This window comes from Crocodylus siamensis, chromosome 5 (genome assembly GCF_052110815.1).
Source record: "Crocodylus siamensis isolate JL-2025a chromosome 5, ASM5211081v1, whole genome shotgun sequence".
NCBI classification, from domain to species: domain Eukaryota; kingdom Metazoa; phylum Chordata; order Crocodylia; family Crocodylidae; genus Crocodylus; species Crocodylus siamensis.
The window spans coordinates 206,562,888-206,772,717 of NC_143399.1; the positions used below are offsets into that span (position 1 = coordinate 206,562,888).

A 209,830-nucleotide genomic window follows, 5' to 3' on the forward strand; every position below is an offset into this window, starting at 1 on the left:
GGGCACACGTCCTGCGCCCCGGTGCGCCGGGCCGCGGGCTGCTGCGCCCAGGAGCTGCGAGTGCTGGGGGTAGGTTGGGGCCAGGCCACTGTGGGGGGGGCTGGGCGCTAACCCCAACCCCAACCCTAACCCTGACCCCCACGTGGCTGTTGCAGGTGGCACAGATCCTGCTGGGGCTGGTGTGCGCGGCGCTGGGCCTGACGCTCTGCTTCACGCTGGGCACGGAGGAGTACTGGAAGGCGACTCCCTTCTGGACGGCCGCTGTGGTGAGTGGGCCACGGGCCCCCGGGGACCGGCTCTCCCTCCTCCGCTCAGCTCCTGGGAGACTCTGCCCCATGCCCAGGTCTGGTGCTCGCACTCTGCGCCTCCCACCCCGCTCTCGCTGGCGCTGGGTCCTGTCCCAGCTCCACTGGGGCTGCTCCCCCTCGGCATGCACAGCTGCGCATGAGGCCTCTCGGGCTCTCCGTGCCACCCTCCCAATGCCCGTTGGCCTGGCCTCTTTGCCCCTGCGTCCTCGGGTGCAGCCTGTGTCCCCGACCCAGCTGCTGCCTGCCCGCTCTGCGCACTGTGCTGGATCCCCCAGCGCTGCTCTGCCCCAAACCTCGTGCCCTGGGCTCCCGCCCAGCTTTCTGGCCTGTCCAGACCCTTCCACGTGCTGTCGCTGTCTGCATGCACTTGCAGGGCTTCCCGGTGCCATGTCGCCTGGAGGCTGCTGCTCCCGTGTCCAGAGCCTGAGAACCAGTCTCGGAGCCAAAACAGGCCCGGCTGGACCCTGGGAGTGCCTCTGGCCATGGGTCCTCCAGCCGTGCTGCCGTGGATCCATGCATGGCTGCTCCTTGCTTGCTGGGACGTGTCCGTCTGACGGCACTTCTGCACAGCACATACCTCCCTTGCAGCCTGTCCCGCGTGAGGGTGCGAGCCTTGCTGAGGTGCAGCAGCAGTCAGCTCCGGTCCCTCGTGGCCAGGAGGCCTGGTCGTGCTCCCCCAGAGCCGCGCTGTTCCCTCCACGCCGTCCTGGGGCAGCAGGGCCTGTCCCACCAGCGCGTGGTCCGTGCAGCGGCGTGAGCTGCTGGCTCCAGGCAGGGCCCAGCGGGGCTCCCCTGCCCATCGCCTGCCATGCCCTGGACCGTCCCCACACTCGGGGCTGGGGTGTGTGTCCTGCCACGAGCCCCCAGGCCTGGGCCGGCCCCGTGCCCCAGTGCGAGCTCCCAGGGCTGCCGTACAGGGGGTGGGGGCCCTCGCTGTCTCAGCGCTCACAGCGAGTTCATGGCATTGCTGTGGCCCCCGTGGGTGCAGGAGGCCATGGCTGGTCCATGCGTGGCCCATCTCCCAATCCGTCTGTGGCCAGGCCCCTCGGCTCTGCCCGGGTCTGTGCCAGCCCAGCCCCACGCTCACGCCAGCTCCTCTCTCCCAGTTCGTGGCATCGGGCACGTTCTCCATCCTCTGCCAGAAGTATGAGGCCGGCTGCTGGGTGAGCGCTGGGGGCTGCGCCGGACATGGCCTCTGCCTGGGGAGGGGGCTCCCGGGGGGTCCTGCCAGGCCGAGTGGTGCCTGGAGCCGGTGCCAGCGCGGTCCCAGTGGGTGGCACGGAGCGGCGGTGATGTCCTGGGGATGGATTCCCTGCTCCAGGGGGCCCCCCCACAACTAGGGCTGGAGTATGTGTGCGCATGTGTGTGCGTGTGCTTCCTTGTTTGCACCTGTGTGAGTGCACGTCGTGTGTGCATGTGTGTACATGTGCATGAATGTCCATGTGTTTGCATGTGTGTGTGTGCACGTGTGTGCATGCTTGTTGCCCTGCACAGGCCCCTTACACGCCTTCCAGGTGCTGCTCGCTGCATTCCTGGCCCTGGCCAGCGTGGTGGTGGCGGTCATCGCCATGGTGATCAGTGTGCAGGACATCCAGTGCAACGGGTGTCATTTCTCCACGCACTACTGCGACCCCAAGGTGACATCAGCCCTGGAAGATGAGACCTGGAGGCAGCAGGAGTGCCTTCAATACCTGGCCCTCCTCCTGGTGAGCAGCTACCCCATGTGCAGCAGACCCCCTGCCCTGCTCTCCAGGTGCCCGCGTGGGCCGTGGGGTTCAGCCCTGCCCCCAGGAGCCGCATCGCAGCGGGGCAGTCCCCGAGGGCGCCGGCAGGAGCGCGGGCGGGGGAGGCCTGGGGGTGGGACAGGGGTCCGGAGGCCGCAGGCGCTGCCTGTCCGCTCTGCCCCCAGAACCTGCTCCTGGGCGTCCGGGTGCTGCTGCTGGCGACCACGGCCGGCGCCCTCGTCATCGCCGCCTGCTGCCTCGTCTGCACCTGCCAGGCCTCGTGCTGCCGGGCGCAGGTAAGCGGCGAGGCTTGGCCCCGGGCCGGGCGGGGCGGGGGGGTCCCCGTCTCCCGGGGGCTGCGCTGCCTGGAAGCGTGCGGCTGCGGCGCCGAGCCCCTCACTGGGACGCTGCCCCGGGGCGGCTTTGGGCAGGGGAGTGGCAGCTCGGCCCAGGTCCCGGCTGCCTCCCGGCCGGCGGCCTCGTGGCTGCTCTGCGCAGGGAGCCGTGGGCCCAGGGGCTCTGCGCTGCATGGGCCGAGGTGCTGCTGATCCCCCTCTGCTTCCAGGACCAGGATGACACAGTGAGGACGGAGCCGCTGATGGTTTTGACCCCCATGGACCAGGCCCAGCCTGGCAAAGAAATGCATGTGGACAGTGCCTGAGCCGGGCACGACCCCAGGGCTGCATCATTACCAGGCCCACTCTGCCCCCTGCACTGACCGCAGCCGCGCCCAGCACCGTGCCGTGCCGTACCGTGTCTACGGGCAATAAAGCATCTCCACATCTGCCCAGGGCCTGGTGTTTGCTGCCTCTGGGCTGGTGGGGGAGCAGTGCTGGGATCGAGCCCCTGGTCCCCAGGCAGGAGGGCGAGATGCTTGTGTCCAGGTCGGCCCCGCTGCTGTTCTCAGGCCCCAGGCACCGCTGGGAGCCCCCCACGGCCAGTGCCCTCCCTGCATGGCAGCCCCCGCAGCACAGCCTGGCCTGACCGCCTGCACCCAGGCTGAGCCCTGCCGCTCCCCCCCCAGCATAGCCCAGCCGGACGGCAGCAGGTAATGGTCCCCCACAGCCCCGCCAGCAGCTGCCCCCATGCATGCCATGCAGAGAGCTGTGGCTGCATGCAGGGCCCTTCCTAGTGCCGCCTGTGCTGCAGGAGCAGGAGACAGACCCCTGGGGTAGGCACAGGCTCGGGGGGGTGTAGCTGGCTGGCATAGGGCTGTGCCTTCCTCCCCTTCCCACCCCCCACCCCAGAAGCAGGTGCAGCGGGGGGGAGAAGGGTCCAAGGCCCAGGTCCGTGCAGGGGACTAGGAGCCCCTGGCAGACACGGGGCTGTGTCCTGCATGGTGCCAGGGAGGTGCTGGGTTGTGTCAGCTACCTGACTGTGCTCTTGGGACCTACGGGCCTTCAGACCTGAGTTTTGATCTTTATGCTGAGCATGATCTGCAAACACACAATAAAGCACAGAAATGCCTGTGCTCCGCTGTGGGGATGTCCCAGGCTCCTGGGCTGTGCTGGTTGCCCCTCTACCTCTCTTCTCCCCATGTCAGGGGGGTTGTAAGTCTTCCCCAGAGGCCCTGGGTGCTGCAGCCCCGGCTGGGGAGGGGACCGGGCTGTGCCAATGCTCCTGCTGCCACCGACCTGCAGGGTCCTGGCTGGAGGGTCTTGCCCCCGCGCTCAGGCTCAGCCCAACTCTGTACTGGGGCAGGAAGGGATTTCCACCCTGCTCAAACTGGTCCGGACTGGGGAGGAGGGGGTTGCCTTCCTCTGCTGTGGGGGCACAGCCTCTGCATGGGGTCTCTGCAGCTCCCATGACCCCCCTGGCTTGGCCTGAATGCTTTAAGTGATGCCCCTGACTTAAAAACAAAGCAGGAAGTTGGTAACTAAATTGAATAAATATAGCCTGGGCAAAAGAGGAACAGTCTGAGGAAAATCCACCCCACTTAAGAATGAAAAGTTTAGCTCAGACTGGAAAATTCCAGTTCAGGGGAACCATCTTTGGCAAACACAAGCTAGATTATTAACATGTGTTAGGTTAAGAGGAAGGCTTAAGCTAATTTTATTCATTAAATGCAAGCTCTGTGATGCATAAAGAGAGGTGAGAGAGCGTACCCCTCAGAGCCCTTCCCAAAGAGATGCTGACAGCCCTTCAAGATGTACCCTGCACAGACACCGGGCACAGGAGCCGGGAGTCCCCGGATGAGACTTCATGGGCAGATCAGTGCTGCCGAGGCCCTTGTACTTTGGGGTGGTGAGCATGTTGCGTTGCCTTTGACGAACTATCACACTACCCCTGCAACTGCTGGAGGCTTAATAAATATGTTATTAGTTAAGGTGTAACCGTGTCCCAATCTTGAAATTAGCACCTGGGACAAGAACCGGAGAGATGTTACATGACGTGACAGTACAGCACCGTGCATGAGCAAAGCCGGACACAGGACTGAGGGGAACACAAGAAGCCCCTGGCCTGTCCCTTGGCAGGGGATGTGAGTCTTACTGGGTAGGGATGAGGAAAGGAGAGAGGGGATTTGATAGCAGCCTTCACCTCCCTGCAGGGCTGTTCAAAGAGGATGGAGCTGAGCTGTGCTCAGTGGGGGCAGATGACAGAGAAAGGAGCAATGGCCTCAAGTTGCAGCAAGGGAAGCTGAGGTTGGATATTAGGGAAAATTTCTCTGGGAGGGTAGTAAAGCACTGGAGTGCTACCCAAAGGGGTGGTGCAGTCTCCATCCTTGCAGGTGTGTAAGACCCGGCTCAACAAAGCCTTGTCTGGGATGATGTAGCTGGGGCTGGTCCTGCTTGCAGCAGGGGTTGGACTAGTTGTGACCTCCTGAGCCCCCTTCCAACCATCATTTTCTATGATTTGAAACCCAAGCTCATGATTTTCGAGGGTGTGACTCCTGGTTTGCGATCCCCGGGGTTGGCGATGCTGGGGCCTGGATGCCCTGGGCTCCCGGCAGCCTCCCCCTGCCATGACGTACAGAAGGGCTGGGAGAGCCAGGACCGGCACAGGCCACGCCGAGACGCTGCCCTGTGCTGGGCCCTAGCCCACGAAATGCGTCTTTATCCGACCAGCCTAGAAAGCACCAGGCTGTAGCCTATTGCATGTCAAAGCATGGGTATTTCCCAGGCTTAGGGGCTTTGTGGTCAGGAGGGAATTTTTGCCTTCCTGCTGCTACGTGTTAGGGGGTTTTAAGCCTCCCTCACAGGCGCTGGGTGCTGGCTAAAGCCCAGGCTGGGGATGGGGACTGGGCTCCTGTTGGCCCATAGGGTCCCGGCTGGAGGGTCTTGCCCCTGCGCTCGGACTCAGCCCCACGCTGCACTGGGGCAGAAAGGGATTTCCCCCCAGGCACGGCCTGGGCCTGTGATCTCTACAGCATCTATGAACCCCCTTTGCAGCAACAGGATGTTGGTGGCTGCAGCCCCCCTGCTTTCCTGGGCTGGGGGCGATGGCTGGGGCTGTGTCTGGGGTGACTGTAGTTATGCTCAGAGGTTGGACGTGGGGTTTGTCTGGGCTCGTGTGGACAGGGCTGATCCTGCCTTAGGCAGGGCCTGGACTCAAGGGGACCCCTGAAGCACTCGTCCAGCCCCACTCTAGGATCCTATGATTTATGCCACTGCTGGAGACCAGCTACCTGCCAGCCCCACATCTCTGTGGCTCTAAGAAAGCAGCTGCTAACAAAGAGGAAGGAAGGGGGCAGGCAAACCTCAGCCTGGAGCAGCTGGAGCTGGTTTCACAGGGGCCAGAGCCCCCACTGCAAGGATGCTAACTTGCAATTTTTTCTTTTTTATATATTTTGAAAAACTTTTCATGTACCAGGTCAAATTAGCCCGATCAGGTCTGAATCCTGTGAATTATCAAAAAACCTGAAGCTAACTCACAACAACTGACTTCCAGCAGCTTTGGGAACAGTCTCCTCCAGCCCTACAAGCCCAGCCTGGCTGCAGGGCATTTCAAAGCGATGCCAATTTGCATTGGATTGGGCCCTGCAAGCTCAGCCTGGTGCCATGGACAAGGCCCATCCAGCAGCAGCTGCAAAATTGAAAGAGAAACCCCTGGTATCCACTGCATGAGCCAGGCCCTGCAAGAAGGACTACAGTTCACAGGCATGGCCAGGGAGAGCCGCAGCGGGGAGTCCAGCCCAGCTGCATCCTGTCCGTCCCCAGCGCACTCTTTGTGGCTGAAGCTTGAACCCAGCATTCACCTGCTCTGGGACAGGCCTTGACCATCTCGCCGAGGCACGGCCCCATGGGTGCCTGCTGGCTGGGCTCCTTCCCAGGGTACCGCACCCCTGGGCGAGCGCCAAACTGACCGTGCAACCTAGGACATGGCTGCTGGGAGCACAGGGGATGCTGGAGAGGACTGAGCCCCCTCCCCCAGGAAAGCGTCCCTTATCCCCACTTTTGCTGCTGAGAAACTGGAGGAAGGCAAAGCAGGGAGATGCCTGGAGGGTCCCAGGGCAGGTAGGGATGATCTCTGGGGATGAGGGCACAAAGCAGCTGCCACTCAAGTTGTTGGGTCTGGCTGCGGAGGTGTCCATGCACCTCCTCTGTGTGCATGGCAATGAGCTTCTCCATCCTGCAGCCAGGGTCCTGTCCTGCAAGAACACAAGTGACACGTCGTCTTGCCCCCAGCACCGGAGCAGGCGGCATCCAGAGCCCTGGAGAAACTGCTCCTACGTCGCTGCCTTGATCAGCCTTCAATAAAGCCTGCAAGGTGCCAAGTGCGGCAAGGAGGATGCTGTTTAAATGCCTGCTGCTGGTGGAGAGAGCCATGGCTGGGATGGGACTGACCTGGGTTAGGTTGGCATAAACCAGAGAAGCTACTGTATGTCCCAGACATGCGGGCCAGATGCATGCTAGGGGCACTGACACGGTTTTCCCTCCTTCCAGAGGGATTGGAAGATGCACAGAACAAACCACCCAGGGTCAAGTCCTGCCCCTTGTGCCCAGGTCAGTGCAGACTGACTCCATGGACGGCCGTGAAATAGGTTTACAAAGGCAGAGCTGGGAACTTGACTGCAGCGTTGAGAGGCACTGAGTCCCCCCAGCTCCGACGGGCAGCAGCACAAGGACTGGGCGAACCAGGTCCTGGGTCCAGGATGAGCACAGCTGAGCACTGCTGCAGAAATGGGCTCAGTGACCGCAAGCACAACCTCACCACACACCGGCGCGTGCACACAGGCGAGGCGCCCTACACCTGCCCTGACTGCAGGCGCTGCTTCGAGAAGCAGGACCACCTGGTCAGCCACCGCTGCACCCACGGGGCCGGCTGCCGCCCCATGGGCAGTGCGGCCGCCGATCCTGCACGCGGTCCAACCTGCTGCGGGACCAGGCCTGCCACGCCAGCGACCGCCCCTACCGCTGCCACAGTTGCGGCTGGACCTTTCGCCAGAACAACCACCTGGTCAGCCACCGGCGCAGCCATGCCGCCCCCAGCCTCCACATCTGCCCTGAGTGTGGCCGCAGCTACCGCCACGGGACCAACCTCACTGCCCACGAGAGGGCACACACTGGCCTGGGCTGCAGCTGAGCAGTGGATCCCAGGGGGAGTCACGAAGAGGGGAAAGATCACTCTAGATCATGCATGGAGATCCAGAGGGGGGCCTGGGAGCAGATGGGATGGGACCGTACTGGGTCAGACCGATGGGCCACCTAGCCCGTTCCCCTGTCTCCAACAGTGGCATAAATCATAGGATCCTAGAGTTGCTCCAGGGGTCCCACTGAGTCCAGCCCCTGCCTGAGGCAGGATCAGCCCTGTCCAAACCAGCCCAGACAAACCTCGTGTCCAGTCTCCGAGCAAAACTACCGTCAGCTCCAACACCACAAGAGACATCACACCCGACCCTGCCACAGGGAAGGCAAGGGGACCGTGGCGGCCGATGTCCTGCTTCTGTGAAAGGTTGCTTGAGAGACCCTAAGTAGAGGCCATGCCTCCTCTACAGAGGAAGGCAACCCCCGCGCCCAGTCCGTGCTCTCCCTGACCTCCACCACCATTGGTCTTGAGAAGCCAGAGGAAACATCTCCAGCTGTCCTGTTTGACGGCTCCTTCTAAATCAATGTTAGCACCACAAGATGTGCAAACACGCGTCACAGGATTGAACTAGGACACCACAGTGTCAGAAACGGTCTGCCCTGCTGTGGCCTGAGCTCTTTGCAACAGAAGAGCTGCTCTAGGCTTTTTCTATGGTCAAAAATCATGCAAAAATTAAGAGGTGATATTTCCTAAGGGGAGCCGGAGCCTGTGGACGGTGCCTGGAGTCTGAAAAGGTTGAGTACTGTGTGGTCACACTCAGCGGGTCCTGATGCCCGGGTGCTATGACAGTGCAAGTCACAGACTCTGCAAAGGCGGCAGAGCACTCGAAGGCAGGGACTCCTCCCGCCAGGACAAGACGGCACAGGGGCACATCAGCGCTCTCATCCATCGCAAGAGGGTTCCCCAGCCGGATGGTCTTTTGTGCCCCATGGGGATCCTGGAAATGCACGGAGTCTGCTGGTGGAGGACAGCAGCATTCCCTGGATGTGTTGCAGAGTGAAGCGGTCGCAGGACACTTTGCATCTAGCAGCCCGAGTTTCGCACTGTCATTGTGCAGCGGGGTGGGCTGCACACCCATGAATCCCACGCCGTCCACCCTCCCTTTCCTCTCTTGCTTCCTCTCTTTCCCAGTCGCCCCAACAACCCTGTTCATCTGAGCCCCCACCCCGTCCCACAGCCGCTCTGTGTTCAGGTTTTGCCTCGGGGCTTCCCAAGGATGTCGGATTCGAATCCCGCTGGCACTGTATTTTCTGGAAAGACCAATAAAATGAGATGCAAAGAGACCCACCTGTCACCGGCCTGTTTCACCCCCTCCAAGCCATCATCGGGGTCCTTAGCAAGGTTGCATTCCTCTTGAGGTTTTCACCAGCTTTGGGCTTGTCCCCAGCAGCTGCTTGCGAGCCCTGTGAATTCACAGGTTTGGAGCTGGGTGTGGGTGGAGTGCGCTCAGGCCCCTCCAGCACCAGCACCCACCACCGTAGCAGCGTGGAGAAGCCCCACCAGCTACAAACAGGCGTCACATTTGCCCCAGGATAAACCATTTTTACCCAAAACAGAGCACATAGAAACACGCATGCCCGTTGTCCTAGGATAAATCCTAAGAAGCACTAACGGTTTATCCCAGGACAGCACAAGGTGCATCTGGATGGTTATCTTGGGGTTGCATCGCTGGATCCAGTGGGGAGGAGCGGCAGTGCATTCACACCTGGCTGCAGGGGTGATGTGTGTACACACCAACCTGCTAGACATCTGTTTTGCAACGCCCCAGGCCGGCTCCTAGGAAAGCCTCCACCTAAGCTACGTGCTAAGCCCCCAAGCAGCGCAGGGGTGGGTTACCTGCTTTGCATGAAGTCAAGGAGTGAGGGCCTGGTGCACCAGGGGCCAGTCTGTGCACGTGAATGGTATTTCCAGAGACTGGAAACTTCGAACCAAAGGTAAGACCCAAGGGCCAGCTCTCAGGATGGGCTAGAAATGGCTGTGGGTCTGTTAGGGTTGTCATCACACTTCAGAAGATGGTCCGGACCCACAGGGTGATGCTCAGCTCACGGGGCCCGCATCTGCGCTCGCTCGGGTGCTGGAACGCCGGCTGAAGCAGGCCGCAGTGCCCCTCGGTGATGCCCGTGCACTGGGGAAGGCTGTTGCACCGGCTGCAGCTCCTGCATCCTTGCACCTCAGCCGTGGCTGCAGCTCCCGGTCCAGCCCCTTCCCCTCACACCTGCTCCTACTGCCCAGGTGCTCCGTGCGCTTTGTCTCACCGGCTTTGGCACCTGGAGGTGTCAGACTCTTGGGTCCAGCTCAGCCAGCATAGCAGTCGACACACGATAGCCCCAGTTCACCGCACCAGAGCAACTCCGGATGTGCCTAGAGGTGCATTCACTTGCTTGGAGTTTACCACCTCCTAGCCATGCAGCAGCCTTGGGCACACTGTCTTCTCCCAAAGAAAAGCCACGTGGTAAAAACAAAACACAGCACTTTCAAGACCTTGCAGAAAATATAACGCCTGCCCTTGCTATTGCTGTTCCCTCAGAAGTAGCTGCAGCTCAGCCATAGACGCCTTTACTTCCCTGGAAAATTGAGCTGGATCGGGCCACTTGCACCAAGGCTGAGCTGGTACAACTATTTTTTTTTAATAAAATTTTGTTTTAGGGCCAAATCAGCTCCAAACTGAGGTCCAAATTTTGGTGGAGCAGAGCTCAATCATTCCAGCCCGCGTGGCACTGCCAGTGGCAAGTCTCCCCCTCCCAGACCCTTCAGCCAAAGGCTTCAGATCCTCCCGTGTCTACGGCAGGATCCTACATGCAAGCCCCGAGCCCAGAGGTCTTGAGTGGCAGATGCGCTCTCGTCTCGCTTGCTCCAAGCCATAAGGCTGAAGGAGCAAGCTAGGGGGAGAGCCCAAGCCCTACATCTATGAATATGAATCCAAGAGCAACCCCCATCTCCATCAATTGTGTAGCCAAAACCTTTGCACTGGAGGCATTTATAGCCTTTAGCAGGGGTCAGCCTGCCACAGCACACGGTGCAGACCTTCACCATTCAAGGCCGAGAAGAAGGAGGTCTCCCCCGGCAGGTAACCCTGAGCCTGGCATTGAAAGGGCTGTCCCCCTACCCCCAATGTGTTTGAGCCCCAGGCCCCAAGCCCAGGGACTCGAGCCCTCAAACTGTCCTTTCCAAGCCAAGGAACCTGCATCCTCATGGCGGGGCCTGAAGGGTCTGCGTGCCCTGCCCGAAACCCTGGCAGGTATGTGCACAGGGGCTGCTTGCAGGGCTGCCCCTCTGCACGGCCAGAAGTGTGTCAGCTGCTCCTGATCCTGGTTTCCCAGCAGAGGCAGGAGGGGGGGATCTCGGCGGGAATGAGCTCCGTGCGGCAGCGCTGAGCCCCTAAACCCATTAGGATCGGAGTCACAACAGGGGGGGATGTCCTCCTCCCTTCGCTCCAGGCTGGGATCCAGGAGACCACCCACACGAGAGGAGCACGGAGCATGCATGGGGGCACCCAGATGTGGGGAGGAGCCCCCCAGTACACAATGAATGCGGGGGCAGCGGTCTGCCTATGCAAAGGGGGGAACCAAACCTTGCGACCTACTGTATGGGGGCCCCTGGCTGCATGCCTGGGAGTGTCCAGCAGCCCCTCCTGCCCCACCAAACCCATGCTGTAGGGAGGAGGGGGACATCCTGCCACTGAGTCCCTCTGCCCGAAAGAGAGCCGCAGCAGCATCACATCCCATCTCCCCTGGCAGCAGCCTGTGGCTACATCCCATCCGTCATGGGGAAGCCTTCGTGTGCTCCAGTTGTGCCCTGGGATCTGTAGTTGTTCCCTTTTGAGGGACAAGCAGCACAAGAGCAACGCTGTCGCTGCGATGGTCTAGAAATGATGTGCGAGGCAAGGATGTCTCAGGGTGTGATCTCTGTCGCTGAGATATAGAGGCATTCAAATGCAAGGTCTTCTTCCTTGGGTCTCTCGGGGACGAGTTAGCCGTGTGATCCAGGCAGGCCAGGAGCAGCCCAGAGCGCAATGCAGGTGCCGGCTGCCGGAGCATCAGCCTTGGCACAGTCACTGGTTTCTTGCATGTGCATGTGCATGTGCATGTGCATGTGCATGTGTGTGTGTGTGTAGAGGACTCAAGACCAAGCAGACGGGATTTCAGAACCGCTGCTTTGCTCAGATGCAGCTCTTCCCTTCGCCTTTCCGCTCTGGACCGAGCTGTTTGCAAAATTTCCACCCCACCCTCACTGACGCTGCAGGCGCCTCCACCCACCCCTGGCTCCCTCCCCTCTCCTGCCTTCTCTGCCAGGGCTTGTCAGGACTTTCCTCTGGCTTGACTTCGCTCCTGCTTGCACCTTCCAGCAGTCAGAGCTCCAGCTCCTGCCCCAGCTGGCTTCTCCCAAGCTCAGACCTGCCCCATTGCACGGCTTTGCAAAGAAGCCGCGGAGAAGTGTGAAGCTCAGCTTCGGGCCAGCGGGTCCGAGTTGCCGGTTGGTGCCCCGCAGCCTTTTCTGTTGGGTGCAACAGTGCTGGGGTGGCGAATGGAGGGAGCAAGAAGGGGAATCGGCAACTAGAGAGGACCCCAGGGAGGACAGACAGAGGCAGCCTGAAGTAGCCCAGAAATAACCAAGAAAACTTGGAAATAACTGAGAAAACAGGAGTCACAGGCCACATGGTGGGAGAGACAGAGGAAACATGGTGGGGATCCACCCAGTAGCTGACTAGATAAACCCATGGCAGCAAATGGAAATGTTTTACAAGGATCCCAGGCAAACAGCCTCATTCCCAGTCTCCCTGCTGAGCAAAGAGCATCAGAGACTACCCGCCAGCCGCTGCTGTGCTGCTTCCTGAGTCACGGAGCGAAGCCACGGGCAAGCACCCAGCTCCCCCTGCCACGGGCCTGGGCATGAGTCCCCGACCCCTGGGATCCCCACAGCGGGTCTGCACCACTTCTGGGAGATGTCGTGAACGGCCATTAACTAACTAAATTCTGTGGGTAAATGCGGTATTTTTTATTAGACTAACTAAATAGTTGGAAAAAAAATATTATTTGCAAGTTTTTTCCAACTATTCAGTTGATCTAATAAAAGGTATCACATTTACCCGAACAGCCTTGTCTGCCTATGTCCTTAGGCCAACACGGCTACAACCAATAACGCCGAAACACTGAATTAGCCAACAATGCCTTTCAATGTTTTTGACTGTTCCCCAGGGCAGCAGTCGTTCACCTAGGCTGAATCCATCCTCTAAGAAAGTCCTGGCCCCTCACAGCTCTGCCCCCATGCAGGATCCTACCCCTCTTCCCACCATAGCAGGGCACTGGCGCTTCTCAACCCCGATGCCCCCGGCTAGCGCAGGCTACACGACAAACTGGAACTGTGTGTCCTAGATTGAATCAGCATACACCACCTACATGCCACATAGGTCCCACACGTGGGGGCCGATGTTATTGTACAACCACATTGCCCTTTAAATGGCTTCATGACCCATGGGCAAGCAAGGTTCTTTGGGGAGATGTGATATTTTGTATTAGACAAATTAAATAGCTGGAAAAGTTGATCTTTGCAAGCTTTTGGGCACAAACACCCTTCTTCATGGCCCATTTAGAACAATTCCTGAATCCTTCCCACACAAGAAAGGTGAGACACCCCCCACTTCCTCCCCTTTGATAGGCCTTGATCTCCCAGTACTCAGCTTCTTTTCTTTTGCTAATTATGTGTGTCTGCTACACCTATGTGTCTCAGCCCCTTCCCTATGCTGTGCTTCACTTGCAGGGCTTGGTTTCCTATGTTCAGAGCCCTGAGGAACAATGTCTTACATTGGCAAGTTTGTCTACCTGGATTGGAAAGAGTTCAGGGGAGGGAAACGAAAAGGGATCAGGGGCTGGTGAGCAGAGGCCAAGGGAATTGGGCTGATTGAGTCTGCAGAAGGGAAGACCGAGGGGGACTGAAGAGCAGCCTTCACCTCCCTGCAGGGGGGCTGCAAAGAGGATGGAGCTGGGCTGGTCTCAGTGGGGGCACAAGGAGCAATGGGCTCAAGCTGCAGGAAGGAGAGTTGAGGTTGGATATTAGGAATAACTTTCTCACTAGGAGGGTAGTAAACAGGCTCCCCAGAGAGGTGGTGCAGTCTCCATCCTTGGAGGTTTTGAAGATCTGGGTAGACAAAGTCCTGGCTGGGATGATGTAGCTGGGACTGGTCCTGCTTGGAGCAAGGGGTTGCACTACATGTGACCTCCTGAGCTCCCTGATTTTCTGTGACTCTACCCTGACTACACAGTTTGACCAATAAAAGATATCATCCTAAGGGCAGCCTTGCGTCTCATGTCAATTATTGTGATTTTTAACATTTGCCAATAGCTTTAAATCTGCTTTTGTGCCTCAGCCATCAAGGGAAACAACAGGGAACTCCTGTGATTGAGATGAGACAGCAGGTCCTCCCAGGGAGCCGTGCAGTGCAAGGGCTGGCTCTGATACCCCAGGCTGCCCTGCAGAGTCCAGATGCTGTGGCCCAGGGTGACCCTGCTCTTAAAACCAGCTCTCCAACGCCCTGGATGACCCGGGGTCCAGCTCGCTATGGGCTGGATGGAGCATGGGGCTGCAGTGCTAAGGGAAGGGGCTATGGGAGAACATGTGGAGAGGACTGAGACTGACCAGCAAGGCCATAGCCAGCTCCTGGCCGTGCATCTGTGTTCAGGTATGGCACAAACCTATGTGGATGCTGGGCCTCACCAGAGCGGATGTATTCGAAGAGCATTGTTTGAGACTGGCTCGCGCACACGGTCGGGGCCAAGGAGGGTGGAGCAGAAGGGAGGGAGAATGCCCCTTTGCCCCTTAAACCCCAGGGAGGATTTGTCCATGAGGCAACAGGCCTCTGGAGCAGATCCTGCGCACGGCACACGGACCCCACTTTGCACCTTGGGCGCTCACCCTGGGGACAAACCTTTGTGTGTCTGCAAATGCGATGCCAACGGATACGAACGCAGCAGGAGCTGGCGGACAGGGGACCAGCACGTCATTGCACCAAGCAGGGAAGAGGACCTTGGATGAAAAGGGACCTCCCGGCCCCCGTCTTGGCAGCATCACTTGCGGCAGCTCCCTGCATGCTCTGATCCAGCTGCATCTTGCAAGGAGGCAGGTTTCCCTGCTTTGACCCTGGAAAGGGCTGATCAAGACCCTTTCTCTCAACCATCTCACTTCCCGGGTTGCTTTATTCTTGTTCTTCCTGACACTTACTGGGACTTCTTCTTGGGCCAAAGCCGTCCTTTACCCATAGCCCTGAAGCCTGGGGGTTTGCTCCAGGGGCACGAAGAGCAAGGTATTTTGCAGGGCAATTGCTGCAACAGTGGCAAGCGCACACAAACACTAATGGGAGCCCATGGACTAGGTTTTCCCCGCGGTTTTACAAGATTCTGAAGCACTTTCGAGAGAAACACGAGCTGCATGATGCTACTCTAGCCACCCTGGTGAACCACCACAAGATATGGTAGACTTGCTGCCAGGCCACGTGTGAGCAAATCCTCCACAAGGACCTGCAGAAGGAGCACGGAGACCTGCACTGGCAGCATCCCCTGGGCATGGAGAAGCAGTGCAGGGCACAGAGGTCCTGCTGCTGGCAGGCAGAAAGAAGGGACCACCTCTCCTGGGACTGCTCTCATGCCACGGAGGTGGGGAAGGACGGTCCGTGTGCTCCTCCTGGTGCTGACCGGGCTCAGAGACCCGACCAGGGAAGTGGTTCTCCAGTCTATGGGCCCCTGAGCAGACAGCAAGGGCCCCGACAGCTCTCTCCCTTCAGGCAGAAGCATCCAGTATATATACTTTCAAAACAGTCCTTACACAGGCTGTGACTGCATAGTACATTTTCCCAGAGCTACGGTCAAGGATAACAAACATGCACTCATGCACACGTTATTTCACAACCAGCAGACACATACTTCTCGGCTATCTTCAAGGCTGCGGAGAGGGGTGAAGCAGGTCACTTGGGAATACAAAGAACAAACATTTCTTTCTGTCTTTGCTCTAACACGCAGAGCCAGCAATTTCCCACCTAACTGTCACGGTCATCTTACAACTTGCAGTTTAGCTTGACCAAAGTTTAAGGCATCCGTTTTGTTTGGTACCACAGTCCCCCCTTTGAGACTTCTTTCGTCTCACCTTCAGCTTTAAACTTTTATTCTCACGAGTCTCTTTATCACATCTTGCACCCTGTCATCTTTTCTTTCAATCTGTTCACACTTTAGTAACACCATTATTCTAGACTCTGAGGTGTGTTTTCTTGTTTTACTAAAGCTTCGCCTGCTGGCTTTTACACAGCAGAGGATCAGTTGTACCAAGACATAAGACATTACTACAACTACTAAGCCAAACAATATTCCATACAGGATTTTCTTACCAAGGGCCCCTAAATCTGGGAGCCAGGAGGTCAGCCAAGACCACATACTGCCTCGGTCAGTGTTATGCAGAATAGCGACTTCTTTTTTAATAATTTCTGCCTGATTTTCGATGGCACTAGAAGCATCCTCAGGCCTGCACTGTTCAACATCTTCATCAGTGACTTGGATGAGGGGGTAGAAAGCACCCTGTTCAAGTTTGCTGATGACACTAAGATGTGGGGGGATGTGGGTGCACTAGAAGGGTGCAATAGGCTACAAGCTGACCTTGACAGGTTGCAACGGTGGGCGGATGAGAATAGGATGGGGTTTAACACTGATAAGTGCAAGGTGTTGCACATGGGGAGGAAGAACCGGCACCACACTTACAGGTTGGGGAACTCCCCTCTTGCCAGCACGGAGACGGAAAAGGATCTTGGAGTCGTCATTGACTCCACGATGAACATGGGCGGCAGTGTGGGGAGGCAGTCAAGAAGGCCAACCGTACCCTGTCATGCATCCACAGATGCATCTCGAGCAGGTCCAGGGAGGTGATCCTCCCCCTCTATGCAGCACTGGTCAGGCCGCAGCTGGAGTACTGCGTCCAGTTCTGGGCGCCACACTTCAAGAGGGACGTGGACGATATGGAAAGAGTCCAGAGGAGGGCCACTCGTATGATCAGGGGTCAGCAGGGCAGGCCTTATGAGGAGAGGCTACGGGACCTGAACCTGTTTAGCCTCCACAAGAGAAGGTTAAGGGGGGACCTTGTGGCCTGCTACAAACTGGTCAGGGGGGATCAGCAGGTATTGGGGGAGTCCCTGTTCCCCCGTGCGCTGCCAGGAGTGACCAGGAATAACGGTCACAAGCTGGCGGAGGGTAGGTTTAGATTAGATATTAGGAGGCGCTACTTCACAGTCAGGGCGGCTAGGGCCTGGAACCGGCTTCCAGGGGAAGTGGTGCAGGCTCCTAGCCTGGGGATTTTTAAAAGGAAGTTAGATGAGCACCTTGCCGGGGTCATCTGACCCCCGTGCTCTTTCCTGCCAAGGCAGGGGGTCGGACTAGATGATCTTCCTAGGTCCCTTCTGACTCTAGCTACTATGAAACTATGAAACTATCAGGTACGTATACACAGCATTTAGTTTTTATTAATGCACACACACCTTCTTTGCTAACTAGTATATAGTCTAAAGCTAGGCAGTTTTGCAACATCATTGTCTCATTTTTTTTCATTTCTTTACTTATTTCATGAAACTTAATGGCAGTAGCATTACCAATTTTTTTTAGAGATGCTGCAATCTTTTTTATTTCAGACATGGCTAAGCCGGCACTGTAGTTGGGGAACATTATACTCCGAAACCTGTGATGCTCTGTGATCTCGCATACGTTGGGAATTTTTCCCTTGGGTAAGTGAGACCTAATAGTGAAGGCAGGATATGCTGCAGAGACATTGTATGTTCCTCTCTAACCAGAAGGGAGATTTTTATAGGCCTTATTTACGCATGCAAAATAGTGACCGGGTAGTGCAGTAAATGCACTGCTATCACTATTATCACAGCGTGGATGCGACATCCATTGTGAATAGTACCCTGAGAATCCAACTGAACTGGGAGAGTAACTGGGTATCCAAGAACCGTTAGAAAGCCAAGCACCGCTTATCTTAAATTCCACTTCACACTTACTGATGCTTCCTGCAACATTAGATCCATTACAAGTCCAACAAAACTTTCCAAGGGTGGCATATGCTAGTCGTACATAGTCAGCTTGGCTGCAGTTCATGTCTTGCCAGGTTTCATTTCCCTGGAAATCTGAACAGTAAGCAGCTGACATTTGGGTTGCACTTAAGGGTACCAGTATTATGGGTATTCCCCCAGTGGAATGGATAGGGACATAACTACATATCTAACAAAGAGAGACATTTAAATCTATCTTAATTTGGTTAATTAAAGACAAAAAAAATTTCTATGTGTTAGAACAAAAGATCTAATACAGAGGGTTAAAAGGAAGATGTTCACGATGCTGTCTTAAGTAATTCAACATGGTCCGTGGTCGAAGATGGTATCTTTGTTCTCTGATCGGCGACCTTGGCTGGGCTGAGGTGTTGGGCTCAGGAGGGAGGTTACTAGCACTTGTGCTCTGATGCTCCTTGCTTGCCTGAGTGAGGTCCTGAGGGTCTTTGACCTTGGTCGCAGGGAAAGGTCTTAACTTTGTTTGGAATTCAGCTGCTTTGGGGTCCAGTGGAGGTGATACCTTTTTACAGTGTGAGGCGTGAGTCCTCGTCTGGTGACTTTGGCAACGAACAGCGGTGTTAGCGGTCAGAAGCACCTGGAACAGTCCTTTCCGTCTCGGCTGAAGCGCGTTTTTCCGCTGGCAGACCTTTACGTAAACCCAATCACCTGGTTCGAGGTTGTGACAGGGAACATCCGGTGGCTGAGGTCAGGCTTCTTGGACCTCTGAATGAACAGACCTGACATACTTCATTAACGCCTTGCAATAATCCAGTACAGTGTCATCAGTCAATTGTAGGTCTGATAGGTGTAAGGCAACAGGTGGTGCGGCTGGCATCTTCATGGGTCGTGCCATGAGTATTTCACAGAATCATGGAAGTGGGGTCGAAGGGATCTTGGAGATCTTCAAGTCCGACCCCCCGCCTGGGCAGGAGAAAAACTGGGCTCAGATGACCCCAGCCAGGTGGGCATCAAGCCTCCTCTTAAAGACCCCCAGGATTGGAGCCAGCACCACTTCCCTTGGAAGTTGGTTCCCGATCCTAGCCGCCCTGACCGTGAAGTCGTTCTTGCGGCTGTCTGATCTAGACCTCCTGTCCAACAACTTGTGGCTGTTATTCCTTGTTATGCAGGGCTGGGGGGAGGGGCACTGGAGAAACAAGGTCTCTCCCAAACCCTTCTGGTCCCCCCTCGTGAGTTTATAGACGGTCACCAGGTCCCCCCTCAGCCTTCTCTTGTGGAGGCTGAACAGGTTTAGGTGCCGCAGCCTGTCCTCATAGGGCCTGCCCTGCTGCCCCTGACCATGCGAGTGGCCTCCTCTGGACCCTCTCCATGCTGTCCACATCCCTCCTGAAGCGCGGCGCCCAGACCTGGACGCAGTACTCCAGCTGCAGCCTGACCAGTGCCGCACAGAGGGGGAGGGTCACCTCCCTGGCCCTGCTCGAGATGCATCTGTGGGTGCATGACAAGGTGTGCTTAGCCTTGCCAACCGTGACCTCGCATTGTTGGCCGACATTCATCTTCATAGATAGATTTCATAGATTTCGTAGACATTAGGGCTGGAAGGGACCTTGGAAGATCACTGAGTCCAGCCCCCGCCCAAAGGGCAGGAAGTCAGCTGGGGTCATAGGATCCCAGCAAGATAAGCATCCAATTTCCTCTTGAAGGTGTTCAATGTAGGTGCTTGAACCACCTCCGCTGGCAGGCTGTTCCAGACCTTGGGGGCTCGGACAGTAAAGAAATTCTTCCTTATGTCCAGCCTGAAACGGCCTTGCAGGAGTTTGTGACCGTTCGACCTCGTCATCCCATGGGGCGCTCTGGTGAACAGACGTTGCCCCAGATCCTGGTGGTCACCCCTGATAAACTTATAGGTGGCCATCAGATCACCCGTGAGCCTGCTATCCAACGTAGCACTGCCGAACCTATAAGGGTGCTGCAGGTTTTTCCTCCCAAGGTGGAGAACCTTGCATTTTTCAGTGTTAAACACCATGAGGTTCTCGTCTGTCCATTTGCTGAGCTTGTCCAGGTCAGCCTGGATCACCCGCCTATCTTCTGGCGTGGATGCTTTGCCCCAAAGTTTGGTGTCATCGGCAAACTTGGCCAGTCCACTCCTGACTCCAATGTCCACATCGTTAATGAAGATGTTGAACAGGATGGGTCCCAGGACAGAGCCTTGAGGGACCCCACTGGTCACAGGGCACCACGATGAGTGACTGCCATCAATCACAACCCTCTGGGTCCGACCACGAAACCAATTTCCCAGCCAGCGGATCGTGGTGGAGCCAAGGCCACAACTGGGCAGTTTGGCCAAGAGGTGATCATGGGATACCAGATCAAAAGCTTTTCTGAAGTCAAGATATATGACATCAATCTCTTCTCCCTTGTCCAGGTGATAGGTCACCTGGTCGTAGAAGGAAATGAGATTGGTCAAACAAGACCTACCCACAACAAACCCGTGCTGGCTATCCCTCAGGATGTTGGATGGCCTCTTTAATAAACTTTTCTAAGATCTTCCCCAGGATAGAAGTCAGGCTGATGGGCCTGTAGTTAGCCGGATCCACTCTCCTCCCTTTCTTGAAGATCGGCACCACATTGGCCTTCTTCCAGTCTTTGGGCACTACACCAGAGCGCCAGGAGCTCTCGAAGACCTGTGCCAGGGGCTGGGCTATGACACTCGCCAGCTCCTTGAGTACCCTGGGGTGCAGGTTGTCAGGGCCGGCTGACTTGAAGGTATCCAGCTTCTCAAGGTGTTCCTTCACGAGGTCAGCATTGATGGAGGGTAGGGGATCCCCCTCACCCAGATTTCCCTGTCCCATAGCAGGCATGGGCGTCCCGTGGGACTGATGAAAGACTGACGCAAAGTACCTATTTAATAGGTTGGCTTTTTCCTGGGCGTCAGTTGTCAGTTGCCCCATCTGGTTTAGCAGGGGTCCAACGTTGCCCTTGCTTTTCCTCCGGCTCCCCACATATCTGAAAAAGGACTTTTTATTGTCCTTGATGCTTGAAGCTAGTTGGAGTTCAGTTGCAGCCTTAGGTTTCCTGGTTTGCTCCCTGCAGGACCGGACCAGCGCGGAGTAATCCTCTTTGGAGGTGAATCACGTCCTCCGTCCTTTGTAGTCCTTTTTTTTTAAGCCTCAGGAGGTCTGCTAGGTCCTTGGAGAGCCAGGAGGGCTGCTGTGCCTTCTTGCTGCCTTTCCTCCGAACTTTGCTGAAGTTAGACTCCTGCTGCCAGGCCCTTCTCCCCCGGGAGCCGCAGGGGAGAGCACCGTCTCCCTCCGCGACTAAGGAGGACTCTGGGACCTCCCGCTCTGCCCAGTCAGGGGCATGGACCAAGGTGGTCAAGGGCCCCAGGGCCCGCCGCAGCAAGGCCCCTGCCCCGCCGGAGCTTAGCAACAGGTTCGCCCCTCTTGCAGGCCCGGCAGAGCCCACGCAGTCGCCGGGTCCCGCAGGCAGCCCAGGCTCGACCGCAGCTACTGGCCCCGCTCTCCCCAAGACAAAGCGAAAGGTGTTTGTTGTGGGAGACCCCGTCCTGCGGGCACTGAGGGGCAATCTGCCGCCCCGACCCCTTAGCCCGGGAAGTCTGCTGCTTCCTGGCGGCCCGCATCCGAGACATTGCGGAGAGGATCCCGCAGCTCCTCCGGCCCACAGACCACTACCCCATGCTCCTGATTCACGTGGGCACCAATGACACGGCTCGGAGCACCCCCAGCCAGGTCATGAGGCACTACAGGGAGTTGGGAGCGGGGCTTAGGGGTCTGGGAGCTCAGGTGGTGTTTTCCTCGATCCTCCCAGTCTCGGGCTATGGGCTGAGGAGGGAGAGGAGGATCCACGCGGTGAACCAAAGACTGCGGCGCTGGTGTCATCGGGAAGGCTTTGGCTTCCATGACCACAGCCCGCTCTTTGGAGAGAGAGGCAGCGAGCTGCTGGGAAGAGATGGCCTCACCTCTCCCCCTGGGGAGGAGGCTCTTCTCAGCCAGGCCGGCTGACCTGCTCCACCGGGCTTTAAACTAAGTGCCACCAGGTCTCCGTTATCCCAATGACGTCATATTTCTTCGCACTGAGCAGGAGGACGAGCTCGTCCTGCTTGTTGCCCAGGCTCCTGGTATTAGTGTACAGGCAGGCAAGTGTGCCCTTGGGGGCTCTTGCCTTGCCCACAGATTGTGCCAGGGCTGGGGCAGGGGTGGGCTCCCTTAAGTGCCTTGGTCTGCTGGCTTTGCAAGGGTCGCTCAGCGGGCCAGCAGGGGCAGTAGTCCCCCCATCCCTCAGCGGGCTTAGTGGGGGCTCCCCGGGGGCTCGGGGCTTGACCCGGCTCCACGCAGCGGCCTCCTCCCGCTCAGTGAGGGGTTAACCCCTTCCCACCACAGGCCCCGCTTGCCTCCAGCTGTGCTAGGGGTTGGCAGGGGGCTCTGCGGCTGCTGCGGGGTCTTTGGGGGGCTTCAGTAATGACTCCAAGATCCCTTTCTGCCTCCATGCTCTCAAGAAGGGAGTTTCCCATCTTATAAGTGCCCATGTGCAGCACCCTGCACTCAGTATTGAAATGCATCCTGTTTTTCTTAGCCCACTCCTGCAACCTATCCCAGTCTTGCTGCAGTCTTTCCCTCCCTACTAGCGTGCTCACCTCACCCCGCATTTTGGTATCATCAGCAAATTTAAACAGGTTGCTTTTCACCCCATCGTCCAAATCACTGATAAAGAGATTGAACAGTGTGGGCCCAAGGACCGAGCCCTGGGGGACTCCGCTGCCCACTTCCCCCCAGGTTGAATATGGCCAATCCACCACCACCCTCTGAGTGCGACCCTTGAGCCAATCTGCAATCCGTCTAACAGTGTAGGCATCCCCTATTTTTTTAATGAGGATGGGGTGGGAGACAGTGTCAAAGGCCTTGCTGAAGTCCAGAAAGACTACACCCACGGCGACACATTTCAGAAGGTGTTAGGCCATGTTTTCGATTGACAGTGTTCCTAATGTGCATAAGAGCAATGGGCAGCGCATCAGGCCATTTAAAGCCTGTTTCAGCACAAATTTTTGAAATGTGTGTCTTTAAATCAGAGGTTTTACATTCTACAGCACCACTTGATCGTGGATGATAACTACAGTGCAGATGTTGCTGTATGTTGAGTGCTTGGCAGATGTTTTTGACTATTTGTCCTGTGAAATGGGTGCCTCATCGCTATCTATTGCGAGGGGCGACCCAAATCTAGGGATGAACTCTTTAAGCAGCTTCTTAGCTACTTCAATGGAATCAGCACGTGTGCATGGGTAGGCTTCACCCATCCAGCGAACATATCAATAATAACAAGAATATACTCATAAGAACAACACTTGCGTAGCGGCACAAAATCAATCTGCAAATTCACAAACGGTCCCCATGGGGGTGGATGGGCTGCGGGTGTTGTCTTTACCGGTTACCCAATGTTATGAGCTAAACCGATGGGACAGGAGCTGCAGTACTGTTGTGCCATGGAAGGAAAATTTTGGGCAAACTTAATTTCTTTGTATTGCAGCAATCATCCCCCTTTGCTCGTACGGGCCACTGAGTGGGTTAGACGAGCAAGATGTGGGAGGAGATCTCTAGGCGCTCGCAGGCGGCCGTCCGGGGCGCGCCAGAGAGAGTCGGGGTGCAGTGAACACCCTGCACGCAGCCGGTCACCCTTTTCCTTTTTTGGAGCAAGGCTAGATTTGAAAGGCTAGCCAAGGGAGACTGGTCTGCTGAAAAACAAGCAAGAGAGTTAGGAGCCTGTGGGCCAGAAAGGGTCGCGTTTGTGGCAGAACGGTCTGCCAGATCATTTCCTCATGTGACATCATCAAAAGGTTTTTCATGAGCTTTATATTTAACAATAGCAATAGGAGAAGGCAGTTGAACGGCTTTTAAGAGCGCATTAACAGAACAACCGTGACTGATTTGGGTCTTTGATGAAGTGAGGAACCCTCTTTGTTTCTAGACCTATCAAAAATCATGAACAACATTAAAGGCATACTTAAGAGTTGGTATAAATGGTTGTAGTTTGATTCTTTGCAAGGATGCAGGCACGTGTTAAAGCAACGAGTTCAGCAATTTGAGCAGAACGAGCTTGGGGTAAAGAATAGGCTTTTAAAACAGCAGACTGAGTGCATACTGCATATCCCGTAATTAATTGGCCTGCATCATTTTTAAGACAGGAACTATTAATAAATAAAACAAGGTCCGAGTTTAGGATAGGAACGTCCTCGAGATCAGTTTGAGGGGTTAACAATTGAGTTGTGACAGACAGGCAGTTATGGGGCTCACCATCAGAGGCGCTTGGCAGAAGCGAGGCAGGATTGAGAATTGAACAGCAACTCGAAGTTACATTTGCAGCTGACAATAAAAGTTTGCTATATTCGGTAAGGCGGGAATTAGAAATGTGCTGAGTTTTGCCTTTGAGGAGAAGGGCCATTACAGCAGGCAGAACTGCCCCAGTTAACGAGCAAGGGGCCCTGCGAGCGGCTTCGAGCAGCGCATCTCATGCTTCAGGTTTGCACCGTGGAAACCCAGGGACCTGCTCACAAACACACGCTCAGCCCCACAGTGCAGGACTGGATTAAAATGGGACTAAGTGAAACGTACTGGTACTACAGGAAGACAGAAGAGGATGATGAGAAAGAAATGGCAGAGCTCGTCTGGGGGAGAGGGGCCTGGCATTGACCTTTTCAGGATTAGCCCCTCTGAGGAGGGCAGGGGGTGGCGGGCTGGGTATAGGAACAGCTGCAGAGTCACACAGTGCAAACTGTGTAACACATTTTTAGTGTGGTTTGAGCTGCCAAGTGAACCACGAGGGACACTTGGCTGAGTGTTGGAGGTGGAGTTATATATACATAGAAATAAATATTTCTGCAAAAAAACCCCAGCCCAGATAAACCCGGTGTCTAATCTGTTAGCAGAACTCCACCCGCAGCCCTGACAGCCCCAGGCATCACCCCTGCCCCAGGGAAAGCAGGGGGGCTGCAGCCTCAGTGTCCTGCTGCCGCAAAGGGGGCTAGCATACGCTCAAGGGACCCCGGACAGAGGCCGTGCCCCACCGCAGAGGAAGGGAAAAGCCCCCAGTCTGACCAGGGAGGAAAATTCCTTCTGACACCATCATGGAGCAGCGTAGGGGGACGTGCCGAACATAGTGCAAATCAAAGAGCATCTTTTGTATGCAGAGCCCCCGGTACCCACGGCCCCAGAGGAGCTGCAAGGCTTGGTGGGACACGGGGATGCGAGGAGCCACGAGAAGTTTCTATCAGCCACAGGGATGCAAAGAGGTGCTCACTGCTCCTGTCCCCAAAAGTGGAGCAGAGAAGGTCACACCACAAAGCAGGAGGCCCTTGGCAAGGCCCCAGGGCTTGCATGCAGATTCCTGCTCTTCATAGCTCATTATTCACACAGCCTCCCCCTCCCAGCACTTCCTGCTGCCACTCTGGTTTCGCTTCAGATTGCAAAACTCTCTCCTCGACCTCTTGTAGGCTAAGATCAAGTGTAGGAAGTATCTGAAGTCCTGGACTGGGGAGTCTGGGAGGGAGGATTTCATAGATTTTCATAGATTTCATAGACATCAGGGCTGGAAGGGACCTCGGGAGATCATCGAGTCCAGCCCCCCGCCCAAAGGGCAGGAAGTCAGCTGGGGTCATAGGATCCCAAATCCCAAAGCATCCTAAGGATGCTTGCCTGCAGCTTCTGGGGGCATCCGAATCCCAAGACCTCCGGGCTTGGGCCTGCACATAGGAAGCCTGCCAGTGGGTTTGGGAGTATCTGAAGTAGCGAGAGGCTGGGATGGAGGATGCTCGCCGGTTGTAGCACTGTATGTGGTGCTTAGAGCGATTGAGTCGATATGGTTTCTGCAATGACTGAGATCTGCTCAATCGATACGATTTGCAACCGATTTTCCTGACTTGACTGGGAACACGACAGATATTATAAAAAAAAATTAATCTCCTGCTGCCACTCAGTCAGGGAAGGACCCACAAGGCAAGAGGAGGGTTTGAGAGAGGGTCTTGGAGAAGAATGAGCTCCCTGGTGCCAGCTGGGCAAGGGCAACTCTGGCTGAGATTGCAGGCTTAAAACCGATTATTTATTATCATCACACATTTATCTAGCACTGGCAACCGCTTAGCAGTGCACAGACACTAAAAGCAAAGTCTTTCTCTTGTCTTTATTTTTTCTTTGAAATGTCATGTTTGGGGCCAAACCAGTTCTGAATTCTCTCAACAGAGCAGACCTCAATTGTTCCAGTCCGGGTGGCGCGGCCACTGGCAAGTCTCCTCCCTCCCTCCCTCCCGACTCTTCGGCCCGGGGCTTCGGACACTCCCAGGTCCACGGCAGCCTCCTGCATGCAAGCCCCAAGCCCGGAGGCTTTGGACTTCAGATGCTCTCCAAGTCTTACTTGCAGATGCTCTCGAGTCTCACCCGCCCCAAGCCAAGAGGCAGAAGGAGCGAGCTAGGGAGAAAGGCGGAAAGCAACCCCCATCACCATCCATTGTGTAGCACAGATCCTCCCATTGGGAGGCATTTGCAGACTCTGGCAGGGGTCAGCCGGCCACAACGCAAAGGACAGGCCTTCACCCTCTAACTACACCCAGTCATTCACACCTATGAGGGTTTCCCCTGCAAGGTCAGTGAGCCAAAAGCCACCTCACTGCACTGGTGTCCCCCCTGCCAAGGAAAACCACCTTCTAGATCACAGTATCTCCCCTGCTTAGGAAGCGTCTGCACAGCAGTCGCAGCTGGGACCACAGCGTGGCATAGACATACCCTTGCTACCTGCAAACTAGCTCATCTGGGTCACGGTGGCAGCCTAGCCATGGCAGGACAGAGGCTCAGGGACAGCCTGAGCAGCAGGGCCAAGACTCAGGCAGCTCGCTTCTGCATCACGCCTCAGGCTGCTGCAGCTACGTGGGACCCAGGCGAAGTCAAGCCAAAACCAGCTCAGGGCATGTCTCTGCCGGGCTGCGGCCCCAGCGGTGCCTGCAGCATGGGCAGGGACCTCTCGGGTTGCAGCTTGTTCCTGAGACAACCCCGAGCCCAGAAACACTGACATCAGCACGGGGGGAGCGGGTGCCAGCCGCTGGCTGTGGCATCCTGCTCAGACAGTCCCAGATCACCGGGTTGCAGCGCAGTGCACTGCAACAGAGGATCCTCTTTGGGTGCAGCGATGTCAGTGGCGGCGGGACGACGGATCCTGTCTGCCCAGGTCTGTCTGGCTTGCAGCACCCTGGTGAACAGGAAAACGGACAGTGCAGTTAGAAATCAGCAGATGAGCAAGGAGCAGAACCGTGCGCCCGTGGGGCCAAGAAGGCTGCCGGTAACCTGGGCCGCACTGGGACGAGCACTGCCGGCAGATCAAGGGCAGTGATCCTTCCCCTCTGTTCAGCACTGGGGAGGCCACATCTGGAGTCCTGTGGCCAGCTGTGGGCCCCCACTGCAGAAAGGTTGCGAACACATTGGAGAGAGTCCAGTGGCGAGCAATGAAACTGGTTGTGGGGCTGGGGGACAGGACTGGTGAGGAGAGGCTGAGGGAATGGCCTGATTGAGTTTGCAGAAAAGAAGACCGAGGGGGATTGAACAGCAGCCGTCACCTCCTGCCGGGGGGGCTGCAAAGAGGACAGAGCTGGACTGGTCTCAGTGGGGGCAGACGGCAGGACAAGGAGCAATGGGCTCAAGCTGCAGCAAGGGAAGATAAGGTTGGATATTAGGGAAAACTCTCATGAGGAGGGTGGTGAAAAAGCTACCCAGAGAGGCAGTGAGCTCTCCATCCTTGGAGGTGCTTAAGACCCGGCTAGACAAAGGGATGATGCAGTTGGGGCTGGTCCTGCTTTGAGCAGGGGTTGGACTAGACGTGGCCTCCTGAGCTCCCTTCCAGCCCGCGTTGTCTCTGATGCTATGAACGCCGAGCAGGGATCAGCCTGGGTTCACAATTGCTGAGAACAGGGCAAGCACTAAGAGTCGTGGAGAAGTCGGGCTGGAAGGGACCTCCAGCGGTCATCTAGTCCAGGGGGTCTGGCATTGCCCAGCACACATCTGCAGTTTAAAACCAGCACTGGCCTGCAGCTCCTGCCCTCCGCAAGATGCACGGAGAAAGATGAGACGCAGGAAGAGGATCTCTTGGAAAGGAGCACAGCACGCTACATGAGTCATTCTCAGCCGGGGAGGCCGCACCTTGGGGTGCCTTGAGAGCCGTTCAAGGGTGCCATGCCACCCGCTGTATTGCTCCACCTACATTATGCTATAGGGTTCCTGTTTTAGCCACCCCAATGGTGCTGGGATCTGGCTCTGGACCCTTGCCCCCAGGGACTCTGTCATTGCTAGGGCACTGCTGGCACCGACACTGCACAACCGCAGGGTAGTGCCGTTCCCCAGGCTAGCTGGTCTCACCTGCCTCGCTGGAGAGCAGGGCCCTTTGAGGGTGCAAGGGAGGGAGTAAAAGGACTGAACCAGCCTTGAAGACCCCAAAGGCGAGACTGCCCTCGCATCCCACCAGCCACAGGCACATCACCTGGCCATTCAGCGGGGTTTCAATCCTTCTCTCCTGTCCTCCAGAGCCAGAGAAGCAAACGCCACAAGAATTTGCAACCAGAGCCGACAAGGACGGGCGGTGTCTCCCCGAGAGGAGCTCACTGGCTCATGCTGGGCAGGCACCGACCCGGGGGCAAAGAGACGTCCGTGGGGTCCACGCGGCCGGCAGGGCAGAGCGGGCCACGGGACCCCATCTCGGCCGCAGAGGGGGGTTGCAACCTGCTCCTGGGGTAGGGTAGAGGGGTTCAGAGGGGTTGAACCTGCAGCCCCCCCGCAGTCCTATAAGGGTCACAAAACACACGACACGCAGCTCCTGCCAAAACGCCGGCCTTTATTGCCCTCTAGGGAACTGGCTACAGGACGACAGACGTGCCCCCTCCCCTCCGCCCCCAGTGCTTCCTTCTCTTTGCCCCCCATCTCCTCACCTCTACGCCTCCAGCACCCCTTCTGCACGCACACCCCTGGGGGGAGTGAATGCACCAAAGCCCATCAGAGAGCCTCAAGCCCTCACGTGCCTCCTCGTCCAGAGCCAGCCGTGGCCCCTGGCTGCAGAACAGGCCCCGGGACATAGCGCCGGTTCCTTCCCCAGACAAAGTCTAGCCCAAAGCAGAGATCGGCCTGTTTGTACAAAGGGGCTGGTACGCTGGAGTGGCAGCACGAGCCGAGATGCTGAGAGACAAACGATCGCTTGAGCGGCACTGCAGACAAGGCCTGTGGTGTCCTGGGCCCAGGGCACCCGACCCCCACGGACATCAGGGGACACAGGCTCCAGGCTCCCTCCAGCACCGCGGCCCGATGGCTCCATCCTGCCGAGTGCTGGGCCCCTGCTGGGACATGCACTTCACATCGTACCCAGGCAAATTCCCACTGCACCAAGGTTGCTGCATAGGCTGAGGCGCTTTGCTTTGCTGATCAGAGCTGGCAGGACAGAGCCCCTCTGCAGTCGGTGACAGCCCAAATGCTGATTTCAGGGCGGCTGCACAGCTGCTACTCCTTGACGCATGATGCACGGGACATCAGTCGCTGGCTCTATCAGCTGCGATGACTTGAAATCCAAGAGCCAAATTCACCCCCTCTGCAGCTCTGCCCCTGGCTTTAGGGATGAGTGGGCAGCCTGGCCCCAGTGGGCTGGCGGCTATCTGATGGGATGCGAGATGCAGGACAGCACGTGGCAGGAAGCCAGAAAGGGGCCGGGAGGTCTCCCCTCCCACTGCCGCAGGTCTCGCAGGCCTGCGCTGTTGGCGTTCAGCTGCCCCGGCCTCCTGGCTGCGCCTCCCAGCCCGGCCTCTTAACCCTCCTCCGAATAACCCTCCCCAGCCCCAGCATGCGACGGGCCTGTTAGAAGCACAAGCAGAGCAGAGCCGAAGACTGGCTTGCCGAGACCAGGGAGCAGGGGAGACGTGGTATCATCACGCAGCCCGCACGTCACCACCCGCCCCAAGTCGGCTGGTCGCAGCGTCCAGGGAGCTCGCAGCCCACGGTCCCGTGGCTGCTCCGTCCCCTCCACAAGCAGCCTCTGGCCCAGGAAGTCTTGGAGTCGCCGACTCGGGCCCCTCGGGGCTGTAAGGAGCTGCTGTGCCTCCAGCACCCTGGGGAAACTTGGCCTCTGGCCCTTGCAGGGGATGGCAAGACCCTTTGCTCCCGGCTGCTCTGCCCCTGGCTGGAGCTGCCCTGGCTCACGCTCCTGGCAGCGTGGTAGCTCCTGTGTGAAGCCTCTTACACTCGGGGCATTTGAACAGCTCATCCCCACGGTGGGTTTTCCAGAACTACAGCCGAGGCTCTGTCCGGGCTCTGGGCAGGCAGGAGGGCTCCCATCTCCGCTCCGGGCTGCCCCTCTGCTACGCGGGTGTTAGGACGGCCTCTCTGCAGCACAGGTTTCTGGTGGGCTGCAGGCACCTGCAGCAAAGGCTCTGCAGCAATCTCTCCCCACGTGGGAGGATCACCACGTGTGGAGACGAGCACTTTGGTTCCTGCCTCTCCAGCGATTAAACGGTTTCTCCGCAGGGCAAGCGCAAGCAGATTGCTTTGGCGGGGAACTCCGCGTCCCCCTCTCCCGCCTGGCCGACGGCGGGTGGAAGCTCTCCGCGCAGCTGCTGAGGTCTCGCCTCGTTCACGCGGGCACCTGGTAAACGAACGCAGGTGGCAATTAGTGGGATGGTCCCAAAGGCAAATATTGTATTTCCCCGGCTGCACGATGAGGCGTCTTCCCCCGTTTAGCACAGGGGGAAAAAGCCCCTCATCTTACAGTCTCATACAACATACAGTACAAGCGACCATAGTGGCTGGCTCTCCAGCCCCACCACCTCCCAGCACTGCCTCTGTGCCCTGCTACCCACCCCTGCTCCCCGCCTGCCCCTCTCCCCTTACTTTTGCTCCCTGCGCACCGTAGCCCGGGGCACTGAGCACGGCTTGCAGCCGGCAGGGCAGCTCCAGGGCCTGGGGCCCTGCTCAGAGCCCGCGTGCACGGAGGAGAAGCTGTGGGGGCAACTTAGAATATGGGAAAATAGGGGCTGAAGGGAGTCTGGGAGTTGAGCCAACCTGGCCAGGAATGGCGGGGGCTCACTTGGCTCCGCTGTCCTGCAGCTGAAACCCCCTCGTCGGGGCCACGCTGCTCCTACGGGCCCCCGCTCTGGCGCCTGTCCCCAGACTCTGAGGCCACAGCTGGGGGGGAACCAAGCAGCCTGCAGCCGCCCTCCCGGTCCCGGGCGCACAGAGGCCCCGGAGACCCCAGACCCCAGCATCGATGAGGTCAGGGTAGTCAGGCCCCAGCTTGCCAGCACGCAGCCGTGCGGGATGACGGCACTCGAGGCCCGCAGGTGGATGCCCTGGTGCCTGGAGCGGGGCCGGCTGCCTGCAGTCCCGTTACCCGCCGGCTGGTCCCGGCTCCCTGCAGGGCAGAGTACTGGGGCAGGTTCCTCAGCGCTCCCGGGCTGGTCTGCACGCGCCTCGATGCCTCTCTGTGCAACTGCTGCCTGGTCCGGGTCTGGACCCTGGACGAGCAGGAGTCACCCTCTGGGCAGGTGTGCCACGAGGCAACCCGCCCACGTCCTCGAGCGCCACTCTGAGCCCCTTCCCCTGCCCGCTCTGCTTTCTGCTCCCTGCCCTACTCAATCAGCTGCTCTGCTTTCTGCTCCCTGCCATCCTCCCTGCCCAATCTGCTGCTCGCTTTTTGCTCCTCGCTCCGTACTCACTATCCCATCTGCTCCTCTTTCTGCACAGGATGGAGCAGAAAGCAAAGCAGCAGAAACCACAGGAGCAGTGCCTAATCTGCTGCTTTGCTTTCTGTGCCATCCCGTGCTCACTGCTGGATCTGCTGCTCTTCTTTGTGCTCCTTGCTTTGTGTTGCCCAACTGACCACCTGCTCTTCTTTCTGCTTCCTGCCCAATCGTCTGCTCTGCTTTCCACTCCCTGCCCTGCACTTGCTACCCAATCTGTTGCTCCTTTCTGCCCCGTCTTCCTTGCCCGATCTGTTGCTCTGCTTTTTGCTCCCTGCCCGATCTATTGCAGCATCGCCTGCTCCCTCCCTGACCCGCCACATACCCGATACAGGGGCAGCCCGTGGCACGCATGATACAGGTTGCCTCCCCACCATTGCCCGAGACCCTAGACCAGCTCCTAGCCTTGCCCGTTCCCAGCTCCCTGGGTTGCGACTCCCCCGCATCCAACCCCAACCACCCTCGCCCCTGCGCACCCAGACACCTGCCTGCACGACGGAGCCAGCAGCCGGAGAGGGCGGCAGGGCATGGGGGCGGCTGCTCCCCGCCGCAAGGAGCCTTCGGGCGGTGGGGTGAGGGCAGCTGCAGCAGCCTGGGACACCCCACCCCACCGCGCTTCTTGGGGTGCTCTCGTTCGGCGGGGGGCACGGCGGCAGGGCCTCTGCTTGTCCTGGGAGCTGGGGGCTCACGTCAGGGTGGGCGCGGGCAGGTGGGAGCACTGGTGGCCCTCCAGCATGCCCTTCTGGCTGAAGCGCCGCCTGCACTGGATGCAAGTGAACGCGGTCTCGCCAGCGTGGGTGCGCCGGTGCGCGGCCAGCCCGCTGCGTCCGCTGAAGCCCTTTCCGCAGTCGGGGCACACGAAGGGCGGTGTCGGGGACCCCCCGGTCTCCCGGCGGGCGCCGAGCACGAGGCGGCGCCCGCCTTGCGCGGGGCCGGCAGCAGGCGCGTGGGTGCGCTGGTGCGTGAGCAGGTTCTGCTTGAGGCTGAAGCTCCGGCCGCACTGGGCGCAGGGGAAAGGCTTCTCGCCCGTGTGCGTGCGCTGGTGCACGAGCAGGTTGTGCCGCAGGCCGAAGGGCTTCCCGCACTCGGGGCAGATGTAGGCGCGCTCGGCCGCGTGCAACTTCTGGTGCCGCGTCAGGCTGGGCTGCTGCTGGAAGCGCTCCCCGCACAGCGGGCACTTGTACTCCTGCTCCTCCGCCTGGCTGTGGATCACCAGCGCCCGCTCCTCGCCCGGGCTCTCCTCCTCGCCCGCTGCCGCCAGCTCCCCTCCGCCTGAAGGCGCCGGGTCCTGGGCCTGTGCCGCGGAGCCTGCATCACCTGGGGGAGCGAGGAGCGTGTCATGAAAGTGTGCAGAGTGTCACAATGTCCCTTTGCAAACCCACAGCGCATCCACACCTTGAATCCTGCGCGTGGGTCCTGCCCCTGCACCTCCGAAAGGGTCTAGAGAAGATGCAGAGAAGGACAACGAGGGTGATGAGGGCTATAGAGGGGCTTGAGACTAATGAGGCCAGGCTGGTCAGTGCACAGAAGAGGCGCTGGGGGGGGGGAGGGGCGACAGAGTTTACAACACCCTAACTGCTGAAGTCACTCGGGGTTTATTAGTGACCGTCTCTCACCAGACAAGAACGAGGGGTCACCGCACGGATCGAGCAAGCCAGCAGACTAAAACAAGCACCAAGCAGCTCTGCGGCACCCAGCGCGGCATTAACGTGGGGACTCGTTGCCACCAGAAGTGGTGGGAGCCGAGAGCTCAGCAAATCCACAAAGGGGTTGCACACGCGCTTGGAGGAAAGGGGCATCGGTGGCTCTGGGGCAGGGAGCGAGGGGCACGGCCCCTGCATCGCCCTGCCTGGACCTCAGTGCTGGGGGCTGCAAGTGGGAGATGAAACGGGGAAACTCTGCTCCGAGCCAGGCACTCTCCCCTCCAGCCTCCGCGCTCTGCCGCGGTGCCACAGGCGCCTGGGCAAGAGGGGCCTGCGGTCTCACCACGTACGTGGCAGGTCTCATCTCCTTACGGGGTCCTTTCACCAGCGGGACGGCTGGCCCCGCAAAGAGGAAGCATCCCCCTCTTCTCCCCCCAGCAGCCGCGGCTGGGGCTGTTGCAACTCAGGCAGGCGGGAAGCTGGACTGTGAGGGGCACCTCGTCCTGCTCCTGGCTAGCCGCGGGCTGTGCCGTTCCCAACCCTTCCCTGCTTTTCGGCTCGGAAAGCCGCGACCGACCGCGGAGCCGCGCGACAGTCGCCCCGACACGGCCCCGGGATACAGGGGGCCGCGGCCGCCAACGTCCTGCTGCTGCAAAGGGGGCTCACGGACGCTGCAGAGACCCGTGCCCACGCTGCACAGGAAGGCAAAACCCCCCAGTCCGCACCAGTCTGAGCGGGGGGAAATCCCTTCCTGCCCCCAAAGGTGGAGAAGCAGCAGTACCCGGGATCCAGTTTCAACCGCAGGTGGGATTTCCATGCAGTTAATCCGGCTGCAAGTTGAATGAGACACTCGCACCAAGCAAGACGGCCCGCGCGAGGTGCACGGGGCTGCGCTCTCCGGAAGGAGGGCGCGCGCCGGCCTTGGGCTCAGGCTGGATGAGGAGGAAACACCCCGGGGGCCGCTGCAATCTCCAGGCGTCGCACGCTTCGTAGCCCCTTCTCGCCGCAGAGGGGGCCGCCGTTTCTGCGTGGGCCCAGTCCCCCGCTCCCCGTGCGCGCCCAGCAGGCCTGCCGGGTTACACAACCGGAGCTGCGGGGCTGGGAGGGACCCGCACAGCTCCCACCGAGTGCCAGCCCGGCCCGAGGCCTGTGCAAACCAGCCCGGACAAGCCCCGCACCTCAGCTATGAGCAATGCAACAGCCAGCCCCGACGCAGCCCCAGGCATCGCCCCCGCCCTGCCCCCGGGGCACAGGGGGCCACGGCTGCCGCCCTCCTGCTGCTGCCGGGGGGTCGTGGGCGCTGCAGGGACCCAGGCCCAGGCGTGCCCCCGCTGCCGAGGAGGGCAAACCCCCCAGTGCGCACCCGTCTGAGCAGGGGGAACCCCTCCTGGCCCAGGGCAGTGCGGGGCTGAGCCCCCGCAGCCCGACCCCGCGGGGTCGGTGCCAGAGCTGCATTGGCCCAGCCTGGCTGGAGCAGACGCCTTCCAGCCCCCGCGGCGGGCCAGCACCCCCTTGGACGTGGATCCGGGGGGCCGCAGGGCACAGCAAGGACCCCAGGTCCTGGCCCTCCGGCAGGGCGAGGCCGAGCCGCTTGCAGCCTCCTGTGTCCGGCCTTGAAACGCCCCCGTTGGGCAGGGCAGCCTGGGCCGGCCCTGCCAGCATGGCGCAGCGCCGGGGGACGCGGCCAGGGGTGTGTGGGGAGGCAGTGGCAGGGCACCCCCCAGCACGGGACAGCACCGGGGGACACGGCCAGGGGCGTGCGGGGAGGCAGTGGCAGGGCACCCCCCAGCACGGGGCAGCGCCGGGGGACGCGGCCAGGGGCGTGCGGGGAAGCAGTGGCAGGGCACCCCCCAGCATGGCGCAGCGCTGGGGGACATGGCCAGGGGCATGTGGGGAGGCAGTGGCAGGGCACCCCCCCAGCACGGGACAGCGCCGGGGGACGCGGCCAGGGGCGTGCGGGGAGGCAGTGGCAGGGCACCCCCCCCCAGCACGGGGCAGCGCCGGGGGACGCGGCCAGGGGCGTGCGGGGAGGCAGTGGCAGGGCACCCCCACCCCCAGCACGGGGCAGCGCCGGGGGACGCGGCCAGGGGCGTGCGGGGAGGCAGTGGCAGGGCACCCCCCAGCACGGGGCAGCGCCGGGGGACGCGGCCAGGGCCGTGCGGGGAGGCAGTGGCAGGGCACCCCCCCCCAGCACGGGGCAGCGCCGGGGGACGCGGCCAGGGGCGTGCGGGGAGGCAGTGGCAGGGCACCCCCACCCCCAGCACGGGGCAGCGCCGGGGGACGCGGCCAGGGGCGTGCGGGGAGGCAGTGGCAGGGCACCCCCCAGCACGGGGCAGCGCCGGGGGACGCGGCCAGGGCCGTGCGGGGAGGCAGTGGCAGGGCCGGGCCGAGGTACCTAGTTCGGAGCGCGGCTCCGCCGGCCGCAGCAGCCCGGACGAGAGCATGGCCGCATCCCGGCCGGCTCGGGCAGGCGCAGGAAGTGCGATGCGGATCCTGCTCCGGCTGCGATGGGGGCGGCGCCGGTGCAAGCCGGATTGTGCTCCGGGTGCAACGGCGGCTCGGCTCCCGTGCGGGGGCGGGGGCGGGGGGGGGCGGCCCGGGGGCGGGTGCAGCCGGGACGCTGCTCTGATGCGGCGCGGTGCGGGACGGCGCGGTGCGGGGCGGTGTCGCCGGGAGCCCGGGGCCCGTCCCAGAGCTCATCTCGGCCAGCGCAGGCTGCGCGCCGCGGGCCGGACCTGCCGCAGAGTTAGAATTTCAGCCGAAACGTATCTTCGCTAATAGAAATGTCAAATAATGTCACGCATCGGGTAGGTAGCCCTGAATAACGGGCCGAGATGAGCCTTGCGGGTCGCCCCGTCTCTCCCAAGGGCCCTGGGCGGAGGCTGCCCGGCCGGCGCTCGGTGCCTCCCCGTCATCTCAGCTCTTCATTCTGGGCCAGGTACTTGACACGTGATATTATTTAACCTTTTAAATAGTAAATATATATTTCTGGTGGAATTATTGCACTGCAGCGTGTCTCCTTCATTACTAGCAGCTTTTAACAGGGAACTAGGAATAAAGAACCAGCTTCAGCCTCAGTGAGAAACGGCAGTTTTTGCCTTTCAGCCACACTGGTTCCTAAACCTTGTCTTCTTGCTTTTTGTTAAATGACAAGTGGCCTTGATCGGCTCTGCCTTTCTCCTGTGTACGAGGCCCGGCTGTGCAAGTAGCTACCTGACCATCCCCTTCTTGACTGGTGTGGAGGAGGCCTGCAATGAACACCTATCGTGTTGAATAGCGACTGGTGAAATAACAATTAATGCGGGGGGGATAGAGTTCATCTTATATGTATGATCTTGTCCCTCACCGTAGGGTTTTTCTCTTGCATTGAAAAAGGTATTTCCAAGACATTGCTAAAGAAGTACCATAAACTTTCTAGTCCACAAAGGGTTGTGGAGCCCACAAAAAGTAAGGCGCTGATCGCTGGGTATGGACTGCCACGAGTTTTCTGCCTGTTCTGCACCCTTTGACCTAACAATTATACCCCTGTTTCTATAGGACTGATCTCATTCAGGAAGGCTTTCTTTTCCCAGCATCCTTACCTGTCTTCTCTATTTAATTTTTTTTTTTCTTTTTGCTGTATGGAAGTAGACTTCGATTTCATCATCACCATTTGTGTCATTCAGCACAAGTGTGATGCTGTTATACTAGCTGCCTGAGAAAGTGGGCAGCACTGCAGAGAAAATTTAAGTCTAAAAACAATCCCTCCAATGGTTTGGCATCTGAGGAAAGCTAACTTCCTTGTGCAGCCCAGAGGATTTTAAGGATAGCAAGGATAGGGCATAAGATTATCAGTAGGCAAAAGTGAGTTGGGTGGTCACAAGCCCACGAAGAGGTGAAAAGTGAAGCTGGTGTGCTAAAACAGGGGTGAAATCATAGGGTCATAGACACTGAGGGCTGGAAGGGAGCTCAGGAGGTCACATCTAGTCCAACCCCTGCTCCAAGCAGGACCAGCCCCAACTACATCCTCCCAGCCAGGGCTTTGTCTACCGGGGTCTTCAAAACCTCCAAGGATGGAGAGTCCACCACTTCTTTGGTAACAGCGCTTCACCGCCCTCCTCGTGAGAAAATTTTTCCTAATATCCGACCTCAACTTTCCTTGCTGCAGCTTGAGCCCATTGCTCCTTGTCCTGTCGTCTGCCCCCACCGAGACCAGCCCAGCTCCAGCCTCTGTGCAGCCCCCAGCAGGGAGGTGGCGGCTGCCATTCAATCCCCCTCGGTCTTCCCTTCTGCAGACTCAGTCAGCCCAGTGCCCTCCGCCTCCCTCGCCAGTCCTGTCCCCCAGCCCCCAGCCATTTTCATTGCCCTCCGCTGGGCTCTCTCCAGTGTGTCCACATCCTTTTTGCAGTGGGGGGGCCTGAAACTGGACACAGGACTCCAGATGTGGCCTCACCAGTGCCGAATAGAGGGGAACAATCATGTCCCTCAAGATCCTTTCAACAGTGCTGTGGTCTGCCACGCAATGTTAGCCTTGTTAGGCATGGAAAGATTCGCGAGATAAACCCAGAGATTTCAAATAGAAATCCAGAGTCTTAAAAACATGCTTTGGTCTTTCATAGTTCTTTGCAACAGAGCAGTTGCTCTCTTATTTTCCTGTAGTTAAAAGAGAAAGGACTGACCTGGCATTTTCTGAGGGGTGCCTTGAACTGAATGAGAGGGGATTTGAGTCTAAGGGGGGCAAGGATGGCTGGACCGCAGGATGAAGCAGGTGATTCCCACGACGTTGGCCAGGTCATGCGGGAGGAAGCTTCCGCCAAGTACTTCCTTGCATGGTGTTAGCAACCCACGAGTACAGAGGATGTAGTGTCTTATTAGGGCCTAAGGAGCTCTGGCCCCATTTTTTTCTAAGTATGAAAAAAAAAATCTCCATCCAAATATTCCTGAACAAACTTGCTCTTCATTGATGATAAACCATTTTAAAAGTTTGATAACCTCATAACTGTGGAGTCAGGAGACGATGCTTGCACGTTACCCTCCCTGTCCTGTGGAGAGAGAGGGGGGGGAGAGGCATCTGTTTCCTTCATTAAGTAGCCTAGACTAGCCTATAACGAACAGTTTAATTGTTGGTCCTATCTATCCTGTACACTTGATAATACTGAAGATCTCTTTACAAAGGCTGTTCTTCCCCAGCGCAGGGAGGAATGGATGGCAATGAAGTGAGCTGAAGCCAGGTGTCCAAACTGTGCTGCAGACTTGTGCTTGGCACAGACCGGAAGCATCGTTAAAAGTATGTTTTGCTCCTTCCTAACTGAAAAGGTTGAAGGACGAAGGAGCCGACAGGAGCATCCCCTGACACCGCTGGTTTTGCTGCCTAGAGGAGAGGTTAGCGATGAAGATGTCAACACAAACCACATCACAAATGCACACAACCGTGGAAGGGTTTGAAAACTGCGTCCAGCCCAGCGCTGTGGCGGGATACGTATGACTTAACCTCTCTCATTTTTAATGCCTGCGATTATTTTGCATGACCCCCCGTCTGGTTTCCTCAGGAATGCAAACCAAACTAAACTGGGCGTATCCTGGCAGCAAGGCAGCAGGAGCCAGGGTTTGCATGGGTGCTTCCCACGTAGGAAACAGTCTTTCAAACACCTGGATTAGAGGTGTTCGACTGTAACCTGTTCACGAGAGTGCAAGGAGGTCCTCAGGCTTTCACCATTGGAAAGCCAGCTGCAGGGGGTCAGCAGCTAATGGTCCGGAGGGTGGGGAACCTGCTGAAGGTGATGAGCAGGGAATGAGGATGAGGATACAAAGCAGGTAAGAGCTCCAGGAGGACAGGATGTAGTGTTAGGATAGGCACAGAGCCAGAATGGTCTCCTTCCTTTAGACTCGTAGACGATGAGGGCTGGAGGGGAGCTCGGGAGGGCACGTCTAGTCCAACCCCTGCTCGGGGCAGGACCAGCCCCAGCTACGTCATCCCAGCCAGGGCTTTGTCTACCCGGGTCTTCAACACCTCCAAGGATGGAGACTGCACCACCTCTCTGGATAGCTTGTTCCAGTGCTTCACCCCCACCCCTTGAGCGAGTTTTTCCTAACCGCCCTTGCTGCAACATGAGCCCACTGCTCCTTGTTCTGTCGTCTGCCCCCACCGAGAACAGCCCAGCTCTTTATCCGAAGGAAGACAGAAGGTTTTGGTTTCTTGTCTGGTTTGGGTATTGTGGTTTCATTCACTTCAAAGCTTCACTGGAAGGAACAAAGCCTGAAGCCAGAGTTGCCTCCCTTTGCTAAGGAAGCAGGGCCAGGAGCCTGCTTCCCTCGCTCTGAAAGGAAAGGCTGAAATGAGCTGAGCTGATTCACTGAGAATAAATTAACCATGTGCTTTTGGTGTTAATCAAACGTCCAAGAAATGGATGTGATGCAGGATCTACGTGCTCCTGTCGGTCTCCTCTCGGCTGCACTGCTCTCTCATCAGCCCAGTTGTTCTCCAGTTTCTCCCAACCACGGTCAGTTTGTTTCGGCCTCTCCACTTTGTTTCTTTTGAGCCTCTCTCCTGTAATGAATACAGGAAAATCTAGGAAAGCAAATGAATTGCTTGTTTAGCAGTGGAAAGTCCTGACGTGCTCCAAAGGGAGACTTAAAAGTATGTCCAGGAGAAACAACTTGTCTACGAAGAAAGAAACCAAGCAGGACGGATTTAGTGCAGGGTTTTATTCAAGGCCTTTAAGCTTTCTTGTTCCTCTGCTACCACCTGTCCTCCCTGACATACTCCTTTAAAGATGCTCGACCTTCTTCTTGCTGGAGAATCAAACCCCCGGTATTTGCTGTTTCATGAAGTCGGTGCTTCTGCCGCTTTTTGGCTTGACCAGCACCCCCCAGGATGCCATACTCTTGGGACAGCTCATTAAAACTTGGGGCATCTCGAGACAGGCCCTCCCATCACTAGTGTATGTTAAGCCTATGTGGCAGAGGGGACGTGAGTGGGAGAAATGAAGTAGGCAAAGGTGGGATGTTCCAATTTTATTTTTAGTAAAACACGGTGGGGAAAAAGTGCTTGGGGCTGTCTAGATAAGGATGCACTGGGCAGTGATCTGCAAAGGAAAGAAGGGCTGAAGCAAATGCCCTTGTTAGGTGTACTGGGGAGCTGTTGCAGTTAATAACTTTGCTCTTTAGTACAGCTGCAATGTAGAGAAACTTGAGCGAGTCTGGGAGCTTCAGTCTGGTTCCAGGGAAAGGTGAAATTTCACCTGGCCAGTGGATCTCCCCCACCTCTCGCTGCTAACGCCCACGCGTGGGGGAGCACGCCGAGATGGGCAGCCTTTCTCCGTGCCTTTCCTGCTCTGCTAATCATTTTTATTGCATTCGCTAGCACTGACCGCTGGGGATCTCTTACAAACCACCCACGTTCATTGTTTATAGACATCCAAGAAAAGTAGGAGGATAGCTCTACAAACATTTGGGTTTTTCAGTGCTAACTGACAACTTCTAGCAGGTAGCATCATCATTAAAACAGTACAGGAACTCTTTTTTTGTGTGTGTGTGTGTTGCGGTACGTACCTCGTGTGACGTCCAGCTCCTCAGCTTCTCCCGGTACTCCACGGCTGTGAAACATCCTCAGCCTTTAAAGAGACAATAGTTAAGTGATAATTCCCACAACTATACGAAAGTTCATTTCTCCTTGGTCATAAGCTTGTTTATTATATTAGGTGCTGTGGGCATTTAAGGGATACGGAAAACTTGACAACAAGCTCTGTGATGGGGCATTGGCTTTTATTATTCTTGTGCTGAGAAGGACAGTAAGGAAGAGAAATACGACTCTCTAAAAAGCAAAGCATGCAGCAAATTGTCCCAGGTGGGGTAGGGGAGGATGGGGAGGGCACCTAGCCTGGCCCCAGCAGCCTTACCTGGGGTCCCAGGAGTCTCCCGGGGCTGCGGCAGCAGTGGTCCAGGCGTGCCAAACCTGGCCAGTAGCCGGAGAGTGGCTGTGGCCAGCCAGGCACCAGTTTCGGGTGGCACACGCTGCCACACCATGCACTGCCCCGCTTCTTTTCTCTGCACTTTTTTTAGACACTGGGGTTTGCAACCGCGCTGCAAATATGCAGCACAGAGAACCGATTCACATGCTCCATGTGCATTTTGAGGCGCCGCAAAGCGCACGTTCCTGCTCGTGGGGATGCAGCCAACAAGTACTTTGCACACCTCTGCAAAACATTAGTGCTCGGACCTATTCTGATAGCAAGGACCCACCTCTGACCCCTCTGCAAAGTACTCGCTGAGTACTCTAAACATCTGACCTGTGCTTTAATCATTACTTTCATTCTTTAATTTTTATGGTGGCTTTTGTGAGGGAGGTTGGGTTTTTTTGCCTTTCAGGAAATGTAGCCCACTCCACTGTTTTATAAGTCTCTCAGTGTTGAGACTTTTCAAATTTTGAAGGTTTCACTCCATGCCAGCTTTTCTGTTGCCCTTATTGGGCCTATTCTTCCAATATCCTCTGTAATATACATAATTTGTGGGGGCTGGACCCAATGATCTGCAGCCCCAACAGCCTATGAAAATCTATATTTACATCAGTCTAAAGTGAGCATCAATTTCTTACTAAACCAAGATGGTTGTGCTTTGCACTGCCATAATGGACTACACAAGACCTATTCGTTAATCCCCACGAAATAACTTCTGGAAATTTCAAAGTAGCCATGAATTCAGTGTGTATTATCATAACTTACCCTTGGAAGGAAAGTTGCTTTCTTCTTTCTGCCCAGCAGCCATTTACGATGCTGCAGTTCAACTCACTGTCTCCAATTTAGCGTTCATATATCGTTTTCACTCGTTCTTCCACTTTCTTTTTTTAATGAATGAATATCGCTACAGGCACATTAGTGGGCGATAGACCGAACAAAACGTTACTCTCAGTGCACTGTAAATATGAAGAAGTCCCCGTTCTTGCCCGAGACAGAGCCGTATAACTGCCACTTTTCAGCAGTTGCAGCTACAGTATTCCAGCGGGGAGACTCCCTGCAGGGAAATGCTGGAAGCCATGAGGCAGCACTGAGGATTTATTATTAAAATTGACCTGTAATTCTTCTTAATTTCCCTGGCACGATCCAAATTCCCACGACAAACTGGCTAATCCTCCTATTTTGTTATGGCATGTGCTACTCTGCGGGCAGAGAGATGCTCCAAGTCCGTCTATACTTATTTTACAGTTCTGCAACTTCAAGGGATTTAAATAAATACGCTTCTGCTGGTGTTGATGAGGGCAGAATCTGACCTTTAGAGACCACTTCCATACGAGCGATAGTTTGTGTGGGAAGAGGAAAAGGCTAGTTGCGGTTTAAAATCTCACTGTGGTTTGAGTTTAAGATCTCACGATGCGTTTTCAGGGCTGCCGATTTATTTTCACCCCATAACTAGCTGTTCCTGGTGGCACTGACAGGTCTGTAATCCCACCCAGCTTCCTCCTGGCTTGTTTTGGTTGTTGCTGTTTGTTGAGGGTATTTTTATTTTTGTTCTTAAATCCGAACTGTTTTAAGGACTGATGTCTTGCACGTGTGTGTGCTCACACACGCATCATTACCGCTCTTGTTAGTTTTCATGTGATACTAAATGAAAACACATCAGACAACTAATGTGGCAAATATAGAAATAATCAGCCTGCTGCTATCAATAATGAAATCTTTTAAACAAGTACTTGCAAAAATCATTCCTCTCTTTGGAATGAATACCAAGGCGCTTCCTCTCGGTGAAACTATTTAGCCTGTTGAAGGGTTCGGCTGATATATGAATGGGCTGTACAAGCACGGTCCTGTTGCTTCTCTTGGATCCAAGCAGGTAGACCCTTGGGCCCACATGGTATTGTATTTGGTAAGACCCTGTTAAAATGCAGATCGCTTTGTGTTAAGAGCTGAAACATGTACCATGTTCAGCTTTTAATATAAAATGTAGCCGTTAATGACGAATGCTATTCGTCTAATTTATCCTTTTTCCCCCCTTTATTAAAAGCTTTTTTTTTTTTTTTTTTTACAGTTGGACAAAGAGAACCTACAAATGTGACTGTAAATGAAGAGAAAGCTGAAAACAGAGGTTACACAATCAGAAACAACTGATGAAGCTGGTGTGAAAGAAGCACAGATTGGTGCTCAAGATGCTTGGGGATAGTTACCATCGGTGGAGGAAAAAGTAGAAGAGATGGAACAGCCCCGTGAACCACAATCTAACGATGTTGCATTTCAAAAGCTTTTTTTTAAAAAATGTATTAGATTCAAGTTTACTGGGAAAAAAGCTAAGACCAAAAAAAAATCTGAACCTGTTCAGTTATTGATTGTAAAAATAGAAGACAAAGTGGCTGCAGATGGAGCTGGAGATCATGAAAAAGTCAAGCTGGAAAAGGTGGAAGCAGCAGACTCATCCTGTCGAAAAGACTGAAGAAACAGCTGAGCGGGGCGAAAGGAAAGATTAATCTTTTCCTGAAAAGTGCAAAGCAGCAAGCAGAAGGGAGCAGGAGTGCCAGTGGGTTCCTGATCAGACACGAGGACAGGAGATGAAGTCCTAGGGAAAAAAAAATAGCTGGACCTCAGGGCAGGAATAAGTCTGAAAGCTATGCAGGCACCAGCTGCATCAAACGGCAGTCAGCACCCGCTGTTAGGCTTTTGTGAGCAAACCCAATAGAAAAAAAATCAGTGCAAATATATGAAGGGGGAAAATGGGATGTAGGTGGAAGCCATGTTGGTGTGAGACAAAAAGAAATGCAAAAATCTAAAACGCTCGGTTCCAAAATGATACCTTTTATTAGACCAACTGAGAAATTGCAAAAAAAATATCTTCTGCGAGCTTTCGGGTGCATGTGCCCTTCATTAGGCTCAGGGAAAGTTCAAGATGGCAAAAAGTCCCTGTATGTAGGAAATAAACTTCATTTTTGCACAGAGGGAGCAGAGCCTGGGAAAAAAATGGCATGCATAAGAGGGTGCTCCAAGTACAGGATTTTGTAAGGTTGTTATAAAACGTGGGAGGGGAAAAGCAGGATTGACATTTATATTGTGAACGATGTTCTGACACTGTTAAATAATTCCTGAGTGGAGGTCTAGTCTTTGCACGACTGAGGCAACAAACTGGTAAAACTGAAAGAGTCTCAAGGTCTCAAGTTGCTAGCCATACATATATATATTTATTTTTTATCCATTCTAGCAAGCCCACAAACAAAGAAAAATGTGTGGGTTAGGTCTGTTCAAAAGGAGAATTTTCCCACCAAACTTGAATATTTCCAAAATCTGATATTTATTAGATGGTTGTATTTCATTTTGCCATCTTCATAGGAATGGGAGGGAAGGGAGAGTTTAAAAGTTTCCAAGTCGAGATCTTAGATGCGAAGTTGAGATTTGACATTTAAGATTTAAGTCATTTAGATTTAAAATGGTAATGATTCCTCTCCACAGGAGAGCTTAAAATAGGCTGTCAAATGACTTCTGGAGGCTTACACTTAAAAATGTCTAGCCGTTCTAGTAAAATTGCCCCCCTGCGGCCACAGACTTCAGAGCAAAATCCTATCACGAGGTTAGATTCTCCGTGAAGAAAAGAGGATGTCTATCAACATTGTTAAAATTGCTCAATAAGCTTCAATGAAAATGAAAATAAGATGAAAGGAGCATGCTGGTGACCACACTTGGAAAATTCTTAAAGCTTGATTTTGTTTTGTTTTCTTTTTTTTTTCCCAAATGCCAGATTGAGAACAGAGGAGGGGAAATGCTCCCTGCTCCTGGGCATATGTATTTAGGGAGTGCTTTCATGTCCTATTGGTATTTGGTGTGAATCTTTGACATGCAGCAAATTGGTCCATATTTGAAAAGTGCAACCTCAACCCCAGCTCCTATGTTGTTTTATTTTTTTGACTCGTGCTCTTGGAAATAGCATATGCTTAAATCACAGGTGTATACCTGCATGACTTTAAAACAAAGCTTGTGGAGAATCCTGATGGGATGCGAGTGTTGCTGTTTGAGGCAACCTTCAACAGCTGCCAGATTTTCTCATGTTTTCGGCTTTTTTCCAAACTGGAGCATTATGCTTTGCATAGTTATATGTCTATATTAAACCTAATTTGACTTTAACATATTTTTTTCTCTACCTTAGGGTTAAGAGTGAAACAGCGTACGCTTCCATTAGACAGCATATGTGATGCTAAGTGTTGCGTGACCACAGGGAACCACAGTGAGCAAATTATAGCAAGTTACAACTCCTCTTTGCGAGTTTCCACTTGCTAGGTGCTCACGCTGCCATCAAAAGGTGTGACTACAGCTCATGCAGGTGTACCCAAGCTGGCTTTAAACTAACAAGTACAGACACTGCTACCTAAAGATAGGGTGACCGTAGCTGCCGGCATGGCCGGAACAGACCCAGATGCCCAAGCCTGGTCCTGGGCAGTCGGTCAAAAGTATTGCAGAGCAGGGGATGTTGTTTGAATAGCCTTGAGAAGCTGCCACAGAGCACAGCAAAACCCCCGGCCTCCTCTCCTGGCTCCAGCCTGAGCCCAGTCTGTTCCCAGTGCTGACCCACATCAGCAACCCCCAAAACTCGGGGACCTCTAACCACTGGCAGCCGTGGCCCAGGGGCACTGGGTCCTGCTCTCTGCAGCTGTTATCAGGTAGTGCCCCCCCGCCCCCTCCCCGTGTCCACACACACAAAGCCAAGGAAGAGCTGGGAGGGAACAAGGTGGACACCACAGAAATCATCAGGAATAGGGCTGGACAGGACCTGGAGAAGCCATTGAGGCCTTGTCCTGCCCCCAGGAAGCTCTGCTGTATCTGGGGGTGGACCCAGGATTGGCAAAGGGGAGCGCGGGGACAGCCAGCCAAGCTACAGGGGTGGCTGCACCCTGCTCCTAGCCACCTCCTCCATCAGTGGGGGCGGGAGCCTTGGGGACCTTTTTGAAGTCCCCAAAGCAGGTGAGCATCCCTGGCTGCGTGCTCAGAGGCATGTCCCCTCCTCTTCCAGTCGCTGCTGCTTTCCCCGCTGTGAGGGGAAGCTTCAGAGCTGCTCCTGCCCCCTCAACTTAGCTGGGAACAGTGACAGCAATCATGGGGAGGATGCATGTACCCCCCAGAAGCGGGGGTGGGGAGCCTGCCCCTGTCCAAGCTCAGCCCCTGCACAGCCCAGCTGGAGCAGGCAGCAGTGCTGAGACAGTGGGAAAAGCAGCCGGGACAGGTGAAGGATGGAAGCAAGAGGAAGGGGAGGAGGATTTTTTCTGCTTCTGGTGACTTCAAAGCCCCCAGCGGTTCCAGTCCATAAGAGGGGGGGTAGCTGTGCCCCCCCCAATCTACCCCAGACCAGAGGGAAGGTCATCTAACCTGCCCCAGAGGAGTATTTAACCCCCAAGGTGCGGCTTCCACGTACCACAGGTAGGAGCGGGCATGTGGGCATAGAGTCAGAGAGAAAAAGCGGGGCTGCAAGGGAGCTCCAGAGGTCACATCCAGTCCTGAGGCAGGATCATCCCTGTCCAAACCATCCCATGCAACCATCATCTAGACTCTACGTAAGACTACTCTCAACCCTGACACAGCACAGACCTAACACCCAAACCTGCCACAGGGGAAGCAGGGGGACCACAGCAGCCCAGCATCCTGCTTCTGTAAAATGTCAATATATGCTCAAAAGGGTCTGGGTAGGGGGCTGTGCCCCCATTACCAAGGCAGGCAAATCCCCCTCGTCTGCACCAACTTGACCACGGGGTACAATTCCTTCCTGACTCCACGTACAGCACCGGTCTGACCCCGAGCAAAGGGGCAAAACCCTCCAGCCAGGACCCCCGGCTTCGCTCCTACCAGCAGAATCGGCACAGCGCAGATGAAGTCGCCAGTCTGACCTGTAGCCAACACCCAGTGCCTCTGGGGAGGCTTAAAAACACCCCGACACACTCACAAAGCGCATGTCCCCTTCGACCTCCTGGTAAATCGCTCTCACGCCCGCTCCTAACGCAGCCTGTTCCAGGCCTCGGCCACCCTGTCAGAAAGCTTATCCTAGCATCTAAGCCCAGTCTCTGTCCAGCCCATTACCGTCTCAGCCTGGGCCAGAGGACCTTGTCCTCTTCTGGCAGCTTTGCCGGCCGCTCTCCCATCCCAATGGGCTCTGAGGGTCACATCCTTACCAAGGAGGGGCAGAGATCATGGACCAAACCCTTGCCGGGCACCGATGTCTCGGTGACCATCTCCAGCGGGATCTCGCCTGTATTCTTCTGGTGCTGCGATCCCTGGCCTGGCCGTAGCTCTCACCAGGGCTCTCCCTTTGGCCGCATTTGGTACTGGCAGCTGATGGATGCTTTCAAGCACCAGCCGCACCATGAGCGCTGGGCCAGTCGGCACCCACCTGCCAGCAGCGCCCATGAAGAAGCCCAGATGTGAGCAGCCACAAAGGCTGAACCTCCACCTGAGCCAGACACAGCTGTTTGCATCCCCAAGTCAGAGGGGCTGAGCACCCTCAGCTATCCCTGCAGTCCGTGCCATCCTCCCCCTCCCTCCTGCAAGGAGAGCAGCATAACCACTGCGGGAAGTGAATGCTGACCGGCCACAGCAGGACGCTCCTGCCATGCAGAAGACCCCCACGTGCATTGCAGCTTGCAACCTTCAGTCAGCTGCAGCGAGTGCCCCAGGGGACTTGCTGAGCTCGGGAATAGCAGACAAATCCGCCTTTTCCTGCTGGAGAAGTGGCTGCCAGACCCAAGTTGCAGGGCACCCGGGAGCTACAGGCTCTTTGCTGGGTGTCAGCTGGATCCACTAGAGAGCTAGGGACTAACCTGGGACTCCTTTCAAGGCACTTCAGCCTTTGGGTTTTTACATGAGAGGAAAGCTGCCAGTCACCCCTGCCCCAGAGCGGGAGGTTTCCAGGCGAAAGGCTTCAAAGCCAGTTCCCGACCCAGCCTGGGCCCTGAAAGCCAACGTGCACCCCCCAGGAAGGAAGAGACCCTCTGCTGCCATCAGAAAGCTTTTATTTTATATCAACTCAAAAAAAAAAAATAGAATTGCAGGGACTGGACCCAAAAGCTGTGTGAAGCCCGGTTCAGGGGTAGCAGGGATGAGGCTGCCAGCACACTGTCCACGGGGCACGAGCCACACATTGAATCATAGAAATTTAATGTTGGAAGGGACCTTGGGAAGTCGCATCTAGTCCAACCCCTGCTCAGAGAAGGACCAGCCCCAACTACATCATCCCAGCCAAAGCTTTGGGACACGTGCGCTGACAGTTTGGGGAGGGAATAGAGGGGCACCCACCAGGCAGGAGAGGGCTGGGATGTCCCCGTGAAGCGTCAGTTCACCAGCTCCCTGCATGCTGTCTTCCTTCTCCCCAGCTGGTCTTCGCACCCACGGGGAAGCTTGAACCGTGCCCAGCGCCAGGCCTTGCGATGACTTTTTGAATCACCGTAGCACCCTGGGGTCCTGCTCGAACGTCCAGGGCTCCACTGCACCACAGCAGCGGTTCTCCAGGTGCCCCGTGGAAAATGCCAGCTCTCAGCTCTTCCTCCTTTGCCGGTTACGGAGAGACTAGCGCAATTCTGTGGTCACAAGGATTCCAGGCAGACCACAGCAGGGCAGGACGGCTTTGACACTGGATTTGTAGTTGAAAGCTCGGGGTGTAGCTGGCAAGGTGTGCAAACGCTGACACGCTAACAGTGCTGCTACAAGGATCTCCTGGGTGCCTTAGCTCTCTGGCTGAGGACTGCTGTGCTGGAGGTTGTCAGCGGGGCCAGGCCCAAAGAAACTGGGCTGACAGTATGAGAGGAAACACGCAACCAGCAAAAGGCAGCTGTGTGTGGACTGCTCCCTCAGCCTGCTTTGCCCAGGCAGGCTAAGTGCCTATTTAAAAACAGGAACGGATAAAGCCTCTCTGCCAGGGAGCTGCTCCTAATGCTTCCTGCTGGAGGGGCACCCTTGCGGGGAATGCCTGGCTGGTGCAGAGACCTGCAGGCGGAGCCTTCTCTTTGGGCAGCGTTAAGTGCATCGATGCTCCTGTTCGCTCCACGTGTAAGGAAGTGCACTTTGGACCGACGAGGCTGGGATAAAAGTGCTGCCTCCCTGCGTCACCTGGGGCTGTTCAGAGACTGAGCGCCTACAGCCCAGCAGAGACTACCTGAACGCTCAGGCCGAGAGCTTGTCCCCCCGTGCTGAGTCCAGCATCAAAGGCCTGAAGGCAAGAGATGAAGGGGGACAGCTGGAGTGCACTCAGCTCCTGGATGCCTCTCTGCATACGTGCAATCTGAGGACACAGCTCTCCTCAGCCATCCCTCTGCCTCAGACCCAGGCACTGCTTCAACACGGATCACTAGAGGGTGGGAACCAGGTTTCCCCGGGGCCATCTCCCCTCCACACACACCAGGGAGGTCAGTGGCTGCACCTGGGACCCAACGGACTGTGCCATCTCTATCCAGGCTCGGTCTCCCAAGAGCCACAGACACTCTCCCATCTCTGCATCCAGGCGCCATACAGAAGCGTGCCGTGTTGGTAAGTCCAGGGTCTCCCTACCAACCCATCAGTTTTATCCCCTTTCACAGTGGAGCAGGTTCAAAATGAGAAGGGGGCCTGTGGGAAGGTCACTGTGCTCCTTCACAGGGAGCTCCTCTCAGCTTCCAGCCATCTGATGACTGAAGCTGTCGTTAGTCACCGCCCACCCACAGGATCTCCGTTCTGAGCAGCACCCCCATGCCCAAGATCCTCTTAGTTCCCTGTCACTGCAGCCGGCGTGGACACCACAAATTCCCACCCTTGGAGCCTTCTCTGCATCCTGTGCTGCCGGCCCCTGTATGGTGCTCCTGCAGTCTCCTGACTGCAGTTGTTGCCCAGTTCGACTCTGGTGCCTTTCGTGCAACAACTGGCGAGGCTCAGAGCTGTCTGCAGCACAGGCAGAGCGGCTGGAGCAGAGGCGGGCCGTCTTTGGGCTGCACTATGCACTCGGTGCCAGCCCCACCAGCCTTCACTCCACGGTCGCGCTCCTGTTGCTTCCAGGGTTTCAGCTTCTCCAGCAACGCCGCTGCTCCCAGCTGGGGTCCTCGGGTGCCTTGCTGTGGCGGGCTTCAAGCTGTCGTCACAGCCCAGGCCTTACAGAGCCACGACCTGGTGCGGGCCTCCCCGGGGCGGTGCGAACCAGCCGCCGCGACTCTCCCCCTGCACCGGCTGCAGATGTGCGGCTGCCCCCACGCACGGGCTCTCCGGCTTGTAACAGGTTTGGGCTTCCCGCCGGAGCTCTCCCTGCCCCGCTGGCACGTGAACAGCTGCCCCGAGGCAAGGGGCTGGAGGCACGCTGGGGCATTTGGCCTGCAGGAAAGGCCCAACGAATGCAAAGGGCCCTTCACCACTGGGCTGCCCAGTGAAGGCATCCCCAACAGGACGGTCCTCAGCACCAGGGGGCATTTCCTTGCGCGAGTGCGTGCGGCTGTGTGTGAGCAGGTTAGGCTTCTGGCTGAAGGCCTTGCCGCAATCCGGGCAGCGGTAGGGACGCTCACCAGTGTGGGTGCGCTGGTGTGTGAGCAGGTTGGGCTTCCAGCTGAAGGCCTTGCCGCAGTCTGGGCAGCGGTAAGGGCGTTCGCCAGTGTGGGTGCGCTGGTGAGCAAGCAGGTTGGCCTTCTGGGTGAAGGCCTTGTCGCAGTCGGGGCAGCGGTAGGGCCTCTCGCCTGTGTGCGTGCGCTGGTGCGTCACCAGGGTCACCTTCTGCCGGAAGCCCTTCCCACACTGCGGGCAGGTGAATGGGCGCTCGCCACCATGGTCGCGCTGGTGCAGCTCCAGGGCTGTGGGGTCCTTGAAGCTCTCTGGACACAGTGGGCAGGCATGCAACCGCTTGCGCAGGCGGGCTTTGAGGCAAGGGGCTGGGCTGGCGGCATGGACCCGCTGGTGTGCACGCAGGGCCAATGGGCCAGCCAGGCACCGAGGGCACTCAGGGCAGGGCAGGGGCTGCTGGCCACTCGCGTGTGTCTTCTGGTGGCTGAGCAAGTTAGGCTTCTGGCGGAAGCGCCGGCCGCACTGCAGGCAGGCGTAGGGGCGCTCGCCAGTGTGGGTACGGTAGTGGGTCACCAGATTGCCTTTCTGGTTGAAGCGGCGCCCGCAGACACCACAGGGAAAGGGGCGCTCACCAGTGTGGATGCGCTGGTGCGTCAGCAGGTTGGTCTTCAGGCTGAAACTCTTCCCACAAGCCTCACATGGGAACGGCCGGCTACCTCGGTGGCTTTCACGGTGCTCAGCCAGATGCTCCTGCTGGCTGAAGTTCCTCCCACACTCCGGGCACGGCCAGGCCCCTTCCCCAACATGTGCCACCTGCTCAGCCGCTCCGGGGAGCGCCTGCCCCGGGCTCTGCCCACGTTCCGTACATGCCTCTTGCTCTGCATGGCTGCCTTGATGAGCCACAAGATCCACCCACAAGCTGAAGCTCTTCCCACAGTGGTTGCATATGAAGGGCTTCAAGGCCCCATCAACTGGGGGTGCCACGGTGCCAGGGCCCAGCTGGGTTCTGGGGAGAGCCTGGTTGAAGCCACTTGCACATGTAGGGGGTCTCTCCCCAGCGTGGCTAGTCTGGCCACCCAGGAAAGCCACTTTCTGGCAGAAGCTTTCCCCACACAGTGCACAGGGGAAAAGCTGCTCCCCCGGGGGCCCATGCTGATGCATCAGGAGCTGCTGCTTTGCAGGGAAGCCTCTCCCAGCATCAGGGCATGCATACAGCTCCTGGCTTCCAGGGATCTTCGGTGTGGGTACGGGCTGCTCAGGATCGAATTTGGCCTCCGGCTCAGCATCCGCTGGGTGAAAGGCCCCAGGCACAGTGCCACAGGATGCGAGAGGCCCTGGGCTCCCCGGGGCAGGTGGGCGGTGTGTCTTCTGGTGGGCTCGCAGGGACACGCGATCCTTGAAGCACTTGTGGCACTGGGCACAGGCGTATGGGCGGGCATCCGTATGTGTGCTCTGGTGTGTTACCAGGTTGGTCTTCTGGGTGAAGCGCTTGCCACACTGTGGGCAGGCATAGGGACGCTCGCCAGTGTGGGTGCGGTAATGGGTCACCAGGTTGGTCTTCTGATTGAAACTCTTCCCGCAAAGAGAGCAGACAAATGGCTTCTCCCCAGTGTGGATGCGCCGGTGTGTGATGAGATTGGGCTTCTGCGTGAAGCTCTTTCCACACTCAGGGCACGCAAAGGGCCGCTGCTCTACAGCGGGGCGTGATGGCATGAGGCCCGCTGGCTTGGCGGCCGTGCCTCCTTCACGACCGGGGCCTGGTCGGGGCCTCGGCGCCCCATGAGTGCGCTGGTGGGCAGCGAGGTTGGCCTTCTGGCTGAAGCGCTTGCCACACTGGGAGCAGGGGAAGGGGCGCTCGCCCGTGTGCACGCGCCGATGGGTGAGCAGGTTGGGCTTCTGGCTGAAGCTCTTGCCGCAGGCTTCGCAGCGGTACGGCTTCTCTCCAGTATGGATGCGCCGGTGTGTCACCAGGCTCTGCTTCTGCCGGAAGCCCTTGCCACAGTCCGGGCAGCGAAACGGGCCGGCGCCGAGCTGGTGTGCTGGGCAGGTGGCTGTGGCTGGGGGCTTGCCCACACCAGCAGGCTCCTCCACTTCAGCCCTTGGCTGGCTTTCGAATCCAGGCCGTCCATCGTGACACCAGCCGCTGGACACTTCAAAGACCCTGGGGTACAGCCCCAGGGGGGGAGGGCCCTCAGGGTTCTTCTCCTCCTGCTGGACTCGGCTCACATGCTCAGGCTTAGCTAGAGTTCAGGCAGACACACAGACAAGGTGTTAGTCCAGGGCTCTTGGCTGCAGCACATAACATTGAATCAAAGGGTACATCATTAGGACAGCCCCTGCCCTCTCTTCTCCCTCCCTGCCCAAGAACCCAACCCAGCTCAGAGCTGCACCGGCTGTCTGAAAAAATACCAAGGCAGCTGGAGTACTGCGTCCAGTACTGGGTGCTGCACTTCAGGAGGGACGTGGCCAGCCTGGAGAGGTTCAGCGGAGGGCCACCTGCTTGGTGAGAGGGCAGCAGCACAGGCCCTATGAGGAGAGACTGAGGGACCTGAACCTGTTCAGCCTTGGCAAGAGGAGGCTGAGGGGGGACCTGGTGGCTGCCTACAAACTCATCTGGGGAGATCAACAGCAAATAGGAAGAGCCCTCTTCTCCCCAGCAGCACCTGGGATGACGTGGAACAATGGTAATAAGCGGATGGAAAATAGGTTTAGGTTAGAGATCAGAAGGCAATATTTTAGTTAGGGTGGCCAAAATCTGGAACCAACTTCTCAGGGAAGCGGGCCTCGCCCCTACCTTGGGCAAATTCAAGAAGAGGTTGGATGATCACCTATCTGGGGTCTTGTGAACCCAGCATTCATTTGTCTGTGGGAGGGCGTTTGGTGAGATGATCTGATCAGGTCCCTCCTGACCCTACCTACTATAAAACTATGAAGGCCTTCAGTAACTGGCAGCAAGACAGCGGACTGTAGCCCCCTCCCTTTTTGTTCTGGCACCACTGCACTGCCAGCGCTGTCCGAGATCAGGGTCTGGGGGAGCCACAGGAAGGTTGGTACGGATATTTACCCATGCAGGAGCTTTTGGGGATCTTACTGTCCTCCAGACCCCGCTGATTCTCAGCATAAGGCTCTCCCAATGGTTCAGTGCCAAAGAAATCGCTGGGCTTGAACAATCTGTAGGCTGATCAAGGAGAGGAGAGTGCAGTTACACAGTGCAATGTGCAAGATCTCACCAAGTTACACAAACAGGTGAAATAGGACAGATGAACTTCACTGTCAATGGGTGCAAAGTTAACACCCCTGGGGAAAAATAACTCCCACCTCCACAGGTTCTGGCCTAGGTGTTACGACTCAGGAAGAGAGACATTTCTCTAAGGACGTCAGCTCAACATGCAGCACCACCAAAAAGCTAATAAAAGTCTAAGCATCATTGAGACAGGAACTGAAAGCAAAACGGAAAGTATCATGGGACCACTATGCAAATCCATGGTGCGCCCACAGCTTGAATCCTGTGCAGTTTTGGTCGCCGCATCTCAAAAAGGACGTCGCAGAATTAGAAAAAGTGAAGAGGGCAACAAGGTGATCAAAGGTACAGAGCAATTACCAGACCAGGAGTTATTAAAAAAAAGGCTAGGGTTCTTCCATTTGGAAAGGAGAAGGCTGAGGGGAGGATATGACAGAGGGACTATATAACCATGAAGGGTATGGACAAAGCAAACGGTCCCTAGAATGAGGGGGCAGCTGGTGAAATCAATGAGACTGGTTTAAAACTAACAACAGAAAGTATTTCCTTTATGCAGAGCATGATTAACTTGTGGAATTCATTGCCAAAGGTTTAAGCAAATAGTCCCTTTTTGAAGCTCGCTGTACTACACAGATTCGCAGATGACAGATCCACTAATAACCATTAAACAGAACAGTCAGGGATGCATCTCTAAGCAATGATGGTGGATCTTAGGGAGGGTATGACAGAGGAACAGATCACTCTAGATGCACCTTGTCCATATGCTCTCCCTGTGAAGAAGGGGTACTAAAGTCAACGGGCCCCGTGGGGCAGTCTGGCATGGGTCTGGATCAGACCTACAGACTAACCCCATACACCCGGGACTGCAACTGGGGCCAGCGTCCACTGCCCGTGGCACACAGGCCAGTATGGGACACACCGTATGGGGCATGCGCACCCAGTCCAACACCCACGGGCAGCAGCCAGATGGCAGGGCTCTAGGAGTCAAATTTTGGGCACCCCTGCTCTTCTTGCCACTGTCAGAGACAGGATGCCAGTATAGATAGGCCACTGTCTGACCCAGCATGGCACTGCTAATGTTCTTGTGCATGTCCAGCAAACAGACCATCATACTGGAGATGATGCATGTGCGAATGCACAAACAAACCAGATGCTAACAAAAGCCCCAGGGGAAGGTTTTCATTCACTGTGAGCCTCTACTGCCTGAAGCATAATTAAAAGCAAAAGAGTCCAAGCATCGGATTTCTGGCTGGCTGGAGTGAATTGCCAGAGAGGCAAGGTGATCAGGCTTCAACAGCAGTTCTTTTAAAACCATTCCCAACTGTTCACAGAAACACTCTGCTCCTTTATGCCTTCACCCCAGAATCTCAAAGTCCATTCACAGCATCAATTCACTATTGACTCTCCAAGCCACTGAACTGCAACAAAAACACCATTATCCTTGTACTACTGGAGCAGCTGGGACACACAGGTTCACAGACCGTCAATAAGGCATAGCTGTGAGTAAAACCCAGGAGTTTAAACCTGGCCCGCCCTCCAGCCCCAAAACCCCACTGTAAGAAGGGAGGGACGACTGCCTGGAGTCCAACAGGGCTGGTGTAACTGCGACAGACTCTCTCTCAGAAGACCTGGCAATTTATACTGAAGCATTTAAGTGCAGGTGAACAAATTCAGGATAGAACAAAACAAAAGTCAGTGTAATCTGCTTCTTAGGCTTGGCCGCTGCAAGCTAGCTGGCAGTGCTCACCTGTGCAGGGGTCCCACGGGATATCTGCGCCAGCAGGGTCCAGTTGCTCCCCAGCGCCCGGCTCTTCCCCCCGTTCACCGTGGGAGAAGAGGGCAGGTTCAAGAGCTGGGTAGCCTGTTTGAGGAGAGAGAAGAGTCTTGGCCAGTCTGCTTCTGCCGATGTGGATGGGAGCACCCTCCACATCCCACCAGGTGCGTCCCAACGAACTAAAACCATAGCCAGAAAGGAGACTGGAAAACGGCACTCCTGCCCTCTGCCTCATTATTTCACACGGGGGCAGGGAGAAATGAGTCTCCGATGCTCACTTTGTCCTTGGCTTTTCTCCTGGCCCATGGGGCAGCGCTGGATTTGGAGCAGTGCTGGATTTGCTGGCCCATGGGGCAGTGCTGGATTTGGCCTCTAAGACTCTCCAACTCATCTAATAAAGGTCAAACAGGCATCAGGCGCCAATGACTTCCGACCATTACTGCCACGCCCACATCCAGGTCACAGCGTGGACAGCTGAACCCGGCCCTTAGCACCATCCGGCCCTTGGCACAAGGGTCACCTTCCTGTCTGCAAAAGTGTGATGTGCTTTCCACAGCATTTCACTGAGAGAGATGTGAATGTGTTGAATCTAAAGTGACTTTCTGTTGCATCAGTTGACAGCAATGAACGGATACTTTTACTTTATGTTCACAATCAACAACAGCCTTTCCCACACTTGGGGCTGGAGTCATTTATTTATGAAGACCTCAGACAAACCTAGCACCAGCCATCAGTGCTCCCCAGCACGCTTCTCTTTCTGCTGCCTGCCACCTTACTCAGTGCACGCTGCAAGAAGGCAACAGGATCCTCACCCAGCGAGGCCACCAACGTGTGGTTCTCCCTCATCACATCCCAGTAGAGGTCCTGCTGCCAGGCCACCAGCTCCACCAACTCCGGGGAGAAGTTGACAGCGACATCCTCAAGTGTCACCGGCACCTGCAAAACAATCGGTGCCTGCATCAGACATGTCAGCTATGGCAGCTGTCAGACCAAGTACTCACGCGCCTGCCTGTTCCCTGAAAAAGGCCATCATGGTCTGATAGAAATGGAGTAACCAGAAAGCATGCAGGGGCAATATGGATTTGTACTTGAACTTCCCAAGGGCAGGGGGCCACAGGCTCTGCCTGCCACATGTGCCTGCAGCAGACAATATAGAACAGCATGTCCCTGGCAACTCAGCTCTCTGAGAAAGTGAACATAAAGATGCTCGGGGAGGGAGGCAAGGGACAGGATAAACACGGTGCTGCTGGCAGCCTTCGCAAGCATTCACAAAGTGCGAACCAAGTATGAAGAAACTTTGCCACGTGTCAGTGACATGAAATATGGAGAAACAGGCCAGGACAATGTTAGCTTCTGAACGCCCCAGGAAACAACGAAACTATCATGGTGGTTCTCAATCTTTTCAGACTCGAGGCACCCCTCTTGGAAAATGACAACTTATTTTCACTCATTTTCTGACTCCAGAAAAATCCTGCAGCAATTCTTCTGTTGCAAAGAACTTGGACAGCCCACAGCTAGACAGAAAGTTTCTGACACTCTGGATTCCCATTTGAAATTTCTAGGTTTACCTTGCGAATTGTCTGCATGCTTAACAAAGCAGACTTTGTGTGCCACCCTGAGGCACCCTTGAAAGGCTCTCAAGGCACCCCAGGGTGCTCCAGCACCCTGGCCGAGAATCACTGCTGTACTGTAACAAGCTCCCAGAGAAACAGTAGGTCACCTCCCAGCCACATCCTACCTGGGCAGCACCCCCCACAGCCATTACCCACCAGAGACTGGTCAAGATAAGATGATCTGCAGCAGAGGATGAGAGGAGGATACTGTTTCCCTTCCTCTTGCACTGCAGATGGAGGTTCAGCTACAGATCCCTGCATCAACTGCGACAAAAGTTAGTAAGTGGGGAAGGAAACTGTGACAGGAGAAAAGCTGGAGGCGATTGCTCAGGGAGAGAGAATTTATTGATGGCTTCCTCCCTCCTTCCTCCAGGTGGGGAAGAGGAAGATGCCAAGCCAGCCCAGGGACTGCCCCACACTCAGAGTGTCCCTGGTATTGTGAGGGGGTGTCGGTTGCAGCTGTGTTGGTCTAAGGACTTTCCCTCTGCCTGAAGAAGGGTGTTTGTACCCAAAAGCTTGCAAAGAACAATTTTTCTAACCATTTAGTTGATCTAATAAAAGATACAACATTTACCCAAAAGACCTTGTCTGCCTGGTATTGTGAAGCTTTCCGGCGGCCTGCACAGATACGTCGCTCCTGGGACTTGTAGTCCATGCAAGAGAGAGGACACTCCTGCATGCAAGCACTGCTTAGCCTGCGTCAGAGAAAACGGCTGGACGAGGGACAAGGAAGGACTACACTTCCCAGCGGCCCACAGGGCAGTACAAAAACAAATCTCTTCCTCTGCCAGATAACCATTAGGGAAAGCAGAGTCTCTATCCCAGGCAGAGCCCTGAGTAGCAACGCTGCCACTCTGTAAATTCAGGTCTGATTTTCCTTCCTACCACAGCTTGTTTTAACCACTGGACATCTCTCATGACAGAGAGTGCCCATTTTAGGCTGCAAACACAATTGCTGCCATTCCTCTGGGGTGAAAGCAAGAAACTATAACCAAGCTCTGCATTTCCTGTCCTCCATGTCCATGTCTTCTGCCCAGGAGGGAAACATCCCAACCAGACTTGTGCCTCAAGGACAGTACCCAGGAGGAACTCCTAAAGCGTTATGACATTTTGCAGAAGGACAGATTACAATATAAGATAAGGAAACAGGCTGTAACTTCAGAGCCCTCAAAAGCTGCTTTATATTCCCTTTGTTCCTTCTAGCTCATTCTAGCACTTGCATGGGGGGGGCAGATAAAGGAATGGATGTGCCCCCAAATTCCTGTGAATATTAATTTAAAAGGTTCTGGACAGAAGCCCGTGCAAAGTACCATCGTGCCTGGAAACACCTGGAAGGATGTCCACACTCATCCCTTCTCCACTTGCAGAGGATAAACCCGGCCACGAACGCAGTAAGAGGCTCTTCTCCATGGTCCACTGGTGCCAGCCAACACTGCTGTTGGAGAGCTGCTGAGGTTACCAGCCATAACCACCTTCTGCCCTTAGCTGGTAAGAAAGGAGGCAGCCTCAGAGACTCATTCAAAGTGGTAGCTCCCAACTCTCCTGGCAAGCGAGTTGCGAACAGGATTAAGGAGCTCATCCTGCTCTCACAGGGACCAGAATTACAGGAGCTACCGTGACACTGATGGAGTTAGACCACAGTGAGGCCACAGGGCTGATCCTAGCTGTAGCAGTTCTGGTTATGCCGAGCTACAGTTAAACTAAAGGTACCAAAAAAGAGGTTGAGGAAAACAGGCCTCATGACTGCCAAGTGACCCAGTAAGAAAGGAAAAAATAAAACCATAGTAACGAGCAAGAATGCAGATTCAAAAAGGAGAATAAGAAAACATGAGCTGAAAAAAACCCTCAAAGAAAAACATAAGAAATAATAACTCACTAATGAGGCAGAGATAACAAGAACTTAAGTGTAGGTGTGTGAACTTTGCAAGAGAAACAAGTAGAGATGGATACGTCAATAGTGAGAGACAGAATAATCAGCATGATGCAAGGAACACTCAAATATAAACACAGGGGCTGCAAGACCACCAGGAACATTAATCACATACTGCTCTGCTACCTAAAGCTCTAGGAAGTTGGGCTAACCATTAATGAGACCAAGCTGGTACCATCTGAGGATGATAAACCTTTCTGAGTTTTCACCCCCAAACACTGATTCGAGTTGCTTTTCCGTATTGCCTCTGAAATCTGTAAGGCTGCTTACTGGTCTCAGACTTTGGGAACGCACAGGCCCCACCAGCCTGTATCCCAAAAACGACAGCTCTAAGAGACCACCCGCAAAAGAGCTCCCTATGTCTGGAGCAGCAGCACATACATGTGCTTGGGCCTCTGCACTTGCACCGCCATCCGGAATGGCGCAGTCTCCTCCCTGCAGGAGCTCCAGCACTCAGTCCTGGCCTAGCAACAGCCACCAGCACAAATGCTGCAGAACCGGAGTTTGCAGAACTGAATGGGTACTGGGGACTCAGACTCTGGGATTAAGGTCAGCAGTGGAAACCTCTGCTGCACAGGGCACAGATTTCCCCTTCCACCACCCCGAGGTCCTAGAATAAGGGGCAGGAGGAGTGAGCCAAGCATCAGGGCAGGCTCCTATAGGGGAAGCACGTCCTAGAGTACTTTGCGAAGAGCAATGAATTAAGTCCCAAAGATCCCCTGTGATTTCAGTCTTTTAACCACCCCAAGTCGCAGGTGGGCTAACTGAGGCTCAGACAGGAAGCAGCACCCGCCTGTCTCTCCCTGTATCAAGGCCCAGGCAAGGTCAGAACACGAGCCAACTCCCAATCCTTGCCCCAGGACACGCCGGACTGTGCCCAGCCACACCGTAGGAAGCCCCATGTACGTGTACACCAACCCCACACTGAGCTGGAGGAAAGGGAAGACGCTCAGGCTACTGAAGGGGTTAAACAGCAGTGCGTGGAGAGAAAGTGGCCACAGGAAAACGGCACACTGGAAACTGAAAATCCCCCAGCTGGCCCCTCATCCTGTTTACAAAGACAACAGGGCAGGGTCCGGTATGCAGCGGGGCCTCGTCCTGGCTGGCAGCCAGGGACGGGGCTGGCTCCCAGAGGGAAAAGGGCAAAGGGGGCTGGGCTTTCTGCTGCCAGGGCAGAGCATGGAAAGGAAACCCCACATCCTGCCCCTGCAATGCCCGCGGGGCGCAGGCGGCCAGGGACCTTATTCACCCCACACATCTGCTCTTTCTCTCCCCCACCCAAACCCACACATCTCTACCTTGTCTGCGTGCTACAGCCCTAGATGCAGCAAGGGCCTGGCAGGCTGTCCAAGTACCCCTGCCATGTGCCGCTCCTTTGCGCATCCTCCATTGACAAAGCCCTCTCATTCTGCTCTGACCACGCTCAACCTTCCTGCGCCTGATCAACGGATGCGGCCGAACCCCAAGGAGAACGAGAGGGAACTTGAACTTACAAGAGGCAGCGGATGCCTCAGGCTGGAACTCAGCCAGCAGACTGGGCTGGGCATCCACGTTGCAAGGGGAACGCTAGCCAAGAGGTGTCACAGAATGATGAAACCGAGGGAAGGGACCTTGGGGGGTCATGTCCAGTCCAACCCCCTGCTCCGAGCAGGACCACCCCAGCCCCAGCTACGTCATATCAATCCGAGCTGACGGCGTTTCAGCGCACCCACCGTGTCGGGCTCACAATCAGGGAAAGCTTCGGGCTCGTTTTACCCCTGCTTCCTGCCGGCAAGCGAAACAAAACCACAGCCACCAGGAAGCGACTGATATGACACTGAACATCGAGGAAAGCCTCCTGCCTGGTGACGACGGCACCTCCCCGTGCTCTCTGTGTGCAGGGGCGACGCGCCTTCCCGTGGGGCGCAGGCGAACGGGCCAGTCTCTGCAACGCAAGGTCTCCCTGAGACCTGCGGTGCTTAAGGGGCTTTGCTCCACCGCACCCCAGGATTTCAAAGCGCTGCCGGTCCCTGGCAGCAGTTTCTGCGCCATCGCTACAGCTTGTGGGAGCTGCTCCCAGGAGGAGGGAGGCCTCAGGCCCCCTGAAGTCAGAGCCGGGCGCAGCCGCTGCCCTGTGCCCACCCCGCAGAGCTGAGCGGATGGTGGCACGCTGTCCTCCTCGCCGCCCCGGGCTGGGGGCGAGCGCAGGGCAGCGCGACGGGGGGGCAGCGTGTGCCAGCACCACGCCGACAGCCATGGAGGGGGGCACGGGGCAGCTGTCCCGACCCCCCCAAGGCTTCCCTGCCAATGGCGGAGCGGCGCCCGGCAGGCACCCCGATACTGGCCACCCCACTGCTCCCCACCCCATCTCTCCCCCCTCCCCACCCCAAAAATCCCCCCACCCACCACTCTGCCCCTCCTCAACACCCCCCCAACACTCCCCTGCCTGCCCCCCACTTACCTCAAGCCCCTCCCCTAATACCTCCCTGCCTGTCCCTCCCCCACCTACCACCCTGTCCCCCCCAACACCCTACATTTTTCCCACCCCGCCCCTCCCCATCGTGCTCTCACCCCACCCCCACAACACACCCCTGCCCGCCCCGCCCCTCCCCACACCCTGCCCCTGCCCACCCCCCCCTCACCGCATCGCCATGGCAACCCGCCGGCTCCCGCACCAGGCCCCTCAGCCCCGCGCTAGGCCCCGCTGACCCGTGACGTCGCGCGGCGGCGTGATGACGTCATGGAACCCCCCACCCCCGAAGCTGCAGGCGGCGCCCCGCAAAGCACGACGGGAGAAGGAAATCCCGCGAGAACAGGCAAGGAGCGGCCGCAAGTCCTCATGGGAGAACTGGTCGTGGGACGGAAGGGCACGTCCGGGAGCAGTGACGTCACGGAGAAGGAGGAGCACGTGGTGCAGGTGAGGGGGCGGTCTAGAGCGGCTCCGCGCGGCACCATGGAGACGTGGCGGAGCGCCCTTCCGCCGGCACCATAGAGATCCCGGGGGCGAGCTAGAGCGCCCTCCCCAGCACTATAGAGACTTGCGAGCGCGTCCTTCCGTTGGCATCATAGAGACCCCAGGGGCGGGCTAGAGCGCCGCGAGACGTACCAGAGCGCGTTCCCTCAATACCATAGAGACGCACACGGGCGGCGTCTCCCCAGGACCATCGAGACGAGGGAGTCGCACCAGAGCGGCCACCTTCTAGCCATACGGAGCAGGGAGACGCGCTAGAGCGGCTACAGGGAGACCAGCGCGGCGCCTCCGAAGTGCACGGCGCTGGGTGTTTGCACCATGGAGACGCCGTCAGCGCCGTTCCACGGGCGGGGCGGCGACGGGCGATGGACACCGACGGTGCGCGACGCGCGGCAGGAAAACGAGACCCCGAGCTGCAGGCCGAGGCGCCGGAAACCGCGTCTGCGTCGCGTCGTGTTGTGTCGGCGCCCGCGTCGTGCTCGCGGGGCCCGTCGTCGAGGAGAGGGCGCGACGGCGGGTTCATCGGGGTTATCGGAGAGCCCTCGAACCGCAGACCGCGAGGCTGGCAGGGGCCTCGGAGGTCACGTCCAGTCCAACGCCTGCTCCGAGCAGGACCAGGCCCAGCTGCATCGCCCCACTGTCTACCTGGGGCTTAAACACCTCCAAGGACCGAGACTGCACCACCGCGCTGGTGGCCTGTTCTAGTGTTTTAGTAAAAAAAAATCTTCCTAATATCCAACCTCAGCTTCCCTTGCTGCAGCTTGAGCCCGTTGCTCCTTGTCCTGTCGTCTCCCGCACCGAGACCGGCCCAGCCCTGTCCTCTGTGCAGCCCCCCGGCAGGGAGGTGGAGGCTGCTCTTCAATCCCCCTCGCTCTTCTCTTCTGCAGACTCAGTCAGCCCAGTTCCCTCAGCCTCTCCTCACCAGTCCTGTGCCGCAGCCCCACAACCAGATTCATTGCTCTCCTCTGGACTCTCTCCAACGTGTCCACATCCTTCCTATAGTGGGGGACCCACATCAGGACACGGGACTCCAGATGTGGCCTCCCCGGTGTTGAGTAGAGGGGAAGGATCACTGCCCTCGATCTGCTGACAGCGCTCCTCCCAGTGCAGCCCCGCACGCTGTTCGTCTTCACAGCAAGGGCACCCTGTCGTGGGCAGGGCTGAGGAGCAGAGGAACAGTCTAGCTGGCTGTGCAGGATTAAGTAGCGCCACGGCCCTGTTGCTCCGCTAATTCTGGGAATCCTCCAGTTCCAAACACATCTGACCCTCCGAGCCTCCGACACCCAGCCGCCTGCCCTGCATGTGCGTTTGTAACGCATCACCTCCCCCTGAGCTGCTGTTGACCTGCGCTCGCAGGCACTGACCTCTGCCCATGAGGTCCCAGCCTGGCAGCTCAGGGGCTTGTTTGCTCGTCTCTCGGGCAGGGAGAGTTGTTGGTTTTCTGATAAAAGCCCAGTGACCAGTTCCTGAAAAACACCATGGAAAAAAACAAACCCATCCAGCCAAGGGGGTGGGAAACCCAGGGCTGGAGGGACATTGGGCTTGGCAGGGTGCAGAGCAGCCTGCAGGGACCAAGCCTGGCATTACACCGGAGAGATCTGCAATGTCTTGGCATTGCTGAGCAGCCCCAGGCGCTGGAGCAGGGAGGAAACCCTGTGGTTTCTGCAGGGAGTGGAGCCAGCAAATGTCTTTGGACCCTGGGCATATCCCCGGGGGCATGAGGGTGGGGGTCCCAGCCCCTACTCAGGGCTTTGAGGTGCATCCATTTATACCTGTTCAAGGTGCCTGGGAGGGGAGGACGACTTGCCATCTGTGGAGGTTGTTGGTGCACCCTGTGTTCTGCCGGCTCTGAAGGGGAGTTGGGAGGGGAGGCAAGGCCTGTGCATGGGTCCGTGGTCATTTGGGGTGGATGGGGCATGCGCTGGGAGCTGGGGGAGCATCCCCTTAAGAGAGGCTGCCAGGATGCGGGCATCACCCTGATCCCTGCACCGTCTGCGGGCTCTTCCGCAGCACAGTGTGACCTCAGTCCCAAATGGACAGGGCCCCAGCATGGGGCCCAAGGAGGCAGTGGCGAGCGGGAGCTAGTTAATAGACGACCAAAATCAACACCGGGCGTTATCAGTGCTGCCCCGGGGCAGGCAGCTCAGTCGGGTTCCCTCGGCGCCGGCAGACATGAAGGGGGTGCTCGCTCTGGTGCTGAGCCTGGCAGTGCTGGCAGCAGCCAGCCGGTCCGTGTTGCAGGAGCAGGCAGTGGAGCTGGCGCTGGCTGATTTCCACAGCCGCGGCCACGTCCATTGGCTCTTCAAGGAAAAGTCGGTGGAAGGGGTGGTCGAAAACGTGAGTGCTGCAGTGCAGTGGGTTCAGGCCATGGGCTTCTCAGGCACTGCTGGGGTGACATCCCGCCTTAGGGGAGAAGGGCCTGGAGCCGGAGCCCGGCCGGAGCTCCCCGAGCACAGGGCAGTGCGGGCAGGCTGGGTCGCGGGGCACTGACTTGCCACGCTGAGCTACACATTCACTGGATGCTTGCCTGGGTGTGTGACAATGCCTGGCTTTCCTCTCCCAGGGCTTAGCCAAGGCCTCTTTCCCTGGAGGGGAAAGCCAAGTGGGGCTGGGGGCTACTGGGACACATGATGGGGCAACTGGTCCCTGCTGGGTACTCAAGCCATTTTGGGGAGGATGGGTGGTATCATCCAGCTTTTGCTGCGGACCAGGCAGGATGAAGCCAAGGGACAACACGGGTCCCTCTGAGCTTGGGGGAAGCCCACCCTCTCCCTCTTGCTGGGAGAGGGCAGGAACATCTCTGAAGCTTCCTTGCTTCTGGTGTAAAAAGAAACTAGAAGTTTTACTCGGATGCCAGGAGCCCAGGGCTGCCCAGGGAACAGGACCTGCAAGGAGAGGCGGAGAGAACTGGGCTTGTTTACTCCCTGCACCTGCCTAGATCCGCCCCTTGTGTTACACAAGCAAACGTGCAGCACTGAGGCACTTAGTTAGTGGGACGGGATTAGCACCAAGTGCCCAGAGACGTTGCAGGAGCTGCTCCTCCGAAGGCCGGGAATGCCCTGTCAGTGCTGGGGTCCAGCTCAGAGCCGCCCCGCTCCTGGTTGACCCCGAGCTCTCTCATAGGTGCAGTCAGCGGGGACCTTCATTCGTATGCACCTCAACCTGGTACCCACGACCTGCAGGAAGCAGCAGGAAAGGAAGCAGCACTGCAGCGTTAGACCCAACGGGGTGAGCAAGCAGGTGGCTAGGCTATGCTCATGCCCACGCCACTGAAGTCGCTGGGAATTTGCCTCAAGGGCAGCAGGATCAGGGCCGTGCTCATTCTCCCTCTCAGTTCTTTCTGCCTCCTTCCCCCCACCCCACCCCTACCCTGTCTCCCTCCTTTAGGGCACGGGGCAGACAAGGATGACCCAGATCCTCCTTGTCAGAGCAGGTGGGAGAGGCTGGGCCCAGGAGAGAGTAGTAATGGGGTGAATGGGGGCATCTGGACTTGGGAGGGGTGAGTGTGCGTGCCTGTGCATGTGTATTGCAGTAGTGTGTGAACGGATGTGTATGCATGTGCAAGCCCCAGGAGCGGAGGTGGAGTTGTACATAGGAGCAGCACGTGGGTGTGTGCACACAGTGCCTGAGGGAGGTGGGTGTGCATGCATGGCTGTGCCTGTTGGACCCATGTGAGTGTGCTGATGTATATGCATGTGCAGTGCCTGGGGGGATGTATGTGCACATGCCCATGGAGCTGTGTGTTGATGCATGTGCAATGCCTGGGGGAGGTGTGAGTGCATATGTAGCTGTGCCTGTTGGAGCTGTGTAAATGTGGCAACACAGGAGCGTGCAGTGCCCAGTGGGGGGTGTGAGTCCACCCCCGTGGAACCACGTGGGTGCTAGGCAGGGTTTTTGCTGTTCTGGGCTGGGCTTCTTCCATGACCTCTGCTACAGGCTCCCACCATGACCTTGGCCTTGTCGCTTACCTCCTGGGTCCCCATGCCCAGCAGTGGCTGGGCTACCAGCCTTATCCCACCCCACCCTGCCCTGCCCCGCGCTGCTGGGCCCCATCCATGCCTGTGGGAGATGAGGGAGCAGCCAGGGGTGTTGCAGCCTCGCTGCCCTGCCCCAGAGCCGCCGTCTGCCCTGCCTCGGTGGTCACGGCCTCCCCGGTCTGTCTCCACAGAAGAAGCGCAACTGCCTGTTCTGCGTCAAGTTTGACAACACCAGCCCCTCGGAGGTGCTGGACAAGTACATGCACTGCAGCATGGAGCTGCTGACCAAGGTAAGTGCCACCCTCTGCCCTCCACCCAGCTGCTGTCCCAAGCTTGGAGGGACTGGGTCTGGGGGGCCGGCAAAGCTTGGAGCCAGCCCCAGTGCCCCTACGTGTGTGGTGCCACACCTGGAGGATCACACACACACACGTGCACAAACACATGCCTGTCCCTGGCAGATACAACACCCCTCCCATGCACATCTCGAGCTATACATGCATGGGGGCACATGCACGTTTGGCTGCACCCATGCAGCACAAGCCCTGGCACCCCCATGCTCTCAGAGCTGCTGCCCTCACGGTAATGCTGGCTCTGCCTTGCAGGTGCTGTCGCCGAGGGACGAGCGGGAGTGCCAGGGGGTGGAACAGGCTGGTGAGGGGGTCTACCTCCCTGGCAAGTTTGCCTTCCTCCACAGCCAGCTGGACTAGCGCGGTGAGCACAGAGACGGGGCAGTGAAGGGCGGGCAGCTGGGTCCTATGATGCTTGGGGCACATAGCTGCCTCCTGGCCCATCTTCCAGAAGCTGGACGGCTGCAAGGGACTCCTTCCTCCTTAGAGATGAGAGCCTTTGACCCATACCCCCCAGCCCAGCACTGAGCCCCCAGGGCAGGCTGCAGACCAGCCCAGCAGATGCTGGAGGGAACTCCCCTGCCCCTGCCCCTGCCCCAGGGGTGCTGGCAGCAGCTCAGAGGCTGGCTCCCAGGTCCAGGCTCTCACTGAGAAAGGAGAAGTGCGTCACGGCTCTGGCAGCAACTAACTCCCTGGTGTGTCTCCTCTCTCCCCAACCAGCTGGGACAGCGCCCATGGGGCCAGGGACCCCCTGGCCCCCGCCAGCCAAGGAAGGAGACTGCCGTCCAGCAGAGACCAGGAGACTACCCCAGACCTCCCCCTGCGACGTGGGCAGCAAAGGAGCATCTCAGCCCGCTGCTTTCCCCACTGGTCAGCGTGTCCCCAATAAAGCCACAGCCACAGGCCTGCCTCAGGGCCTGTGGAGCTGGACGGTCCTCTGCTGCCTGGTGCATCTCTCACGTGCCCAGGGCTGGGATCACAGCACTTTCTGTCCTCCAGCACAGACCCCCTCACTCCAGCCTGCTTCCTCCCTGGGCTGGAGGGGATCAGTGTCCCTTGGCAGGACCAGACTGGCTTTAGCCCCTTCCCACCCTCTCCCCGTGCTGACCCAGGCACCCTGGAGCAGGGCAGGGCCCATGATGAGCTGCTTGGCATCATGGCAGCCCTGCCAGCATGCCCAGCTCTGCACAGAGAGGCAGGGAGCAGACTCGGAGAGGACACGGTGGGGGTTTATTTCACAGCAGACAGCCGGAGGGGGACCTCACTTAGCTCCCATGCCCCCTCCTGCCACATTGCCCCAGCTGCTCGGTGAGCCTCTCACCCAGAGCCGGGTAGGAGCAACCACCACGGCTGTGCCTGGAGCAGGCATGGCTGCAGAAGCCCCGTGGTAGCAGGCTGGGGGTCACCAAGGCAGCCTCTCTCCCCTCGCCTCGCTCAGCCACTGCTGTCCCAGGCAGCTCTCACGCCCGGCTCGCAGGCTGCACCCGGCCTGGAAGGGACGATGCCCGGCCCTACCGGATGCCTGACAACCCCACAGCAAGAAACTGAGGCCGGGGGGAAGCTGGGGGTCAGCAGCTTCTCTGGAGCCTGGTGGGGGCCACCTGGGAGAGGGGGAGTCTCCCATCCACTGTGATGTGGGGCAGCAGACTTGGCTCCACCGCCCCCACCCCTGGGGAGCTGCAGGGCTCCGGGTGGCACGCGCTGTAAAGCAGGGTCCGGGCTGCGCTAGGGTTATCCCAGCAGCCAGAGAGCGAAAGCCACCCTTTGCAAACTTGAGCCAGCTGCCAGACAGGCCCGCAGCTCGGAGGGGGCCCCCCCGGGACACGGGACCGCAGCCGAAGCCAAGCGGGCAGGGCGCTCGAGACACAGACCCGCGGCGCAGAGGGCAAGGAAGAGCCTGCGGCGCGACGCCGGGGCCGGCTCAAAACACGAAGGAGCTGGGGTCGGGGCGGAGGCTGAGGGCCCGCTCCGCCTGGGCGACGGCGTCGTCGGCCTTCTTGCCCAGCTCCCGGCACTCCCGCAGCACTTCGTGGAACTGCTTGTAGGCCTCCTCGACGATGGAGCCGCGGCGCGGCGGGCGCGCCGCCCAGTAGCCCTCCGGCACCCAGGGCGGGGCCGTGCCGGGGGGCTCGGCCCCGCCACCGCCCCCGGCGCAGCGCGTCAGCGAGTCGTCCAGGTCCTCGCAGAGCCGGTAGAACTCGCTGCCGCGGCCGGAGACCCGCTCGCCGTCGATGACCTTGAGCCCCGGGAACATCTCGCCCAGGGCGCGGCGGTAGGCCGGCGAGGCGCACACGGGGTTGCTGAGCCGGCCCGCGGGGTCCCGCAGCCGCAGGCTCTCCAGCTGGCGCAGCGCCCCCAGGCACCGCAGCTGCTGCAGGCTGCTCACCCGGTTGCCGGCCAGGTTGAGGGTCTGCAGGCTCTCGCAGGCGCCCAGCGGCTCCAGGCTGCAGAGGCAGTTGCCCGCGAGGTTGAGCACGGCCAGGGCCCGCAGGGAAGCCAGCGGGCCCAGGTGGGAGATGGCGTTGCCCGACAGGTCCAGCCACTCCAGGTTGGCGCAGGCGCCCAGGCAGCCCAGGTCCGTGATGCCCAAGCCCCGCAGCTTGAGGAGCAGGATGGACTCCAGGTCGAACTCGCCCGTCTGGGCCTTCAGCAGCTGGGCGGTGACCCTCACCGCCTCGCCCTCCTCCCCGCTCTCCATCGCCCGGCACGGGGGCCTCTGCCCCGGCTCCGCCTCGCCCCGCGGGCCCGGCTCGGCTCCTGGACGCAAGGGGAGGAGACAGGATCAGGACCCTGCAAAGCCTGCCCCCCCCCCGCTGGGCACATGGGGAAAAAGGGGGCTTAAGGAAGCGACGGGGCACCCCAGGGCCTCCCAGGGCAGGGGCAGGCTGCCTGCTGCCCCCCCCCCCCCCCCCCGCACCGCGCAGCTGGCTCCAGGCTGGCCCTCCGGGGGTCCTGCACGCAACCCCCCCCGTGACCGTGAACCCACGTGCAGGGCCGTGCACACGTCTGAGCACCCGTGTGCTCACCCCCCCGCCCCTGGCAGCCCGGGACCGGCAGGCACATGGCCGTGATGTGCGTGCCCGTGTGCCCCCTGCACACCCATACCTCCCCCGCACGCCCACGTGCATCCCACGCGTGCCCCCCTGCACACACGTGCACACCCCCTGTTTGCAGAGCGGCCAAGTAACCGGGAGCTGACGAGCAGGAGCCCCCGGCCCGCACCCTCCCGCCGCAGCCCGCGGATCCCTCCGCCGCCCCGCACCCGCCGGCGTTGCTATGGTGACCCGCGGCTGCCAGGATTTAAAGGGCCAGCGCGCAGTCATGGGTGGGGGAGGGGGCACGCGGGGCTTGCACGCGGACTGGGCGTGTGCTGCACGTGCAAGCACGGTGCCAGCTCACACCTGCCGCCCCCGGGTGTTTTCCCGTCCAGATGGGGCTGGGGGATAATTCCCACCGCGGCTCCGTGGGGCAGGGGGCTTGATCTTCCCCCAGGGGGGCTGGGGGTCTCGCGCCTGAAGCTGCACGGGGGCAGGAGGGCATTCCCCCGCTCAGACTGGTCGCACTGGGGGGCTGCTTTCCTCTGCAGCGGGGCACGGCCATGACCCCCCCTTGGCAGCAGCAGGATCTTGGGCCGCGGCCCCCCGCTTTCCCCGGGCCGGGGGCGATGCCCGGGGTGGCGGTCATTTTGCTCCGAGTTTGGATGCTGGTTTGCAGGGCTGATCCTGCCCCGGGGGCCAGGCCTGAGCTGGATGCAACCCCTGCAGCTCCCTGCCAGCCCCTGGCTCTGGGATTTTAAGCGCGCTTAAAATTTTGCAGTGCACCGGTTTAAATTTCCAATACTCTAGTCCTCCAAGTCACCCTGCCCGCCTCCGTCCTCCTGTGTCTGGTTGGCGCTTCCCAAGTCCATGTCTTCAGCGCGTTTCTTGACACCTTCCTCCAAATAATGAAGGCTCAAACCCGACCTTGGAGGCTGATCTGACCGATAGAGTCAAACCCTGAGAGAGACAGCCCTTTACACATGCAGCTTGTCCCTGCAATGAATGAATTGGCCCCCACTGGGTTCCCACATTTTATCTCCTTTGCTTTGCAAGCACTTAAGGAGGGACGATGGTTTGTATGTCCTGTCATCTCCCACACTGAGACCAGCCCGGCTCCATCCTCTGTGCAGCCCCCGGCAGGGAGGTGGTGGCTGCTGTTCAGTCCCCCTCAGTCTTCTCTTCTGCAGACTCAATCAGCCCATTTCCCTCCGCCGCTCCTCACCAGTTCTGTGCCCAGCCCCACAGCCATTTTTGTTCCCCTCCGCTGGACTCTGTCCAATGTGCCCACATCCTTTCTGCAGTGGGGGTCCCACAGCTGGACACAGGACTCCAGATGTGGCCTCCCCAGTGCTGAACAGAGGGGGAAAATCACTGCCCTGGATCTGCCGGCAGCGCTCCTGCCGATGCAGCCCGGGATGCCGTTCGCTTTCTCGGCACCGCAGGCTGCGGCTTGCTGAAGTCCAGGCAGAGTAGATCTACGGCACCACTTCTGCCTGAGGAAGAACTGTCTTCCATTCCTAGGGAGGACATCAGGTTAGTCTGGCAACCCCACATCATGTTTTAACCTTTCCTCCCGATCTCTCATAATTCTGTACTGTACAGTCATGCCCCAAAGCCTTCTCTGCCGATGAAGACAAATTAACAGGCCTGGAGTTCACAGAATCAGAGAAGCTGGCTAGAAAGCAGCTCCCATCTAGTCCAACCCCCTGCCGGAGGCAGGACCAGCCCTGTCCAAACCCTCCATGCAAATTCTTTTCTAACCTATAACTAAAACTATCACGCAGTCACAAAGCACAAAACCCAAACCACAGGTGAAGCAGGGACAAACCATGCTCGATGTCCTGCTGCTGCAAAGATTGCTAATAGATGCTGCAGGGACCCCAGGCCCAGGCCGTTCCCCTGCTGCAGACGAAGGCAAACCTGCCCAGTCCGCACCAGTCTGAGGAGGGGGAAACCCCTTCCTGCCCCAGTGCCGCGTTGGGCTGAGCCTGAGCACAGGGGCAAGACCCGCCACCCAGGACCCTGCGGGGTCGGTGCAGCAGGAGCATTGGCACAGACTGGCCCCATCCCAGCCTGGGCTGCAGCAACACCAGCACCAGCACCTCTTGGGGGGAGGGGGCTTCAAAGCCCCCTCACAAGTAGTAACAGGAAGCTGCAGCAAGGGAAGTTGAGGTTAGATATTAGGAAAAGAAATCTCTCATGTGGAAGGTAGTAAAGTACTGGAACAGGCTCCCCAGAGAGGTGGTGAAATCTCCATCCTTGGAGGTGTTTAAGACCCAGGTACACCTTGGCAGGGATGATGTAGTTGGGGCTGTCCTGCTTGGAGCAAGGGGTTGGACTAGATGCGACCTCCTGGGGTCCCTTCCCACCTTTATTTTCTATGAGTCTCTGGCTTCACGGCTCATTAGAATCTGATGTACTAAAAAATAGTGGATACACTAAAAAAACTGCAACGAAAAGCTTGGGTCTGTTGGCTGGATTACAGGTGTATTGGTAGACTGACTACTGAGCTGGCGAGCGTCATAGCCCAGCCCCTGGCACGGGTCTCCGAGAGCTCCTGGCGCTCTGGTGTAGTGCCCAGAGACTGGAAGAAGGCCAATGTGGTGCCGATCTTCAAGAAAGGGAAGAGAGTGGATCCGGCTAACTACAGGCCCATTAGCCTGACTTCTATCCTGGGGAAGATCCTAGAAAAGTTTATTAAGGAGGCCATCCTTGAGGGACTGGCCCAGGTTAACATCCTAAGGGACAGCCAGCACGGGTTTGTTGCGGGTAGGTCTTGTTTGACCAATCTCATTTCCTTGTATGACCAGGTGACCTATCACCTGGACAAGGGAGAAGAGATTGATGTCATATATCTCGACTTTAAAAAAGCTTTTGATCTGGTATCCCATGACCACCTCTTGGCCAAACTGCCCAGTTGTGGCTTTGGCTCCACCACGATCCGCTGGCTGGGAAATTGGCTTCGTGGTCGGACCCAGAGGGTTGTGATTGATGGCAGTCACTCATCATGGTGCCCTGTGACCAGTGGGGTCCCTCAAGGCTCTGTCCTAGGACCGATACTGTTCAACATCTTCATTAACGATGTGGACATTGGAGTCAGGAGCGGACTGGCCAAGTTCACCGATGACACCAAACTTTGGGGCAAAGCATCCACGCCAGAAGATAGGCGGGTGATCCAGGCTGACCTGGACAAGCTCAGCAAATGGGCAGACGAGAACCTCATGGTGTTTAACACCGAAAAATGCAAGGTTCTCCACCTTGGGAGGAAAAACCTGCAGCACCCTTATAGGCTCAGCAGTGCTACGTTGGTTAGCACTACAGAAGAAAAAGACTTGGGGGTCATCATTGACCACAAGATGAACATGAGCCTGCAATGCCATGCTGCGGCTAGTAAAGCGACCAAAACGCTGGCGTGCATCCATAGATGCTTCTCGAGCAAATCCCGGGACGTCATTCTCCCCTTGTACTCGGCCTTGGTGAGGCCGCAGCTGGAGTCCTGCGTCCAGTTTTGGGCTCCACAATTCAAAAAGGATGTGGAGAAGCTTGAGAGAGTCCAGAGGAGAGCCACGCGCATGATCAGAGGTCAGGAAAACAGACCGTATGCTGACAGGCTGAGAGCCATGGGACTCTTTAGCCTGGAGGAGCGCAGGCTCAGGGGTGATCTGATGGCCACCTATAAGTTTATCAGGGGTGACCACCAGGATCTGGGGGAACGTCTGTTCACCAGAGCGCCCCAAAGGGATGACGAGGTCAAACGGTCACAAACTCCTGCGAGACCACTTCAGGCTGGACATAAGGAAGAATTTCTTTCCTGTCCGAGCCCCCAAGGTCTGGAACAGTCTGCCAGCGGAGGTGGTTCAAGCGCCTACATTGAGCACCTTCAAGAGTAAATTGGATGCTTATCTTGCTGGGATCCTATGACCCCAGCCGACTTCCTGCCCTTTGGGCAGGGGGCTGGACTTGATGATCTCCCGAGGTCCCTTCCAGCCCTGATGTCTATGAAATCTATGAAATCTATGATAAAAGAAGCCAGAGACTGGTCTGCCGCCTGACTTTATTAACTTACGAAGCACAAGAATCAACCCTTATCCCAACGTCTGTCTAGCTATGCACAACATTTTTTTAATTAAAATCTATCTGTCTATCTATATTGAGGTAAATATATACACATCCTCTATCATAGACTTCTATTGCACCTTTTCTTTTCCAAACTCACAGCCGTACAATACAGATTCTGGCTTCCTGTCACCTGGGGAGACTTGGGGGGGGGGGACAAGGAGGATGAAACCCAGGTGGGCAGCAGGTCTTCTTGGCTTTGCTGAGCTCTACAATGTTTTTTTCCTCCCCAGTTCACACCTGTTATTTCTATGGGGGTTTTCTGCAACTTTGGGAACTGTATTGAACACAGTTCTATAGCCCTGGAAGGCATCAGTCAGCAGTAAGATGTTTCCTTGTGAAAATTACTTTTTTTAGGACCAAGGATTTTGTATCTCCTTCTTTTACCATTTGGGAATCTTACATGCCACTGTCTTTTCACTTTTCACCTTGCTTTATGGTCTTCCCTGACAAGGCCGCTGTAATTTCAACACTTTCCAAACCTTCCCTTCATTTGTCTCAGGCAAAGCTTCTCACTGTTTTCTACGTAAATATGCAAATAGTTTCAGCTGCCCCACCCTAAAACTCCATATTTCAGCAAACTTACTATTGGTCAAAAAAAAAAATTGCCCAGCAGCAGTTCACAGAATCACAGAAAATGAGGCTGGAAGGGACCTCGGGAGGTCACATCTAGTCCGACCCCCTGCTCAGAGCAGGACCAGCCCCAACTACATCATCCCAGCCAAGGCTTTGTCTAGCTGGGTCTTATAGTTTCATAATTGTTGGGAGCTGGAAGGGACCTTACAGATCACTGGGTCCAGCCCCCCGCATTTGGGTAGGAAAGACCCCTGGGATCAGATGACCCCAGCAAGATGGGCATCAAGACACTTTTTGGAGATGCTTAAAAACTGCCAAGGATGGAAAGACCACCACCACCCTAGGTAACCTGTTTCAGTGTTTCACCACCCTTCTCATGATTTTTTTTCCCTAATATCCAACCTAAGCTTCACTTGCTGTAACCTGAGACCATTGCTCCTTGTTCTGTTGCATCCTTAGATAAAGATAGTAAAATAATAATTCAATCTTTCTTGAAAAGGCATCCAATTATCTTCAATAATTCATCTTTCTTGAAAAGGCATCCAAAGTATTAAAAAGAAATAAAAAGAAGGGGAAAAAAGGAGAACAGTGCAAGGCTAATGGCTAAAGCAGTGTTTTTAAAAGAAAGCTGGTAAGGGTAAAATATTAGCAGCATTTTTGGAAGGGCACATAACACGCATAGCTGGTAATTATAGTTGCTAGCTAGCAATTTAAACAGAACTGAATGGTCCTTGCTTAAGGAATTCCAGGCTCTTAAGAATAGCTGTTTTTTTTCCTCCTGAAATCTTGAGGCCAGCTGTGTCAGTGGTGTTGCTGCTAGTCATTAAAGTGCAGAGAACAGGTGTTAACTATTATCTGAAAGGCAGGTAGCAAGGAACAGAGAGAGGGAAAGCTCCGCTCCCTCCTCCCCACACAACCCCCTTTCTTTACACAAAGATCAAAGAGGATTTTCTGGTTCACAGTATTAGGGGAAAGTGCAGGGCTGCCTTTGTGCCAGAGCGAAGGTGTGTGTGGATTTTAGGTAGTAGGAATGCTTTGCCATTTCTGTATCCCCGCCAGCTTTGTTATATTTCACCATTTTAGAACATTTTGGGCACTTGCAAGCCCCAGTGCAATCAGTATAATTTCCTGCTAGTGAAAACACCCATGCACAAGGAACACTTTGCAGATCTCACACCTATGTGCACTACTGTATGTGTTCAAGTGCGGGTTGATCGTGGTTATTTCAGAAAAAGCTAAACTGAAAATCCAGGTGTGCTGCTACACACACAGGCAAACGTATGTGCGCACCATCCTGGACTGCACAGTCTGCCAGTATCCACCCTGCTATTGCAATTAATTTATACAAAGGACACTTACAGACTACCTTAAAAGGAACTCGAATAATGCAAAGCAGATTAATACACCCGTGTAGGAAACAAAATGCTGGCAAAAGCTGAGCCCATTTTTTTACTTTTGCCCCTCTGCCAATGATGCCTGCCTGATAGATTAAGCCTGCTATACTTTCAGAATTTAAGATACCAACCCCAACATGTAAGTTTGTAAAAATAAATAGATTATTCAACTTACATATAACAAATCAAACAATGTTAGAACATAAAGGAAGTCAACATTTCGGGATTTAGGAAGGCACTCCTCACAAACAGAATAGGCATCTTAATTTCAGCCAATCTAAAAGATTGCACTGGTAACTTCTTGAACACGTTTAGCAAAATACTGAGAAATGACACGAAATGCGCACACGGAATGAATGCCCTTTTAAAAATTAACTTAAAAAACAGACCAAGGATAACAGGCTCACTCTGGATTTTAAGGAAAACTTTAACAGCTGTCTGCAATCTGCATTTAGTGAGAAACTGCTCTCCATTGTTTGCTTGTTGTTATGCTTTCGCTTGGATAAGAAGAGCTTGTCATGTAGATGCTCTGCACAAGCTCAGAGGGCATATGTTTCCCCTTTGATTTTCCTGTTTCTCTAATGACTTTTTCCTGGGTGTCTGGCAGAGTAAGCGAGCAAATAATGTTTGCATGGGTGTCGGGGCAGCAGCAAGCATACCAGATCAACTCTGTAAGCTCACTCACTTCAAAATGGGCTAAAAATACTCCTGTAACCAGCAAGCTTATCTTCATTTGCTAATGATAGTTTATAGCAGTATCCCAAGGCCTGTATTGCACACTGAAAGAAGAGGAACCACTGAACACAACACCTAAAAGCACGACAGCAGGCAGAAACAAGGGGCCCTGTGCTGCAGCTATCCCCTGGAAAACCTTTTAAATCCAGCTAATTTGACGGACCAAAGAGCCCCGTGATATAAATCAGAAGGTATCAGCCTCATTTTTGGCACTGGTTTATATAGTTCCCCCCAAAATAATAGAGATTTTTTCATTTTGGCATTGTATCAAAATGGCTTCAAAGAATTTACATTTTATAAAGCTTTAAACTGTATTGAGCCTGTTATATGAAGACTGTAACTCCTAGCGGCCCAATCCCACCTCTCAGAAGTATGTTGGCTTTTATGCAAAAGTGAAGAAGTTGAAAGAAATAAAAACTGACGATATTGTGTTTTTTAAAAGTCCCCAATTGTTAAAAAAATACTGCAATGCCCCTTGTCAAAAATGCTGCAATGCTTGTTAAAAAAATACTGCAATGCCCCCTGTCTTAACTTCATCTTTTTACTGTTAGCAGGAGGCTGCTAAGGTTGCCCATGCCGAAGCTAAATAATAAGAGTTATCCTCTTGAATCAGACCATGTAATGCATGTCCATCCAGTCATCCTGAGCGTCTCCCTCCCTTCTACTTCCTTCCATCACATGAGAGTCACTTGGCCTTAAAAGGCAGCGTTAAAACCAAGGTGTTGGGACAAGAGGCCTGGCCTAAGGGAAGCTCTGACAATATTCTGCAACCCTTTTTTAAAATTCTTTGTTAGTGAAACTATTCAGCAACCCTTCCCTTTCTGTCGTATTGCTGTACCACTCGCAGATGCTAGGACTTGTAAGACAGACGTGAACAAAATTGGCGAGGGCACTGGGAGCTTGGCCATCCACGCCAGGGCTGGCAGGCTATCCCTGGCTGGAACAACAAACAGAGGAACAAAAATGCTCCCTCCTTCATAGATGTTATGCACCTTCCCTCCAGAGTCCGCGCGGTGCCCAGGGCTTGCCCCTGCGACCCCTTGGGCCTGCCCAGGAGACCTTTCCCCTTGTTTGGTCCCTGCTGCCTGGTGGGGACGTGCTGGTCCTCTCAGCCCCAGCCCAGAACAGAGGTCTGAGGAGGTTTTGCTTCATGTTGAGGGCTGGGTTTGGCTACCACTGACACAAGTAGCAGAGCCCCAGAGGGGCCAGGCTCACTCGGTCCTTGCCCAGCCTCTAAGGCATGAGGAACGGGAGCTGCACTGTCCTCTCCAGCAGGCAGCGGGAGAAGTCCTGTCTGCTTCTGCACTAGGCAAGACCCCAGACACCCACGCGGAGAAGCCTCTCAATGCGCCACGCGCTGTAGGGAGGCTCTTGGCATCTCAGTCTGCAGAAGAGGAGACCGAGGGGGATTAAACAGCAGCCTTCACCTCCCTGCAGGGGGGCTGCAAAGAGGATGGGGCTGGGCTGGTCTCAGTGAGGGCAGATGACAGAAGGAGCAATGGACTCAGGCTGCAGCAAGGGAAGTTGAGGTTGGATATTAGGAAAAACTCTCATGAGGAGGAGGATGAAGCACTGGAACAGGTTACCCAGAGGGGTGGTGGACTCTCCATCCTTGGAGGTTTTCGAGACCCGGGTAGATAAAAGCCTTGGCTGGGAAGATGTAGTTGGGGCTGGTCCTGCTTTGAGCAGGGGGTTGGACTAGATGTGATGTCCTGAGCTCCCTTCCCACCCTCTTTTTGTATTATTCTAGTACCATTCCCAGTATCATTCAGCCTCTACACTACCCTAAATCCCTTGAGTTTTGGCTTCATTTTATCTCTAAGCGTCTCTCCCCATTAACACACCCTGAACTTCCTTATATGCTAAACCTGAGCATGGGTCTGTAGAATAGGTTGGATTATTTTCCAATGCTACTGCCTCCTTTCAAACTAAAGGATCTAGCCAGAGGCCTCCTGGACAGAGAATGAGGTTTCAGCATCCTTTCCCTTTGGTTTATAGCAGAAACAGAAATTGTGTATTGCTCAGAGACTTCATTTTGCTCAGACCGTGAAATAAAAGCTGCTCTGGGACGTAGTTTAATTCCTGCCACAAATCCTGGAAGGGGGGGGCGGGATTGCTGCAAGTTGCAGCAATATTTTTGGGATTAGCCACATTGCTCCGCATTTCTGTGGGCTATCAGTTCTTCTGTTTCATGACGGTGTGGACATGCTCGAACCAAGACGGCCGCAGTGAAGTACAAACTACTCACCCATAGTTAATATGCTGTTCTCTGCATCTCAGGACCACAGACATTTTCTTTCCTATCCAGAGAAGTATATCTGGATTGAATTTATGTGGTGCTTAGAAGTGACTGGAAGGAAACAGACTCGGTGCCACTGCCACCATGAAGGCTTTTATACTGGGTGCTGAGAAAAAAAGGATATTTTTGATCTCAGCTCCCCCCACCCTCCTTTGAGTGGGGTCTATCTAGAGACCGTAGCACGAGGATTTGCTATAGCATGGCTGTGTGCAGGGGGAAAGGGCCAAAAGCAGAGTCTGGGCCCATAGCAGGGGGTCAGGCCTCACCCCATAGTGGTGCCTCGCTCACCTGCCACTGGGCTGGACTGGTTTTTGGGTCCAACCAAGCTGGGGAGAGAAATGCATTTGCTGACGGTAGCCGGCGTCTCCAAGGGGGGGATAAATCTGGAGCTAAGGTTTGAAGCCAGACTCCGGTCAGAAATAAACTCAAATCCAAGGAATGTTTCCTCAAATTGAAGCCGTGACCTGCTCTGCTTCGACTCAGCAGGTTAAGTGTGTGGAAGGGCACAAGTCAGGGAGTTTTCCCCACCAAAAACCCTGTGAAGTCCAAGTTTGATGCCCCTTTTGTGAGGCTTATATTTTGCAGCTCTCGCCAGACTGCGTGCTCAGCGGGCAGCGCCTGGCCCGTGGGCTGCAATCTCCCTTTCTTTGTCATGCTTTGCTCTTGCAACGGGGACATCGGCTGAGGGCCAGGCAGGGTCCTGCTGGGTCTGGTGCAACGGCCCCACCAGTTCTCAAGAATCTGCACGGATGCATCCCCGCAGAGCCCTGATCCCGTTTGCCCTCGGCCAGGGAGAAAATGAAGCCCACGCAAAGCCTCCGGCGTCCATATAACATCCTTTATTTCTGTCACAATATGGCTGACACCCCAAACCGGGATCGGGGCCCTGCTGTGCCAATAGCACCAGGGTGGGGCTCTGCCTCAAGAGGCCAAAGCATAATAGAAAATGAAGGTTGGAAAGGACCTCAGGAGGTCAACTCCCTGCTCAAGGAAGGACCGACCTGATGCCTGACCCCATCCCAGCTCCATCACTGGCCTAACTTCCCTAGCCCATCTGCCCCCACGGTGTTCAGACAGCAGAGACTGCGGCCAAGCGAACTCAGGGTCAGCCAGGCTTTCCTGCACCGTCAGGACATCCTGAGTAAGGGGCAAGGAAGAGGGGGAAGCCAGTGCTATTGGCACGAGCTTGCAGGTGGAAAGGGCCCAGCAGCTCCGGATGGCTCTGCTCCTTCTTCGCCGGGGTGCTGCAGAGGTCCTTTGAAGGGTGCTGCACATCTGCACCATTAGGTGTGCAATCCCCTGATTCACAAGACAAACCCAGAGGCTTCACATAAGCATTCAGAGCACCACAACCATCCTGGGCTTGCTGAATTCGTTGCAACATAAAAGATTTTGCATTAAAAATCTGTCATTTTTCCATAGTCAGAAAAAAAAAAAAGGGAAGCTAGTTTTTGCATTGGGGGGAGGGGGGGAGGGCTGCTAGATTAAAAGAAAAATTATGGAGGGGTGCCTGGGGTCTACAAAAAGTGGAGAACCACTATGCCAATCTCTGGTCTGGGAGAGACGAGGCCCCTGCCTCTTTCCCAGCACCTTTGGGGGGACAAAAAGCTTACAGAACAGGAATTTGCTGCAGATATGCAGAACAGATGGGAGAAGGGGGTGAGGAACTGATACGAGGCTACAGAGCAGGGTATGTACAGGGTCGGGGAAGGGGGCCAACAGGGTATCTGACTGATCGGGTGCTGAGCAGATACAGGGGCAGGATTAACAGGTGATTGTCCTTTTCGAATGAAGCCCAAAGGCAACGGGTCCCTGCAGATCGGTGGGTTTCTAGGCAGAATTGTATTTCAGGGCTTCCGGTACCCGGGCGTTAGCAGGAACGAAGGGCATTTGTGAACATGCCCTGTCTAGTCCCGACTTCCCCACCTGTAAAATGGGGCTAATCAGTGGCTGCCAATGCAGCTGATGCAGGGAACGGAGCGGGGCTCTGGAGACCCGACGTGTTCATCTGACATCAGGACTCAAGGCCAGATTCTGCTCTACCCACTGAGCAGCTGACTTGGGCCTATGTACACCCTATGCATTGGGCACCCTGACTTAGGGGTCTATTCCACCCCGTTTGAGCCCTGAAAACCTGCGGGTGCTTTTGTAACGCACCATCCTCTGACCCTTCACAGCAAGAACCCACCCAGCTTTTGCATCTGCTGCTTTGGTGGACTCGAGCGGGCTGGAAGAGGATCACACGCAGGCACCTAACAGTGCAAACAGCATCTGACCTTTAGCGGGGTCCTTCGTCCAGCCCAGAGCAGCGACGACTTCGTTACATGGGGCTCGGCTACTGTCCTGACTGCCCCATCCTGGAGGTCTCTTCAGGCACCCACAAGCCGTATATGAGGGTGGAAACACCCAGGAAACATGGCACTGACAAGGCTACGGGCTTAGAGAGCGACACGGACGTTCAGATGTGGAGAGAGCGCGCTCCTCTCCCATTCAGATCACGACTGTAGGTCCCTTCACGTGCCGCTTTTGGGGTGCAGAACAGTGACTCCCCGACACAGGGTCTGTCCTCCTGTCTGGGGTCCTATAAACCAGCTTGAACACGAGACAGGCTACAGCAGGATTTGCAGGGTCCATGGCTGAGGCATGGACACCCCAGCTAAGAAATACCCCGTTAACCTGATCTACAGCACAATTTGCTACGGCAGTTTGGCTCTAGGGTTGCACCGCTCTCCCCCATCTAGGTATAACCACACTTAGCCAGGGTCCATGGACAGGTTCTTGCTCCATCCCCTGCTTGACCAGCTGCCCTGTAGGTGTTTTAAGGCTTCATTTTGCAGCTGATGATTTTGCGACATCAGCCAGGTTGGGGTTTCAGGTCCTTTGCTGGCTGGAAATTCCTCTCAAGTAATTTCCGTGCATCAGGCGGTGTGGAGTAGATACCGGGCTGTGATATCACGTCTGTGTCTTACCTGCTGGTAGGTCTGAGCTGGCTACGTGTAGCTCTCTGCTCAGGCTCAGTCTGTAGCCAGGGCACTGCGTGTTTCTGGGCAGATCTGTAAGGCAATCACGCGGATCATACGGGAAGAGAGCTGGGACGGAGGGCCCAGGCAGAGCAGCGCATGCAGGAGGAGTGGGTTGAAGAGCCCAGCTGAGGATACAGGCCAACAGGGCTGCAATAAGAGGGAGGTCTGCAGGCCACCATCCCTGTGCCCGGTGTCCAGGGCTGGGCGTCCTGGCGTGGCCGAGGGGCTGTGGGCACGGCTGGCCAGTTCCTCAGAGGCAGGCTGAAGGCTGGGCCAGCGGATCCGGCAGGGCCCCCCAGCCACCACCGCCGCCGTCCCTCGGCAGGGGCCTGGAGTGGGTGCGCTCGTGGCGGAGGAGGTGGGTCTTGCGGCTGAAGCTCTTCCCGCACTGGGTGCAGATGTACGGCCGCAGCCCCGTGTGCACGGCCTGGTGGCGCGCCAGGTTGGTCTTGGAGCTGAAGTGCTTGCCGCACTGGGCGCAGCCATGCGGGCGCATGCCGGTGTGCACGGCCTGGTGCCGCACCAGGTGGGACTTCCGGCTGAAGCCGCGGCCGCACTGCTCGCAGGCGTGCGGGCGCTGCTCGGCGTGGGCCTTGGCGTGGGCCATGAGGTTGGGCCGGGAGCTGAAGCAGCGCCCGCACTGCGAGCACGTGTAGGGGCGCTCGCCCGTGTGCACGCGGCGGTGCCGCACCAGGTGCTGGGGGTGGGCGAAGCCGCGGCCGCAGTCGGGGCAGGTGAAGGGGCGCTCGCCGGTGTGGCTGCGCTGGTGGATGGTGAGGTTGGGCTTGTGGCTGAAGCTCTTCTCGCAGTAGGCGCAGGCGTAGGGCTTGAGCCCCATGTGGCCCCGCAGGTGGGCCGTCAGGTGCCGCTTGTCGCTGAAGCCGCGCCCGCACTCGGCGCACACGAACGGCCGCCCCTCCGCGTGCAGCCGCTGGTGCGACGTCAGGTTCTTCTTCCAGCCGAAGCTCTTCCCGCACTGCTGGCACGTGAAGGGCTTCGGCCCCGCCGAGGGAGCCACCGTCGCTGCCTCCGCGTCCGGCTCCACCTTCGGCAGGCACGGGGCGTCCGGCTCCCCCGGCGCCGCGTGCAGCTGCTGGTGCCGCGCCAGGTGCTGCTTGTGGGTGAAGCGGCGCCCGCAGCAGTCGCAGGGGAAGGGGCGCTCGCCGGTGTGCACGCGCTGGTGCCGCAGCAGGTGGGTCTTCTTGCGGAAGCACCTCCCGCAGTGGTCGCACGGGAAGGGGCGCTCGCCCGTGTGCACGCGCTGGTGCGAGCCCAGGTGGATCTTCTGGCTGAAGCGGCGCCCGCAGCGGTCGCAGGGGTAGGGGCGCTCGCCCGTGTGCACGCGCTGGTGCCGGGTCAGGTGCGCCTTCTTGCCGAAGCCCTTGCCGCACTGGGCGCAGGGGAAGGGGCGCGGGCTGCTGTCCCCGAAGCGCCGCTCGCGGGCCGGGCAGCCGAACGGCGTCTCGCTCGCCAGCTGCCACGGCGGCAGAGCCAAGCCGGGCAGGTCACTGTAGCTGGTGTACTCCTCCGCTTCCGGCTTGCACGCGCTCAGGTAGCTCTGATCCGTCTGCGGGGGCTGGAAGCCGCCCTGCAGCTGCCCCGACAGCAGCGCGTCCGCGCTGGGAGGCGTGGGCCATTCGTCCTCCTCCACCTTCACCTTCCTGACGAGCCAGTCGCCTGCGGGGTCGGGGGGAGAGGCAGACAGAGAGGTGGGATGCGTGAGGAGAGCAGGGAGGAGGACCTGCTACCGTGGTGCTTCTTCACCTTTTTGCACCCCGGCTCTTGTTTTTGGACTAAGGAGAAGTACTGGGACATTGGCGCTCGGTCTCTTCCCCAGGCACTGCCTGGTCCGTCCACAGGCAGGATCCTGATTGGGTGCCCAAGGTGGGCACAACCCCATCTGGCCGTGCGGGGGGAGAGGTGCAGACCAGGTCAGACCGGCCACGCGGGCAGAGGGGGCATGGGAATTTAGCGGGGGGGGGGTGGCAGTATTACAATCCTAGAAACAGAGACAACGAGGGCGGGAAGGGACCTCAGGAGCTCACATCTAGTCGAAACCTCTGCTCAAAGCAAGACCAGCCCCAGCTATATCATCCCAGCCAAGGCTTTTCTAGCTGGGCCTTAAACACCCGCAAGGATGGACAGTCCACCGCCTCTCTGGGGAGCCTGGTCCAGTGCTTCACCACCCTCCTGGTGAGAAAGTTTTTCCTAATATTCAGCCTAAACTTCTCTTGCTGCAGCCTGAGCCCATTGCTCCTTGTCCTGTCGTCTGCCCCCACTGAGACCAGCCCAGCTCCGTCCTCTTTGCAGCCCCCGGCAGGGAGGCGAAGGCTGCTATCAAATCCCCCTCGGTCTTCTCTTCTGCAGACTCAGCCCATTTCTCTCAGCCTCTCCTCACCAGTCCTGTCTCCCAGCCCCCAAATCACTTTCATTGCCCTCCACCAGACTCTCTCCAATGTGCTCACATCCTGTCTGTCGTGGGGGCCCACAACCGGACACCGGACTCCAGATGTGGCCTCCCCAGGGCTGAATGGAGGGGAAGAATCACTGCCCTCGATCCGCCGGCAACGTTAACCACCTTGCTGCCAAATTGCCCAGCCCACAGGCCACGGCTCGGCAGGCTGCATTCAGCTGGACTCGGGCAATTCTTCCACTGCAAAGACGTTCAGAGACCGTGGCAGGGCAGGAGAGCTGTGAGCCCGTGAAGGCCTCTTTGAATCTCTGGGCTGAACTTACAACCCACGTGCAGGTGTTTGCAGACCTCACAGCGCGGCCCCCCGTGGTTCCCCTGAAAGGATATCGCAACCCCCTGGTTGGGCATCGCTGCATTTTCATCACAGACACCAGCCAGAAGCCCCGTGGCTCCGGCCCCTCTGCTAGCAAAGGACAACGATGGGGGGTGCAGCAATGTGGGTACGGGGGCAGGTGGGTCACGCGAGGTCCACAGCCCCAGGCATGGGCTGCATGGGTGGAAAGAAGCAGCCCCTTTTTACCATCTGCAAGGAGGGGCTAGGGCTAAATGCGCCGTGGAGGCTGAGCTTGCATTTCCCCACCAAACCGAGATGTCAGTGGAGATGCAGGAGGGTGGCTCTGGTGCCTCTGCCCACGTTTGGCTGGGGGGGGTCTCACCTGAGCAGCCATTTCCCTCTTCCGGACCCTGCTGTTGCCTGCCGCGCTGCTGCTGCTCTTGCTCCCCCAGTGGAAAAACCTCAGGCTTGGGGACAACGGATCCTGTCCAAAGGAAAAGAGGGACTGAAGCCCAGGCTTTCCCCAGACTCCAGGAAGCATCTCAGCCAGATGGACACCTTCTGCCTGCGTGTCCATCTGTCTATCCCGGTTTTTATCAGTGGTATCGGGGCAGCAAATGCTGTGAACCAGGAGATTTCCAGCTGCCCGCAGCCGCCGCAGAATCGGGCAGCGGGAGAAGGACCCTTTCTGGCACTCAGGACCGAAGCTGTGACGGTGTTTTTGGTCAAAACCAGTACATCCAACTCCCTGCAGATCCCCGAGCCCCCAGGGTCAGGCACCAGGCTGCTGCTTTCTGTGCTACTGTCAACTCTCCAGCGAGTGCATTTGCAGCCTGGGGGGTGGAGGAGGGGTCCTGCCCCCGGGGGAAAAGGATGCATCTGCCTGGCCAAGCGTGGCTGAGGCCAAACCTCCCAGGCAGCCGCTGCTGCTGGGGGGCAGATCCGGTCTGGCAACCGAGCAAGGACCACGCTGCAGTTCATCGCGCCGATGGCAGGCTGGGACCCGACTCCGGGCTCTGCCCAGACCTCCCCGCGCCGCCCTGGACACCGCCCCAGGACACGAGCCCTGCAGTCTCACTGACCTGGGTTGACGCAGCCTGGGGCCTCCTGCTCCTCAGCCCGCCCCTGGGTTTGGACACACGGCTCTTCAGTGTGTTCGATCTGGGGGACCAGCTCTGGCTTGGTGATGGGGGACCCTGCGCAGCACAGAGACTGGCCCTGATGCACATGCACGCTGCCCCGCCGCCTCTGCCCGCACGCGCTGGGTGGGCAACGGCACTACAGGCAGCACCCGGGTCCTCCGAGGTGCTCCCGTGCCGGCCTCCCTCCCTCCAAGGGGACTTTGTGCCTGCCGAGCTAACGCTCCCCCAAGACGGTGCCGTGCTGTGGGCTAGGAGAGACGCTCTCTGCCCGAGACCCAGACCAAAGGCCTGTCTGTTGCAAGGCAGGTCACACCAGGGTGCTAATTTCCTTGCCTGGGCCAGATTCCCACTCAAGTCCCCCCACGCACCCCCCTCCCACCTCCCCGAATTCCAGCCAAAGCAGCAGGGCTTTGTGGTCGCGCAGAAGCTGCCGGGACCCATCCCAGCGCAAGGCGCTGCCTCAGCCCAGACGTGCTGTCACCTGGAACGGGCAGGGTTTGTTCTCCGAGATGGCGGGCCCTCAATTCCCTGGGGGGCTTAGGCGGAGACGGCGCTGGGTGACCGTCCCCAGGGCTCGGGGCACACAGACACGGGCGCCGTCGGCACGGGGGCACGCGCAGGATGGGAGGACAGTGCTTTACCCAGGGCCATCAGGACATCGTAATTCTCCCGCATGGCGAGGCTGTACTGCTCCCGGGAATCTCTGCCACCGCTCGCAGAGGAAACAGGCCGCCACGTCCTCGCGCCTCGCCGGGACCTGCAACAACGAGCATCGCGGTGCTAAGAACGAGCCGGGGCTCAGCCGGAGCAGCGCGGGACCGAGGGCCCCAGGAACATCCCGCGTGGCGATCCGGGATCGTCGCAGCTCCCTGCGCTCCAGTGCTGCGGCACCCCAGCACGAGCTACGCAACAGCTCAGACTCTGAAAGCGAGCTGCACCATCAGCAGCCTGGTGCGAGCGATGCTGGGCTTTAGCTCCGTTTGGTTCAGGGCTCGTTTCTGAGCGTGCTGTAGGATTTCGTGCGTGCCAGCTGGGATGTCACAGCCTACTGGGGTGCCTTGAGATTCTTTCGAGGGTGCCGCGGGGTGCCACACAACATTAGCGCTGTGAGGCGCGCATATTTTTCTGTCGTCAAAAAACTAGTGGGGGCCTGGGGTCTGTCAAGGAGCGTTTTAGTAGGTACAGATGTGATGGGAGTGCTCGGTAGGAAGCAGCCGGGAGGTTTTGGCAGCCAGGCAAGGCACAGCCAAGATCTGGAAAGGGACGGGGACTAGCTGGGGGGGGACGCACACTGGTCGGACGTTTCTGCCAATGCGGCTAACGCTGGCGGGTTTGAAAGTGCCATCTTTAGGTTTCAGAGTCGACACCCCTGAAACAGCCTGACGAACGGGACGACGCACGTCTCCCAGAGCTTATGTTTCTGCACTCAGGTGCAGGGTTTACACCGGGCGTATTTTCAGTGTCCTTCACGGCCGTGAGGGGCAGAAGCATTTAAACCCTGTCAACACCCAGGCTGAGATTTGGGGGCCCAGATCCACAGCAAAGTGCTGCGTCAAAGCAGAGATGGGCCCTCCCCTTCCCCAGGCCGACTGGCTTGGCCAAGGAAACTCTGGGCTGATGCCCACGAGAAACCTCTGGATGCCCCCTTAATCAAAGGTCCCCAGTGAGGGAACAACTCAGTACAAGGCACGAATAACATGAAAACAGGAGAAGTCGCCAGTCCTAACAAGGGAGCTGCAAGAGGACACAGAGCAGAACACCTGCTGCCCCCAAATGAAGCGAGGCAGCTGGTGGACACTGCTCAGGGCTCATCTGGCCAGAGCCAGGAGTCTGCCCGGAAAGTCCCAGGACTTGGTGGAGCACAAAAAAGGTGCAGGAGTGCGTATAAGGTGCAGGGGAGCGCATATTGTGTGTGGAGCACATATACACTGTGGGGTGTGCATAGAAAGTGCAGGGAGTACATATAAAGTGCAGGGAGCACATACAAGCTGTGAGGCGTGCATATAAGCTGTGGGGGTGCGCATATAAAGTGCAGGATGAGCATATAAGTTGTGGGGCACACATATAAGGTGCAGGGGTGTGCATATAAAGTGCAGGGGTGTGAATATAAGCTGTGGGGGTGTGCATATAAAGTGCAGGGGCATGCATGTGGGCTGTGGGGTGCACGTATAAGGTGCAGGGGCGTGCATGTAAGCTGTGGGGCGCACATAAAGCGCAGGGGCGTGCATGTAAGCTGTGGGGCGCACATATAAAGTGCAGGGGTGTGCATATAAGCTGTGGGGCGGTGCATGTAAGCTGTGGGGCGCACATAAAGCGCAGGGGCGTGCATGTAAGCTGTGGGGCGCACATATAAAGTGCAGGGGTGTGCATATAAGCTGTGGGGGGGTGCATGTAAGCTGTGGGGCGCACATATAAAGTGCAGGGGCATGCATGTAAGCTGTGGGGTGCACATATAAAGTGCAGGGGTGTGCATATAAGCTGTGGGGGGGTGCATATAAAGTGCAGGGGCATGCATGTAAGCTGTGGGGCGCACATATAAAGCGCAGGGGTGTGCACATAAGCTGTGGGGGGGTGCATATAAAGTGCAGGGGCATGCATGTAAGCTGTGGGGTGCACATATAAAGCGCAGGGGTGTGCACATAAGCTGTGGGGGGGTGCATATAAAGTGCAGGGGCATGCATGTAAGCTGTGGGGCGCACATATAAGGTGCAGGGGTGTGCATATAAGCTGTGGGGGTGTGCATATAAAGTGCAGGGGCATGCATATAAGCTGTGGGGGTGCACATATAAAGCGCAGGGGTGTGCACATAAGCTGTGGGGGGGTGCATGTAAGCTGTGGGGCGCACATATAAAGCGCAGGGGTGTGCACATAAGCTGTGGGGGGGTGCATGTAAGCTGTGGGGCGCACATATAAGGTGCAGGGGTGTGCATATAAGCTGTGGGGGCGCACATATAAAGCGCAGGGGTGTGCACATAAGCTGTGGGGGGGTACATGTAAGCTGTGGGGCGCACGTATAAAGCGCAGGGGTGTGCACATAAGCTGTGGGGGGGTGCATGTAAGCTGTGGGGCGCACATACAAGGTGCAGGGGTGTGCACATAAGCTGTGGGGGGGTGCATGTAAGCTGTGGGGCGCACGTATAAAGCGCAGGGGTGTGCACATAAGCTGTGGGGGGTGCATGTAAGCTGTGGGGCGCACATACAAGGTGCAGGGGCGCACATGTAAAGCGCAGGGGCGTGCCTGTAAGTCGCGGGGCGCGCACGCGGGGTGCGGGCGGCGCAGGCAGCGCCCCAGCCCGGGGCCCCCGCGCCCCGGGGGCAGCACGCCCGGCCCATCCCCCAAGCCCTGCCCCTTCCCCTCCCCCTGCTCCATGCCTTCCTCTTCCTGCGCGCCGCCCCCGGCCCCCTCCCCGCGCCCCCCCCGCGCGCCCCCCCCGCGCGCGGCCCCGGGGGGCAGGCCCGCGCCCCCGGCCATCCCCGCGGCCTCGGGCCGGGCCGGGCCCTACCTGCGCGGCCGGGCGCGGGCGCGGGCGCGGGCGGCGGACGCCCTCGCTGCGCCGCCGGGCTGGCCCCGCCTGCCCGACACCCGAGCCGGGGGCGGGGAGAGCCCCTGCGGGGTGGGGCCGGTGCTCCGGGCTTCCCCGGCCCCTGCGGCGCGGGGCGTGCGGCGGGGAGACCCGCCCCGCCCGCCCGCGGGGGCGACGCCTCCACCCTCGACAAAGGCCGGGCCGGGCCCGCCGGAGGATGTACTTGCACCCGGGCCCGGCAGCCCCGGGGCGGCCCTGGGAGGGGGCTGCAGCCGGCAGCTCGGAGACCCGCTTGCTCCTGAGGAGCGGTGCCGTGAACGATACTGTCACCCGCGCCGCGCTCCGTCCCCTGCAGCCGGGCGGTACTTTCTGTGCTGAATGGCAGTCGCACGGGCTAGGAAGGGCTTCGCCGGGCGCGTTCCCAGGCTCTCGGGACTCTCCGCTGCAGGTCCTTCCGCACCACCATCGGCTTTCTTCAGCAAAGGGCCCAGGAAATTTGGAGAGCCGTTCCCCAGGGAGACGAGTGACGCGGCGCACGGGCTCGCTGGCGTGGGGCCGCCTCGGGTCAAGCGCTGCGAAGTCGAAACTGAGCTCCGAAGGTTGAGACAGGCGGCCCGTTTATAAGCCTTGCGGCTCGACCCGTTGTAAGCCGGGGCCTGCCCGCAGGCCGCTGGGTGCCGATGCCCGGCGTTGAAAATGGGGCGAAAACCCAGAGCGGAGGCTTCCCGAGCCACATCTTTTCTCCGCTAAGGGCTGCCCGGAGTTGGAAAGGGTGGGGCACGCGGGAGGACTCGGGTCAGGCCGCATCTCCAGGGCAGCGCCGCATTTCGCCAAGGGCACGGAGAAGCTGGAGAGGGCCCGGAGGCAGGCAGTCGCGGCGATGAAGGGCTTGGAAAGCAGCCCATGAGGAGAGGAGCTGGGCAGGTTCAGGTGGCAGGAAAGGCGCCGCGGAGGGGACCTGAGAGCGGTCCTCAAAGAAAGGCAAGCTCCTGGTCTCTCCTGCTGCAGGGAGGAGCACGCGGCCCCGTGGTTCGAAGTTGCAGCAAAGTCCATTTAGATTGCACATCAGGGCCAATTTCTTCAGTGTTGCAGGCAGTGGAAGAGATGCCAAGGACGGGGGACTCTCCATCCCTGGAGGGGTTCGAGGAGAGGCTGGCGGGGGATGATCTCGGTGCAGCGATGCCTGTGCTTTGCTATGGGGATTTCCCAGGCTGCTGGGCTGTGTCGGTTGCCCCCTTCCCCTTCTGCTCCATGAGTCAGGGGCTTTGTAAGGCACTGGGTTGAGGATGGGACCGGGCTGTGCCAACGCTCCTCTGGTACCAGCCCCGCAGGGTCCTGGCTGGAGGGTCCTCGGGCTCAGCCTGACGTTGCACTGGGGCAGGAGGGGATTTCCCCCTGCTCAGACTGGTCCACACTGGGGGGGGGGGTGCTTTCCTCTGCAGCGGGGGCACGGCCTCGCTTGGGGTCTTGGGAGCACTCTGAACCCCCTTAGCACCAGCAGGACGGCGGCGGCCGCGGCCCCCTGCGTTCCCGGGGGCAGGGGCGATACCTGGGGCTGTCGGGGTGACTGTCGTGCGGCTCCAAGGTCGGACGCGGGGTTCGTCTGGGCTGGTTTGTACGGCGTGATCCTGCCTCAGGCCGGGCTTGGACTAGATGGCACCTCTGGAGCTGCCTCGTGGTCTAACCGCGACTTTCGCCTGGTGCTAGGAGCTAACAATTTTCTTCCCTGTCTGCTCCGTGATGAGACCCTCCTCTGCTTCCTGACCCCACTAGACAGTTTCTCAACCATGTTCCTTGATTTCTCACATGCAACACAAAACATCTGGGTGTCCCAACCCCGCTTTACCCCTATCTCCCCGCTGGTGTTGGGCCGTCTCCACTCCCGCCCCAGTCTGAGATCCCCGATCTGAACTTTGGTGAGAACTCGCTGTGGTTTTGCTTGTGTCGCTGCCCCACCTGGCCGCCAGGATGGGTTCGGCGAGGACGAGCGCCGGGTGCTGCACGTAGGATGGAGCAATACCACGCACCAATGCAGGCTGCCATAGGGCAGGGAAGGCCCTGTGGGTCCTAGTGCACCCAGGCTGAATGAGTCAACAGTGTGAAATCACTGCCAAAACGGGCTAGACTTTCTCTGTGTCACAAAGAAATAAAAGGCTTACATTGCAGCAAGGTTTAGAAAGAGCTCTTTAACTCCGAAGGCCGAGCAGACACCGAGAGAGGATGTGGAGGCTCCATCCTGGAGGGTTTTGAAGAGGTTAGATGGATGCTTGGAAAAGGTGATGCTGCCTGGACCGAGGAGTCGGACTCGTGACCTCCCGGGGGCCCTGCCAGCCTGACTTGTCTGTGATTTTTCTGAACAAGCTCTGGGCTGGCTCTGGTAGAGCCAGGAGATGTAGTGAGCTGTGTTAGTCAAGCGGAAGGGGGTTGGAGTTGCATCTCCTCCTTTCACAGCGTCGGATGAATTGATCTTTAGTGCATTATGCACTATGTAGCTCTAATTGAGTTAGTCTAGAAAGTGCCTTTCAGGCAGAGCCTCCAGACCTGCCCCGGTAGTGGGCCCTGGATGTCGGCTACAAACCCGCTCCAGAAAGCAGGCCTTGGCCCCTCTGGGGGAGCAAAGAGCTTGTGTTTATTCCGTCAGGGTTACAGCAGCTAGCTTAAAAGGCCACGGGTGGCCGTTGGTAGCAGCAGGGTTTTACTCTAGTCAGCTCCCTGTGTAACGTGACCCCGTCTGGGCCATGGGCCAGGCTAACGCTGGATGAAAGGCCCTGCCACAGAGGTGCCATCCGGACCATGGTCGGGGACCCTGCCAAAGGCGTCTGTTGCCCCAAAAGCAAGGAGCTGGCGGGGGTGCTGCCCCTGAGATGAGCCTGGGCTGCACGGAGCAGTCGTGCACCAATTGTGAGACTGGCCCCGTTGTCTTGATGCTCGGGTGTAGTCCTGGACCGCTTCCTCCCACCCCCAGTGTGTGCTTGCAAGAGAGAGCACACCAGTGTTGCTGTTTCATAGCAAGATGCCGCGCTCTTCCCACATGCAGTGCACATCGTGCCCTCCTAGCCTTCACCCCCGTCCCAATCTCAGCGCCACAACACGCCTGCCTCCAAAATGCCTGCACCCCTTTTTCCCCTGGGCTCCTTCTGCATCTGCTGAGCTCTCGCCCTGTCCTGGGGCTAGGGGAAGGGGCTGCTCCAGGACAGCCAGGCTCAGGCAGCAGAGCCGGAGGTGACGACCAGGCTCAGGCAGATGCAGCAAGGCCACGAATGGCAGACAGCCCTGGATGCACGGGACCTGGGAACCTGCAGCTGCTCCACAGTTTGCATGCACGTGAGACTGACTTGGAAGGCCAGGTTTTCCACTGGGGGAACTGGTCTGCATGGGGCAGGGAGACGGGCCTTCTCGTCTTCCCCTGCCCTGCCAGCCCGACCCCCTCGCGGAGCTGGGAGCGTGCAGGCGGGGCTGGGGGCTGTGACCCCGGCATTCCTAGAGGGGATGAGCCCGCGTCCGGGATGTGAGGATAAGGCAGATCCGTGTCGGTGACGGGGAAGCCGGTGGGGAGCCGGAGCTCGTGGACGTGGATGCAGGCACGGCCCAGGGCTGCATCCTAGTTACGCGCCTGCCCGTGCGGAGCTGGCAAACGTCCTGGAGAGCCCCTGTTCATGCTCAGCATGGCTTCCCCTCGGAAAAAGGGGGCAGAGAGGTCTTTCATGGCAGCCTTTGCAGCCCTGATTGCACCCCAGGGTGTCATCCTCTCGGGATCTCTGGACACCGTGAGGCAATGAGGTGGTTTTTGGCCCAAGGGGTTTTACTGACCTGGCAGGGGAGATGCCATCTCCATGGCCTGAATGCCAAAGCCTTGCCCTGCCTCCTGTCTGTGTGCCGGAGATGCCTCAGGTGTGCCTGTATCTCCCTGCCTGCAGATTTGGGGGTGCTGCCCCAAGCTCTCCCTTGCCCAGCCCCAGCCAGTCCTCCCCTCTGCTCCCCTGTCCGTGAGCTCCAGGCTGATCAGACTTGCCTGGCCCCGACTGAAATCCAGCAGAGACATGCCGGATACGGGATGCTGAGCTGGAGTCAGGCCAGCTCATCCTCCAAAATGCATCCTGAGCTGTACGGGCTGGAAACTGAGCTCTGCCCCCCCTGCAAGCCCTGGGAGGAGGTGGGGGCTGGCAGCTGGCGGAGGGGGTTTCCATCCGAGTGGGCAGAGCAAATACGAAGTGAGGCAGCTGTGGTTTGCAGGGGATTCTCCAATCCAGGGCTCCTCAGATGTCTCGGGGCCCAGCTAATCCTGCAGGATATAAAGTCTTCCCTCCGGGGCTTGCCGCGGTCCCAGCGCTGCTGGGGTGGGGCGATCGCCAGTGCAGCCCTAGGTGCCAGGGGCTGGGGGAAGGCACGCTCGGAGCACTCGGGTAAGAGGGTTTGGTGCCGGGGCCTCGCAGCGCATTGAAATGGGGCACCCCGTGAGCACCGAGACCGTCTGCCCAAGCTCCCCTCCCAGCACCCTCCGCGGCCGGGGAGTCGAGCCAGTGGGCGGATGGGCACGGGTACCACCGCAGAGGGTGCGTTCTCCGTTGCTTGGGGTGGGCTGCGGGATGTGTCCCCATTGCAGGGGGCAGGGAGATCAGAGCTCACCTGGTCCAGGGGCTTTGGAGGAAGGTGACACCCCCCGGAGTGGAGCAGCCGGGGGTGCCAGACCCTGCCCATGGGAGCAGCTGCTTCCTGCCCCGCAGCCCAGGCTGGCTTGAGTGCTGCTGCCGGGGGCGTTGGGAAGCGGTGAGCCCCACCATCGCCGCAGCCAAGCTGGGGCTCGTGCCACGTGCTGGGCTGAGAGCCTCTCTCTGCCCACAGGGCTCTGGAGGTGGCAGGGTTGGGAATGGGGAGCCCAGCGCAGCCTTGCTCACACCCCAGGGTCTGGATGGGCTTCCTGGCCTGGCTCGCGATATGGATGGCAGCAGCAGCGTCGGATGGGTAAGTCCTCACGTCCAGCCACACTGGGAATGGCTGCCGCGGGTCCTCCCTGTGCTGCGATCCCTGCTGCACCCCTCGCCGTGTCCCGCTGCCCACCTGCATTGGCGGCTTGGGTGTTGCAGGTGCCTTTGCAACACTGGCTCCAAAACCCCCCCCAGGACTCTCTCAGCAGGGGCGATGCTGAAGCCTCTTCACGTCCCATTTTCCTCCATCTGGTGGAGGGCCCTCGGCTTCGTGGTGTCTCCCCACAGCTGGGGAGATGCGGTCAACTTCCCAAAAGGGTGTCTGACCCCTTCGCATGTTTCAGGGTGTCTTCAGGGCACCTGGCTGGGCGTCACAGCCCTACGTAGCCCCTTCCCGGTCTTCCCCGGTGCCCTCTGCCGGGGTGGGAGCAGGTCTGGGTGGAGTGAAGGAGCAGAGGTGACTGCACAGCGGGCTGGTCCCTTCCTGCCCCCAGTGCGGAGGGGGCTGAGCCTGAGCGCAGGGGCAAGACCCCCTTGCCAGGGCCCTGCAGAGCTGGTGCCAGCAAGCACGCTGGTTGTGAGGCGCCCCTTTCCGGCTGGGCTCTGGGTCGGGGCACGCTTAGAAGTTGGCCAAGGGAACAGGGAGCAGTGCACGGATCGGGACCGGGGGTGACACGGGCGCTGCGGCTGCAGGCGCTGGTGCGAGCGCACGGTGCAGGTGACGGAGGAGGAGGTGCTGAGCCCCCGGCGTGAGGACGTGGTGCCCTGCGCCAGCGTGTACCAGTACAACCTGGAGGGCTGGCGCCTCGACCAGGAGAGGATGCGCCAGGCCTACGGCGGGGACTCGGGCATCGCCCACTACTACGCCCAGTCCGGGCCCTCCGACTCCATGTGCTACATCTACAAGTGAGTGCGGCGGGCGGGGAGGCATGGGGGGAGGAGGCCAGAGAAGAGCCCCCTCCGCGACTCTCCCCCCCGCCCCGCAGACCCCAGGACACGCGGCCCCTGGTGTGGAACCGCACGGTGCGAGCCTGCTGCGAGGGCTGGAGCGGACCCCGCTGCACTGAGGGTGAGGCGGGGAGCACCAGGTCCGGGGGCAGGTCTGATGCTTCGGCTTCTGCCCCACGCTGAGCTGGGCTGCGGGGGAGCAGAGCTGGCCCCAGCCCCGGTGACCAGCGTTGCTCCCCGCAGGCGAGGGCTTGCGGGGCCACTGCTTCTCCACCTGGCAGTGCCAGGACTTCCCGAGCGCCCTCAACCTCTCGCTGATGAGCATGGCCGAGTGCTGCAGCCGGCCCTGGGGCCACAGCTGGAGGAACGCGTCCTCCGCGCTCTGCTTCAGCTGCGCCCACCTGCCCCTCGCAGGTGGGTCACGACCCCTGGGGGGGCATGCAGTGGTGGAGACCTCCCCGTATCTAGCCCTGGGGGTGTTGGCGTGGCACGGCAGTGATGACAAGCCTCCATGTTCCCCTGCAGAAGACCTGCCAGGACCCTTCCTGCTCCGGCCGTTGCCCCCCACCGCCCTGCTGGGCCTGGCCCGGGGCGGCCAGCGCCTCTTCGCCACCTGCGTGACGTGGGCCGGCGTCCAGTACCGCAGCTTCGACGGGAAGCACTTCCGCTTCCACGGGGGCTGCTCCTACAGCCTGGCCGCCGCCTCGGACGGCACCTGGGCCGTCTACATCTCCGCCGGCGCCGGGGGTTGCGCCCCGCCGGGGCGCTGCGCGCGGGTGAGGACACCCGGGGAGGAGAGGACGGCGAGCAAGGGGGGAATGAGGAGGAAGGGAAGCAGAAACGGAGCGGATACGCAGGGGAGCTGGGGGCAGAGAGGAGGAGCGAAGGGGCGAGGAGGAAACCAAAGTACCCAGCTTTGGGCTCGGTCTGGGGTCCCCGGAGCCCCGTGAGTCCCTGGAGCCCCGGGGAGAATTGCAAATAAAATGGTGCCTCTTTATACATGTGTGGCCACACCTTGAACACAGTGCCCAGGTCTGGTCCTTGCACCTCCAACAGGAGAGAGAAGAGCTAGAGAAGGTGCAGAGAAGGGCGACAAGGGTGCTGAGGGCGATGGAGGGGGCTTCTCTAGGAGGAGAGATGAAGGTCAGGTCAGAAAAGAGATGCTTCAGTGGGTTCAGGAGAAGGGTTTACAACCGACTAAATGGGGACGAGAAAATCCCTAGGGATTTATGACTGGCCGTCTCTGTTCAGACAAGAACGAGGGGTCGCGGTATGGAAGGAGCAGGTAGGAAGCTTAAAACTGATGCAAGGCAGTTCTCTGTCACCCGTGAAGGTGTGAGGCTTGTGCTTTGCCCCGGATGCGGTGGGAGCTGAAAGCTCGGCAGATCCACCGAGGGACTGGATGCGTGTTTGGAGGAAAGGGGCACCAGGAGCTCTGGGGCAGGGAGCGAGGGGCACGGGCTTTGCATCAGGCCTGCCTGGACCCCAGTGCTGGAGGCTGCGAGGAGAGAGGGGCAGGGGAAACCTTGCTCAGACCCAGTCACCCTCCCTTCAGCCATGCTCTCTGCCCCAGTATGGATCATGGGCTAGACAGACCTAGGGTCTGACCCTCTGCCCCTGCAGGCTCTCCGCATGATGTTTGGGCTGGACCTGGTCATGGCTGAAGGCCGGAGCGTCTCGGTGAACGGGGCCGCGGTGCCGGAGGGGCAGCCGTACCTGCAGAACGGTGAGGGGGTCCTGAGCTCTGCCCGAGGGGGACACTGAGCTGGGGGAGCCACACCACCTGCACCTTGTGCTTCAGGGCTGCAGTCCCCTTGCTGCACCCATTGGCGCATCGCAACCTTTATTGCACGGTCCCCTTGCTGCATCCATTGGAGCAAAATTTATTGTGCGATTGACCTGCCCTGGCCTGGGTGAGCAAAGGGTTAGAAGCTGATGGGAAAGGTCCCAGTTTGGATGGGAGGGGGCAGTTGCTTGCACTGGAGAAGGGTCTGTGTGGGCCAGGGGACCTGGGAGGATCTGCCTAGACCCTGAGGGAAGCTCTTCGGAGGGCCCAGCCGTCCACGCTGGGCAAGGTGAGGATTGGACCCTGTTACCTTAAGGTGAGGGTTGGGAGCTCCACGCTGCTGAGCCCCCCACCCTGTGCTCTGCCCCACAGGGATCAGCATCCGCTGGCTTGGGGACTTTGTCTTCGTGGAGAGCGGCCTGGGTGTGCGAGTGAAGTCTGATGGGCACGACACCGTCTATGTCACGGTCGGTGCCGAGCTGCGGGGCTCCACACGCGGGCTCTGCGGGCGCTACAATGACGACCCCGCAGGTACTCGCAGCCCTGCCGGGTGGGCGCCCTACTCGCTGCCGAGCCCCGCGGGGACAGCATCCTCCCCTGGGGCCCTACAGACATCGTAGTCTCCTCTGGGGCCCCACAGACAAGCTTGGAGGCAAGGAGACGATTGTCCGTGCCTGCCTGTGGACAGCACGTGTGCAAATGGACACGCACGGGGATTAGTCATACAGACAACCAGCACGTACACACATGGGTTAGGGCCTTTCTGCCTGGTCCCATGACCAGACAGTACAGGAGAATGGGTGTGCACATGCACATGTAGTCAGGCATGCACACAGACATCCATGCACATACGTGAGCACAAAACATGCACGCGTGTTCAGATTTCCCACTGGCATGCACATACACACACGGGAGCATGCAAAACACACGCGCATGAAAGGTCTCACAGTCATGCAGGCATTGCGTGTGTCAGCGTGTAGAACATACACGTCGACATGCATACAAGAAGGACGCACATGTGTGCACATGCAGGCGTGCACATACCCCCCTGTGTGAGCACATAGAACATACATGTGTTGACACCCATACAGGATGCATGCACCTGTGTGCACTCTCACACGGGCGTGCTTGCACACACACGTGAGCATACAGAACATGCACATGTGTGTGCACGCACACATGAAAGCCAGCACCAGAACCGTCCTCCGAGGCACGGGAGGCGGAGGCAGTCAGCTGGCAGCTGTGGCTGGCTGTGGGGGGCACGGAGACGGAGGCTGGCAGGGCACAGCGTAGGGGACATTCCTGCTGGCCCCTGACCCACGCCTCTCTCCCCAGCGGAGACGCGTCCCTGCCCCCACCGTGCCCAGCCTCTCTCCTTTGCTTGCAGATGACTTCCTACGTGTCGGAGGGGACGTGACCGCGCTCGCTGCCAGCTTTGGGAACTCCTGGAGGATCCCGGAGGCCGGCGTGGAGGTAACGGGTCCCCAAAGCCAGGCTGCCCTGCCGCAGCAACGTCTCACCCGGCTCTGTGGCCTCTGCTGGGCAGGGGGCTCCATGAAGTCCTTTGCCCAGGTCGGAGGGCCCTGCTACACATTCAAATGAAAGCCGGGTAGAAACCAGCTATAAAGTTGTGACACGTTTTCAAGCACTAATTGTAGCGGGTTGGCTCTTTTTATAGCCGCGCAATAATTTTTCTGGTGTAATCATTACTTTGCACATGTCGCGTGTCTAAATTTATTGGAGTTAATTGTCTGATTTATACTTTGCATGTGTGGCTGGCCTAAGTGCATTGCACAATGACAAGTTAATTGTGTGATAATTACTTTGCCAGCATGCCCCATCTAAATTTATTGCGCAATGACCAATTAATTGTATGATAATTACTTTGCACGTGTGGCTGGTCTAAACGTATTGTGTGATGACCAGTTAACTGTGTGGTAATTACTTTGCACATGTGGCCGACCTAAATGCATTGTGCGATTCGCCAGTGAATTGCACAACGTCTGTAACATGTAGTGGGGGCCTGTGAGGGAGAGCTCCAGGGACAGCTGCAGGCTGCCTGGTGTGCCAGCAGGGGGTGCTCTCTCTTGTGCCATGCCCAGGGTGGCTGCGGGAGGCTCCCTGGGGGGCTGCCCCCCTGCCCCAGCCTGGCCGTGTGGGGTGGGCACTGCGGTACCTAATGCTGACAGGCTCCTCCTGCTGCAGCAGCCCTGCGAGGATGCGGCGGAGGTCGGACACAGCTGCGATGAAACAGGAGGCGGTGCCATGCGGCGGGAGGCTGAGGCCACATGCCAAAAGCTGCTGGCCAATCCTTTCAGCCAGTGCCACTCGGAGGTCAGAAGCCGAGGTTGCCCTGCCTGGCAGGCCTGGTTGGCGGCCCCCTGCCCTCTGCTCTGTGCCCGGCTCACTGACTCAGCTTCTGCCCTGGCAGGTGGCCCCGGGCGGCTTCTACGATGCCTGCGTGTACGCGTACTGCCGGCAGCCGGGGGCTGGGGCCGCGCTGCCTGGTGCCGTCTGCGAGGCCTTCGCCAGCTACGCCCGGGACTGTGCCCAGCGCCACATCTACGTGGACTGGAGGCGGCCTGGTTTCTGCGGTAGGTGCCACTACTCACCCTCTCCAGTGCTCACGCCTACCCCACCCCCACCTTGCACAGCTGTGCTCTCACCCCCAGCTGCCACGCTCACTGCAGAGCTACGCACACGCCCTGCAGGAGCGCAGCCTCCCCAGGCTCCCTCCCCCCACAGCCCACACTGACCTGCACTCGTACCCACAGTCACAGCCACACACTCTCACTCATTTGCACACGTACAGATGCACTCCCACAGTCATGCTCACGTGTGTGCATACACACACACACACAGTCACACCCACATACTCTCATTCACTCTCTCTCTCACACATACGTACACACAGTCACACTGACATACTACACTCATTTGCACCCACCCGGCCGCACCTATCTTCTCTCACACCCACAAACTCTCTCATTCATGCACTCACAAATTCCCACAGTCATGCTCGTGTACATGCAGACGCACACACAGCCATCATGTGCTGTCATTCACTCACACATATGTGCACACACACGCAGTCACACCCACATGCTCACACTCATCTGGACCTTCCCTGTTGCACCTACATGCTCTCTCTCATACACACACACTCTCACTCATTTGTGCCCACACACACACACACTTACAGTCATACTCACATGCACACACACAGATAGCCACACCAATGTGCTCTCATTCACTCACATGCACACACAGTCACACGCATGTGCTTACTCATTCACACGCCCCAGGCACACCCACATGTTCTCTCATACCCAAATCTGCAGTCATAGCCACGTGCTCTCTCATTCACTTAAACACACACATGCACAGTCACCCACATGCTCTCATTCAGTTGCACATGCTGTCACACCCCACGTTTTCACTCATTCACACACACACACGCAATCACACCCACATGCTCACACTCATCCACCCACCCACAGTCACACCCATGTGCTCGCTCTCTCTCCCTCTCACACATCCTGCCACACATAGGGGCACTCTGTCCTGCCTGTGGGTCACCCCAGAGCTGCCCTGCCCTGCCCCAGGTCAGCCTGAGGCAGTGTCAGTGCTGGGCCCGAGGGTGGGATAAGGGGCTTTCTCCTGCTGCCAGCAAGGGTCCCGGCTGGGGCAGGTCTCCCCGAGGTTGCCCTGGCTGCAGAGGGCCGAGCAGCACAGAGGTGGCTGAAGCACTGGTGCCCATGTCCCCGCAGAGAAGCAGTGCAACGGGGGCAAGCAGTACTCGGACTGTGTGTCCTCGTGCCCGGCCAGCTGTGCGGCCGCAGGCGCTGCTGAGGATGGACACTGCCGGGACGAGTGCGTGAGTGGCTGTGAGTGCCCGCCCGGCCTGTACCTGGAGCAGGGCGCCTGCGTGCCTGAGGCCGCCTGCCCCTGCTACCACCGCCGCCAGCGCTATGCCCCGGGGGACACCATCCAGCAGCGCTGCAACCAGTGGTGAGTCTGGCCGAGCCCTGCGGCTGCCCGCCACTCGCCCTGTGCTGCCCAGCAGGATCTGCAGGGCCTTGCCCAGAAGCCTTTACGGCGGGTCCCTGGAGGCTGCCCAGTCCCAGAAGCCTTTGCGGCGGGTCCCTGGAGGCTGCCCAGTCCCAGAAGCCTTTGCGGCGGGTCCCTGGAGGCTGCCCAGTCCCAGAAGCCTTTGCGGCGGGTCCCTGGAGGCTGCCCAGTCCCAGAAGCCTTTGCGGCGGGTCCCTGGAGGCTGCCCAGTCCCAGAAGGCTTTGCGGCGGGTCCCTGGAGGCTGCCCAGTCCCAGAAGGCTTTGCGGCGGGTCCCTGGAGGCTGCCCAGTCCCAGAAGCCTTTGCGGCGGGTCCCTGAAGGCTGCCTAGTCCCAGAATCCTTTGCGGCGGGTCCCTGGAGGCTGCCCAGTCCCAGAATCCTTTGCGGCAGGACTTTGGCTGCTGCCAAGGGGCCCCCAAGCAGCTCTGGTTGTGGAGGGGCACCAATGGCCGCCGTGCTCTGGGGACGATGCCACGGATTCCAAGGGAGACACCACAGAAGCTCATTGGAGGGGGGCGACTTCCCATGGGTGCTGCCTGCGCCCCGCTATGGGCCGGGGTGCTGGGTGCCGGCAGCGCCAGCTCCCTGCATGGGGTCTGTGCAAGGCGGAGGGTCCTGGGTTTAGGAGCCTCCTCCCACCCCTGCAGCACGTGCCAGGGCGGGCGCTGGCTCTGCTCCCAGCACAAGTGTGCGGCCGAGTGCGCCGTGCTGGGCAACCCGCACTACGTGACCTTCGACCGCAAGCGCTACTCCTTCCACGGGGCCTGCGAGTACATCCTGGTGCAGGTGAGGGGCCGGGGGCGTCCCCCTGGGTTCAGGGGCGGATGCCAGGTGGAGCTTCCCAATGTCTCAGGGGCTCCCCTGAATTCGGGGTGACCAGCTTCTGGGGGGGCTACATGGGGTGCCCTGTGTCTCAGTGCCCACTGACCAGGTTGGGGTGTGGGGTTTGCTGCCCGGCAGGACTTCGTGGATGGGAAGCTGCAGATCATGGCTGAGAGCACGGCGTGCGGGAGCTCCGGGGCCGTGAGCTGCCTACGGGCGCTTACCGTGGTGGCACACAAGACCTCTGCGTGGCTGCGCACCACAGGTGACCCCGCCGCACAGAGAGGGAGGGCGTTTTGGGGGTGCTTAATGGGATTGCAGGCTGGGCTGGGGGGAGAGGGAGGGGGCATGTGGCTCTCCCTTCTAGGGGCAACCGGCTCCAGAGCACAGTGCCCAGCACCTTTCCCCTCCATGGGTTACCATCTCCAGGGCGGTGCTGTGGCTGGCTTGGAGGGATGGGGAAGGGGGCAGGGGCATGGGACCCCCTTCTGTTCTCTCTGCAGGTTGCTTCCTTATTTCATGCCTCCTCCTGCTGTCCCTCCTGCAGGAGACGTGGCGGTGAACGGGCACGAGGTGGACTTGCCCTTTGCTGGCGCTGACCTGACCATCCGGCGAGCCTCGGCCTCCTTCCTGCTGCTCCAGGCTTTCGGAGCCCATGTGCTGTGGGGGCTGGAGTTCCCTGCCGCCTACATCACCCTCCAGCCTGCCTTTGCCCACAAGGTGAGGCCTTGGGGTCCCTTCCCACATCTCCCCAGGTCCTGGCATGGACCCTGGGGAGGCTCGGGGGAGAGGCCATGGCTGGGGTCCCCTCCCAGGAGGTGCATGGCTGGGGCCGTACCCCCTTCCTGATCCCTGTCTCGACTCCCGCAGGTGCGTGGGCTGTGCGGCACGTACAACTGGAACCAGCAGGACGAGTTCACGACACCGGCGGGGGACGTGGAGGCTGGCGCGGCCGCCTTCGCCCACAAGTTCCGGGTGTCGGGTGAGTGCCCCGTGCCCAGCGCCGCCACCTTCGACCCGTGCAGCACCTACGCCCAGCACCGCGCCTTCGCCGAGGCCGCCTGCGCCGTGCTGCATGGCCCTGCCTTCCAGGTACGCACCAGGGCTGGGGACCAGAGGCCGTGGGGATGGGGGATGCTGCAGAGCAAGGTGGAGCCAGGGGGGCTTGTCTGGTGCAGGGTGCGCACATCTGTGTGTGTCAACACATGTACGTTCTGTGTGCTCACATGCGAGGATACGTGCATTTTGTGTGCTTGTGTGTGTAAATGCACACGCATACGTTTTGTGTGCTCACCTTTGCTTACACGCATGCCTATGCGAGTGTGCCCTCGTATGTGTCTGTTTTGTGTGCTCAGGTGTGTATACATGCATGTCTGCTTGAGTGTTCTTCCACGTGAATGTCTTGCATACTCTTGCATGTATATGTATGTCTATATGTTCACACGTGCATGTTTTGTGTGCTCACATGTGTGCATGGATGTCTTTGTACATGTGCACATCTGTGCATGTGTTTTCATAGATTCATAGATTCATAGATGCTAGGGTCGGAAGGGACCTCAATAGATCATCGAGTCCGACCCCCTGCATAAGCAGGAAAGAGTGCTGGGCCTACATTACCCCAGCTAGATACACATCCAACCTTCTCTTGAATACCCCCAGGGTAGGGGAGAGCACCACCTCCCTTGGGAGCCCGTTCCAGAGCTTGGCCACTCGAACTGTGAAGAAGTTCCTCCTAATACCTAATCTAAATCTGCTCTCCTCCAGCTTGTGGCCATTATTTCTTGTAACCCCCGGGGGCGCCTTGGTGAATAAATACTCACCAATTCCCTTCTGTGCCCCCCTGACGAACTTATAGGCAGCCACCAGGTCGCCTCTCAACCTTCTCTTGCGGAGGCTGAAAAGGTCCAGTTTCTCTAATCTCTCCTCATAGGGCTTGGCCTGCAGGCCCTTAACCATACGAGTGGCCCTTCTCTGGACCCTCTCCAGGTTATCCGCATCTTTCTTGAAGTGCGGCGCCCAGAATTGCACGCAGTCCTCCAGCTGCGGTCTGACCAGCGCCCGATAGAGGGGAAGTATCACCTCCTTGGACCTATTTGTCATGCATCTGCTGATGCACGATAAAGTGCCATTGGCTTTTCTGATGGTTTCGTCACACTGCCGACTCATGTTCATCTTGGAGTCCACTAGGACTCCAAGATCCCTTTCCACTTCCGTGCCATCCAGCAGGTCATTTCCTAGGCTGTAGGTGTGCTGGACATTTTTCCTCCCTAGATGCAGCACTTTGCATTTCTCCTTGTTGAACTGCATTCTGTTGTTTTCTGCCCACTTGTCTAACCTGTCCAGGTCTGCTTGCAGCTGCTCCCTGCCCTCCGGCGTGTCCACTTCGCCCCATAGCTTAGTGTCATCTGCAAACTTGGACAGAGTACCTTTCACCCCCTCGTCCAAGTCGCTGGTGAAGACATTAAAGAGTATCGGTCCAAGCACCGAGCCCTGCGGGACCCCACTGCCCACACCCCTCCAGGTCGAAACCGACCCCTCCACCACGACTCTCTGGGTGCGACCCTCCAGCCAATTCTCCACCCACCGGACTGTGCAGTCATCCAAGTCACAGCCCCTTAACTTGTTCACCAGTACGGGGTGGGATACCGTATCAAAGGCCTTCCTGAAGTCCAAGTATACGACATCCACCCCTCCTCCTGCGTCGAGGCGTTTTGTGACCTGGTCATAAAAAGAGACTAGATTGGTCAGGCACGATCTACCTGCCACAAACCCGTGCTGGTTTCCCCTCAGCATAATTTGTCCTGCCGGGCTCTCACAAATGTGAGCCTTGATGAGTTTCTCAAAGATTTTGCCAAGGATGGAGGTGAGACTGACTGGCCTATAGTTACCCGGGTCCTCCTTCCTCCCCTTCTTGAAAATGGGAACCACATTGGCCCTTTTCCAGTCCTCCGGGACTTGACCCGTGCGCCACGAGCGTTCAAATATTCCCGCCAGTGGCTCTGCAATGATGTCGGCCAGTGCCTTCAGTACCCTCGGATGGAGCTCATCCGGGCCTGCCGACTTAAAGGCATCCAGTTCCTCCAAGTGACCCTGCACCACCTCAGGGTCCACGCATGGCAGTCTGGTGCCTTGCTGCTGCCTCCCTACACTCCCAGGGAGAGACTTGTCCTGCCTCTCGCTTAGGAACACTGAGGCGAAGAACTCGTTGAGGAGTTCAGCCTTGTCCCCTCTGTCCGTCACCAATTGTTTCTGCCCATTTAGCAGGGGTCCTATTCCTCCCTGGGCCTTCCTTTTACTCCCTATATATCTAAAAAACAATTTCTTATTGTCTTTTACTTGGGTTGCCATCCTCAGCTCCATGGTAGCTTTGGCCTGTCTAACTGCCTCCCTACAAGCACGAGCAGAAGAGGTATATTCCTCTTTGGTGAGCTCTCCCTGTTTCCACTTTTTATGTGCTCCCCTTTTGGCCCTTAGTCTGCCCTGGATTTCTCTGGTCAGCCAGGGAAGCCTCCTGGCCCCTTTCCCTCTTTTACCTCGCACGGGGATCGTCTCGCTTTGTGCGAGAAGGATAGCTTCCTTAAGGCACAGCCACCCTTCTTGGGCTCCTATCATTTCAAAACTACTACTCTGCAGTGCATCCTTCACTAATCGCCTGAGTTCGCTGAAATCAGCTTTCCTAAAGTCCAGCACGTTCACCCTACTGGTTACCTTACCCACTCGACGCCTTATGTTGAATTGTACTTTTAGGTGATCACTGTCCCCCAGATGGCTACCGATCTGTAGGTCCCCTACTATGTCATCCCCCGTTGCCAATACCAGATCCAGTAAGGCATTCCCCCTAGTGGGACCATGTACCTCCTGCGTCAGGTGGAGGTCCTGTACACAGGTTAGAAACCTGCGTGAGCGGTGGGACTTTGCTGTCTGTGTCTCCCAGCAGATGTCCGGGTAGTTTAGGTCCCCCATGACCACCGCCTCTTTAGCTTTTATGGTCTCTGAGAGTTGCCTCAGGAGCCCCAAATCTATTTCTTCCCCTTGATGTGGGGGTCTGTAGCAGACCCCTACCACCAAATCCTTTTCTCCTTGCCCCCCATGTAGCCTAACCCACAGTCCTTCTACTTCCTCATCCTTTGATTCTGTCTTGATGAGGGTTGATGTATATTGCTCCTTAACATAGAGCGCAACCCCTCCCCCCCTTTTCCCCACTCTGTCCTTTCTGTACAATCTATAGCCCTCGATATGTACCGCCCAGTCGTGGGATGGATCCCACCAGGTTTCCGTCAGCCCCACTAAGTCGTAGTCGTTTAGTGCAACCAGGAGCGCTAGTTCATCCTGCTTGTTCCCCATGCTCCCAGCATTAGTATATAGGCACTTGAGCCCTGTGACTGGTGCTTTTGCTACCCCCCCGCTCCAAGTCCTAAAGGGCTTTTTGTCTCTAACCTTCCCGTTCCTTACCTGTGCCGTATTGCTGTCCACCCCCTGTCTTTCACGTTCCCAAAGCTCTCTTTCTTCAGGCTGGGCTGTCCTTGTGGGTGCCACCTGGTTTGGTGGTCCACAGCCTCCCCCACCCTCATCTTCCCCTCCCCCCGACGAGCCTAGTTTAAAGCCCGCCGGAGGAGATCCGCCAACCTGGAAGAAAACACACGCTTACCTTTGTGGGACAGGTGAAGCCCATCCCAGCTGAGCATGTCCCTCGTTGTAATGTGTGGGTCATTGTCCAGGAAGCCGAAGCCTGCCTGTTTGTGTGCTCATATGCATATGTGCATGCCTGACTGCATATGAGTGTGTGCCCACCCATCCTCCCATGCCGTCTGGTCTTGGGGCCAGTTAGGAATGCTCCAACTCTTGTGCCCATGTATGCCTGTGCTGGTTGTTCATATGACTAACTTCCATGTGTATCCATTTGCACACTGCTGTCCACAGGCCAGCACAGATGTGGGCCTCAGTTCCAATCTGGGGCCTCTCCAGGTGGGCACCCTCCCGGGGTCCATGTGGGGAGGCCGATGGCTGGGGCGGCTCTGAGCCCCTGCACGCCCCCACCCTCTTGTCCCTCACAGCCCTGCCACCACATGGTGGACCGGGAGCCCTTCCACCAGCTCTGCCTCTATGACGTCTGTGGCTGCCCTGCTGACAAGGACTGTTTGTGCGGAGCTGTGGCTGCCTACGCCCGGCAGTGCGCCCAGGAGGGGGCCGCAGTGCCATGGAGGAACCAGACCTTCTGCAGTGAGTGCGCCTCTCCCGGGACTAGATGGGACCTCTGCAGCCCTACATCTCAGGGCGCTTGTACACGACACGTTTTGTTTAGATCCACATTACGAAATGATACCAAAACCCACCATTTTGCTAGGTTAGCCTCGTGTGAAACTATACATTGACATTTGTTTATGTGCGACTAAGTGGAGGCCCCTGCCCTGTGCCCCCAGGCATGCAGTGCAGTGGGGGCCAGGTGTACCAGGAGTGCAGCGCTCCCTGCCGGAAGACCTGCTCCGACCTGCACCTGGATGGTGTTGGCGCCTGCCAGGAGCTGGACGTCTGCGTGGCCGGGTGCAACTGCCCTGAGGGGATGGTGCTGGATGAGGGTGGGCAGTGCATCCCGCCTGCCATGTGCCCCTGCCTGCATGGGGATGAGACCCACCCACCGGGCAGCAGGATCCGCCGGAGCTGCAATACCTGGTGCGTAGACAGGGAACCGTGGTGGGGCCACACCAGCCATGCCACGTGGCTCATGCCTCTGGCACGCGGGGGCATGGGCAGCAGTGAGGAGGTGTGTGAGCTGCCCGCAGCCCAGCCAGCCTTCAGGCCAGAGGTGATGGGTATCGGCTCGGGGACTCGTAACAGGTGCCGGCTCCAAACCAAGCCCAAGCTGGGGGCTGATGGGGCAGAGCAGTGAGTCTGGTGCTCTCAGTCCCAGAGCCCCACTGGCCCCATGTGTCTGCAGGGGAAGGGGCTATGTGCAGGGCTGGTGGCTCTGCGTCTTGCGCTTCCCTTTTGGGATGGCAGCGAGTGTGAGGACTGTGCATGTCCTGGGGCAAGTGGATCCGGACCCTGCAATGAGGCCTGCTCAGACCCGCTGGACTGGGATTCGTCACCTCCACGGCAGAGGGGTGGTGGCAGATGGGGGCTGGTCGTGCTCCCACTGCGGGCGAGGTGGTGGTAGGAGATGTTTGATGAAATCACCCTATGGCCTGTTTCCCATGCTGCCACAGGATAGGTTGATTTCATTGCATGTCTCTGCCACGTGACGCCGGCTCTCACCCCGCACGGGGGCTCCCGGGGGTCTGGGCTGCTAGGGGGCAGGTGCCTCTTTCCAGCGGGGAAGCCCACCCCAGCAGTGGAGCTTCTTCCTCCAGCCCCTCATGCCCTGGAGTCCCACAGCTAAGCAAGGAGCAAGACTCCAGGTGCCACATGGGCACGTGGACCATGATCCCTCGTGCAATCAGGGCATCTCGTCCCACCCGGCCTTCCCCACTGCTAGTGCAGACGCTGGCCCGGGGCGCTCCCACGCCTATGCCCGCATCTGGCCTCTCTTGCAGCGTCTGCGCGGACGGAGCCTGGAATTGCACGGATGACAGCTGCCCCGAGGCCGTGAGCTGCCCCGGGGAGCTGGTCTATGCCTTCGGGGGCTGCTTGCACACCTGCGACAGCCCGGAGGGCAACCTGAGCTGCTCCGGCCTCACCGAAGGCTGCGTTTGTCCCCCTGGCACTGTCTTCCTGGTGAGCTCCAACTGCTGCCCCTGCAGCTCAGCCGGGGGTGGGACCTCACGGGACAGGCGGCAGCTTGCATTGCTCTGGGCTGTGCTCATGGGGTGCTGGGAACATTGCTGACCCATTTGGGCCGAGGGTGGGCTGGGAACAGAGGGTCAGCAGACCGGCTGCTCCCCTCCAGATGCCTGGGTGCACCCCTGCAGTGGTGCAAGCTGTTATGCACCCCAGCTACTGTATCCCAACTGGGATCAGCCCCTGCCACCTCACGGGGACCCTCTTGCCCTGTCTCCCTCCTCTGCCCCCAGAACGAGCACTGCGTCTCCCCAGAAGAGTGTCCTTGCCAGCACAACGGCCGGCTGTACCAGCCCAATGACACCATCATCAAGGACTGCAACACCTGGTAAGGACTGTGGCACCTCCAGCACGGGGGTGCCTTCGAGGGGCAAGGGCTTGGGCTGGCGTGTTTGGAGCTCAGCCCCTGTCCCCACAGCATGTGCCGGAGCCGGCGCTGGCAGTGCAGTAGCCACCGGTGCGCGGGGACCTGCACAGCCACGGGGGACCCCCACTACATCACTTTCGACGGGCGGGCCTTCTCCTTCCTGGGCGACTGCGAGTATGTGCTGGTGCGCGAGCACGGCGGCCTCTTCTCTGTCACTGTCGAGAACGTGCCCTGCGGCACCAGTGGCATCACCTGCACCAAATCTGTGGTCGTGGCGATCGGCAACACTGTTGTCCACCTCCTGAGAGGTGAGAGGCCGCGGGGAAGGGAGCTGGGGACGGTACCCCCTGTTGAGAGGCGAGGGGCCGATTTGCTGGATTCACAGAAGTTTAGAGCTGAAAGGGCCTCGTGTGATCATCGGGTCTAGCCCCACAACCAGCTCTGGGCAGGAAAGATCCTGCATAAAGTTTAAAAAACACGACAAACTAGAGAAAAAATAAGAACATCAGTGGAGCAGACTGGGTCACACCACAGGTCCATCTTGCCCAGTTTTTCTGCCTGATGTCACCGGTCCATGCACTAGCTATAAACCGGTGACCTTTACTCCTGTCCCTGTTTTGGTATCATTTGTCCCAAAGAATCAGTGACATGTCCCTAGCTGTGTTGGTTTTAAGCTGCCGGCCTGCTCGTTTCATGATGACCCCTTGTTTGTCTGATGAGAGAGAGTCAATAATTAATCCCTAGTGACTTTCTCTTCACCTTTTAATATGTTGCAAATCGTTCTCCTGTCCTGCCTCCAGCGACTCTTCTCTAACCTGACCAGGTCTGGCCTGGTTAGTCTCTCCTGATAGGGATACCCCTCCCTAGCCCTCATCATCCTTGTGGCCCTTCTCTGGACCCAATCAGGAGGTGTCATTTTATTAGTCCTGTAGCCATTAGAGTTGAATGTACATCTCTTATTCAGATTAATTCACCAAAATCTAGCCTTCTTCAGCGCCTTGACAAGGCATGCACCCCCTTTGCAGTCAGTCGTCGCCAGTCAGTATGACTCCTGAGTTAGTATTACCACACTTGAGTTAATGTTTTTAGCTAGAATTAAATGCAGTCTGCAGGGCTGTGAGATGCCAGAGAGTCATTACCAAGAATGGCTAACAGACAGCTGAATTGCAGAAGAAAGGATAGCTTAATTAAGGTTGGCAAGCCGGTCAATCGACTGGTCATATATTGTCAATTGACTGTATTTTTTTAGACCGGTTAAAGATGATAGCAATTTTACCCCCCAAACCTACATTTTTTGGTAGTTTTCTTGACAGAAAAGATATTTTTTTAATTGTTTTTTGATGCATTTCATACAGGAAAACTTTTGCTTTTTCTGTATCATTCGGACCTATTAGCAATAATATTCTGTATTTTTTTTCTGTATGATTTGGACCTATTGGCATTTTTTTTACAATTTTTGACTGATATCGGACCAGTCCGTTGACCAAACCTGACTGACTGGTCCCATGTCCAACCCTAAGCTTAATTCATGGAACAAAAAGACCATTAAAAAGGAGAGAAGTGGTTAACACCTGCGAAGCGGAGAGATTAGCAGGAATCGGGTCGATGGCAATGTATACTCCGTCAGTGCTGCTTGAGTAGAAACGCTGCTCCCACTGCTGGGCGGTTGGCTTTAAGCTTTGGGTGATGCAGGGATCAAAGCAGAGTGCGAGTGCACTGCTGCACCCCCTGGATCGGCCCTCGGCAATGGGGAGCCAGCATCCCCGGCTGGGCGCGGTGACCCCCGTGCTGCATGGTAGGGCTCCGAGCTGCGCTGGGTGTTTTCACACGTGTCGCCCCCCCCCACCAGGAAGGGACGTGACGGTGAACGGAGCCTCCGTGCGGCCGCCCAAGGTTTACAGCGGGAACGGCCTGACCCTGGAGCGTGCCGGCCTCTTCCTCATCCTCATCTCCCAGCTGGGGCTCACAGTGCTCTGGGACGGAGGTGAAGCTCACTTTGCTGGCGGGGGTGCGGCAGGAGGTCTCGCGGGGGGGCTGGGGCAGTGCCCTGCAGGCGTAGGGGCAGCTCTGTCTATTGCCTGCTCCAGGGTGGGGACACCTCCCGACATCCCTCCCGCGGTTGCTGGGCCTTTGCTGCCGGGGGACTGGCCGGGCAGGGACGGGTCCCCCCAAGACACGGCTCTGAGATGCCAGGGCACCTGTGGGGGCTGCCTCCGGTGCTTCCTGCACCCAGCAGCACCTGAACCGGCTGCATTCCTCCTCCTCCTCCCCGGCACAGGCACCCGGGTGTATGTGAAGCTGGACCCCGTCTTCCAGGGCCGCGTGGCAGGGCTGTGCGGGAACTTCGACGGGGACACGGAGAACGACTTCACTAGCCAGCAGGGCATGGTGGAGCCCACGGCCGACCTGTTCGGCAACTCCTGGCGCGTCAGCCTCCTGTGCCCCGAGGTCAACGAAGGGGACTTCGAGCACCCCTGCACCGTACGTGCGCTTGCGGGGGGCTGTGGGGAGGTGGGCAAGGCCTGGCTGGCGGGGAGGGCTGGGGGGCTTCATTCAGCTTGAAACTGTTGTGTTCAGAAGAGACACTCAAGGGAGGACAGAAGGGTTTACAATATAAAGTAAACTAGGAGTATATTATTGGCTGTCTCTCACCAAACTAATATGGACCTGGGGGGGTTTGCCTTCCTCTGCAAGCGGGGCCTGGCCTCTGCATGGGATCTCTTGAGCGTATATTGATAACGTTTTCTATAAACGAGGGGTCACTGCATGAAACGAGCAAGCCAGCAGTTTAAAACCAACACGAGGCAGTTGTTTGCCACCCAGTGCAGCATTAACAGCCGGAGCTCAGTGCCACCAGACATGAGTTCACCAGGGCTTCGACACGTGCTTGGAGGAAGCTGTTCGGAGTGAGGGGCATGGGCTCTGCATCAGCCCTACCTGGACCCCCAGTGCTGGAGGCTGCAAGGGAGAGAGGAACAGGGGAAAACCCCGCTCAGACCGGGTCACTCTCCCTTCCGCCTCCTGGTACGACACAGGAAACAGGGCAACTGAGGTCCCAGGGTTTGACCCAGCAAACGCCAGTCTCACGTTCTTATGGGCAAGGCCGGGCTGGTGGGGCGGGGTGGGAGCTAGGGGCTGGGGCTGGACACGAGAGCCAGGCCACGGGGTCCCCACCGCTGTGCTCGGCCCCCAGGAGAGCTCGCACCGCGCCACGTGGGCCCGGAAGCGCTGCAGCATCCTCCTGCAGGTGCTCTTCGCCCCCTGCCACGAGGAGGTGCCCTGCCAGCAGTTCTACGACTGGTGTGTCTTCGACGCCTGCGGGTACGTCTTGCAGCGCAGGGGCCGGCTCTGGAGGGCGCGGGGGCTCCTGGGGGTGGGCGTGACGCTCCCATATTCAGCCTGCCGTCGGAGGTTGCTGGGGAGGCACCGTGCGGTGCGGTGCCCAGATACCAGGGTGATGGGCACTAGAGAGCAACAGCTTCTGGGTAGCTGGGGGACCCCCCAGCCAAGCTGCCTGTGAGCAGCCAGGATCCTTGCTGAGAGCAGATGATGGGGCTGGGGTCTCCCTTGTGGGTTTCCCTAGCTGGGGGAGCTGCATACCCCCCATCACTGGATGACAGCATCTCTCTGCCGGCAGGTGCGACTCTGGGGGCGACTGCGAGTGCCTGTGCACGGCCATCGCGGCCTACGCCGAGGAGTGCAATCAGCGCGGGGTCTACATCCGCTGGCGGAGCCAAGACCTGTGCCGTAAGCCCGGGGGGAGAGGGTGGCTTCGCCAGCCCGGCAGCGGGGTCGTGCCCCACGCATAGCCGACTCTGGCCCCATCTCTTACGCCCCGTGCGCTTTCGCCTCACAGCTATGCAGTGTGACAACGGACTGGAGTACGAGGCCTGCGGCCCTGCCTGCCCCCAGACCTGCAAGACCTTTGGGCTGGAGCTGGCTGAGCACTGCGATGCTGTGTCCTGCGTGGAGGGCTGCTTCTGCCCTGAGGGCAAGGTCCTGCATGGTAAGGTGCCCGCGTCCCCACTGGGCACCGAGTGGTGGGGTGGGGAGCTGAAGCCTGGCCAGGGTATGTGTCTCTTCTCTCTGGCCAAAGGAACCCCCCTTCCTTCCTCTTTTCCTCATCGATCCCCTTTCCCAGACCCCTTCTCCCCTGGCCCTTCCTTCTGGTCTCTCTCCTGGTCATCTGCCTCTGCAAAAGCCTGGCGCACAGCAGGGGATGCAGAGCCCCGCAGCGGCCTCCCCGACGCTGGGGAGAGCACAGCAATTGCCCTATGCGTCCTATGTACAGCGCCCTGCTCTCATGCAGCCCCGGGCGGGTTCTGCTTCTGCAGCAGCTATCACCCCGCTGTCTCCGGCCTCGTCTGCCCCGGGCCCTCTCCCGCTGTCCCACAGGCCTGTCCGTGCACTGGATTTCCCCACCCCCAGCCGAGCACGTGGCACTCATCTCTGCTGCATTTCCTCACGGGGGGTAGTTCAGTGTGACCCCCCTCCTCCTTTAAGCCCTGCACCCGTGGGACCTGGGTGGACAGTGACACCTGGGGAGAGTCTCCAGGGCTGGTGCCGAAATGCAGTCTTCTCTCACCCTGGCAGGCGGGAGCTGCATCGACCCCTCCGAGTGCCCCTGCTACTGGGAGGGCACCTCATTCCCATCAGGCGCTGCGGTGAAGCAGGAGTGTAAGAACTGGTGAGCAGTGGGGGAGTCAGGCCCTAAGCTCCCCGTCAGGGGCTGTACCCATTGCCAGCCCCTCTCTCCTCCCAGCAGGGATGCCATGGGCCTGCAGCTCCGGGGCTTTGGGGGTGTCTGAGCCCTGCCCCCAGGACACCCCCATCAACACTCCCCCGTCCCGACCCCTGCCCCCTCCATACAGATGAGCTCTCCCAGTTGCCCCTATGCCATCAGTTATTCCCTTGTCCAGACGTGGAGCCTGACGCGCTCTCTCCCCGACTGCAGCACGTGCGAGGCAGGGCTGTGGCAGTGTGAGGCCCTGGCAGAGCCCTGCACGGCCCGGCCCGGCTGCCCCGAGACAGAGTTCGCCTGCCGCGCGGGTGGGCGCTGTGTGCCAGGTGCCTGGGTGTGCGACAACGAGGACGACTGCGGGGATGGTTCGGACGAGTTCTGCGCCCTGAGCTGCGCCCCGCACCAGTATCAGTGCGTCAGCGGGCAGTGCGTGCCCTGGGGCTACCGCTGCGATGGCACCGCTGACTGCCTGGACCTCTCGGACGAGCAGGGCTGCCCCCCGCCCGGGTGCGGCCAGCACGAGTTCCACTGCGCCAACGGGCGCTGCATCCCCCGTGCCCACGTCTGCGATGGGGAGCTTGACTGTGGCTTTGCCGACACGTCAGACGAGGCAGGCGAGTCCCGGGCTGGCTGTCGTGGGGCTCCTGGGGGTGTCCAGGGGTGCCGGCCCTGCACACGAGGACCCAGAGTTGGGGCAGGGAAGAGGCAACACCCTGGCAGTGATGGGGCATAATTGCTGCCATCCGCTGTGAAGATCCTGTGGGCAGTGCCTCACTGGGAGGTCTCACGCCAGCTGTCCCTGCAGGTTGCGGCCCACCCTGCGGCGCGGCGGAGTTCCGGTGCGCGGCAGGCCGGTGCGTGCCGTACTTGCACCGGTGCGATGGGCACGATGACTGTGGGGACTTGAGCGACGAGCGGGAGTGTGTGTGCCCTGCTGGCCACTTCCAGTGCCCGGATGCGCTGTGCTTGCCACAGCAGCAGGTGTGTGACGGAAGGAGTGACTGTTTGGCCGGCGCTGATGAGGCCTTCTGCCCAGGTGAGGCTGCCGGCCCCCACTACCCTGTGGGCAACAACCCTCAGACTAGCCAAGATGGCTGCCCCTCTAGGGCCATCCATCAGGGTGGGCCTGGCCACACCCCAGCCACAATGGCCACCCTCCTGGGACCGTCCATCGTGGTAGATGAGCCACGATGGCCAGCCCTCTAGGGCCATCCATCAGGGTGGGCCTGGCCACACCCCAGTCAATATGGCCGTCCCTCTGGGTCCATTCATAATGGTGGGCCTGGCCTGGCTTCACCTCACCGACTGCGACCATCCATCACGGTGGGCCTGACCACACCCCACCAAGATGGCCACCCCTCATCCTTTGTGGTGGGCCTGGCTGTGCCCCAGCCAAGATAGCTTGGTGCACCCCACAGCTGGGAGCGTGGGGGCTGGGGGATGGCCAGGGGACCTGTTGGATTTGGTCCTCTCTGCATTCTCCGTCCATACAGGCCAGGTGACCTGCGCCCCTGAACAGCTGCCCTGCCCCGATGGCACATGCGTCAGCAGGGCAAAGGTGTGCGATGGCACATGGGACTGCTGGGATGGCTCGGACGAGAGTCCCACGCAGTGCCTGGCAGTCCTGCCCAGCCACATGGCCATCACCGTGCCCACAGCGCTGCCAGTGACGCGCCCCCTACTGACCAACCGCACCTTGGGTGAGCGGCCAGGGCACAGCGGGTACCCTCCGACCACCCGTGCCCAGTCAGACTGTGCCTTCCCTACCACCATCACATCCCCACCTGGGGCTGGAGCAGCCAGGAACCTCCCCACAGCCAGTGCTCCTGCCCCTTAGCCCCCACAGCTAGTGCACAGCTGCCCAAAGAGGATGCTGCTGGGCCCTCTTCAGGCATCTCTCCCAAGGGAGGTTGGGAGAGCGCGGGGCTGATGGGCTCCTTTTACCCCGGCCCTGCAGCGCCCCCCTGCAGCCGCTACGAGTTCCAGTGCCACAGCGGGGAGTGCCAGCCGCGTGGCTGGATGTGCGACAGTGAGGCTGACTGCCTGGATGGCAGCGATGAGCTGGACTGCAACAGGACCTGTGGGCTGGATCAGTTCCCTTGCATGCTCAGTGCCGAGTGCATCCCCTATGGGCAGCTCTGCGATGGCCTCCCCCAGTGCCGCGACCAGTCCGATGAGAGCACTGACAACTGCGGTGAGCAGGGACCCTGCAGAAGGCAGGGGCAGATCCAGATCAAAGACTTTGAAAGGGGGTGCAGAGGATGCAGTGCCTCATCACATCAAACACGGCACATTTTTGCCTCCAGTCGGGTGACACTGACCCTCCCTCTGGGTCAGCATTGACGTCCCTTCTTTCCTGAGGCAGGGTCCACGCAGATCCCACCATGCCCAGGGCTTTTCGTCTGCAACAACCGCCTGTGTGTGAATGTCTCCAGGGTGTGTGATGGTGCCCCAGACTGCCCCCAGGGCGAAGACGAGATCGCCTGTGGTAAGGAAACCTTGGCTGTGCTGCAGCCCCGGCAGTGCGGGGATGAGGCATCCCAGTGCTGGCACGTGCAGAGGGCTGGGGAACAACGACGTGGCTAGAAGGCAGGACACCTGGACTCTGTGCCTGCTTTGGGGCAAGGACTGATGGAAGCAGTGCCTGCTGGGATGCGGGAGGACTGCAGATTGCTCATTCTATCTCTGTGGAGCAGACTGAAGTTACCCTAACTCGAGCTGGGTATCACGGTCAGAGTTCACCCTTGCCTGAAGCGGCAGTGCTTTGGGATGCTTGAAGGGCACTGAGCACAAGATGTGAGCATCTATTAAGCTCATTAACGTAACTGCCCTGAGCGTGGTCTAGACGTAAGGTGTAAGTTCACCCCTAGACGAACAGAGAGGAGCAGCAGGGAGAAAGAACGGTGTAGAAAGCAGGGCCCACAGAGGAGGGATAGGGGAGCAGGCCTTGCTAGGCTGAAGATGGTGTGCTAGCAGCCTTCCACAGAGAGAGCCATCAGTTGTTCCCTTGTCCGTGGGACAAGAGAAGGAATTGGTTTTATCTATGGCACAGATGACCTAGATGGGAAGTTGGGACAAGCCTCCTGTGCACAAGGCAGTGGGACACCCGGCCTGCCCCAGGCTAAGAACAGGCCAGGCCTCTCTCAGGAGCACTCTAGGTTACTCCTCCTGCCTCAGGGCTGGGGGTCAACCTGGACGACTCCTTGGATTCCCCCCGATCCAGCCTTTCTGCAGCTGGAGAGTGCTGGAGCTGGGCTGCAGTGACCTCCTCTACTGGCTTCCTGCCCTGCCACTATACCCTGACCCAGCAGTTCGACACGGGGTGCAGGTGGGGAGCATCTGGGCAGCTGGCATCTCCTTCCCTCCCTCCCTCTGTCTGCAGAGAGTCGTGTCCTGCCGGCTGACCAGAACCGGACCGTGGGCCCCTGTGCTGAGTACTCCTGCGGCAATGGCAAGTGCATCACCTTCAAGCAGGTATGGCCAGGGCAGGGGCTGGGACCCCAGCCAGGTGGGCACTGGGTGCTTTGCTCCCTCGTTCCCCACCACAGCCCAACTCCACCCCCACGCTGTGCTGTCCCTCCAGCAGCAAGCCAGGAGCAAGGACCACAGGGTTAATAGCCCAGAGCAGGGGAGCCCCTTGCTAGCAGTGCCCCAGGGTCCCCATCACTTCCATCATGCCCAGGACAGTATCCTCAGCTCCAGGAAGTGCCCTGATTTTACTACCCTGCCCCACTGGTCTGCACCATGGGCTCACCTGCCTCCCCCACAGGTGTGCAATGGGCTGGCGGACTGCACGGATGGGAGCGCGACCTCGGGCTGGCTGCCCTCGGACGAGCGGGACTGCGGGCTCTGGAGTGCCTGGGCACCGTGGAGCACCTGCAGCCGGTCCTGCGGGACGGGGCTGCAGGTCCGTCGCCGTGCCTGCACCCGCCGGGCTGACCACGTGTTGCGCCACTGCCACGGCGAGGAGACGCAGGCCCAGCAGTGCTTTGCCGTGGCCTGCCCTGGTGCGTCCTGGCTGGGCAGAGCGGGTGCCAGCCCTCACAGGGTGGGGGTTGCATTGGGCCCAGGGTGAGCACAGCTGGGTGTGCGCAGGATCCATGGGACTGCAGAAGCAAGGGAGGACTTGTGCCTGCCCCCATGTCGGCTAAGGGGGGTCGTGGGGAGCAAGGGGCATCGTGGCAGCCCTCCGCAGCAGGCAGGAGGGGATCCCGAGGCCAGGAGAACTCATGCCATTTGTTTTCCCACAGTGGACGGAGCCTGGAGTGAGTGGGCAACGTGGGCCAACTGCACCCAGGACTGCCGCGGGGTGGTGGTGCGGCGCCGGGAGTGTGTCCCTCCCCAGAACGGGGGCCGGCCATGCATCGAACTGCCCGGGGACTCGCCCAGCACCCTGGAGATCCGTGAGTCCCTGGGGCCAAAGCAAGGCCCCCTGCCTGCAGCCCAGGCCAAGGGGGGAGGCAGCTGACTGGCACCGGTGCAGGGCCTTCGCTGGTCCCCTGGCGATGCTGGCTGGGCATCTCTACACCCTCCTGTGACCCGCGGCGCTGCAGCCGGTTCCCAGGCTCCATGGGGAAGCCCCCCAGCTAGGTAACCCCTTTCTACCATCTCTGCAGAGCCCTGCCAGCTGGAGGGCTGCCTCAATGTCACCGCCTGCCCCGGGGACCTTGTGAGCCGCAGGTGCGCGCCCTGCCCCGCTTCCTGCACCGACCTGTCCAGCAAGGTGAAGTGCCGCAGAGACCGGCCCTGCAGCCCAGGTATGGACACGCCGGGGCTGGGGAGCAGGGCCGTCCCCCGCAGAAGACCTCCTCCTGGGTGGGGGGAAGTCCTCCATGCCCAGCTGGGGGCAAAGGGGGCTTGCGGAGTCAGGGACCTGGAATGAAGAGCCCGTGCCTGGCTCTTCTCAAGAGCATCGCTGACTGGAAAGCTGAACCCGAGCATAACAAGCGTGCAGATGAGGCTGTGGCCATGCAGCAGCACCATACCTGGGAGGATGGGCTGCATGCGACTAGTCGGGCACCAGACTTGGTGCTTTCTTGTTGGCCTCAGCAAAACCCTGCCATGTCCCCAGCCTGAATGTGGTGGAGGGTGTCTGCAAGGTGGAGGCACTTAGGACAAGACCTTGCACTGGGGAGGAGCATCCAGGGGCAAGGTTGCTCGAAGCGCCCTGCATTTGTCGGGTCCCAGCCCCTGCTGCTCCCCCGTGGGTCTGCGCTGTGCCGTGGCCTGCGGGCCACTGCATGGGTGGGAGGCTGCAGCTGCGGCGGGGTGGGTTTCACTGCTGTGGAGCCTCCCCACCTCCCAGGGCAGGCGACGCGTGACCCCCCCGGTTGCCCCGCAGGCTGCTGGTGCCCGGATGGGCTGGTGCTGGCTGGGGAGCGGCGGTGCGTGCGGCCGCGGGAGTGCCCCTGCGAGGTGGAGGGGGTGCGCTACTGGCCTGGGCAGCTGGTCAAGGTCAACTGCCGCATCTGCACCTGCCAGGACGGGCAGCCCCGGCGCTGCCGCCAGAACCCCGAGTGCACAGGTAGGCGCCGCGAGGGGCGGCGGGGCGCGGGCGGCAGGCCACGGGCCTCTCTCACCTGCCTCTCTGGCCCTAGTGAACTGCGGCTGGTCGGCCTGGTCGCCGTGGGGCGAGTGTCTGGGGCCGTGCGGCGTGCAGAGCATCCAGTGGTCCTTCCGCAGCCCCAACAACCCCAGCAAGCACGGCAACGGGCGCCAGTGCCGCGGCATCTATCGCAAGGCCCGCAGGTGACGCCGCACGGGCCAAGCCACGTATTTGCCAAGAGCACCGGGGGTCTCTGCAGGCGGGGCCTTAGCATCGTGTCCGCAGCCCCTCTCTGCTTCAGTGGGTCGGGCTGGTGGAGTGGACCGGGGGCTGGGCTGCGGTCGGTGTCAGGGGCCAGAGGTGCCTGCCCTCACGGCGTGCCCTCCACGCACAGGTGCCAGACGGAGCCGTGCGAGGAGTGCGAGCATCACGGGCGGCCCCACGCCGTCGGCGACCGCTGGCGCTCGGGGCAGTGCCAGGTGTGCCAGTGCCTGCCCAACCTGACAGTGCAGTGCTCCCAGTACTGCCCCTACAGCACCGTGGCCTGCCCTGAGGTGAGCGGGGTGGCCGGGGGGGTTCAGAGGGGCTGCGGGACCCTCCCACGCTGCATCGGCTCCTCTCAGGCCCGGGGCATCCGCTCTTAGCCCCTCGCACGCTCTGGCCGGACGCTGCCTGCAGGGCAGGCTGACTTGGCGCCTGCAGAGCCAGGACCCGGCTCAGGACCCTGGGGTTGGCCCCTGGCCCCTGGCCCTAGCTGGCCTCTCTGGGGTGACAGCAGCTCTCTCTTCGGCAGGGCCGGGTGCTGGTGGAGGGCACGGGGGAGGCCTGCTGCTACTGCGCGGAGGCTGGTGAGTCCTGGGCTGGGGTCTCTGGCCCTGCTCTGGGGCTCTTTGGGGGCCGGTGCCCTCTGTGCCGAAGGGCTGTCCCCATCCCTTGCCTGTGGGAGCCTCCCCGGTCCTGGTCCCGGTCCCATCCCCGTCCCACCCCCTCCCTGGTGCAAAGAGCAAGGCAGAGCCACCCCTCACCTGCCTCCTCCGGGCCCAGGTGAGAACAGGACCGCGACGCCAGCCGTGCCGACAGCCGAGCCCCCGGGGACCAGCGCGGCCGGCCCCGGTGCCCCCACCAGCCCGCCACTCTTCACCTTCCCACTGCCGCCTCTCGGAGGTGAGCCCCGGGACCCTTCCCTGCAGCGGGGACTCGGGCAGTGCTGGGGGGCACGGGCTGCATCGGCTGGGGTCTCTCCTGTGGCTGCCTCTGGGGCGGCACCAGGCCCTGCATGCGAGGGGTCTCTGCCCCAGGAATAGGACGGGCAGCCCCGGACAGACAGACAGGAGGGATGTGGTCAGTGTCTCTGGTTGTCTGTGGGCCACAGGTCCGAGGAGAGTGCAACTGTGGCCTCAGCTGGAGGGCGGCACGGCCCAGCGTCCCCGAAAGCCTTGGCGGGGCCCATCCCAGCCACGCGGGGAGGTGCTGCAAGGGGATGAGAGTAATGAAAAACTGCGTGTGGGGGTGTGTGTGCATGCACCCAGGCATGTATCGTGTATGTGCATGTGTGGGTGGGTGGGTGTGCCGGCATGTATGTGCGTGTGTGTGCATCTCTATATGTAGGTATGTATGTGCACGTGTGTGGGGGGGTCATATATATGCAGGTATGTATATCTGTGTGAGCATGTGTAGGCATGCATGTGTATGTCTGGGGGGGCTGTATTTGCACATGTGTGTATCTGTGTTTGTAGGCATGTGTTGTGGGCATGTGTGTGTATCTGCATGAGTGTAAGTGTATATAAGTATTTATGAGTGTGTGCATGTGGGGCGTGAGGTGAGGGGCAGCTGCTCTGGTTCCAGCCCTGGGCATCGGTGGCCGCGCCGGCTCCCTCCTCGCAGCCTGCCGCACCCCTGGCTTGCCTCAGAGCCCCTCTGACCCTCCTCTCCCCGCAGACCGCTGCTACGGCCCCCTGGGCCTGGCCTCCTTGCCAGACAGCAGCTTCTCCGCCTCGTCCCAGCAGCCCGAGAACGCCGCACATGCTGCGCGCCTCAACCAGGCGCTGCCGGGGCTGGACCTGCAGGGCTGGGGGCCCCAAGCGGACGTGTACCCCGAGCTCCTCTCCAACCCCCCTTACTTGCAGGTGGACCTTCTGGAGCCCAAGAACCTCACCGGTAGGCGCCTGGTCCTACACAGCTTGCAGGGCACCCACACCCCCAGGGCAGGGCCGGTGGGATGGTGCCTGGATCTCCCAGGCCTGTGCATGGTGCCAGGTACCCTGGGGGGCTGAGATCCGGCTGCCCCCAGGCCCACCCCTGCATCCCAGACCCGGTGGCCTCCGCTCATGCTGCCTCCAGGGCCAGGACGGGGGTCTCTGCACAGCAGGGTGGACACATGAGGAAGCCAGAGGGGCCCAGTGTGTGTGGACAGTCTCCCAGGCAGGGCAGCGCCCCACGGGTGGGGGGCAGAGGGGGCCCTGTGGCGCTGCCTGATCTCTGCTTTGCTCTGCTCTTCTCTCCCAGGGGTGGTGGTGCAGGGCGCAGGCTCCTCAGATGCCTACGTCACCAGCTTCCTCCTGCAATTTAGCATGGACGGGGTGAGATGGCATGACTACCGCGAGGCCTTCCCAGATGCGCAGCTGGAGCCCAAGGTACGTGCACGACACGTCAGCGGCCGGGGACCTGGTGCATCCACCCCACACGGCAGAGCCCACCACAGCAGGGAGACTGCCATGATACCACAGTCCTGTAACCCTGACCAGAGCCCACACGTGCAGACAGGGACTCCCTGAATCAGCGCAGCATGTGTGCACACACATATGGGAGGATGTGCGCGTGTGTTTATGTACATGGGTTCACATATGCTTGCATGTGTGTGTGCTTGTGTGTGTGTACGTGCACGGTTCTCTGTCCATGTACAATTTGCACATGTGGTTAAACGTGTGACCTAGTGTCTGTACACGGGTGTGTATGCATGCATGCTTGTGTGTGTTTGCACCCGTGTGTGTTTGCACACGTGTTTGCATTTGTGCACATTTGGATGTGTGTGTGTTTTTAGACATGTGCACAGGTGTGTGCAGGTATGTGTTTGCATGCATGCGCGTACACCTGTGCCGCCCAGTGCTGAACGGCCCTGGCACCCTCCTGGCCAGTGTTGGATTTAGGCTTAAGCCTAGGGCCTCTCAGTACGAAGGGCCTCTAAGTACGAAAAAAACCCCTGGACATTTTCATTCTAATATGACAAAAATATTCATATATATGGCTCCACGGTTATTATTCATATTGAGTTCATAAATTTGTGCAGAAATAGCAATAATTCATCTTAAAATGTCATGAAAATCCATTTTCGTGGATTTCATGGATTATTTTTATTAGATGGGACCTCTTAAACTGGACGTAGTTTAGGGCCTCAGCATGTCGTAATCTAGCACCGCTTTTGGCAGCTCTTCCAGGGCAACTTTGACGATGCAACCCCCGTGGTGCGAACTTTCCAGCGCCTGGTGCGGGCGCGGCACGTCCGCATCCTGCCCCAGGACTTCCACAATGGCATCTTCCTGCGCGCTGAGCTGCTGGGCTGTGAGAGAGGTAGCCTGCTTGGCCGGTGCGCTTGCCGTGGGGTGCTTGGCAATGCCAAAAGGAGCCGTCCCTCGGCCGTCCCAGGACAGCCGCAGAGGGCCCGTTACCTCGGCACTGGGGGGGGCTGCTCAGCCACAGCCTCTCCCCTCGGACCCCCACACTTCCCCCTTCTCTGCCCCAGTGCCCCCCGCGCTGCCTGGAGCCCCCAGCACGCTGCCTGCCCGCCGGCCCTGCCGCGCTGGCCAGTTCCAGTGCCGCAACGGGCGCTGCGTCCCCGCCGGCCCCCACGGTGCTGTCTGCAACGGGGTCGACGACTGCGGAGACCTCTCAGACGAGCTGCGCTGCGGTGAGCGGGCCCGGGGCGTCTCGGGGCTCCGCAGCGTCTATTTGCAATCTTTAATAGGAGCAGGACATCGGTGCTGCGGCCCCGCTGCTTTCCGGGGCGGGCTGGGGGCGATGCCTGGGGCTGCGGTGGGGGTGACTGCGTCGTGTAGTGCACGGGGTGTGTCTGGGCTGGGTCGGACAGGGCTGATCCTGCCTCAGGCGTGGGTTGTACTGGATGCGGCCCTGCAGCTCCCTGCCAGCTCCGTGGCTCTGTGATCCTGGGTGTTGCCTTGCAAAGAAAGCAGGGGTGGTTGGTGGCACTTGCTTTGCCCCCTTCCCCTCCAGGGACCCACTCGACGCCGAGCCCAGTGTTGCCAGCATGGGCCGTCTCTGCCCCACACCTCAACCGTGCCCTCCTCTTTGCCCCGCAGGGACTGCCCCATCGCTGGCGCCCTCAACCCCATGGCCGTGCCCGCTGTCCCACTTCCCCTGCGCGGGGACCGGCGGCTGCGTGGACGCGGCCCGGAGGTGCGACGGCATTGCCGACTGCCTGGATGGCACCGACGAGGCCGGCTGCGTCGCCCCGCGTGGGAGCACAGCGCCTCCTGCAGGCACTACAAGGTACCGGGCACCCACAGCAGGGGGGCATTGGCATTGTGGGGGGCGGGGGGGGCAGCATTTGTGGTGCAGGAGGCCGTGGGGATCTCATGAGGTTCAGCCTGTTCCCAGGCTCGGCCTAGCCCTAGATGCTCGCACCCATTGCTGCCTCCTGCTCGCTCTGCCGGGTGCTGGCCTCTGTGAGACGTCGGCCCTGGAGGTCCCCTGGGTCCGACTGGGGGCCGTACCCCCGGGGAGCCGGCTTTCTGGTGCACCCCTGTACTAACCCCGTGCCCCACTCCCCGCAGCCCCTCCACCCCCGGGACACCCCGTGTCTGGAGCACGCCCAAGGAGGTGAGCGACCCCGGAGCCAGCAGGAAGGAGAGCTGTGCTGCTGCCCTGTTGCAGACGGGGCCCCGCCGCGCCGGCACGGAGAGGGGGCCTCGGTGGAGGGGCTGGGGGAGAGGAGCTCGGGGAGATGGAGAGGCTGCCGTGGAGTGCGGGGCGGCGGGTGGGGGGAGGTGGGGGTCAGACTCTGTCCACGAGCTTGGAGATGACCAGGTGTCCTCTGGATCCAGCCCCTTTCTGCCAGAGCGGTGCCGGGCAGGACAGACTGCCAGACGGGCACGGTGCAGCCGATGGCCGGTCAGTGACTCTGCTCTCGCTCCTCTCCAGGTGCTGGTGTGGACAGACGGCTGGCCCTTCCCCGACGGCATCCTGCCCACCCCCGCAGGTGCGTCCCACCTGGGCCACCCACCGGCTCTCGCAGCTGGAGGGCAGAGGCAGCGGGGGGACAGGCTCCGGCGGGGAGGCCGTGCGGGGCATGAAGAGCCCCGGGCCTGGCCTGAGCCGCCCCATGTCCCTGCAGGTCCTTGCACCGAGCCGCTGGGGCTGGGCGACGGCCGGATCCGGGACCAGCAGCTGAGCGCCTCCTCCCACCGGGAAGGCAACCCCCCAGGCGCTGGGCGTCTCAACAGCATGCCCAATATGTATGCCTCTTACCTCCGCCCCCCCTGAACTGCCACGGGGTGACCGGCCGGGGCATGGCCCCGCAAAAGCCCCGGTCACCTCCTCCGGGGTGGAGAGTGGGGCCGGCTCAGCCCAGGGCTGCAGGAGAGCCAGGAGCACTGGGCAGCCAAGCAGCACCCCCCTGGCCCCAGAGGGGCGGGGGGCAATGCCTGGGGGAGCAGATGTGGCACCCTGCCATGGGGCTGGGGGTGCCCAGGGGGTCTGTGCCAGCCCCGTGGGGGACTGGCTGCAGGCAGGGGGTCCCCGAGCACTTGCTCCCCTCCAGGCCCAACATGGAGCTGGGCTGGAGCCCGCTGCCGGACGACCCCAGCCCCTACTTCCAGGTGGACCTGCTGCAGCCCACCTTCGTGAGCGCCGTGGTCACGCAGGGCGGGACACGCTCGGGGGGGTTTGTCACCCGCTACCGCCTGGCCTACAGCTACGACGGCGCGCACTACCGCGACTACGCCCCCCGCGGCGGCCCGGCACAGGTACCCAATAGGCAGCCCTCACCCTCCTCCACGAGGCTCCTGGTGTGATTCTTGGGCCCTGATCCTCCTCTCCTGCGGGGCCCTGATCCTGTCCCACCTCACCCCGAAAGCCGGCCCCACACAGCCCCCTCCTAAGCAGGGCCAAGGTCTCCCCTAACCTCTGCTCTAGCTCCGAGGCAACCCGAACGCCTTCCCCGTTCCTAGGTGCTGGAGGGCAACGCGGACAGCAGCACCCCTGTGCGGCAGGAGCTGAGCCCAGCCATCCTGACCCGCTCCCTGCGCCTCGTGCCCGTGGCGTTTCACCGCGACATCGACCTGCGCCTGGAGCTGCAGGGTTGCCCCTGGGGTAAGGGCCGCTCCCTGGGGCAGGGCAGGCTGGGATCCTGCGTGCAGGCAGGGTCAGCGCAGGGCAGCGGGGACCAGCGTGCAGGCCTGGGCCACGGGTGCAGCAGGCAGGACGGGAGCCCGGGGGACCCGGCACCGGGACTGCCTGCCTGAGCCCATCCTCCTCCTTCCCCTTGCAGGTGCTGCTCCCCCGGGGACCGGACCCGCCAGCCCCTCCGCTGCCTCAGAGCCCGCGGGGACTCCGGCTAGGATGCCCAGCGTAGCCAGCGAGAGCAGCCAGGCCGAGTCCACGGGCAAGCCGATGCCCACAGGAGGTGCAACCGTCCAGAGCCCCTTGCCGGGGACAGCAGCCGGGACTCCGGGGCTGCGGGAGAAGCCTGAGCACACAGGAGCCCCCGCGCTTGCCAGCATCAGCCCCGGTGCGACGGAGCCCCCCACAGCTGTCGTGCCCGGGCTGAGCACCCCCGTGCCCACCACGGGGGCCCCAGGGACCCCCGGGCTGCCCTGGGCACAGGCGACCTCTCCTGGGACGCCGCGCCGGCCGGGAACCACCCCGCCAGCCATGGCTGCGGTGACGGTGTCAGCTGGAGACCGCGGGATGCCTGGGATGCTCACGGGGTCCTCCGTCCCCGGCTGGCCTGGGCTGGCCACCACCCTCCCAGGTAAGCAGGGGCGTGGATTAGCGCCCAGTCTGGCGGGGAGCTGGCCAGGGCCGGGGGGTCCCCACCACTGCCCCTCAAAGCCCCCCCATCCGAAACAGCCTGCAGCGCCGGCTGCCCCCCTTGCACCTGCAGCCGCTGCCTTGGGGTCATCGGCAGCTGAGCGATGCTGTCCCCTTGCATGGGGCCAGAGGAGCAGGCCCATGCCTATGGGTCCAGGGGTAGGCGAGGGGGGAGAGGGGCAGCTGCTTAGAGACCCCAGCCCCCAGCGTTTTCTGCAGTGACCCAGTGCCGCGTGTCCTCCACCGTGGCAGGGCCCCCGCTGCCCCGGCTGCTGTGCACCCAGGGGCAGTTCTCCTGCGAGGTGCTGGGCTGCGTGGATGCGGGCGCCGTGTGCGACGGGCGCGAGGACTGCCTGGACGGCTCCGATGAGTGGCAGTGCGGTGAGTCCGGGGGGGTGCTGCAGTCTGATTTGCTCTCGCCGGGGGTGCAGAGTGGCTGTCGGGGCCCCCCTACCGGTATCGACCCTCTCTCCCCTTGCAGGCGGCCCAGCGCCCTTCACTGTGCCCCCCGTCACCCTGCCGGTGCCCGACGGCCGCCCCGGCGCCTGCTCCCCCAAGCAGTTCCCCTGCGGCAGTGGGGAGTGCTTGCCCCCGGACAAGCGCTGCGACCTGCACCACGACTGCGCCGACGGCTCCGACGAGAGCAGCTGCGGTATGGGCGGCCCCGGGGGGGCGGGCAGCCACGCCTACCCCCGCCTCTCCGGGGGCACGTCCTGCCTGACACCCCCGTCTCTCTCCCCCCACCCAGTCGACTGCATCCTGTCTCCCTGGAGCGGCTGGAGCGAGTGCAGCCGGTCGTGCGGGCTGGGGGTGACCTTCCGGCGCCGGGACCTGCTGCGCCGTGCCCTGCCCGGCGGCCAGTGCGAGCGCAACGAGTTCGACAGTCGCTCCTGCTTCCTCCGCGCCTGCCCAGGTTCCCCCCCCCGGCATGCTGCAGCCCCCTGTCGTCTCCCTGATACCGTCGCGGACCTCCCCGCAGCGTCCCGGCTCCCACGGGTCCCAGCTGGATCAGTGGGGAGTGGGTCACAGGGGCCAGGCCAGCCTGGTGGTCGGGGCGGGGGCCGGGGAAGCTGGTCCCCAGCCGCCGGCCCCATGGCACCTCTCTCCCGGGGGGGCTGCAGTGCACGGTGCCTGGGCCGCGTGGGGCGAGTGGTCGGACTGCGACGCGGAGTGCCGGGGCGGGGTGCGGAGCCGCGCGCGCGGCTGCGCCGACCCCCCGCCCAAGAACGGGGGCCAGGCTTGCCCCGGCGACGCCGTGCAGACAGAGCCCTGCAACCTGCAGCCCTGCGGGGACGCCCGCGGTGAGAGCCCCGGGGAAAGGGTCGGGGTGGGGGCACAGGCGTGACCGAGGTAGGGGATGGACGGGGATGGGGCTGGGGGCACTGGGCAGGGGGTGCTGAGTGCCAGGAGGGGAGAGCTGCAGGGGGGCCGGGGGTAGCAAGGGGGCACAGCTAGGGTGTCTCCGCCTCACCTGCTGGCCCCCGGCCCCGCTCCTGCCCGTAGACTGCGGCCCGGAGATGGTGTACGTGCAGGCCACGGACTGCGAGAGGGGCCTCGTGGCGCCGTGCCCCCAGGCCTGCCGCGACCTGGGCGCCCAGCGGAGCTGCCAGAGCCCCTGCGTGGAGGGTGAGCGGCACTGGGGCCCGCGGGCCAGGCCGGGTTGTTCGGGGGAGCAAGAACTCAGGTGTCCCCCCACTGTTCGATGCATCCTCTCCCTCCCCCTTGGCGGGAGCAGACGTGGGGGTGTCCCCCTGGGCACAGGCTGTGCTGGAGGTGCCCTGCGTGGCACCAGTCCCCCTTGTCCCTGCCCTGGGGTCTGCGGGGTTTCTCCCGTGCCTGCACCTGCAGGAGCCCACCCCGCTGCGCCAGGCCCGGCGGGTGGGTGCTCACTGTGTCTCGTGGGCCTCGGCAGGCTGCCGGTGCCCCCCCGGGCTCTTCCTGCAGGACGGCGGCTGCGTGAATGTCAGCCAGTGCCACTGCCACGTGGGCCCCGAGCCGCGCCGTCCCGGGGAGATGTTTCTGCGTGACAACTGCAGCCAGTGGTGAGGCACCACAGGGCTCGGCTCCTGCCCACTGCACCTGGCCTCACTGCACCCTGCGCGTTGTCCCCTGCCCACTGCACCTGGCCCTACTGCACATGCTGCTTGCTGCACACTGCCCGCCGTGTGTGATGCCCCCAGCTCCGCTGCATGCTGTGCATTGTACCCTGCTGGCACCGTTCCCCAGTCACACTGCACATTGCCCTACTGCACACTGCAACCTGTTGGCACTGCACTCAGCCCTGCTGCCCATTGCACCTTGCCCCGCTGCCCCCTGCCCTACTGCACACTGCAGCATATCTGCAGAGCACCTGGCCACACGGCACCCTGTGCGTTATACCCTGCTGACACTGTCCCCTGCCCCACTGCACATTGTCTCCTGCCACGATGCCCCTGCCACACTGCACACTGCACATGCCTGCACTGCCCGCCCCTGCCCACTCACAGCACAGGGCTGCCCAGTCCCGCTCCCTGGGTGGCCTGGCTGAGGTGTGGTCACTGGGCGCTCCCTGCCCTGCCGTGTGCATGCTCACCGCACTGCTAGTGCCCTGAAAGCCCCCTCAGGCCAGGGTGGAGGACCCCCTGGTGGGGGGCACCCCCGGCTGTGCTGACCCCACACCCCATACGGCATCTCGCGGAGCTCTTTGCCTCTTGGGCACAGGCTTAGCAGGAGCCAGGCACCCCCAAGCCTGGAAGGGAGGGAGTGGGGGTGAGAAGTGAGAGAGGGTCCAGAAGCAGCGATAAATATGATCCAGAGCTTGGAAGGCAAGTCCTAGGAGGAGAGACTGGAGGGGCTGAGCAGGTTCAGCTGGTGGGAAGGGGCGCGGCCTCGGCCTGGGGTCTCTGGAGCATCTCTGAGCCCCCCTGGCCGTGGCAGGACACTGCCAGCCCTCGTCTCCCGGCTTCACGTGGGGCGAGTTTGGGGGCTATGGGTGTCTGGGCAATGACCTGTTGCTATTGCTGGGTGTCTGGTGGCTGTGCACAGAGCTATTGCTTCTCTGGGTGAGACAAAGCTATACCTGTGCTGGTGCTGCCCGGGGCAGGCATGTTCCCGTGCCCCCACCTGCCCCATGCCACTGCCAAAGCCCCGCTCTGCTCTGACCCCTGACCCAGGTTGCCTTTGCCCTTCTCCCCCTAACCCCATCTGTGTCCTCTGCAGCGTGTGCCTGGACGGCGTGGTCACGTGCGACTCCGTGCCCTGCCCCGTGCCCTGCGGCTGGTCGGCCTGGTCGGCCTGGACGCCCTGCGACCGCAGCTGTGGCGTCGGCATGCAGGAGAGGTTCAGGTGTGCCCGGGGGACGCAGCTCCGGGCCCTGGGGACTCTCGCGGTGGGTGGGGAGCAGAGCCAGCATCCCCCCTGGGACATCAGGTGACGGTTCTCCGTGGCTCGGGGAGCCCTAGGGAAGAGATGGAGCCGTGCTGGCCGGGGGGAGCTCGGAGCTGCCCCCACGTCCCACTGCCACCGGGGTGGAGGAGGGGAACAGGGTCAGCAGGAGGGTGCTACTGACCCCCTCCTCCCCACAGGTCGCCCTCCAACCCCGCTGCAGCAAACGGCGGGGCCCCCTGCGATGGGGACGCCCAGGAGGTGCGGGAGTGCCACACGCCCTGCCCCGCTGGTACGTACGTGTTGCTGGGGGCTGCGTGCCGGCCGGGGGGTGGCGACACCAGGTCAGCTGTCAGCAGTGGGGGCGATAGCGCACCCGGGGGGGACCCAGCAGTCCAGGCGGCCCTGCTTCAGTGCAGCCCCCAGCACCCTCCACCCCAGCCGGTCCTAGGGGGCCTGCTGCCTCCCACCCCCTTGCGTGCGTGGTGCAGCTGTGTCCCCTGGCACCAGCACTGACCCTCTCCCTCCCTCATGATGCTCCCAGAGCCGCCCGGGCCCTGGAGCGCCTGGACCCCGTGGTCGCCCTGCTCCAAGACCTGCTTCTACGACGTGGACCGAGTCGGGGTGCGGAAGCGCTTCCGCCACTGCAACGGCACCGGGGAGCTCAGCGCAGGGGGCAGCTGCCAGGGGCCGTCCGTGCAGGAGGAGCCGTGTGACACGCCGCCCTGCCCCGGTGAGTGCCGCTGGGGGCAGGAAGGCACCGAGACCCAGGGGAGGACGGGAGGGGTCGCTGGCGTGGCAGCGTGGCCCCAAGGATGGGACGTGCTCCTGGGTAGTGGTGCTCCACCCTGGCTGGGGGGTCCTGGCTCCATCCTGCCCCCTTCACCCCAACACTGCGGAGGCTGGGGACCTTCCAACCTCTCACCCCTCGTGCTGCTGGCTCTCCCCGGCAGTGGAGGGCGTCTGGACCCCGTGGACGGCCTGGTCCGCCTGCTCAGCCGCCTGCGACTCCGGCGTCCAGACCCGCAACCGGACCTGCTCCAACCCGGCCTACGGCGGGCCCGAGTGCTCGGGGCCCCTGGTCCAGACCCGCGACTGCAACACGCAGCCCTGCAAGGGTACGGGGATGGGGCTGGGCAGAGGGCACGTTCACCCCCGTGGCTGGGAGATGCCCTAGGGAGGGGCAGGCCTCTGGGGCACGATGGAGCGAGTGCCCATGCCCCCCCTGCCCACAGTGCTGTGCCCGGAAAACATGGTGTACCGCACGGCCGAGGAGTGCCAAGAGCACGGCGGCGCTTGCCCGCGGCTCTGCCTGGACCAGGACGTCGGTGTGGAGTGTGCCGCGCATTGCTACGACGGCTGCTACTGCCCTGCCGGGCTCCGGCTGCTCAACGACACCTGCGTGCCACCCACCGCCTGCCCCTGCCACCACCAGGGCCTGCTCTACCCACCTGGCACCACTGCCCCACTCGACGCCTGCAACAACTGGTAGGTGCCGGTGGCCCGGGGACCCTGGCTGGGGCTGGATTCGAGGCACGAATGCGCCATGGGTTGATAAAGGGGCATCGTGAGACTTTCTGTCTTGTTCGCGATTTCCGCCTTCCTCATCCCTGATGTGTTGTTGGCAATTTTTGATGGCTGTGGGGCGTGGGGCTGATCCCAGACCTCTGCAGCTGCTGGGGTCAGCTGACCGGCTCTGTCTCCTCCACAGCACCTGCATCTCTGGGGAGATGGTGTGCGGCACGGAGCCTTGTCCAGGTAACATCCAGCCCTGGCCCTGCCCTGGCCAGGCTACGGCGCTCTCCAAGGCGGGTGCTCAGGGCTGGGTGGGGACAGGAAGGTGCAATGCCAGGGCGCTGGGTCCAGGCCAGCCCCAGCTGCCACGTGGTGCAGTCTGGTCCCTCAGGGTCCCCAGGGATCCCCAGGGGTGGGTCCCTAATGCCATTGCCCCCTTGCAGTGGACTGCGGTTGGAGCAGCTGGACGGCGTGGAGCTCCTGCAGCCGTAGCTGCAACGTGGGCACGCAGCGGCGGTACCGCGCTGCCTCCCAGCCGCCCGCCGCCTTTGGGGGCCGCGAGTGTCCGGGCCCCAGCGTGGAGGTCACCTTCTGCAGCCTGCAGCCCTGCAAGGGTGCGTGAGCCAGCGCAGCTGCCAGGGAGACCCCCCTGCTCCGGCCGGGGGGCACAGGCGGTCTGTGGGGTCGGGGGTCCTGGGGGGTGGGTGCGGACCCCGAGAGGCGTGGTGGGACCTGCCTGGTCCCGGCATGCCTGAGCGGTGCCCATTCTGCGCAGATGTGGGGGCGGAGTGGGGCCCCTGGTCCGAGTGCTCGGTGCCCTGCGGGGGCGGCTACCACAACCGCACGCGGGCCAGCGCCACCCTCCACCGGGTCGAGTTTGCCACCTGCAACCTCCAGCCCTGTGCCGGTGAGGCCCTGTCTGTCTGTCTGTCTGTCTGAGCCCCTGGCTCCACCAAACCCAGCTCCGGAGCCTCCTCCCAGCTCCATGCCCATCTCCTCCGGCTCATGCCCCCTCCTTGGCCATCGGAGAAATGCAGCCAGGACACCCCCCTTTCGCCTCTGGCCCCAGTGTCCCATGCACGGCCGGCACCGCGAGGGCCTTGCCAGCTTGGGGCACTTGCCAGCCCCGCCAAGACGCTTGCTCGTGCCCTCTCCCATCTCCCCGCTTTCACCCCACGCCAGGCGAGACGCCCGGCGTCTGCCCGGACGGGAAGGTCTGGCAGGAGTGCGGCGACGTGCCGGCCTCGTGCGCGGAGCTGAGCGCGGCGTTCCCGGCCAACGGGACTTGCCGCGCCAGCTGCTACTGCCCCCCCGGTGCCGTCCTGCTGGTGAGTAAGGGGCCGTGCTGGATGTGGCCGTGGGGGCAGCAGGTGGAAGAGAGGCCCTGCCCCGCCTGCTGCCCCCGCGGGGTCCCGCCGCCCGGTCTGGGGTCCCAGCGAAGACGCGTGGGGGGCTGGGATGTCCAACGTGCCGTGTGCCCGCAGGACAACGCATGCGTGGCGGCGTCCGAGTGCCCGTGCACCGAGGCCGGCGTGCTGTACCGCCCCGGCGACACCGTGACCAGGGGCTGTGAGAGCTGGTCAGTGCGCCCTGCCCGCGGCTCCCCACACCCCTGTCCCGTGTCCTCCAGGGCTGACCCCTGCTCTGTCCCTCCCCCAGCTCCTGCGTGTCCGGCCGCGTCTCCAACTGCTCCCGCGGGCCCTGCGGGCACGGTAAGGCAGAGCGGGGCATCTTGGAGCCCAGGGAAAGTGGGTGCCCCCCAATCTGGTGCCCCCAGAAGCAGATGGTCCCACTGCCTGGACCCCCTCGCTCATGGGGACCCAAAGACTCTGTCCCACTTGTGCCCACCCTGCTCCTGGCCTGCCCTGGGTCACCAGGCAGCCCCTACCACCCCACGGCCCTAGCCCGGCTCTACTCCCTGAACTCAGCACCCATGACCCGCCAGCACTCCCCCCCAGGCAGGGACCAGAGGCACCCAGGCCCCCACCCCCGGGCTCTCCCTGCGGGGGAGCGTTGCAGCCTGGGACGGGTCTGGGAAGACCCTCTCTGGTCCCTGGGGTGCAGGGAGCTGCCAGCCTCCCTGCAGTGGTGCCCCCGCTTCCCCCCAGCGAACGGCAGCTGGTCGGAGTGGACGCCCTGGAGCGAGTGCTCGGCCTCCTGCGGGCTGGGCCTCCAGAACCGGTACCGCTTCTGCACGGACCCCACGCCTGCCGGCACCGGGCTGCCCTGCCCGGGCCCCGAGGGCGAGGTGCAGCCCTGCCACCGCCAGCCCTGCTCCCGTGAGTGCCCCGGGCTGAGCTGGGGGGGTGGTCTCTGGGTCCTCTCTGCATGGCTGGGGTTGGCGGGGGGAGGCCCCCCACCAGGGGCACGCACCCCCCGCTCTGCGCGCAGGGGCTGACGGCAGTGCCTATGCCAGGGATTGGGGGCTGGGGTGCCTGGAGCCCCTGGGGCGAGTGCACCCGGAGCTGTGGCGGGGGCCTGAGGACCCGGACCCGCGGCTGCGACAACCCTCCGCCCCAGGGCCAGGGCGACTACTGCGAGGGGACCCCCACCCAGGTGGAGGCCTGCCACCCCCACGACTGCCCCGGTGAGTGGGGCTGGGCTGGCGGGTGGTGATGCTGGGGGGGTGCGGGGTTGCAATGGGGGCATCCAGCAGGGCAGGGCGGGGGTGCCAGAAAAGGATGCTCTGCTCTTCCACCCTTGCAAGTGGGCTGGAGGAGTCACCCCCAGCCGGGCAGAGGGCTGTGGGGTGGGAGTCCCCGGGGTGCCGTGGGCCCCGCCCTCACACCCTGCCTCCCCGCACCCGCAGCGCTGGAGTGCGCAGTTGTGGAGGGCTCCGTGTACAGCCGCTGCGGCCCCTCCTGCCCCCGTTCCTGCGACGACATCTCGGTAAGAGCCCCAGGGTGGCACCCCACACCGCTGCCTCCCCCGCTCTGGACGCCGTGATCCCCCAGCGCGTCGGGGGTGCTGCGGCCTGGGAGCCCGGTCCCCTCCTGACCGTGCCCCGTGTGCCCAGCACTGCGTCTGGAGCTGCGAGCCCGGCTGCTACTGCACCCACGGGCAGGTGCTGAGCGAGAACGGCACGGCCTGCGTCGACCCGCGGGACTGCACCTGCCTGGACCTGCTCAGCGGCCGCCGGCACCTGCCCGGCCAGACCGTGCCCCGGGGCGATGGCTGCAATCACTGGTGAGGGGCTGGGGCAGGGGTAAGGGAGCCTGGAGACCACCTTTAGCATGCCCTGGTGCTTTGCTTCCTGTCCCAAACCCCGGGTCGCGCTCTGGAGATGCCCCCGGGCTGCAGCTCAGCCGGCCTCGTAGAACCAGGGGTGCTGGCTCCATGCCGCGGCTGGGCCCGCACCCCTGGCCTCACTGCCCTCGCCTCCCTGCCCCAGCACCTGCACCGGGGGGAAGATGCTCTGCACCAGCCTGCCCTGCCCAGGTGAGGAGCCAGGAGGGTCTCGCTACCGCAGGGGCGGGGGATGAGGTGCCCTGCAAGTGGTGGGGAGATGGGCTGGGGGGATCCTGGAGGCAGGAGGGGGCCTGGGGGGGCTCCAGGGGAGAGTGTGGGGAGTCGGCGCCCCCCCACGGATAGGCTGCGGGGGACGGAGGGTCCCTGGGGTGGCCCATGCCAACCCCTGCCCGGCTCTCCGTCCCCCAGTGCCCGGCGCCTGGTGCGACTGGTCCCCCTGGACCCCCTGCTCGAGGACGTGCGGCAGCGAGGCCACGACGCGGTACCGCGCCTGCGCCTGCCCCCAGCCCCAGCACGGCGGCTCCGACTGCGCCGGGGACCAGGAGCGCCACGGGGACGCCGGCGTCCAGCTGCAGCGCCAGGACTGCCCCTCTGCCACCTTCTGCCCAGGTGCCGGCCCCCCTCCCCAGGGCCCTGGCTGCATGGGACCCCGGGGGTACCCGGGGCATGGGGCGGAGACCCGTGTCCCCCCCTGCCCCCCCCCGAGGCCCCAGCTGAGCAAGGAGGGGCGGCCGGGGCGGCTCTGGGTCTCACGCCTTGTCCTGCTGGCAGTGGATGGCGGCTGGAGCTCCTGGGGCCCCTGGTCGCCCTGCGACGCCTGCGGCGGGGAGTCGACGCGCGGCCGGGATTGCAGCAGCCCCCCTGCCCGCTTCGGGGGCAAGCTGTGCCCCGGGGAGGCCTGGCAGAGCCGGCCGTGCCACGACGGGGCCACCGCCTGCGAAGGTGAGACGTCGGCTGGCCCACGGGGACCGATCTGCTCCCCCATCCCAGGCCCCGGTCTCTGCCCTGGCACCAGCGACAGCCGGGCCGGTCTCCCGGCTCAGCCCGGGGCCGTGGGACGCTGCGATGAAGCCTCGCCCCTGCGGGCCCTGCGGCAGCACGCCGCGGGTACCCGCATCCACCTGCCCCGCTGGGCGCTGACCCCCATGCCCTCCCTCAGGCTGCGGCGGGGGGCAAGTGCCCTTCTCCTGCGGGAAGCCGTGTCCCCGCTCCTGCGAGGACCTGCAGGCCGACGCCGGCTGCCTGGAGAGCGCGCGGTGCCAGCCCGCCTGCGGCTGTCCCGAGGGGCGGCTGCTGCAGGACGGGGCCTGCGTGAGCCCGGGGCAGTGCCGCTGCAAGTACCAGAGCGGCTCGGGGGGTGAGTGGCCCCGGGCCCGGGGCAGCAGGGGTCGGAGGCCCGGGGGTCCAGACTGGGGGGTTTCCCTTTCCTCCGCAGCAGGGGCATGGCTTGGGCCCGGCGTCTCTGAAGCATCCAAGCCCCGCTTTGCAGCAGCAGGATGTTGGCGGCTGCGGCCCCTTTGCTTTCCGGGGGGCAGGGCAGGGGCGGGGGTATACCTGGGGTGACTGTTGCGCGGCTCCGAGGCCGGACACGAGTTTTGTCTGGGCTGGTTTGGACGGGGCGTGGACTGGACGTGACCCCGCAGCTCCCTGCCAGCTCTGCGTCGTTGTGACGCTGATCCTGGAGGCAGGGTTAGGGGGTCCTGCGCCAGCCCTGGCCTGGCAGGAAGGGAGCAGCGGGGTCCAAGCCCCCAACCTGAGACAAGTGGGGTAGGGGGACGGCGCGGCGAGACGCTGTTGGGTTGCAAGCAGAGGTCCGGCTTGCACTTCGCCCCGTGCCTGGGGTGCAGCAGCTATGGGGGCCGGCGGAGGAAGGGGCACTGGGATGACGTCTCCCGTGTCCGCACCCACAGGGACCCCCGAAGACCGGACCTTGCCAGGCTGGGCCGGCCCTGCCCCCTGGGAATACGTGCAGCCCGGGGAGACGGTGCACGGGCCCTGCCAGAACTGGTGAGTGCTGGGGGGCAGCTGAGCCCTGACCCGAGGGGGCAGTAGCGAGGCAGGTGCCCCAGGGGCTGTGGCTGGGCGGGGGGGCGGCCAGCTCCCAGCACATCCCTGTGGACTCGGGGGGCGGCTGCCGGATGCAGGCAGCGTGGGATAACGAGCCCCCCCGCCCCCCCGCAGCACGTGCGAGGACGGGCACCTGTGGTGCCGCGCCGACCCTGCCTGCCCGCTGGACGGGCGCTGGGGCGCCTGGGGGCCGTGGTCGCCCTGCTCCCACCGCTGCCGGGAGGGCGCCCAGGTCCGCGTCCGAGCCTGCGACAACCCCGCGCCCCAGCGCGGGGGCCGGGGCTGCGCCGGGGGCAGCCAGCAGCAGAGAGCCTGCCGGGGACAGCTGCCCTGCGAAGGTGACGGGGCAAAGGGCACGGGGCTGAGCATGGATGAGAGCTGCAGGGCGAGGGGTGGGGGGTCTGCAGGGGGTCAAGCCACATCTGTGGTAGGATGCAAAATAGGGAGCCCCGTCGCACCGGGCACGTTTAGCTCGGGTCGCTGCACCGGCCTAGAGCGCTTGGAGCTGCACGTGTGTAAGAGGCCGCGTGTGCCAGAGACGTTCCCATCTCAGCGGGCAGCACCCAGGGAAAGGGGGAAACTGAGGCTGGGAGGGCTGTGCAAGGGGCCAGGGGGCAGAGCTGGGATGGTCTCGGGGCAGCGGGTCATCCTGGGGAGCCTCATCTTACCATCCCGCCCCCGCTTTGCATGTCCCAGAGGAGGCACCATGGAGCGCGTGGTCCCCGTGGGGCGCATGCAGCGTCACGTGTGGCGGCGGGGAGCAGATCCGCACCCGGGAGTGCCTCCGCCCCGGCTGCCAGGGCCTGTCTGCGCAGAGCAAGACCTGCAACACCCAAGTCTGCCTCGGTGAGTGGCCCCCCGCCCTCCCCTGCTTCCCCTGCCCAGGGGAGCGGGCTCTGAGCGCCCTCTCGGCCCCCCCCAGAGGTGGGCTGCCCGGCGGGGCGGCTGTACCGCGAGTGCCTGCAGGAGGAGGGCTGCCCCTACAGCTGCGCCCACCTGGCCGGACAGATGGACTGCTTCTCAGACGGCTGCGAGGAGGGCTGCCACTGCCCCGCCGGCACCCTGCAGCACCGCGGCGCCTGCCTCCAGGTCAGCCCCCAGCCTAGGGCACCCCGGGGGCGGGAGGGGAGGGGAGGGGAGGGACCACCACATCTTGCCCCGGGACTCTTGCGTTTGCATCCTCTCCTGCGCATGGGGGTTCAGGAAGGGAGCCCCTCTACGCGCGGCTGGGGCTAAGGGGGCTTGCTGAGTTAGACGAGGCCTCGGCATAAAAAGCGACGCGCCGGTTTCTTCTCGTGAACGTTGCAAAGCTGGACGTGAGCGTAACCAGCACGTGCGTCAGGCCGCGGCCGTGCAGAAACACCAATGCTTGGGAGGTTCAGGGGTTGGAGGGCTGGTCCCTGCCTGTTTGCACCCCCACATTGCATGGCAAGGGGTTTCCCCAGAGCTGTGCCATCCGCCCCCCCCGGCAGGAGTGCCCCTGCGTGCTGACCGAGGACATCCTGTGGGCGCTGCAGAACGTCTCCGCGGCCCCTGGGGCCTCGCTGACCACTGTGACCGCCCAGGGCCGCCCCCTCGTGCCTGGCCAGGAGGTGCCGCACCGCAGCGGCCTCCGCTCCGGCTGTAGCAGCTGGTGAGTTGCCGGACACTGGGAGCCACGGGAGGATGGGGCGGTCGTGGGCCCTGCGCCCACGTGCTGGCGCGGCTCCGCTCTGGATCGGCGCGTGGATCCGGGACGTAAAACCACAGCGGCACAGAGATGTCAAGCTGGGAGGGAGCTGCGGGGTTGCATCCAGTCCAAACCCGGCCTACGACAGGGCCAGGCCCGTCCAAAACACCCCGGACAACCCCCGTGCCCGAGCTCAGAGCCACACGCCAGTCACCCCCAGGCATCGCCGTCTCCCCGTGACGCTGGGGCCCTTTCTCGCCTCCCAGCACCTGCCAGCATGGGCAGCTCAACTGCTCCTTCGCCCCGTGCCCGCTGGACGGGGGCTTCGGCGCCTGGAGCCCCTGGACCTCCTGCTCCCGCACGTGCGGCGGGCTGGGAAACATGACGCGGGCACGGAGCTGCACGCGCCCCGCGCCCGCCCACGGGGGCAGGGACTGCGCCGGGCCCCGGACGGACACCAAGTACTGCCAGACGCCCGACTGTGCCGGTGAGCCGGCGCCGGGGGCCGCAGGAGGGTGTCCGGGGAGCCGGGCGGGTGCTGGGGTTGGGGCACGGTGACCCCTGTTCTCTCTTCTCCCCCCTCAGCAGTGGAAGGTCCCACGAAGGAGCCGGTGCCCCGTGTCCCAGGTACAGGGCCACGCTGGGAGCGGGGGGCCGTGAATACCCCTTGCTTGGCTGGGATGCACCCCTCCTTGTCTCCGAGCCTCAGTTTCCCCAGAATGCTCCTCCCCCCGCAAGGTGTGCGCTGGTGGCCTCCAGACCTTCGAGGTCACCCTGTGCTGCCCTGTGTCCCCGTGCCGCAGGGCCCGAGGGGGGCTTCAGCCCCTGGTCGTCCTGGACGCCCTGCTCCCGGACCTGCACCGACCCCGAGCTCCCGGCCCTGAAGACCCGGACCCGGTTCTGCGCGGCGGGAGCCAACTGCACGGGGGAGGCCTTCCAGGAGCGGGCCTGCAACCTGCCCCAGTGCACAGGTCTGGGGGGCTGAGAGGCCTGGGGTGCGGCTCACCTGCGACATGAGCCGGCTGAGCTCAGCTGGCGCACCGGGCTCTGCCCGCTCACAGCCCCAGGTCCTAGTCGGCTCAGGGCAGGCCCGTCGAGCTGCCCCGAGGCTCGGGCACAAAAGACCCCCGCACACGGGGCAGCAGGCACCGTCCCTCGGAGGGGTCCAGGGTGGCTGCACGTGGGGAGCAGGGGTGGATGCAGTCCCTGGGTGTTGCAGCACCCCCCAGCCCATGCACGGCTGCTCACTGGGCCCCGCTGCACCCCACAGACGTGCCCCCGTGCCTGGGCGAGGAGTGTGAGGGCATGAACTGCAGCTGGACGGGCTGGGGCCCCTGGAGCCCGTGCTCGCGCAGCTGTGGCGTGGGGCAGCAGCAACGCCTACGTGCCTACACCCCGCCTGGCCCCGGCGGGCACTGGTGCGAGGGCATCCTCAGCGCCCACGCCGAGCGCCGCTTCTGCAACCTGCAGGCCTGCAGAGGTAGGGGGGCTCACGGCGAGCCTGGGTCTGGCCCTCCGCTCCTCTCCCTGCCTGCAGCCGTGCCGGGCCCGGTTTTGGACGAGCTCCTGGAGGTGCCCGGAGCTGGGCTGGGGGGTGACGGCTCTTCTTCCCCACAGTGGACGGGGCCTGGTCCAGGTGGAGCCCGTGGTCGTGGTGTGACCGCACCTGCGGCGGGGGCCGCTCCGTGCGCAGCCGCACCTGCACCCACCCCCCACCCAAGAACGGCGGGCGCCGCTGCCCCGGGGAGAAGCACCACGTCCGTGTCTGCAACCCACGGCCTTGCGGTAGGGAGCGCGGGGGTCGTGGGCAGGAGCCTGGGACCCCATCTCCAGGGTGTGCTGGAGGGGCCCCCGGGATGCAGTGCAGGTCCTGGGGTCGGGGTCGTGCCGTGCACCCTTGTGAGTCCCCGCAAGCTTACGGCACACTGGGGTCTGTGCGGGATGCAGGCGTCTCAGGGACCTCCTAGGGGGTACGGAGCCAGGTGGGGAAGTCAGACGTGGCTCCCAAGCTCCCCCGTGCTGGGCTGAGCAGCTCTGGCCTGCAGCAAAGGGGCTGGGCTGGGGGTCTGCACCCGTCCCCCCTGCAAGGCAGGGGGAGGCAGGGCCCAGGAGAGGCCCCTGGGCAGGTGCAGGGGCCCTTGTCTGCGTCACCGGCAGAGGCAAGGGCAACCCCAGGGCCCCCCAAGGCAGTCTCTCCCAGCCTGGGGCTACGCTAACGTGTGCCCCCTGCAGAGGAGGGCTGCCCACCGGGCATGGAGATGGTGGACTGCGCCAACAGGTGCCCACGCCACTGCGGGGACCTGCAGGAGGGCATCATGTGCCAGGACGCAGAGGCCTGCGAGCCCGGCTGCCGCTGCCGAGATGGTGGGTGCCTGCAGTGGGGGGGGGGGGGTGGTGGGGTCACTGGCTCTGCTTGGGGTTGGGGGGGCTTGCTCAGGCATTATGCTCCTCCCATTGGTGACACCCCCGTTGGTCACTTGCCCTCTCCCCGGAGTGGGGATAGCAGTGGGATCCCGCGCATGCCCTGCAGGGGACTCGCTATGTGCGGTGCGCGGTATGGGACCTATGACACCCCTCTGAGTAGTGTGGTGCTGCCCAGCAAGAGGCAGCACTGTGTCAGTGCTCACACATGTAGACACATGCATGTATACATGCGCACTCTTGCATATGCCCAAATGCACATTCATACACACAAGCACACAAACGCATGCACACTCACACCCATAAATACACATACATTTACATGTGCATACACACATATACACACATGCACGTGCCTTACCCATACATGCACATGGCCTCGCACGCATATGCACATGCACCACAGCCCAACGTGCATTGCCCTGCAGGGCACAGACAGGCTCCATGTGATCCCAGCAGGCCCTGGCTGCCCCACATCACCTTCCCCTCTGCCCCGCAGGGACCCTGGAGCAGGACGGGGTGTGCGTGCCGGCCCAGCTGTGCGAGTGCACGGACATGCAGGGCCACAGCTGGGCGCCGGGCAGCTTGCGGGACGACGGCTGCAACAACTGCACGTGCACGGGCGGGCGGCTCGTGTGCACCAACCACACGTGCCCACCCTCCCACTGCGCCTGGAGCCGCTGGTCCAGCTGGGCCGAGTGCAGCCTCACCTGCGGCCACGGCCGCCAGAGCCGTTTTAGGTGGGCCCCACCTGCGTGGGCTGGGGGGCACTGGCGTGGGGAGCGTCCAGCCCTTTGGGAGTTGTTTGGCCATGTCCCAGCCACGCTCTCACGCTCTGCCCTCCTTGCTTTCCAGGACACCCACGTCGGGGTCGGAGGCAGCCGAGTGCCAGCAGGAGCAGCTGCAGAGCTGGCCCTGCGCCCCGGGGCCTTGTCCCCCGCTCTGTCCCCTCGCGGGCAGCGACCGGCGCCTGGGGGATACCTGGCTGCAGGGCGAGTGCCAGCAATGGTCAGTGCCACGGGGTCAGGACGGTATCGGGGGCAGCCAGTGCAGCCCCCTGGGAGCCAGGACTCCTGGGTCGTCCCCTCTCTCCCCGCAGCAGGGGGCTAACCCCAACCTGAATGGGGTGGGCTGGGCTGCACTGACCATCCCGCTCTGCCTGCCCCTTCTCCAGCATCTGCACCCCGGAGGGCACCTACTGCCAGGACATCGCCTGTGCGGGTGAGTGCCCCCCATCCCCTCCATCCTGGCTTCTCTCCGCGGCGGGGCCCTACTCACTCCCTGTCCCTCTGCAGTGGATGGTGCCTGGACGCCCTGGTCCCCCTGGTCTGACTGCCCCGTCACCTGCGGCCCCGGCACCCAGATCCGCACCCGGGCCTGCCTCAACCCCCCGCCTCGCAACAACGGCTCCAACTGCGCCGGACCCGAAGCCGAGGCCCAGGACTGCCCCACGCCACCCTGTCCGGGTAAGGACAAGCCCGGGGAAGGTCGGCTGGGTGGCAGCTCTGCGGAGAAGGACCTGGGGGTCTTGGCAGATCCCAAACCCGACGGGTGTCTGTGGCATGGTGCAGCCGTGCCGAAGGCCAGAGCGGTTTTGGGGCTGCATCAATCAGGTGCAAGACACGGGGGGTGCTGGTGTTGGGGACTGGGCTGCACCAATGCTCCTACTAGCACCGTCCCTGCAGGGCCCGGGGGGTCTTGCCCCTCCTCTCAGGATCGGCCCGATGCCGCACTGGGGCAGGAAGGGATTTCCCCCCTGCTCAGACTGGTGCGCGCTGGGGGTTTGCCTCCCTCCTCAACAGGGGCACGGCCTCAGCTCGGGGGTTCTCAAGCGCACTTAACAACCCACATCCCGTTCCTTCGGCGCCAGGGCACGGCCAGCCCTCGCCCCCCGGTGCTCTCCGGGGCAGGTCAGGGTGCACTGGGGCACGGTGCCCATGCGACGTGGCTGCTCATGCAGTGTTGGATAAACCGGTGCAGGCGGGGCAGCTCCCGGCCCGAGCAGGGGGCTGGACGTGCCCCCCAGGGCCCTGCCCACCCGGCTGCCCCGTGACTGCGATTGCTGCCCGCAGGAGCTGAGGAGTGCGCGTGGTCCGGCTGGGGTCCCTGCTCGCGGTCCTGCGGCCCGGGGCTGGCCTCCCGCAGTGGGGTCTGCGCCTGCCCCGCTCCGCAGGACCCCGGCGCCTCCTGCAACCAGAGCATCCGGCAGGAGGTGCAGCCCTGCTACCTGCAGGCCTGCGAAGGTAAGGCCCTGGCAGGGGGGCTCCAGGCAGGGGGGTAGGGGCATCTGCAGTCCGGCTCTGATGCCCGATGGCTGCGTTCATCCACCTGCGGAGGACATCCAGCCAGCACCCCTGTGCGTCCGTCCCCCCACCCCAATGCAGCAGGGCTGAGCTTCCCCAGGAAGACATCCCTCAGCTCTGCAGTAAGGGGGGGGGTGTCCAGGGCACCTTTCTGGCTCCCAGAGTGCTTTGCCAGGATGCAGAGGGGAAACTGAGGCAAAGAGAGAGCTGGGAGGGGCCTCACCCATCGCCGGGCCAGGGGGAGAAGGCCCATGTGCGGCTGTGCTCTCCAGGCAGGACTCCCTGTCCTGGGGTCTCTGCCCAGCTGTCGGGCAGGGAGAAAGCCTCAGCCCTCCAGCTCTGTGCCCCCAGACGCCTGCTCCTGGAGCCCCTGGACGGCCTGGACCCAGTGCTCCTGCAGCTTCCTGGTGCAACAGCGCTACCGCAACCAGTGGGCTGCCGGCGGGGCCGCGGCGGCCGACGCCTGCGTGGGGCTGGACGGCCAGTTCCGCATGTGCGACTACGCCGAGTGCTCCGGTGAGGGGGCTCGGGCATGGGCTGGGGGCTGCAGAGTCCGGGGGGCACACGGAGGGGTTGGGGAAGGCACCAGTGGCATGGGCGCTCCTCCCCGCGCACGGCGTCCCATACATCCATTGTATGGGATGCATCCTCACTCCCCTTGGCCCCCGGCTCACTTTGCCCAGGGTCCCCTGCCCTGCCTGGGGCTCTGGAAGGACCTGGGGGAATGGGTCCATGGCTGCCAAGTGTGGACGCTCACCCATCCTCACCCCCGCAGAGGCCAGCTGTGCGCCGCCCTTCCAGTTTCGGGAGTGCGCCTCGCCCTGCGCCGGGCTCTGCTCCACCCAGCAGCACCAGGACCTGTGCCGGGACCTGCCCCAGTGCCTGCCCGGCTGCTACTGTCCACAGGTGAGCATGGAATGGGGTCGGGCGGTTGCCAGGACCCTAGTGGTATGGAGGGGCTGACATATGAGCAGAAGAGGCCAGGCCTAGTCAGTGTAGAGAAGAGGTGTTTGCAGGGGGAGATGAGAAGAGTTTACAAAATACTAAATGGTGGAGAGGAAGTCAGTAGGGATTGACAGAGCAGGGAGCAATGGGCCCAAGTTGCAGGAAGGGAAGCTGAGGTTAGATATTAGGAAAAACTTTCTCATGAGGGGAGTGGTGAAGCACTGGAACCGGCTACCCAGAGAGGTGCTGGGATCTCCATCCCTGGAGGTGTTTAAGACAAAACCTTGGCCAGGATGATGTAGTTGGGGCTGGTCCTGCTTGGAGAAGGGGTTGGACTAGATGCGACCCCCTGGGGTCCCTTCCACCATCATTTGCTATGAGTCTGAGTCTTTCACGTCACCCAGCGCAGCATTAAAGCGCAGAGCTTGTTGCCACCAGACGTGGCGGGAGATGAGAGCTCAGCCAGATTCACAGGGGGCTGGGCACGCAAAAGGGCATTGGAGGCTGTGGAGCAGGGAGCAAGGGGCACAGCCCCTGCATCACAACATCCTGGACCCTCGATGCTGGAGGCCGCAAGGGAGAGAGGAACGGGGGAAACCCAGCTCAGATCCACTCACTCTCCCTTCAGCCTCCGTGCTCTGCCCGTGTAACACAGACCTGCTTGCAGCTCTAAGGGCCCGTGGGCCCGTGCCCACCAAGAACAACCACGAGCCTCCCTTTCTAAGAGCGAGAGTAGCAGCTGATTTCTTGGGGCAGAGCAAAAGGAGAACAGGGAAGGGAGTGAGGTTCAAAATCAGGCATCCGAAGCTGGGATGCAGCGCACACCGCCCAGCGCCCGCCGGCCCGCCAACGAGTCCAGCGGGCGCTGCCCGAGACGTGAGCGCACGAGGGACACGAAAGCATTCCCGCAGTCCTCAGTGTCCTCCTTCCTGGTCAGAGATGGTGAGGTTGGCAAGCGCCAGGAGCAGGTCGAGCAGAGGTCCCGGGTCGTGGGGAGTGCGGGCACAACGGATTTCTGCTCTGACAGTCCACGGCAGTTCACGGACCTGGGGCACGCCAGCCACGGGCACAGGGAGCGGCACCGGCCTGTGCCGACATGGGACCTGACTGGGGGGCAGGGTGCCATGGGACACAGGGAACGGCCACAGAGAGCAGGGGAGGGGCCGTGGCTGACGCGTGGCCCCTCCCCCACCTCCCCCGGCAGGGCCTGCTGGAGCAGGATGGGGCATGCGTGCCCCCCACGCAGTGCGGCTGCCTGCAGCTGGGCCAGCCCCATGGCCCCACGTACCTGGCGGCAGGAGACACCGTCCTCGTGGGCTGCAAGGAGTGGTGAGCACTAGGGCGGGCTGTGAGGAGCGGGGCTGGGGGGCAAGGCGCGGGGCTCGCGGGACGCTGCTGACCCATGGCCCTGTCTTGCAGTGTGTGCCAGGAGGGTGAGCTGCGCTGCAGCAGCCAGAGCTGCCAGGGTAAGCATCTGCCCCCTCCTGCCCCACCACGGGTCCCTCCCCCGGGGAGCTGAGGCCTGTCGTGAGCTGGAAAGGGCAGTGGGGGCATCTGCACCTCCCCAGATGGCTGGGTCCCGCACCCCCGGCCCAACCTTGGTCGAGCCCGTGCTCATCCGTCTCAGCTCCCCCCTGCCCAGCCGAGCGTGGCACCCCCCCATGGGGTGGGTCGGAAGGCAGTTCGGCCCCATGCCCCTGCCCCTACCTCCTCCCCACGGCCGTGTGTCCCTGGCAGGGCTTCTCCCCCTGAGCGGCTGGACCGAGTGGACGCCCTGCGGTCCTTGCCTGCCCCTGGCAGCGCTGGGCCTGGGCTCCACGGCGCTGGTTGTGGCTCAGGGCAGTGGCTGGCAGGACGGGGAGCCCAGCGTGGCCCTGGCCTCGGTGCAGCAGCGCTACCGCGTGTGCCTGGACCCGCAGACAGGCTCGGCCTGGGCCGGCGAGGCGGCGCTGTGCTCAGCCCAGCTGCAGCAGGAGCGGCTCTGCCCGGACCCCCACATCTGCGATGGTAATGCCAGGCCCAGGGGGGTCCGTGGGGGTGGGACAGGGTCCCTGAGCTGCCCCAGCCCTCGTGGGGCGAGGGTAGCTGGAGCAGGGAGGATCCCCCCTCTCCGCACCTGTGCCGCCATCCCAGACCCGTGCCAGTGGAGCCCCTGGAGCACCTGGAGCCCCTGTCGCGAGCCCTGTAGCGGCGGTTTCCGCCTGCGCCGGCGCCAGCCCCAGCACCTGGCCAGTGCCGAGCAGTGCCGCGGCGCCCGGTCCCAGTCCGAGAGCTGCAACACGGCTGCCTGCCCAGGTAACCCCCCGTCCCGGGGCTGACCAGGGCCCGTCCAGGCTACAGTCCAGGCTGGTGCCGGGGTTTTGGGTCCCTTGCCGTTGGTGGGCACCAGGGGCTGGGTGTGGGACAAGCCTAGCTCCCCTATCCTTCACCCCGGCCGCATGCTGACTCCATGTCCCCTGCCAGGGGAGGAGTGTGAGGACCGGGGCAAGGCCTATGCCCCAAGCTGCGCCAACCGCTGCCCCCGCACCTGCGCCGACCTCTGGGACCACGTGGAGTGTCTGCAGGGCCCCTGCAAGCCAGGTACCCCCATCCTGTCCCCCGGCGCCCACTCTGCCCCCCTCCATGCCCAGGGCAGTGACACCCCTCATTGCGTTCCTCCCCGCAGGGTGCCGGTGCCCCGAGGGGCAGCTCCTGCAGGATGGGGCGTGCGTGCCTGTGGCTGAGTGCCGCTGTGGGCTCCCCAGTACCAATGTCACCCTGGAGCTGTGGCCTGGGCAGGCCGCTGAGCTGGATTGCCACAACTGGTAAGAGGGGCGGGAGGCCAGTGACACGGCTGCCGCCACGGCCACGCAGCACCCCAGGCCCCGCGGCAGGGGGAGCGCTGAGGCCTCCTGCAGGTAGTGCTGCGGGAGCTGGAGGGTTAGTGGGGTCCCTCCCTGCGCCTGGGGGTGCAGGGCACAGTGGGGCTGCACCCAGGTGGTGGAAGGTGCTCAGATGCCCCCAACCCGCCTGCTTCCCGCAGCACTTGCGAGAACGGGACCTTCGCCTGCCCGGCCCCCGAGTGCCCCTCCTACGGGCCCTGGACCAGCTGGAGCCCCTGCTCCCAGAGCTGCGGGGGGGGCCGTGCCCTGCGCCACCGGCCCTGCCACGAGAGCCCCCATGGTGCCCCCTGCTCTGCCCCGGCCATGGAGGAGGTGACAGCTTGCAACCCGCAGCCCTGCCCCGGTGAGTGCTTACCTCGCGGTCCCACAACCCTGCCTGGGGAGTACCTGCCTACCCCATGCCCACCTCTCAACCTTGCCTGGGGAGTGCTTGCCCATGGCCTACCCAGTTCAGTGTCCCCCCAACCCTGGCTGGCATGGGCACACCAGGGCACCCTCCCAGCTGGGCGCAACACCTGTGCTCAGCCATGGGCCAGGCCTCTCCCTCCCTCCCACTGCCCAGGGCAGTGAGGCTGGTCCCTCCATGCAGTGGGGGCATCCCCACGGCTCTGACCCCCTGCCCCGGTGCTGCAGCCAGCTGCCAGGTGAGCACGTGGTCGGCATGGAGCCCCTGCAGCGCCAGCTGTGGCGGGGGGGTCTCGGAGCAGAGCCGGCACCTGCTGGACCCAGATGAGAGCGGGAGCCAGGACTGCCCCGGCCTGCTGCTGCGGCTGCATCGTCCGTGCAACACCCACGGCTGTGCCCCAGGTATGGGCCGGGGTGTGGGGCACGGGCGGCTGGGAGTGGGGGCACAGCCCCGAGGGGGCAGGGGGTGCTGTGCTGCAGGGAGGGGTCCAGGGTCAGGAGGGGCACTCACCCCCACAGTCAAGCAGGCGGCAGTGCCCGGCAGGGGGTAGCTGGAAGGGCAGGGCTCAGTGCAGGATGGGGGGTTGCCCGGCCACCTGGTCCGACTCCCCCACCTCTGCCCCGCAGCGTGCCCAGGCAGCCAGGTGCACCGTGACTGCGCCAACGCCTGCCCCCGTGCCTGCTCCGACCTGCGCCCGGGCACCGCCTGCCAGCAGGAGTCCTGCGAGCCTGGCTGCGCCTGCCCACCCGGCCAGGTGGGTGCCAGCTCCGTCCAGACTCCCCTCCCTGCTGTCTCCACCCAGGCGGGGCCTCGGGACATTGCCCTCACAGCGCTCCTGGGCTAGCCTCTGGCTCCTAGCCCGCGAGCCCCTGGGCCAGGCCCAGATGGGCTGAGCCCCCTCCCCCTCCTCGCCCTGCTAGGCTGTGCACACAGGAGGGGGGTCACCAGGGTGGTGCTGGGCATGTGGAAGGGGCGGGACTTGGTGATGGGTGGGGCTAGAGCAGCAGGGGGCGGAGTCTAGAGCAGAGGGGCAGGCACTTGGGATGGCTCCTGCCCCCAGGCTGCCCAGGTGGGCTCCAAGCCCAGCTCAGGGGAGGGCTAACGGCCCGGCTGGTCCTCAGCCGCCTCCTTCCGGCTCTGCCCCATGTCAGCGGGGGCCCAGGGCCAAGGGGAGGGCCTCTGGGAGGCTGCCTTGGCCTGGCCTGAGGTTAGGGGTCTCCGGCCTGGCCCGGGTCACGTTCCCATAGCGGGTGGCAGCCTCTGCTGTGATGGCAGGTGGTGCAGGACGGGGCGTGCGTGCCGCCAGAGGACTGCCGCTGTGCGCTGGGCCCCGCGCCGCCCAGCCCCTGGTTCTCCAACCTGTCGCGGGAGGAGCTGGAGAAGGAGCACGCGCCTGGCAGCATCATCCACCACCAGTGCAACAGCTGGTAAGCGCCCCGCCGTGCCACGCAGGGGCGGCTGCGGCCGCCGGAGCTGCCCTGCTGTGGCACCCGGGGAAGCTGCAGCGTCTCGCTGCCTCAGTTTCCCCAGCTGTCCCAGGCGTGTAGCCCGCTGGGAGCCAGGCGCAGTCGGGGCACAGGGCTCAGACCCCGGGGAGGGCCAGGCCGGCTCTGATGCCCCCTCCTTGCTTGCAGTGTGTGTCGTGGAGGTGCCTTCGTCTGCTCCCAGCAGGACTGCAATGGTGAGACCCGGTCCCTGCGCTCCCCGCTACCGTCCCACGTGCCCCGGGCCTGCACGTGTCTCGGGGCCAGCCCAGACAGGTCCCCTTCCCACTCCTCTCCTTCTTCCCGACCTCTCCTGGGCCTTGACTGTCCGTTCCCCCTCGCCGTGGCCTGTAACCTGACCCCCCGGGCTCCCCGCAGTGGACTGCCTGTGGGCGCCGTGGGCACCGTGGTCCTCCTGCTCGGTGACGTGCGGCTCGGGCGTGCAGCTGTCCCAGCGCCACCGGCTCCGGCAGCGCCTCTACGACGGGGCCGAGTGCCTGGGCCCCAGCGCGCGCCAGATGCCCTGCAGCCTGCCGGACTGCGGTGAGACGGCCAGGCGCTGCGCCCCAGCGCAGTGGGGGGGCACTGGGCTAGAGGGGCCTGGGGCTCTGGTCCTGGGGGCCTGGGTGCAGTGGCGGGGGTGCGTACTGGGTAAGAAGGGTCTGGGGCTGTTCCAGTGGCGGGCGGGTGCTGGGTTTGGGGGGCTGGTCCCAGTGGAAGCTGGGCACTGGGAGAGATGGGCCTGGTCTGGTTGCAGTGGCAGGGAGGGGGGTAGGTACTGGGGGGGAAGGGCCTGCTTGCTGGTCCCAGTGGAGGGTGGGTACTGGGTGAGCCAGGCGTGGTCCCGGTGGCGGGGAAGGGACGGGTACTGGGCTAGGGGGTTCCCGCGGGCCTCGTCCTGCTCCCTGACATGGCCCCGGCCCTGCAGCCTGCCCCGCGGGGGAGCGCTGGCACCGGCCCGAGGCCACGGCGCCCTGCGAGCGCGGCTGCCAGGACATCTACCAGGAGGCGGTGGCGGTGGCGGGGGCCTGCCCGGGGCAGGGCTGCACGTGCGAGCCCGGGCTGTACCGCAACGGCAGTGGACGCTGCGTCCCGGCTGCCCACTGCGAGTGCCAGCACCGCGGCCGGCTCTACCCGGTGAGTGCGCGGGGCCGGGGTGCAGGGTCTCCCCGGGGGCCGCGCCGCCCTCACGCCTCCCCTCTGCCCCCAGCCTGGCGCCGAGTGGCACGAAGACTGCGAGACCTGCCGCTGCCTCAACGGGCGAGGCGTGTGCGTGGCCGGCTGCCCCCCGCTCTCCTGCCTCGAGGTACGGGCCCGCCGGCCACCCTGTCCCCAGCAGGCCGGGGACGTCGGCCCTGGGCACCGGCTCTCAGAGCCCCCAGGGCCGCGTTGCTGGCCGGAGCCGCGGGCGAGACGGCAGCCCGGGGCAGGGGCACGGCCGGACCCACCCCCGCAGCCCAGGCTCCGGCCGAGCGAGCCCGTGGGGCAGTCCTGAGCCGGCTTCCTCTCTCTCTGCAGGGGGAGGTGAAGGTGCAGGAGCCGGGCAGCTGCTGCCCCGTGTGCAGGACCGAGTCGCGCGGTACGACCCTGCCAGCGGCCTGGGACTAACGAGGTTGGGGCGTCGCTGGGGGGCACTGCAGGAGCATCCTGCGAGTCCCACTCCCAGCGCGGCGGGCCGGTTCGCCCCGCGCGGAGGCAGCACGCTGTCCTCAGTGCCCCCAGACACGCAGAGGCCTTCCAGCCGCTTGCAGCCCTCCAGCAAGGGAGCGCCCCGGCCTGCTCCACCCCAGCAGGGTGGGCCTGTGGGCGTTAGCGACGGGGATGGTCACTGCTGCCCTTGTCCCCACAGAGGAGCCGTCGGCCGTGTGCCAGCGCTACACCGAGGTGCGCAACGTCACCAAGGGCCGGTGCTCGCTGCGCGGGGTGGAGGTCAGCTACTGCCGCGGGCGCTGCCTCTCTCGCACCAATGTCCTCCCAGAGGTGAGCGCGGCACGGCGGGGGGCCGGCAGGGATGGGACCCCCCGAGCCGGGCGGCGCAGCCGTGCCGGGGCGGTGGCCGCGTGCTGCTCTCTCTCCTGCAGCTTGCGCGCCGCCTTCCCCTCCGCTCGCCCGATGGGCTTTTGGCTCCCAGCCCTGCTGGACATGGGTGGGGCGGGGGGCTCAGCAGGTCCCCGTCTGCCCTGACTGGTCTTGGTACCCACAAGGCACATACCCCAGACCCCTCGCCACCGACACCCTTGGGCCCTATCCTGGACCCCTGCCGTGACAGCGCTCTGCATGTCTCCCCCCGGCAGGAGCCCTACCTGCAGACCCTGTGCGACTGCTGCAGCTACCGCCTGGACCCTGTGAGCCCCGTGCGCCTCCTGAGCCTGCGCTGCGAGGACGGGGAGGTAGAGCCCGTGGTCCTGCCCGTCATCCACAGCTGCGAGTGCAGCAGCTGCCAGGGTGAGTGCACGCGTGGGAAGGGATCTCTGGTGTCCTCCTGCCCTGGACACGGAGCAGCGTGCACGTGCCCCCGAGCCCGGGGTGGCTGTGCCAGCCTCATGCCCCACCCCCCTTTCTCTAGGTGGGGACTTCTCCAAGCGCTGAAGGCCCCAGGGCCCTGGCCGCGTGGCCCCCCGGCAGGACGTCGGGTGCCAGGGTGCTTCCTGGTTCCTGCCATCCCCAGCGTGGTTGCACTTGGTAATAAAAAGAAGAGAAAGCAGCTTCTGAGCGACTCTGTCTGCCCCCGGTGACAGCTGCCCAGGGCAGGGGGAGAGGGCAGGGTCTGGAGCATCGTTCTCAGCTGCAGCTCAGCCTCCCCGGGCTCCTCTCGTCACCCAGCCCACATCCCAGCGTCCTTTGCAAAGCTGGCCAGGGAAACGGGGGCTATGACGGGCACTGGGGACAGATGCTGGGAGCGTGGGAGGGGGTGAGACGGGAACAGCCCCTGGAAGCTATGAAGCAAGGCCTGCTTCTCTGCTAGACACAAAACCTGCCGTGGCCACAGCACCTGGGTCCCGAGCACCAGGCCCCCCATCCTGCCCTCCCGCTTCCGGAGAGACACGGCATGCAGCGCTCACCAGCTGCTGCCCAGGCCCTGCCTGTCCCCCCTGCCTGCAGCTGGCTCTTGCAAGCCAGGACCATGCATCACCCACTGTGGATCCCAAATGCCCCCACGGCCGTGATGGGGCAGGTCTGGGGTTAGCCCCCCCGCCCCCCCCAGCACAGTTTGCCCTTCCTGCTCCCTGGGAGTGGATCTGGGGAGCCACAGCTGAGGGCTGCACCCCTGCGCAAAGCTGCCACGTCCACAAAGTTGTCTATAAGTTGTCAGATGTGATGGCCTGAGCACTGTCCCTGCCCTGGCCCTGCCGAGGGTGGCTGGACACCTCGGTCCTGGGCCCCCACAAACTGAGTCCTGAGGGAGAAACATGCCGAAAAGTGGGTAGAAGAGGGAGAGGCTGAGACGTGGCTGGGGACATGACACGCGTGCAAAAATCAGTCCGAACCCTTGCAGTCTGGACCTCCGGGGGTTTGACTGCCTTAGCAGGGGAGACCCCCCTCTCCTTGGCCTCAAGTGACTGGGTGGATGTCAGCCCCTGGCACTGCGGCAGACTGACCCCTGCCAGGAGCGTGGCTACACGATGGATGGCGATGGGGGGTTCCTCTGGGGCTCTGCCTTGAGCCTGCTCCTCCTGCCTGTTGGCTCGGGACCCGCAAGACCCGGGGGCAGCTGCACACCGAAGCCTCTGTGGGACGTAGCTGTGGGCCTGGGGGTATCCGCAGCCCCAGGCTGGGGGGTCCGCAAGGGGGAGACTTGCCGGTGGCGGCACCGCACAGACGGGAGCGATCGACTTCTGCTCCACCGAGAGGGTTCAGAGCTGCTCTAGCCCCAGAGATGAAATTTCACACGCGCGAAAATCAGTCCGGCCCGAGAAACGCCTCCAAGTCTCCCCTTCAGACCTTTCCTGCGGGCTGCAGGGCACAGAACCGGGAGCCCCCATAACCTGCCCCGGGGGAGAGGAGGGCACTGTCCCTGCCCCGGCCCGCAGCGACAGGGACGGCAGTGGGTAACACGCTGGTCCCTGCACCTCAGCTGAACTAGAAATGGTCCGGAAAAGGGCAGCAAAGATGCGGGGGGCTGGACGGGAGAGAGGAGCAGGGGTCGCTCTCCCTTCAGCCTCCTCTCTCTGCCCTGCTGCGACACGGAGCAGGGGGTTGATAACAGCCTGTGAATCCCCGATGGGTGCTGACGGAGAGGATGGAGACGGGCCTTTCTTTGTGGTGGCAGGAGACAGGACGAGGAGCAATGGGCTCAATTTGCAGCAGGGAAAACTGAGGCTGGAGACAAGGAAGAGCTGGGGCAGGGGCTTGGACCAGATGTGCCCCGCGGCTGTAGCTGTCTGCGAGACGAGGAGCCTCCCGACTTGGAGGGTGGTCAGCCAGGCAGGACGGACCGATGTCCTGACCCGGTGACTAGCACCTCTTGCGCCGTGACTGTGCCCCCCCCCAGGAGCAGGCACCTGACCACAGGGTGACAATCCCTTCTTGCCCCAGCGCAGCACTGGTCTGGCCTGAGCGGAGGGCAAGGCCCTCTGGCCGGGATCGGCAGGAGCTCTGGCTAAACGCCCAGGGAGTTGAGACCAACGTCCCAGCCCGCAGAGGAGGGCAACCCCCCGGCTCCGGCAGCACTCGTGCCGCGGGGGAAACCTTCCTGACCGCGCCGCCCCTGAAGCCCGCGCGGCCAGGCGCGCCTCTGAGAGGGGTGCGGGGGGCCCGGACCTAGGGGACGGGCCGGGGCCGGGGCCGGCCTGCGGGGCACGGCGGCGCGGGCGGGGGAGACCCGGGGAAGCCGGGCCCCTCGTCCCTGTCGGGCGAGCGGCAGCGCCGGCCTCGTCGGGCCGGGGGTCTCTCCCGCATCCGCGGGCCCCTCCTGCTTCCCCGCCCGGGCTCCCGGAGTCGGCGGCAGCTTGATGGCGAGGTGAGAGGCCGGGGCCCGGGGCCCTCCCTCGCTCCCCGCCGCCGCGGGCCGGAGCAGCATGCCCGCCGGGCGCCCGGCGCAGGTACGAGCCGCCCCCGCGCGGGGGCGAACGGGGCGCCTGAGGCGCGCGGGGCCGGGCCGGGCCGGGCCGGGCCGGGGGCGGCGGGACCCCGCGGCCGGGCGGAGGGGCAGGAGCGCGGGGGCCGCCGCGCCGCGCCGAGGGCTGCTTCAGCCAGAGCCGCGGGCGGCCCCTCGCCCAAGCCGGCGGGAGCCCTGGGGCTGGCGCCGCGCCGCCGGCTAGGCCCGGCCGGGGTGGGGGGTGAGGGGCGGCGGGGGCCGCGCGCCCGGCTCCGGCTCGGCTCAGACGCTTCCCCCGCGCCGGCCGTGACAGCAGGCCGCGGGGAGCAGCGGGGCCCTGCTCCCCGGGGGGTCGCGCAGACCGAGTGCCCCTCCAGGGGCCACGGCAGCGCCAGGCCGAGGGCTTCGTTTCCCTCCTCCGGTGGGGCGTTCCCGGTGCCGGGCCGCTGGGTGCCCAGCCCTAGCCCCCCACAACGAGACCCCCTTCCCGCACAGTTTGTGCGGTGTTGGGAGCCGCGGCCGGCGCTGAAGCCACTGGGGCCCGCTCCCCGGCTGTGAAGCCTTCCTAATGAGCGGTAACCGGGGGGTATTTCTCGCGGGGGAGGGACCATTTGGGATCCACACACCTAACCCGGAGCAGAGGCTTCCCCTCTGTGCTCCAGGGGCTGCAGCAATGCCTGGACTGGAGCTGGCCAAGCCTTTATACCGTATCCAGACGAGCAAAAACTCAGCGGCTAAAAGGCCGGATCCCACTGTTAGCAGCAATGGTTATCCAGATAATTAGTACCTATTTTAACTCTAATAGGGGTTTGGGTTTTTTGTTGGCACCCAAAAATTCTGCGTCCCTCCCTTCTGCTGTGCCTTGAGAAATGAGGGAAACCTCACTTGTTCGATAGGGGATAGTGCAGTGTTGCACACCTGGAAGCTAGTGTTGCTCCCAGCCGAAGGATGGGGTTTTGTTTGTCTTATGCCATGGATCGTTCAAAATTGTGCTTTGAATCTGAAGCTGTTTTCTGGGCCCGTGGGCCAGGAAAACCATGTTCATTCCAAACGCAGGAACCAAAATATACCGATGCTGGAAGACTGTAAATGGGTTCAAAATGAACAGGCCAGCAGTAATTTGCAGGTATCCCTATGATGGACGCACTTCACCCACGTACAGACCATCCTAACGGATAAGAAGCAAGGGAAGTGTTGTCCCAGTGACTAATTAATTAAGCAGATTTCATAGGATATAGTGCAGGGAGATCCTAACGTGATCCTGCACCGAGGATCTAGGGGCCCTTTCCCTTCTGCTTAGATCCGTCTAAGTGCAGAACTGCCCTGCCAACCCCTTCGAGCCCATCACACCCACCCCACACAGCATCCCGGATCCTGCGAAACCACCCCTGGTCCAGCCAACCCCCGATCCAGCCCCCGAGGGTGCATGTAGCTGGAGCTTTTGCCCCCCAGCCCTCTTGCCCTTGCAGACTCCTCTGTGCCCTGGCACTTGCTGTCCTGAGCCCCAGCTGCTCCGCGTGCTCCCGTCTCCTTGGGCACTCCTGAGCCAACCCCTGATTGCACCAACCTGCAGTTTTTCCAGGCTGTGGTCTGTGGTGTGGGTCTGGTGGGCAGTGCCATGTGATAAGAGCGTGGCAGGAGATGGCTGGAGGGAGGATGAGGCTGTCTCCCCTCTGCTTTGCAGTGTGAGTGTGAGTATGAGTATGAGATTGAGGGGCATCCAGACCAACTGGACAAGAGGACTCACCTCTGCAGGCAGCACACGCCTGGTCTGGGGACCTCCCTGCCATGGGGATCCCTGGAAGCTGGGAGTGCTTGAGGGGGTGGGGGCACGTGGAGTGGCCAGGGCTCAGGACAGCAAGTGTCCCAGTGCGGGGGAGTCTGCAGGGGTGGGAGGCAGAGGCAGCAGCCCCAGCTATATGCACAGCCGGGGGAGGGATGAGCAGTGCCGTGGGGAGTGGGGGTTGGTGGGATTGGGATGGGCTGGTAAGACATTTCCACACTTAGATTGATCTAAGCAGAAGAAAAAGGGCCCCTAGACCCTTGGTGTGGGTTGACATCAGGAACTCTGGGTGCATCCACACGTGCAATTAAGGTGAAGCAATAAACTGGGGAGCAGTTGGGGCTGGACTAAACTATCCCCAGGCACAGCGTCTACATGAGCTCCCAGGACAGCAGCAATTTGAGCCAGTGTGGAGTAGGCCACGGCTGGCAGGGGACACAGGGGGCCAGCCCCGGGCTCTGGGTGGTGGTGTTGGGTGGCAGAGGGTGCTGGCTGGGGCATGAAGCTGCTGAAGTTCGGAGCTGTGTGGCTAGGCAGCAGGCAGGAGTCTGGCCCCTGGCTTGCTGGGTTGAGCGGGCGCAATTTGTACCCGTCTGCACGTATATTTAATCACAGTAAATTACCCTACGTACGATAGTACTGTCCCTGACAGTTCTGTCTTACACCGGTGTAAATTCATGTACTGTAGCTTAATACTGTTGCACTTGTAGACAGTGATACTTTACTCTGCAGCTAATTAGTCTACTCCTCAGTAAAGCGCATGTATAGACACAGCCTCCTTGTGCTACATCCCATGAAATCATTTTAATTTGTCACTGGGATAACTCTTCCCTTGATTCTTATCAGTTAGTACGGTCTGCACATGGGTGGACTAAGTCTGTGTGTACCTGCAGTCATTTGCATACATGCAAATGACTGCCGGTATGTTTGGGGTTTTTTACTTCATTCATTTTGAAGTTGGTAGTTTTTTGGTTCCCTGCTTTGTGAATGAACAAGGTTTTACTGAAGATCTCCATCTCTCTCAACGGTTGAGCCCCCAGTCTCTGAAAAATCAGGCTTCTTAGACTCATAGAGAAATACAAGTCACAAGAAGTCCAAGCCCCTGCTCAAGACGGGATCATCCCTGACTAACCCATGCCAGGCCTGTGTCTGTCCAGCCCACTCTTGCAGACCTCCGAGGATGGAGCTTCCCCAGCCTCTCTAGGTAGCTGCTCCAGGGCTGAGCCACCCCCGGAGTGAGAACGTCCTTCCTAACAACACACCTTAAGCTAAGCCTAAGTAGCCACAATAAATCGAAATCTGTCACAAAAGAAACCAATGCTCGTGTACATGGTTACATCATTATGCTACACAGATGGCGATTTTTGTACCGTTCTGTAACGTGTATGAGGACAACTTGTAACGTGTACAAGCGCCCCTTTTGCTCCTTGCCCTGTGCTAAACAGAGCCACCTTTTTTGTATTTCAAGACTGTAACCAAGTTCCCCCTCAGTCTTGCCTTCTCCAGCGCCCTGTCTCCCCTGCTTTTACCTAGGGCCTGTAATAGGGTGTTCTTGGGACTGGGATTGTGGGGCGGAGGGTTTGAGGTGGAAACGCTGGGGATTTCTGGAGTCAGTGGTGTGAATGCAGCCCTATGCTTCTAAGTCATCCCAGTTCTTCCAGCCTCGTCTCATAAGTCACATTTCCCAGACAGCCCATCAGCCCCATCGATCTCTGCTGGACTCTTTCTAGTTTGTCCCCGCCGTGTCCAAAACTGGGCACAGGGCCCCAGGGGAGGCCTCCCCAGTGCAGAACGAATCCGTTCCCTGGTTGTGCAGGAGCCACCGCTGTTAATGCATCCCAGCACGTTACTTGCCTTTTGGAAACCGTAGCACACAGGTGACTCATTCAGCTTGTGGTCTGCTATAACGCCCCAGTCCCTTTCTGCTGGACTGCAGCCTAGCCAGCCTATATTTGTGCATCCAGCCAGGAGGTTTTTAAGACCTAGGTAGACAAAGCCCTGGCTGGGATGAGATGGTTGAGGCTGGTCCTGCTTTGAGCAGGGGGTTGGACTGGATGTGACCCCCGAGGTCCCTTCCCACCTTCATTTTCTGTGATTCTCTGATCTATGTCCTTCTTCCTACATGAAAGGCTTTGCACCTGTCCTTACTGATTTTCATCCTGGTTATTTCAGGCCATTTTTTCCCACTTTTCTCAAGCTCATTCTTCATACCAGGCCTGTCCTTGTGTGCCCCCAGCTAGGTGTCACCTAAAAATTTATTCTGCCTACCCTCAGGCCTATCTTTTGAGTCATTCTTGGAGATTGTGAACATTACCAAAAAACCAGTAGCACATGCTAGCAAATTGATGCAAGTTTGGCAGTTAGCTCAGGGGAGAGAAAAGTGTATAAAATTAGTAGAAATTAAAATTCATAAGAAAGGGACTAAGGTTAATAGTTAGGCTGAGCAGAAAGCGAAGGAGGGACAGATGTGGCCAGAAGCACATAAAGCAGTAGTGGAGGCATTCAGAGAAAAGAGGTCATCATCGATGGATTTTCTTAGCTTACGGCAAGCTGGTAAGGAGGTGATTCTGCTGGCTAAGCAAGGGGAACACTGAGGGTGGAAAGTTTGGAGATGCACATCGGGAGTGATAATGGCCAACAGAGAAAGCCAACCCCCAGTATAGGTAGTGCCGGGGTAGTACAGGACCCTGGAGCTGTATTCAGGTTGGTTATATTGGTCCTTTACTCCATTGCTATTGAGTAACTTAATACAGTGTTCAAGTTATAACTGAAATAGTCTCATTGGTCATCGGCCTCATTCTCAACCCCAGTTAAACCTTGGAGCAATGCTTTGCTGACTTTTTATCTTTTTTTGGAGAGTGTTTAGTAGAAGCCTTTACATGGATGGCTTTTGCCACCACTTATGCAGCTAAAAAAGGTAAAAATTACATTGCAAGACCGCCCCCAAGGCAAGAGCTCCTATGCCCCTGAATAGTTTATGCCCTCAGCCAACATGTAGATACATGCTAACCTATTGTGACAAAGTTAACCCACTTAACAATTTCTTTGCCTCCATTTTCCTGAGCAGGGACTGGGTCACCCCCCCCACCGGGCCCCCTCAGGCCCCAGGGGAGGCGCACCCGGGCCAAGGGTCAGGGAGGATGTAGTCAGGGAGCGTCTGGAGGGGCTGGATGTATTCAGATCAGCGGGTCCGGACCATCTCCACCCTAGACTACTAAGGGAATTGGCTGAGGTCATTGGGGGACCCCCGGCACGGCTGTACGAGCACTCGTGGGGCTCTGGCGTGGGGCCAGAGGGCTGGAAGAGGCCAACGTGGTTCCCGTCTTCAAAAAGGGGAGGAAGGAGGACCCGGGGAACCATAGTCTAGTCAGTCTTACCTCGGTCCTGGGCTTTTTGAGAGAATTATCCTGGCGCGTGTCCACGAGGGGCCGGGGGGAGATGATGCTCAGGGGCAACCAACACGGGTTCATTAAGGGCAGGTCCTGTCAGACCAAGCTGGTGGCCTCTACGACCAGGTCACCAAATCATTAGATGCAGGGGTAGCAGTGGACATCATCTTCCTGGACTTTCGGGAGGCCTTCGACACTGTCTCTCATCCTGTTCTCATTAAGACACTGGGGGCTGTGGTGTAGACACCCACACAGTCAGGTGTGTCGCCAACTGGCGGGAGGGCCGCGCACAGAGAGCGGTGGTGGATGGGGCATTGTAGATCTGGAGGGACGTGGGCAGTGGGGTCCCCCAGGGCTCGGTCCTCGGGCCCGCACTGTTCAACATCTTCATCAGCAACTTAAACGAGGGGGTGAAAAGCACCTGCTCAAATTTGCTGAAGACACTAAGATGTGGGGGGATGTGGGCACGCTACACGGGAGGAATAGGCTGCAATTGGATCTGGACAGGTTACAGGGGTGGGTGGACGAGACCAGGATGGGATTCAACACTGACACGTGCAAGGTGCTGCACCCAGGGAGGAAGAGCCAGCACCATACCTACAGGCTTGGGAACTCCCCTCTCGTCAGGGCAGAGGCAGAAAAGGATCTGGGGGTCATCACTGCCTCCAAGATGAACATGGGCCGGCAGTGTGGGGACGCGGTCAGGAAGGCCGACCGCACCTTGTCGTGCATCCACAGATGCATCTCGAGCAGGTCCAGGGAGGTGATCCTCCCCCTCTATGCGGCACTGGTCAAGCTGCAGCTGGAGTACTGCATCTAATTCTGGGTGTTGCACTTCAAGAGGGATGTGGACAGCATGGAGAGGGTCCCGAGGAGGCCACTCGCATGATCAGGGGGCAGCAGGGCAGGCCCTACGAGGACAGGCTACGGGACCTGAACCTGTTCAGCCTCCACAAGAGAAGGCTGAGGGGGATCTTGTGGCCTGTTATAAACTAGTCAGGGGGGACCAGCAGGCATTGGGGGAGTCCCTGTTCCCCCGAGCACGGCCAGGAGTGACCAGGAATAACGGTCACAAGCTGGCAGAGGGCAGGTTTAGGTTAGATATCAGGAGGCGCGACTTCACGGTCAGGGCGGCTAGGATCTGGAACCAACTTCCAAGAGAAGTGGTGCAGGCCCCTACCCTGGGGGGCTTTAAGAGGAGGTTAGATGTACACCTTGCCGGGGTCGTTTGACCCCAGTACTGTTTCCTGCCATGGCAGGGGGTCGGACTCAATGATCTGCTCAGGTCCCTTCCGACCCTAGAAACTATGAAACTATGCATTGGTTATATGTGAGGAAGCACCACACCTTTTCCAGTTGGACATAAGGATCGTGATTACTCTCAAAGCATGGTTACCTAGCCAGTTATGCACCCACCTACTTGCAGTTTTAGCTGTGCCTTATTTTCTTTGCTTCCTTGAAGAATGTTGTGGGAGACACTGTCCAAAGTCTTGCTAAAGTCCAGATATACCACATGTGCTGCTCCCCCTTTTATACAAGTCCTTTTAGCTCATCAACAAAGGAAATCTCTTTGGATAGCTATGATTTACACTTAACAGCCAGCATGGGTTTGTTACTTATCAGCCTCTTGGAGCTTTCAAATTGCTTGTTAGGAAGATACTGGAACATATTATCCAAGTATCTTTTAGTCCATAGTTCCCTGGGTCTGCTCCCCCTACCTCCCTTTTTGTTTAATTTGCACTTTTTTTAAGGATATGCCCTTTTCCCTGTCTTCTGAGCTCTCACTTGACTTGTGGGAATTTTCAAACTTATAAGACAAGGTTCAACCATTAGCCCAGCTGTCGTTGAGTGCAGTAGGATGAATCTCATTAGGCCCTGCTTGATTTGGAAGTGTCTAATTAATTCCTAACTTGTTCTTTCCCTATTTTGGGCTGAATTCTTGTGCCCTTGTTCTTGATACTGATTGTGCTCCTCACACGACAGTTGACCTTTTTTGTGAAGAATGAAGTTTAACAAAAGTCATTAAACACCAGACTTTTCTGCATCCATCCATTATTAGCTTGTCCCTTCTCCCATTCACTAAGGCATCAGCACCCTTTAATGCTTTTCTTATCCTGTATGCCCCTTCCTAGCTGTGTCTCAAGTCTCTGCCTGTCTGGGATATGCAGTTATACTCACCCTTAGTTATATGGGTGAGTTTTCATTTTTTGTAAGAGTTTTAAGTCATTGAAAAGTTTGCTGTCTAGCCATGCTGGTGCCTTGGGCTTTCTTCTCCTTCCTTCTCATCTATCTGATCTGTCTGTGTGCCCCTAACCATCTCATTAAGGTACAGCCATCTCTCCTGGACTCCTTTTTCCCTTGGACTTGCCTCCCTAGGGTCCTGCCTACCAGTTCTCAGTGTCTTATGTGCCTCACATCTATGGTATCGGGGGCATTCACAACCCCTTGCTCAGCTGCTCGCTAGCTCTGGGGGCACTCAGAGTCCTGCGGTGCCTATATTTCTTTATGGGCACAGTCCCTAGCTCCTCTGGCCCATGAGCATGATGCTCAGCTCCCTCCTCAGCTCTGGCAGGATTTGTAAATCAGGCATTTCCTGTATGTGTTGCCTGCAGTGTAGGTCATGCATGCATCGTAGGCCGTGTGCCGCATGGGCAATGAGTAATTGGCTGTGTCATGACCTGAACTAAGCTAGACTTATGTAGCTAGGACGTAAGGTGCCGTTCTGTTTCGATTTCCGTTTCTACATTTTGACAGGATGGTGTTTCGTTTCAAGTTTTGTTTTGTTTTGAAACTGCTGTTTCATTTCATCGAAACTGTTTCGACGCTGCTTTGACATTTTGTCCATAGGTTATAATGGGGAAGCACGAAACTCCCTATAACTTTGTCATTTCTTGTCTGATTTGGATGACACTTGCAGGATTGGTAGCCCCGCCTGAGGCCATGGAGACTGCCAAGTTTCAAGGAGATAAGTGCAGCAGTTTCTGGGAAATTGCACCTCAGGCTGCTGACGAGCAGAACTCGTGACATGGGTGACGCTGTGTGTGTGTTAAGGCGTGCCCTCACTGGTGCTGGGACCTCTGTGTGACACAGTAGTGTGCCCCACTGAGGCTCCTCCTCCCCTACAGCCTCAGTCCGGTTCACCACTTTAAATGACAACGGGTAAAGTAATAACGTAGTGAGCAGCAGCACAGTAGCGCCAGCAGCATCTCAGGCAGCCAAACTGTCACAGAGCCCTTCCTTCCTCTGCTGCAGGAGCTTCTTCTCCGGCAGCTGCCAAACAACCCTCCCTGCCAGCCCCAGCCCCAGCCCTGGGGCTTAGATGTGCCCAGGGTCCTGCATCCTTCCAGTCAGCTGACCGGGGAGAGGTGCTGGGGTGTTGGCCTAAGGATGTGGCAGTGGCAGACAAGGTCCTTTCCTTTGGCTCAATCTAATCTGGCATGTTTTAGCAGGCCAACTGACCAGTTAGTTACAGAAATGTATCTTAGCAAGCTTTTGGGTTGAAATCCCTTTGTCCGGTTGAGGAAGCACCTGCAGTTGGTGGGGGTGTGTGCTGGTCTTGGATGCAAGGAATAGTAAAGAAGCCAGAGGCTGGCTTGGCATGCAATGCAGGCAAGGAAGCCAGTCAGTGAAAATGGAAATGGAGGTGATAGGGGATGAGGGACAAGCTGGGGTGTTGTGGGGAAAGGGGATGTAGCACCGTAGGTAAAAGTGGAGAGGTACCTGGGGAGTCAGATGACCAGCAGGTTGTAGTGTGTCATAAATTCAATGTCCATATTGAGTCCATGAGTTTCTGGACCGAGGAGGCTGATGAAGTGAAGTTCACAGGCCCAGCTCTGAAAAGTGGTTTGTACATTCAAACAAGCACCTAACCTCATCACCAGAACTGAAGCCAACTTCCTACAGCTCACAGCACAAAACCTGCCGAGTATCTCCAGGACCCCACAAACTGCACACCACAATCTATCAAAGACAACAAAACCCAACTACCCGTGGGGGCACATTCCTCACCAAAAAAACACTCTGCCTCCAGGCTCTCAGCCCGATCCTGAAAGAGAATTTACAGTTATAAATGTATCTCTCTTCCTATATAAATTATGTAGTGTAATATCCAATATAATTATAAAATTGAAAAGAATAAATCAATGAATATAGTAATAAAAGGGTCTACTCTAGAAGAAAGGATAAAGTATTGTGGAATCCCACTTGCTAGGCTAGCAAGTAGGAAATCATTCAAGTCAATGGTAGTACTAGGCTTCATTGTCTAACACTCCTGAACTGCTGGAAGATAGCTCAATAACTGTCAGACCCCAAGGCAGAAAGCAAGCCAGTTCAACCAATGCTGCCTTTGATGCTGTTTTTCCATCTCTCCCCCAGAGCACTGGGATTGGAAGGGACCTCAAGGGTGACACTCACTGGCCAGCCACACACACCATAATGAGAGCAGGCCTTCCCCCCTGCCACCCCTTCACCCCTTTTCCCCCTCCCTCTCCTTACTTTCTGTTTCCCTGCAAGCAAGCCCAGTGTCAGCTTCGAAACTCGAAATGTTTCAAAACGTTTTTACTGCCCTCATTTTGTTTCGAGGTTGTTTCGAAGCCCTCCATTTCATTTCAAGTTCGCTGTTTTGATCTTGAAACAAGTCAAAACAGCATCGAAATGAAACAGCTGGTGAAATTTTGCACAGCCCTAGTGAGCATGCGCTGCAGACAGTGATAAGGTACAGTAACATAATATAAGGAAGTGGAAAAGGATTGGTGTTGTTCCAAAGCAGAACCAAATCTGGAAAAACTCCGTGTTAAGTGCAAAATGAAAGAGGACCGGTGTAGCTCCAAAAGCATCACCAAATGGGGAAAGCTCTGTGTTAAGTATATAATCGTGGTTAAACCGTGTGACTTTGGACTTCTCCGAAGCTCAGTAAGAAAGAGGAACCAAATCAGTGAAAATCGCTAAGAAGACAGAGAAGCCTGGCCAGTGGACCTGTTTTCCACTTGAATCCAAGGCCACGTAAGCACTGTCTTTATTAATCCAAATAAGTCTTCGTTATTGTGTATCCTAATAAAGTTTTCAAGTTGTGACTAAAATAGTCTCCCTGGCCATCAGTTTCCATCTTAGAAACTTCCCAGTCCTAGAATCATAGACATTAGGGGAGGAAGGGAGCTCAGGGGGTCACATCTAGTCCAACCCCTGCTCAAAGCAGGACCGGCCCCGACTACATCATCCCAGCCAGGCTTTGTCTACCTGGGTCTTATAAACCTCCAAGGATGGAGACTCTACCACCTCTCTGGGTATCCTGTCCCAGTGCTTCACCACCCTCCTAGTGAGAGAGTTGTTCCTAATATCCAACCTCAACTTCCGTTGCTGCAGCTTGAGCCCATTGCTCCTCGTCCTGTCATCTGCCCCCACCGAGACCAGCCCAGCTCTGTCCTCTTAGCAGCCCCCCGGCAGGGAGGTGAAGGCTGCTATTCAATCCCCCTCGGCTTCCTCCTCTTCAGACTAAATCAGCCTAGTTCCCTGCATTGCTGAGCTACCTCATAATATGATTCCCTGGATGAGGGAATGAAATCCAACACCGCATACAAGGTAAGCATTTGTGGTTGCAGTGGGACTTCAAAGCTGTACAGGCCCTGCAGTGAATTCACCCTGGGAGAACACGCTTGATTGTGTGCTCTGCCCAGCCATCTCCACACTGCGCTAAGGCTAGACAACAAGAGAGTCAGGAAACAATATTCATCTTGATTGCTGTGTGCATTTCCAGTCCTGCATCCCCAGCTCCTCCAGGCACCCTCAGGAGACTTTAAGAAAATCTCTCCATTTTCAGGAGGAGCAAGCTGACTTCTCCATGCTCCTGAGACGGCTGTTTTCAGAACTGGTGGCTCATTTGTTTTTCAGGACAGGGCCTTCCTGAAGAGACAGGGCTTAACATGCCCCGGGGTGTGGGGCAGGGACTTCTAGTAGCTGTGCAAGAGTTAAGCAAGGCAGAGGAAGAACGTGCGTTCACATAGCAACGTTCGCTCCCCCACACTGCACGGCCAGGCAGGGGTTTTGTTCACCGGTTTTGTTGCTGGATGCTGCTGTAATTCATCCTGGGAGCGCGGCGTGGGTGAGGGAGCGTGGCTGCGAGGGTTGCCAGGCTGTCATACAGGGGCTAGATCCCCAGCGGGTTTATACGAGGGTTGCTGTACAGCAGCCCGGCATCCGGGCCTCACCGCTTCCGAGGTGCACGTGCCGTTCGGGTCGTAGGTCTTGTCCGTGCGAGAGTTTCCTGTAGATCCTCCAGCAGGAATACGAGTCCGGCCACAGCGGCCACTTGCGTTTGAACGACTTTGTCGTTGTGTCCAGCCCGGCGGTCCTGTCGTTGCTGCTCTTAGGGGAGCAGAGCCAGCGGTCGCCACGATGGAAAATGTGAGCAAAACAAAGCCTCATTTAGACCTTCCCGTAGATGTTAAAAATGGAGGATCTTCTGGACCAGTCCAGATATGTCTCTCCAACACACTGAGCCTGGCTTGTTCTTAAAACCCAGCTGCTATGTTGGTGATTTAGAAAAAGCACAAAGCTTATCTCACAGTTCAGGTCTAGTCTAACGAATACCCAGGAGTAACCCGCCCAAAGGTCTTTGCCCAGAGAAGAAGAGCTTCACCTTCTCAGCTGAAACTTTTCCTTGGGTAACACCCAGGGCCAGTTTTATCACTTGGGTCCCTCCAGACTCTGAAGCTCCACTAGGACGTTCATGCTCCTCTGTGGAGCTTTCCAGAAAGTTTTTTCCTTGGAAACCTTTCAATCAAAGCACCTTTTCAATCCCCTCCCTTGCAAAGATGCAGAATTTAACGCCCCCTTCCCCCAAAACTTGCTACCTTTATGTTTATCCACATTATGGCTCTATTGATGATTGTATAGGTAGCCATAGAGTTCCAGCATAGTCTGTAACTGGGCAAACAAAGGTGTCAGAAAGAGAATTGTCTGAAGTAAGTTGGATTATGTCATTTACTTGGAATTCCAAAAACAATACCCCAGAAAATCCCAACAACATCCCTTATCGTTCCTCCTTATTTACATTTTGAATTCTCGATTAATTTTAACTACTTGGAAAAAGACCTGGCTGTTATCGTGATAGCACAGTGGAAGCCACTGAATCCTTGGAGCCACTGGAGCCACTGTCTTTGCAGTATATCCACTGTGTTTGCAGCGTTAGAAGATTGAATTAGATGATATTAATGTTGAAAATTTTACAGTGACTTTATAGAAGTCAGTGGTTTACCTATTCTGCAATCTTGAGTTCAGTTTTTGTCGGTCCACCCCAAAAAGATATAGTAGGTCCAGAAGCTAGTGATATGTCATGGAGGAAGACAAATAAGTCATTGGAGAAGTACCATCAAGGTTGCTTGCAGAAGATCCTTCAAATCCAGTGGGAAAACAGATGCACCAACATTGGTGCCCACTACTAAGGAAACACCATGAGCATCGAGGTGATGATCATCCAACATCAACTCTGCTGGGCCGACCACGTCATCTGGATGTCTGACTCCAGACTCTTGAAGCGAGTTTTATTCTCCCAGCTCAGCCAAGGCGGGTGCTCACAAAGGGGGCTGGGAAAGTGCTTCAAGGCCAACTTGAAAAAAATGCATCATTGACATCAAGGTTGCTGGTTGTAGCCATGTTGGTCTAGAGACATAGGCAACAAGGTTCTTTGGGTAGATGTGATATCTTATATAGATTAGATGTGAGATCTTATTAGATGTGATATCTTTCTTAGACCAACTAACTAGCTGGGAAAATGGTTCTTTGCAAGCTTTTGGGCACCAACACCCTTCTTCAGGCTTTACTGACATCAGCTCATGCGAGACTATCACCCAGGACCACCCCAAATGGAGGAAGAGTCTGCTGGAGGGATCTCAGCACTTTGAAACCTTACAATGACAACAGGAGATGGAAAAGCAGGAGTGGCAGAAACAGTCTGTTGTGGACTGAGCCAAGAACCCAGAGCCACCCAACCGGCATGGAGACATGTGCCCGAATTGCAACAGAGAGCATGGATCCCAGATTGGCTTCCTCGGCCATCTTCAGACCCACAAATAAGACCATCATGGGAGACGATCATCCTTGACTGTGAGGGATTGCCAAAGAATTTGTAGGAAAACAGATAAGAACGATTCAGATTAGAGAGGACATGCCAGAGGTAAATAAGCTAACAAGGAGTATAAGGCATTACCTTCCAGGACATGGGGAGTCAGACCAAAAGTAGTGGCTGAGTTTTGGAGCCAGAGTCACATAACCAGAGGAGTCAGGAGCAGAAGAGCTAATACGCCTGACAAATGGCCCACAGACCATTGCCGCAAGTGGTCATAAGTAGGGACCGCACTGCCTCCTTCCTCCTCTCCTCGCCCATCCAGGTGTGGCCAGAAATAGAGGTATGGCCAGCCCAATGCCATCTGGGCACAGCTGTCTGTGGAGGCTCCTGACCTAAGGAAGGTGAAGTGGGTATCTACTTGTAAAACCCAAGAGCAAGAGTCCAGCTAGTGAAGCAGAAAGGCAGCAGCAGTGCAAACCCGAGGAAGGAAACACAGGTTGCCATGACATGTATGACACTGGGAAACACTTTAGCGCCAGGCATCATTAAGACCTGGAGTTTCACAGAAATCAGGACAAGATTAAACACTTGCAAAGTTGTGAGAACATCCAATGCCGTTTTAGGTAAGTTGCTCACATACACCATTACCCAGATTACAGATAGCCTCTGGGTTGGCTACTAACAGAAGAGGCAGAAACAGGGCTACAGCCCAAGCTTTTCGGTGCGTACATTTTAAAACATTAAAGCAAGCATTTATCCCAAAGTGTATCTGGCTACCCGTGACATCACTTCACAGATTCTCTCATCTATACGAGCTGGGGAGACTTGAAAGGTGGGAGGGGGGGTGGCACGCAGATTGACAGCAGGTCTTCTTGAATTTGTTGAATTCTCATAATTCCCCTCTGGCCTATGGCCTGTATCTGTAGACAGCTTGTTTTAATATTCTGATAAATGATCCATAGTATCATAGAAAATGAGGGCTGAAAAGGACCTCAGGAGTCGCATCTAGTGCAGCCCCCTGCTCCAAGCAGGGCCAGCCCCAACTCCATCATCCCAGCCAAGGTTTGTCCAGCCAGGTCTTAAAACCTCCAAGGATGGAGACTCCACAACCTACAATCATAGAAGATGAGGGTGGGAAGGGACCTCAGGAGGTCACATCTAGTCCAACCCCCTCCTCACTGTAGGACCATCCCCAGCTACATCATCCCAGCCAGGGCTTTGTCTAGGCAGGTCTTAAACACCGCCAAGGACGATGCTCCCACCACCTTTCTGGGTAAGCTGTCCCAGTGCTTTACTACCCTCCTAGTGAGCAAGTTTTTTCCTCATATCTAACCTCAGCTTCCCTTGCTGCAACTGGAGCCCATTGCTCCTTGTCCTGTCATCTGCCCCCACCGAGAACAGCCCAGCTCCATCCTCCTTGCAGCCCCCCTGTAGGGAGGTGGCGGCTGCTGTTCAATCCCCCTCGGTCTTCTCTTCTCCAGACTCAATCAGCCCATTTCCCTCCGCCGCTCCTCACCAGTCCTGACCCCAGCCCCACAACCATTTTTGTTCCCCTCCGCTGGACTCTGTCCAATGTGTCTACATCCTTTCTGCAGTGGGGGGCCCACAGCTGGACACAGGACTCCGGATGTGGCCTCCCCAGTGCTGAATAGAGGGGAAGGATCACTGCCCTCCGTCTGTTGGCAACGCTCGTACCGATGCAGCCCAGGACGCTGTTCGCCTTCCTGGCGCCAAGGGTGCACTGCCGGCTCATAAGTGATGTCTGATTGGTTTTATTTAAAATTCTTTGTTTCGCTGAAACATTTGGAACCAGATCTCTCGTGGGCTTGGAAGGTGTCAATTAGTTGGGATATATCCTTGGGAAAGTAAAATGGAGAGTTTCCTTCCCTTCCCCATGGCAGACCGCTATTCAACACTGGCCTGCTTCTTTTTTGCCTTAGTTGATGGGTCTCTGATGCAGCTGAGGGGTTTTTTTTGTCAGAGGGTTGGGGGGTTTTTTTACAAATTACCTAAGCATCTGATCCATTATATATCTATTATAGCAAAATGGCATATAAAATATTTGGTTACATCACTCACTACTACAAATATTTTAAGATAAAACTATGATATAGTGTATTTGGATTATTTAATATAGGATCTTTCCTTTTAATGTCTCCTTTCAGGCCTTGTGCTCAGTTTAATTGTATCTCATTACCGGTTTGGTTAGACACGGGGATGATTTTCTTTGCTTTGCTAAGAAAGCTGATTGTCACATCTGCAAAGTTTCATACTACGGTCACTCAAACACAGGTTTTGGGGCCTTCTGTTTAGCCACAGTTTGGCCTAGGCCCCTTGAAAATGGCCAAGACTGGCAACAACACTTGCAAAAAATCTCTACTCCCCTCTTCAGAGCTCACTCCAAATCACTAGCTGGTATGGAGTTGCAAAGACATTTTCACTATGTGCAGATCATTCTGGATTACAGTTTGTTAGGTGTCCCTACGAAGCACTGGATACTGCCACTGGTAGAGACAGGGCATGTGACTACCAGACCCCTTGTATCAGCAGTAAGTCATCCTCCCTGTGAATTTATCCCCGCTTTCCCAGGAGCGGGTCAGGACCACTGGCACCATGCTGCTAAAGAGGTCGATATTTGTATTTCAGGCCCCGGTGACATTCGAGGATGTTGCAGTCTATTTCTCGCCAGAAGAATGGAAGGAGCTGGTCGAATGGCAGAAGGAGCTGTACTGGGACGTGATGAAGGAGAACTACGAGCTGGTCACTTCATTAGGTAAAAAGATATTTCTGTGTTCCTGGCAGCTGCGTGGGCCATGAAAAGCCAAGACACCTACCAGCGAGGTGGGATTCACTCTGCCGGGAGCGTCTAGTTGTAATTGCACATTACTGAGCTCTTTTGTGAGTGAAAACGCAGGGAGCAGATTTGAGGTTATTGTTAATGTCTCCAATGTCTAAGCTTTGCTTATATATCAGACAAAACAGACAGACTCCACTGAAGATGCAGTTAAGGTTGAAAGTATGGGTCAGTAATTGAAGGGCAAAAACCGGGCAGGGATGTTGTAGTTATCCCAAAAAACAAGCATTATAAACCCAGGAAATTCAGAGCTAAGGTTACACTTCAAAGAAATATAAACATATTTCAGTAAGAAATGTGCAGTGAAAGCATTTAAAACACACTCTGATCTCTGGTGATGTCAGGCAAAACCATAGCAGCATGGGAGGTATGAACACTCACAGCCAATGTGGATTTTTAAAGAATAAATTAAGAAAATAAAGGGTGCATCTACACGATCGTTAATGTGCTTTTGCTAATGCACATTACATGTAGTACCTCCGTTGTGAGCTACTAGAAAAAGGTTCATTAGCCTATTTTAATAATCATTAGTGAAAATGAATGGTATTTTGTGACGCTTTATTCACGCACATTAAAAAAAGGCTAATAATGCGCATTAAAGCGCATGTGTAGATGTGCCCACAGACTGGGTGAAAGTATTTCAAGGTGGATACACAACCGGTTGGATCATCATGCTCAATGGCTTGATATCTAGTTAGGAGGAGGTATCAAGTGGGGTTCCCCAGAGGTCTGTCCTGGGTCCGGTAATTGTAACATCTTCATTAATGATTTAGATGATGAGATTGATTGCAGGCTTAGCGAATCTGTGGATGACAGCAAGTTGGATGGAGTTACAGACCCTGGAGAGCAGGGCTAGATGCAGATTGAGCTGGAGAAATGGTGTACAATCAACCGGATGACATTCAACAAGGATAAGTGCGAAGTCCTGTACTCGGGATGGAATAACAGCGTGCACGACACAGACTGGAGAGTGACTGACTGGGCTGCAGTGCAGCGGAGAAGCACCTGGGCGTTACAGTAGACCCTAAGCTAAATATAAGCCAGCAGTGTGCAAAAAACCCCCAAATGCATCCTGGGTTGTATTAACAGAAGTTTCCTTTGCACATCAAGGAAAATGATGGTTCCCGTATATTCAGCACTGGGAAGGCCTCACCTGGAGTCCTGTGTCCAGTTTTGGGCTTCACACTTATAAGAAGGATTTGGACAGTTTGCAAAATGTCCAGCTCAGAGCAATAAAAATAACTAGAGGCCTGGGAAGCAAGACTTATGAGGAAAGGCTGAAAGACCTAAGGATATTTAGTCTGGAGAAGAGAAGACACGGGAGGGGATTTGATAATTGTCTTCAAATACATGAAAGGGGATGACAGAGAGGATGGAGATGGGCTTTTTCCTCTGACCGTAAGGGGCAGGACTAGGAGCAATGCTGTCAGCAGGAGAAATTCAGGTTGGAGAAATTTAGGAGGAACTTTCTGACTGAGGGTGGTAAAGTATATAACAGGCACCTAGAGAAGCGGTGGAGTCTCTGTCCCTGGAAATGCTCAAGAGCAGGTTGGACAGACACGTGTCTGGGGTGGTTTATTCAGGGATGCTCCTGCCTTGAGCAGGGGGCTGGATAAGCCCAGCTGAGGGCCCAGCCAGCACAACTTTTCTGTGGTCCTACGAATAAATTCTGCCAAATCAATTTGGCTTCCTTTTTGTTGGCAGGTCGAGTAGTTTGTGAATGAGGGCAATGTAGTGGATTCACAGCTGTCAGACAGGGGGTTGTACAAGGGCAGGTGAAAGTGAGTTGAGAGTAAGAGACAAACTCAGGTAACTGGGTGCAGCTCTCCCGAACGCCTCAGGTAAGTTTTAACTGAGGTTGAAAGTGAGACTGATGACCTGTGAGACTCTTCCGGTCACTGCTCAAAAACGTTATTAAGCTACACAGCAGCAAAGACTTCTCTGTATTAATAGGGACAGTGCTTATGTAGCCTTGGACTGAAGGGGACAACAGGTCCACGGGCCAGGCTTCTCTGCTCCTTTGGGGACTCTCGCTGATTTGGCTCCTCTTTTCCGCGGAGCTTCGGGGAAGCACGAAGGCGCGCGATTAAACCACAGTTATTTACTTAATATGCAGCTTTCCATATCTGATTATGCTTTGGCACTTGGTCAATCCTTTTTCATTTCCTTGTGTTATATAACTGCACCTTATCAATGTCTACAGGCATGCTGAACTCATCTCATTGCTACACAAGTGAAGCTCAGGTCATGTCACAACACAGCCTACGTCGTACACGGCACACACTGCACACGGCTTATGATGCCGGCGTGGTCTGCAGCTGGGACCCATCGACACCAAGGCCACACACTGATCACCATTCAGATCCAAGCTGGGTTTCTCCCCGGGGTGCTTGACATCATTGGGTTTTGCAGCAAGTCAAATATTTTTTCCCCAGCCAGATGCTGTACCTTTTGTCACGTCTGTATAACATGACATGATCTTTTCTTTTCTCTCTAGTAGATGATGGGCTGACAAATGAAAGCCTGGAGGAAAAGAGTCGGGAGGAGGAGGTGGAAAGCTTGCCCATCCAGCCCTTTCTTGCAAAGCTCAAGGAGAGGGTGCCCCAGAGCCCAGCAAAGACAAAATCCTGCCCACACCCTAGCAAATTGCAGGCCACACCGAGAGGCTCTGCGGGGACGCCACCAGAGAGACCCCTGGGCAGCCTGGCTCCGCAAAAGTCCCCAGGGGCAGAGAGACCCCACGGCCCGCCGGAGCACGAGCGGGGCGTCCTGGAGAGACCCGAGCTGCTGATGCGGCCCCGAAGCCGCAAGCGGGAGAGGCCGTTCCCCTGCAGCGAGTGCGGGAAGTGCTTCTCCCAGAAGGGCGACCTGAAGATCCACCTGCGCATCCACACGGGGGAGAGGCCGTACGCCTGCCCCGAGTGCGAGAAGCGCTTCACGCAGTGCGGCTACCTGAAGATCCACCTGCGGCTGCACACGGGGGAGAAGCCCTTCCCTTGCGGCGACTGCGGGAAACGCTTCCCTTCCAAGGGCGACCTCAAGATGCACCAGCGCAAGCACACGGGCGAACGCCCCTTTCTGTGCAGCGAGTGTAAGAAGAGCTTCACCCGCAAAGTGGACCTCAAGGTGCACCTGCGGAAGCACACGGGCGAGCGTCCCTTCACGTGCCCGGAGTGCGCAAAGAGCTTCACCTCCAAGGGCTACCTGAAGATCCACCTGGGGCAGCACAAGGGCCGGCGCCCGTTTGCCTGCCTGGAGTGCGAGAAGAGCTTCATCTCCAAGGGCTCGCTGAAGATCCACCAGCGCGTCCACACGGGCGAGACGCCCTTCACGTGCCCCGACTGCGGGAAGAGCTTCACCACCAAAGGGTACCTCAAGATCCACCAGCGGCTGCACACGGGGGAGACGCCGTACCCTTGCGGTCAGTGCGGGAAGAGCTTCTCCACCAAGGGCTACCTCAAGATCCACCAGAAGATCCACGCCGAAGGCGCACCTTTTGCCTGCAGCACCTGCGGGAAGAGCTTTGCCACCACGCGGTACCTCAAGATGCACCAGCGCAGCCACACCGGGGAGAAGCCCTTCAGCTGCCCCGAGTGCGGGGAGAGCTTTGCCCAGAAGGACTACCTCCGCATCCACCAGCGCACGCACAAGGGAGAGGGGCTCTTCACGTGCCCCGACTGCGGGAAGAGCTTCACGGCCAAGTATCTGCAGATCCACCGGCGCATGCACACCGGGGAGCGGCCGTACGCGTGCGCGGACTGCGGGAAGCGCTTCACGGCCGAGGGCTCCCTCAAGGTCCACCGGAAGATCCACACCCGGGTGTCGCGGAGCATCTGCGGGGACTGCGGGAAGAGCTTCTCTTCCCTGCGCTATCTCAAGGTGCACCAGCAGATCCACGCCCGGGACCTGGCGCAGCTGTCCGTGGGGAGCAGAGAGGCCTCGCCACCGGCTTACATTCTGCCAAAACCCCGCCGGGAAATGATTGCCTTCACCTGCACCGTGTGCGAGAAGAGCTTCTGCCAGAAGTCGAATTTGCTGACGCACCAGAAGACCCACGCCGAGGAGAGGCCGGCTGCGATGCTCAAGCCCGGCTTCCCGCCCCTGGCTTGTGCGGAGCCGTGCCCCAGGAGCCTGCCCCGGGACGTGTTAAGAACAGGGGCCGGTCACCTGGACCCCAGGCCCTGCCCCCTCCCCTTGGATTTGAAGCCCAGCTTCCCCTTTTCTCCGCAGACCCCACCTCTTTCCCCCGGGATAAATCTCGCTGTCTCTTGAACTCGTCTTGCCACCTGCTCACACCCAGCGACCTCTTCTGCGTGATGACGACCTCCCTTTGCATGACGTAGCTCTGCCCAGGTTCCTCTGCTCACTTCCACCCCGGTGCTCCCGTATGGCACCGTGTCTAAGGTAGGGATCATGCCCTGGTGGGGCGAGCCCCAGTTTTGCACGCTGTCTCAGGTGGGTCTCGCTAAGGCCTTACAGACTTGCTCGTTGTTCAGCTTTGATCCATAATGCCTGCTCTGGCTTTTCTGCAGCAGCTTCGCACCAAGCCGGTGGTTGCTGTGGTTTTAACCCCCAGGCTACGACTCGGTGCACTGCATTGTTAACACTGTTTAGCACAGGTCCCCTATGCTGCTTGCTTTTTTGCACACTCATTTCATTGCACAGTGCGTTCCCGACCAGCCAGCCCAGACATCCAGCTGATCCTCCTCCTTCCCTGCTTCCTTTCTTTATTCCCTATCATCTCCTCCGACTCCAGCCTAGCCTCAGATACATCCTTGGAAATCATGGGCCAGTTCACAGCCTGCTGGCTTCACTGGAGTGGTACCAGGGATGAATCTGGACCTTCCTCTTCAATAACTTCCAAGTCATTGAGCGCACTGGCGCCAGGGCAACTGCACTCCTCATCTTTCTGTTTCTCCACTTTGACTTCCATTTTATCTGTAGTAGGTATTAGAAACAGTTTGCTTGAAACCCACTTTGAATATAAACACAAGCAAACTGCATGAGACAGGAACTGTTGCTAGGTGCTGCCAGAAGTGTAATTGCAGACCTCACCAGAAATGCATACAAGAAACAAAAAGCATCAACCCTGCTTCAGGTGAAAGAGTGTCTCTCGGAGATGATGCACCTTAGAAACCAATGGAGAAGTGATACAGTGAGCGTGAGATGTGTTGGGAGGGATTGGAAACAGTCCCTAAAATCATAACGTCATAGAAAATTCAGGTCGGAAGGGACCCCAGGAGGTCGCATCTAGTCCAACCCCTTGCTGAAAGCAGGACCAGCCCCAACTACAACATCCCAGCCAAGGCTTTGTCTAGCTGGGCCTTTAACATCTGTAAGGATGGAGAGTCCACCGCCTCTCTGGGAGCCTGTTCCAGGGCTTCACCACCCTCCTGGTGAGAAAGTTTTTCCTAATATCCAACCTCAACTTCCCTAGCTGCAGCTTGAGCCCATTGCTCCTTCTGTCATCTGCCCCCCCTGAGACGAGCCCAGCCCCCCTGCAGGGAGGTGAAGGTCTCTTCTGCAGACTCAATCAGCCCAGTTCCCTCAGCCCCTCCTCACCAGTCCGGTCCCCAGCCCCCTATGCTTTTGCAGAGGCTTTGGCATTTCTGCAGCAGGCCCCGCTGCGTTCTGCACTGCAAAACCAGGAACGAACCAAAGCAGAAGAAGCAGAAAAGCTTTTCTCTAAGTGCCCAGGTCTGTTCCCTGTGGAACAAGATGAGGCTTGTAATCACTGCATGTAGAAGATGCCTACCAGAGCGTGCAGGCATGGGCATATTCGAGACTCCCCGGGACAGCTTTGCTTAAGTTGGCACCCACTTGCCCTCGGTGTTTAAGGAGGTTGTGCTTTCCCCTTGAATATTAGGATGGAGCCTGCCTAGGCATGCAGGGAAGGGGAGGTTAGCAGGGAGGGATTCGGGCCATTTTAGCTGCTGCCGCCTCTAGTTTCTCCCCACGGAAGCTGATGCTGTCTGAGTCCTTTTCTTGCATGACTTCCTCTGCGCATTCGTCATGTGGCACAGGCCATCTTGGCTGGCCCCTGAGCATCTTATAGCGATGCAGCCCCAGGGAAGGGAGCCAGGGCTGGGAACCCACTCCTCTTCATCCGGGGACTTTTTGCGGTTCATACGTTAGGGCCTAGAGTGGTTTCTCTGTCTCTCAGGCGATGTTCCAAGGAGCATAATAAGCTCAAGTTTCTGCTCAGGGTTGCTGATGTGAGAAGTCTGGCTAGAAATGTATTCTCTGATGCAAAAACATCCCAAACCACCCCCAAGTACCTGCTGATTGTTTTTAACACCAAGGGCTAGCGTGGGAGTCCCGGGTCCGGCGAGTAGCTGTCCCCACGGTCAAGGGAAAGCTGTTTCTCCTGCCTCCGTTACTGCTTCACACTAAGGGTGGGTCATTCTTCATGTCTCCGTGCTGCCTGCACACTTCCCAGGGCTGCATTTTGTTCCTAACAGGTCCGGATATTATTGCTAAAGACAACACAGAAGTTGAAATGGTGCAGACCAAACCGAGTGCGTGGGGGCTAGGGACTCCTGGGTTCTTTGGACAGCTGTTTTCACTTACTACATTGGAAAGCCCCTCTCCCTCTATAAAAAGTCAGCGTGCTGGTTTATTTGCCACACTGGAGCATGGTTGCTCTGTGTAACGGTCCTCAATACATGCTGTAACTATGAGATCAATTAGGGATCGTTCCTCATTGAGGCAAATTGGTCACTGGCTAATCTCTGGGATTCCCAAGGACGGTGCGTGTGCACGTTGGATGGTCCAGGGTCAAAGGAGGGAGACGGCGCCCTCCAGTCCTGTCCCCGGTGCACTGTTGTGTGACTGGGGAGAAGTCACTTTAACCCATCTGTGTCTCAGCTCCCATCGCTGTGAAGTGGGGTTAATAAAACCTGAATCATGGGGAGGGTGGGGGGTTGGAGGACTACTTTATAACAGGACCCACAGTTAAAAGGTACAAGAGATATATGAATTATCATTACTGGGTAATCAGGTAGGTTTCTGTGCTGTCTGTTCTTAGAGCCAGCCTTTATGTGGGTTGTCCTGATGTGCCAGTTACTAAAGAATCGGGGCACCTAATCTACTAATTTATAAAAGTCAAGGTAGTCCTGGGGGGACTGGTTTAGTCTTCTCAGATGAGCTATTCCCAGTGTAAGGCAGCATCTCAGCAGTGGCCAAACTGGATCCCCAGAGATTACACAGGTCTGTGGAGATGCACTTTGGCCTTCCTGAGACCTCTCAGGTGTATTTTTGACAAGCTACATCCTACCCTGGCAGCAGCTGGAGCTTAGCAGTGCCCTCACCTCTCTCTTGTACCTGAGGCAAGTTGGGATATTTTTGCTGGTTTTGGACAGCATGCCCTGCACTTGTGCAAGACAGTTGTTCAAGCGGCTTTGGGGGCAGGTTTGACAAGCCTTTGTATGGGATGATTTGGACAGGCCTGATCCTGCCTTGAGTAGATGGGTTGGCCCAGATGTGACCTCCTAAGGAGGTTTGCCAGCCCCATGGCTCTGGTTCTGTGGCCAATGTGGATTTTGGCTCTGAGAGATCAGACATCCCCCAGGGAGACATGCTGTGATTAGGACCAGATTCATCATTTCACTCACTAAACTGCCCTATAGTTGAAGGGTTGGAGTTGGAGGAGATGTACCGCACCATCAGAAACTCGGCTGAGCCAATGCACCATAGCTGTGCCAGTTTCCACCAGACTGAAAGCTTCTGCAGCTGTTTCATCTGCTAACGTGGCCTAACACGGTGTCCGTAACAGATGTGCTGCCTTCACGAACCACCTGTGGCTTATGTGTGCAATCAAGACATTAAATGAAAACTGATAAGGCTTCAAGTCTGGAGGAAAAGGTACAGGCTCAGTTACCACCCTGCAACACTGCTGACATCTGAAGCATACAGCAGTGGTGGAAACAAATGGAGCTGAGTTGGCTGTGTGCAATGTGAAGACCCTTTATGACACAGAAGGGGAAAGCTGGGCCTTGGAAGCAGTTATAGGAGCCTGGTGCAGATTGCAGGTGAATTTGACTTAATAATTGGCTAATGCTAGGGCTACATAAGTGAGATTTTTATATATTGGTCCTGAAGACAGCCAGCCAGTAGTCTGAGCTCCCCAGAAATAATAGGCCAGTTTTCTGCCTAGCTATTGAACAGTTGCACTAGCTGGGCACATCTACACTTGCAATTAATGCTATTTGACTTTACTGCTCAGTAAGTGCTTGCACATGTAGACGGTGACGCTTTACTATGCAGCAGATTAGTCTACTGTGCAGTAAAGCATCTGATGTAGACAAGGCCACAGTGAATAACAGTATGCTGTGCTGGGAGTTCATGGCAAACAAGACAATGCGTTCAGTGGATATGGGGGAGAGCAAGCATACACGAGCTGACCCCAAACCTGCCCATACTGGTTTGAAGAAGTCCCTTAATGGGAGAAATAAAATTAGCTGGAGGACATTGGATTTATTCCATTTAGAAAGAGCAGCTTCAGCCAATATAGGAAGGTCTTAATCTGAAAAACAGCCAGGAAAGAGCAGGAATCCAGAAGATTGTTTTTCTAAATGACACATGTTCAAGTCCAGTCACCATAAACCTTAAAGGAGAAAAAAAACCTCAAAAAGCATTGGGAGCCTTGGTGGAAGCACTAAAGCTGCTATGTCGTTTATCCTTTTAAGCTATTTTGTGACTCCTAAACTTAAAGACTTGTAAATCCTTACGGAGCGGGTGTGGGGATGCCCCAAGAAATGTGAAGTGGCCAGAGGAACTGGAGAGGCCAAAATTCAGATGTCCCTCTGGGTTATGGAAAACAGCATGGTTAAAACAAGAAGGTGAGACGCAACAGAGGAGGCCTCTGCCAGGAACTGCCTCGAGACGCATAGGAGGCAGATGGGCACGTTTAACTCTGTGCCTGTGGCTCCTGGCATGTCACGTCTAGTTCGTGACCTGGAGAAAACAGCATAAAGCCATTTGATGGCTTAACGTACGAGAGCTCCTTCAAGTCCTTGGAGCTGAAACAAAAGTGGCCTCTGTCAGTTTGTTGGACTTTGTCAGTTTAGAGAGGGATCATGCTATTTTGAAAGGACTCCTATTTGTTTCCCCCCCGTTTTGCAGTTGCTGGGAGTGCATGATATGGGGTCAGGTTTGCAGTCCACAGTTGGGGTTTGATTGCAATAGGAGCCCTGCCATCAACCTCAGAGGTGCTGCACTGGGCCCGGTCCTTAATCGGTGTTCGGGAGAACAGAACTGGCTCAGTGGGTGTTTATCTTTCTGCCGAAGCGGTGCTAAGAGAAATGGGTTTCTCTCACCCACTGGTAAGTGAAGGGGATAGACAGAAACACTGTAAATACGATATTCATGCAGTTGCCTCATGCATAGCTTTAACTTTAATTATGCTTTCTTTATGCGTGCTGTGCTTTTTGCTGGAAGGTAACAGGGGCAAGTTGGCTAAAACTGAGGTCCAGTCATGCTCGTGTTAAAATCAGTGGGAAGGGATTTCTTTTTATTCTTATCCTCACAATGAGTTCTTCAGGCTTCATCCTATTTTGTCTAATAACGAGCTTGTTACCGACTTTTTTTCCTGAAGTTACTGATCTAACTTTCACTGGATCAAGGGCTGTTTGGGACTGTCTTGTTGGGAAACAGATTTAGGGTCTTGTTATCTTCCCCACTCTTTGGTTGAGAGGCATTAGAGGAACAGACAGCATCTTGCTAAGTCAGCGTGGAGCTGTGCACCTTCTACCCTGAGCCCCTGGGACCCTTTCCCGCGTGGTAGCGTGCTGCAGGGAAAGCACAGGACAAGTGTGCTGGGGTTAGGGTTGCAGGGGTCTAACCCCTATGCAGGATCTAGCCCCTTTGCAGGGGTTAGAGTTGAATTGTGGGGAGGTATCCTTTATTTTCATGATGGTTTGCTATACTGATAGAGATTTCTGTAAAGCATATAAAGGCTCACACATTGTGGGCTATTAGTCTAGGAGAGCACAAACACGTGTGCATTTGCTGTGTCATTCATTCTTTAACGCTGCTGTTCCTAATATTACACAACACACAAAATACAGTGGACTTTTAAGCGATGAGGTAAAATAAGCCTGAAAGACTAACAGTGGTGTTCATAAGCAATGCCAGCCAAGCTTGATTTTAACTGAAATAAAGAATAAACATGCCCCTTCCCAAACAAATGCATACACATGATCCTATGATCCCTGCTGACTTCTTGCCCCTGGGGCAGGGGGCTGGACTCAGTGATCCTCCGGGGTCCCTTCCAGCCCAAATGTCTATGAAGTCTATGAAATATAAGACACACCAGCTTGTTGATCTGAAAATACAGCTCAGAGGAAGAGGTCTTACCATCTCGAACCACAGAGACTTGTGTAAAGAAGAGGATGACGGTGAGTTTATTGTTCTTTCCTTTGCCAAGTACTTTCACCAATAAAGTGTTGTTTCTGGAAGATTCGCCTCGGTGCAAGATTCTCATGCACGAAGCGAAACTTCTCTCGTGAAATCTAAAAAGGGGGACACCGTGTTAGCAGATGGCAAATGGCACGACCGCAGATTGGATCCCTCAGAACTTGGTACCACAAACTCAAAGAGCAATGTCAAGAAGATGCAGCCACGCTTGGTGCTTGGAAATCCAGTTATGAGGTGGGACTAGCGCTGGAGATGCTGCCGTCTTTCTCACATACAGAGTGACATTTTTGAGCCTCCTGTAATGTAGGTACTTTTGCTGTTTTAAGCTCCGTTACACAGTATGTACCAATTATTGCCTGGGAAAACACATTCCTCATGGTAAACCTGCTACAGAAAAACATTTGTCGGTACATGTAAGACACCAGGGTGTCCATGCCTGGCTTGTATGATACAATATGACCATTATATTATATGATACAATATTTGGCTCTTTTGTAGGCATCATTTATGCCTGTTAATGACTTAATTTGAGCTTTGGTTCTTTTTGCTTGTTTGTTCTTCTATATTTCTAAATAAAAAGGAAAGAAAAGAAGACAGGAGTCACCGTCTCTGCTGCACAGATTTAAAAGATGCAATGTGCTTAGACTTTTCAAAAGCAAGGTACTTTAGGCAGATGTGATATATTTTGTTAGACCAACTAAATAGATGGGAAAAAATATTATTTGCAAGCTTTTGGAACAAACACCCTTTGTCAGGCATAGGGAGACTGCTGGTGTTATATGTTCTCCAAGTACACAGCTTGGTACCGCACAAAATCCTGATTAAAAGCTAACCACGCATTAGTAATAAAAAAGCACTTTGCTGTGCCTGGCTTCCCATGATCAGAGACCTGATGAAGAATGTCTTGCATTCAGGACATGTCTAACTTTACCTCAACTACAAAGTTGGTCCAATAAAAGATATCACCCTAATCAATTCTTACCTTAATGGATTCTGATATGGCCAAGAGATTGAGTTTTTAGGAGGAAAGCCATAAGGTTGTTATGAGGACTGTGTCTTGTGGTGTTTTACAGGGATCTGTGCTAGCTGTAGTGCTAGTCAGCCTTTTTTATGAGCCATCTGGAAGTTAACACACACACATGACGACATATATATATATTATAACATATATATAACAAACCATCATTGATAACTTTAGATGACAAAGTGATAAATAACGAGAACAGGGCAGTCACTACAGATCATCCTCAATCTCTTGGTATGTTGGGCCCATTCAAGCAAAATGCAGCCAAATACCCAGTTACCACCTAAGAACAAGGAATGCAAACCACAGCTACAGAGCACAGACTGGATCCTCGAGCAGGGACTTTGAAAGGATTTAGGAGGAATAACAGTCACTGCCACATGAGCTCCCAATGCAATCCTGCGGCAAAAGAGACTGCAGTTCTCAGACATATAAAGAGTGAAGTAGTGATTTTTTTCCCCTTTGCAAGTGGGATTGATGAAAATGATATCAGCATACTTAATACAGAGGGCTGAAGAAAAGTAGCTCAACCCATTTACCCTGCCAGAGAGATGATTGAAGTGACTTGATTAGCATCTAAGCACTTCTGCTGGGAAAACATACTGGGGTTTCTAATCTGGCAGGAGAAAAGACAGCATGAATCAAAGGCTGAAAGCTGAAGCCAGCCAAGTTGCAGCAAGGGTTGGATATTAGGAGGGTGGTGAAGCACTGGAATGAGTTACCCAGAGAGGTGGTGGGATCTCCATCCTTGGAGGTGTTGAAGACCCGGCTGGACAAAGCTCTGGCTGGGATGACGTAGTTGGGGCTGGTCCTGCTAGGAGCAGGGAGTTGGACTAGGCGTGCCCTCCTGAGGTCCCTTCTGGCTCTTATTTTCTATGATTCAAGTTAGGGACAAATGTTTAACATACAAGGGTGCTTTGTCCAGTGGAATAAACTTTTTCAATTAAATGGTAGATTCTCCATCTCCCAAGGCCTTCAAAATCAAGACAGTGCCTTAAGGGAGGTTAGATTGTAATGAAAGGATCTCAAGGTCCCCCAGCGGTGTTTCAAGGTTGCCACACAGTGCTGGCTCTTTTAAGTGTGCAAACACAATGCACAAGATCAACCCAGAGGTTTCAAACATCCTGCCCTGCTGTGGCCTTTCCGAGTTCTTTGCAATGCAAAAATTTGCTCTATTATTTTTTTCTGGAGTCAATAAACAAGTGGAAATTAAGAGCTGGCGTTTTCCATGGGAAGCCTTGAGTTTGGCCAGAGGTGCTTTGAGTCTACAAGGTGGAGACCCCTTCATTCACTCACACTCATCCTATCAAGCCTTTTTGGGGGGGAAAAAACATGAAAGTGCCTCTAAAATAAAATCCCCATGAATCACACACTGTTAGTTATGACATACCATCCTTCCCTGGAGCCTCTATGGAAAATCTTCAAGCAATTGCAACCCATACTACAAAAAGACCCAATTTTAAAAGGGATCTCTCCAAAGCCACCCATCATAGCCTTTAAACAAGCACTGAACCTCGCCAACTTCACCACCAGAAGCAAAAGTCCTATGGCCAAAAGCACACTGAATGGATCCAGACCATGCTGGGATGAGACATATAAAACTTGCCAACACATCTCCAGCACCACCACAATAACTACGCCCCACAACAGGACCATCCCCGTTTCTGGATCTGACACCTGCACCTCCAGAAATGTGATACATCTCATCCAGTGCACTGAATGCCTGGACGGGAACTATGTAAGAGAAACCAAGCAACAACTGCATACAGATGAATGCGCACTGCAAGTCTATCAAAAATGAAAATACAGAATGACCTTGTGAGTGCCCACTTCTCATGAGACAACCACTCTCTCTCCAGTCTCTCAGTGCTAATCCTCAAAGGGGACTTACAAGACACCTTTCGTAGATGACCCTATGAACTTCACTTCATAAATCTACTGGATACAAAAAAATCATGGACTAAATATAGACATTGGATTTATTGCACATTATCACCTGCCTGCCATCCAATAGTCCCAGGTAACCTCTCCACATTTTACCAGCTACATTCTGTTACCAGGTCAACATTTTCCCCTTTCCTTCCCACCTACCTGCCTCATACCCATTAACCCCCATCCCATCTGATCTTCCCTGCCATGCATTTGCATTTTCACAGATTTGCATTTTGCATATTGCCTTACACCTCTATTCCACCCAAGAGAGTAGACAAACACCAGCAGACTCTCCCTATGCCTGAAGAAGCGTATTTGTGCCCAAAAGCTTGCAAAGAACAGTTTTTCTAACTATTTAGTTGATTTAATAAAAGATCACATTTACCCAAAGTACCCTTTCTGCTCAAAATGTCAAAGCATATAGGCTGACAAGTTTTGTACAGCTTTCAGATTTTCTATTATCAAAGGTTTCCTTTCTAGGGTGGGAAAAACACATGAAACAGGTGGGGTGGGAAGGTGGGGAAATCTGCAGAAAAAGGTCAAAAAGTCCCCAGCGTTTTGCTTTTAAAAGCCAAACTTCCCCACCCCACCACCACTCCAAAGCAAAGAATTATTTACTTTGAGTCATAGTGTCAGAGCAATGCTGTAGCTGTGACAATCCAGAAATTATAAGAGCAGCCAGCATTTTTTAGGGTGATCGCTTTTATTGGACCAACCATGCCTAAGACCTGCGGAAGAATGTGTTACAAAGCTTGTCTGACTTTATCCCAGCTCCAGGGCTGGGCCAATACAAGATCTCACCTTAAGAAATCCTCAGCCTGAAACATTTCTTATTTTGGGGTCCAACCAGCTGAAAGACTAGAGTTATTCTGCTGTTCTCCTTCTGGTCAGCAAGCTTCCTATGTGTGTATGCGCCTCGCTGCAAGGCCCGCGTACGAGGCGGAAGTGCCCAACCTTTGGCAGTTTGTTCTGTTAGACCCAAAACTATCGCAGCTTCCAAAGCACAGGCTCTTGAAAGCTCCCCTGGCTTACAACAGGTCTTGCCAATTCCCCAGCAAGAGGCTTTGCTGATCTTCCCCAGCCTTGCAATCATCCTTGAGTTTCCTACTTGCTGCCAAAAATTCAGTGGAGACACTTGCATATATATTTTTGTTCCCCTTTGTATCCACGAATAGGCTATTTTCCTTCTTTGGTCAGGACTGAACTTGACCATCTGACATGAGTAGCTCAGGATACTCTACCCCAGACTCCCTGAAACCTTCCCAGCTGCCTAAAATCTTTTAACTGAACTCGCCACAAAAATCAGTCCTTACCAGTGCTCAGACCCAACTGAGCAAAGAAGGACTTTTTTTCAGCATCAGCACAATCTACTTTAACTCTGCGCAGAGAGAGGATCCCCCTCTATTCAGCACTGGGGAGGCCACATCTGGAGTCCTGTGTCCAGTTTTGGGCCTCCCACTGCAGAAAGGATGTGGGGAAATTGGAGAGTCCAGTGAAGGGCAACGAAAATGGTTGCGGGCCTGGGGGACAGGACTGGTGAGGAGAGGCTGAGGGAAATGGGCTGATTTAGTTGGGAGAAGAGAAGACTGAGGGGGGTTGAATAGCAGCCTTCATCTCCCTGCAGGGGGGCTGCAAAGAGGATGGAGCTGGACTGGTCTCAGTGGGGGCAGATGACAGAAGAAGGAGCAATGGACTCAGGCTGCAGCAAGGGAAGTTGAGGTTGGATATTAGGAAAAAATTTCTCACTAGGAGGGTAGTAAATTGGAATAGGCTACCTATAGAGATGGTGGAGTCTCCATCCTTGGAGGTGTTTAAGACCCATCTAGATAAAGCCTTGTCTGGGATGATGTAGCTGGGGCTGGGCTAGTCCTGCTTGGAGCAGGAGGATGGACTAGATGTGACCTCCTGAGGTCATTTCCAACCCTCATTCTCTGTGATTGAACGATTTTTTAAATTAAATATTTGAAGAGTTTTTCCTAAGATGTTAAAATTTTCTCACAGCCGCCTTCCTCCCCAGCACTCCTTGCTACGTGCCCGCCAGGTCCCATCAGACCTGAAAACAAGTCCCAGATTGACAGGGTTTGGCACTGAACCACAGAGGAGTCTGAGACCCCTTGAAAGGCCCAGCGGCCTGTTACCACTCACCTGCACGGTTTCATCCGAGGAGTACCGCCAGCCCATACACGGAAAGGCCATTCAACCTCAAAGCATGAGGCGTAGCCACAAAGCTTGGTATAAACATGACATGTTTATTGAATGGCTGCTGCTGTATCGGGGATGTGTATCTAGTAATGTATCCGTTTCCTCACTCGCACTTTCTGCCCATCTCACAGGGATGCAGGGCCTTCATCACTGGCCTGGAAGATGGGATGCAGTGCACCCTCAGATGACATCAAGCTGGGGGGAGTACTAGATACACTGGAGGGTAGGGCTAGGAGTCAGAGTCACCTAGAGAAACTGGAGGATAGGGCCAAAAGAAATCTCATGAGATTCAGCAAGGACAATTGCAAAATCCTGCACTGAGGATGAGACAATCCCATGCACCGGTACAGGCTGGGGGCTGACTAGCTGGGCAACAGCTCTGCAGAAAACGACCTGGGGTGACAGGGGACAAAAGGCTGAACAGGAGCCAACAGTTTACCCTTATTGTGAAGAAGGCTAACAGCATCCTGGGCTGCACTGGTAGGAGTGTTGATCTATGATTTGGTGAAGGATGCCTTATAAAATGTTTGCACACCATCTGAAGTTGGGAAGCACTCACTTAAGTGCTCAGGCTTGTCATCTAATGTCCCTCTTATATATTCACCAGTTGTTCACAGTCACACACGTATTTATCTGTTACATTATCTCCTAATATGTGCAACGGCCTGTTTGAGCTTGAAAAGGGTGCTACATACACATGGATTTCAATACACATGATCAGATAGCTTAATTAATCCTAGGAAAAGATAACATTGACTACGCACTTCAGTCTTTTGGGGGGTCACAGAAGCCTCTGAGATTCCAGGTGGGTCAGCTACTTAAGGAGAGTCTCTGGTGTCATTGCAAAGTCCTTTTTTTTGGAGCCACCAAAGAGGCAGAGTCCTCCCAGCGGGGTTCTGGAGGGCAGGATTTCTCTTGCATTCACCGCACAAGCCAGCACCTTCCTGATGCACGGTGCCTCGTTGATCCTATGTCTTCCCAGTCTCGCAGTGATCCTAGACAGTTTCCTATTCACTGCCAGAAGGGACAAGACAGAGTCCTGTACCTTTTTTTGGTTACCAATTTGCGTGTGGATGCAATTCAGTTCTGTGTTTCTCTTACCAGACATTTTTTGGTGCTCACCACTGGAATATCTGAGTACATCTATCATGGACAGGTCCCTCCTTGTTTGCCTTCTGGCTGTACTTGCACGTGGCTGCAGCGTTTGCTCTCCATGGGCTAGGAGCACCGTTGTAGCTGTGATGGTCCAGAGGATGAGTGAGAAGGTCTCTTTGGTAATATCTTTTACTGAATCAACTGTATCGCGGGGAGAGAGGTTAGGCAAGGACTCCTTGTGCCCAGAAACTTGTCCAACATCTCTCCCAATGATCACAGGGGGTCCAATAAAACCATGAAAATGGTTTTTGTCATCTCTCCCCAAAGCTGAACCTGTCAGAGGAGAGGGGTGCTGGGACATTCCCAGGGGCCGATCCATCTGCTGCAGCAGTGAGAGCAAAACAGAGCCTCTCACAGCACATGCATTTCAAGCACAAAGGGGTCAAACAAGAGCAACAGGAAGATAAGATGCCATAAAGCAGGGTGCGGACACCTGCCAAGACTGTGGCACATCCCATCATCCCCTTTCTCTCCCACATAGGGGTTTCTCATCCCCAGAAGCCCACGACCTACAGGGATATCGGCTGCAATAGAGAAAGGGAGAGTATCAAGATAACTTCCTAGAGATGTGATGTACTGGGCTGTGAAATCACCAGCCCAAGGAAGCCACACAGCATAGAAGTAGCTGGACAGGGGGCTAGAAATGGGCTCTGGGGAACCAGCTGGCCATAACCCAGGCAGGAGGAACTGGACTTCTCATCTGGAAACTTCCCAACTGCATTTTCTGGGCTGTGCATACTCCATCACAGGGAAGCAGAAACCCATGTATGTGCAAGGTGCTTCCCACAGCTCTCCACAGGTCCCTCCCAGGGTCTGAGCACCTGTAATCTGCTGTATAAATGCACATTCTTGCTCAGAGAAAGGGGAACACCAGTCACCACGATGCTCTTTGTTGTGTTGGTTGTAGCCGTGTTAGTCTAAGGACATAGGCAGAGAAGGGTCTTTGGGTAGATGTGCTATCTTTTATTAGTTGGTCTAATAAAACCAACTAAGTTTATAGTTATAGTTATAGTTATAGTTTAGACTAATTAGTCTAAACTAGTAGACCATTAGTTTATAGGCCAACTAATAAAAGACAGCACATCTACCCAAAGACCCTTGTCTGCCATGATGCTTTTTTGCACTTAACAAGCAAAAGCAGGAGCTTCTGGGATCCTCTCTGCGGATCACAAAACACAATGCTGCTGGGAAGAATACTCCCCTGCACCCTATCTGCTGAGGGGGAGGAAACCTCCTTCCCAGTCTTTTCATTTCCAGTGAGTGGAGCAAGGTGGAGGACTGGTGGAAGGGGTGAAGAGGCTGTGCCCAAGCCCAGCAAAGGGGTATCAGAAGATGCCGACAGGATTAATTTGCATCTCTTCTCCCTGTTTTGATAACGGTTCCCCCATGGATGAGGTCAGCGATTTTTACAGGAAAAATGACCTGGGTTAATGCAGGATGGCTTTGGTGCCCTGCATGAGGAGTCTTTGGTTTCTACCCCGAGTCAGCTTTGCAGAGCACAGCAGAGCGTGCGCAGCCTGACAGCACTGCCGACACCATGATGGCGTTTCTTTCCTGCTCCTAGATCAGACTGCTGCTTCTGGGAGTCCCCCGGGGGTCTGCACAGCTTTACTGAACCTGCTTTAGCAGGCTTGGGGATGACCAGCTTAACTCACAGGGGATGCTGCCAGGGACTTCTCAGGGGCCTTGACTGGGGGCTCTGGGCAGCTGGTGGTGTGGACGTGCTGGTGCAGCAGGAGCTGCTGCTCCTGGGGGAAGCTTTCCCCGCACCGGATGCACCGGAAGGGCCGGACCTGGCCTTGGTGGCTCCTCTGGTGCATGGCCAGGCGCTGCGCCTGCCGGAAGGTCTTGCCACAGTGAGTGCAGATGAGCGGGCCCTGCCCTGCGTGGACCCGCTGGTGGGTGAGCAGCACCTTGCGCAGCCGGAAGCTTTCCCCACAGTCAGAGCAGGAGAAGGGCTTCTCCCCTGTGTGAAGCCGGACGTGCAGCTTGAGGGTGATCTTGTCCTTGAAGCTCCTGCCGCAGTGGGTGCAGGGGTAGGGGCGCTCGCCTGTGTGGATGCGCCGGTGGCTGAGCAGGTGGTGTTTCTGCGTGAAGCGCTTCTCACACTCGGGGCAGGAGAAGGGCTTCTCCCCGGTGTGCACGCGCCGGTGGATCACCAAGTGGTGCTTGTGGCTGAAGATCTTCCCACAGGCCTCACAGGCGAAGGGCTTGGCCCCCGTGTGCACCACTTGGTGGATGCTCAAGGGCGTCTTGTCCTTGAAGCGCTTGCCGCATTGGGCGCACTGATAGGGCCGGCTGCCAGAGTGGGTGCGCTGGTGGCTGAGCAGGTGGTGCTTCTGGGTGAAGCGCTTCTCGCACTGGGCGCAGGGGAAGGGGCGTTCGCCCGTGTGCACACGCCGGTGGGTGAGCAGGTGGTGCTTGTGGTGGAAGACCTTCCCGCATGCCTCGCAGGTGAAGGGCGGCTCCCCGGCATGCCCCCGCAGGTGGGCGAGGAAGGCCTGGCGCAGGCGGAAGCAGCCGCCGCACTGGGCGCAGGCGAAGGGGCGCTCAGCCGCGTGTGTGCGCAGGTGGGTGGTGAGGTGCTGCTTCTGCGTGAAGGCGCGTCCGCACTCGGGGCAAGCGAACGGCCTCTCCCCGGTGTGGACGCGTCGGTGGATGAGCAGCGCCGTCTTGTCCTTGAAGCACTTGGTGCAGTCGGGGCAGGCGTGGGGCCGCTCGGCCGCTATCCCGTGGAGGCCACCGTGGGCTTCGTGGCCCTCGGTGCCCCCAGACAGGCTCCTCTGCTGCCCCTGGGTCCGGCAGCTCAGAGCCGAGGATGGAAGGGATTTCTCTACTGTTCTGCCACGTGCGGCCAGCGTGCCAGCACCTTCCTTGCGGAGCCATTCCTCCTCTTCTTCCTCCCTTTTAACGACAATCACACGGCCTGCTGAAAAGAGGAGAAAGCCTACACATCGTTTCATCTGCTTGGGACAAAAGAGAGCTCCTACGGTCAGAGATACCGGAGCCGTGCTCACAGGGTTCCTCTCTTGTGACCCCTCATATAGGATGGTTTGGGCAGGGCTGATCCTGCCTCAGGCAGGGGTTGCATGAGATGTGACGCCTCTCCCAGCCCCATTTCTCTAGGATTTCTGTGACTCACCTGCCCAAGTATCTGGGGGTCTGCATCCAGCTCTCCAGCCCTGGGGAGCCCACATGTACGGCTCCTCTCCTTTCTCCAGCTGGCAGATGAGCTCTGGCTTGGCACTGGGGCATCCTGTGCAGAGCAGAGCAACACGGTCTGGTCAGGGAGGCAGCAGAGGGGTGAGGGGTTTCCCTGGGACCCCACATCAGACCAAAGCCCCTCGTCAAGCCCTCCTTGATAGGACAGGAAGGTTTTCGTTGGCTCCAGCTGAACACCCTGGTGCTGCTTGTCTAACTCACTGGTAGACAGATAGGAGCCCTCCCTCCCCTGCTGGGAGGTGAAGGCTGCTATTCAATCCCCCTCGGTCTTCTCTCCTCCAGACTCAATCAGCCCAGTCCCCCCAGCCTCTCCTCACCAGTCCTGTCCCCCAGCCCCACAACCATTTCTACTGGCTTCTGCTGGACTCTCTCCAATGCATCCACATTCTTTCTGCAGTGTGCAGCCCAAAACTTCTCATGATGAGGCTCTTGGGATGCACACAGAGATGCCTTGTGTTATTTCCTGCTGTGCCAAGACACTGTAAAGAGACTGAGCATACAAGAGGAATTCCCTCTCATTGCATGGCCCTATGTCACATAAGCAGCACAAAGGCTAACTATTCCCTGCCCCTCAAACATGATGCTGCAGGCAGAGCTCAGCTTAGGTAAGACAAGCATCCTTAACCTGCTACGTCCTGCCTCCTTCATGGCTTTGTTTTCACTGTGCTAGTGCTGATCTTGGAAAGACTACACTGGGGAAAGTGGGGATCAGCTCCATGTTACCTGCTGTTCCCTACTGGAAGAGTGAAATCTCTTCTTATTTGGGCAGGTGCTAAGCATCCTCCTGAGCACAGGAGCTTGACCTCCACCTGTACAGCAGCCTTTGCACTGTGCATCTGAATAGTAACAGGATCCTGATCAGTGGGCACCCCAAAAAGAGAGAATCCTCTCGCCTGCTGGGACTGGCTCGGCACGGACCGTGTCACCCAAGAAGCAACCTCTCCTTACCCAGTGAAGAGATGAGCTCGTAATTCTCCTTCATCACCTCCCGGTAGAGCTCCTGCTGCCATCCTGCCAGCTCTGCCCACTCCTCCGCTGAGAAATAGACAGCGACGTCCTCAAACGCCACGGGCACCTGGAAAACAAGCAGCCCCTGCTCGGCACCTCATGTGCCAGGGAGACTCCATGCCCTGCAGCCCCCGCTTGCTCCTGATTCAGCTCTGCAGGAAGCTGAAAGGAAAGAAACCCTCCTGCTCCATGTCGGAGCTGCAGTTGTGGCCTGGCAGTGTTTGCAGTTGCTTTCCGCACCATGGGAACGACAGTGAAAGCAAAGGCAATTTTATGCCATGGTGCTAAAGCCTGGCTTGTTGCATCGCTTTCTGCAACCCAAGACAGGGTGGCACCTGATGGACCCAGCCCTGCCTCCAGCCTGACTTCAGATCACCGGGGTTAACTAACTCTCTCTCACCCAAATCCTACCAAAATTCTCCAGGGAGCAGCAAGACACCTTCTAGCCATCCCTTCTCGATACATACACAGTCTCAGGGGTGTATTTGGTTAAGTTCGCCGCCCCTCCTTGGCATCTGCATTGGAGCGTGGGATTTCACAGGACTCCTTCAAGCCTAAGTAAAGGGAAGTTGATTCCAAGAAACCTTAAAGCATCAAAACCCGCCTCGCTCCCTTATCAATATTTATGCTGTTAAACTTTGGGACTTCACAAAACATCACCCCTGTGCTCTGAGCAAGCATCCCTCTTTATTCATGACTGGCAATACTAATTTCAGACACTCCCTTAGCCCTTTCCATTTACAAAGCTCGAGATTGTGATTATCTCTATGCCCACACTGAAGACAAGGAAAATGCAGCTCAGAGGGAAGGATGGATTTACAGAGGCATAAGCTGGTGCTTGCTATATATATCTTTGTTAATTAGTCTATAAAGGAGCATGTCTACCTATAAATGTTAGTCTAGACAGGTGCCTGGCAATGGCTCTGTCACTTCAGAGGCTCTCCCGGTTGACTTTGATCAGCATAAACCATGACAGATCTAGGGCCCTTCTCCTCTATCCCTGCTTGTGGGAGATCCTTTACACCAGTGCAAAAGGAGAGTAAAATGGGTAGCATTCTGATGTGCATGTATTGCGCTGGTGTAGGTGACTGGAGGATGGAAAAATCAGAGGCACTATATGAAACTCAGCATAATGAATGCAAATCCAATTTTTCTTTGGGGCTAAGCCAGGGCTCCTCATGCACAGAATAATGAGGATGAGGTCACACTTTTCTCCTTCCTCTGTGTGTCTTGGCTCTGACAAGGGGCTAAATGCTGCAGTTTGCACCCGGACAAAGTTTCCATCGAAATCCGGGGCAGCTCTGAGCGGGGGACGGCTATGAGTGCAACGTGGCTATGTGGATCACAATGCTCCCCGCTCGTGGTTGACCTGTCCCGAGCAGCTCTGCTCCATCACCTGCCCAAGGAAGATAACACAGATGCTTAGCGCTCTGTATTATTGGTGCTCTTCTGTGACTCAGTTTACCTGCTCCCTCTGCTAGCCTCTCTGTGCTCCACCGCCCTCTTTCCTTTTGAATGGTCTTATTTTCATAATTAGTCGAATCTATTTCAACTGTCCTTTACTTGGTCTGTACTTAGTTCCAATAACTTCTCTTTGCACTACAGGTTTACTGTCCACTTCCTTTTTATTTTAAGTGACTATTTTCATTGCCATAATGGAGTTACAGAGGGCCTCCTTCTACCTGGTATTTATCTCAGGCTGTATCTGCTTCTTTCTCAGACCCGAGGAAGGGCACTTTGTGCCCGAAAGCTTGCCTCCCATCCCTCCTAACTACATAGTTGGGTTCAGTAATATCTCCTATTGGGCCTTCTCAGCTGAAATCATTCTCTTGGCCAATTTCAGCAGACATGCAGATGCCCTCTGTTAAACAGCAGATGGATTCACATCTGTTTCATCCACAGAGTCATCATATTTAGGGACTGCGATGAGTCTCCGGCCTGAACTCCAGCATAATGCAGGCCAGAGGCTCCCACCCAGGGATTGCTGAGTGTTGTGAGTCCAGAAGGACATCAGAGGCTGGAGAGTCCACCCTGGCAAACTGCCCCAGCAGCTAACACTATGAAAACCCGCACCGTGCGTCTCCCGCAAATGCATCCAGCTATTTGGTGCAATTCGCAGAATCGCAGAAAATTCAGGTTGGAAATGACCTCAGGAGGTCACATCCGGTCCTACCCCCTGCTCCCAGCAGGACCAGCCTCAGCTACATCATCCCAGCCAGGGCTGTGTCTACCTGGGTCTTAAACACCCCCAAGGATGGAGACTCCTCCAGCTCCCCGGGGAGCCCGCTCCATGCTTCACCGCCCTCCTGGTGAGGCAGCTTTCCCTAGTGTCCAGCCTCAACTTCCCTTGCCGCAGCTCGAGCCCATTGCTCCTCGTCCCGTCCGGGGCCTCATCGCAGTCCCTGAACACGACGACCCCTTGCCCCGCACCGGGACCAGCCCAGCTCCCTCCTGAAGGCTGCTGTCCAGCCCCCACCCGCCTCCCTCAGCCTCTCCTGGCAAGCCATGCCCGCAGCCCCCAGCCCATCTGCGCTGCCCTCCGCCGGACGCCCCGCCCCGCCCCGCCCCGCGTGCAGGGGGCCGCAGCCGGCCCCGGACGCGGCCTCCCCGCGCCGGGCAGCGGCTCCCCTCAGGCGCAGGTCCCGCCGGCCTCTGCCGAGTCTCGCGGGGGGCCCCGCCGCGACCCGTCGCTCTGCTCCGCTGCTGCCACCTTCGCCTCACGGCCCCCCGTGCCCGCAGCCGCCTACCTGGGCCGCGAGCCCGGCGGGCATCGTGAGGGCGAGGCGCTCGCCGCCCGGCCACCATCGCGCCAGCTCCGCCGGCGGACTACAGCTCCCGGCAGCCCGCGGGGCGGGGCGGGGCGGGGCGGGGCCGGCCGCAGTGCGGGCCCCGCCCCGCCCCCGCGCGCAGGGGCTCGGGCACGTGGGGGCGAGCGGGGGTCTCCGCTCGCCTCTGGGCAGGCTCCGCGCCCGCCGGGGGCGGGTCTTCCTCGGCTCCGAGCTTCCCTGGCTGCGGCTCCGTGCCCGGCCCTCCGATGCTTAGGTCTCCTCGGTCCTGACTTCCCTGGCGCACCAGTGGCGCCTGCATGGGGAAGAGGGTTGAGGGGGCTGCACGACCCCCTGTCTAGCCTGCGCCAGCGGGGCGGGGGAACAGGGACAAGCCCCTGTTCAAGACGCGGCGCCCCTGGCCCGTTGCATGACAGGCTGAAATCCAGTCCCCGTCCCTGCATGCTCCGGGGCAGACCCCGCAGTAAAGCAGGGACGACCGGGCATCTCTAGTGGTACGTTTTCATACCCTGCCCCAGAGGGAAAGAGCAGGAAATCCATACACCACCTCCTATGCCTGCTGTTTTGGGAGATGAGGAGGCTCCCGGGAAGCTCTGAGCTGGAAAGGGCTGGGTAAAACTGCGCCAGTGTGAGCTGCAATGTGCCTAAGGGCCCCCGTGATACGAAAAGGCTCATCTGGGTGTTACAGCAGCGAGAAACCACGTCGCTAATGGCAAGCAACGGAAAAGGATGGCACGCAGACATGCAGAGTCAGGCCTGGCATCTCCAGGCAGGGTGACTCAGTGGACCCATTGTGAAGAGACAGCACATCGCTCTGCACCTCATTAGCACACCAGATGTGCTCAGACTCATCACCGAGGCCCAGAAGAGCCCGATGTGATGGAGGTTGACAAAATAATAAAAACGCAGAGAAAACAAACAGGGATTTGGTATTTATTGTGTCTCACAACAGCAGAAGGGGGGGACACAAAATTATTAGGGACCAGGTTTAAAACTAACCTAGGGGTGACGTGGACAATAAGCTGGATACGTGCCAGCACTGCGCCCTTGTTGCCAATAACGGCATCCTGGGCTGCATCGGCAGGAGCGCTGCCCGCAGACGGAGGGCAGTGATCCTTCCCCTCTTTTCTGCACTGGGGAGGCCACATCTGGAGTCCTGTGTCCAGCTGTGGGCCCCACTGCAGAAAGGATGTGGACACACTGGAGAGAGTCCAGCGGAGGGCAACGAAAACGGCTGTGGGCTGCGGGACAGGACTGGTGAGGAGAGGCGGAGGGAACTGGACTGACTGAGTCTGGAGAAGAGAGGACCGAGGGGGACTGAACAGCAGCTGCCACCTCCCTGCCGGGGGCTGCAAAGAGGACGGAGCTGGGCTGGTCTCAGTGGGGGCAGCTGACAGGACAAGGAGCAATGGGCTCAAGCTGCAGCAAGGGAAGCTGAGGCTGGATATTAGGAAGAACTTTCTCACTAGGAGGGTAGTAAACTAGAACAGGTATAGAGATGGTGGAGTCTCCATCCTTGGGGGTGTTTAAGACCCGAGTAGACAAAGCCCTGGCTGGGATGATGTAGTTGGGGCTTGAAGCAGGGGGTTGCACAAGATGTGACCTCCTGAGGTCCCTTCCAACCCTCCTTGTCCGTGATTGTGAAGTCCTCTGTCACGCAGCGTGCAACTCACTTGCAGAACTCAGGACCACAAGGTATTGTGGGGGCTGATACCCCAGTCCCAAAGGGGACTGAACAGTGGCCTGGACGGACCTTTGGTCTGCCCCAGGACACGGCCCTTCTTACATTTTAATAGCGGCACAGAGGGGGAATTCAACAGCTGGATCGATGGCTTTTATGGCTCCTTTGTGCCACTTGAGCCCTTTCCCCTAGGACAAGGGGGCAGGAATAGTGGGTGAGGGTCTTACCCAATGTAAACCGTGGCCTGCAGTGAAGACTTGGATTTAGGTTCAAGACTGAGACCCAGCAGAAGAGGAAAAAGATTATCCCCAGGGGTGCAAACACCACTAAACTAGCTCAAAGCCCCAAGAGACCTTGCATCCCTTCCTTCCATGGGTTTAGTTTCACTCATTTTTTAGAACTAAAATACCTGGCTGCCCGTGACAGGCACCATGAAGGAAACAAGGAGGGATAGAAATAATTTTTTAGGACAACCACAGGCGTTTTGGGGGAGCGCACTCAACCCAACATCCTTCTGACCCTTCCCTGAGACATGCTGACAGTCCCAGGATCAAATCCACAAGCTCCCTGATGTGGCTCTTGTGGCCCTTCTGCCCTTGGAAATGGCTCCTCTCTTCTCCAAACCACTCTGTATAAATCTATTGTCTAATTTCTTACCAGTTAACCCTGAAACAACACCAGCCATCACACCTGCCACAGGTAAAGCAGGGAGACCACCACAGGCCACGTCCCTGGCACACAAATGGGCTGCGTATTCACTGGGGCTCCCAGGAGGACAGCAAACCAGGTACATTTCACTCATCTGTGTCTCAAATTTAGATGACATCTCCCCGCATGCCATTCACAAGAAGCACCTTACCAGCTGCTTCTGTGAAACCTGCAGCCCCCGTCTCGTGGACGTTTCCCCTCCTGCTATGCAGGGGTCTGTCCTGGAAAAGTAATCCTAGGAAATATTTTACATGTGTGCAGAGAAGCTGGATATGGGAAGAAAGACAGCATTGTGCAACCAGATGGCTCTTCACCAAGCTTGTGGGCACCTCTGTGTCACAGCAGCAGAGAGCTGTGCTGGTGAACAGCGGCGTGCAGCACACCTGCGTCGGTGCGATTTGTTTGGTGGCAAAGATCCTCAGTCATGTAGTCTGCCAGCCCGATAGCACGGGGACAGCTCACCCCTTGCAGCGCTCAGGTCTCCTTGTGCCAGCTGCTGACCCGGATGCTTATACAGCCAGTTCCCACACGTCTCCCTCTCTCTTAGCCCCCTCTGCCATTGGCACAATAGCAAATGAGAGTCCAGCCACCAAACACTCATCCCCACAAGCGCTGGCAGGGAATGTAAAGGGAGGCCCCAGGAGATAGTGAATTTGGCTGGTCTCACTTTTGAATAAAAAATAAATTGCATTCAGCACTTCTATCAACGCAAAGCTATCGGGAGCCCCACATTGGCACTTGCTGGAGTCTGGAACCGGCGTGAGAACTTCGTTAACGGGCGTTCGTTTAAATATCCACCAAAGCCCTCGCTCCCGTCTCTCTCAGCTCTACACTTCCAGAGGACAGAGCTGCACTCCCAGAGCCCGTGGTGGGGCTGTGCACCTCCTGGGTTAGATGGAGGTCCTGCGCTCTGTTGTGGCAGCACCCACAGCTACAGCCCAGCCCAGACCGACGAGCGAAGCAATCAAACAGGTAAGAGAGAGGGGCCAGGGTAATGCTGGGACTAGGGGGTCAGCACACACACCCACAGGAGGCCTCAAATGCCTCTACACAAACCTCTCGTAGTATGGGCAACAAGCAGGAGGAACTCACCCTCGTGCTGGCTGACACCAGCCCGGACATAGTGGGGATCACGGAAACGTGGTGGGATGAAACGCATGATTTGGCGGTCAATGTTAAGGGCTATAGGCTGTACAGGAGGGACAGGATAGGAAGGAGAGGTGGGGGCGTGGCGCTCTATATTAAGGAGGAATACACATCCTCGTTAATTAGCAAGGAGCCAGGGGAGGGGCACTCTGAAGTGCTTTGGGTTAGAGTACAAGGCAGTCGAGGGGAAAGGGACTTAACGGTGGGAGTCTACTACAGACCTCCCAACCAGGGAGAGGAGCTTGACCAGGAATTCTTGGGTCAGCTCACAGAGGTGGTGAAGGCTAAGGATGTGGTAGCCATGGGGGACCTGAACTTCCCGGGCATCTGCTGGGAGGAGCAGTCAGCCAGGTCTGACCGCTCACGCAGGGTCTTGGCCAGAGTGCAGGACCTCCATCTAACCCAGGGGGTGCACAGCCCCCCCCAGGGGAGACACCTTGTTGGACCTGGTGCTGGCCACGGGTGATGACCTGGTGTGGGGGCTGCGGGTGCTCGACCCCCTGGGCAACAGCGATCATCACCTGCTGGGATTCACCATCCAGCGCAAGGTGGCAAAGGCCGGCAGCAAGGCACCGGCCCTAGATTTTAGGAGGGCAGACTTCACCGAGCTAAGGAGGATAGTTGGAGAAGCCCTGAGGTCCCGGAGGGGAGGGGAGCCAGGTGTCCAAGGAGAGTGGTCGCTCCTTAAGGAGACGATCCTCCAAGCCCAAAGGAAGGTAATCCCAACGAGGATCAAGGGGAGCAGGAGAGCACACAAGCCTCCATGGCTCACCAAAAGCATCCAGAAATGTCTCCTTGCTAAAAGGAGGCTTACACCCAGTGGAAAGAAGGGGTCATCACCAGGGAGGGCTATTCTGTAGTTGCTCGGGGATGTAGGGGGCAGTTAGGAAGGCCAAGGCAGAGATGGGACTGGGACTAGCTTCCCAGATTAAGGACAATAAGAAGTCTTTTTTTAAATACGTAGGGGGTAAAAAGAAGGTCCCGGGTAATGTGGGGCCCTTGCAGGACGCGATGGGAAACTTGGTCGTCACACCAGACGGCAAAGCTAACATGTTTAACGATTTCTTTGCCTCCGTCTTCCTAAGTAGGGGCCAGAACAGCCACCTCCCTGCTGGGCCCCCCTCAGGCCCCGGGGGAGGCACACCTCGGCCACGGGTTAGCGAGGATTTAGTTAGGGAGCTTCTGGAGGGGCTGGACGTATTCAAGTCAGCCGGCCCGGATGATCTCCACCCTAGAGTTCTAAAGGAACTGGCCAAGGTCATTGCAAGTCCCCCGGCACGGCTTTACGAGCACTCGTGGTGCTCTGGTGAGGTACCGGAGGACTGGAAGAGGGCCAACATGGTTCCCATCTTCAAAAAAGGCAGGAAGGAGGACCCGGGAAACTATAGGCCGGTTAGTCTTACCTCGATCCTAGGCAAGCTGTTCAAGAAAATTATGTATGGCACACATCCAGGAGGGGCCAGCAGGGGACTGCATGCTTAGGGGCAACCAACACGGGTTCATCAGTGGCAGGTCCTGTCAGACCAACCTGGTGGCCTTTTACGACCAGGTCACCAAATCCTTAGATGCAGGGGGAGCAGTGGACATCGTCTTCCTGGACTTCCAGAAGGCCTTCGACACTGTCTCTCACCCCGTTCTCATTAAGAAACTGGGGGGCTGTGGTATAGACACCCACACAGTCAAATGGGTCGCCAACTGGCTGGAGGGCCGCACCCAGAGGGTGGTAGTGGATGGGTCCTTCTCAACCTGGAAGGACGTGGGCAGTGGGGGTCCGCAGGGCTCGGTCCTCGGGCCCGCGCTGTTCAACATCTTCATCAGCGATTTGGACGAGGGGATAAAAAGCACCTGTTCAAATTTGCTGATGACGCTAAGATGTGGGGGGACGTGGGAACACTGGAAGGATGCAACAGGCTACAGTCAGACCTAGACAGGTTACAAGGGTGGGCGGACGAGAATAGGATGGGTTTTTACACAGACAAGTGCAAGGTGCTGCACCTGGGGAGCAACAACCGGCACCATACCTACAGGTTGGGGAACTCCCCTCTTGTCAGCACGGAGGCGGAAAGGGATCTGGGGGTCATCACTGACTCCAAGATGAACATGGGCCGGCAGTGTGGGGACGCGGTCAGGAAGGCCGACCGCACCTTGTCCTGCATCCACAGATGCATCTCGAGCAGGTCCAGGGAGGTGATCCTCCCCCTCTATGCAGCACTGGTCAGGCCGCAGCTGGAGTACTGCGTCCAGTTCTGGGCGCCGCACTGCAGGAGGGATGTGGACAGCATGGAGAGGGTCCAGAGGAGGCCACTCGCATGGTCGGGGGCAGCAGGGCAGGCCCTACAAGGAGAGGCGACGGGACCTGACCCTGTTCAGCCTCCACAAGAGAAGGCTGAGGGGGGGTCTAGTGGCCTGTTACAAACTAGTCAGGGGCAACCAGCAGGCATTGGGGGAGTCCCTGTTCCCCCGAGCACCGCCAGGAGTGACCAGGAATAACGGTCACAAGCTGGCAGAGGGGAGATTCAAACTAGATATCAGGAGGCGCGACTTCACGGTCAGGGCGGCTAGGGTCTGGAACCAGCTTCCAAGAGAAGTGGTGCAGGCTTCTACCCTGGGGGTGTTTAAGAGGAGGTTAGGTGAACACCTTGCTGGGGTCGTGTGACCCCAGTCCTCTTTCTTGCCATGGCGGAGGGTCGGACTAGATGATCTGCTCAGGTCCCCTCCGACCCTGCAAACTATGAAACTCTCAGCTCTACACTTCCAGAGGACAGAGCTGCACTCCCGGAGGCTCCTGTACCTGCCACTTATTCCCAAGTTGGCTGAGGCACTCTGGTCGGAGGTCTATGAAATCGTGAAGGGTGATGGACACAGCAAATAGTTATTCATCAAGTCCCAGAATACTAGAACCACAGGCACCCACCAAAATCATCAGGAAACTCATTAAAAACAAATGAGGAAGTCCTTTTTGATGCACTACATAGTGAACCCAAGGACTCATCGCCACAGGAGGTTGCAGAGGCAGGCAGCATAGCCAGGTTCAGAAGAGGGACTAGACAGTTTCATGGAGGACAGGTCCCTTAGGAGTTATTAAATAAAACAGTCAGCGATGTGTCTTCTGACATCCCTAAACCAATGATGGAAGATGCCAGGGAGGGTGGATCACTGTAGACTGGTGGGTCCACAGATCATGTCTAAACAGCCTGTGAAAGATGACTATGATCAATCAAAAGCATGCGAATGCCCACACGTACAATTCAAAAGTGGCCTGCACCTCCATTCACAATTGTTTAGGGGTCTGCAAATAACAGGTTGAAGACCACTGCTGTAGCTGGACTACCTGCCTGACCTGGTATTCCATCTGTCACATTACATTTTACTATTAATTGCTATGATTTTGAGAAATAAAGCAGGAACAGGCCAGGATACCTGGGTCATGAAGTCCAGACCTGCGATTGCAGGCAAGCACATCCCACCACTCCTCTTGTAAGTGAAGAAAGCTCCCTCTTAAATCCAGCTGTTGCCCCATCCAGTCCTACAGAAAAGCTGGTCCAGAAACTCACTGCTACGGGTATCCCGCAGGACTTTGTAAGTGGGACCTGGCAACACAACACATAAAACCCAGCTCTGTTATTAAACTGCAGTGACCTCATTTGAGGTCACACACATTAAGCCAGTTTGTACTTGTGTGTTACACTTCAAGCTGTTTAAGAAGGTGAATATGGACTGGTATCAGTCCCCTCGTGTGTGTGCTCAGGGTCACTTCTTGGTCCCCTGGTGGTACTGGGCTTCAGCACTGCAGGGCAGTGTTTGTGCCTTCCCACCAACACTGCTGCTTCATTGCAATGAGAAAGTGGCACGCCTGTAGGTTTGTCCTGTGAGGATTTGCAAAACACTTTTGAAAGTTACCAAATCTATACTCAGTAGTGAAATCAACTTGGTACAACCAAGGAAAAAAAAAAATCACCAAATGCTGAAGTCTGAGGCATGCAACCAGAGGAACTGGGGATGAGAAAGATAGAAGGCAAATAGACTGGAATTTCTATGCTGTAGGCTACATAGATTAGTCTGCACGAGACATTTACTGCAGAACTGACTAACCATCTCTGCAGTAGTGTCACCATCTACACATGCAGTGCCATTAGGACGGAGTAAAATAATTAACTTCACTGTAGGATAGTACTGCTAGACACAAGCACTATCCTACAGCAGAGGAAATAATATTAATGTTGATGGGGCTAGCTGGGGCATGGGGATGCTTCAGAGGTTATTCATCCACATTAGTTGCATGTGTAGATGTACCCAGTGATCCTCAATTAGGTGCCACAGCCCCCTGGGGCGTCTTGAGATCCTTTCAAGGGTGCCATGCAATGTTAGCACTGTGAGGGGTGCAAATGCAATTCACAAGATAAATGCAGATTCCAAATAAGTGTTAAAAAAAGGCCCACATTGCTAGGGTCGGTCCAAGTTCTTCTCAAAAAAACCCCACTTTATGATTTTTGTGCGGTCAAAAAGAAGAGAAAATGAAGAGCTGGCATTTTCCAAGGGAGCCTTCAGTCTAATGAACGGTGCTTTGAGTCTAACAAGGTGGAGAACCACTGCCACAGATAAAACCTGGACGCTAGTTGCCAGAGAAAGAGCTAGAGGCAGTAACATCGGCTGTCAGTCGGGCCGTGGGACAGACTCCTGTGACTCAAATTCCTAGGACAGAAAGCGGTTTGCAGTCCTCCAGCCAGACCTCCTGCCAAAACAGGCTGCAATTTCTCACCTTGCAGTCCTGCCCTGAGCCCACTGGCTGGTAGCTGAACCAGCAGGTGTTATCTAGACTGGGGCAGGGTGAGACCCTGGCACCTCAGGCATGTTCACTGCTTAATTTTCTGCTGCAACGCAGTCAAAAGGATCATTTTTGATCCTTCTCTAGGCTCTTTTCTGGGCCAGCTGCTGGAGGAACCCTGCTTCCCATTACAAGCCCCTACTCCTCCACTCGTGGTAGACTGTCTTTGGAAAGCAGAGTGAGGCATGCTGATCACTGCTTATGAAGCCGTCCCGTGACTTTCCCTCCCAGCTCACTAGGTCATGTCAAACATATGGTCGGACCGTGTTGTCCCCAGGGGGACAAACTACATGACAATATGGCCCCAACTACATCATGCCAGCCAAGGCTTTGTGTAGCTGGGCCTTAAAAACCTCCAGGGATGGAGAGTCCACAACTTCTCCAGGGAGCCCACTCCAGTGTTTCACTGCCCTCATGAGAGTTTTTTCCAACTATTCAACCTCAACTTCCCTGGTTGTAGCTTGAGCCCATTGCTCCTTGTCCTGCCATTTGCCCCCACTGAGACCAGTCCAGCTCTGTCCTCTGCAGCCCGCCTGCAGGGAGGTGAAGGCTGCTATTCAATCCCCCTCGGTCTTCCCTTCTGCAGACTCGATCAGCCCAGGTCCCTCAGCCTCTCCTCACCAGTCCTGTCCCCCAGCCCCACAACCATTTTCCTTGCCCTCCACTGGACTCTCTCCAGTGTGTCCACATCCTCTCTGTAGTGGGGGCCCACAACTGGACACTGGACTCCAGGTGTGGCCTCCCCAGTGCTGGATAGAGGGGAAGTGATTCTTCCCCTCAGTCTGCTGGCAACGCTCCCGATGCAGCCCTGGACGCCACTCACCTTCTTAGCACCAAGGGCATGCTGCTGGCTCCCATTCAGCTTATTGTCCACTGTCACCCTAAAGCTTTCTCCCAAATCCCAGGCCTTTATGATCATAGGAGCAGCTTAGTCATTCTCCTGCAGGTTTAATTAACCCTGCTGGCTCCAGTCAACTCTCTTGGATGGGGTGGGTGGGACACGGATCCAGACTGCAGCCGGGAGTGGTAGTGCTCTTAGGGGTTATTGCAGTTCAGCAAAGGACTCTGCAGAAGGCATTAATATGCAAGACTAGAGGAATTAATACTGTTCTCCACCCAAATGCCCAAGTCCAGGGAACCCTGGAGGCTTGTCTAATCAAGAAAGTCAGTGTAATTCTTCTGCAGGGTAATACTTTGCTGTCTCCTACTTGCTGCAGCAGAGCCATGCCACGCTTCCTCCTCCGACTTAGCAACCGTTCCCAGGACTTCCCGCGTCTTCCATGACATTGCCAACCTTCTCGTTTGCTTTCCTCATCAAGGTGTCCAGGGCAAAGTCCTCCCTCTGAGGAAGTGTGTCTGGCTTGGGCGATCAACAGCAGCGGCTTGGGCCCAGATGAGCTTGCAATGAGATGCAACTACTTGTCCTATAACTGTTATACGTAAATTGAAGCCAAGTGGGAGATTCAACCTACAGGTGTTATGCTATAAACACCTGTAGGCTGAATCTCCCATCTGGCTTCAATTTATGTCCAGAACGTCCTGGTGAAATTTCAGTTTACAAACAGACATCAAAGTGCCTTAAAATAACCTATATTGCAGGCCTTAGAGACCAAAGGACAGATATTTCCTGATGAGGACCTGCACAGTAACGGCCAAAGGAAATTATTCCTGTCTGCATGACAGTGTAGCCATAGACCTGCCAACAACCCCAGAAAATTTATTTTTTGGGCTGTAATTCTCACAGCATGCCCCTGCCAAGGCCAGTCAGGCACAAACGTGATAAACTCTTTAAAGCTCCAAGCACTATAAGAGCCTGAGACTTTGTATTTTAGTATTGTAGTCACAGCACATAGAGAAGCGGGGCTGGAAGGGAGTTGCAGAGGTCCCGTCTAGTTCAATCCCTGCCGGACGCAGGATCAGCCCTGGCCAAACTGTCCTACACAAATCCATTGTCTGACCTCTTAGCAAAACTACAGATGTAACATTTAACCCCGGGCTGGTTCTAGTCAGGTCAGTTATCTCAGATAGTCTGAACCGTCTCCAAATGCCTCAACCTGTGAAAAATTTTGCTTAAGTTTTTTTGTTTTGTTTTGCTTTTTTATGAACTAAAGTAATAAGCCTCCTCCTGAAACTGAGAACAGGAACACCAGCTGCTGCCCTGCCTACCTGTGCTGTCAGCTGTCGCTTTCTAATAGCCCATTTCCTACTTAAAAAATGCTTTTTTTGGTTTTGAGACTGACAGCTAGGTCTTGTTTCACACTCGTGCACTTAATTTTCATTTTACAGTGGGGTAGAAATTATCCCGCTGCTACTTACCCCTTCTGACCATTAAATACAAAATGCAGAAGAAGCATTAAGAGCAGGGCCAGAGCCTACAGCCCTCTCTCCCCTGTGGCAGCATTTCTCTCTCTCTGCCCCACATCTCTTCCCCTCCTAGCTGCCCAGTGAGCCAGCTCCATGAGCCGGCTGGAAATTGCCCTAGGCAATGCCCAGCCCACGGCCGGGTGCTCAGAGCACTTTGCTGGGAAATTCAAATCCAAACCTTCTCTAGGTAGAGGGTGGCTGGAAGCTGTTTCCCACCCTAGGCAAGTGCTCCATCTACTAGACCATTGGGCTGAATGCATGAGGGCCCTCTTCCCCACCTACTAGTTTTACAGACGCGCACCAGGCAATCCTATGCTGTCATGGGTGCAGAGAGAATCAAAACGGAGGGGGCCAAAATTGCAGGTACCTAGCTACGCAAGGGCCATTCCCCTCATAAAGGCAGGGTCCTCACTTCCTGTGCATCTGGCAGGAAGACAGGCCATTCCTTTGGCATACTATCATTCTGGACCAGCAATTCATCCGACTTAATCCCCTGGAACTACAGCCCTGCATCCATGGCAGAGATTTTGGGGTGGGGAGCACGGTTATGTGGTGGAGGGAGGTTGGTTATTACTCTGGTACAGTGGTAATGTCACACGTACCCATGCAAAGACCAAGTGGTTCTTCAACTAGGATCTAGCCGCTGGAGCAGACAACGTACCCCAGGGAAACCAGCAGACAGACACCCAGAGGACAGGCGGTCATTGCAAAATCTGTCTTGCGCCGACTGCCACAAAGGGCCACCAATTCTTGCAAGCTCACGTGAGCCTGGACTAGCCCTAAAGCAATGCAAGTATCATCAGATTGGAGAATTCAATGCTGTGGCTTGGTGATAAAACTAGCAGGAGCAAAGTTTAATTAGGGGAAGATCATGACAATGAAGTTCATGGCATAAGAGAGAGGCTGCTAGGTAAGTGCAGCCATTCAGGTGAAAGGAGACGCTCATCAAGGAGAGTCAAGGGGCTCACTGTACTTTCCACAGGAAGAAGCCTTTAATTCACTGATCCAGGAGAATGAGTGTTTCCCCCTGTACTTTAGAAAGGTTTTCTATGCATCTTTTTTTTTTTTTTTTTTTAAATATAAAAAAGGAGGAGCAGCTGGTGGTGCTTTAAGAGGCATTTTCATGCAGCATGCTGGGTCACTCCAGAGCGGCTTGAGCAGAACTGGGAAGGGCGCCTGACTGCAGATGCTTGCTCACTAAAGCCAGAGACTGCTACAAGAGATGGGGGAGGAGGACAAAAGCCTAACAATGGGACAATTCAACAGCACGTGGAAGAACGCTGCCACTTCCCACTGCACCAGGGAAACAATAAATAAGGGGGCAGCTTTGTGACAAAGGTCTCATAGTCCAGAGCAAGCTGCAGTGAGGTCTCCTAGCAAACGACTTCCTCACTGCCACAAGACCGACTTAGCATAATACAGCATAAATAAAAAGCTAGGCTATGTGTGATTAAATACATGAACAAAGTTGCTATCGCAGTTCATCCTTGCCCCCGAGACAGAGCGAGTCCATGCTTTACCGTCCTATCAGAACAATTCAGTGATTTCCGCCAGGATTTGTGCAAACTAGTGAGCTTCTACTGGAGAGAAATCAGACAGCTACTGGCAACTCAGGGCACTTGTACTCCATTTATGCTAAGTAGGTGATGTTATTTTGTAGGGCATTTCCGAGGCAGCCAACAGAGCAAGGAGGCTGGGCAAGTATCTGTGGGACACTCGGGGCCCAGAGGGGAGGCTGAGACGTCAGCAAGGTCCCATGGCAGACCCCAGGCCAGCGGGGTCATCACACCAGAGATCTGTTCCTCCCAGACAGACCGCTGGACGCCGTCACGTGCCCCGAGTGCAGGGGCCTTGCTTTGGGTCCTCAGTGCAGTGCGATTCCCAGGCTTGCTGTATTCAGAGGCGACGCTGCAGGCTCACGTGTGGCTCCTCTGATGTAGCTGAAGGTACTTGTTCTGTGTGAACCGCTTCTTGCATTCAGGGCAGGCAAAAGGTCGCCGTCCACCCTGGGATCCCGACAGGGCTGCAAGGTCAGGCTTCTGGCTCGTGGCCCCCCCGCCGGCCGAGCGCGACTGCTCTGCCGTGGGCGAGGGATGGGCGGCAAGCCGCGGGGCCTGGCCGGCACCCTGATCGGCATGCGTCCTCTGGTGCGCCAGCATGATCCGCTCGTCCCGAAACCGCTTCTCGCACACCACGCACTGAAAGGGCTTCTCCTCAGCCCGGGCACGCTGGGTGCACGGCGCCGCTGCGCCCATCTCATCCCCACCCGGCAGCCGCGTGCCCCGATGGACCCGCTGGTGGCTTTTAAGGTGCTGCTTCTGGCTGCAGGTCTTGCCGCACTCCCCGCAGCGGTACGGCCTCTCACCCGTGTGGACGCGCTGGTGGATGACAAGCGTCTTCTTGTCCTTGAAGCTCTTGCCGCAGTGGGCGCAGGGGTAGGGGCGCTCGCCGGTGTGGATGCGCTGGTGGCTGACCAGGTGGTGCTTCTGGCTGAAGCGCTGCCCGCAAGCCGGGCACGGGAAGGGCTTCTCACCCGTGTGCACGCGCTGATGGCTCAGCAAGTGGTGCTTCTGGCCGAAGTGCTTCCCGCACGCTGGGCACGGGAAGGGCTTCTCCCCGCGGTGCACCTTCTGGTGGGACACCAGGATCTGCTTCAGGCGGAAGGTGCTGCCGCAGTCCGGGCAGGCGAAGGGGCGGGCCGCCGTGTGCGTCCGCTGGTGCTTCCGCAGGTCCCGGCTCTTGTTAAAGCCTTTTCCGCACTGGGCGCAGAGGTGCGGCCGCTTGGGTGCTGGGGGACTTCGCAGGGGCCGCACCTGCAGCTTCTGGGGCTGGCTCCTTCCCTTCCCGGGGGCCGTGTCCTTCCTTCCCATGTGGGTTTTTTTGGTGGCGCTTGAGGTCCCCCTTGGAGGGGAAGCCCTTTGCGCATGTGGGGCACTTGTAGGGACGCTCCCCTGTGTGGCTCCTCTCGTGGATGGTCAGAGCCGTGTTGCTCTTGAAGCTCTTGTCGCACTCGGGGCACGTGGGCGGCTTCTTCTTGAGCGAGACCCTGGGGTGAGGGGCTGCCGGAGGCTGGCTTGGCGCGCTGCCCCCCTGGCTGTGTGGCTTATCGAGGGTCTTGCTTTGAGCCGTGCTGCTCTGCGTCTTTGCGCCCTGTGAGTCCGCGCATCCTTCGGGTTTTCCTGAGAGCGCAGCGGGGGACTCCTGGGTCTCTGCATGCTCCTCTTCCTCCTTCTTGACCCGAGAGGCATCATCTGCTGGGAAGGAGAGAGAAGGAAGGGCACAGAGGTTATTTTTTGGAGCAAGACAACTGCAAGTTCAGTGTCCCCCGGCGAGCATTTGTGGACGAAGCTCTGACTTCCTCTGGGGAGTTGGGAAGTCTCCTCCCTTCCCACCCAGAACAGAGATGTTCCCCTCACATCAGAGAAATAGCTGCATTAAGCTGAGCAGGTCTTAGCCTCGTGATGCTGAACTCCAATGCAATACCGCTGAGACACAGCATCCGCCATCAGCAACACGGAGCAGCTTCAGTGCCCAATGCAGAATTACGCTGTGCTATATAGGAGCAAGTTTTGGACCCCGTGGCCACCCCAGAGAGGCAGCCAGGCTCCAAGGCCATGCAACTGCTGGCCTCGCTCTCTCGTGGGTTAGACAGCTCGGTTTTGTTCACTCCAGTCCTCACCCTGCCCATTGCCACAGCCTCAGGAGGTCCTGGACACACAGGCACATTTGGGTGCTGTTTCAGCTGGTAATCCTCTCCCACATGGAGCGTAACTTAACTATTTCTACTGGGAAGTCATGAGTGACCCCAGGCCTGGTACCCCCAGGGGTGTAGATGCAGTCCCATCTCTAGGGAGCTTCCTCACCCTGCGGGCGGTGGACTTCACCCTGTGCCACCCACCAGACCAGGCCCCCGTTACTCACCTGACCAGGAGCATCGGGGCTTCCCCGGCACACCGGGGTCCGCAGGGTCTCCGACACACGGCTCTTCCTTCTGCTCTATCTTACAGATGATCTCCGGTTTGACAGACGGCCACCTGCCCGGGACAGGGAACAAGTGTCTTCCACGTGCGCTGGTGTGCTTGGGGTCTGCCCTCTCCGAAATAACCCCTTACTCCAAATCCTTGGCCCAAAGTGTCTCACCGTCCTCCATCCCCTACCAGCTTTCTGCCCCTCTCAGACACAGGCCTGTTGTCAGGTTGCTCCTACCAGGCTATGGTTTGGTCCTCCATCTTCTGTCCCCACTAATCTACCCTGGCCTCCTGCCCCTTGTGCACCACAGGCCGTAGCCTCAGGGACTGCTCTCTGATCCTCCATGTGCAGGGTATGTTATGGCTCATGGTGCTCAGCGATAGAGGGACACCCCAGCACACCAGTCCAGCTTATGACCCTGGGGCTGAGGCTTCCCAGCCCACATTTGGGCCCCGAAAAAAGATCAAGGCAGGTGGACTTTCAGCCCTTGAACACAGGACGCCTCACCCAGCGAGGCCACCAGCTCGTAGTTCTCCATCATCACATTGCGGTACAGCTCCCGCTGCCAGCCCGCCAGCTCTGCCCACTCCTCCACCAAGAAGTAAACCGCCACATCCTCGAACGTCACCGGCGCCTGCAAGGACAAGCGATCCCGGGTCAGCGTGTCGGGCTGCGCCAACCCTGCAGCCTGCTCACAGGGTTGCAGCCGGGGTCTGATCCTGCTGCACCCCGAGCCTAGGTAGGGAGGCACCCCTCTGTCTACAGGACCGGGGAAAGAGGATTTCAGTGGCACCCAGTAAACAAAGAATTAAAATAAAAGAGAGACAGCTGCAGGCTGTGGAGCGGAGGCCCCTGTTCCCTGCCTCGCCACCCCAGGTCTACCCTCTGGCAGGCCGAAGGCAGGGGGTGCAAGGCCAAACGGCAGAGGAAGGAGAGCAGAGGTCGCAATGCCAGGGAGCAGGCTGGTGAAGGAATGAGAGAAGACAGGGTGGCTGGTATGGGAGGGGAGTGAGGACACCCCATTATCCCAGCAGAGATGCACCCAGCTCTGAAGACGGTGCAGCCGCAGAGGGTGAGTGGCAAAGGAAGATGAGGCAGGGCTTTATAGGGGACCCCCCATTCAAGCAGCCCACCTGGTAAAGAGCCCAGGTACCTCTTGGGTAGTCATCTCCCCAGCCCCACAGAGCACTCCCGATGGCATGAGGTGCAATAAGGGGACCCTGCCAGCCACCCCGAGCAGCGGACTGGACCCAGGACACTTGAGGACAGAGCACTGCCCAGGCATCTTCCTGCTGTGCACAATGCAACCTCGTCAGCTGCCCAGACTCCAGATTTACCTGGATTTCTGGAAGTGCAAAAACAGAAATGCCTTCCAGAAAGCAGGCGGCAGTCCCCATGCTGCTGGACAGTCCCCCCGCGTCTATTTACAGAGGCAATTTAATGAGGCACCAGTTTTACGGTGCTTCACACCGCAACCAGTGCTCCAGCATCTCCCCGGGACTCTCACTCCCCATTGGAGCATGGGATCACCGCGCTCTCGCACCGGCAGTCATAACAACACTACACCTACAGCCTCTGGCCCATCTAATACCTCAGGTGCCCGCAGACTCACCTGAGCTTGGCTGCCTTCTCTCTGGGGTTACAGCCTAATTGGATTTTGCATGGGGGTTGGCCCACGTGCTGCACTTCTGGTCACTCCAGCGTCCCCTGCTCAGCATGCCCCCCGGGTCAGCTCTTCAGGCCCTATTCTACACCAACACGCTCAGCACTTTGGGCATCCTTGTGCACCCTACTCTAGGGGAGCCCTTTGCTACTTTCACCACTGCACCCCACCTCGAAGGCAGAATGGGGCTCAAGTGCCCAGAGACGTGCCTGGCCCCAACCCTGGGTAACCCAGCAGGGTGTGGGGCTAAGGTGATTAGGCCCCCCCTACTCACTTTCCACCAGGGAGGTAACTGGCCTGGCATTTCTGGAGAGCTGCTCCACCGGGACCGGGACCGGGACCTTACCTCCAGGGTGCTCTGAGCAGCAGTTCAACCAGGTGCTGCTGCAGCCCTGGGAGCCTGGACCTA

General features: G+C 58.5%; 9 protein-coding genes across 18 annotated transcripts in view; 4 read left to right on the top strand and 5 right to left on the bottom strand.

Annotated features, from left to right (window-relative positions):
- Nucleotides 1-2,802, top strand: part of LOC149865251 (uncharacterized) — a 35,319-nt gene extending 32,517 nt beyond the window's left edge. Inside the window, exons 3-7 of the mRNA XM_090049837.1 lie at nucleotides 156-266; nucleotides 1,415-1,471; nucleotides 1,823-2,014; nucleotides 2,218-2,570; nucleotides 2,655-2,802. Coding sequence (XP_089905963.1) covers nucleotides 156-266; nucleotides 1,415-1,471; nucleotides 1,823-2,014; nucleotides 2,218-2,570; nucleotides 2,655-2,802 — 861 coding nt within the window. The remainder of the gene's footprint in view (nucleotides 1-155; nucleotides 267-1,414; nucleotides 1,472-1,822; nucleotides 2,015-2,217; nucleotides 2,571-2,654) is intronic.
- Nucleotides 2,803-28,517: 25,715 nt separating this feature from the next.
- On the bottom strand, nucleotides 28,518-35,544 carry LOC149865252 (uncharacterized). The gene is made up of 3 exons (XM_090048141.1): nucleotides 35,392-35,544; nucleotides 31,842-32,670; nucleotides 28,518-30,260 (listed from the first exon to the last, which is right to left on the bottom strand). The coding sequence occupies exons 1-2, from the start codon at nucleotides 35,438-35,440 to the stop codon at nucleotides 32,039-32,041; spliced, it is 681 nt and encodes a 226-aa protein (XP_089904267.1). The 5' UTR covers nucleotides 35,441-35,544; the 3' UTR covers nucleotides 28,518-30,260; nucleotides 31,842-32,038.
- Nucleotides 35,545-47,923: 12,379 nt separating this feature from the next.
- On the bottom strand, nucleotides 47,924-61,724 carry LOC149865253 (uncharacterized). Of its 4 annotated transcripts, none has more exons than XM_090048045.1 (5): nucleotides 61,620-61,724; nucleotides 56,268-56,391; nucleotides 55,429-55,542; nucleotides 53,505-53,618; nucleotides 47,924-52,680 (listed from the first exon to the last, which is right to left on the bottom strand). In XM_090048045.1, the coding sequence occupies exons 2-5, from the start codon at nucleotides 56,299-56,301 to the stop codon at nucleotides 50,045-50,047; spliced, it is 2,898 nt and encodes a 965-aa protein (XP_089904171.1). In that variant the 5' UTR covers nucleotides 56,302-56,391; nucleotides 61,620-61,724; the 3' UTR covers nucleotides 47,924-50,044. The 4 variants fall into 4 exon arrangements, with proteins under 4 accessions (XP_089904171.1, XP_089904169.1, XP_089904172.1 ...); XM_090048043.1 differs by having other exon boundaries at nucleotides 61,687-61,718; XM_090048046.1 differs by lacking the exon at nucleotides 61,620-61,724 and adding an exon at nucleotides 60,711-61,313.
- Nucleotides 61,725-64,051: 2,327 nt separating this feature from the next.
- Nucleotides 64,052-67,207, top strand: RARRES2 (retinoic acid receptor responder 2). Its single transcript, XM_090048145.1, has 5 exons — nucleotides 64,052-64,285; nucleotides 65,072-65,176; nucleotides 66,117-66,215; nucleotides 66,528-66,636; nucleotides 66,993-67,207. The coding sequence occupies exons 1-4, from the start codon at nucleotides 64,121-64,123 to the stop codon at nucleotides 66,630-66,632; spliced, it is 474 nt and encodes a 157-aa protein (XP_089904271.1). The 5' UTR covers nucleotides 64,052-64,120; the 3' UTR covers nucleotides 66,633-66,636; nucleotides 66,993-67,207.
- Nucleotides 67,208-67,480: 273 nt separating this feature from the next.
- On the bottom strand, nucleotides 67,481-89,602 carry LOC149865255 (leucine-rich repeat-containing protein 61-like). 6 transcript variants are annotated; one of them, XM_090048100.1, is made up of 5 exons: nucleotides 88,846-89,602; nucleotides 85,984-86,099; nucleotides 85,283-85,396; nucleotides 84,583-84,684; nucleotides 67,481-69,029 (listed from the first exon to the last, which is right to left on the bottom strand). In XM_090048100.1, the coding sequence occupies exons 2-5, from the start codon at nucleotides 86,015-86,017 to the stop codon at nucleotides 68,194-68,196; spliced, it is 1,086 nt and encodes a 361-aa protein (XP_089904226.1). In that variant the 5' UTR covers nucleotides 86,018-86,099; nucleotides 88,846-89,602; the 3' UTR covers nucleotides 67,481-68,193. The 6 variants fall into 6 exon arrangements, with proteins under 6 accessions (XP_089904226.1, XP_089904227.1, XP_089904228.1 ...); XM_090048098.1 differs by lacking the exon at nucleotides 67,481-69,029 and adding an exon at nucleotides 79,255-83,130; XM_090048101.1 differs by lacking the exons at nucleotides 84,583-84,684; nucleotides 85,283-85,396; nucleotides 85,984-86,099; nucleotides 88,846-89,602 and adding an exon at nucleotides 69,434-69,528.
- A 180-nt stretch (nucleotides 89,603-89,782) lies between these two features.
- On the top strand, nucleotides 89,783-150,892 carry LOC149865256 (SCO-spondin-like). Its single transcript, XM_090048035.1, has 113 exons — nucleotides 89,783-93,828; nucleotides 94,485-94,697; nucleotides 94,778-94,860; nucleotides 94,983-95,153; nucleotides 95,265-95,515; nucleotides 96,363-96,465; nucleotides 96,898-97,056; nucleotides 97,913-97,998; nucleotides 98,731-98,859; nucleotides 98,957-99,119; nucleotides 100,296-100,536; nucleotides 101,245-101,383; nucleotides 101,558-101,684; nucleotides 101,967-102,139; nucleotides 102,290-102,511; nucleotides 106,474-106,639; nucleotides 106,840-107,089; nucleotides 107,950-108,130; nucleotides 108,427-108,521; nucleotides 108,612-108,868; nucleotides 110,410-110,544; nucleotides 110,839-111,041; nucleotides 111,754-111,881; nucleotides 112,198-112,307; nucleotides 112,417-112,566; nucleotides 113,154-113,247; nucleotides 113,515-113,915; nucleotides 114,107-114,337; nucleotides 114,795-115,001; nucleotides 115,259-115,495; nucleotides 115,667-115,789; nucleotides 116,684-116,775; nucleotides 117,071-117,308; nucleotides 117,552-117,704; nucleotides 117,918-118,058; nucleotides 118,643-118,825; nucleotides 118,899-119,049; nucleotides 119,241-119,400; nucleotides 119,640-119,694; nucleotides 119,891-120,010; nucleotides 120,219-120,332; nucleotides 120,785-121,003; nucleotides 121,352-121,479; nucleotides 122,272-122,413; nucleotides 122,586-122,750; nucleotides 123,160-123,349; nucleotides 123,634-123,679; nucleotides 124,001-124,058; nucleotides 124,194-124,314; nucleotides 124,620-124,824; nucleotides 125,029-125,170; nucleotides 125,349-125,831; nucleotides 126,110-126,271; nucleotides 126,372-126,542; nucleotides 126,639-126,803; nucleotides 127,012-127,191; nucleotides 127,394-127,516; nucleotides 127,803-127,932; nucleotides 129,089-129,214; nucleotides 129,454-129,545; nucleotides 129,798-129,986; nucleotides 130,207-130,371; nucleotides 130,489-130,741; nucleotides 130,965-131,011; nucleotides 131,212-131,382; nucleotides 131,544-131,675; nucleotides 131,951-132,096; nucleotides 132,253-132,347; nucleotides 132,428-132,480; nucleotides 132,877-133,047; nucleotides 133,185-133,355; nucleotides 133,578-133,657; nucleotides 133,785-133,954; nucleotides 134,160-134,206; nucleotides 134,426-134,626; nucleotides 134,789-134,959; nucleotides 135,177-135,374; nucleotides 135,928-136,024; nucleotides 136,199-136,422; nucleotides 136,781-136,930; nucleotides 137,007-137,173; nucleotides 137,557-137,717; nucleotides 138,020-138,240; nucleotides 138,339-138,380; nucleotides 138,557-138,724; nucleotides 139,024-139,233; nucleotides 139,371-139,538; nucleotides 139,986-140,117; nucleotides 140,674-140,914; nucleotides 141,030-141,182; nucleotides 141,349-141,395; nucleotides 141,470-141,640; nucleotides 142,247-142,417; nucleotides 142,829-142,993; nucleotides 143,253-143,383; nucleotides 144,627-144,751; nucleotides 144,842-144,888; nucleotides 145,160-145,429; nucleotides 145,556-145,717; nucleotides 145,886-146,002; nucleotides 146,088-146,226; nucleotides 146,445-146,647; nucleotides 146,938-147,111; nucleotides 147,337-147,464; nucleotides 147,986-148,137; nucleotides 148,345-148,391; nucleotides 148,573-148,737; nucleotides 149,123-149,331; nucleotides 149,405-149,500; nucleotides 149,713-149,773; nucleotides 150,044-150,174; nucleotides 150,489-150,639; nucleotides 150,761-150,892. The coding sequence occupies exons 1-113, from the start codon at nucleotides 93,734-93,736 to the stop codon at nucleotides 150,781-150,783; spliced, it is 17,457 nt and encodes a 5,818-aa protein (XP_089904161.1). The 5' UTR covers nucleotides 89,783-93,733; the 3' UTR covers nucleotides 150,784-150,892.
- A 2,047-nt stretch (nucleotides 150,893-152,939) lies between these two features.
- Nucleotides 152,940-184,393, top strand: LOC149865257 (uncharacterized). Of its 2 annotated transcripts, none has more exons than XM_090048076.1 (3): nucleotides 152,940-153,236; nucleotides 169,113-169,239; nucleotides 171,821-184,393. In XM_090048076.1, exons 1-3 carry the CDS (start codon nucleotides 153,213-153,215, stop codon nucleotides 173,590-173,592), a joined length of 1,923 nt encoding a protein of 640 aa, XP_089904202.1. In that variant the 5' UTR covers nucleotides 152,940-153,212; the 3' UTR covers nucleotides 173,593-184,393. The 2 variants fall into 2 exon arrangements, with proteins under 2 accessions (XP_089904202.1, XP_089904201.1); XM_090048075.1 differs by having other exon boundaries at nucleotides 152,941-153,236; nucleotides 171,818-184,392.
- Nucleotides 184,394-184,920: 527 nt separating this feature from the next.
- LOC149865258 (uncharacterized) lies at nucleotides 184,921-206,807 on the bottom strand. Its single transcript, XM_090049838.1, has 5 exons — nucleotides 205,710-206,807; nucleotides 193,027-193,192; nucleotides 190,220-190,346; nucleotides 189,192-189,305; nucleotides 184,921-188,978 (listed from the first exon to the last, which is right to left on the bottom strand). The coding sequence occupies exons 1-5, from the start codon at nucleotides 206,657-206,659 to the stop codon at nucleotides 187,696-187,698; spliced, it is 2,640 nt and encodes an 879-aa protein (XP_089905964.1). The 5' UTR covers nucleotides 206,660-206,807; the 3' UTR covers nucleotides 184,921-187,695.
- A 1,414-nt stretch (nucleotides 206,808-208,221) lies between these two features.
- LOC149865259 (neoverrucotoxin subunit beta-like) overlaps nucleotides 208,222-209,830 on the bottom strand; it is a 57,121-nt gene continuing 55,512 nt past the window's right edge. The window contains exon 5 of the mRNA XM_090049839.1: nucleotides 208,222-208,392. Within this exon, the coding sequence (XP_089905965.1) occupies nucleotides 208,222-208,392 (171 nt within the window). The remainder of the gene's footprint in view (nucleotides 208,393-209,830) is intronic.

What these genes read in the sequence shown, in the direction of transcription:
- LOC149865252 (XM_090048141.1), bottom strand. Translation starts at nt 35,440, where the DNA reads ATGCTCTCGTCCGGGCTGCTGCGGCCGGCGGAGCCGCGCTCCGAACTA. An exon ending in GGAGCCGCGCTCCGAACTAG is followed by an intron (nt 32,671 to 35,391) that starts GTACCTCGGCCC and finishes TCGCTCCCCCAG; the next exon opens with GTGATGCAGGCTCCGCGGCA.
- LOC149865253 (XM_090048044.1), bottom strand. Translation starts at nt 55,690, where the DNA reads ATGAGGCAGAGGGCAGGAGTGCCGTTTTCCAGTCTCCTTTCTGGCTAT. An exon ending in CCCGTGGGACCCCTGCACAG is followed by an intron (nt 53,619 to 55,428) that starts GTGAGCACTGCC and finishes CTCCTTGATCAG; the next exon opens with CCTACAGATTGTTCAAGCCC. An exon ending in CCCCAAAAGCTCCTGCATGG is followed by an intron (nt 52,681 to 53,504) that starts GTAAATATCCGT and finishes CCTGAACTCTAG; the next exon opens with CTAAGCCTGAGCATGTGAGC.
- RARRES2 (XM_090048145.1), top strand. Translation starts at nt 64,121, where the DNA reads ATGAAGGGGGTGCTCGCTCTGGTGCTGAGCCTGGCAGTGCTGGCAGCA. An exon ending in TGGAAGGGGTGGTCGAAAAC is followed by an intron (nt 64,286 to 65,071) that starts GTGAGTGCTGCA and finishes GCTCTCTCATAG; the next exon opens with GTGCAGTCAGCGGGGACCTT. An exon ending in GCAGCGTTAGACCCAACGGG is followed by an intron (nt 65,177 to 66,116) that starts GTGAGCAAGCAG and finishes CTGTCTCCACAG; the next exon opens with AAGAAGCGCAACTGCCTGTT.
- LOC149865255 (XM_090048098.1), bottom strand. Translation starts at nt 86,017, where the DNA reads ATGCGGGAGAATTACGATGTCCTGATGGCCCTGG. An exon ending in CGATGTCCTGATGGCCCTGG is followed by an intron (nt 85,397 to 85,983) that starts GTAAAGCACTGT and finishes TGTGCTGCGCAG; the next exon opens with GGTCCCCCATCACCAAGCCA. An exon ending in AGAGGGAAATGGCTGCTCAG is followed by an intron (nt 83,131 to 84,582) that starts GTGAGACCCCCC and finishes CCGACCCCGCAG; the next exon opens with GCGACTGGCTCGTCAGGAAG.
- LOC149865256 (XM_090048035.1), top strand. Translation starts at nt 93,734, where the DNA reads ATGGGGAGCCCAGCGCAGCCTTGCTCACACCCCAGGGTCTGGATGGGC. An exon ending in CGACACGTCAGACGAGGCAG is followed by an intron (nt 113,916 to 114,106) that starts GCGAGTCCCGGG and finishes CTGTCCCTGCAG; the next exon opens with GTTGCGGCCCACCCTGCGGC. An exon ending in TGACACGCCGCCCTGCCCCG is followed by an intron (nt 129,987 to 130,206) that starts GTGAGTGCCGCT and finishes TCTCCCCGGCAG; the next exon opens with TGGAGGGCGTCTGGACCCCG.
- LOC149865257 (XM_090048075.1), top strand. Translation starts at nt 153,213, where the DNA reads ATGCCCGCCGGGCGCCCGGCGCAG. An exon ending in CCGCCGGGCGCCCGGCGCAG is followed by an intron (nt 153,237 to 169,112) that starts GTACGAGCCGCC and finishes TTTGTATTTCAG; the next exon opens with GCCCCGGTGACATTCGAGGA. An exon ending in CGAGCTGGTCACTTCATTAG is followed by an intron (nt 169,240 to 171,817) that starts GTAAAAAGATAT and finishes TTTTCTCTCTAG; the next exon opens with TAGATGATGGGCTGACAAAT.
- LOC149865258 (XM_090049838.1), bottom strand. Translation starts at nt 206,659, where the DNA reads ATGGGAAGGAAGGACACGGCCCCCGGGAAGGGAAGGAGCCAGCCCCAG. An exon ending in CCGCCGGGCTCGCGGCCCAG is followed by an intron (nt 190,347 to 193,026) that starts GTAGGCGGCTGC and finishes CTTGTTTTCCAG; the next exon opens with GTGCCCGTGGCGTTTGAGGA. An exon ending in ACCCCCAGATACTTGGGCAG is followed by an intron (nt 188,979 to 189,191) that starts GTGAGTCACAGA and finishes TCCTCTTTTCAG; the next exon opens with CAGGCCGTGTGATTGTCGTT.